This window comes from Clupea harengus, chromosome 5 (assembly GCF_900700415.2).
Source record: "Clupea harengus chromosome 5, Ch_v2.0.2, whole genome shotgun sequence".
NCBI lineage: Eukaryota > Metazoa > Chordata > Actinopteri > Clupeiformes > Clupeidae > Clupea > Clupea harengus.
In genome coordinates, this window is record NC_045156.1 from 29,722,989 (window position 1) to 30,011,346 (window position 288,358).

At 40.6% G+C, this 288,358-nt stretch overlaps 14 protein-coding genes across 24 annotated transcripts in view; 5 read left to right on the forward strand and 9 right to left on the reverse strand.

Moving 5' to 3' along the window:
- Positions 1-3,651, forward strand: part of ogna (osteoglycin, paralog a) — a 7,325-nt gene extending 3,674 nt beyond the window's left edge. Inside the window, exons 4-6 of the mRNA XM_012819947.3 lie at positions 36-238; positions 444-536; positions 2,036-3,651. Coding sequence (XP_012675401.2) covers positions 36-238; positions 444-536; positions 2,036-2,206 — 467 coding nt within the window. The 3' untranslated portion in view covers positions 2,207-3,651. The remainder of the gene's footprint in view (positions 1-35; positions 239-443; positions 537-2,035) is intronic.
- LOC116220598 (centromere protein P) overlaps positions 1-20,638 on the reverse strand; it is a 73,644-nt gene extending 53,006 nt beyond the window's left edge. For both annotated transcript variants that reach the window (XM_031568488.1, XM_031568489.2), the window contains exons 1-7: positions 20,408-20,638; positions 18,136-18,196; positions 17,208-17,349; positions 16,969-17,117; positions 16,174-16,262; positions 15,578-15,666; positions 5,569-5,665 (exon numbers count right to left, since the gene is read on the reverse strand). In XM_031568488.1, the coding sequence (XP_031424348.1) occupies positions 5,569-5,665; positions 15,578-15,666; positions 16,174-16,262; positions 16,969-17,117; positions 17,208-17,349; positions 18,136-18,196; positions 20,408-20,485 (705 nt within the window). In that variant the 5' untranslated portion in view covers positions 20,486-20,638. The remainder of the gene's footprint in view (positions 1-5,568; positions 5,666-15,577; positions 15,667-16,173; positions 16,263-16,968; positions 17,118-17,207; positions 17,350-18,135; positions 18,197-20,407) is intronic.
- Positions 20,639-20,664: 26 nt separating this feature from the next.
- On the forward strand, positions 20,665-35,087 carry nol8 (nucleolar protein 8). Of its 2 annotated transcripts, XM_031568486.1 has the most exons (17): positions 20,665-20,765; positions 25,276-25,433; positions 25,523-25,585; positions 25,700-25,778; positions 25,923-26,073; positions 27,190-27,252; positions 27,510-29,033; positions 30,473-30,577; positions 30,678-30,794; positions 30,934-31,030; positions 31,208-31,337; positions 31,824-31,904; positions 32,042-32,376; positions 32,630-32,768; positions 32,881-32,942; positions 33,031-33,113; positions 34,780-35,087. In XM_031568486.1, the coding sequence occupies exons 2-17, from the start codon at positions 25,307-25,309 to the stop codon at positions 34,837-34,839; spliced, it is 3,216 nt and encodes a 1,071-aa protein (XP_031424346.1). In that variant the 5' UTR covers positions 20,665-20,765; positions 25,276-25,306; the 3' UTR covers positions 34,840-35,087. The 2 variants fall into 2 exon arrangements, with proteins under 2 accessions (XP_031424346.1, XP_012675404.2); XM_012819950.3 differs by lacking the exon at positions 20,665-20,765 and having other exon boundaries at positions 25,220-25,433.
- A 4,420-nt stretch (positions 35,088-39,507) lies between these two features.
- On the reverse strand, positions 39,508-40,905 carry wu:fb55g09. The gene is made up of 3 exons (XM_031568587.1): positions 40,882-40,905; positions 40,600-40,708; positions 39,508-40,466 (listed from the first exon to the last, which is right to left on the reverse strand). The coding sequence occupies exons 1-3, from the start codon at positions 40,903-40,905 to the stop codon at positions 39,811-39,813; spliced, it is 789 nt and encodes a 262-aa protein (XP_031424447.1). The 3' UTR covers positions 39,508-39,810.
- Positions 40,906-46,389: 5,484 nt separating this feature from the next.
- nisch (nischarin) lies at positions 46,390-67,093 on the forward strand. Its single transcript, XM_031568491.2, has 21 exons — positions 46,390-47,222; positions 48,233-48,316; positions 48,413-48,595; positions 49,675-49,723; positions 49,841-50,004; positions 50,985-51,080; positions 51,221-51,316; positions 51,531-51,683; positions 52,052-52,120; positions 52,484-52,669; positions 52,849-52,977; positions 53,363-53,476; positions 55,552-55,693; positions 57,207-57,322; positions 57,440-57,516; positions 58,248-59,591; positions 60,462-60,648; positions 61,542-61,692; positions 62,660-62,788; positions 64,899-65,060; positions 65,444-67,093. The coding sequence occupies exons 1-21, from the start codon at positions 47,142-47,144 to the stop codon at positions 66,082-66,084; spliced, it is 4,353 nt and encodes a 1,450-aa protein (XP_031424351.1). The 5' UTR covers positions 46,390-47,141; the 3' UTR covers positions 66,085-67,093.
- Positions 67,094-76,412: 9,319 nt separating this feature from the next.
- stab1 (stabilin 1) lies at positions 76,413-158,161 on the forward strand. The gene is made up of 69 exons (XM_031568492.2): positions 76,413-76,672; positions 77,143-77,279; positions 93,991-94,106; positions 94,524-94,609; positions 97,195-97,264; positions 97,479-97,574; positions 97,687-97,797; positions 98,387-98,574; positions 100,693-100,823; positions 101,012-101,127; positions 101,268-101,344; positions 101,440-101,562; positions 101,656-101,790; positions 101,976-102,047; positions 102,593-102,706; positions 102,850-102,903; positions 103,112-103,192; positions 103,286-103,444; positions 103,705-103,767; positions 104,731-104,823; positions 104,933-105,019; positions 105,223-105,334; positions 106,221-106,407; positions 107,674-107,767; positions 108,154-108,312; positions 111,551-111,646; positions 112,179-112,274; positions 112,391-112,438; positions 112,634-112,761; positions 113,056-113,167; positions 113,955-114,032; positions 114,121-114,222; positions 114,320-114,424; positions 114,511-114,645; positions 114,771-114,899; positions 114,985-115,038; positions 115,331-115,444; positions 121,209-121,404; positions 122,120-122,221; positions 123,876-123,918; positions 124,252-124,328; positions 126,270-126,395; positions 126,611-126,684; positions 127,903-127,974; positions 130,098-130,217; positions 130,463-130,510; positions 130,630-130,710; positions 132,019-132,165; positions 132,364-132,495; positions 132,574-132,633; positions 133,312-133,488; positions 134,072-134,158; positions 134,267-134,413; positions 134,513-134,569; positions 134,648-134,828; positions 139,425-139,574; positions 143,722-143,826; positions 143,986-144,093; positions 144,477-144,667; positions 147,778-147,922; positions 148,910-149,043; positions 149,599-149,764; positions 150,019-150,125; positions 153,822-153,941; positions 154,085-154,234; positions 156,421-156,531; positions 156,794-156,940; positions 157,153-157,257; positions 157,981-158,161. The coding sequence occupies exons 1-69, from the start codon at positions 76,619-76,621 to the stop codon at positions 158,026-158,028; spliced, it is 7,626 nt and encodes a 2,541-aa protein (XP_031424352.1). The 5' UTR covers positions 76,413-76,618; the 3' UTR covers positions 158,029-158,161.
- A 5,829-nt stretch (positions 158,162-163,990) lies between these two features.
- On the reverse strand, positions 163,991-186,778 carry ccdc71 (coiled-coil domain containing 71). 2 transcript variants are annotated; one of them, XM_031568493.2, is made up of 3 exons: positions 186,511-186,778; positions 169,635-169,710; positions 163,991-166,499 (listed from the first exon to the last, which is right to left on the reverse strand). In XM_031568493.2, exon 3 carries the CDS (start codon positions 166,443-166,445, stop codon positions 165,444-165,446), a length of 1,002 nt encoding a protein of 333 aa, XP_031424353.1. In that variant the 5' UTR covers positions 166,446-166,499; positions 169,635-169,710; positions 186,511-186,778; the 3' UTR covers positions 163,991-165,443. The 2 variants fall into 2 exon arrangements, with proteins under 2 accessions (XP_031424353.1, XP_012675406.1); XM_012819952.3 differs by lacking the exon at positions 169,635-169,710 and having other exon boundaries at positions 186,511-186,773.
- A 15,777-nt stretch (positions 186,779-202,555) lies between these two features.
- pdhb (pyruvate dehydrogenase E1 subunit beta) lies at positions 202,556-213,132 on the reverse strand. The gene is made up of 10 exons (XM_012819949.3): positions 212,999-213,132; positions 212,848-212,907; positions 212,317-212,424; positions 208,147-208,209; positions 207,903-207,938; positions 207,289-207,574; positions 206,583-206,693; positions 205,261-205,352; positions 203,439-203,580; positions 202,556-203,093 (listed from the first exon to the last, which is right to left on the reverse strand). The coding sequence occupies exons 1-10, from the start codon at positions 213,032-213,034 to the stop codon at positions 202,948-202,950; spliced, it is 1,080 nt and encodes a 359-aa protein (XP_012675403.1). The 5' UTR covers positions 213,035-213,132; the 3' UTR covers positions 202,556-202,947.
- A 2,702-nt stretch (positions 213,133-215,834) lies between these two features.
- Positions 215,835-232,333, reverse strand: pxk (PX domain containing serine/threonine kinase). 5 transcript variants are annotated; one of them, XM_031568497.2, is made up of 19 exons: positions 231,631-232,328; positions 229,977-230,027; positions 229,818-229,865; positions 229,368-229,554; positions 229,191-229,268; positions 227,440-227,513; positions 226,602-226,676; positions 225,510-225,614; positions 225,177-225,278; positions 224,186-224,347; positions 223,723-223,840; positions 222,371-222,449; positions 222,111-222,159; positions 221,811-221,888; positions 221,479-221,565; positions 221,209-221,272; positions 220,482-220,541; positions 220,048-220,077; positions 217,377-217,400 (listed from the first exon to the last, which is right to left on the reverse strand). In XM_031568497.2, exons 1-18 carry the CDS (start codon positions 231,730-231,732, stop codon positions 220,058-220,060), a joined length of 1,539 nt encoding a protein of 512 aa, XP_031424357.1. In that variant the 5' UTR covers positions 231,733-232,328; the 3' UTR covers positions 217,377-217,400; positions 220,048-220,057. The 5 variants fall into 5 exon arrangements, with proteins under 5 accessions (XP_031424354.1, XP_031424355.1, XP_031424357.1 ...); XM_031568494.2 differs by lacking the exon at positions 220,048-220,077 and having other exon boundaries at positions 215,835-217,400; positions 231,631-232,333; XM_031568499.2 differs by lacking the exon at positions 217,377-217,400 and having other exon boundaries at positions 217,428-220,074.
- Positions 232,334-234,883: 2,550 nt separating this feature from the next.
- rpp14 (ribonuclease P/MRP 14 subunit) lies at positions 234,884-238,763 on the reverse strand. Its single transcript, XM_012831914.3, has 6 exons — positions 238,655-238,763; positions 238,097-238,203; positions 237,725-237,809; positions 237,308-237,384; positions 235,806-235,884; positions 234,884-235,114 (listed from the first exon to the last, which is right to left on the reverse strand). The coding sequence occupies exons 2-6, from the start codon at positions 238,168-238,170 to the stop codon at positions 235,022-235,024; spliced, it is 408 nt and encodes a 135-aa protein (XP_012687368.2). The 5' UTR covers positions 238,171-238,203; positions 238,655-238,763; the 3' UTR covers positions 234,884-235,021.
- A 6,058-nt stretch (positions 238,764-244,821) lies between these two features.
- Positions 244,822-257,640, reverse strand: abhd6a (abhydrolase domain containing 6, acylglycerol lipase a). Of its 3 annotated transcripts, none has more exons than XM_042707919.1 (9): positions 257,432-257,640; positions 255,911-256,055; positions 254,250-254,406; positions 253,210-253,323; positions 248,850-248,982; positions 248,166-248,323; positions 247,451-247,505; positions 247,257-247,357; positions 244,822-245,515 (listed from the first exon to the last, which is right to left on the reverse strand). In XM_042707919.1, the coding sequence occupies exons 2-9, from the start codon at positions 256,027-256,029 to the stop codon at positions 245,333-245,335; spliced, it is 1,020 nt and encodes a 339-aa protein (XP_042563853.1). In that variant the 5' UTR covers positions 256,030-256,055; positions 257,432-257,640; the 3' UTR covers positions 244,822-245,332. The 3 variants fall into 3 exon arrangements, with proteins under 3 accessions (XP_042563853.1, XP_042563854.1, XP_012687367.1); XM_042707920.1 differs by having other exon boundaries at positions 255,911-256,042; positions 257,376-257,640; XM_012831913.3 differs by having other exon boundaries at positions 255,911-256,042; positions 257,432-257,639.
- Positions 257,641-258,713: 1,073 nt separating this feature from the next.
- Positions 258,714-263,349, forward strand: LOC105904080 (deoxyribonuclease gamma). Of its 2 annotated transcripts, none has more exons than XM_042707921.1 (8): positions 258,714-259,103; positions 259,857-259,945; positions 260,040-260,132; positions 260,213-260,325; positions 260,485-260,597; positions 261,464-261,621; positions 262,045-262,206; positions 262,309-262,435. In XM_042707921.1, the coding sequence occupies exons 1-7, from the start codon at positions 258,966-258,968 to the stop codon at positions 262,157-262,159; spliced, it is 819 nt and encodes a 272-aa protein (XP_042563855.1). In that variant the 5' UTR covers positions 258,714-258,965; the 3' UTR covers positions 262,160-262,206; positions 262,309-262,435. The 2 variants fall into 2 exon arrangements, with proteins under 2 accessions (XP_042563855.1, XP_012687365.2); XM_012831911.3 differs by lacking the exon at positions 262,309-262,435 and adding an exon at positions 262,522-263,349 and having other exon boundaries at positions 258,718-259,103; positions 262,045-262,141.
- LOC116220599 (protein ATP6V1FNB) lies at positions 262,813-264,521 on the reverse strand. The gene is made up of 3 exons (XM_031568500.2): positions 264,234-264,521; positions 263,517-264,166; positions 262,813-263,218 (listed from the first exon to the last, which is right to left on the reverse strand). Exons 2-3 carry the CDS (start codon positions 263,929-263,931, stop codon positions 263,100-263,102), a joined length of 534 nt encoding a protein of 177 aa, XP_031424360.1. The 5' UTR covers positions 263,932-264,166; positions 264,234-264,521; the 3' UTR covers positions 262,813-263,099.
- A 949-nt stretch (positions 264,522-265,470) lies between these two features.
- Positions 265,471-288,358, reverse strand: part of LOC105904081 (filamin-B) — a 64,520-nt gene continuing 41,632 nt past the window's right edge. The window contains 18 exon segments of the mRNA XM_031568501.2: positions 265,471-266,511; positions 267,639-267,845; positions 267,946-268,164; positions 268,750-268,926; positions 269,430-269,562; positions 271,094-271,209; positions 271,527-271,664; positions 271,953-272,219; positions 275,873-275,995; positions 276,364-276,516; positions 277,446-277,649; positions 277,961-278,119; positions 278,300-278,473; positions 278,743-278,871; positions 281,618-281,758; positions 282,271-282,373; positions 285,503-285,750; positions 286,305-286,494. Of these exon segments, the coding sequence (XP_031424361.1) occupies positions 266,324-266,511; positions 267,639-267,845; positions 267,946-268,164; positions 268,750-268,926; positions 269,430-269,562; positions 271,094-271,209; positions 271,527-271,664; positions 271,953-272,219; positions 275,873-275,995; positions 276,364-276,516; positions 277,446-277,649; positions 277,961-278,119; positions 278,300-278,473; positions 278,743-278,871; positions 281,618-281,758; positions 282,271-282,373; positions 285,503-285,750; positions 286,305-286,494 (3,069 nt within the window). The 3' untranslated portion in view covers positions 265,471-266,323.

The following is a 288,358-nucleotide window of genomic DNA, read 5'->3' on the forward strand; positions in this document are numbered from 1 at the left end:
GTTAACTTGACCATCAACATGTCTTTGTCTTGCAGTCACTTTGAAAAGGATTGACCTCACTGGAAACCTCATTTCTGAGATTGAGGATGGTGCCTTTTCAAAGCTTGCTCTTCTAGAAGAACTCTCACTGGCTGAAAATCAGATCGTGAAGCTTCCCATGCTGCCAGCCAAGCTGATCTCCTTCAATGCCAATCACAACCGACTCAAGACCAAGGGTGTCAAGGCCAATGCTTTCAAGGTGGGAGGTCATCATTTACTCTCTCTCTCTTTTAAGATGAAAGCCAAGAAAAAACTACTCTTTTTTTTGTAGTTGTATTGTCAGAGCTAGTATACAGTCTAGCTAGTCTACTTTTAACTTTTCAAGGAATTATACTGATTTCAATCTTTAGAGTGTTTGGTGACTCACTAAATTAATTTTTGTTTTTTCTCTGTTTCAACATTAGAAGTTGACCAAGATAGCGAATATTTTCCTTGCTCACAATGAACTGGAGGCGGTCCCCCAGATTCCAGAGAGCGTTCGCGTACTGCACCTGCAGGTGAGTAAATCACAAGAAATCCCTCAGCTCAAGTCATTAGGTGTGGGTTGATGTGTCTGTCCCTCTGAAAGGACACATTAAATAGAAGATGGCAGAATATGCCTTCTCCAATAAATCTGAGATTAGTTTTAAAGTTTTTTACACACATGACATAACATTACACAGACGTCCCTCTATTGCAAGCTGTAAAGTATTGCAATGGGATATCTACGGATGTCTCTCGAAATATACGGCAAAGGAGCAAGAGAAAGGTTTCATGACATAGCACTTCGTTACCCTTTACACACCACTGTTTTTGTCTGAGGCTACGTCCACACGGAGCCTGGATTGCCAGAAACCGGAAACATTTTTGGATCCGGTACCTTTTTTTAATCGCGTCCACATGGAGCCGTGTCAAGAAAGATCTGTGGTTGAATCCGCTGTAAAGACGTCATGCATGCGCATAAAGCGACAAAAGACGAGATCCAACTAGCAATCTTGTTGAACGACTCCTCTACCACCTGGAATCACTGTTACCACAGCACTCAAACAGGACTGTTAGAATCACGCACTTCGCCATAACCCTCGTTTGTGTTAAGTTACTGTTTTGAAACTTCCGTCTATAATAAAAATCTTTTCACGTCATATTTGCTCATATAGGCTATTGCTGACACTTTTAAAAACCGGTTTTGAACAATGGTCTGATGCAAATAGATTAAACAGTGATAGATTAAAGTGTGGCATGCTAATATCATCCCTTTCCTAACCAGCTTCTTAATTCGATTTAGTTTATGTTGTTGCTGTTATGAAGTGATGCAGCGGGGTTAATAAGGGTTCAGGCTGAGGTTGCGAGGCGGGGCACGGGGCGTTCACGTGGGGCAATTACGTCATCAGGTTATAAAATGTGCGGATCGGGCACCCACACGAACACAGATTTGCTGGGTTCGAATCTACCCACACTGGAGACCGGATTTAAAAGGTTGCGGATTCAGTGACCCAATCCGCCGGGTTTGTGTGGACGAGAGGCGATCCGACAACATTTCTTTCCGGAGTTATAATGTCGTTAGAACCTGGTTCTGGCCATTCATACCAAAATCAACCCATGTCCAATCCAGGTCGAGAAACCGAGTCAGATAAACCAGGTAGACCCTTTCATACTAAAAAACCAACACAGGTTTAACCCTGGTCGAACACTGATGTGAATGGGGTACGTGTGTGTGGTCGCCAGCAAGAGAAGGAGGTAGAGGAGTTTAGAAATCGGAAGGTTGCTAGTTCGATACCGACTCCTCCTCACCAAGTGTCGAAGTGTCACTGATCAAGACACTTAACCCCCAACCACTCCCGATGTGCAGGTTGGCAACCTAGATAGAAGCCTCTCCCATCGGTTTGAATTGTATGTATGAAAGGCGTGAATGTGAGGCACTTTGAGTGGTATAAGATGGGCGCTATATAAATGCAGTCCATTAACCATTGATTGACCAAGATTTCACAAATGAAACAATCTTTTCCTTTCTGTGCAGGTCAACAACATCTCCTCAGTTAGTGATGACACATTCTGTAAAGGGAACAACACCTACTACATCCGACCAAACATGAACGAGATCCGAATGGATGGAAACCCGGTGGTCCTGGCCCAGTACCCTAACAGCTTCACCTGCCTGAAGACACTGCCCATCGGACGATACCAGTGAGCATGATTCAAACCCAAATCTGTAGAAATGTGGCAGACATGCTTCCAGTATTGAGAAGTATTATATGGGCTGATTCAGTTTGCTCTGAGGTGACTCAAAAAGACTTAAATTATACATTTCACAACTAAGGTCGGGTCCTTTCCCTATCGTTATGTTGTGCCAGTCACACAAATGCTCTCTGAATTTAAGTTTATCTTTACAGTTTATAGACTGGCTTTCAACAATGACTGACCTTGAACCAAGACATTACTTATGTCCATTGTACATACATTCCCTCGTGTTATAAAAGCTTCTGCTTTATCAAAAAATGACTTCACAAAAAAGTGGAGGCAAGCTCTCCCCATTTCTTAGAATTCTGTGAATTTCCTTCACTTGAACTGTACCTAATTTAAAACTGTTTTGATGGTAGGAATAATGGACAGTAGTAGGCTATTTAAAAAATAACCAAGGTGGCTATAACACACCTCTAAGTGAATTATTTTTCTAATAATTAAACACTTAGGAGTCCATTATTCCGATTATACCATGGCTACTACAGGTACACATGTTAATCTGAAAGTATACATGTTTATGTTTAGTCCCTGAAATGGATTTTCTTGAATTGTTTGTACGTATTTCCAATACTAATGAAATATCATACTTATCAAAATAAGTAGTTGCTCTTCAAAATAGGTAGTTGTTAGGCCTGTTAGTTTGTTACTTAGTCTGTGATTATGCCATACATACTTGGCATAAACTCATCAAACGTACCCCATGCCCAGCTAGCCCCATTAAGTTTGACAAGAATAGTGCTGCTAACATAAACACACACACACACGGCTAAATATTTGCTTGCAGGCAAGCCCTTGATAGCCATCTTCATATAGTGGCTTGTCTTCCCCCTTACTATTCCATACAGTGGCTTCAATGAAGGAGTCAAGTCCACATTCACAGGCTTACAGCTGGTACCAAAGTACAGTATGGCCAATAAACACAATTCACAATTGAGACAAGGCCTGGCATATAACCCCCCCAACTATTACTATTCCTCCACAGAGACAAAGAGTCTGACAGAGATATGCTTTTCCTTTCTAAATACATGAGCATCTGGTTTTGCTATAGTAATGTATTAACCTAGGATTAACTACCTATGTGAATTATCAAAGTATGCTGTACAGAAATGCATTGTCTGTATTGTTTCATGCCATCTTTAATTATTTTAATAAAACTGTTTAAGTTAAGTCTGTGGTGAGTGACTTGTGCATTTAACTGAGCAAAATACTGTGTGTTATGGCTACTGCACATTAAGTTTAACAGAGCACGTATATCTTAAACGGGATGAATATATTCAACGCTTAGACTTGTGTACATGCTTGCACGCAGACACACACACACACACACAGACACACACCATTCTGGAAAATGTGGGTCAATATTATTCCATTCTGTTGGCCAAACTGGCAGTCATAACATGCCCACAGTCCAAGTCAATAATGGAATGGTTTCCATATTGCCTTTGCTGTTTGACTCCAGACTTTACATTTCTGCCACAGCAGCACAGCATGGAATATGGTCTGATTTTAATATTAAGCATTACTTCAGCTAACTGTCTACCTTCACAAACCATAATGCTGATTTGAAATGCAATTATAACTTCACAGTGAGCCACTCAAAACTCAAAAGGGAATAAATGCAAATGTTGAATGAAGCTAAATGTACACAACCTGAATGTTTGTGCGCTCAGTTACGTGTCTTGTACTACTTATTCTCACGCTTCAGGCGGGGACACCAAAACCAACATGTGAATAAACTGCAAATGAAGGGGTGGGTATTTATGCTGTCCTATCAATGCAGTGATTCAAAAAAACAAAGTGTAATGTATTTCTCAAACAATTTTGTTTGTGAGTGGTTTTACTGAAAAGTAGAGGCTTTAAGGATTAGGTAAGTACAATTATCACATTTGTATTATAAAATTATATGAATTTTTCAAAGGTGCTATGAATCAAGATGAGCTTCCTTTCGTTCCATTGTGTCACTGGAAAAGCTCCTGCTGAAATTGACCAACGTTCTCTTTTTTTCTTGGCAGCCTTTGCTAAAATACAGGGTATTTTCAGACAAACAAAGTAGGTAACACATTTGGCTGTTTATCTGCATATATTATCCAATTTTTCCTGTAAGGATCCTTTTCATCCTGTCGGGATTTATTTTTTCGATACTGAGCGGCGGACTATACATTATCTATTACTTAACACACCGTAGCAACTGCCAGTTGTTAAGCTAGCTTCCTACGCTAGAGTTAGAAAACTAGGATAGCTAGGTTAACTGGCATGAGACCTTTACTATAACTGTGAATTAATGCTCGAAATCAAAAGTATTCAGTAAAAGGTGGCAGCTTGCAGTGCACATAATGTGTATGACTCTCTCCTCCAACTTCAACACAGCCTTAATTTGATTCTGCAGAGAGAAGTCCCTCTCTTGCCACTGGTAGAATGGATCAAATCAGGATTTGTGCAACATTTAAACCCCATAGCCATGGAGTGTCGTCATCATTCGATTTGTCTTTCGTCATACATACTTGCATCAAACAAGGAAAAAAAGTTCTTTATGGTTTGCTTCAGCATAGCATAGATGCACGAGTAGGCGATTGAAAGTGCAATCAGCAGTAAGTCTATACCATTGGGTCACTTTTAATGGAAGTTACTGTTTTGGCCGTACAAACTCAAATACACTGCCTAAACCTGTCCGTCTCTCTTTCTATGCTTTCTGTGTCTGTGTCTGTGGGTTCATTCATTTACATTTACATTTAGTCATTTAGCAGACGCTTTTATCCAAAGCGACTTACATATGTGCGACTTACAATGTATACACATTTTACACTGATGGCACACTGCACATCTGGAGCAATTAGGGGTTCAGTGCCTTGCTCAAGGACACTTCGACAGGGAATCGAACTAGCAACCTTCTGATTACTAAACGACTTCTTTACCTCCTGTACCACTGTCGCCCCTAATATAATCCCCACTAATGCCCACTGTCGCCCCTAATATAATCCCCACTGTCGCCCCTAATATAACCACAACAACACAGAATGGAAGGAAGGGGGAAGGAAAGAAAGAGGGCAGTGTTCCTAACAGTGTTAATATCACAGGTTTGATACTCCGGGAGCAACACATACTGGTGAAAATGTATGGATGTACTGTACTGTAGAAATGTACAGATATGTACAACACCAGTGTGAAGTTTAAAGATTAAAATACATGTCATAAACAACAATGCCATCAACAAAATGAAAAAATGGAGAGATCTTGTCATTTTGGCTCAATCAAGCATCAGAAGGACTACATGGCAAACCCACGGGACTTGGTAACTATAAATAGTCTTACCTTGAAGTGTTGGAATGTTTTGCTTCTGTGCTCACAGTTTGCAGAGAAACTCTTCAATATTCTGAAGAACAGAAGAAGGCTCTTGGTTTCTTCCACCCTGACAATAAAAAATGATTACAAAAATTAGAACCACTGCATCTGCTCTTAAAAGTATAAAATGTTCTGAGTAGTAATATTTGACACATTAATGCAAATTCATTTTTAAACAAACTCATTTTTTGAGGCCATTAACAGTTTCTGTTATCCTGACCCTCACCTGTACTATAGCAATCCCCTACCATTAAGTTTCATGGCAACGAGCAAGGAACAATGGATAACGCAAAAGGTATGTTGAAGTTCAGCTTTACAGTCCTGTCAGATGGGTCTATCGACAAGATCAAAGTTATTTGCAGTTTCTATCGATTCAGTTACCACCAGAGTACATACATTCTTAAATGCCGTTCGTTAGCCAAGCACGAAGCTAGCACAGGTAGCCTTGTTAGCCCCGAACATCTTTCTTGGAGAAAACCACGGAATACCCTATATCTATGATCTGTACAGAGACATATAGGAATGTATCTATACTTACATAGTATAGTAATGGACCATTTAAAAGGCCAGTTTGTCCATTTTGTGGCACACTGTGCTGATTTCAGCACATTTTTTATCAAATCTAAATGCTATCGCCTACCTGTGAGGTGTTCTGACAATCTTTGTCATTATTTTAGGTTGTTAACTGATTTTCAGTAAGAAATACATATATTTGGATAAAAAAAAGCATGTCTTGTCCACTTGACACTCGAATGCAACAGCTGAGAAATGTTGCTTTATGACGGGTAAACATGAGTGAATAATGTACAATTAAATTGCGATCAACTATGGACACTTTGGACACTACGGCTTTACATTTCAAGTATATTATGCACTAGGTTCCATTAGGTTATTGTAAACAATGAAAAATGTTGTCTATGTTGGAAATACAGGAGCAATCACATCCTCTCATATGATATATATACGTAATGCACAATGGTCCTTTACTTTCGGTCTTCTGATTTCAAACAGATTTCAAACAGTAAATTGGTCTGCTCAAAACAGTGAACTCCTCCGGGGTGCAATCTTCACTGTGTCAGTCCCATTGAATACAGATGACCCCATGGATACAGAATCAGTTGATTTTGACAGACTAGAGGTCCCTTTCAAAGCATGCCTTTTCCTGCTTCAGTGTCTTTGTCAAAGATAATGCCATGTATGGACACAATGCAGACTCAGTTGTGGTCCACAAGGGTTGCATGTTTGTGTTCCCTCCAACTCTCGAGCTGGACTACAGTTTGACAATTTTGAGACTTTCCATAGATTTGAAACTGGGGCCCAAGGCTGTGTGGCACCAGACAAAACTTTCCACAGATGGGGAGAGATTCCAGTCTGAGAGGAGGAGATGCCGTAAAGCACTGATGGAAAAAGAATGGACCTCGTCCAAGAGAGTAGGAGACTGGAGTCGCTTACTGGTGTATTTTAGAGGGCTACAACTCAACACAGTGCAGACATTTATCAACAGTTTAGGCAATGAGTAAGGAAAGTTTTTCAAAGTGTGACACAAGGAATGTCACACCCACAGCATCCAACACAACAGCAGCATCCATAGAGAAAACATCATCAGAAAGAAATATGGCCATCAGATCATCAGATCAGTTTAACTTGACTAGCAAAGTGCTTAAAGGTTACAATTAAGTTTGGCTACAGTTTGCCAAAATGTTTGCCTTAACTTTATCACACTGAGAAACACTGTGATGCTCCATTACGGGGACTGATGGCTCAAGAGACACAGAGTTGCAAAAAGACGAAAACACAACCGGAGCCAACCAAACTTGCCTTGTGGTCCTTCAGAGCCGTCATGATTAAAGCTCAGCACTCAGTCACAGCTATCCATCCTGAGAATCTCTTTACATATTAGTCATTTAACAACACACACTATTTGACAAATAAGGATTGATGCTTTCTGTTCTGAGTGAGACGAGCCAAAAGCACAAATTGGAAATAGTAATTTCTGTCCAATGTGTCCTGACTGTTTGACTGCCAGCAGTCATCAAAAAAAAATGAGCTTCAGAAAAAAACTGCCCAACAACCCAATTTTAGATGGAATATAATGATTATAAAAACTCTTTATACAAGACATAAAAAACATAGACTACTTAAGACTTGTGTGAGAATCATTATCTTCAGTATTTTTCCACCTCTCAAATGCCAGCAGCAAATCTCAGACCATACAATACAATCCAGATGTGTGTCCAAGGACTGTCAAGTAAGTTACACTGAAAAAAAAGTTGCTTCAGACAGATTAACAACATAGAGTCCAACTCTGCATGTTTTCATCTTCAAGCTAACTGAGTAAACGAAAAAAAATAAAAAATAAATAAGTGTTAACCCTTTGAAGTCTGTGGCATCGTCAGCAATGGCAAGAAAACAAAAATTGTCATGAATCTCGTTTCCAGTCGTTTCCAGTCAGCACCACTTTGTTTTACGTATTAATAGAGTTCCCATAAACTTTGAAACATTCCATTGGAATTAAGTGTGCATATATATGTGCGTGTGTGTGTTTTATGTATATGTGGATGGATGGATGGATAGATGAGATTTCTATGTCACAGCACCGGGAAGCAGTCCGTCCAGGATCTTGCAAGGGTTTGTTGTGATTGTTGCAGCCAAACGTGACTGAATTTGCTGCAGGAATTCTCAAAAATTGCAGTTCAAACTGTGGTGACTGAGTTTCTTTTCAATTCCCTGGGGGAAATTCCAAAAAGTTGTGATCCCACCCGGATCTTGCAAGAGTTTGTTGTGACTGTTCACAATTTTTGGAGAATTCCTACAGCAAATTGGAAGTGAGAGAGTGATCGTGAACAGATTAGGAAGTCAAGGGCCCCTGGGCACGAATGCCTCCTACAAGACACAGCAAGAACCAACTCACAGTCCAACCACCCTATGCGTATATGTGACATATTTAAAACCTGTAGGTTGCCTACAGGAGTCACACCACAACAACACATGACGCAGTAATCTCTATTAATGGATTTGAATTCCCAACAAATAGCACATTAATGGACTAAACAAAAAGACGCCTGTGAAACCCATCATACAGGATTTCCAGGACTAATAGCACAGGCAGTAGCTGTGTCTGATTTCCAGGACTAATAGCACAGGCAGTAGCTGTGTCTGATTTCCAGGACTAATAGCACAGGCAGTAGCTGTGTCTGATTTCCAGGACTAATAGCACAGGCAGTAGCTGTGTCTGATTTCCAGGACTAATAGCACAGGCAGTAGCTGTGTCTGATTTCCAGGACTAATAGCACAGGCAGTAGCTGTGTCTGATTTACAGGACTAATAGCACAGGCAGTAGCTGTGTCTGATTTACAGGACTAATAGCACAGGCAGTAGCTGTGTCTGATTTACAGGACTAATAGCAAAGGCAGTAGCTGTGTCTGATTTACAGGACTAATAGCACAGGCAGTGGCTGTCTGTTTGTCTTGGTCCTGGCCTCACATGCCTTGCCACCCACCCATCCACCCTGACCTTTCACAACCAGGCAAACGAGGCAAGCTTGCTTAACGCATCACAGCGTTACATAAATCACATTCATCTGATTTACTATTCGTAAAATGTAGTAGAAAAGTAGAAAAGTCCAAAAGTCATAATTTTTTTGTTTGATTGTCAGGCATGATAGATGAGTCTAGACACACATTTTGCATAATTAAAGCATCAACAACATAATCAATCTGATATTTCATTTAAAAAAAAAAATCCTAATTTCCTTAAATGGATGTTAACCACGATACAACTAAGATACAACTAAGTAGGCTAAAAAATGTTAATTAACCAGACTTAAATACGGAAAAGGAGTATTCCAAGGAAGATCCCCGATCACTACCTAGAGGCCCGCGGAAATCCTTATAATCGGAATCGGAAAATCTCCCTGGGAATTCTGTCGGGGGACCAGACTTCTTAGCAGTGCCCCGATACACACATGCTAGACATTCAAGGACATATAGGACCTCACATATGGTGTGATACAGTACATGATAATGATCACACTAGCTCTAGACCCCGCTGCCTTCAGGCTGGGGGCCCATGAATGCCTTTGTGTTGCTATGGGACTTTGAGTGTCTCTCAGGGGGCAACCCTGGAGCAATGGGGTTAAGAATTAAGAACTGTTCCAAGAAAAGTGTGTTATCTTGAACATTTCTGTCAAAAAATAGACTCGTTTTGGGGTCTTATTCACAGTGAAAATGTAAGGAACTATAGTTGGTGGCTGTACACTGATAGCATGTGAAGCAGTACCTGTGTGTCACATTCTGTGGTTTTAAGACCCGTCTAGTGAATATTAGGCATGAGTGTGACTTTATAAGATATATTCTTGTGTTGAATTTGAGCATTTTGTGAAATTTACATAAAGAACAAAATTAGCTTCTTTGCATGAATGTGCTTGCCATTCATTTACAAAAGTTTTCAGAAATATGCATATATATACAAAATGTAGTATTATTAGTTGAAGGCAAGAATATGTTTGAAAACAATACTAAAAGAAGAGTATTAACATTTATAACAGGAAAGGGGTATACACCATCCTAATAAGTTTAAATATAACCGCAAAGAGTGATCATTCCAAGAGTCAAAGAAGGATGTGTGAACTGGCCCAAGTAGCGAAAGGTTGAATGCTGATGACCGCTTCTTCAACAGGTGAAAGAGGAACATTTGAATGTTGTAAATGTAAATGTTACATAAAGGAGGACATTTATTTTGAAGATGGAACCAACCATGTCAGAGAAAACAGAGGAAAATATGCTGTGGGTTGCTTTAGTGACATCTTGTGGCTTATTTATTTGAAATTGGGTAAATCACTTTTTTTTAGGCTCATGGCATATCAAAATTTGAACCTTTACATCACAGGCATGCATTGGCTGCTGCATTTTGATTGGTCATTGACAACAGTTTTGTTGAGCAACTAGCCAAATGGAACTTCAAGAGATGTGAGCCAATGTAATCAAGTATAAGTAGCCAAGTATACGAAAGCGCACCAAATTGAACATAATCGGTTCTTGGCCAACTATGGACAAAATGACATCCAAAGAATGAATCCAAAGGAATGTGGTAGTGATGCAGCGTGAACTGAACCCAACCCAATCGGTGATGCTGTCGGTAGATGAAGGGTAGACCCCTAGGCGATCGGCCTACCAGATGGAATTCTAGAATGTTAATTGGTTAAGACTAGTTACTTGGCAGGAACGGAAAACTCCCATTTATTTGACTGGCTCTTACCAGGACCTTTACTTTTTTGTATAGGGGTCTACGCTTCGTCTACCCACAGGTGCTACTCCATGAATGGGTCACAATGAGTTAGGGTCAACGTTGTTATTTTGGGTGAAACGGTTGTCAAGCTATCGCCCCCAAAAAGTGCTTTGAGCCTACCCTGAAGGGACACGCCCACCTAGAGTGACAAGCTAGTCATGTGGGACTACAATCATGCAGAGTTTCATGTGGACTGCACTGTACTGCAGCAGTGGTGGTGATAATAATCCCAAAATTGCATGACTGCATTTTGTTGCGTAAAATATAAAAGAAAACTGCAACCAACAATTGTGGGAAATCCTTGGGTTTGCGTGAATATCTGAAAACACAAGATGGCAAGATCCTGGACGGACCGGCTAGGACAGACTTCACATCCACCTCTTCATCGGTTGCATCCCATTTGGACCATTTTTAAATCGGAATACATAAGGCTTAAGTTGGACAATCCGTTTCTCTTTTATCACATCTGTTAAGCTTAAAATAAGTCGCAGTTCATTAACAAAAACAAATTAGCAGTCCAATCAACAACAATCTTCGTATGAAGATGAGTGAATGAGTGTTCTCCCTGGTATTACTTAACTCGTTCGTTAATGAAAACTATGACTCAATATGTTCATCAACAACCTTTTTTTCCATGATGTAAGACGAGACGATAACAAAATGCCACTGACGTTGTAGGTGCCATATGCCTATTTAATGTATTGGGATACAGGCCTAAAATCATGATTGCTGATATGTTTGAATTTAGTATTAAGTTCATGATTTAATAATTATAGTTATCTATAGTAATTGCACTATTTAGTGTTAAGTAATTTCATGATTTACCTCCATTGATAGGTATTTCATTTAGATAAGGTCATTTCATTGTATTGATGGTTTACTTATTATAGGCGCCTGTAGCTTTAAGGGCATTGTTTTGGGCTAACTGCGCTGCCGTAGCCGGGCAGTGTATTATCATTTTGGATGGCACAAGAAGTTAGGAGTCTCACGTTTTTCTTACCGTGTCACTGTGTCAGGATATATACAGACATGTCATTCAGGGATAGAAATGTCAGATAACATTAGGTGGATTATTTCATGTTTGTAAATGTCTTCTGTTAAAATAAATCTTCAAAACTATCTCCGTTGGAAGAAACATTTTGGACATAGAACACGTGTCAGCCATAGAGTCCATTCAGGGATTTAGAAGAGTTTTATTGGAAAACTCTACAGACGTCATTAAAGATTGTGACTATATCAACATGCAATATTGTTGATGAAAAGACGTGACTAAAATGTAGTTTAAAAGCATCTCTCTATGTTGGTTGACAAAACAGACGAGACTAAATATTAGTGTTTTTTTTTTTTTTATTTATTACAATCCAATATCCTGTTCATTGGATGGCAGCAGGTATGTTTCGGTTAATGTTTTGGTGGTAACGTTAGGTTGGTTTTTAAACTCTATTAAGCTAACTATTAAGGCGGTAGTGTTCCATTATGTTCCATGCTGTGTTTTATAGCCAAACCTAACTCATTAAGATGATAGGCTGGCAAATGATTGTGAAAGCGCTGAAAATGAGCAGCTAGAGTAAGTAATAAGTCTAGACATAACGTTAGATGGGCTAGCATCTCTCAACAATTGAACACTGATAACATTAGATGGCTTTCATATACATTTTTCCACTATGAAAAAGTAGAAAGCCAGCTTAGCTGGCAAACCTTTTATTTAAAGGCATGCTATGCAGACCGTTTTAGTGTGATTTTGTAGGTAGCTAGTTTGTAATTCTCAAAGCCCTAAAAACAGCTCATACAGCTGAATATTAACAATCACATCAATTAACAAGCCAGGGAATTTTTATCAGCGCTAAGAGTGAGGTTGGTGTTTGCAAGTGAGCTTGGTGTTTGTCCTCTTTTCAAGTGACATAACAGGCTAACTCACTGTAAACAGTCTTATTCTGAACTACATCATATAGGCTTTTTTAGATAAATGTCTACACAGTCGTCACATGAATTAGTCTCATGCTAAACGAATCCACAAGCAAATTATTTAATTACGTTCTGACAGTAGGCTAATTAGTCTTGCTCATATTATGTTATCATAAAGAATATGAAACCTGACTAGCGCTTAACTTGCACTTCAGCAGTGACATTCCTGCACTTCTTTTTCCTTTTTAGGTCGTTTTTTTCTAATTCTTATGTAAAGTAGTATTTATTGTTACACCATGTTTTTTATTGCTCTTAGCTTGACTGTTCTCTCCCCTTGTACCTCGCTTTGGACAAAAGCGTCTGCTAAATGACTAAATGTAAATGTAAATGAAACCATAAGGTTAAGTTGGCACTGGCTGAGGAGCTCAATTTATGTTGTAACTATCGACAAAATGGTAACAATACTAACGTTAAAAAAAAAAAAGAGTAGTCCCAAAGCCCTAACATCAGTAACGTGGAATAACGAGCATGCTAGCTAAAGTTAGACTCCATGGAAAAAATGTTAACACCACATCCAAATTGTAATAGCTAGTGTTAGCTAAATCAAAACAACAACAAGAAAGGACAAGCAGTTAGGATATTTTTCTGTAATGAGGCTCCTAGTAAATATATATCAACTTTATTTTCTATGAAAATTAAAGTTCAGATGGAAACTTTTCTTAGAAGGCCACTTCCACTCCTTTCCCCAATACTATAACCTACATACGATGTGGTGATGCGAAAGAGTGATCTTAACTTATATTGCAAAAGAATATCAAACTTGTCTCAGGTAACTGGTACTCAACGTAACATTGGTTGAAATTGGCGTTTTCTTTACACAGAATTATTCTGTAGGCCAGAGCCCCAGTAGAACCGAACAGGTGAATGAGCATTCCTTTCGCTGAGCATTGGATCAACAGGAGAGGGTGGTCACGCAAAGGCATTCATTTCGCTGAGCATTGGATCAACAGGAGAGGGTGGTCACAACACAAGGCTACTGGTATGGTACTGGTATCGGCATGATATACTGATGATATGGCTGACTTTAGTCTAATTAGAGTACAACACGAGAACAGAAATAATGAGATTTAATATTTGCAATTTGCAGATTGGCAACGCCAAGTGGAACTAGCGGTGATGCTGGTGAAGTCCTTGTATTACTAGGCTCAGGAATTCTCACACAAGTATTGCTAATTGTATATGCCCATTACTGCCGTAAAGGGAAATGTCAGGATTTTTCAACGTGGGTCCAAACTTTTACTAAGGGCAACTAACGATCAATATTGGTCCAGTTACTCTAGTTAGAAATGCTAAAACCGCCAACCACAAAGCTGCTGTACAATGGAATCCCATAGGGCAAGCCAGCACGTCAAAGTAAACCACTTGTTTTGGCCACTGACTCAATGCTCATGAATGTTATTATATGGGTCTGACAACATTGAATCTGAAGGCCAGGAAGTGGCAGTAAGAATTCCTCTGAGGGACTGCAAAGCGGTGAAGGGCAAGCAATAGAACAGAGAAAAGGGATGAGCATATTGTTTACTAACAGAATCAAACTGAAAGAGTGAAAGAGATCAAACATAAACTACATAGAGTAAGAAAGAAATCCTCATACTGTCCAATGGAGGGAAATGAATGAAATATCTACATGCCTACAAAACAGTCACATTTTTGACATTAGGCACACAGTGTAAACATTACAATCTGTTTGTGGAGTCGACCTGACCAACCCGACCGAGAGCTTCTTTAACGACTCCCCATTCTAAAGTTACACGGTCACTGCAAATGTAAGTGAATAAATAAATAAGCACTAAACTCAATCACGTTGATATAGCTATAGTGGAATATAATGGACACATCTACATCCTGCAACGGTCCACCTCTGCACCGTTGAAGTTAGATCTGCGTTTACTACGCTTTCCGCTTTGACATGACTCGTTTACGAGTTGCTTTCGTGTAGATTCGGTCGATTCCTTACAAGGAGCTGGCGGGGCGTGTATGTATGCAAATTCAGGAGCACGAGAACGCGCTTTCAATTTAAGAAAACTCTTCCGGTGGAGCACAGCTCAGAACACTTCTACTGCGTAGGTACACATTTTCAAGCGTTCATGAATTTGTCGGATGTCTTTTTCTTATGTTGTTTTTCCGAAGCCCGTACGAAACATTTCAGAAGAAACTTCAGAAAATGTTCGAGAATGAGGCCCAATGTTAACTAACAGAATCAAACTGAAAGAGTGAAAGAGATCAAACATAAACTACATAGAGTAAGAAAGAAATCCTCATACTGTCCAATGGAGGGAAATTAATGAAATCCCTACATGCCTACAAAACAGTCACATTTTTGACATTAGGCACACAGTGTAAACATTACAATCTGTTTGTCTGACCTGACCGAGGGCTTCTTTAACAACTCCCCATTCTAAAGTTACACTAAGAGGGGGGAAACCCATACCAATGCAGGCTCAACGGTCCAGAATGTTTCTTCAAGACATTCCTGGCATACAAGTACATTACAGTTTGACAAAAGGCAAAGCACATGACATAGTATTATTTTTTGATCAACCATTTTAGTGTGACCTGTAATTTGCAGTTTATTCATATTGAATCTATAGAGAGGTGGTAGTGAGGTGTTTTTAGATTTTTTTTGTGGTTTTGTATTTTGAATGTATTTTGAATGTAGAGTTGTGGGAAAGTTAGAATTATGCACAAACACATTCAGGGAAAACAATTTAACTGCTGTAATTATTACCTTGACACAACTGAGGTGATGTCCTTGATCTCATTGCCATCCATCACAATGCTGAGATTCATCACTTTCCTGATGAAAGTGTCCTCTACCTAGAAATGTAATTTTGCATTAACCTCAAGCAAAGATTCATATCAATACATTGCATTCATAGTAAGGCTTCTGTATAACTAATGTGATTGTATCCATCTTGTCAACATTAAGGTTTATTACACCGTGGCAGTAACCATCGCCTTACAGTGTTGTGAAATTCTGAACTAAAAACTGTGGAAATGTGTTGCATGAAGAGTCATTTAAAGTAATAATGCATGACTGGTCACAAACCAGCAATATGCAGGGAGTTCCAAAAGAACCACTATGGCTAGATTACTACACTGAAAACAGCTCTACACTGCCCTCTAGTGTTCATGAGAAGACCAGCAGAAATGTACTCTAACCAAATGCTGTAGCCATACTAAAAGACTTACAAAAGAATACAAACAAAAACACCCTTCACACCATCTGACCACATACAAATGTTAACACTCCTATAAGATCAATCCAAACAGTCAGAACAGATAGAACATACCATGCCAACAGATCAAAGTCAGATGGATTACCTGCGTCTCAATGATCTCGAATTGAACTTGGAAAGAAAGGTGGCAGCAGTGACCCATGAGTCGGTGTTGTTGCACAACTTTGGTTTTACCTTAAGAACGAAAACGAGAGAGCGTTTGGTCATACAAAACAACATTTCCAACATGATTTTCCACCTTTAACCAAAAAATGGAAGGGTTGGAGGTGTTTAGTATAACTGCGCATGTGCGGTTCGGGGGGGGGAAGTGTAAAAATGAATGATTGCATGTTTTCTTTTGTGACCCGACACCTGATCCACTCTACGCACATGGTGAGACTGTTAGTGACTTACTTAACCATGATATATTAGTCCTCTTTTGAAATGGTTCATAGATAGGTAAATAGGAGGTCACACTGCCAATGGACAGAGGCTATTCTCCTCCAGTGGAAAACCACTATACTAAATGAAAATAAGCAGAATAAAAATAGAATCTAACTTTGGGGCAAAAATACTGCCCAAATCTGACCATGCATTGTACACTGCCACTCAGAGGACTGTTCTCTCTTGCACAGAGGAGAGTTGGCTGGAGGCGTCTGAATGACAAGGATGTGAGGAAGTAGGTTTACAAATACACAGGTTGTGAAAGTGATGTGCTTGTTATTAATAATAATAATAATAATAATTTATTTTATTTGTAATGCGCTCTTCATTCAAAAGAATCTCAGAGTGCCAGCAGCAGTGCAATCATTTAACTTTGTCCAATACTGTTGATAATGATGGGCTATTTAAATCCATGAAAAAATGAATTGATCTTGAGAGAAGAAGAAAAAAAACATACTTTTCTCAATGGTCTTCACTCTGCACGCTGTTAACGTGATTCCGTTGAGTTTGGTCTGCCTGGCAAGGTTCTTCTCCATCTTCTCAATATCGTCCATTAGCTTTGAAGTGTCCTTCCTGCTCCTTCCATCATCCTCCTCAATAGCACCCCTGAGATGAAGTCAGTAACACTCAATTATAAGATTTAGATAGAATCTTCCTTCACAGTCAAGCATTATTTGAGGAAAATACAATACTTACAATACATTGGACAGTTCTTGTCCATACTGCACGGATACTTCTCTCTCAATGTTTTCTTTCTCAGCCTCCAACGCAGCAATTTCCTCACACAGTTGAAGTATTTCAGTTTCATATTCGTCCTCCATTCTTTCTGCCCAGGTAACTAATATACAATGGAACACTACAACTTAGTACATTTGAAAACACAGAATTGTCCAAAAAAACAAACAAACAAACAAACAAACAAAAAACCACTACTAACCTACTATGGTGATGATTCTACAACAATATTCCTGTTCTATGCATCATTATCTGTTTCAGGTGATTTATTGCATTTGTTTACAAGTCTTGTGCCGAATGCCTGAAGCTTGTAGTGATTCTATTATGGCTAAGACAGGCATGCTTAAACGCCACTGTTCACTTTACAGTTCACATAAAGCTATCTATTTGGATGTCACTGAACAGACAATAAGTTAGGCCTACATAACATTAATGTTGTCAAATTGTATGCTATAGCTAGCCAGGGGAGTCTGAGTCTTGAGACAGAATTCGGCACAAGGACGTGAAAATCTAAAAAAAAACGTACACAATAAACAATAAAAACCCTGGACCTTAACATTATATAGAATGCAGAATATTATCTAAGGCTGCTTCAGAATTATACATAAACATCAGAAGTGGCATGTCCATTTAAGAAGATGAAGCCATGTTTAATCAAAAAATGAACAACAGCGAAAAATTACACATTGATTCAAACTGCATGTGCGTTACATTTATTGATTGCCTGTGTTGCTGCGTATTGCATAGAGACAACCTGACAAAGTAAGCTGTACAAACAGTGACCTCCACTGGCCACATTTAAAATGGCATGAAGCACATGTCATTGGTATGAAGCACATAAATGGATTTCAATAGGTGTAATCTGTTTTTGACCTTTGACCTAACTGACCTTTTGTCCCAGGTAACGATAAAGATGTCGACGGATTCCTTACTTCCTCACGTTCTGTGAGCTATGAAGAAAAAGTGCAATTTAAACAATGTAAGAGAACAGGTTTTTCAGTCGTTGGCTACTGCGAGCAAATGCCATCTTGTAATTGTTAATATTGAATGGAGTGTGGAAGTCTGTCTTGTCTTGTCTCGTAATAATAAAGATGATGCTACCGATATCCTAAAGCAGAAAAAAAGACTGACTACATTGTGTCACTTGCCTCAAGAAGTATGTGGTATACGTGTCTTTATTCACATCCCGAGGTAGAGCTTTAGCACCTAAAACATCTGATTTATACTATGCAACAGATTGCGGCCATCAAATCCTTGGGTAATCATTGTGATTACTTAAGTTAACTGCATCAATGCTGTGAGAACACTTGCAATGCCCTCATGATGATTGCGAGAAGTAAAACTAGCTGGCTAGAGGAAAGGAAGGGGGGTTAGTCAAGTCTGCTTGTCGGATTTGGTGAGCTATTGGTTATTGGAATCAGCTTTTATTTGGATATGTTACAGTTGCTAAGGAAGTGTAACCATTTGCAGTTGTTTTTGAAAAAGGTGTTGGTGATGTTTCACCTCACAGCAATAAAATACCTACTTGTCATGTTTAATTGTAAAAAAAAAAAAAATATATCTAAATTTAATTTGAAGCTTGTATAGTGAGTTTGGGAGACATTTATCATACTTTATGCGCTCTTATTTTGTAGGATTAAATTACTTTCTGGTGTTTGACATTTGCTTTGTGGTAGGTGAGATTCATCCCACTCAAAATAGGTATTTACTGCCGTTACTTATTGTTACTTTGGCTTCTCCCTGTCCTTTAGCTTTTGTTCAAGATTTTTTATTTAATCTTTGAACATAACCAGTCAACACATTTAGCCTACATGAAAAGTCCAGTATTTTCTGCAGCCATTTGACAATTATCAGTAAAATTAGGAGAGCAATCCTATGCTTGAATGCAGCGATTTGTGATACACTGAATCTGTTGAAGGTAGTCTCATCATTTATGTCTCAATTTGTCAATTTTCAATATACATTTGAGGACAAAGAAGGGAAAATTGCACCTATGAAATGTAATTAATAGGGCTGTCAAGCAATTTAAAAAAAAATCGAATTAATGACATGCATGCATCGCATATATCAATTTGCCACTGTAACCTGCGTTGTGTTTTCTGGCTATGGAAGGACTGGGACACTCAGGATGGATGAAGCTGTTTCTTTATTTCCTGCACAATGGTTCATCGAATATACACTTATTAGTATGGGCATGTATCTGGTCCGCCTTCTTTTCTGCAGAGGCACGTTATAATAGCCTGACGTCAGATCCATGGTGGAGAAGAATTTTACAATCCGTCAGATTTGCCATTGACGTGGCAAAGCAAACAAGCCTTGGCGGTGTGATGTTCACCACACATTAATGGCAAACAGATCAATTAACTTTATTAATGAAGAACACATGTGCCACATTCCTGATTATCCCCATCACATAGTTTGTCTAACACTAGCAGGCTAACTCATGTAGGTAACGTCAGATAAGACCAAACGAGGTGATGTATACAAATCATTCCAAGATGAGGCTGACGAACTACCAATACAGCCCAATATTGATGATAGCTCCAAACGCGCGCAGTGGGAGAAATAGCAACAACTACCGCAACGCAGGCTGACAACTATATCCATTCCAATACGGTTGCCCCTGAGCGATGCACACAGACAAATGGGAACAAGGGGCATACAATGCAATTAATCTGCGTTAGTTTGTAACGCTTTATTTTTCTATAATGAATTAATCATTATAAATGAACGCGTTATTTTGACAACCCTAGTAATTAACATTCGCCTTTAGCCACCACGAAGTTTGTTAGCTAGCCAAGAAAGTCTTTGTTGACAAACGAGTGTCAGTATTTATAGCGACATATCACATTAGGTGACATTACGAAGAATGAAGAGTGACACAAACGGACAATAACATGTTTGTTAAGTTTAGCTGGGTCATTACCGAACTTGCCACAGCACAACCCTACAAATTAGCGAAATTACACATCTAGCGATACCAATCACACAGCTCCTGTCTTGGAGCAGAGAATTCTGCTTTGAACTTCTTCGAGTCAAATAAGTCGCTAGGTTGATCCGCAGCATGGGGAAATTGTGGTCATAGATAGCATACATGAAAAGCCAATAAGAATTCTAAGTATGTCAGTGATATCTAACGTTAGCCGAATAACTTAAGTTACCTTTCCAGCCTCAGTGTCAGTCAGACCTCCATCGACAGGAGCTAAATCTCGCGCCAATGTGGACTCTACCAATGGCATGCTATGAGGGGTGGTGGCATAAACATGTACCACTGACTTGACCTCAAATATTAGTTTGTATAGTACTTGTGATTAATTATGTACATGATATATATTATTTATAGAATTGTGTCCATGACGTTACTTGAAAATAGAAAAGTTCTGAGGGGAAACAGGATTGTCGAAATTGACGTTAGCTCCTGAAGAATAATCAGTCGTGGGAACTGACGACGACTCGGCTATGAGAGCAGTCGGAGCTATTTTATGAAACACCACACTCTACATACACGTGAAAGTGGAGGTAAGCTGTTTACCATAGACCTAAAATATGTTATAATTGTCTGGCGAGTTAAGGTTGCATGTCAAGGGCTATATCGAAGTATGTAGGAGGTGATTTTGACTCTCTGGTATTGGTTAATATGGTTGATTTGACTTGTTGAATTGAGTTGTCACGTAAACTAGCGTGTGTGAGCCAAGTTAGATAACGCTAGCCGTGTTAAAACAGCAGTAAGCAATTTTGGTCAAAAACTAGCAATCTGTACTGAAAATGCATGAAAAAAAAACTTACAAAGACCAACAATAGCACAGCTGACATTGATGAACGGCTTGCTAGCAGGCTAACTCATGTCATGTTCAAACTCATGTTTTACTTTTTCACGTGGTGAAACTGGCGTCAAGCTATCCGACACTTTTTCTTGGGTCCCTGCTTATGTTTATGGTGTCCATTGACTTGCTCTTACTCACCCCGTTGGAATAATCTCTGCACCGTTTCACTTTTATAATACACTACCATACGTATACACAAAGAATGTACAAGAACTACAATCTTAAACTCCGACCCAGTCTAAAGCCCATAGGCTCTGACATTGTGTTCCCTATCTCGAATTGGAAGCATAATGTAATGCACCATTGCACTTCTATAATACACTACCACAGGTGTGCATTTTGAAAAATCTAGGTTTAAAACTCCCGTGGAGGGAACCGCATAAATGCAGTGTATGCCATAGCAGTTTCAGAATACATCACCACACCTGAAAGACGTACAGGCCAAATATGAACACAATATACAACTTTTTTTGAGAAATGAAGGTAAATGTCCAATATTTAGTAGACACTTGCGTCCAAAGCAGCAAACTGCTGCAGATGAGAATTGAATCTGGGTCAACCGCAGTTTTGCCCCTTCTATGTAATAGAAAACACAATCCCTAAACTATTTCACTTCTATAATCAAATACCACACCTGAAAGACGTGTACACAAAGCAAGAACAAAATCTGCAGACGCAATTTAGAGCAATGTTCATATAAAACTCCGACCCAGTATAAAGCCCATAGGCTCTGACATTGAAGACGAGGGGAAACGATCAGGAACATGGCAGAATAAATCATACACGGATCAGGATGAGCATGGTCGATTTACACAATACATACAGACATAAGATGGTATATCCATGTTGCATACAAAATTGATGGAGGATAAGATGGGGTTTCAAGTGCTTTCAAGTATTGTAGAACAGCTTAGTGGGTATACAGTGTGCTCGTAAGGTTACTATTACAGGGGGTAAGTAAAGTAATGGGACAGAAGTTAATCAACTGTTAACCTCTTAACCAACAGGAGCCCGTTGGTGTATGATTTTGGTGATGCTACATTGTGTAAGAGTGAAGTTATTGGACTTTTTGTAGTATCTCCTCCACTTGCACTATGGTCCTTACGCACTCAGCAAAATGCCAGTAGAAAACATAGGCAAACCGTTTGGTGAGTTAAAATGTAGTTATCAGTCGGTCTTTTGTAACTAACTGTTGTCTTGTCCCGTGATAATATCGATGTTGCTACCAATATACTTAAGCAGAAAAAAGATCGACTACATCATGTCGACAGTGGTACAGGAGGTAGAGAAGTCGTTTAGTCGTTTAGTAATCAGAAGGTTGCTAGTTTGATTCCCTGTCGAAGCGTCCTTGAGCAAGACACTGAACCCCTAATTGCTCCTGATGTGCAGTGTGCCATCAGTGTAAAATGTGTATACATTGTAAGTCGCACATATGTAAGTCGCTTTGGATAAAAGCGTCTGCTAAATGTAAATGTAAATGTAAAATGTCGCTTGCTTCAAGCAGCACGAGGGACTCTAGAGTGGTGTCTTTGGTTACACCCTGCGGTCGGTTTCTTATGAAACTTAAAGCTAGGGTGGGCAATTCTGGAGACACCAAGGAGAGCAAAGGAGATTTTGTAAAAGTATACAACCTGAAAAAAAATCCCAGATCATTCTTTCAGACCCCTTTGAAAGCCACTCAACCAAAACACGTGAACTACTATCTGACTACTGCCGAGCAGTAGAGCGTCGGAGAATCGTTGTCATGGCTAACGTCTCCAAGTACTTCACGTCTCATTTACATGTCTCATTCTCACAACTACAAAAACGCCTAAATGAGCTGCATCACCGCCTGTGTAAAACGTCCTGTTCAAAGCCAATATAGACCTCAAACAACACTAGCTCACAACTACAATGCAAACATATGCACAGATAGATTACATACAAGGTATGTGTACAGGGGCGACAGTGTTACAGGAGGTAAAGAAGTCGTTTAGTAATCAGGAGGTTGCTAGTTCGATTCCCTGTCGAAGCGTCCTTGAGCAAGACACTGAACCCCTAATTGCTCCTGATGTGCAGTGTGCCATCAGTGTAAATGTAAAATGTGTATACATTGTAAGTCGCTTTGGATAAAAGCGTCTGCTAAATGACTAAAGGTATGTGTACATATTGCTACATAGACTACTCATGTTATTATTTGGATAATGGAATAACACATACTACATAAGTAGCTAGCTACATTGTCTACATAGTTTAGGAAATTAGCAAATTCTCCCCAAAACAAACCAGATAATTACCTGACCAACAGAACCTTGGCATCACTCTTCAACTCCCTCAGTTGTTGGCATCCTTACTTCCTGATCTCCTGGGGCTGCATTGGGTTGAAGAGAGGTTATAGCTCCTCATTGGGTTGAAGAGAGGTTATAGCTCTAGTTATAGCTCCTCATTGGGTTGAAGAGAGGTTATAGCTTCAGTCATGCAGGGAATGGGAAGAGCCAGCCTTCTTTTATCAGCTTGTTCAGTTTCTTAGTGTCACTGCCTCTGCTGCTGCTGCCCCAACTAGGGCTGAACGATTAATTGCATTTGCGATTTAATCGCGATATGATAGAACGCGATTTTCTAATCGCAACGTTCGCGATTAAAAACGTGGTCTAAAAAAAAAAATTAAAAAAAAAAAACATTTTTTTTTTCTTAAGATGGTACATTTTGCACACAGTGTTTAAAAAGTGCATGCCTTGTGTTTATTCTTACAATGACTTTGTTTAAATTACTTAAATGCACAGTAGCATAGCCACCGATTTATTGTTCTTGATTCTGTAATGAGCCGTTAAATACAAATTTAAAATGTGGGAAATAATATTTTACACTAAATGTATCTAATATTGTGTTGGTCATATTTAAATCATTCATTACGATTTGTTGGGGAAAAAATTTGGATAAAATAAAAAAATCGCATATTAAATCGCAATCGCAATATTTTGGAGAAAAAAATCGCAATTAGATTATTTTCCCAAATCGTTCAGCCCTAGCCCCAACACATGGTTACAAAGGAAATTGCTCTTGTAACAACAGACCGGAAGAAGATATATACAACATCTTAAAGCATCTTCAGTGTTGCAGCCTGAGTGTGTAAATTGTCCACCAATTCTATTATAAATGTTTGAATTTGGTGTCCCAGGCTAAATCCACATATCTTTAACCTCACCCTACCAACCTACCATGGTTCAAATGGTAATGGATTTAGCTGAAGTATATGCTGAATGTAAATAACATCCTTCAGATAATGTCAACTGAATTTCATGAATGAAACTTTGAAAAGGAAAATATAAACCAGTTATGAATCAATTTCAATGTTGATGAACCTATAATGAGTCATTTTAATATAATGCTAAGTCATTGTTTTGTGTGGCGCTCTGAGGGTTATCCATGCAGAGAAAGCTAGTACCTTGTGTGCACCTTAAATGGATCACAACAATGTGCCAGAAGAAAGCTGTTTTTGATCAAAATGATATTAAAACAGTCTGTGGCATCAGTTCAATACATCCACTTCTCAACGGCAGGATATATTGCAAATTGTGATAATTGGTCCACAGTTTCAGACACGTTATTATGCACAGTCACCATTTTCATGTTCGATACAATGCACCAGAATGATTTATAGGGTTATCAGCCTAAAACAGGGGTTTTCAACCGGGGTCCGTGGCCCCCTGGTGGTCCGCGACGGCATTGCAGGGGGTCCGTGACATGAGCCTATGTTGATCAGTTCACCATTGAATTTTTTTATTTTTAAAAATTCGCTTTGATATTTCAACACATTTCCAGATTACTCTTGAATATCGTGAAAATACACATATTTAAGTGTTATAGGCAGAATATCTGTGCAGGGGGAGGGTGCGTGGCGGCGGCGGTTACAAACACAAACATTATTGGGAGTGGGAGATGAGGGTGGGATCGGTTTATGACCGATCATGATTATTTTTTCATTGACAAAACACAAACACACGTTGCGGACTTGCTTACTTTGGTTCATGCCGATCAGTGTTTAACAAGAGTTATAATCAACCACTGTTTTAATGCTAATTAAAATTTGATAATGAAAAGTTTGGTCAAATGGTTTTTCATAGTTGCTATCATCAATGAATGTAACATTTTTCTATATTGTGTAACTCTAACTCTTCTACCTGCCTCGTTGTAGTGGCTGATGTAACTGTTTTTTTTAATTGTAGGTACATGTTGGTCTTGTATGGCCGATGAATCATGACCACAAAACGTTTGTATATTGGTGGCCTGGGCCACAGTATATCCCCGAAGGATTTGAAAGACCGGTTTGGCAAATTTGGGCAAGTTTCCGATGTGGAAGTAGTGACGAGAAAAGATGAAGATGGTAAGTGTTTCTTTGTACAGCAACACATCTTATTCATTACTGATGGATTTGCTTGCAATCTAAAATCCTTTATTTTTCTTCCTTTTTAGGAAATCCGGTTAAGACGTTTGGATATATCAGCATAGACATCTCTGAAGCTGAATTTAGGAGATGTATGTTACTGTTACATGTCGTGCTACCTGTACTGCATGTAATGTGAAATGTTTCCAAATGTGTGCAGGTTGAAAAAGTTAATTTTTTTAATACGGCTATTTCTTTGTCCTCAGGCGTGACGGTCTTGAATAAATCCAAATGGAAAGGTGGAACAATTCAAATTGAAACCGCAAAGGAAAGCTTCTTACACAGGTCAACACTTTATCCCTAGTGTGTCTAATAAAGCATCAGACATGAATGCATATATGAAAATATGAAATATATTAATAGATTCAAATGTATGACCCCTGTTTTACATTTGATATTTAACATTTAATATTGTAAATTGTTTCATAGACTTGCTGAGGAACGTCAACAAGCAGCTGAGAACGCCCAACCGAAAAATCTTAACCACAAAGAAGGATTAGTTGACTCTTTGAAAAAAGCAGGAGTAGAAAACTACCACATGAAGGCAGCTGTTCCTGGTACTGAGATTCCAGGACACACGGTATATTGGCATGAATTTACATGGGGGAAAAAACACCTTAAAACAAACTGTTTCTGTGCAAAACTGGCTGTTTGTTTCCATGGCACTGGCAATAATGAAATAGTAGTAAACCTATTGCGGATCTCCAATATAAAATCTGACAGTTGGACACTGTCACATGCATTACGTATCGGACCTGATTTAGGCACTTTGGTGGTTTGTTATACTCTGATATTTTCGAAAGATTGAGGAACTTTAAAGTGCGTTATGCAGGATTGGCTAGCTGTTGATAATTTGATAGTGACCTATGACCCCCAAGCTCCTTTCCCATGTAGCAGCGGAGAGAGCAGTTCCAAAAATTAAGATTACAAAACCAAATGGTAAGGTCAGTGTGTTGAACACCACATGGTATAAGAAACACACACGGCTCACTGGCAGCCTAACACCCGTCTGTACAACAATGCCACGAGAAATGTAAAGACCACGTTGGTGCTGCAGTTTGCAGTAGATTGAAATTGCTGAGCAGGATGCCAGGTCAAGCAAGTTGTGGATGAGGGTGTGCGGTTGCAAACGGTGCAGTACAATGCAAAAGTTTGTTGTGATAGGGATACTCTGAAGTTCCTGGTTAATGCCACTGCTTATCTGGGCATGCAAGAGTTGGCATTCAGAAGACAGGCTGCAGCTAGCTGGTTAGCTTGCTAACTTTGGTAGATATCTTGGTCATACAGTACATTTGTGCTTTTTATATATTTGGAAACATCCATGTAATTAAATCTGAACAGGAGACTGAAGTAGCTTATGACCACACGAAGGCTGTGTGCCTTTTCTCAGACAGTGCTGACTTGCAATTTTCAACTATCTGAAACAGGAAAACCACAAAAGTTTTTAGCTTCAAACTTTCTGCATAGATTTATTGGCTTTAAGGTTGTCAATGTCAATGCTTTTATCACATTTGTATGTTAAAAGTTGTGTGACGTTTATAATCGAGATTGATATTATTTTATGGAGATCTCATTTTTCTCACTATCACCTTTTAAAGCTCCAGAGGGTTAAACAGCTGTAATATATTTCAAGGTGGGGTTTTCCTTTATTTATAACTAAATTGAAGTACTCTGTGTTTTTCATCTTTCTCTGTAGGACTGGGTCGTGAGCAAATTTGGTCGTGTCCTCCCTGTTCTTAATCTCAAATGTAAGAGCAAGATATCCTTTTGTTGGTGTTTTGGAAATTCTCATTAGATTACTGACGGGCCTTCAAGTTGCAGGTTTGTCGGCATAAATGTATAGGGGAAGTTGTGCATAGAAGGACATGAGTCTCTTGCAGGATGCATGTGATGTATATGGAGCTCGTATACAGTCTGTATGCCAATGTTGTGTAAAAACTCAGACTAGTCATTAGACGATAAAGGTTTTGCATTTGTTGAACGAGTGATCACATATTTCCCTTAACTGTTAACCACATTTTTAAGTATGATCCATCCAAACACTGTCACAACATAAAGAAACTGGACACGATGACTGATGATGCAGAGGTGACTCCAGTGTCACAGTTGACATGGGAGATACCTGGTGGTGATGATGACATCAGCAAAAAAAGACGAGGGGAATTCCCACCACAAAAAAAAAAAACGAAGAAAATCAAACAAGATTTGATGTCCCTGGAAAAGAGATCCACTTTGGACGGCGATGATGAAACTCTGGATGAAGCTAGATCGTTGATAACAAAAGAAGTACCAAAGAAACCACAAAGGGCTGAAGATTACTTGGAGGTGGTTGGGGATGACTTTCTAGTAAAGTCCAGTGTATTCCAGCATGGGGAAAGCATAAATCTCCCAACACCTGGGCATTTGGATGATGACAGAGACTATGACTCTGCAGACACTGATGAGATTCTGACGAGGAGTAAAACTTTAAATGCCCCAGAAACTGAACTGAAGGAATATTCTAAGCCTGGGTTGCTCTGTGAAATGCAGTCCGATGAGTGTGAGAACACATCAACTGAGACCACACACCTCACAAAGAAACCCACTGCACCATCTGAGGAAAATGGGGAAGAATCGGATAGTAGCGAGGAATCGGAGAGTAGCGAGGAATCGGATAGTAGCGTGGATTCCGATTATGAAGCTATGATGACCAATTGTTGCCGGTTAGAGATCTCGTTTGGAGATCTTGAGATGCTTGCTAAGCAATCATTGGAAACCTCCGGGGATGAAGATGAAAACTCTCACGAGGCCGCGTCCAAACCAGTGTCCGCACAGAAAAGGTGCATCAACCCAGAGGAAATATTAGCTTCTATTTTGGAAAGTAGTGAAGATGAGGGAAAGAAACCCAAACGAAAGAAAAGAAAAGAAAAGAGTGTTTCATCTCTGCCGGCATTTATGGGAACTAAGGGTCTCTTTGAAAATTCAGATGCTTCAGAACCAGAGCCAGACCCATGCATGAAAATACAAAACCATGAGGAGCCTTCACATTCAGTTCCAAACTCTGAATGCAACAACCCACCAGAGGCCATCAATGATTCCTTAACCCTTACCCATGCTTCATCTACTGAGCAGTCCGGCAGCGGTGAAGAGCAGGAGAGGGAGGTGGATGCGCCGGCTGCCCATTCAACACTCGAATCTAGTGCTTCTGCTGAGAATACCAAGGATGAGACTAATATGGCTATGGAGACTAGCGATGAAGAGAAAGATGCTATTCCCGAGACTTTAAAGAATAGTCCTTCTAGCAGATCACAGGAGACAACAGAGACCTTGTCAAACGGCGTGTCTTCCAATAAAGAGGATAAACAAGCCAAATATGCCACTACACCTGAGGTTACTTCTTCCAAAGAACAGGATGAGGAATCTAGAGCATTCAGAAAAGCTCCTGTGTGTGATGCTGAGAAGCAAAGGCAGGACAACGAGAAGCGCCTGGCCGCTCTGGAGCAGAGGCAGAGGGAGACTGAGCAGCTGAAGAAACTCATTCAGGGTTCCCTCGCTGAAGTGGTGAGTGCTTTTGCCCTACTCTTCTGCCACTCTGTCCATCTAACAACATGTGTTTAGTGTAATCTACAATAACAACATGTAACAAGTAGGGCTGGGCTATGTATCTGTATATAAGGTACACAGATGTATTTTTTAAAAACGAGATATAGGATGAGACAATACCGTTTATACCGATACAGTTACATAACCCATTTTTCTTTGTTTCAATTGCTATTGGAAACTGAATTTCTATTTCCATGTCAGATGGCATGGACACTAAAGTGAGTGACTTTTTAATTTTGTGGTAAAATATCGCTCAAACAGTTGTTAACTTAGGCACCAGCAACAGGTCTAATTAGCTAACTGTTAGCTAGCGAAGCTAACATGGTTTGTCAGCCAACTTCAGTCATAGCACGACACATTTAAAATGTGATGACGGAGCGAGTTAACCCCAAACCTTTCTAAATAAATGTACTTCTCAAAAAGACCGAAGACAATTACCCTACCTGCTAAGATATCTTTATGATTGTGCTTCATTCGTACAATGCTCTTGCAGTGGTGTTTATTGTAGACAATATGGTTTAGTGCTAGTATAATATCTGTGGACAAAGGAAAAGCAATCTGGTGCTTCTGTGGGTACCATATCTGCTAGGTTATCATATCTGCAATGGTACGTTCTAGAACGTGTCGCGTTTGTGATGTGTTACGTCCTCATTCGTGTGCGGAGCGCTACATTACTCTACTTTACTGGTCAGAACCTGTTTGGTGACCGTTTATTTGCCAGAGTATCTGACAAAGGACCCCGTAAACAGTTAGGTACGAGTGTGAATACAATCCCTATCGTGAACTCGTACAATAGCTAGGTGAATGGTGGGATGAGTTTGTTTTGACGTTCTTGAGTTTTAATATATATTTATCTATATAAACCGCACATCCGCTGCAGTACAAAAGTCAAATTTGGGCTGATTCACCTATCTAATGCCATACAGCTAGCGACTAGGCGCGACTTACCTTTTACATTTGTAAATGTTAAAACCAGACTTGCAATATGATTTCAATACAGCTGTTGCTGATATTCTCTGTCAACACTCGATAACTAAATCAATAGGAAGATGCAATTAACATGTTTTTTATGTCAATTCAAATATGATGCTTGGCCAACAATTAGTTTTAATCAAATATATATGGCTATACATGTAGCCTATGTATTTAGCAAAGGCACAGGTTTACCACTAAGATTTTCAGAGGTGTCAATTGAGTTTCTTTCTTTTATCCAAAGCGACTTACAAGGATGTATACACATTTTACATTCACACTGATGGCACACTGCACATCAGGAGCAATTAGGGGTTCAGTGTCTTGCTCAAGGACGCTTCGACAGGGAATCGAACTAGCAACCTTCTGATTACTAACCGACTTCTCTACCTCCTGTACCACTGCCGCCCCATGTTTCTCTCCAGGACACACCAAATGCAAACAAAGGGAAGCATTTGGTGTTTGACTCTGATGATGAGGGTGATGATGATGATGATGATGAGGCTGATGATGGATTGGAGGATACAAAGGTATTTATAACATGATGGAAAAACTCTATCATCTTTAGTTTCACATAATTTCCTTTCTAGTCTGCAGTGAACTGTTGACCACTCGTACCTTTTTCATTAGCCCAAACCGTCAGGAGCTTCCAGACTCTTCGACAGCAGTGAGGGGGAGGATGATGATGCTTCAGATGAAGAAAGATTCCAGCTTAAACCCCAGTTTGAAGGGAAAGCTGGACAGAAGGTATGAAGTGCTGGTAATATTTCTGGTTGAGAAAAGAAAGATTTACTCAATTCTGTTAAGTTATGTTATGCAATTAAAGCTCAGTTTTTGTGTTGTGAAATTACTAAATGTTCATCACTCCATGTTTTTTTTTTTATAGCTCATGGCATTACAATCTAGATTTGGAGCGGATGAGCGATTCCAAATGGATGCAAGGTTTATGGAGAGTGAGATGGAAGAAGAACCTAATAAATCAGGTGGGACCTTGTAAACCCTAAATTGAAAAGTCAGAGAGCGCTTTTATCCATCAAAAGGACCTCAACAGAAGTCCTAGTTATAAATGCTGCTTTCTCTGAACCTGAAACTATGATTTGATTAAATGTTTTACTGTTATTCAAATGTGTTTATACATATTATTACTTCTTGTATTGAAGGTGAAACGTCCCAAGTTATTGAGGAAGAACTTGTGGAAGAAAAAAATAAAAATCTGGAAATTCTTCAGAGTGTTTTGAACATAAATAAACCGGCCAGTGGTGCTGAGCCTACAAAGAGTAAGATCTTCAGGTACAAAAATAACATTTCATATAAAAAAAAGTCAAGTTTTATGCGTTTTCAAAATATATATTTCTCCATATTAGTTTGATTGGTGGTTTTGAAAGTTGTTGTTGTTTTTTTTTCCAAAATGTTCCATTGTCATCTTGACTAACAATTTTCTAGAGAAACAAAACTATAGACTGCAAGTTTAAATCCCAGTTTAAACGGTGAACATGCCATATACCTTGATACATTTGGCTTTCAGTCAATACTAATACTATGAGCTGTGCATGTTAGAAAATATGTAATCATTTTGGAGAAAAAGAAAGAAACTGAATTGGTCTTTTCTACCAGTAGGAGGCAACTTGTAGTTCTTACCATGTGTACATGCATGATCAAAGTATCTAATAAGTCAATGAGTATATAATGATATCAATATTTAGAAGCTGGTGTTACTTCCAGAGAAAAAAAGATGACTCATTTGTGTGTGTTTTATTCTTTTTTTGTTGTCTTCAGAGATATATCAGCGCTGCATTATGACCCGACCCGAAAGGACCACGCAGCCTTTGAGAAGAGGACGGAGCCCAAGACAGAGGGGTAATGCCACAAACATCTCTTAACGCATCTCATATTACAGTTTCTTACAGTGTTGCTGTTTGTGTTGGAGGTTAATTTACCCTTCATATTTCCTTCATTTTTTTTTCCTTCACTTCTTTTTCTTTAACGACCCACAGAAAGGCTGCCAGGCGGAAGAAACAAGCAGAAGCAGAAAAACTTCCTGAGGTGTCCAAAGATATCTTTTATGACGTGGCAGTGGACCTGAAGGAGGTCTTTGGATCAACTACAACAACAGTGGAAGGAAAGAAAGATGTGTTTGAATGGGACAAGGAGGAAGAGGAAGTACACGCAGAAGAGATGAAGGAGCAGAGCCCGAGAGCAGACGGACACACAGACGTGCAGTCAGACGTCTTCTCAAGTGCCACTCCAGAGAAAACAGAATCATCTGGTTTCAAGTTCTCCTTTTTTGGAGAGGAGGAAGAAATCGTAACAGACACAAATGCTATGACAGGTACATGACTGCACTTAGTTGTTTTATGTAAATGATAAATGGCCGTCATGATTGTACAGCAATACTTAACCATACTATAGTTATAGAGTGATCATACTGTATAGGAGCAGGTGGTCCAGCCACCTTAATGGACCTTTTTAACACCTTTTGAATACATATGATTGATCATTTTTTTCTCCACTTGCACCCCAGATTAATGGAGATGTTGAAGGCTTGATAAAGACCTTCCTGTCCTGTGACCCTGTTTTTATAGGTGAATACAAGACGGAGCTATTAAGGGGTCCTAAGGCGTCGTGGCAGGGAGACCCCCGTTTCCAGGACAGTAGCTCAGAGGAGGAGGATACAGAGGAAACTGAGGGAGACAACAAGACTGCCTCAGTTATTGTAGTCGAGTAAGTCTGTATATTTAGAATGTTCAGGACCTCTCTAAACACTTACTGACTGTACCTAAATCTGACATTTCTTTCTATAAAATATCTTTCTTCCTTTTTTTGGTTTATCCAGAGATCTGAAGCCCTCAAAGAAAATGTTGTTCTTTTTCTACCAAGATGATGCACGTCTGAAAGGTGGAGTTCTACTAGATCTCGCGTGTTCAATGGATGTGGTATATTTTGAGATGTACTGTATGTAACGGCCTTTCTTCCCTGTCCTCAGAGGGACCCAGAATGTTCTGCAGGCCTGCCAAGCTGGGAGATCAGCGAGAGGAGTGGGAGGGGAAGAGGACATCTTTGATAGAGGTACAATCCTCAGACATACAAGAGAAGAGTTTAAAAGACTAATACCAACTGTTTAACTGTTATTATTTGTGTTAATGATATGATTTCTTTGCATCTTCTACTGCAAGCCTAGAGACATGAAGAGGTTTTGGATACACAGAAGACTAATTATAAATACTGAATCGATAAAACCCATAGGCCCCTATTGTGAGGGCGGAAACGGCCTATTCCACCCGAGCGGGTTGTCTAAACTCTGGCAATAAACGAAACATTCCCGATGTGTCGATTTTGGGATAGGCGTGGCGATATTCTTCTGTCAGAAAATATCTCTGCCCAAGTCTGATTTATCTGTCTGGCAAAAAAAAGATCATGTTCCCTTTATTGGAGGAGTGGTGCATTATGCCTTGATATTTCTGTAATTAGCAAGGAAGCAGGAGCAAGCCTGTGTAGAGTTACTGCAATAACTCCATCTTGGATATCCTTGAAGTTAACACACATCCTGGCAGGCTTTTAAAAAAAGAATATGTTCAGGTTTAACCCCTAGAAAGTCTGGGAAGAAGTAGGTCTAGTCTAATTTGTCAAACTTTAATTGAATGCTCAGTCAGCAGTAAACAAATGTCATCCTTGATGTAAATACGCAATAATGGTCTTTATTTCTATTCTCATATCTACCATTTAGTCCAAGCCTGTTGGAATACCCAAATTGATTTGGTTGTATGCTTACCAGTGAGCCGATAAGATTAGCAACAATCATTGCTGTAACATTGTTCTGTCAGCTAATGCCTTGGAACAAGTGAATTCTGTCTCCCAGCCGAGTTTATGGGCCTTAAAATATGAACTGATCATGTTTGATTTTCTTGGTAGACAGAGTGTGGTTGGGCAGTGGTTCCCTGACCGTGCCAGTACAACTCATCTGAATCTAGGAGAACTGAGATGAAGATAGATGTGTATATAGATATATATCATTTACTAAGCAAGAATGTCTAGGTCTAAATCTGGTATGCACAAAGGCTCTCATTTCTCAGTGCATGTTTCTTAAGTGTTGTCATTGGGTTTTTCTATTGTTATTGAGGTAACACCACAGTACAACAACAAGTCTCACATATTTGGGGAAAGTATTTTACAGGATTTCTTTTCATTTATAAATATTTTCACTCAAGATCTACCTCATTTTGGTCTGGTTACAAGTGGGTTCAAGAAGATGTCTTTTTAATTCCGTTCAGTTGTATGACCTACTGAGAGATTTCAAAACTGTAGTGGTTATGTGATAAAGGACCGTTTAGTTTGACTGTGACAGTCACTCACACTCTGAGTATAGAGATGAGCTTGCCCATTCAGTCACCCACACTATAAGTATAGAGACCGTATAGAGATGAGCTAGCCCATTCACAGCAAGTAGCTACAGTTATTCTCTGGATGTAATTGCCTGTTCTTCCCGTGAAATGAAAGTGTGAGTATTTTGTCTGTGAATACAGATTAGGGTAGTGTTTCGTGTTTTGATAGTTACTACTGCCAACAGCTTGTACAATAACAGATTCAAGAACTGTAGTAAGAAGAAAAACACCAAGCAATATATGTCTCAACTCATCTGTCTGAAATGTTGTGAGCTGTAACAGGAACTGGCATCTATTTATGATAAAACTTTAGCTGATAACTTAATAAGCATTGTTTTCTTTTCTTTTCTCAGGAGTACAGAAAGAAGCACAAGGTTGCCAGGAAGAAGTTGAGGGAATCTCATCGGAACTGAAATTGATCTGTGCACATATTCCCCATCACAAATATTCTCTGTTTGACAACATGTATTTAATACTTTTCTCCTCTCTCGTGAGGATTTTGTGTATTCAGCAGATAGTATCACAGTATGTCATTAGCATAATTTAATATCAAATGTGTTTTTGTTTAAGGACTTGAAAATATAAGTCATGATTTTCACTAATAAATTGAACTTGGCATGTCGGCCACTAGGGGGCGATGCTAAAGCCTTTTGCATCCAAAGTTTGATGTTTGGTCTACAGGTCTGCGCCATACTTTGACCATTTCCATCCCCATTTTGAGATGGAGTTGCAGTGTAATTATAATAATACCCATGATGTGTTTTTTTTTCTTAGTGCTGCTATAAGAATCCACTGATCATTTCAAAGGCTTTAATTCAGGCATATACAAATGTCAGTGTCTAGCATGGATAATCTATTTTTACCACTTCTTTGTCACTGATTACAACTATTTGTGCATTCTATATGCTTATGCTGCGCTAGCATTTTGCCTTTATAAATGTGAGTTTATTTAAATATTACAGCAGTGGATAGCATGAAGGGACATTTGCGTTGCCATATTTAACACCTCATACTGTGGGTGTTAAATAACAAATATAAGTATTTACATGAATATTTAGCTTTTTAGGTTTTTAATTTAGTGTTTATAGTTAGACCAACACTTTTTTTCGATTAATATATGTGCGATGTGTGCTTGGAAAGCATAGCCTATTTTTCAGGCAACTGGAGTGGCGCTGTCTGTGTTCTCAACAGAAGGTTTGCATGCAGCACGCATGTACACACTGTTCTTGTCCCCGGCCTTTCCCTTTCATGGCTTCCTGACTAACAGGACGCTGTGGTTTCCTGTTTCATGCCTGCTGACATCACTGTTGTCTCTCAAAGTGTCAGATGTCTGTGAGCAGAGTAGGAGGGAGGTAGGCTGGGGGAGGAGACCGCTGCTGGAGGGTGACATAATTCTCTTCAAAAAAACTCAACTGCCATTTTGTGTGAAGAGCTTCTTAAAGAAGACAGCAACAACCAGAAGTAGCTATTGCTAACAGTTATTGTAATGGCTGAGCACGGTCACTTCAGAGGAGTGTTCACAACACTTGCTGCAATATCAGTTTCATTTTGGTGTCTATAACTTTTGCAAGTCCCTCAATTCAAAGAATATCAGTCTGAAACATTATTCTTGTCAAATTATATTTCTGATCTAAATCACTGAAGAAACAGATGAGGGAGGAGTAGTCGTACACCCTCAATGATCTTAGCAACAGCCAGGATGAGTTGTGTTGTGACTTGCCCATGTGAATAATAGTGCTTTGGCACACTGAACGTGCTCACTATTTGTTTCAGCATAGGAACCAATGTCTTTGCATTTACCTGATAAGGCCAGGTGGTGTTGGTCGCACACCCATTTTCCATTCAACCGCAGAATAGAGACTCCGAGATAGGAGGGAAGATTAAATAAGATGTTTGGTGTTTTTTCAAATGAAATACTGGATTGTGAAAAGGAGGTTTGAGGATTTATATAAGGGATGGGGCTGCAAAGATATGTAAAGGTGTTAAACCTGAGATTCTTCAGGAGTTAAAGTATTCACCTCGATGCTATTACTTGATACCAAAGCTTGGGAGAGCTACCATGTGACAGTCACAAGAGCTTCCCATCCCCCACTGACATACAAACACAGAAATATTAGTTGATTTGCTTGTATGTACACACCCAAACAAAAATGTTATGTGTCTATTCTATTCAGAATTATTTAACAATATGTTCACTTTAAAGCACAACAGCTACATTTAGCACTCTGCACTGGGGCATGGACTGTGGATGTGGCTGAATTTCAGTTCTGAATCCTGTCTTACATAAACAGCTCGAGTCTAGTCTGTTAGACTTTGGTAATAATGCCTGCTCCACACAACATTTCTTTAAAGAGTTTCAGGTGACTGCATTTTCCACATTTCTACAGATATGCATGTCCTCCCTCTTGCTCCCGTCCACCTTTCCCAACTCTGACTTATGTCATTCCACTTGTTGAAGAACTGAGTGTTACGCTGTTCAAACTTAACAGGGATCAAATTGCACTTTGATCAACACGGTCAGCCCAAGAATGAGGGCTTTCTTGAACTGTGTAATATGAGCCTTAAAGGCTTGTGATTGGCTCCACCCGTCACACAGGAGGTGCTATGACCAGGTTTGGGTGAGATATGGGAGGTGCTATGACTAGGTTTGGGTGAGATATGGGAGGTGGTATGACTCTAGGTTTGGGCGAGATATCGTGCGTGTTTTGATGTTGTGTAGGAGGTGCCTCAATATTAGACTTCATGTGAAGGAGAGAGATAGAATACGCATGTTATGAGTGAGTGTTTCCATGTCCCTCGCGTCCTGAGCACTTTGTAATGGGGCTATTGAGGACAGATTAGAGGGAGAAAGGATGAGAGCAAGTGGAGGAGGGGGTGCTTGGAGCTGGGCTTTGCCTTTATGTCATTATGGCTGTGCATAATCCTGCTCACACTGTCTTTGGGTACACACGGGGGACGAGGGGAACAGGCCTGATTCTCATTGGTCAGCAGCGAGCGAGCCTTACTCCTGAGTTCATCGCTAAAGCAGTGCAATACAACCCTCCCGTATTTCATCCGCAACACACTCTCTGTTTAGAATTACCCTTCTCTAGAATGTCTTGGATGTCTGGAATTCTTAGTTAATGACACAGGCTGGCATGCAAGTCGTTTCATATCGGTCTACCCTACCGCCATAGAAGGTTTACTGGGCCATTCTCTTTCATTCTGTTCCCTCAAATGTCTTGTTTTGATCAGTGTCAAAGTTGGGTGTAGGCAATTCAGATCTATTATAGATGGATCTGCACAGAATCCCCCATCCCCCATTGTGTTCACTGCCACAGCCTTCCTCCCTCCCTCCCTCCTTCCCCTCCCCTCGGAGTCTGTGTGTCAGTGCCAGTCCCTAGGGAAGCCAGTGCATTTAAAGCTACAGTGTGTTTTTCTTTCCCTTATTTATTTAAAAAAAAAAAATGTAACCAAATTTAGAATTTAGAATTATTGTTATCGCTCATGCATAAGGATGTCACCACTACAAAAAGTGGAAAATTGCATTCAGGAACTCCTGTGGCAAAATACACATGCAGTCCTGCATCAAGCCTTTAGAACTTGGAATGACTGGAATGGGCATGAAAGTCATTTCAAGACATCAAGAATTCAGAAGAGCCCTCAATATCCTGTGCATAATCTGAGACCAAATGCAGTTACTATGAAAATATAAGATAAATGCATCTATGCATGATTTCAAAGGAATCCTGTCCACTGCTCTTTCCAGTTGAGCATTAATAGAGAACATTAACACAAAAATTAATCACAAAAGAAAATGTACACACACACATACTAATGTTTGACTATTCACTAGAATAGTGGTATTCACCTTCCTACTTTGTTTTTGCATCTAGGTTGGTTACACTATGGATGTGTGTAACATATGTAGGTATAGAAATAAACCCATTTAAAATGTCAGAGTATATTTGTAACTTGTGTCTAACATTTGAAATGAATAAGATGAACTGTTTTTCATAACACAACCCATAAAGTGTATAACTATGCCTGCAGCTATTTACTTTAAAGGGCTGGCTGATTTGAGATGTGGTACTGATTGTGCTGGGCTTATGTCTTGGACATTAGGCCGATTGGGTTACCATGGCTTCGAAGGTATGGCTGTAGGTCAGTAGTCTGGTGAATCCGAAAACAAAACAACTCCTGGAAGAACGCACCTTCCCCACCCTCCTCCATAATATTCCTTAGAGCACAAATAACAAATAACTCATATTTACAGCTCATGCTGAGGGACACTGTAGGCAAATCATCGCACATGAACTGTGAGCTTAGTCACAGTGACAACAATAAGCACGAAAGATCGAAGGCTTGCATTAACTGAAAGACTTCATAAGACCCATGTTGCAAGAACAAAACAGGCTGCTTGAAACAACAACCGTCTGGGTTATGGTCATCACATGCCACATGACAGCATTGTATAGCCTACGTATGGTTCGCCTAATTAAGATGATTTTCATATGGAATATATATACAATGAACAAATATGAATTGACTGAATGGCCGTGACATGATAATTCACTAGTAACCAAAATGTCGCTCACAGTTGCTTTAAAGGATACTGCGTAGCAATTAGCCTATTAATATCAAAACCTTAAGAAAATCATCCCTCTGCTTACAGTAAAATGACTTAAGTCGATTTTTCAACATAGAACACACCGACGATGTTGCACGTCTCCATTATTCACGTAACGTAAACAATCGTTTTGCCTACTTTCAGATCATAACCTTATCTGAATCGTCTGATCCAGGAATAGCCCATCCCAGAGTAGACTACGGTCCATAGACATTACTAACGTGCGCCAACTCCAGTTAAGCTTAGAGGACAGGCTGCACTATTAACTTCTTAGGTCTATAATCTTTTCACCGATATCCTACATTTCATTGTGAGCCTACTGTTAGATGAAAGCACAGTATCCTATATTGTTGTGATCGAGTAAACGCATTTTAAAACTCGACAGATTAGGCTAACCAAATTGTATTTTCAAATATTGGCAAGTGTGCTGATGCCTACGTGTAAATGGCGAAGAAAAAAAACGAACACAATGCACCGTCTAAAAGTTTGTTTTTATTTCTCAATAACGTTTGCATTAGTAACTTCAAAATGTCAAGAAGTTGCGTTTGTTAGCGTCGGACAAGCTGGAACGTGATTGGCTACTTAGTCACACTCCTACCCCAACACCCGTCAAAACAGAACAGCATGATTATAGGCTATGGCAATATACAAATATATCTTAATGTATGAAAAACCTAAACGGTCAAGGTTCTTGCCCCTGTTAAATGTAGCCTAAACATAAAATGTTCAAATCTCTGTCAGGAAGGCAAACTGGTCCTCTTTTACATGGTTGTGGTTATTGTACAAGTCTACAAAACTCAGTGAAGTCTTTTTGCATGAAATCTTCACTTTGATTGACGTCATCTTCGGATGGATAATACTGCATACTTTCTTCTTTGTCGAGCTCGGCGAAGCTGAAAAAGGGAAACGCTTGACATTTGGCCAATTGTTGAGGACAGAATAAAGCTGATGGCGGTGGAGTGAGCTCAAGACTGTCCAACAGTGCGCCTCTAGCGTTCTCTAAAACACCGAGATAAGAGTCCATATCCGCAAAATCCATTTCACAGTCCGATCCACTGTCCGTTCCCACAGAATCAGATCGCATGTGCATCATCTGATACTTCTCGTGCATAAGAAACTGGTTGGTATTTCTTGGTGCTCTCATGCCTGGAGCTCGGTTTCCCTTGATGTTTACTGGGCGCAAGACGGTACCTGAGGGACGTGGTCTCCGCCGATTCAGTCTGCGAGGCTCGGGGTATCCATGTGCCCTTCCCCTTTTCCACCGCCATCCTTGTTGCTTTCCGCACTTGTACCAGTGTTTGCTGTTGTCCTTTCTCGAGTCATCCTTTAACTTGTCATTACAGGTCTGTCTGTTGTAAAGCCCCCACTGGCATACCATGCCCTTGCCACACATTCTTTCTACGGAAAGAATTACCTGAGCTTCCCTCCCCACTCACATAATCTTCTGCTGCAGAAAGCAGCCAAGGAAGAGCAAATGTCTCTGTAAGGCTTTGTCTATCGTGAGTCACCACACGATAAGCCCAAGAGTCTACCTTTTCACAATTTTTTCAGTTTTTTTCTTTACAGCTGGCTTTTGGTGGTACATAGTCTGGTGTAGTGCCTCCAGTAGCACAGGCAGCTTGACCCGCTCGCGGCTCTCTAGCCACCAGGCACCCCTTCACGTTCAGTTTGTTCTATATAGTGTTATAATTATAAGCTAAATGTCAGCAAAGACAAGCGCGTTTATGTATCTTAATATACTATGACACTGCATTAAGAACCAGATCACCTTCACTGCACACCAACACTCCGTAAAGAAATGACAATTGACAATAGTTTACATGGCGCCGCATACTAAGCTATATACTTGCTGGAGCGTTCGAATCGCCATGTTTCCGTGGGGGCCCAATATTTCCAGTCATTGCTGTAAATCATTTATTCACCCGTGCAAAGTATATCGGCAAGAACATTACTTTAAATACATAAGGTTCAAACTCTAAATGCACCCTGGAGATTTGGTTTGTACTTTAAATAGTCATACTGTCAGCCATGTAGCAAATGGAACGGTCTAACTTTTTTCAACCGTTGTTGTTCCTACAACCTCCGCATGACATGGGCTAAATGACTTATTTTAGGACACAGTTCGTTTGATTTAGTTCACCTAAAATATTCTTTCTGATTCGTTCAACAACTCATTCAGTGGCACTTCCTATTTGCATAACATACATTTCTAAATAGTGTTATCAAGTAGGCCTAAGCTAAATATCACCAATAAGTCATTTGGGAAAAGTAGCTAATATTTGTTATTGAATTATAGTCTTGGCAATATTGTAACCTACCTAGGCTAGTTTGTTAAAACCACAAACCTAGCAGCTCATGACATAGTCAGCTAACGAATATGTTGCAATCATTTTAAATCATGAAAGTACTGTAATTTTAAAATGCCCCCTTTGTTCCAGTTGCAGCATATGGGTAGTCGTTGCACATGTAGGCTTCTGCACCAGTGGATGTTTTTCAGTCACAACGGAGGTAGCCCACGGGTCGATTGTTCAGTTATGAGGTAGCCAGGCTATCTGAGTCTGTCATTCACCCACTCGCTAACCAACTCGGTCACTCCTTCGGTTCTGGCATGTCTCAACCATTGACTGTATATAGAGGTGGAAGACATGACTCCATGCCCTTTCCGTTCTATAGAAATCAAGCCAAAATTCCTCCGCCAAATTGTCAAATTTGGAGGCAGCGTTTGCCAGATTCGAAATCAGGTGCGCTCAATGATTAAGAAAAGTGTGGTAGAGAAGCTGCAGCGTGTGGTCTTCAATGAACTTGCAGCAACGACTAAACAAACAAAGTAACGTTATACGGTAATACTGACTGTATACCGATAAAATAACTTTTATGTTTCAGTTAAAAAAACATTAACTTTGAATCACATAAGTACATCTGGTTAGTGGCTACATTGTTCTATACCCAAAGTCAAAGTGTTCTATTTATCAATTGCACAGTATAACACAAGGTTATTCTGAACAATGAAATTCTTTGGACACAGCAAGCAGCAACTACGTAGTATGAAATGTAAAAGTGCCAATGGGTAAATATATTAAATTGTGGCGATGTACATGAATGTACATAGGAAGTGACTAGAGCATGCAATAAGATGATCATAAACATGTGGTCACTGAGATTAAGGTTGCTGGTTGAGAAGCCTGATGATGAATAGCCCATAGCTTGGGCGGCTGTAGTCTTCTACGATTTTCCGTGCTTTTTTAAGGCATCGTGTGTGGTAGATGCCTTGCACTGAGGGGAGGTGACAGCCAATGATGCGCTCCGCTGACTTGTCCACCCTCTGGAGGGCCTTGCTATCAGCAGCGGAGCAGCTACCTTACCAGGTAGTGATGCAGCCGGTGAGAATGCTCTCAATGGTGCATCTTTAGGCTGACATGTCAAACTTCTTGAGTCTCCTTAGGAAGTATAGACAAATACCATGGTTGAAATACAGTGGTGTGGTGAACATGGAGCAGTTTTGCAAGAAAACGTGTCATGTAAGGCCAGGCAGAGAGGCCTACGTGCAGACATGGAGGTAGGGCCAGGTAGAGAAGCCTGTGTGCAGGGATGATGGTCAGGTCAAACAGAGAGGTCTAAAACCATGACCACACAGTTTCCACAGGTGCAGGCTTTCAGCCAAATATTAATTAAGGGTTTATGGGGAAAGGGGATGCGGAATTCATCAAAAAGCAGGCAGAAATTCCCAAGACAGAGCCCTAACATCATAATAATCGGGACGGGTGAAACTACTGAAAAGGACATAGCTGCTCATTATAAGTCATCATCTTGAAAGGTGCTTCAGCGATTTATGAGCAGAATATTCTGATTGGCTCAACTTGGATAAATGTTTAGGTTAGAGCAGAATATTCTGATTGGCTCAACTTTGATATGCTTTTACCTTTCGATTGGAAAAGCATAGTGACGAAAAACATAGTATAAAAAGTAAGTGCACTTGTTTTTTTTGACTGAGCTGCTCCATGGACCACCACTCCGATTGAATGAAAGTCTGCAAGATTGAATAAACTTCAGTTCATCGCATTCGGTCTTCTGACTCTCATTGAAGTATCAACTCTTAGATTTGAAGAGATTGTTTCGCAAAAACAGAAGTATAGGCGCTTTTGGGCAGTTTTGACTGGCACGTCAGTTTGTCTTGTCCAGGAGAGGTCATCATTGATGAACAGGATTGTATCGAATTGAATCAAAAACACAGTAAACTGAAGTAACCTGGCGGCCACTGAAGTAGGTACCTACGCATACCTTTAGCCTCTTTGAATTTGCTTTAAGGCTCTTCACCTTGCACTGACACTCCAGACAAGTTCTTCGGTTTCCCCCGTTCAGCCATTTGTTTCGCTATATCCTCAAACACAGGCCGGTTGTGATATGACCCCTCAAGTTATGCTTGAATAGTCAACCCAAATACAGATCACCTCACCTCACTGAGTGCCGTCGCTACCGTTTTCCATTTTCACTTTCAATCAAATCTTTGGTGTGACTCCTGCCAGTGCATAATTGTAACAACAAGCCCCAGTGTGGGCGTGACCGTCGTAATGTAATATGTTGTATGTGGTGGATTAGCATTTTTTGCATATTCCGGTTTTAATAAGAAAGTCCATTTGAGAGAATGAATGGGGTTTAAGAAAATCGCCAGGGTAACACCCGTGAGAGGCCCCACAGTCGATTATGTTCATTAGAATGCACGTGTAAGCTGTCTCTGTACCGACAGTAGACCCATTTTATTGTGGGCATCATATCTGCTAGAGAACCATATCTGCAATGGAAGGTCATAGAACGTGTCGCGTTTGTGACGTGTGGCATCCTCATTGGTCTATGGAGCGCTACATTCTGCTACTTTATTGGTCAGAATTTAGTTGGTGGCCGTTTATTTGCCCGTGTCTGGCAAAGGACCCTATATACAGTTAAATACGACTATCGATTAATACATACCTATCACGAACTGTACAATAGCTAAGTGGTTCAGCTAAAACTTGATCCACCCGTAGCAGTAGCAGTAGCCCCAAGTCAAAAACCTTGGTGTGATATTCGATTCGGCCTTTAAATTTGACACACAGGTCAATGCAGTAGTTAAAGCCAGCTTCTTCCAACTTTGCACCATTGCCAAAATCAAGTCTTTCCTGACACCCAAAGATCTTGAGAAGGTCATCCACGCCTTCATATCCTCCTGGCTAGACTTCTGCAATTCCTTGACCTCTTAACCCCTTATTCCACCGCCAGGCCCCTCAGGTCGTCTAACTTAGGGCTCCTGGCAGTTACCCAACCAAAAATTAAATCCAGGGGTGACCGCGCTTTTGCTGTTGCAGCCCCCTAGACTGTGGAACAGCATCCCCCTCTCTATCAGATCAGCCCCCTCTATTGATTCCTTCAAGTCCAGGCTCAAAACCCACTTTTATCCTCTAGCATTTGGATCCTCCTAATCTGAGTTGATAATTTGAATACTTAAATACTTGAATACTTACTGATGCTTAGTTGAGTGTTTTGTTTCTGTTTTCTGTTTGATTTTATATTTTATTATGATCTAATTGTACAGCACTTTGGTCAACGTGAGTTGTTTTTAAATGTGCTTTATAAAAAAATTTGACTTTGACTTTTAGAAAAGTAATGTTTTAGCTAATTCACTCAACAAATACATCGGTAGTGTTTTTTTTTTTAATTTGAATATAACGCTTGGCCAACAATTACCTCTGAATGTTAAAACACTTTGTTTACTTACAACAGGTATGTCATCAATACTTTTCTCCAGTTTAAATGTATTTAAATTATTTTTTTCTTTTTGGTAATCTAACTTTCTCTGATGTATGTTAACACCTCTGTTTACATGTAATCTGAGTTTAAGCTAGTTTACACTCCCGCACACTCGGTTTTCAGTTGGAGCCCTTGGTAAACAAAAGGAAGGCTGGTGACAGGGGGGTACAAAAGAAAATGACAGAGGCAATTCAACACAGCCGACTGTTGTCATGTACCAACAAATAAAAGCACCAAAAGCCACCAACATCTAGCAATAAAATCGCCCACTTCACCAACAGATATGCAGCTCGCCAATGATCAATCAGACAAAGTTGGGTAGGTAGATAAGGTAGATAAACCAATCTTACCTCTATGGTCCTCTGTAAGTTATCCCCCTATCACAGTTAAGTCTACTGATTACTAAATCTAGGCTACTGTTCTTGAGAGTCACACAGCTGCTGCCTGCAAATATATATATATATATATACATAATCAATCAAGTTGTTGTCTTTTAATAGCTTTGCTTAGTTACACTGACATTCTGTGACTGCTCTTCCTTTTTGTGGGGTTCACCAGAGCTTTGTGTGCATTATATAGCCCCAGGGGCGTAACTATAGGTGCAGCAGGTGCGGTCGCACCTGGGCCCGTGGGTCTAGGGGGCCCGTAGCCGGGGCCCATAGACATATTTATGTAAATCTAAATAGTCTGAATAGCCAAGTCGCATTGGCAAAAATACTGATGTATACCCATATTCAGCGAAAAAATTACACTGACAGGTGTTATAGGTGGAATATGTGCGCGGGGGGAGGGGCGTGGTGGCGGCGGCGGTTACAAACATGACAAAAAAGGGTACAGGACTAAAATGTTTGGGAACCACTGCCTTTAGCCACTGACTAGGGCCCGTCATAATAGCCTGCACCTGGGCCCGTGGTAACTACGTTACGCCACTGTATAGCCCAAACCTGAATGCTCTGTTATACCAAATTGTGAGAAAACGGAAAATCCAGAAAAAGTATTTCCTATATTTTAAATACAAAATACATGTATTGTATTTTGATACATTTTCTGGCACCAGTATTTTGTATTTTATTTTAATACATTTATTTGAGGGGTATTTTGTATCAAAATACATTTTGATGTATTTTTGCCCATCTCTGACTACACATTTAGCCTCCTTTCATTTTACCTTTTTTAATTGACTGATTCAATTTTATTTTGATGTAGCAGATGCATGCATATGTGGTGATGTGTGTGTCTGAAGATTCTAGCGCTTCGCTCTTCTTGAGTGTATGCATTCTTTGTATTTGGGGGGTGGGTCGACCAAACCATGAGTTCCCGTGGTTGCATACACTACCATGAATGTTCGTACAGAGAGAGAAAAAGGTTGGGCCCATCAAAGTATTGCAAAAAATGTATTACATTCTAATTATAATTTTTAACAGGCATCATTCGTGCTGCAGTTTACTGACATTGGCTACAGACTGTTGAAACACTGACAGAAAACATTTGTTGAACAGTTAAGTAAAGTGGAGGCCTAGATTTGACTTTACGTTGACTTATAGGATTGACGAATCTGCGGTCGTGCACATTTTCAACAGAAGTGGGTAACTCAATGGAAAGAGTAAGCAGACATTACAAGTCAACATTATAACTGGAACACCGGGGGTGATAGCTACTGATGTAAACCGTTAGACCACGGGGAAAGCAGCATTACTTCTCCATTGAAATAGGCTGGATTCATCTTAAACTTTTATGTGAAATTTCGTCGTATGGGCATATGTTTTGTACTGTTTTGAAATACAGGGCAGTCTTTCGTTATTAAACCACTTTCCGTTAGGCCTCCGAACTGATCAGGACCACAATAAATACCTCGCTTGTAGTGTAGCATGTCCCGTATAAAACCCTGGTAGCCTAATGCAAATGAATGCATTTTGAACAACTACAATTTTTTTTGGGGTGACACTGACCCAAAGCAGATTTTTTTGACTAAAGATTTTGGAGCGTGTCGGAAGATGTGGCCAAACAACTCCTGAATGTGGAACGGATATTGTACCCGCCGTTCTTGAGTCAGCTGGGCATGACACATTGGACCGGAGGGTTGATTAAATCAGAGATGTTAATATATAGAGCCTCAAGACAAACAATCGATGAAGCAATGACACCTTGCCAGTTTTAGAGAATGTTGGTCAGATTTTAATTAGCACTGCTCTTTGAAAATCGTGAAAGAGATGGAGAAGGACGAAAACCTGCACTGTGTCGCTTGAGACCAGACATAGAGGCGTTATTTACACGGGCTACACAGTTCGCTTTTCTGTATGTGTATGGTTTCAGTAACATTTTGCAATGGACTGTGCGGAATACCAAGAGGAAAACTTGGAGAAGAAGGTCTGCATCGTGGGATCAGAACTCGTCGACAACTACACCGTAGGTTTATTGCTTGAACTCGAGTTGACATTAGCTAAATGTAGCTTACTACCCTGGCTAGCTAGGTATGCTAGCTAAGTCGGATAGCGTTAGTTGAACACACTGAAATGGGTAGATCTCGTCTGTGTCTTAGACCATTTCAGTTGGCAAGTCATTAACGATAGTGTTTATGTATATGTATGAAGCTGCTAGATTTACAAGCAGTTAGCTTGCCGTTGCTAGCAGGTAGCTACATGTAACTTAGCTGTCTCATTTGCTAACCAAAGGTTCAGCTTCTCTTGTTGATAACGTTACATAATACCTAGCACGCTAACATTACTGATTGGACGTAACGTTAGCAGATAGGGAACACAAATGGTCTAGACTAGAGTCACAATGATGGTGTAGTTTCTGAGTTATTTGTGATAGTTGTAAAGTTGTCTTAAACCCAACTGTAGATCTTAGACATTACCTCCTGTTAAACTCGTAATATGTTGTCAATTTAATGTCAACTTAAATGTTACATTTTTTTATAATCGTGAACTTGGTGTAACGCTAAATGAACGGTGAGAGAGTGTGTTAACATTTACTAGCGAGAGTTATGAATTGCAATCTTGGTTTATGTGCATTCTGAAAGGACTACTACTAGCCAATTTGACCACTGATGGGCTCTGAAAAACGAACCAGATGCTGTTCAACTGAAACTGAGCGTCTTGGCCAGGTTTTGCCCCTCTTAGTCTGAGACATTAGAGTCATTGTGTTCTGTCCCATCAGTTGTAATCACGAGATATCAAAGATGTGGTGAATAAACAAGAGCCCAGAGGGTCCCAGTCACCAGACTGAGCACATCATGTTATGTGTGGTAGCTAGCCTTTGTGCCAAAATGCTGACATCTAACTGCTTGGAACCTCTTAATTTAAGGCTTTCTTGTCAAATGCAAACGAAGGCATTATGCTGTTATTGTTGCTCCAGTGTTAAGGAGGCCACCGTGCTTTGCTACTGTATGCTGTAACATCAGGTTTGACATTTAGGTTTACATAATTGAGGTGTATGTAGGAGAGCACAAGTGGATCGTAAAACACCGCTACAGCGATTTCCATGATTTGCATGAGAAGGTGAGTGTGATTTAATCCCCTCTTGTTCTTGATCTACATCATATGAATGTGAATATTCTGTCTGAGCTAGTTTTTAACTAGTTATTTCTTTCAAAGCTCACTGCTGGGAAAAAAATTGACAAACACCTGTTACCACCAAAGAAGATAATTGGGAAAAACTCCAAAAGCCTGGTTGAAAAAAGGCAGAAAGAGCTCGAGGTGTATCTACAGACACTGCTGGCCCGCTTTCCTGTGGCTGCACCCAAAGTTCTGTCTTGTTTTCTGCATTTCCATTCATATGTAAGTGATTTTGTTTTTTTCTTTATTAATGCTAACAGTTAGTTTTTGTTGGGAAGTTTGCACAGTTTAAGTGAACAAACAACATTTATAGTTAGACACAGTATGTACAATTACATACAGTTACACATAAAAGCAAACACTGGTTGCATGTAAATTGGTACACAGAAGTCACAAGGATGTTGAGGTGTTGTGGTTCTAATGAATCAGTATCCAACGAAGGTGGTTCAATGTGTTGGTCTATGGGGACAAGTCCGGGCTAAAGTGGAAACTTTAAGCAAAAGGGGATGAGCCTACAGTAAAACTCAAATAAAAACGAAATATCTCAAACTACCTGGTGCAAGTGTTCCCTCCGAATGCTAATGATGTTAGAAAAGATAGAAATGGCCGCTAGGTTTGTGCAAGCAAGGATTGTGTTATGAGATTGCATCATCTTGTAACAACGGAAAAGGCCTTGAATTCTAATAATGCATTTCAGACAGTTGAGAAAAGTCGTTTCTGTGGGAGAGAGTTACACCCTTTGGCGTGTTCTTTGGGACTGTTTACATGCACAAAACGCTATATAACACTAAGGAAAGGGAAAAAGCGTAAAAGCACAATAGGTCCTCTTTTTAAGAGCCAGACAGCAAGCAGAGCACACGCATGTAAATGTAGTGATGGCTCTGTCACACTCCCCTCACCTTTGAAAAGAGAGCTCTGATATACTCTGGCACACAGGATTTCCCCATCACTTGGTGTCCAATCCAGCACACAGTGCGTCAGTGTGGCTTCTCCCGCGTAGGCCCACCAATACTCAGGGTCCCTTATTGCTGAGCTACATAGCCAAGAGCCAACCTAGGTAGTATACCGGAGTCTATACTCAATGTGAAAGACATGCTAATTAAACTAGCCCTTGGTAGAGATTTTATGACAAACCGTTCTTCCATGCCTCTCCTCTGTGTTCCACTCTGCCCATCACATTGTTGTTTGAATGTGGGGCTATGTGCTAGTGTGTTTGTGTGTTTGTGTGTTTGTGTGTTTGTGTGTTTGTGTTTGGCCCTCATTGATTTGGCCACATTGTGAATGTCCCTGTGTTTGGACAGGAAATCAATGGAATTGCTGCTGCTCTGGCAGAGGCGCTTTTTCACAAAGGTACCCTGAGTGTTGTTACACTTACATCTTAATTATCAATCTATTGGACTATCAAATGTTAGTGTTTTGATGAGCAACTAAGTGTGTGTTGTCTGTGTGTGTTCTCTCCGCGTGCAGGCGAGCAGCTGTTGGTAGCTGGTGAGGTGTTTCTCCTGCGGCCCCTGCAGCTGTATGCCATCACTCAACAGCTAAAGCTTGCCAAACCCACATGTGCCAATGGAGACGCCAAAGCAGACCTCGGCCATATACTGGACTTTACCTGTAGACTGAAATATCTCAAGGTGATCCAAGGCATCTCTCACACGCCAGAAGCTACACAATTAGTGTAGAGTGCAGTTTTATCAAGATTATGAATGCCAATATAATGAACATAGATCACAACTTTTACTTCCATAGTTTTTCGTAACTCAATATTATTAAGAATAGTAGATAATTGCATAGCATTTGTCAGTGCTGTAAGCAGGAAGTTATGATGCCCAGTGAAGATGTACCATTAGGGTTGAATTGATTTCAGGACAGTCATAGCTTGTGTCAGACTGCTCACATTTGGCTGAAAATTAAAAAGGCTACATCAAACTGGTGCTACTTTAATACACCTGAATATCAGAACAAAAATCACCAACGTTTCAGTGGAATACTTAAACGGGTTTTTTGGACCTCATATAATGACGGAGGGTATTCAAACACAATGTTTCACACTTGCTGTCCAATCCATTTCTATGGCTGCAACTGATTATACTGTATAATCAACTAATTCGGTCTAGCATCTAAATAGATTGAAAATTTTGCAGGAGCATGTGAAACAAGACTAAATAAAGGAGCTAAATGCCTCCAGTTTGATCTTAAAATAGGCCTCTATCCTACTTTTTTTTTTACCATAATAATATCAGCAATCTAGGCTATGTTTCAGTTAGCTACCTCCAGTGGAGCTGATCATTTACCATATGCTGCTGCTCAATTATAGTTAACTCCAGAGACAAACTAGGGTTAGTTTCACTAACTACTGCTTGTTTAGAAGTGTTTAGCATTTCATTAACCACACAATCATTTAGTGAGTTGTTGCATCTTTCTAGTTATACTGCTATGCAGACAAAATAGGAATCACAAAATGTCATTGGAATAACTCAACATATTTTTGTAATCGTTGTACAAAATGATAATTCTCACTTTTGTTTGAGGGCCAGGTTTGGCCTGCGTGTGTCTAATCGAACAGCCGTATTGTAGAATGGGAACTGATCCATGTCGTTGATCCTGTTTCCAGATTCCTGGAACAAAGGGAGCAGTGGGCACAAGCAATATTCAGGAGGACAGCCTACTGTTTGACCTTTCTGTGTTTAAATCGCTGCTTCAGATTGAGGTAGGCACAATGCTCTTGCCTGTGACTTGCCTGTGAACTTGCCTTAATTATTCAGAAGAAGTGAGTGATGTTTGGTGATGATATGGGTTTCTGGTGTACTGTGTGTTAAGGTGTGGACTTTGGTGTTTTAATGTGTGCAGATCAGTGACTGTGACTCGGCACAGATCAGTGGGTTGCCTTCCTTGAAACCCACTCTGGCTACTTTGAGTGTCCACCGCTCTACAACATCAATGAAGGTACGTTACCGTTTGATTAATACATTTTCAGAAAAATAATAACTGCAGATGTAACATGATTGTGAGGTAAGGAATATACAATTACCACCTAATGTGCGGCAAGTAGACCATCTGCGTTTACTTGTATTCACATTGCAAATTAGGTTGTTGCTCCAATATAATAGCAACCTTTAATCACAGGAAGGCTTTATTCTGTTGTTGTGTCATCTCTCAGGATATAATTGTTCCAGAAGCATCTGAATTTGCCCAGTGGGCACCAGAAGGAGTGGATACCGACTGCCCTGTCACAGCCATCATTCCCACTTGGAAAACATTGACTACACTAGACATGAGCCGTAACCAAATCACTTGCATTGATGAGTCTGTTGTGAGTGATTTTTCTACACTCTCTTTCTTCTACCAGATAGTCTTTCTCAAATCCAATGACCAGTGCAATGGCCAATAGCATTGTAGTACAGGTACTAAACGAAAGCATGAACGGTGTTGTTCATATTGACACACAACCAGCTTTTCTTACATCTTTTGGTGCTCTAGTAAGTCTAGTTGATTTGTCAAGAGTCAACGGTGTCCTCCTGTCTCTATAGTAGTCTCTAGTACTCTATGACTACAATCAGTGAATTTGCGTAATAGAAACATTTTTCTGTTGTCTTGTAGTCCCTCCTTCTCTCATGTTGTTGATCATCCTTCTTTCCATACCCCCCTAATCTCCTGATCAATTATCTGTGTTTCTTTCAGAAATTAATCCCCCAAGTAGAATTCTTAGATCTTAGCCACAATGAACTATCCCATGTGGAAAATCTTCAGGTATGTTTGTCGGGTGCAATGTGTTTTTGTCCGTCAAAAAAACCTTCTGAAGAAACTATGAGCGTTTGCGTTCTATACATTTGAGTGTTTAGTTGTTGTTGTTGTTGTTGTTAATGAAACAACCTGAAAATGGAGGCAAGATGCATAGAAGACAGATTGTATATTGCATTATATATAACTATTGTATATAAATGTTTTTTCAGAATAACGTCATTATTGCTTAGAAGCATTTTTATTACAATTTTTTTTTCTTTAAGCCTTTAAGACATCAGCTGTGTTGAAATTTAAGATAATGATGTCTAACTACTTGATCGTTGAAACAAAATCTATCATACATTATTTTTATTTTTCGTTTTACCACAGCATTTGTATAACCTGATTCATCTGGACCTGTCCTACAACAAATTGACAGTTCTAGAAGGGGTTCACACCAAGCTTGGCAACATTAAAACTCTGAATCTGGCTGGTAATCAGCTTGAGACACTTTCAGGCCTCAACAAACTGTACTCCTTGGTCAACTTGGACTTGAGTAGCAACAAATTAGCACAGGTACTATGAGATCTTTGTACCTTTTCTGTCCGACAGAGGTGTAACACGTGTTGTACTAATAAAACACCCACAGTATGACTTATTGAGTCCACATAAAGAGAGAATCACCCCAAATTAACTTGTGATGTTTGTATTCATGTGTAGTTGGGAGGTTATTAAAGTCATCTTTCTCCCCACAGTTTGATGAGATTAAGCCCATAGGCACGCTCCCTTGTTTGGAGAAACTCTCGTTGGCCAACAACCCAATGTGCATCATTCCAGACTACAGAACCAAGGTCCTGGCCCAGTTCTGGGACCGAGCCTCAGAGGTACGGCCTTCAAGTGCTCGTCATGTGTTGTTAAGTTGTCACGATTGCATCGTATGAATATGAGTGAATGTTGGTGGTGGTTGGAAGGGCCGTAGGCGCTGATTGGCAGCCACGCTTCTGTCAGTCTGCCCCAGGGCAGCTGTGGCTACTGATGTAGCTTACCACCACCGGTATGACTGTGTATGAATGACTACTGGACTCTGTAAAGCGATTTCGGGTTGTTAGAGAAGCGCTATATAAGATTGAATTGATTGATCGATTGATTGATGTTTGCCCAGAAGCAGCCTTCTACAGTTACAGTTACGTTAGAATTGAATGACTGAGAAATGTTCATCTTCAGACAGCAAACATTGATTGTGTTTTTTTTTTTTTGTACATGTTTAAGGTCTGCCTGGATCACACTGCAACCACAGAGAAGGAACTGGACACAGTGGAGGTCCTGAAAGCCATTCAGAAAGCCAAAGAAGCAAAGGACAGAATGGCCAACAGTGATAAAAAGGTACGGGGCTGGGCACAGGAGGGGCGCGCGCTGCTTATTGCTTGTTGTTGCACTGTTTTGTTCTCGCTCAATCTTTGCCTGTCAAAATAAGCAATCGTTGTGTTTTTGCTTAGTACGTAATTTACAGCTTTTTGTCAAAAGTGAGTTTATCCTAACTGGATAATCTGGAGGCGGTTGCGGGGGAGAGAACGAGGAGGAAGCTGGAACTATTTTAATTTTATGTATATATTTGACTCCTATTCCCATTACCTTGCTGCTATTACACCGGAATTTCCCTAACGGGATTAATAAAGGTTTATTTTATTTTATTTTATCTTATCATTGTATCTGCTTCAGTCTCTAATGAAAGCTGGCTGAAAACTCTGACATCTCCTCTCTTTAACTGACCTGGGTAAACTATGGTTATGGAAAGAAGAGCATTTGCCTGAAGATGTGTTTTGTTTAGGCTTTTCCTTGCTAAGATCATCCTCTTTTTCCCAGAAACAAGAGTATCTAGCAGACTGCAGAACAATGTGAATCTGTGTGACTCCAGTCTATATATCCAGTCTATACATTGTCTGGTCGAGTGAGAGACTTAAACCATAAACAGTTATCCTCCTGGTGGCAGTACTGTGTATTGTCGAGCTGTAATCTGAAATCTTGAAAAGCAGATTTTTGTGACGCCTTTTTTCATCTAGAATATGGTAGGATTCATTTCTGTAGCTGTAGTCCCACTTTGCAGTCAGAAGTGTCAAGATTACCATTATATGTTCTTATATACGACTGGAATAAATAAACATGAAACGCAGCTTTACAGAAGCTGAATTATCTTCGACATGAAGTTCTTGCTAGTGTCTGAATCCTGTGTGATCCAGTTGATGAGCCATTACAGTTTAGCACTACAGTTTTAGCAATGCTAGAAAATAGCAGCTACTTTTCACATATTAAATATTTGCCACACTTTTATGTTTTATAAACAGTTAGGGTAAACATTAGCACCTGCCAAATGCAGGGAGATTTTTCACTGGGAGAGTACATTTGTCAAGTCTTCCCACCACAATGGTGACCAAATTATTTATGATATTTGCAGAAACAGTTGCCCACTTTCTTTGGTGTAGAATGGTGTAGTGTGCCCTATACCGATTCCTCTCTGCTCTAAGGCCTTTTTTAAATGCCCACAAGGATATTTTACAAACAATGATGCAAAACAGGATATTCAATGGGTTTTAGTGTTCAGAGTTGGACAGTGGACAGTTTGATAATGGAGAGCAAAGATGTGGACAGTTTGATAATGGAGAGCAAAGATGTGGACAGTTTGATAATGGAGAGCAAAGATGTGGACAGTTTGATAATGGAGAGCAAAGATGTGGCGGCACATTGAAGGCCACCCCTCAGAACGAGCCACTAAACGCAAACCTGCTATTGGGTGTTACAGTGTTAAAATATCAATCTTAAAGGGTAGAATAGATATAAGATGCTCATTAGTTTTTAGTTAACATAGAAGATATCCACACAGCACAGCGTAGATATAGGATGCTCATTTGTTTTTAGTTAACATATAAGGTATCCACAGAGCACAGCGTAGATATAAGGTGCTCATTAGGTTATATTTGCTTGTAAATGGCTCGTTACAGTTTAATACAAAAAAAAATAGATTTCCTGTTTGTATAGATTTGGTCAAGTTCATTTTAAGACCCTGAAAGCAGCATTGGACAAGGTGACTGATTTTTTTCCATAGAGGCCGTTTTGATTCTGCTAATTAAACGAATCTCACCTTTTGTAATCTGACTGGTGTCACAAATCAGCAAGTCTGTGTTGTTTTGTTTCTGTAAATGTGGATATATTGTGGACATTTTTTATTTTTTTTGTAATTCAAGTTTTTATTTAGGCGTTGGTGTTTGACATTACAACATTATATACTATACATTATGAGACATTTCTTATTCTGCACATTACATGTAACATCGGTGGCATAGCAAAACAAAAATGAAATAAAAATACAGTACAAATATATTGTGGACATTTCTAAGCCAAGGCCCTTTTATGTTGGGGCTGAAGCTGTGTCCTAAAGAGAAGGCTGCCAATGTCATTGTCAGATCAGTGAGGAGCCCAGACCCCAGTGCGCCGCAGGTGGAGCCCAGCCCCAGCCGTCGCTCCCTTCCTCTTCCTCTAGTCTCGCTGCTCTTCTTCCTGCACCTCAGTCTCCCACTCTCACCCACTCAGCCAGCTCCAGCCAAGGTAATCGTGTAGGTATCCCGCTGCTGGGTGGGGCGTTCTCTGCAAAAACTGGGCTTGTTTCAGTCAGGGAGCACTGCTGCACAATCATCTTCGTGTTGTTGATAGATCCGTCATCTCCAGGTCACAGCAACATCGGGGCCGTTTTCTGTTCTTAAAACGTATATCGTTCTCAGTAGCTTATTCTTACTGTCCTCCGATTCATTTTGGGGGTGCCTTGCCATGTGAAGGACAGAGAAACACAAGCATTTAAGTGTGTAAGGACAGCTTTTACAGTCGCCTGTCTGTTTTCCTAAGGCAAATTTGTTGGCTGTTACAGAGTAAACTCACTAGTAAGGGGAGGTAATGCGAGTTGTAAATGCAGTAGATGTTTGGATGTTGAGTGACAGAACAGCGTGCTTACGACCAAAAAACCAATAGCATGAAAGGTCATAGTAACCATGGTAACCAGTCTGCTGTCACCTGTGATATGTCATGGCCATTGGTCCGGTCTGGAGTGAAGGCGGACCCATAACCTGATCATTGTGCTGCATTGATCCCTGACATGCATGCTGTGCTTGTTGTTATCCTGTTTGTCTACATGTGCTCTGGGCGTATGTCCTGTTGAGTTTGCCTTACTGACTGAACTCTCATTGCATAACCACAATGTGTTGACATAAGCCTACCCAACAACTGCTTTCCATCTTTCAATGACTGTCTCTACCTGGTACCTTTAAAAAAAAAAAATGAGCCACATAAATTACATTTGAAGCTAATTGTTACATTACTGTGCAGCTGAACTTTGTCACCTTGAAACATTTGTTTTGGACATGGTATATGGTTTTGAATCAATGTGTGTATTCCTGTTTACCTTGACACTGCTAACACCTGGCAGATTGGCCCCTTGTCTGAAGTATAGAAAATGGCTGCTGGAAACAGCAGATGCTTGTGCAGTTTAACAAAGTAGAAACCAAGAATTGACAATACTTCTACAGGATTTTTTTAAATCATGCCATGCCAAATGATGCCAAGCCAATGGTGTGTGCCGGGTTATTACTAATATAAATTCACCCAACCATAAACTACTATCAAATCTAATTCAGCCAGACAATATAGGTCAGGTAAAACATCATTAATATCCAACAGCACTGTTACCTAAATACACCAGGTGTCTGTCTGTTGTGCCTTTTTGGCTAACATGGTCAAACGTGGTTAAAAGGACAATTGGGAATGTTGTCATCGTAATCACAGGCCAGACTTTTAAAGGGAATTAGCTACTATCTTTTTGATTTGTACGTTAAATTCCTCCCACAGATAATTCATTTGGTACCACCTACTTTGTGCAACAGTGTGCATACTGCAGCTATTTCCACCAACCATTTATGTTCTCGGACAAGGGGCCCCCTTGAATCAGTTGGGTTACAGGAATACTTATGATTACGTCATGTTTGGTTATATTAGCATATTGTTGGTCAGAGTGGACTTTTCTGTTTTCTGTGGTGCAGGATTAATCAATATTATATATCTTTGCCTCTAGAAATTGTTTTAAAAGAAGAAGCCATTGCTGACAAAAAAATGTTGACTCCCGTGGATTCTCCGCTTGCCAAAAAATGCTGGAACGCACACAACACTTCCTATGAGAAAATACCCCAGGTAATTGAATCTGTCGCCTTCATAGATGTGTTTTTGTAAATGCTTGTCCCTGTTCTGCAGTTTATGGATTCATCCTGTACACTGTGTGTAATAACAGTTGTATATTTGTTACTACAGGTTACAACTCAACTACACGAACCCTGTATGTCTTGTGAAATCCCCACTGATCAGCAATTGAAGTACAACACTAGTAGGTATGTTGCAAGCCTGCGTGCCAAGTTGGTGGAACAGGTGTAAACGGGAAGAATTGGTTGATTTCACTGTAGAAGTTAGCTTCAGGAAATGTGATTTATTTAGGAATTGCATGATTTAGATCACTTCAGTAACTTAAAGCACTCATCACATTGACATTTTCTTGACCATTTCTGATTGTGTTGGGTGTCAAATGTTCCATCTTTTGTAGAATTGGCATACTGTTAATAAATCCTTACCATTAAGGTCCAGTCCGCAATTTTAACCCAATGCACTTTCTGCCAAATTCTGTCTGTTCAGTGTGTGCTCAAAAAACTCTGCTGTTTGAACGCAGTCCAGAGAGGTAAATTGGGAATAAAGGAGATGTGTTAAAAAAAAAGTTCATCTGTTGTGTGTGTGAACATCACACTGCTAAGGCTGGTTTACTAAGTTCATCTGTTGTGTGTGTGAACATCACACTGCTAAGGCTGGTTGACTTTGTCACATCACATCAATGGCGAATCTGACAGATGCTTGATATATTGATATATGCGACTAATTTAGATTAGTGAATCGCAAAGCATGTAATTAGATTCATTTTTTTTTTTTTCGTTTTACAGCCCTAATTAATACCACTGAATACTTTGCAGGAATAATACTCAGGAATACCTATCTCAGATGAAGTAGTGAGTCTTAAATGAAGGTGTAGTTTCTAAACTGAAAGGTTTCTTTCTTTCTTTCTTTTTCCTATCAGCTGCTGCTGCTGTGCCGAGGACCCTGGCCTGTGGACAGACCGACAGCAGAGCCCTGTGTTGCCCTGCTGGCTCTTGTCCTACACCACTGCTCGCCCACACTTCATCCAGCAGTTGTCCGCTCTCATCAGCAAGGTCGCACAGGAGAATGACCCAGACTCCAGTCTCCATGGAGAAGCCCTGAACTCTGAACCCACTGAACAGGGAGCCGGCCCAGTCCCTGGAGATGGCTACTTTGAGATGGGGCCGGACTCCAGTGAGGACGCTTCTGCTCCGTCATCCTCCCCTCCTTTCCCCTTAAATATTGAACAGTCCGAGGGGCAGGCGGCTGCGGATAGAGAGGCTGACCAACACATCACTAAAGTGTTGTGGGCGCACTGCATCCGAGTGGGGAAAGGTGTGAGTCAACTAGCCTGCTGTCTGGTTCTTACAGAACGTCTACTTGCTGTTCTCTGCCTCCGCTGCCCCGAGCAGCCAGCTACTGTGACTGAGCTGCTGGAAGGCCTGGAGGTGGAGCTCGTGGTGCCGTACTCCCACGTGGAAGCTCTGTGGTTCTGTGTCCCCGACACCTGCCTCTCACTCAGGTTGAGCTCTAGCGCCACCCGCTGGCACTTCTTTGCAGACAGCGGGGGCTTGAAGGAGGTGCACACGCAGATGGCTGCTCTGCTCAAGAGTCTGCCACAGCTGGAGCAGAAGGCCCCTAGCAGGCCCGTGTCTGTCACCCAGCTGCTCTGGCAGCATCTCCACTCCTGGGAGTGGGAGGAGAGTGACGGGGCGGTCAAAGTAGGTCACGCCGCCCACCTTCTGGACCCCCACGGCCCAGAGAGCTACCCACGACCCCACGCTGACATTCTCTCCCACTGGAGTCCGCTTGAGTCGGCGGCGGACACCACCGACGGAGGGGAAGAGCGCCTAGCCTCGGTGCCCTGCATCCTCTTCCTCACACCCCGTCACCTGTGTGTGCTGAAGGTGGACTTCCTGTCGCTGGTTGAGCACGATGGCCCTGAGGGCCAGGGGACGCGTCTCTGCTCACAGCTCACCCGGGTGCCCCTGGCAGCAGTTCTGCTGAGCCCCAGGAGGCAGGGGTGTCCTGGCCTCAACTCACCCACGGTGCAGCGCTTCCATGACGGACACATTCTGGAGCTCATGGCAGGCTCTCAGCTGCTCAGCCTCGTCTTCATCCTCCCCCGTGATAAGTTCCTGTTTCTGCGGCAGTTCAGCCAGTACCGTACTGGTCTGAGGGACATTAAGACGGTGGCTTTCGCCCAGAGCCAGAGCTACTGTCACAGGAGGTCTAGCCACCGCTCCCCACCCACCAAAGCCCCCCATAGAGGGCACAAGAACAGGTGAGCACAGGACACTGTTGACGGACAGCTACCAACATGTCGTAAGATTCACACAGCTTGAATTTTTTTTTATGAATCCAACCATCTAGTTTTGATGGAATTTCTTTTCATTTTCAAGTTGAAGTTAAAGTCAAATTGTGTAAATCCAGTCACGTGCTTTAGTGAGACTTGAGGTGTTGTATTCAAAAGTGTTTTGAAACTGTGGGTCTTTGGACAGTCACCATAGTCATCTCTAGTCACAGAAATTGTATTTCCTCAAACTTGAATCATTTGCTACATGTGATGTGTTGGGACGTAATATTTAAAAAGTAAACTTTGATCAAATTCTGCTGTAACCATGCTTCATACTAGGGCTGAACGATTTGGGAAAATAATCTAATTGCGATTTTTTACCAAAATATTGCGATTGCGATTTAATATGCGATTTTTTTTTGTATCCTCTTTTTTTCCCAACAAAACAAAATGAATGATTTAAATATGACCAACACAATATTAGATACATTTAGTGTAAAATATTCTTTCCCACATTTTACATTTTTATTTAACTGCTCATTACAGAAACAAGAACAACAAATAGGTGGCGTTGCCACTGTGCATTTAAGTAATTTAAAACATTTAATTTTAAGTATAAACACTAGGCATGCACTTTTTAAACACTGTGCAAAATTTACCATCTTAAAAAAAAAAAAACATTTTTTTTTTTTTTTTTTTTTTTTTTTTTAGACCACGTTTTTTAATCGCGAACGTTGCGGTTAGAAAATCGCGTTCTATCATATCGCGATTAAATCGCAAATGCAATTAATCGTTCAGCCCTACTTCATACACAAAGTGCTGCTCTAGACATGCTTGTCTCTCTTCTCTCTTCCTCAGCGGTGCCCAGGGGGTCCACAGGCCTCTCCTGACCCTCTCAGTGCACTACCCCTCTGAGCCCCTGGTCCAGAAGCTCTCGGAGGAGAATCAGTGTCCCCCACACCTGGACCTGTCCCCCTCCCTCCACCACCTCTCCAGTCTCAGGGGAGACCAGCTGGTCGAGTTCTTCCATAGCAGTATTTCTGAGGTAAACACATAACACCCTTATCAATTAGCCACCTCTTTTCTATCACTCATTTAATGTCCAAGAGGGTTCATGGGAAAAGAGAGTGGTTCATAAATATGTCTGCTGTGATTATACATGAAGGGAGCCAACCACTCCTTGTTTTGCTTCTTAACGGTCACAGACATCACCTGAGTTTTTTTTTTTTATCTTTTCTAACCCACCTCAAGCCAGTCACAGTCTTAACTAAATGCTGAAAGTCAGGGGTTTTTTTGTACCAAAAAGGCCCAACAACCAGTGCACAGAAACGTTCAGCTCACTACACTTCCACCCCATTACACTTATGGTTCATGAATCCAAATTGAAATGTATACAATCATTTTAGGCTGCCGCAACTGTGAAGTGGTCTTCACATTCGTGAGGTAGCCTTAGCTAACTATAGTATGAGAGGGGTTAAAACTCTGAAAACTGAGGAAGGCCAAATTGACAGTGTTAAGGTCAGATGGAGTGCAGCCTAGTATGAGTGCTATCTGGAACCAATGGCTGTTGTGGACTTTTCCAGAACAGACAGATGGCCAGTCCTCCTGTGGTATTAGAAGAATTTAAATTCCAGTTTTTACTGATTACAAACTGCATTCTTCCCATCCCGTGGACTTTGAAAATATCCTGAGTTAACAAATATTCAGCAGCTGTTAAGATTAAAACTGTACAATTCCATAACATTTTAAGAGCTCTAAACCTGGGTCACAGCCTTGTGGTTTTAGTCATTTCTAGACCACTGCACCTGAAACACCTCAAACAATACGTTCTCAAAGTTTGCTCAGGTTTTCTTTTTTCTTTCGTATAATTCACAAATTGACAACAGTTTTTCTGGCTGATGAGCATGAAGCTTCTTTTTGTTCTTTTTGTGTGATCAGGTAGAGAATGAGGAGCTGAAACACATTCTTTGGTCCTCTGTGTTGTTCTACAAGTCGCCTGAGGTGGAGATGGCTGCTTGCATCATGCTGTCTACCAAAGCTCTTTACTTCATACTTGATGATACTGCCTCTACTCTCACCGACCAAGCACGTAAGGGAGACTGTGTTGTAATGCAGCATACCACACACATAGACAGTTGTTTGTTTGCAGGAACAGGTTTAAAATCGTAAGCACTTTTTCAGTACTACTATGTCATAAGCTATGTTCATAATGCTGACATGTACAAATACTTCTCCTTTTTTTTTTTTATTGCTTTTCTCCATGTCTGTGTCACTGTATTCATCCATGTGGTGGTTTCTCTTCTTCATGTGTGTGTGTGTGTGTGTGTCACTGTATTCATTCATGTGGTGGTTTCTCTTCATGTGTGTGTGTGTGTGTCACTGTATTCATCCATGTGGTGGTTTCTCCTCTTCGTGTGTGTGTGTCACTGTATTCATTCACGTGTTGGTTTCTCTTCTTCGTGTGTGTGTGTCACTGTGTTCATCCATGTGGTGGTTTCTCTTCTTCTTCATGTGTGTGTGTGTGTGTCACTGTATTCATCCATGTGGTGGTTTCTCTTCTTCGTGTGTGTGTGTCACTGTATTCATTCACGTGTTGGTTTCTCTTCTTCGTGTGTGTGTGTGTCACTGTGTTCATCCATGTGGTGGTTTCTCTTCTTCTTCATGTGTGTGTGTGTGTCACTGTATTCATCCATGTGGTGGTTTCTCTTCTTCTTCATGTGTGTGTGTGTCACTGTATTCATCCATGTGGTGGTTTCTCTTCTTCTTCATGTGTGTGTGTGTCACTGTATTCATCCATGTGGTGGTTTCTCTTCTTCTTCATGTGTGTGTATGTGTGTGTGTGTGTGTCACTGTATTCATCCATGTGGTGGTTTCTCTTCTTCGTGTGTGTGTGTGTGTGTGTGTGTGTGTGTGTGTGTGTGTGTCACTGTATTCGTCCATGTGGTGGTTTCTCTTCTTCATGTGTGTGTGTGTGTGTGTGTGTGTGTGTGTGTGTGTGTGTGTGTGTGTGTGTGTGTGTCACTGTATTCATCCATGTGGTGGTTTCTCTTCTCCAGACATATGGAGCTGGCAACCTTCTGAGATTGCGGAAATAGATTTCATCATCTCGTACTGCTTTGCCATGAAGCTGGATGATCTGCACAGCGTCAACGTGGGCCTTTTTGACCAGTGCTTCAGGGTGGTAGGTGAGTCATGTCAGTAACCGTGCCGCTAGATGGCCAACTCCATCATTAGCTACACCTGTAGACCGTCCACATATAGACCTGCTAGATGGCCAACTCCATCATTAGCTACACCTGTAGACCGTCCACATATAGACCTGCTAGATGGCCAACTCCATCATTAGCTACAGTGCCGCTAGATGGCCAACTCCATCATTAGCTACATCTTTAGACCGTCCACATATAGACCTGCTAGATGGCCAACTCCATCATTAGCTACCTCTTTAGACCGTCCACATATAGACCCGCTAGATGGCCAACTCCATCATTAGCTACCTCTTTAGACCGTCCACATATAGACCCGCTAGATGGCCAACTCCATCATTAGCTACACCTTTAGACCGTCCACATATAGACCCGCTAGATGGCCAACTCCATCATTAGCTACACCTGTAGACCGTCCACATATAGACCCTTGAGCCTGTGACCACACCAGACATTTCAGTAACAGTGCCGCTAGATGGCCAACTCCATCATTAGCTACATCTTTAGACCGTCCACATATAGACCTGCTAGTTGGCCAACTCCATCATTAGCTGCATCTTTAGACCGTCCACATATAGACCTTTTAAGCCCGTGACACACCAGACCGTCGGCCAATGTCGGGGCGTCAGTGAGCCTCTACAGCCCTTGTTTTACTGCTGTGTGTCCCGTACCGTTGCCACTGGTCGGACCCCTGTCGGGTTGCTTTTTGGCAAATTGAGAATGTTGAATTGGTGGTGGAGCCCATCGGTGAGAGAGATCTCTCTGATTGGCTGTTCAGTCCTAGATGTTTGGACGGATACGTTTCTTCAACGTGCAGAACTGAACTGGAACGAGCCGAGCTACATTTTTGAAATCTCAGGTTTCATTCATCTCCAACTTTCGACAAAGTTTCAGGAAAGCCCCTTGAGCTTGTCACTGTAGTTTTAATGATTTCACCCATATGTTTCTCCATATTTTTTGCCTCCGCCTGTTCCTTTCTTTTTCCACAACCGAAAGAACAAGGGCTGACAACACCAGTGCCATTTGAAACTTCTTATCATACATATTCTTGATTAGAAGTAGCTGTATTACGTAACCGTCTGTGGTGAGTGAGAGTTTGGTGAAATGTGGGCACAGAACGTATGTGCTAGTTGGCCATAGGCTGTAGTCTTTGCGGTGTGTCAGCACAACTTCAATTTTAGAGCCATTAGCATAATTGGACTATAGTGCATAAATCCCCTATAATTACGAATCGTTGTGCTCACAGCTTACCATTTCTTTTCGAAACGTGGTTTGTTTTGCTGTTCAGTCTTTGTCATACTGTCCCATGTTCCAGGCGCTCCCATATCCTTATGTTTACGTCAGTAGATGGCTTCTCCGTGTTCACGGAAAATGAGTTGCTCTCAGTTATGGTGCGTTCCATTTCAACTGGGAAGTCAGACATTCCGAGTTCCCAGTTGAAAATTTCAACTGGAACGCTCCCTGAAGTCGTATTTCCGAATCGGAAAGTCAGATGAACCCCACCAACCCCAACTTTAGAATCCAAGATGGCTGCTTCGTGCATCAACAACAGTGAAAGCTGTAGTAATATACTTTATTATTAGCACGTCTGTCTTATTTGTGTCCATTAAATCATTAGACATTAAAACATGAAATCGTACACACAGTAATGTCCACATTCTATCTGTGGACATGTTTTTTGTATGCGCAAAATAGTAACGCGTTGTTGTCAACTGGTATTGCTAACCATTGTCAGTTGCCAACATTGAGTTGTTGAGCTGGAACATGGTCAACTCGGGTGTGGCGTCATTCCCAGCATTCCCAACGACTTCCAAGGTGAATGGAATGCAAAGTCATTCCTAAAGTTACCTGGATAACCCAGTTACCTCACTTTGTAGTACAGCCCTCGTTTCTTCGGTGTGCCAGAAAAGGCTTTTGTTTTTTAAGCATTAACATTTTTATGGGCCGCACATCAACAGTAAACTGCTAGACTAAGGAATTTATTTCATTATAAAGTTGGCTGGTTGTTTTCACATAGCAGCTGTTATGCTTGTATTGAGAATGGTGTTGTGATGTGAGGTTTTGTTTGTTTGTTTTTCTGACAAAACAGGCCAATCAGCAGACCACATCATCAGTTGTCTGAGTAGGGACAGCTATGGTACTCACCGTTTCCTACAGCAGCTCATGACTGTGCTCTCATTGTTGGAGAAGGTGCCCTCTCCTGAGCCTTCGGAGCAGGATTTCTATGCACAATTCGGAAACAAAAGCACAGGTACAAGCTGAAGAAAATGAAGTTTAAATATCATTTTTAAAAATGATTGTCAGGGTTCCTGCATGGATGATTTAAAAGGCTGCTGTCTTTGCTCTATCTTTTTTTTTTTGTGAATGTGTTGTCTTTCTGTAAGATTGAATGCTCTATGCATGCTATTTTAACTGCCAATTACAATATCAGAACAGTTGATTTTTGCATTCTCAATCTTTGCCTCAATTCGAACACTTGAGAGCACTTGCACTTCCTATATCTATTCGTTTCCTAAGCAAGACTAAATATAGTGTTTATTAAACTCTGTGTTCTGTCCTATAAGGCTGTACAGAAGTGGTATGGACAGCATAAGTGTGTGTGGAAAACATTGATTATGCTGTTATGTCTTACAGGTAAAATGGAAAACTATGAACTGGTCCACTCCAGTAAGGTGAAATTTGTTTACCCCAGTGAGGAGGAGATAGGTGACCTGACCTTTGTTGTGGCAGAGCGTAAAGGTCCACAAGGCTCTCCTCCTCGCTCCTTCCACATCCTGCTGTACCTATTGGTATTTGAAGTTCAGCTTCAAGGGCCCTCACAGACCCCCAAGCCTCTCCTGCTGCCTAAGACCCTCATCCTAACCGCCACTGACGTTTTCTTGCTTGATGAAGACCACATCAGTTACCCGCTGCCTCACTTTGCCAAGGAGCCGCCACAACGTGATCGCTACAGGTTAGCTGACGCACGGCGCATTCGCGACTTGGACCGCGTGCTCATGGGGTACCAGACCTACCCACAGGCACTCACGCTGGTGTTCGATGATGTGCCCGCTGGGCCCGACCTGCTGTGCCACCTCACCATGGACCACTTCTCTGAGCAGCCCGGGGGAGACGGAACGGTACGGGCAACGATTGCGGCGGGACCAGATGATGGAGAGGTGCAGTGGTGTGTGTTCGTGCCGGCGGCAGACAGCCGGGAGAGGCTGATCTCACTGCTGGCTCGGCAGTGGGAGGCGCTATGCAGCAGAGAGCTGCCAGTGGAATTGACTGGCTGAGCTGTTAGCTAGTTGCTAGCCAAACTGTAGAACATTGAGGGATCCATATGCAAGGTGGACTGGGCTGGAAGTGCAGTACCCAAGGCTGTTCTGCACTACTAGTTTTTTAAGCGAATGCGTGTTCTTCAAAACATGCAGTTGGTTTGTTTACTTTAGCAGAACTCAAAGTTTCCTACCTTGCCTCAAGACTCCCACTCACCACACTTGAGCAAAATATTATTCTCACTCTAGCCTCTTTCCTTTACCAGTACCATTTCTATCACACAAGATATCCTTAGAATTTGCACAGAGTCCACCAGAGTCGAATATTCTTTTGTTGTCTTTGGCTTCTTGCACTCCTTAATTTTCTTCTCTGCTTCCTGGTTAAGCAAATCAGCACAATCACTATAGTATAGTAACGATGCTAGGGATCTCTCTTTGTGTGTGTGTGTGCACAAAAGAGGGAGAGATATTTCCATTAAATCAGTATTGTCGTATTTTATTCCAAAGTCATTTTTGGACACAAGCAATGGTTTACGGAAGATCTGACTATGTATTGTGTATGTATATGTCCTCTGTTAAAATACAAAAAATGATTTGAAGTGTTTTATTATTTTATATAGTATTATAAGTGCAGCAACTGTACATCCGGTACAGTTTTTCCTTCTAGTTTATTTTTTATGTTCTGCAGTGGATTACAAAAAACTGTTATTTTCCAGGGCTGTAATGGTGGACATATTCACATTTACATTAGGAATTTAAAGTATGCACTTTAAACTGTATATAATTTAAATGTGACCGACCACAGGAACAAGTCTGTCGGCTGCATTGCCATGTACCTGTGACATCCCTCTCCCCACAGTTGGCATTATTGATTATTGATTTGCTAAAGAGCATTCACCGCTGATGTTGTATGTTTTTCATAGCTTTTCTATCTTGTGTCAGGAGCTGAAGGGATTGTCACACTGTCCTTGCACATACTTTTTGCTGCCCCTGTTTTATACTATGATTAAATGTGTTTTAAGGAAAACCACTTGAACTACATGGATTGTTTTGAGTGCAGAAATATATTTTTTATATATTTCCTACAACACACGTCTGGAATTACCTGACAGATAATTGCACAAGGCTAAGGTGTTTTTCCACATATTCCACGTTTGAAATGCTTCTGCGGAGACCACAGATAAAACTAGAAGAGGCCACAGAGGAGAGACGGTCACGCTACACTGTTGCTTACTATCCATTATTTTTGTGTATTTGGTCTTCGTCAATATTGCTATATTATAAATCCATATTAAACTTAACCTCTGCAATATAAATATGGTTCTGCGCCTGTTAATCGTATTCTCATTTTTATGGATGAATTGCATCAACTCTGACTGCTTGTCTGGACGTGAATCGGCACTGAAGAATCTCTTGTTTAGCTTCAGACTTTTACTAGTGGGCATGGATGGAGCCAAGGGGTGAGCACTGCCACAAAAAAGAACTGGCTCAACCCAAGGTCCTTTGCTGCTTTCAGGGTTGCGAGGTAAGATTTTTTTCAGTGATATCCATCACAAAAATGTACTTTGTTACATCTATGGCTCCTAAAATGAACAAAACGTGACTGCCCTACAGTGCAGAAGGAAAAAAAACGTATCTATGTAAAGGCCCTAGCCTGACCACCCCTATACAAATTGTCTGGCTCGTTAGCCTGGCTCCGCCTGCCTATTGCCCCCTGTTCAGTTTTCACTGTGATTATAGTATGGAGCTGATGCCATTCTGAGGGCCCCACCAACCAGCGACTAGTGGGGGGGGGGGGGGGGTTACTAAGTACGATTATGTTGAAATTAAGCGTTTGTTTCATATGTAGTTTCAACAGTGGCGGCAGTGCTAGAGCTAAATGAACTGATATAGACAGTAAGCTGGAGCAAGAAGAATGTATAAAATGATTTGAGGGCCAAGGCATTGTTGCCTTCACTGCCAACAGGGTTTGGGGGAGGGGAAAGTGGCGAAGTTGCCTATAGCAATTTCATAGTGGTCAATGCCAATTAGTTAAAGGCTGGTCCAGTTGTAGCCTATATCAATTCCATAGTGGTCAATGTCAATTAGTTAAAGGCTGGTCCAGTTGTTTCAAAATGAAGGATACGCCCATTAGGATGTAACACCTGGAAACATTCCCCATGGAGCAAGGCCAGACCCTATCTTCATGAAGTGAAGTTAACCCCAGTCTAGGGCAGGGCCTGAAAACAGTTCAACATCCAGATCAAACAGGCTTTATTCTTGCAATGATGCGCATCAATTTAGAAAGGAAGGTTTTCAAGAAACTTCACAAGATGGACATTCGATTTACGCTCGCCTACCCAGCAAAACTTTTCTTCACTTGGAAGGGGAAGAAAATGACTTTTGAAGACAACATGAAAGCATTACAATTCCTGAACAAGGAGACGGAAGGCTCTAAGTGACTGTGGCTAGGCTTCTTTTATTAATGCAAACGCATAGACTAATCTGTAGATGACAGATATTTTAGTAGCCTACTACGGCTTTATACTGCATCAGTGCTAGAGGTTCATTGTGGGGAAAATATTGGCTTGGGAACCAACAGGTTTTTTTTTTTCAGTTTTTCTTTCTTCTACCTAAAACAACCTTAAAGATTTAGTGCTTTTTATTTGTAATTCTTCACCTAGATAACAAGAACATGGCCAACTAATGGTCAGAGTATCTGGTTTTGCTTTACATGTATGACCACTTCTGTTAATATAGGGCTTAAATATTATATTTGGAGTAGGAGGATTGAATGGTAACCATTGGATAAGAGCCTCATGGACCAGATCAAGGGTATTTTTGTAAAAATATTTGTGTATTTTTGTTGTTGTCTTTATTGCCCTGATTGTTGTGTAGTGTGTGTATAGTGCAGAATGTTAATGTGATGTTAAATGTATGGTGTATATTGTGTGTTTCTCACATGAAAAATCAATGAACTCTTTGATTATAAAAAAAAACATTTGTGTGTTTTTATTCTTTTTTGTATTTTGTCAAAAGGCAAGGCAAGTTTATTTATATAGCAAAATTCCTACACATTGGTAATTCAAAGTACTTTACAAATTAGACTTATAAAAGAAAATAGTTAAAAGAGCATAGAAAAGATTTTAAAAAATCAATTAAAAAGTAGAGAGCATTCGATCATTTAACAAAAAGCATCTGAGAACAGTTGGGTCTTCAGTTTAGATTTGAAACAGGCTACAGTTGGAACACACTTGATGTCATCAGGAAGTTGGTTGGATCTGAGCAGTATAGCAGCTAAAAGCTGCTTCACCATGTTTAGTTCTGACAGGATGTGTTACCCACAGATTTGTCTTCAGTCATCTGAGAGCAGCAGGTGTTTACGGCTGAAACATATCTGAGAGGTATTTTGTACAAGCTGAAGCTGTTAGTCCTTTTAGGACTGCCTGTGAAAAGACCATTGCAGTAGTCAACACTGCTGGAGATAAATGAATGAATGACTTTTTCTAAATCATGTTTTGACATAAGGCCTCTACGTTTGTCTATGTTTTTGAGCTGGTCAAAGTTGATTTAGTTATTGCTTTCACATGGTTGTTAAATGTAATGCATTTAGTGCACTAAATCATAAAATGAACATGATATCATCAGAGATTAAGGAAACATGCTAAACTAAAATACAACAATGCTACATCCAATATATTCTCCTTTTAAAATGTCCGCTCCGGAACAGAACGTCTGTTTGTGTATTGGCCTGTGTTATTCTGCTCACTGCTCATTTCTACAGTACCATGTTGACACTTGGGAGTGGCAGATAAGAATGTGAACACAGTGTGCGACCGCCATGAAAATAAGCAAACAAACTGGACCAACAAAGATAATGTTTGATTCTATCCGACCAACAAAGATAATGTTTGATTCTATCCGACCAAAAAAGATAATGTTTGATTCTATCCGACCAACAAAGATAATGTTTGATTCTATCCGACCAACAAAGATAATGTTTGATTCTATCCGACCAAAAAAGATAATGTTTGATTCTATCCGACCAACAAAGATAATGTTTGATTCTATCCGACCAAAAAAGCCTCGGCATCTTTCACATGCTAATGTACTGCTGTCACAATGGAGAAGCGAGGGGCCATGGCTGTTTAGCGGTTTAGTTAACTACCTCGGCAACAACTAGCATGACAGAAATATACGACAGAAACTGTAAGTTTGACTCTAAATCAAACCAGATTACTCTATATGTTGAACAAATATTGACGTCTAAATAGAGTAACATCAATTATGGTCATCCCTAGCTACAAGCTATATATCTATCATATCGAATAGAAACCATATACCCATTTTAGAAGAGTTTATTCAATTTTGTGACAATCCATGGATTGCTGGGACAAGGTTTGAGGAGTAGTCAGAGTATTTGTAAAGCTTTGAATGTTGGCCTTTACTAATGATGATTGTGAACAAGCCTAAGCCCTAACAAGCTAATTTAAGTCATAGACCTTGGTAGAAGTCTAAGAGCTCAAATGTCTTGGGGTACCAAAACTTTAGCATGGTGCAAATTATTTAACTTTTTGCCTTTTGCAGCTAATTTTCTACTCACTTAAAGCAGCACAACGGAGGAATTGCTCATCGCTAACGAGATGCTAGCGGCTAAACCTAGCGAAACCTGTTGAAATTTGCTTCTTTTGACACTATGACAACTATTGACACTATGAGTCAACAACTTTCCTAACACATTCAAACATTAAGCAAGTGCAACCCAAGACAAAGCAAGACGGCAAATAAGTTACTTACTAGTCCGGCAGAGAGTAGTACTCACATAGCGCAGCAATATGCTGTTTATAATAATAATACTGTTACTTTAACTATTCACAGCAAAATACATTTTGACCAGGGTGCCTAAACTTTAGCATGTATAATCACACATTACAGTAAGCATTTATTTAAGAGATTTTCAAAAGCAGAACATCATGTAATATAACCAGCTGTATCTAACTAAAGAACTAAAGGGGAGGGGGATTAGATTGCATTATTTATTTGTTTATTGTCATTGTGCACACTACTGGTACAAAGTCGGTGAAATGCGGTTAGCATCTAACCAGAAGTGTAAAAGAATAGTATTCTTTATCCAACAATAATGAGCACTGCAAATCTAAAAGTACCCATGGCCCTACTTCTTTTCCCATTGGCCATGATACATTCTACACCTGAGCGCATCATCTCAGCCAGTATCTACCACAGTGTCACCTTCAGAACCACAGACTTCAACTGTGTAAGAAATTACAGGATATCCTGTAAGTGAACATGATCAAGCAGCTGCTGTGACTACTAAAAGTTGGCAAGCATAATATCCAAAATGGTAATCTTATTATGGTAACAAAAGGAAAGGTCCCCAAACTGGTATTGCTCAGACACCTGGGGTCAGGAAGCAAACTGAGGGGTGAGTGACTGCAACTAAGCATAGTATGGGAATGGGGGTAGGCCATTGAGAACCATCTCAGACAGCAGGTCAAAGAAACCTAATTATCATACAGAACATACAAATGGTTGCCATTAGAAGCCTAGCTCATTCACATTAAAAGCCTAGGAGGTGACTTAAACAGTATAGCTAGAGTTGGAAATGCTTAATGTTCAGATCTGCACCTCTGAATCCGGAGTATGTTCCACGTGCTTTGATACCGCACTTTACTGGAATGAAGACAGATTGCTGCATCAACCACTAAAGAAACTTCCTTTTTCTTTCAACTGGGACCACACCCAACACAACAGCTAGATCAGCGTCTTTGCCTCTGTCCAGCCCTGAGAGGTTCCCTAAACATGTGATATAATGTCTTTCTAACTGAATAAGATGCTGATGACATTGCTTTTTTTTGTCACATACCCATCAGCACATGCACGAAAAAAACAACAGGCTTTGGAAACATGCTGGACAAATTGGGCGGAATGTTAACATCAGAATAACAGAAGTCATGACTTTGAACATAGGCAATCCATCACCAGTCGTTTTAAATTGACAGAATTGCTCTATGTCAATACCTTTCTATACCTAGGCAGTATAGTGAATACAGCTGGCATTCAGCAAAGACTCTGCAAGGCAAGAACAGCTTTTCATAACCTACAAGCTGCGTGGAGATCCAGGCAATACATCATACGTACAAAACTTTTTACTTTTTACTACATATAAGTTGTGTCCTGCCAATACTTTTGTATGGGTCAGAGTGTGTACTAGAGTGTGACCAACAGACACACTTACAGTATAGCAGCTTAGTGTGTTAGTACAGGAGACATAGGAAGGAAGACGAGACGTATCCAGCTCCGAGTTGTGGTCCTGGAAGGATACTCTTTCCCTTCTCTCCTTGTCTTGTCTAGTCTACTTCTCCTATTTTCTGAACTGCTCTGGTGCACTAAAGGTGGATTGTGTCATTGACTCCAGACAGCAACAGTGTGGGGCCCCACGTCTTTGTGGCTCCCGTGACGTGTAGGAAAAGGGAACCCGAGGATGTCAATCAACTGATAAAGCAGTGGCCACCAGTACCTCATGTCCGTCTACACAAGTGCAAGGAAACACCTGGAAGAAGCGGCGCGACCCTGACTGTGCCTATATTGCAACCTGGCACATTAGTTTATTGTAAGAACCACTTTCATGGCCACCCTGAAAACAGGACATTTGGGTGGTCGGCACAGTATGAGATTGTTGAATGCATGGACGGGATTGGCACTCTTTATAAGATCAAGCCCCAGGGGAAGGAGTGCCCCAACAGGACCATGCATCGCACCGAGCTCAAACTGGTGCCCGCAGGCCAAATCTCAGCCAACCGCCCCTCACCAGCAGTCTAGCAGCTCCATGAGGACGACCAGAGGAGGCAAGGCCCAGAAAACCCTGATGCTGGAGGCCAACTCCTGGGTAGCCATAGTCCACACCAGGAGAAACGCTCAAGGCCCTGAGGATACCAATCTCCCAGACCCTAGTGGTGCCTTTGTGCCTGTGTGGGGCGACAGTGGTACAGTGGTAGAGAAGTCGTTTAGTAATCAGAAGGTTGCTAGTTCGATTCCCTGTCGAAGCGTCCTTGAGCAAGACACTGAACCCCTAATTGCTCCTGATGTGCAGTGTGCCATCAGTGTAAATGTAAAATGTGTATACATTGTAAGTCGCACATATGTAAGTCTCTTTGGATAAAAGCGCCTGCTAAATGTAAATGTAAATGTAAACTTACATGCAGATCAGACTTCATTGAACTGTCCAGCGGTTGGCTGAGACATGTAGCCAAGGAAATAAGTGTGTTGCTGGACCTGCTCTTTGCCCTTTGGTCGACAAACTTGGCAGCACACGCACAGTGCACGGTATGCGTACGAGAAATCTCTCAAACATTGCACTGGGTTTTGCAACATTGTTGCAGCTGTTCTTCTAATTCTGCTTGATAGTCAGTAGACAGAAACGCCTCTGAGAATGCTTGCTTCAAGTCGACCCAATTTGATACATTGACACATGAGCGAGTAACAATCCACCAACTATGTGCGGCCCCCCTCATTATTGAGAGCACATATTAGTTCCTTGTCCCTCAAAGGCAAGAGGAAGTTTTCACACTGTTCTATACATTGTATGACCAGTAAGTAGATTTACTAGATGCACCAAACTGGGAAAAGTATAGAATACTTATATAGTAAACGAATAGTAGACTTTCCTTTGGAGGGTTGAACAAAAGACTTTAGACCATCAGGTTCATCAACAGGGGATGCTCTTCCCATCTCTTATCCCTGCGTTGCAGGCATGGAATGAAAACGTCTCCTGCACCCTCATGGGATGTTATTCTCCACTATGGCGTTGGCAACCACTGAGATTTCACCATGCTGCGGCCTTTCGCTCCTGGATGCGTTACTTATATTTTCTGTATGTACATACTTTGTAAGGGCAAAGTTAAAATAATACAAAGTCCTTACTGTGTACTTGTATGTAAATAAGGAGTTACAGTATCTAAAAATGAACCGCTATCTCAAATGATCCTGGGTTACCAAATCAAATATGTGTCATTCCATGCCAAATCACCTGGAGCCTCGCCGGTCGTTTTCAGGGAAAACGTCAGCTAAATTTGTCTATTTCATGATGCTGTGCAAAATCTTAAAACTGTAGAGCAGAGAGATTAATGCCGTGTTGATAATAACGGTTTAGCAGAGAGATTAAAGCCGTGTTGATAATAACTGTTTAGCAGGAGAGATTAAAGCCGTGTTGATAATGCTTGAGAAGTGCTTCCTTTATTATGTATTGCTCTATTGTGTCACCACCAGTTAGTTTGTGGTTGATAAAATCTACTCTTTCTCATTTAGTTTGTCCCAATCTGCCCCAACCCTTGAAATGCACATGCAGGCTAGGTTTTCTCTTTATAAACATTGTAGAGAACTATAGTTACATTTAGTCACATTTAGTGATTATTGTATTACTGTTTTGATTTTTTATATCAGTAGGCCTACCAGCCAGTGGCAGAGACAGTGGCAGCCTCTAATTATTTGTGTTATGGATTTTTTAAATGAATAGCCTAATAATAAAATGTGCAACTTAGTTATTTGCATTGGGAAAAATACAGCAAATACAAGCAAAAAAAAATATAAAAGAAAAGATTGGTGTCAAAAATCGGTTTACAGAAGAGGCTGTGGATCAGGCCCATAGTCGTTATATAGAGCAGTTGCTCAAGTCCAACCTTCTTGGGCATCCACAGCATGACATCGCATAGCATGTTAGCAAGCTTGTGTCAGTGCCAACTCGGCTGTTGGTGGTGTTTGTAAGGCGTTTGCTTGTATACAGCAGCTAAAAAAATACTTTGAGATGAATTTGTATGAATTCATCCTAAAATCTATGTCACTAAAATGTAGCTGTTCTTAAATTGTTGTGGGGTTTCTGACCCAGAAACACAAAAATAAATAGTGAATAGCCTGGTCAGTGTGTCTATGTTTCTAGTTTAAAAACTAGATACCTATTCAAATAACGGTGAAAACCTGCATAATGTCGCCTTAAAAGTGAACGAGCCACTAATGTTGAAAAGCCTTGGTGCTGATACAGCACTTCATTCTTCCTTCTAAAACATAACATTTATTACAAAGCTGTGTGAGCTTTCAAAGAGATTTTGTCAAAATGTTTATCTAACACTAAATTTTAAGGCTAAAGACAGGACACGCTTTCCTGTCATTTGGGAGATGAAGGGACAAGTGCAAAGCATTGTTACCATCGACCTTATCACTTCCTGTTTTAACCCTGCTGTTAAAAACCTGTGGTTTCAGTGTCACAGGGATATTTTATTTCACATAGTTACTATCTGTAAGGTTGTCTTGGAAAGAATTTGGATTTCTGCCTGGCATAATTACCCATCCTTTAAAATTGACATGTATACTTTCCCCACTTCCATATGGTTCTAGGTGACTTACAAAATGGTAAGGTTAGGTTAAATTAACCTGTATTGGTAAAACTTGCCTTATTTGTTCAACAATAGTGTAGCAAAACTGACACTTGGAACTACTGAGCATTTTTGTGCAAAGGGGAAGCATGCTCTGACCAGCATTGTCCTGAAAGGGTTCACAGTTCACATATTTAGCTTCATCAGCAGAACATGATGTCTCCTAATTTTTCCTGTAAAGGAAACTCTGTGATCCTTTGACTTTGCAGAATAACAGTTTTTCACTGTCTTTTTAAAAAAAAAAATGTTTAGGTAAGTTATAACAATCCACTTGAAATTACTAAGCTTTAAGTGTATTTACCCTTTATCTTTGTTAGTTTATGATTTTTTTTCCAACATAAAATATATGAAAAAAGACAAAAATAAAACGTCTAACCAACATACCACAACACTCTGATAAGAATAGCTTTATGGCTATGCATTTTAAGGGAAATATCTCTTTGCATAATGCATCCATCACTGGCTGTCCTCTGGACTTAAAAGCAAGGTAGCCTACATTCACACCGGTCAATCGGGATACTGGGTATGGGATCTGTGGCTAAATCTAAAAACTTTCTTTCTTCAATCAGAAAAGAACTCATAAGTTGGGTTGAATAAGATTTAAACATTTGGCAGATGCTTTCATCTAAAATGCAATAAAGGTAAAGATTTTTTCATGAGTTGAGAGTTTGATGAGTGGCTTTGATTAGTGACTACAAATACACATGAAATACAAATGGAATTATATTTAGTCATACTATCATTTCAAATGAGCTCAACAAAATATGGTGCTAATTGCATGTTGATTTGCTCTCAGGTTATGCTGAGTATCGAAATCCAAACAGCTGACCAACCAGGATATCCTCTCCAATCATGGAGGCACTTCTAAGGAGGAAATCCGTTGATTTTCCTGTCAGGAAAAGATTTTTTCTCACAGTCATTCTGCCTCTAAACCTTATGTGGTTGGTTCGTCAACAAGTCTCAGGGCAGTGGTTGAAGTCCGTTAGCCCTAAAAACAAATGAAATGAAATGAACCGTGAAGACGAGTTTTGGGGAGTTTGAATTATTCAGTAACTCTAGGGAAGAGTTGTGAGGGAGGTTTTACAGATACTCCTATCAGAGGGACAAAAGCTCTGCACTTTCGAAACATGCTTTATCTACTCATTTTAGGAATAGTGGTGCCATGCAGTTTCCAGCAAGAGGTAATATTTTGAAATCTTCGCAATATCTGGTAGTGTGTCATTGTCTTAGATCTTGAATTGAACTGCATCTTCTGAGTAAATCATTTCACACAATCGAAATCCTAGTTGTCTACAATAATTGCTTGAAGACCCATCTCTTCAGCTTTTATGTTAATATCTATGCTCACATTTTCACTAATATGTGACTACATCCATGCTGTTGCTTTGAAAGTGTCTTTTCAGCATCAATGTGTACTTCTTTTTGCTAGTGTTGTCTGTCTCACTACTCTCATGATACACAATGTCTGCATTTTAAAATGGAAGATAACAGACAGTGACAGACAAACGTGTGCTTCACCAATCATTCCTCATCTCTAGTTTTTTTTGTTGCAATAACTTGCTCTCTGTTGAACCCACTATCTCCTTATTGGCTGTCTTATGTGCCTGTGATTTTCTTTCTAACTTTCAATGACGCTTCAAATGCATTTCAGACCCCTCATAGCCGCTGCGACGAGCATCGCATTCTTCAGTACTCCTCTCCCTGCACGTCCTGTGCTGCGGCGTCTGCAGTCACCTGTCCCCGGGGCTTCAGGAAGGTCACCACAGACACTGGGAATGCTAACTGCAGGTATCTTTATTAAGACAACCTGATGACCCATTTTAACTCATGAGTGGTGTACAGTGTTTTACAAGTGTTTTAAAAGTGTTACTTAGAGTGTATTTGGTGCCAAGTTGATCCCCGTAAAAAACCCAATACAGGGTTATGGGTTACTGGTAGTGCAGAAAGACAGAATGGTTTAGGGTGCCCACGGTCATGGGAATGCTGGAAAAGAGTTTTAAAATCGCATTTTCTCAGGCCTGGAAAAGTTTTGGAACAGTCATGAAATTATATTTTGTCATGTGTAGGACGAATGATTTGACTTTATGTTCTTTATGTTATTGTATTCCTCCTTAAATCATTTTTGTTGTGCGAATTTCTGCAGAATGATGCCATTTCCACTTGAAGTGACATTTAACTAACTAGCCTATTACAAAAGGAATGGAAATGTTGTTTAATAGGAGGAATTGTCATGGATAATCAGTTTGTAATACGGGAAATCATCCTTTCGAAATGTTCATGTGAAGTATGTTCATCTCCTTTGTAAAATACATTATTCAATGTCTAACAGCCAGGGTTATTATCGTAAATTTAAATTAAGAAAAAAAAAAAATAATCAACAAAAATAACTAAGGGTTTTAAAACATTTTGTGTAACTGAAGTAAACTATGTGGTGCACAATATGCCCGTCAGACAAAATGAGAGAATGAGCATAGAACGGATTATGAAATCTAGGGCCCGTGGGCACAAAAGACTCCTGGGCCCTCCAAGATGTGCACAGTGCACAGCAAGAAGCAGATCACAATCCAACCACCCGGTGCTTACATGACATATTTAATGGGTCACACCACATCGACACATGACGCAGTAAGCTATATTAGGCAGTAGCTGTGTCTGTTCATATTGTTCCTGGCCCGGTGTGCCTGGCCACTGACCCAGCCTGACCTTTCACAACCAGTCAAACAAGGCAGGCTTGCTTAACGTATTATAGTGTTACATCTGGAAATACATACGGTATGCATGTTTTTTTTCAGTTCAATTACCAGGCATGATAAAAGACTATAGAGACTTTAAAGATAGTTTAATCACTGTTCTATATCAGTGCTCTGGAAACTTTGAATGGTAACTACATCAACCATAAAAAATAAAAAGGGTTAATTGAACCCTTGCTGCTCATCAATAGAGGCAGTGGCGGCGCCAGACATTTTTTTCTGCAGGTGCTATGGGGGAGCTCGGCGTTTTAGTGAGGGTGCTATGAAATGAGGATGATAGCCTATGTGTCACATGGTTCTCTACTACAACAACTTTACATGTTTGCTTTCTGAAGCGTCTTTGGGGTCCATGAAAAGCGCTAAACAAACCGATTGTATTATTATTATCATTATCTAGGCTTCTTCCGACAGACGCGCACATCTGCGACGGTCACTGACAAAAGGCATACAGCATGTTATAGAGTCCGCAATCCCAAATACCTAATTTACTTTAAAACACTTGTGGTAGTGAGGATTAAAGTTGGGTGACAGGTGACCACTATGCTACCATGTCAGATAGAGTGAAATGAATCTTGGAATAGCAGATAGAATTAACTAAAACAGTCAAAGAGTCAGAAATGCGTTAAAAAGTATATATTATTTCAGTTCACAATCATCAGTAATTACATAGAACCTTATGTATACCTAGCACACATACAGACTGCTTGTCTTAGGCTAAAGAGTCTCTGATTTTTTTAAGGCGGCTCCAAAAAAATCAAAAAAAGAGGAAAAAGGCAAAAAGTTAAGATCTTCGCCAAAAAAGGGCATATTCGTTGCTAATCAACGGAAACGAGTCTTCAGCAACACAGGGCAATCAATGCATGCAACAAATCAGACAGCTTTCATTAATGTTACACAGCTAACAATACCTTAGTTGCATCGTACTCCAACCACGCAAACTGTCCCAACCAGCTTTTACAAAAACTCCTTTGTTGGACTCCAAACATGCAAGGTGGATATTTCTGGAGTTTTGGTCTTCTCGGACCATCCTGAGCGTTCATGCTAATGTCACTGATGCTGCTAGCACTATGGTTAGCACCCTCAGTAGTGGTGGTGGGTTGACCTCCTTGACCACAACGTTCCTCTCCTTAAAAATCCACACTGCTTCTTCTTCTACGTCAATCTTGTTTCTTAATCGTTCTTCCAAACATGGACATTTAGGTAGCAAGAACCGATGCATTGTTGATATTCACTTGAAACTACCACGCACTAGCTCGCTTTCTCCTTCAACCGTCCGGTAACGTCAACATTCAGGCGTGCGACGTGAAAGTTGGGTCAAAGGTTATGACAGAATGATTGCTCTGTGTCTAAAACAATCTGTTCATTTCAATCTGTTATTATTTTCTTTTGTGAGTTAAATATTATTATTACACAATAAATAACGCAGAATGAAATTAAATAACAATAATAAATAAACCATTATTTTCTTGGGGGTGCTATGGGGGTGCTATGGCTAATCCAGGGGGAGCTAGAGCACCCCCTAGCCCCCCCCTGGCGCCGCCCCTGAATAGAGGCTACGACACTGAGTTTATTTACACAGGCAAGGATATGAATTAACAAAATAAACGTATTCTCTCATTTGGTTAAGTCTAATTTTTCAAATTTCTCGCAGGCACATAGTTTTCATTTAGCAGCGGATATGTCATGCTAAAACACCTCTTGTTTCGTTACTTATACATAATTGGGCGCACTTTACGCATCTCCTCCCATCTCTTTGCGACGAACACCCACTTTCCCACACCCACTTCCCAGCAGCGGTAATTTGCGCTTTTATTCAGGTGCGCCTCCTTTGGAAATACGGTTTTATGTCTTTACCCGCTATTTTACGCATGAAATGGACGCAATCCTGTTAGTAAATGAGGCCCATTGTGTCTGGGGCTACAGTCCCAACTGTTTTATTAATAGTCTCAGATCTTGTCATTCCAATCATGTATTAAAGCCCTCGAAATAATATGATATTGTTGGTCAAAAACACAAGGATATTTTTAAGCAGCAGATCTACTTTACGCTACTTGGCACATGTGCATTTTGTGTGAGCACGAGAGAGACAGAGAGGGAGAGGGAGAGGGAGAGAGAGCGCACTAGTTACAGGGCTTGTCATTGTTGACATCTGGTGGTAGCTAGCTAGCTAGCTGATTCACTAAGGCAAGACTTATAAAGGCTAAATAAATAGGTAGCTTTTTCAGAAAGACCATTTGGGCAGCAGCAAGGTAAAAGAGAATGAAATGAACATTTTACACTCAATGTTTATATCTCCCAGTTTAAAGTCAATATCCTGACAGCACTCTTTATAGGCCCATCTAAACTTCGGTGTCACGCACGGAGACTTGAAACAAGCTATAGGATACAAACGCTCAAGGCATGTTTTACTTTGACAAACAAAAGGCCACGATGGGCAAACAAGATGAGGACTCAGAGAACACAGTACGTGGCGTCTCGCTATACACAAACAGTAACACACAAAGGAAAAGTCCAGGGCTTAAATAGAAACTCAATTAACACATTGGCTACAGGTGAGAACTAAACATGAAGGAAAAACTACGGTGTGAGGGAAATACTAAACACAGGGGAGGATGAACGGACTGGAGTTGCTGCAGGGACTAGGGCAGATACAGAGGAGCGTGTTGCAGAGGCTGTGACATTCGGTTTACCAAACAAAGGCTTACGTTGTGTTTTCTGATATTGAAACAGTATGATGTTCACATGACATGTCATTTCTGTACGTTTTCACTGTTGTTCATAGGTAATGGTGATGTCCATGCCCCGTGTCAGTGTGAACTAGCATAGAAGTGTTTTCATATAGACAAGCAGTGTAGTATAATGGATGGGCTAATGTTCAATTCAATTTGATTTATATAGCACCAACAAAATAATTGTCCTGAAGACGCTTTACAGAGCCTGGAGCAAGCCCAAAGCAGAAGGGAAGGGAGGAGAGAGGGAGAGGACAGAACCATAGCAGATTAATTCATACACGTATCAGGATAAGCATGCTAGCATACATGCAAACATAAAGATGGTAAATACATGATACATATCAAATTAATAGTGGATAAAATGGGCAGAATATTCAAATATTGAAGCACAGCATAGTGTGTATACAGTGTCCTTGTAAGGTAACTAGGTCGAGCAATGCAACAGAAAACTGTCAATGGTGGCAATTATTAGTAGTCACAGAGTATGTAGACAATCATGAGCAAGGTAGAATTAATGCATGACAGTGTGATAGGAATGGATAAGTGTAGGCAGAGGGTTTCTGCAAGTAGATCAGGTGGAGAGACTACAGCAGCATCCCACAGTGGAGACAGTCTAGACTAGGAGGGTGTGTGTGTGTGTGTGTGTGTGTGTGTGTGTGTGTGTGTGTGTAGATCAGGTGGAGAGACTACAGCAGCATCCCACAATGGAAACAGTCTAGACTAGGAGGGGAAGAAAGGAGACAAAGTGAGTGGACAGAGCTCGGTTGCCTAATATGTGTATAAGTATATGATGGTTATGGTGATGAGGAACTATGCTTTCACAGCCATGGGCAGTTGTGGGCAAAGGTCACGCTATGAGAGAGAGAAACTAGGCTACTTCTTCAGCAACAACCAGCATGACAGAAATATCTGTTTGACTCTGAATTGACTCAATTTAATGAACGCGATTACCCTATATGTTTAACGAATACTGACGTCCAAATAGAGTAACGTTATTTATGCCTATCCCCAGCTACTAGCTATTTATCTATCATATCGAATAGAAACTATATACCATATATATATACACTGTATATGTGCGCTTTATCAGACTAGTCCTAATTGCAGCTCATAAATATAAAGCCATTCGCTGGAAAAAGCTGTCATCATACTTACCCTCAAAAACGATGATGTTTAATCTCAGAGATAAATGCTGGGAGGCTTGCTAACCTTTTTTTTTTTTTTTTTACAAAATTGGAATTAATTGTGATATCCATGGTCAGACTTGAAGCTGCACCAGAGTCCCCTGTTAGAAGTCTCGGGTGCTCCCTGGGGCTGTTAGAAGTCTCGTGTGCTCCCTGGGGCTGCTGTCCTCTGTTGGAGGTCTTGGGTGCCCCCTAGGGCTGTTGTCCCCTGTTGGAGGTCTGGGGTGCTCCCTGGGGCTGTTGGAGGTCTGGGGTGCCCCCTAGGGCTGTTGTCCCCTGTTGGAGGTCTGGGGTGCTCCCTGGGGCTGCTGTCCCCTGTTGGAGGTCTCGGGTGCTCCTGGGGCTGTTAGAAGTCTCGGGTGCTGCCTGGGGCTGCTGGTTGTTTGCTGGCTCTGGTGGGTGCCTAAGGTTTTTGTAAGGTTCTGTAAACCACTCAAGATTTGCGTAAACTACAAAAACACAAAAAGAATGCAAGGCAACATGTAAGGGAATAATATACTGTATACTGCATGCTTCATCTCTGTCTATCTCTTGCACTTACACAACTTTCGTGTCGTTTCTACCCCCCCCCCCCCCCTTTTTTTTGCCCATGATGGACATTAGGGAGGGGGCAGGGAGGAACTGATGTTTTGATGCTGTTTGTATTGATTGTGTCATACCTTTTTTTGTGGGGAAACGAGGAACATCTCAATAAATAAATAATTTCATATCAATGTATTAGTTTATTAAAATGCAGAATTTAAGACAAAATTATTATTATTATTATTATTATTATTAATAATAATAATAATAATAATAATAAATATAGCTGCAGGCAGCAATGGCGGGTTCCTCCTCAACATTCCAATCATTACAAAATTGACATGACACTGACATGTATTTCATACATGTACACAACATTGGGCAGATAATTGGATCAATGGCTGATTTGAAGACATTTTTTTAAATTATTCACAAATTGTCACTGTCGAGAAATATCCATGCTGGTGACATTATGGGTTCTTGAGACTTTGTGAACCAGGGAAAAATGTATATTCTGCACAATTTGTCACTGTATAGAAAAATCCATGCTGCAGACTTACCAATGGGATATTCAATTTGAAATGCAATACTGTCAAGATCCACAAGGCTTCAAGCTAAGGAGGGGGCGGGGCCTTGGTCAGGCCACAATGTCATGAAATGGTGTGTGTGCGTCTTGCCAAGTGTTTGGTGTGTCAGGTGGAAGTTTGTGTCTGTGAGAACTGGGGCAAGCCGCGCGGGGAGCGAAGGAGGAGAGAGGGAGACATTACACTGGAAATGGTGGTAGCAATTAGCCAAGCATGCATGTTTCAAATATTCACCAAAAATCTACTTTTCATCTTACAGTCAACTTTTTTTCAGATTTGTGTACTAAACATTCTCAAGTGTCTTCATATGAACTTGTGATTTAATCAGAGTATCACTTTTTGAATGAAAAATGTGTAAAACATTGTTTTAGCGTTAGCGATTAATGCAATTTGCTTTATATCAATCATTTTTGAAGATATGAAGTTGCCTTTGCACATGGGAACATGTTGTAGTGTCTCCCACGTGCTTACCAAGTTTGGTGTTGATATCTGAAAGATTTGCTGAGATATGACTTCACTTCCTGTTTGAAGGCTTTTCTGCTGAATTTGAGTGGCTGTACCGGACAAACGGTTGTAAGGATCAAAATTCCGTTGGATAAATGTTGTGAGGCTTGGTCTGAAGATCATCTCTGGTGATTTTGAAGAAGATTTGACAAAAATTGTAGGAGTGGAGGCCTTTCAAAGGTTTTTGATAAAACCGGAAATTGCGGAAAATCTATATAACCGGAAATTGACGCCATAGGGTGTGTTGAATTCGTCTTGATCCAAGGAATCCAATGGTACCTCATTTTTGAAAATCGGTCAAACGGTTCAAAAGTTACAGTGTTAACAAAAGTCCAACTTTGACCCGTTGGTGGCGCTAGTGTGGTCTAGTGGGAGACATGAAACTTGGTGTCAGTGAAGAAGGGACTGTCCTTAATGACTGTGCCAAATTTCAGAAAAAGTTACCATACGGTTCTAGGGGCTGCCATTGACTTCAATGGCACAAGAATAATAATAAATATAGCTGCAGGCAGCAATGGCGGGTTCCTCCTCAACATTCCAATCATTACAAAATTGACATGACACTGACATGTATTTCATACATGTACACAACATTGGGCAGATAATTGGATCAATGGCTGATTTGAAGACATTTTTTAAAATTATTCACAAATTGTCACTGTCGAGAAATATCCATGCTGGTGACATTATGGGTTCTTGAGACTTTGTGAACCAGGGAAAAATGTATATTCTGCACAATTTGTCACTGTATAGAAAAATCCATGCTGCAGACTTACCAATGGGATATTCAATTTGAAATGCAATACTGTCAAGATCCACAAGGCTTCAAGCTAAGGAGGGGGCGGGGCCTTGGTCAGGCCACAATGTCATGAAATGGTGTGTGTGCGTCTTGACAAGTGTTTGGTGTGTCAGGTGGAAGTTTGTGTCTGTGAGAACTGGGGCAAGCCGCGCGGGGAGCGAAGGAGGAGAGAGGGAGACATTACACTGGAAATGGTGGTAGCAATTAGCCAAGCATGCATGTTTCAAATATTCACCAAAAATCTACTTTTCATCTTACAGTCAACTTTTTTTCAGATTTGTGTACTAAACATTCTCAAGTGTCTTCATATGAACTTGTGATTGAATCAGAGTATCACTTTTTGAATGAAAAATGTGTAAAGCATTATTTTAGCGTTAGCGATTAATGCAATCTGCTTTATATCAATCATTTTTGAAGATATGAAGTTGCCTTTGCACATGGGGACATGTTGTAGTGTCTTCCACGTGCATACCAAGTTTGGCGTTGATATCTGAAATATTTGCTGAGATATCACTTCACTTCCTGTTTGATGGCTTTTCTGCTGAAATTCAGTGGCTGTACCGGACAAACGGTTGTGAGGATCAAAATTCTGTTGGATAAATGTTGTGAGGCTTGGTCTGAAGATCATCTCTGGTGATTTTGAAGAAGATTTGACAAAAATTGTAGGAGTGGAGGCCTTTCAAAGGTTTTTGATAAAACCGGAAATTGCGGAAAATCTATATAACCGGAAATTGACGGCATAGGGTGTGTTGAATTCGTCTTGATCCAGGGAATCCAATGGTACCTCATTTTTGAAAATTGGTCAAACGGTTCAAAAGTTACAGTGTTAACAAAAGTCCAACTTTGACCCGTTGGTGGCGCTAGTGTGGTCTAGTGGGAGACATGAAACTTGGTGTCAGTGAAGAAGGGACTGTCCTTAATGAGTGTGCCAAATTTCAGAAAAAGTTACCATACGGTTCTAGGGCCTGCCATTGACTTCAATGGTACAAGAATAATAATAATAATAATACCTACAATAACAATAGGTTTCCTCCTGACGGAGGAACCCTAAATATAGCTGCAGGCAGCAATGGCGGGTTCCTCCTCAACATTCCAATCATTACAAAATTGACATGACACTGACATGTATTTCATACATGTACACAACATTGGGCAGATAATTGGATCAATGGCTGATTTGAAGACATTTTTTAAAATTATTCACAAATTGTCACTGTCGAGAAATATCCATGCTGGTGACATTATGGGTTCTTGAGACTTTGTGAACCAGGGAAAAATGTATATTCTGCACAATTTGTCACTGTATAGAAAAATCCATGCTGCAGACTTACCAATGGGATATTCAATTTGAAATGCAATACTGTCAAGATCCACAAGCTTCAAGCTAAGGAGAGAGCGGGGCCTTGGTCAGGCCACAATGTCATGAAATGGTGTGTGTGCGTCTTGACAAGTGTTTGGTGTGTCAGGTGGAAGTTTGTGTCTGTGAGAACTGGGGCAAGCCGCGCGGGGAGCGAAGGAGGAGAGAGGGAGACATTACACTGGAAATGGTGGTAGCAATTAGCCAAGCATGCATGTTTCAAATATTCACCAAAAATCTACTTTTCATCTTACAGTCAACTTTTTTTCAGATTTGTGTACTAAACATTCTCAAGTGTCTTCATATGAACTTGTGATTGAATCAGAGTATCACTTTTTGAATGAAAAATGTGTAAAGCATTATTTTAGCGTTAGCGATTAATGCAATCTGCTTTATATCAATCATTTTTGAAGATATGAAGTTGCCTTTGCACATGGGGACATGTTGTAGTGTCTTCCACGTGCATACCAAGTTTGGCGTTGATATCTGAAATATTTGCTGAGATATCACTTCACTTCCTGTTTGATGGCTTTTCTGCTGAAATTCAGTGGCTGTACCGGACAAACGGTTGTGAGGATCAAAATTCTGTTGGATAAATGTTGTGAGGCTTGGTCTGAAGATCATCTCTGGTGATTTTGAAGAAGATTTGACAAAAATTGTAGGAGTGGAGGCCTTTCAAAGGTTTTTGATAAAACCGGAAATTGCGGAAAATCTATATAAGCGGAAATTGACGGCATAGGGTGTGTTGAATTTGTCTTGATCCAGGGAATCCAATGGTACCTCATTTTTGAAAATTGGTCAAACGGTTCAAAAGTTACAGTGTTAACAAAAGTCCAACTTTGACCCGTTGGTGGCGCTAGTGTGGTCTAGTGGGAGACATGAAACTTGGTGTGAGTGAAGAAGGGACTGTCCTTAATGAGTGTGCCAAATTTCAGAAAAAGTTACCATACGGTTCTAGGGCCTGCCATTGACTTCAATGGTACAAGAATAATAATAATACCTACAATAACAATAGGTTTCCTCCTGACGGAGGAACCCTAAATATAGCTGCAAGCAGCAATGGCGGGTTCCTCCTCAACATTCCAATCATTACAAAATTGACATGACACTGACATGTATTTCATACATGTACACAACATTGGACAGATAATTGGATCAATGGCTGATTTGAAGTCATTTTTTTTAATTATTCACAAATTGTCACTGTCGAGAAATATCCATGCTGGTGACATTATGGGTTCTTGAGACTTTGTGAACCAGGGAAAAATGTATATTCTGCACAATTTGTCACTGTATAGAAAAATCCATGCTGCAGACTTACCAATGGGATATTCAATTTGAAATGCAATACTGTCAAGATCCACAAGCTTCAAGCTAAGGAGAGAGCGGGGCCTTGGTCAGGCCACAATGTCATGAAATGGTGTGTGTGCGTCTTGCCAAGTGTTTGGTGTGTCAGGTGAAAGTTTGTGTTTGTGAGAATTGGGGCAAGCCGCACGGGGAGCGAAGGAGGAGAGAGGGAGACATTACATTGGAAATGGTGGTAGCAATTAGCCAAGCATGCATGTTTCAAATATTCACCAAAAATCTACTTTTCATCTTACAGTCAACTTTTTTTCAGATTTGTGTACTAAACATTCTCAAGTGTCTTCATATGAACTTGTGATTGAATCAGAGTATCACTTTTTGAATGAAAAATGTGTAAAGCATTGTTGTAGCGTTAGCGATTAATGCAATTTGCTTTATATCAATCATTTTTGAAGATATGAAGTTGCCTTTGCACATGGGAACATGTTGTAGTGTCTCCCACGTGCTTACCAAGTTTGGTGTTGATATCTGAAAGATTTGCTGAGATATGACTTTACTTCCTGTTTGGCATCTTTTCTGCTGAATTTCAGTGGCTGTACCGGACAAACGGTTGTGAGGATCAAAATTCTGTTGAAGAACTTTTGTGAGGCTTGGTCTGAAGATCATCTCTGGTGATTTTGAAGAAGATTTGACAAAAATTGTAGGAGTTGATGCCTTTCAAAGGTTTTTGATAAAACCGGAAATTGCGGAAAATCTATATAACCGGAAATTGACGCCATAGGGTGTGTTGAATTCGTCTTGATCCAAGGAATCCAATGGTACCTCATTTTTGAAAATTGGTCAAACGGTTCAAAAGTTACAGTGTTAACAAAAGTCCAACTTTGACCCGTTGGTGGCGCTAGTGTGGTCTAGTGGGAGACATGAAACTTGGTGTGAGTGAAGAAGGGACTGTCTTTAATGAGTGTGCCAAATTTCAGAAAAAGTTACCATACGGTTCTAGGGGCTGCCATTGACTTCAATGGCACAAGAATAATAATAATAATAATAATACCTACAATAACAATAGGTTTCCTCCTGACGGAGGAACCCTAAATATAGCTGCAGGCAGCAATGGCGGGTTCCTCCTCAACATTCCAATCATTACAAAATTGACATGACACTGACATGTATTTCATACATGTACACAACATTGGACAGATAATTGGATCAATGGCTGATTTGAAGTCATTTTTTTAAATTATTCACAAATTGTCACTGTCGAGAAATATCCATGCTGGTGACATTATGGGTTCTTGAGACTTTGTGAACCAGGGAAAAATGTAAATTCTGCACAATTTGTCACTGTATAGAAAAATCCATGCTGCAGACTTACCAATGGGATATTCAATTTGAAATGCAATACTGTCAAGATCCACAAGCTTCAAGCTAAGGAGAGAGCGGGGCCTTGGTCAGGCCACAATGTCATGAAATGGTGTGTGTGCGTCTTGCCAAGTGTTTGGTGTGTCAGGTGAAAGTTTGTGTCTGTGAGAATTGGGGCAAGCCGCACGGGGAGCGAAGGAGGAGAGAGGGAGACATTACACTGGAAATGGTGGTAGCAATTAGCCAAGCATGCATGTTTCAAATATTCACCAAAAATCTACTTTTCATCTTACAGTCAACTTTTTTTCAGATTTGTGTACTAAACATTCTCAAGTGTCTTCATATGAACTTGTGATTGAATCAGAGTATCACTTTTTGAATGAAAAATGTGTAAAGCATTATTTTAGCGTTAGCGATTAATGCAATCTGCTTTATATCAATCATTTTTGAAGATATGAAGTTGCCTTTGCACATGGGGACATGTTGTAGTGTCTTCCACGTGCATACCAAGTTTGGCGTTGATATCTGAAATATTTGCTGAGATATCACTTCACTTCCTGTTTGATGGCTTTTCTGCTGAAATTCAGTGGCTGTACCGGACAAACGGTTGTGAGGATCAAAATTCTGTTGGATAAATGTTGTGAGGCTTGGTCTGAAGATCATCTCTGGTGATTTTGAAGAAGATTTGACAAAAATTGTAGGAGTGGAGGCCTTTCAAAGGTTTTTGATAAAACCGGGAATTGCGGAAAATCTATATAACCGGAAATTGACGGCATAGGGTGTGTTGAATTCGTCTTGATCCAGGGAATCCAATGGTACCTCATTTTTGAAAATTGGTCAAACGGTTCAAAAGTTACAGTGTTAACAAAAGTCCAACTTTGACCCGTTGGTGGCGCTAGTGTGGTCTAGTGGGAGACATGAAACTTGGTGTGAGTGAAGAAGGGACTGTCCTTAATGAGTGTGCCAAATTTCAGAAAAAGTTACCATACGGTTCTAGGGCCTGCCATTGACTTCAATGGTACAAGAATAATAATAATACCTACAATAACAATAGGTTTCCTCCTGACGGAGGAACCCTAAATATAGCTGCAGGCAGCAATGGCGGGTTCCTCCTCAACATTCCAATCATTACAAAATTGACATGACACTGACATGTATTTCATACATGTACACAACATTGGGCAGATAATTGGATCAATGGCTGATTTGAAGACATTTTTTAAAATTATTCACAAATTGTCACTGTCGAGAAATATCCATGCTGGTGACATTATGGGTTCTTGAGACTTTGTGAACCAGGGAAAAATGTATATTCTGCACAATTTGTCACTGTATAGAAAAATCCATGCTGCAGACTTACCAATGGGATATTCAATTTGAAATGCAATACTGTCAAGATCCACAAGGCTTCAAGCTAAGGAGGGGGCGGGGCCTTGGTCAGGCCACAATGTCATGAAATGGTGTGTGTGCGTCTTGACAAGTGTTTGGTGTGTCAGGTGGAAGTTTGTGTCTGTGAGAACTGGGGCAAACCGCGCGGGGAGCGAAGGAGGAGAGAGGGAGACATTACACTGGAAATGGTGGTAGCAATTAGCCAAGCATGCATGTTTCAAATATTCACCAAAAATCTACTTTTCATCTTACAGTCAACTTTTTTTCAGATTTGTGTACTAAACATTCTCAAGTGTCTTCATATGAACTTGTGATTGAATCAGAGTATCACTTTTTGAATGAAAAATGTGTAAAGCATTATTTTAGCGTTAGCGATTAATGCAATCTGCTTTATATCAATCATTTTTGAAGATATGAAGTTGCCTTTGCACATGGGGACATGTTGTAGTGTCTTCCACGTGCATACCAAGTTTGGCGTTGATATCTGAAATATTTGCTGAGATATCACTTCACTTCCTGTTTGATGGCTTTTCTGCTGAAATTCAGTGGCTGTACCGGACAAACGGTTGTGAGGATCAAAATTCTGTTGGATAAATGTTGTGAGGCTTGGTCTGAAGATCATCTCTGGTGATTTTGAAGAAGATTTGACAAAAATTGTAGGAGTGGAGGCCTTTCAAAGGTTTTTGATAAAACCGGAAATTGCGGAAAATCTATATAACCGGAAATTGACGGCATAGGGTGTGTTGAATTCGTCTTGATCCAGGGAATCCAATGGTACCTCATTTTTGAAAATTGGTCAAACGGTTCAAAAGTTACAGTGTTAACAAAAGTCCAACTTTGACCCGTTGGTGGCGCTAGTGTGGTCTAGTGGGAGACATGAAACTTGGTGTGAGTGAAGAAGGGACTGTCCTTAATGAGTGTGCCAAATTTCAGAAAAAGTTACCATACGGTTCTAGGGCCTGCCATTGACTTCAATGGTACAAGAATAATAATAATAATAAATATAGCTGCAGGCAGCAATGGCGGGTTCCTCCTCAACATTCCAATCATTACAAAATTGACATGACACTGACATGTATTTCATACATGTACACAACATTGGGCAGATAATTGGATCAATGGCTGATTTGAAGACATTTTTTTAAATTATTCACAAATTGTCACTGTCGAGAAATATCCATGCTGGTGACATTATGGGTTCTTGAGACTTTGTGAACCAGGGAAAAATGTATATTCTGCACAATTTGTCACTGTATAGAAAAATCCATGCTGCAGACTTACCAATGGGATATTCAATTTGAAATGCAATACTGTCAAGATCCACAAGGCTTCAAGCTAAGGAGGGGGCGGGGCCTTGGTCAGGCCACAATGTCATGAAATGGTGTGTGTGCGTCTTGACAAGTGTTTGGTGTGTCAGGTGGAAGTTTGTGTCTGTGAGAACTGGGGCAAGCCGCGCGGGGAGCGAAGGAGGAGAGAGGGAGACATTACACTGGAAATGGTGGTAGCAATTAGCCAAGCATGCATGTTTCAAATATTCACCAAAAATCTACTTTTCATCTTACAGTCAACTTTTTTTCAGATTTGTGTACTAAACATTCTCAAGTGTCTTCATATGAACTTGTGATTGAATCAGAGTATCGCTTTTTGAATGAAAAATGTGTAAAGCATTATTTTAGCGTTAGCGATTAATGCAATCTGCTTTATATCAATCATTTTTGAAGATATGAAGTTGCCTTTGCACATGGGGACATGTTGTAGTGTCTTCCACGTGCATACCAAGTTTGGCGTTGATATCTGAAATATTTGCTGAGATATCACTTCACTTCCTGTTTGATGGCTTTTCTGCTGAAATTCAGTGGCTGTACCGGACAAACGGTTGTGAGGATCAAAATTCTGTTGGATAAATGTTGTGAGGCTTGGTCTGAAGATCATCTCTGGTGATTTTGAAGAAGATTTGACAAAAATTGTAGGAGTGGAGGCCTTTCAAAGGTTTTTGATAAAACCGGAAATTGCGGAAAATCTATATAACCGGAAATTGACGGCATAGGGTGTGTTGAATTCGTCTTGATCCAGGGAATCCAATGGTACCTCATTTTTGAAAATTGGTCAAACGGTTCAAAAGTTACAGTGTTAACAAAAGTCCAACTTTGACCCGTTGGTGGCGCTAGTGTGGTCTAGTGGGAGACATGAAACTTGGTGTCAGTGAAGAAGGGACTGTCCTTAATGAGTGTGCCAAATTTCAGAAAAAGTTACCATACGGTTCTAGGGCCTGCCATTGACTTCAATGGTACAAGAATAATAATAATAATAATACCTACAATAACAATAGGTTTCCTCCTGACGGAGGAACCCTAATAATAATACCTACAATAACAATAGGTTTCCTCCTGACGGAGGAACCCTAATAATACCTACAATAACAATAGGTTTCCTCCTGACGGAGGAACCCTAATAAACTTTATTTGTATAGCACCTTTCATGCAAAACAATGCAGCTCAAAGTGCTTAACAGCAAAGAAATGACGTACACAAAGAAATGAAATGCACAGTGATCCACATAAAAATAGACATCAAATAAGCATAAGACATAAAAACTAGGATAGAGTGCATAAAGATTTAAGATACAAAATAGAATACATAAAATGCATAACATAAGATAGAAAAAAAAATATATATATATATATATATATATATATATATATATATAAGGTGAAGAGATACGTTTTTAGCTTTCTTTTAAAATGTTTAGCGAGCTGGCTTCCCTAATATCTATAGGCAGTGTGTTCTATAGCTTTGGAGCGTAATTGACAAAGGCTGCGTCCCCGATTTTCTCACGCCTGTTGCTGGGAACCTCCAATAAATCAGCATTATTGATCATAATTTGATGATGATCATAAACCGGTTTTAACCAATCAGAGACCAGGATTACTTCCGATTACCGCCGATCGTCGGTTTACAAGTCAGTTGAGTATTAAGCCGTATAACTTCACAGAATAAAAAAAATAAAAAAGATTGTTTAAAAGTCAGGCAAAAAAGACAACGATACTCAACGAAGAAATAAAGGTCCTGATATTAGCCAAGCAAACTTATAGTGTTTTCCGTTCCACTCAGGTCACAGGTCTTAACCAATCAGAGACCAGAATGACTTCTTGACTTCCTGTTTTACCACTAATACTCTGGTTCCCACCCATCCTCTACCGACAGTTACTGCTGTGCTCTCCATATATTTCCCTGCTTTGTTGTACTTTGCCAATCCCTAAAGTTTACTAAATGTAAGTGTGGTGTAAAGAAGTAATACTACCAACAAGTCAATTTTAGTGATGAAAACGATGTAATTATATAGGCAAATTAACATAACGCAAGTGTATAAGCATGATTATGCACTTCATGGCGTTCATGTAGTAGAAAATAATGCACTTCGAGGTGCAAAAAAGTGCTACCTGCTGCCCGAACACTATGTCGTCCACTATCCCTTACTTATTTTAGCTTTTGAAATGGGGTTTTAGCTATTAAAAACCTTGCTGTTTCCGCTATTGCCATAAGTGGTGTTATTAGAGGGGCCAGATTGATTGACTTATAATAACTTTAGTAGATATCACAGTACATAGGCGTTTTGGGCATTATGACAAAACATGTAAATCTTCACATTCTGTTGCTATTTTTATGTAAATCAGACGTATTCACAGATGTTATAAAAGCAGTTTCATAATGCTTTTAGAACATGTTATTTGTCATGTACTGTCATGGATTCAGTGTATTTAATATCAAAGACTGGAATCCACAAATTCCCTTGAAATAATGCAATATAGATTTTATATAGATCCTTTATCTGGGAAGGACAGCATCTAACCATCTTGTTCAGAAAAATATGTAAAGGAAGATACAGTATCAGTGCTTAACCAGTAATCCAATTATTTTATCACTTGAACATAATAAAGAATAATACATTTAAAAAACAAACTCATGTTTGTGTTTAATGGTTAAACTGATACTGATGTTTCTCCGCTTTCTAAAGTTACACTGTGCAGATCGGACAGCGTGATTTTATCCTACCAGGCTGCTCACACACCTGTGAAAAGGTGGTCACAGAGCGCAGGTGCTGCCCAAACTTCTGGGGTCCCCGGTGTCTGCGTAAGTATTACAGTTTGTTCTTCAGTCACTGAGTGACAAAGATCTCTGTGGTTACAGTGTTGAGTGCTGGCCTCAGTGGACAGAAATCTATTATAAGTAATGCAACAAAGAGGAATAGTGAAAAGGTTCATTCACAGTAACAGCTGAAATCACAGACATTCCTCACATAAACTAAGTGTGACCAGAATATATTTTGTTTTGCTGCCAGTAGATCATATAATATTTAACTCAGAGGGTCAAAAAAAGATAGTTTTGATGTTCTGGAAGAAAATATCAGATGGTCAATTAAACAGTACTGGAGAGTACCCAGGATGTCCTCCACTCTCTGAGAAGTGGTGAGAAATGAAAACAGTCCTGAATGAAAGGGATCACTTTGGGAGGTTTGGCTATCATATATGCTGTTGTGTATTTTCACAGCCTGTCCCAGTTGGTCGGAGAAGGCATGCAACTGGCATGGCACCTGTTTGGATGGAACCTCAGGAAATGGTACCTGTGTATGCAAGGTGGGAACTCCATTTGAACAACTCCACATCCATATACCGTAATTTCCGGACTATTGAGCGCACCTGAATATAAGCCTCACCCACTGAATTTTTCAAAAATAATTATTTTTAACATAAATAAGCCGCACATGTCTATAAGCCGCAGGTGCCTACCGGTACATTGAAATAAATGAACTTTACACAGGCTAAAATGAATATCAAAAGTAATACAATAGTGATGCATATTATTAGTTTTGCCAGTTACGATAAGTGCACTGTTGCTTTAAGAGAGCACAGTTGTAAGAGTCAATCAGAAGCTAGAACGTTAGATTGAAGACAGAGAGATAGAAGAAAGACGCTAGTTTGAAACCAGTGAGCTAAAGAACTTGAAAAGACTGGATTTGTATTGTAGTAAACTTTTATTTTCTAAAGTGTTTTGAGTTGTGTTCTGTCTAAGCCGGTAGACTGTGGTTATTTTGACATTAGCTAAGTTATTGAGAGATACTGAGAAATCGCGTGGAGCTAAGCATCCATGCGGCTGCATCCATGCTAGCATCCTAGCTCCACAAAGCCACCGTAAACACAAAGCAACCGTATACAGTCACAGGTATCATAATCCATAAATTAGCCGCGTCATTGTTTAAGCCGCGAGGTTCAGAGCATGGGAAAAAAGTAGCGGCTTATAGTCCGGAAATTACGGTAGTGTCATTTCAGTTAGTGGGTCGATGGAACACATAAGGGGCATACGATTGTGCAGGAGTGCAAAATGGCCTTCTAAATAGTTTCCACTGGCTAAGAAACTGCATATCAGACAGTTACATCTGGTGCAATAATGTAATGCTCAAATCGTTCTGGACACATTTCCACATCCCTGCAAACATGATCATGTGGACCAGGTGTGGGAGTTCAGTGTGCGGAGTGAGCCAGGGCAAACTCAAACTAATCCCACAGGGGGCTTTTGGTGAGGACACACCCAAAAGGGCTGGTTCCTTTCTGCATGGAAAAACCAGGGTCACAGTGTGAACAGGAAGTGGGAGGCCCTGCAGTGGACTGTTGACATGTTTACTTCTTGTCATTCGTTAACTTAAGGCATGAGACAAATCGACTTACTGTTTCGTCTCTTATTAGTAGAGTTCAAATAATTCAAACTGTATATCTACTGTCCTGTCAATCAGTAGCGTAACATCATTGTGATTGGCCCCAGTGCAAATAGGTTCCCTTGCCCCACCCCCTCGCCCCCACAAGTGCACACACACAGAACCATTCCAGACAACTACAATGTCACCATGGAGAAGCTCACCATGCAACTCCCATCCTGCTAACCAGCGGCTGCTCTTAGTGGTGCTGATCGACACAGTGTGTCATTAAGCATAGACCAAATGACAGCAACTTCTAGGCCTGCAGAGCATGAATGAATGAATGGATGACGGCACCTGATCACACACACGCATCATTCATCATCAATGGCACAGCGGCCAAAATGTTTACACAGACACAGATTAGAGCGGGTGCACATTTTCCAACATATGAGAGAGGTAACAATTACTCTGCTCTAGATTTAGATCCCGGATCCCACTCCATAACAAAGAGAAACCTGTTGTCACCCCAAGTTCGTCCCACGGGCCTTGCACTCAGTCATCCACAGCACTGCTCAAGTCCAAACTCCTGGCTCTGCTGTTCCCTATTGAGAGTATAGTATAATCCACTGAGTCTTTCTTGTCCCATGCTGCTCCTTAAATAAGACATTATCAACTTGACCGTAGCAGTATACTCATCCTGTTTGCTTTTTACCAGTCCTCTTTTGAGCACAGCTTTTTAGTTTGGGCTTGCCCAACATTATTTATCAACTTATCATCCATTTGCTGAAGAACATTTGCTTCTTGCTAAAAGTTTAAAACGGGTCTTTGGACTAACACATAGGCATTTCCCAGCAACCCTTCTTTCTTCATTACTTTTGAGAAGAAAGCAACCAAATTGGTGGGTAGAAATGCTATTTATTTTTTTATAAAATGTTCAAAATAAAAACACATGAAAATAGGCTATGACTCAAAACTGTAAATGTTACAAACTGTGAAGGTGGTATACATAGTACAATATATGCAAGTCATTTGAGTGATATCATTGAATAGTTGAATAATAATTGAAGACTGCATGACATGGTTGTTGCACAAGAGGGCGTACCTACAATAGTGGAGCAGCAAAAAGTCACTTTTCTACATGGGCCCCTGATAGCCCCTGGACCAACCATATTTATGCCCATTCACGCCCATGTTCCAACCCCAAAATAGTGAACTGTTAGCGGGTCTTCCCACACTCAAGCGGGGTCAAGTGGGGTCAACTTTTCAATGTAAGCGCTTTTACACACATCACATAGCGGGTCTTCCCACACTCAAGCCAAGTGGGGTCAACTTTTACACACCTCATAACCTCCACCCCAATGTGTAACATCCACCTGAATGATTGAACTTGTTGTAATAGTGACAGTTTAAGGGGCCTTGATAAAGAGGTACCCAGTTTGGGCTACTGGACACTTCAGCTACTGCCCCTTATGTAATATAAAACTGATTGCGTGTACATGCTGTGGCATTAACCACATTTGTTTTTAGAATGGGTTCGCTGGTTTGGCTTGTCAAGAATGCACAAACAAAAATTCTCATGGAGAACACTGCAATTCAGGTACACATTTGTTTTCTAACAGCAAATTGAGTGACAAGGATCTTTCATTCTTGACACATAGAATGTCATAACACATTACATATCACACTTTTAAAATGTGCTTCCTACTGTAGCCTGCACGCTGTCGATATACTGTATGTGATGTCATTCATCCCTGCTGTAAAGTTACTCCAGTATGTCCAACCAGTCTTCTGGATCTTCAATCATTTAATAGAATGTAACTGTGTAAATGGGGACTGTAACTCGGGACCAGATGGTAATGGGGAGTGCTACTGTCAGCCACCATATTCAGGACCCAGGTGTGACATCGGTAAGCTGTGTTAGGTTCAGCCATTTGTTTCAAAAATTAAGAATGATTTTTCATGCATACGAGGACTGTGGATTGTGAGGGTGAATGTCCTGATATTTTCCACTCCTTATAGTTTCTGAATCCTGTAAAAACTGCTCTGCCCACTATTACTGCAAAGGAGAGGGTGAACACGCAGTATGTGAATGTGTTCCCGGCTTCAAGAGGATTGGCCGCATTTGTGCAGGTAAAGTTTGTGATCTTGAGAAACATTTTTTATTTTTGGGGTCTACTCGAATAGATTTACATGCTTCAATATTTGAAAAACATTCCTATACATCCCTATACACCTGCCTGAATCTGTTATGTGATTGCGTCATCTTGTAACAAAGGAAAAGGGACTGGAATTCCAATGAGTAATTTCGGGCAGCTGAGAAAAGTGGTTTCTGTGAGAGAGAGATACTCCCTCTGGCATGTACTTTGGCTTTTGTAACTTTTGTAACTTTTTCTTTTTAACTTTTTTATGTGCACAAAAAGCTATATAACATGCTAAAGGAAAGGAGAAAACTGGATAATGATAATAGGTCCTCTTTAATTCTAAGCAACCTCTAAAATAATGTATAATTGAGAACATCCTAATAATAATTACAACAACATCAGTAGATAGAAACAACTATATCCCGTAAAACTTGATTTGAATAGTCCGCATGCAGTCCGGTCTGCCAAATTTCACATTCAGTCTTTCTAATTGTTCCCTGAACATCACCTTCACCCAACCCAACCCCTAAGGGTTAAGTTAAGTGGGATCAACATTTGATATTTATGTCTGTCAACAGGTGTATGCGTTCCTGGTTCCTGTGATAAGAATGCCGATTGCTCAGTGAAAGCTGGACGCTTTGAGTGTAAATGTAAGCAGGGGTATGAGGGTGATGGGAAAGTCTGTGTGCCTGTGGATCCCTGTGCACTGAATAATGGGGGCTGCCCCGTCGACTCCACCCTCTGTGAATATAAAGGACCCGGCCAGGTGAGTCCGCAGCAGACACAAATGAACAAAGTCAACGGATTTCTTTGACAGATCTGTCAGAGATTGCATCAGTTCAACAGTGACAAGGTAGAGTATCATAAAATGAAAGCCACCATTTTAGATTATGATGTGGTGATATGAGGTCTTTGACTGCTGAATGTTTCTGAAAGGTTATGTTTGATGTGTGAAAATCAGCAGAAAAGATTAAGAAATATTACTTATAATATTACTATATAAGCATCAACAACTTTACATTTTTCTGTGCTGGTGCCCTATAGTTTGATGTCATTAACACGGCCAAACCTACCCCGGTGGATTTGCCTGTTCTGCCATTGGTAGTGTGCCAGATTTTGACTGAAAAGTTGACATGTCGTCAATATTTATATTGAAAGGGTATATTTGAATAATGCATAATATTGAACATTTTGTACTTCTGGCACAAGCCCAATTTTGTATTTATTTATTTACATTTCAGAAAGTTGTTATTTGCCTTAAGCCTTTCCATGTTAAAATACTAAAATAATGTTAAATGAGATGATGACCTTCTTGTTGATTTGTTGATTTCTTGTTTACTAAGTAACTAATGTTCACTTTGTATGTTAATGTTAAATGACTTTACCTCCTCGGATGAGTGACATACATCCTATCATCCTATCCAATATGATTACTACTTATATCATTACTTAATTACCTAATTACTACTTCAATAACAACTGAAATATTTAACTTCTTCATAGAGGCAACACAAAATACCTCTGTCTTGGCTGAAATGGTACCTCTCTAACTGATTGGAATTTGCCAAAGCCGTTGTCTGATCCTGTTCTAATTCCACGAGCCAGAACCTGGGCTGGTTTGGGTTTATGGACTGTGACAGCTCCTACAGCACCGCTGGACTGTGGAACATTCCAGAATCATGTATTGTTTTTTGAGATCATGTTTGTAGTGATGGAATATAATTTATACCATATATTGAAGATTCAGTCTTAGGTTTGATCAGTCAGGATTCAGGTTTATTCTTGAAGAATGGAGGCCGACCATTTGTGAGACAGAGACTGAGGATCCATCCTCCCTCACAGAACTTCACCTCAGTATATCTGACTTATTCCTTGAGGAACAGTCTGTTAAATACACTGATATCTAAGGGGTGTTACCGTCTATTCAAATGGGCCATGCATGCAGGGTTCTTTGTCTCGACCTGGGGGGGAAGGTGAGAGTCTAATATCACACCTCACTCCCCAGGTCAGCCCAAAGTATATTCACCAAGGAAAGTCCACTCATGGCTAGTTAAATCCAAATAAAAGTAACAATTATAACTAGGTATAATATCATTGACTTATTGACTATGGCATATTCTTATGACCTATGCCGGTCCCTTCAGTAGCCACAAACAGGAAGATCACAGCAGTGTAAAATAGTTTGTAGATCAAACTTCACAGACCCAGGGGACTTGGGGCCTGTCATCTTTCACCTCAACAAAAGGCCTACTGTAAAGGTTGAGCCTACCTGCAACTTTTTGTTCAGTTTTACTTACTTTATCTACACAGCTTGTACACAACAGATCAATTCAACAGATTTATGTACACAACAGATCATTTTTTCGAATCCCCTTAAGAGCAGCCGTATTTCCAATGATAGTAGATATGTTCGAGTTCAACTGCGCCTTGGTTTGCTGGTTGGCAAAAACAGCCATTGAGCGTGAGGCAGGTGTTGAAAAGACAGCTGTCAAGGCAGACGGTTTCACCTGATCGTAGCCTGCAATGTTCTGTTGTCACAGAGGTGTGTCCTTGCTTGTGCAGCCGGAGAGCAACTATAGCGTGTCTGACTCTGAAAACCGCAAGATTTCAATCCTATCAAAGTATTGCACCTTTGTCTGCTCAGGGATCCCTGTATTGCATGTCTTGGTGCACTTGCAGATATGTACCTTGCCTCACGTAAATCTGGAAGGCTACAAAACCCGTTTTCTCCCCTCTTTCCCATCTGCTCATTGGGAATTGGAACTATCTGTCAGCATACATCTATCTGTCCCTGTACCTGATGAGTTTGTAGTTTTTCAAAATGTCTCCCTCTGTTTTCACTAGCCCAAAAACTAAAGCTGTGGATTTGCTGTTTGCTCCACAGACTGTGTGTTCCTGCTTGAGTGGAATGGAGAGCTCGAACCCTTCTACTGGCTGTGTTCTGAAGTCTGCCTGCGCTGACAGCACCTGTCACAGCAGTGCTCAGTGTCAGACCGGACAGGATGGGATTCCCAGGTTGGTATAGGCAGTCTAGTTGTGTGCAAGATAGAAGGATGGACAAATATAGTCACCTTTGCTGTCTTTTAAGCCGTTAATCACCCTGTCATCCATCCCATGAAATCCAACTAAATACCAGAACAAATGTCCATCATTTCTCAATTGTCCATAACTTTTTGGGGTGTACAAAATGCTTTCTCTTTCAGTTGTCTGTGCACTCCTCAGCAAGTTGGTGACGGATACAGATGCTATGGCACAATCATGGAGAGGATCGTGGAATTGAACAATGATGGGCGCTTGACTGGAGCAATCACATTATTTGGTAGGATTGTACAAATTGTTGTTTTTCTGTCATTTTGGTATAAAGATGTCATGTTTTACTTGTTATAATGTGTTAAATAAACACAAAAGATTCGACACCGCGGCTGAATACAGAAAATTACTTTCTCTTCCTTCTGTTAGGGAAAGGGTGTGAATTAAGTGTGAGCCAGCGAGGGCCGTTCACAGCTCTCGTGCCTCTTCTGCATTTTGCATTAACAGTGAGTAAAGTGGCATAACTAGCGAGATATTTGCTGGAGGTAAGTCAAACTATCATGTTTTGCTAACTTCTTTTGAACATACCTTTTGCATCTAGGGAGTGTCTGAATCATCACTGTGCAAACATCATCTTATATTGGGTCAGTATCTGTCCAATGAGCTTGAAGGCAATGACATATGGACGTATAGTGGAGAGACAATTCGCTTTAAAACGGACAAGGTATTTCTACTTTAAGTGTTGCTGCTTGGCTGTTGAATTCAGTGAAATTTATATTTGATTTCCCCCTTATTAACCTTAACTTTATAACTACAGCAATTCATCTTCATGAGGGACCCAGACACGTTGTTTACAATAAAGGAAAGTAATCTTGTTGCATCCAATGGAATAATTCATATAATTGACAAGCCAATCACAAATCTCCCAGCTGATGCTTCAAGCAACACTCAGGTATACAGAATTAACAAAGCTTGATTTTCCTAAATGTCATAATCAACCATTCGTATGGTTATTTCACCCTGTAAATAACACCTGTTTTTGAAAAGATTTTCACACATTTTCAAAAATAGCATTGTTCTGAAACCTCCTTCATAGCATACTGTTGTGTTGTGTCCTTTAATGTTTTGTGTTTGTAGTTCACCAGCCAGACTATCGGAGACATCCTGGCAGAGGACACAAGATTTAATCGATTTGTCTCTCTAGTTGATGTAAGCCAAATTGAAAGATCTTTTTTACTATGTGTCGAAATGGTAATTGGAATTCCATTAAAGATGCAGCCTGTGATTCTAGTAAAAGGTTGCTGGTACTTGAGCTGAAGAGCCAGTCCAACAAAAACACTCTTCACTTCTGGGCTCCTGAAGCAATGTTTTGATTGGCTGGAATTGTTTATGGCCTGGTCCGGAGTTTATTTTTAGCACGCACACTGAATGGACAGCTAGAGGACCCTTAGGAGCAATTAGCTGAATTTGACAAAAAGTGTAATACATTAGCATCGCACACACCACCCTTAACGCCATTCAGACAGACATGTAGACACACCAGCCAACACACTAGAATTGGACTGAATCAGTGTCATCACTGTCATCAGTCATCCATGCTTTCAAATAATAGCTGCTCTTATACTAGGGAATAAGTGTAGCAGGATTACATATTTCCCCTTTTTTTACACATATTTACATAATTGATACATAAATACATGGGATTGACATATATCTATGCCTCTGGGATTGACATGTCCTTGTGCCCTTGTTAGAACTGTGGAGCACCTATGCCCTTAAGAGGTCCTGGACCATTAACGGTGTTCGTTCCCACCAATAATGCAATCGACCGATTCAGGGATGGCAGTGTCCTCTACATGCTGTCAGATGTGAGTACCTTGGGCGGTTTTATTCCCACTGTCTTTATGGTTTGCTTACATTTTTTTTTTACATTTTGGCGATTTGGAAATGATTAATTATTTCTTTCTTTATGTTAAAAAAAATGCCCAATAAATCCTGTCTTGCCCTGAAGGCCAGACACAAGCTGCAGGAACTCCTAAAGCACCACATGTACTCAGAGGCAGCGGTAAGCACCTTCTTCTTGTCTATATAGTTATCTCAACATCTTACTGTATATTTATCTAGTTTTGGACTGATATCATGTAGACTGTTTTTGCTTTAGGATGCATGTGTGTGAGAGGATTTAGTAAGCACCACCTGCTATTGTCGTTTCCTCTACATACATATGTGAATATGAGACGGCTTATTTGACAGGCCAACTTGCTGTTTTACAGCTTACAGTAGACCAGCTGGCAAGTATGCCTGAGATTCATACCATGGCCAAGCAAGTCATCAACATCAACATCACCAGAGATGTACGTGAGAGACACCTCATCATTGCAATATGCTTGGATTGAAATGTTTGTGAATGAATGTGCTCTCCCATCACTTCTGTTTGTCTTTTACAGGGCAGAATTCTGTTAGGTGAAAAAGGAGTTTCCCTTGAGACTAAGGATATTATGGCATCCAATGGTGTTATCCATCTCATCGACGGGGTTCTGGTCCCGCCCTCCATTGTCCCTATATTGCCACATAGATGTAATGTCAATGAAAGCAAAATCCTTCAAGTGAGTTTTTGACATATTCACATACATATAATATAATAAAACAAAATAAATGAATCACTTAGCGCTGCATTAATGAATGAATATTCATGTTCTCAGTTTTTGTGTCTATTCACCATTTACATATGGAAATTATAAATGTGGTTGTAAGTGTCATTGTAGTCTTTTCATAATACATGTTTGTTATAGATTAAAGCATGCCAGTTACATGTACACACATATACAAGAGTTACATTATAGCAACTTGTTTTCTTGGTGTGCAGGGTCCATGTGTGCGATGTAGCTATCTGTTCAGTACTGAATGCCCTCCTGGAAGCACCGAGGTGGTAAGATGAACATTTCATGGATTATTATATCTATATAATCTATAGTTTATTGTGATGATGAATGTGAACCTATAGACGAATCCGTTGACTGATTTGTGTGGTCCGCCATGTTGCGGTGCAGCCATAACTGCGGTGGCAAGTTATAGTGTCTGCTGCTGCCTGCTGACAGCAGCATGTGTAGTTGGATTGACGACGTTAGGCAGTGGCCCCTAGTTACAGATGAAGGTACCATATATGGATCTTAACGTTTATTCAAATTTGACATATTAGTTAGACATTGGTTACGACAGTAGCCAGAAATAGAGAACAAACTGACCACTTGACCATCTGCCACATTTCAAGTGATGAAGTGTAATATATTGTACCAATGTCACGGTACTAGCTAGCCATTATAATCATTCACAAGTTGCTTTTAACTATTACAGACCAGTTACATTAGTAAATAAATAAAATATACAAATGTATGTTTAGAAAAAAAAAACATTATTGTTGTTATTGGTGATGAAGCCCTTTCTGTTAATATTCTTCCACTTCTGGCAAACATCTTGATCCTCTGCACAACCAGGGAATCTATGTAAAGTGTATGGTCTCAAACAGAGGCACTCGTCAGGAAATAAAAGCTTGTGTATTTGGCATTCAGTGTTCTTCCAAAGTTGAAGTTTGCCACTACTGTTGGAGCAGCTGAGAACTACACAGATTCTTGCCGATTTCCTAGACATCATTGTCAAATGTTACATTACATAGAAAGTAAAGTAGAAATGTGTATACTTCTGAGGACAGCTTGCATTCACACATGCGCATATTGTAGGGATGGTGAACTTCTGGTACTTCACTGGATTCATCTATAGTGGACATGTGAAGCATCACTTCACTGTGTTGGTATACATAGCAGTCATAGATGTGGTACAGGGTGTGCGTACATATGATGGCAATAGATTTTTTGTATTCCTGCTACTGCTACAGGATGCACATTTGAAGGGATGTGAAGCTCCTCCTGTCCCTCCATTTTCTGCCAAGATCCTGGGATGTGCCAAGTATTGTAACGTAACAAAAATGGTAGGTTGTCATATTCTAACATTCCAGTCCTTCCCAGGCACCTAGTGATGCCTGGCCTAATGTGTCTTGATCCTTTGAAACAGATCTCTGATGATATTGGTTTCCCCAGAGAGAAGATTGCTGTAAAGGATTCTATGGACCAGACTGTAAACCTTGTCTTGGGGGCTTCAGTCATCCCTGTTATGATAAAGGAACCGTAAGTACTGTTCCAAACAGCACATGACTTTGAAGTTTTCTTCTACAATAATATTCTTCACACATTTGCCTGTGTCACTTAAAATGGTCTTCATGCATCTTCATAGAGCAGCTCTCCTTACGACGCATTACTGCCTGTATCAACACATTACTGCCTGTATCAACGCATTACTGCCTGTATCAAATCTTTTGAAATGTTTGTAGTGCGTTGATGGTATCCAAGGCGACGGCAGCTGCCAGTGTGCCCCGGGCTTCAAGGGGGTAGCCTGCCACATCTGCTCAGATCCCAACAAACATGGAGAAAATTGTGATGAAGGTTTGGAGAGAAGAGTAAACTAGATACAATTACAAATATTATAGTAATACTTTCTATGATGACTTTATGATCTAGCCTATGACGTCCTCAAAATATGTCATGAGGGTCACCATAAGCATTTGCTTATATTGGCAGAAATAAAGCGTTATGACAACAACTGTCACAACTACATGTAACTACGTGTCATTTTGCATACTTTTACCATACTTCCTTTTACATAATGGATTATGATGCGTTTTAAAGTTTTACTTAGAGAAGTTTAAGTTCTTGATCATTACATTTTAATTAGAGATGCCTACCTTAAGTACTGTAAAAACAAACCAAAACATGTTATAATACTTTAACTCTACTGTAGTGCCTTTACAGATCCCAGATGTGTGTCTTACGGTCGTCTCCAGCCAGTTGTGCATTGTTGTTATGTTTACGGTTGGGCAGTTGTTATATTGGTTAGGTTGCTGGCTATGAATACTTGCATGTGACAGGGAAATAATTGGCCATTGTGGGAAGTCCCCAGCCAATAGCACAAGGAATTTAACATCTTCCTGTATATAAGTTTGAAAAAAAAAAAACTCACGTAAGGGTAGACTTTCTAAACAATATAATTCCTTAATGTGTCTGAGGAGGGCATTGGGTTAGTACAATTGTTTGAACAAATGAAATGGTCTTTGGAATAACTGCTTTCACTTTGCTATGATTTTATTATATTTAGTTTTACTTAAGATTAAGCCGGACAGTTAGTCAGTCAGTCAGTCAGTCCGTCCCTCCGTCTCATTACACTGAAATGATTGCATCGCACAGTTCTGTTACTTTATGTTGTGACGGTGTCAAAGCTTGTTAAAGATTTATAATGTTCCCATGCTAACTTTCACCCAATCTACTTGTGCAGACTGCCATTGTGTGCATGGTGTATGTGACAACAGGCCAGGCAGCCAGGGGATCTGCAGGCGGGCCTCCTGCCTGGAGGGGTACTCGGGGGACTTCTGTGACAAGAGGGTCACTCCCTGCAACTCAGATGGAGTTTTCGAACACTGTCACATCAATGCCTACTGCACCTACAGTGGCAGCAACACTGTGTGAGTGAGAAGAGACATACAGCATTCTCCACTGAATTATTATTACTACACATTATTACTTCATTATTGTCATCATTTATAAGATGGGTATGTTATACCAGGTTATGCGGCTTCCATACACTAAATCGATATACAGTACCAGTCAAAAGTTTGGACACACCTTTATTTTTTTTGAGAAGTGTTTTCTTTACTTTTATTATTTTCTACATTGTAGATTAATACTGAAGACATTTTAACTACGAAAGAACATATATGGAATGATGTACTAAACAAAAAAAGTCTTATCTAGCATGTAGAAAATAATAAAAGTAAAGAAAACACTTCTCAAAAAATGAGAGGGTGTGTCCAAACTTTTGACTGGTACTGTATATTGTTCCAAAGTTTGGAATTACCTAGAAATTTCCATGTGTCTGAGAAATTTTACAATTCACTATAGTAACACTAATTTTACTTAGACAACATACTCAATACATTGACAATGCTCAGTAAAATGAGTCCCTTTATGGCCTCATGGTGAAGACCTCAGTTAGCTCCAGATCTGGTGATTGTGCAGGCCAGTCCATGAAAGACAACCCTCTAGGTTCTTCCATGGGGGTATTATACAGATGTGGAGCGAGTTATGTACTATTTGATAAATGACCTCATCTATGTTTATAGGAGGTTGGTGAAGCTCAATACAACTGAATGAAAAATGAGTTGAGAATGGTTAAGAATTGTAAAAGAACAATTATCTTTTTTTTCTAACCAAAAAACTCCCCTGACCAAAACTAATGACTAAAGTTTGATCCTTAAAGAAACATTCTCTAAAAGCTAATGCTAAAACTAACTTTCATTGCAAAATTAAAACTAGGCTATTTGCGTAACATGTGCATTATAAAAATTGCACCTAAAAAAAAGATGTTTTAATAGTCATGTTGTCATCATACATGCAGCATACACCCTTTCACTGCCGTTTCGATGTCTGAGCTATATGTCACAGACATGACAGAAATAATAAATATTACATATTTTAACAATTTTAGCAATTGCATGTTATGAGAGAGGAAGGTGGAGGCTACATGTACTATATATAAATGTACAACACAATGTCCTCACTATCTATTTAAATCTATTGAATGCCTCCTTAATCGTATTTATGCTACCACGATAAATTAGTACGGAATAAGTACGGAAATTCTGGGTGATTCAAAACATTTGGTCACTACTATTCGATGATTTACCATGTATGCGTTTCAAGTGTCTCTGTGGATGACCTTTCTATTTCAGATGTGTATGTAGAGCAGGTTATGAGGGCGATGGACACTCCTGTGCTCCCGTTAACCTCTGCTTGAAGCCTATCAGAGGGGGCTGTGACTCAAATGTAGGTTTCCTAACTCTTTGTTTCCAAGCTGCAGTATTTTAGCTAGGTAGTTCTTCATAGCAGTAGAAAACATTCATATTGCATTAGCTGTCATTTGCAAAATTACATGTACAGTCATTCCTTTAAATCCACTTAGAATTGCCCTGTATAAAAGTCTAGGGAATCATGCATCCCTTATCGTTAGTTTAATATTCCCAATCAATGCACCAGCATACTTGCTCTGACTCCCGTTACACATGCCAGTTCCCACTCATTAACTCATTAATCATAAATTCATGGGCAAAAATGTTTCATTTATGGGCATAAATTCTAACAACCGCCTGTCTGTCTCAGCCGCCTGTAGCTCCTCAGCCTTTTGAAGTGTGTCTCGTGTGCCTCCATCGCAGGCCCAGTGTGTGTATGCAGGCCCAGGCAACACATCGTGTGTGTGCACTGAGGGCTGGACGGGTGATGGAGAAGTCTGTGCTGAAATTAACAACTGCCTGCTGGAGAGTCGAGGAGGTTGTGATAAAAATGCAGAATGTGTCTCTACAGGCCCTGGACAGGTATTCCCATTACGTTTAAGCACTTTAAGTCATGTACTTTTATTTGATTCTACATCTGTATAGCATAGTAACACATTTATTATGTTGATTACCGGTTTGCTTATACATTAGGTAAGAGGTCATTCTGTAAGATTCTCTATAGGTAGCCAACAGATCCCATTAATGTCAGTATGATACACTGTACTTCAAAACCAAAGAAAACCGAAGATTACCCAGAAACAATTGAAGTACTTTCATGGCGGTTAGATGGTATCAGGGCTGTAAAATGCTGAATTGCCTGTTTCTATTTAATATCTCTACAATGACTATGACTAGCCTTGATTGACAATTGTCAAAAAACTGATGCATCATACAAACTTTAGCTTGAATCTGTTTATTGGGATTGAAACATGATAAGAGCTTAACAAAAGAAACAAAAATTTGACAATTGTTTATTGATAGTAATTTGTATATCATGTATTTGTTAGAGACTCAGGGCCTCATTTACTAACATTGCGACCGCAGCACAATCAGCGCCTTTGCCAAACCGCATTTAGCGGTATTTTGCATCCTATTTATCAAACAAAAAACCTCGTCGCATCATCTGCGCCTAACACCGCCCATTAGTGTTATTTAGCGCTCCGCTAAAATAGGGAAGAAAGAGCCTGCGTGGAGGATGGAGGATGGGCTAAAGTTAGAATTAGAGCTTTTGGTTTACGAGGTTACAGCAAACTAACCCGGGTAAATATAGAAACTCATACATATTTCTCCGTTTAGCCCTTCCGTCCACATTAAAAGTTGTGATCACTTTGAATTCAAGACTGTCTTTTATTGGTGAGCTGATTTTGGGAAATTTAATTTTTCAGCGAACATTGAGTTTCTGGGTTGCTATGGTTACCCCTCAGGGTGCCTGTGCAGCTTCATATTAACGAGTTTATGTTCACAAGTTCATATTCACACATATTAACATGAGTTAATCACACACAGGCAACTGCAAACTGTTAAGTCCCGTTCTGGGACTAATATTGAGCAAGTTCCTTGCTATAAATACCTAGGTATCTGGCTAGATGATAGGCTGTCATTTAAATCACATGTTCTTGACCTAGCTAAGAAGGTTAAAGTTAAACTGGGCGTTCTTTATAGAATAAGATCTTGTTTTACTTTTGAAAACCGAATGGAAATAGTGCAATCAACAATTTTGTCAGTTCTTGACTATGGTGACATTGTTTACATGTATGCTGCACCCTCTACCTTAAAACTCCTGGACTCTGTTTACCATAGTGCTATTCGCTTTGTTACAGGAGACGCTTTCAGGACCCACCACTGTAACTTATACAAGAATGTTGGTTGGTCCCCTCTAGCAGACAGGAGGGAAAAACACTGTCTCTTATTTGTTTATAAAGCCTTAGTGGGAAAACTGCCTAATTATCTCATGTCACTTTTAAAATTAAAATCCATCTGTCATAACACACGGTCACAGAGCCTCATCTCCCGTGAAATCCCCCTTACAAATACTAATCTAGGTAAAATAGCTTTTAAGTTCTTTGCTTCCCATAAATGGAACACTGTTCAAGTGGAGTTGAAAAGTATTTGTCTGTCAACCAATTTAAGAGCCTTTTAGATGCTAAGGATGTGCCTCATTGCTGTTGTTTTAAATGATTCTCTGATTTAATTATTTTTACTTTTACGTAAAAAAAAATGTTATGCTTAATTTCTGAGTTGTTTAATGTGTTTTGTTTATTTATTTTGTCTGTTTTGTTTTGTTATGGTTTGTTTATTTATTGTTGTATGTATTATGTAGCCTCAATCAGGGCATTGCTGCAAAAGAGCCCTGTGCTCAGTCAATTCTCCCTGAATAAACAATGATGATGATGATGATGAAGAAGATGGTTTCCTAAGCTAGAGATAGCTAGGATAGTTAATAGCCAGGTAAACTGCTCCATAGCATCCCGTTAAATAGTCTTGTAGGAATACATGACAACCCTTACTTTAAAACGGCGTATTCCTGAACACTGAAAACCATGCTTTTCAAAAATGCTGCCCTAGGCAGATACATTTGAAAACTGGAGTTGTAGCGTGGACAGGCGCAACTGAAGTTTTCAGACGTTCGGTTGGCATGGCACTAGGGGTAGGTTGCGCTCGAGAAGCTATAATGTCAAAATAAACATGGAAGGTGAAATGAACATGCTGCTCTGTCGCTACAATTTACTTAGTTTAGTTAGTGTACTTCGAATTCAAGTACTTTTCCTGAATAGATACGCATTACTCCTACGCAGAAGGCGAGCACTGTGCTCGGTGTGCTTGAACTATGGGTGAAAATACGGTTTAAACCATACAATGTGCGGCGATTCTGGGTAAGACGTGGCCGAACAACTAGCTGGTGGGACAATTTTGTATATGCCTATATTAAATGATATATCAAATATAAAAAATATTTTTCAAATTTCTCGCAGGCAAATCGTTTTCATTTAGCAGCTGATATATCATGCTAAAACACCTCTTGTTTCGTTACTAATACATAATTAGGCGCACTTTACGCATCTCCTCCCATCTCTTTGCGACGAACTTAAATATTATTAAATATTATCAATCATTATTAACTCTGAAACTTACATTCTGATTCCTTCATTATGCAACACTAACACTGGTTTTGCAACAGGTTTATTGCAAATAATGTTGCAGAAGTCAAGAGGCGCAGGTTTGAAATTGTAGAGACCGTTTTGATAGGTTGTAATCGTGTAAATGAGTTATAGTTGTACTTGAAAACACAATCAATACATTTGTTAATATTTTTTCTGTGACTTCACATTCAGAACACGGGTGTGTGAGTATTACCCATAACTGAAAACTAAACTTTGACTCAAGTTCATGCTTTTTCTACAAGCTCTCTAATTTAGCTTATATGTGTGAGAATATTTGATTTTTAAGTGCAAATTTAAACATTAGAGTTCAGAAGTTCTCACATCAAGTCTATAAGCTCTGGCATTTTGCGACATGTTACCTTACTATTTTTCAACGGTATACTATTCATCTATCAGATGTATATGGTAGCACCAGATACATTTCCAATATGATTGTTCATTTCCACATCTGTAATATAATTAGTCAATAGCATCAGAAACAGCATCATACAGCAAGCAGAGAATTATGGACTGCACAAGATATTTTTGAAAGGGGTAAAGATGAATCTCTAAAAAATAAAATGGCTATTTATCGGAAATAATATAGTATATAGTCAATGGTTTGTGTTGTTTTGCAGAATGACTGCTCCTGCAAAAAGGGGTACATGGGAGATGGGAGGGTCTGCATCATGGTCAATCCCTGTCTGAAGAACAATGGAGGGTGCCATGAACTGGTATGCTTTTCAAAAGTACTCTGCTTAAAAACTTTAAGATCAAGACAAGACAAGCCTCTGAAACTCTGAGATTCTGATTCTGAGATGGCACTCTGAGATTCTTTTGAATGAAGAGTGCATTACAAATAAAATAAATTATTATTATTATTATTATTAAGCCAATATGAGGCACCCCTAAATCTTCAGACCATAAATCTCAGAATACTCTGAAATCTGAGAAAATCAGGCATGCCATTTTCTGTTTTTAATCATTACAACATTTTTACCACACTTTTTACTCCCATTAAGTAGGCGAGTGTGCCAACAGTATTTCATTTGGACCAAGAATCTGACTACAAATAATCAGTTCACTGTCTGTATAGTCTTACTAGCACAAATAATCAGTTCACTGTCTCTGGGTAGGCTAACTTAACTAGCACAACTGTGAAACTTTATATTAACTTAACTTAAGTTATTATTATTGCAGAACATTCTTTGTATGCCAATTAAGCTTTGAATCTCTGCAATTCACTTTGATGTCATATAATTCTAGGCAGCATGCAAGCAAAATGGTAGTGGATTACGTAACTGTTTCTGCCCGGAGAACTACCATGGCGATGGGCTCACGTGCTATGGTACCATACGGATGGTATGTGTATTCTATATTCTTATATATTTTATATATATAGCCAGGGAACTGATTGCTGTTAGAAGGAAAGAGGTTAAATTGTGTTTTCATGCCGTCCATCTTTTTTGTGTCTGCAGGAACTGGAGTGGAATTCTGACTACTATAATTTCTATCGTTTAATTCAGGTTTGGAAAACCATCTTTATTAGAAATATTTAAAGAAAGAGGTAACACTATATATTGAGGTTCTTTTAAATTTACATCAACAAACCATGAAAATGTCATAAGTAAAGTTTAATTCAGACGATGCGCTGACTGTTTAATAAAAATGTTCTTTGAATTCATGCAGGACTTATTAAAGTGTTGTTTTATTTGTTGTAGAAATCCCACTTATTAAATCTTGATGGGAACGTCACAGCATTGGTGCCCTCCAGGACTGCGTTCAAAAAACTAAGCAGTACTGAAGAGAAATTTTGGTTCGACTATTACAGACTCCCACACCTTCTAAAGTACGGATTTGTACAAGGCCTCTATTTCAGCTATGTACATAAAAACATTTCTAAATGTAGCTGGAACATTCTGTGACAATAATGTGCCATGAAAATTCTAGGACTTTCAATTTCACTGACTGTAGTAACTGTATCTCATATAGTGTCTCATATTTTTTATTATCATATTTTTTAATTCATTTGATTACTGAATGTAACATGTAATGGATATATGTAATGAGATATAGATATCAATGAAAATACTTCACCGGGTGGTATTGAACAAAAAAAGTAACAAATTGTGTTATTCTTCAGCGCACACTTTTTAGATGGTATATTTTCCTACGAGGATTTACAACAGCATGTCAACCAGCAAATGCCAACTCTTCAGACAAGCACAACATGGAACATCAGAAACAGTAGTAGAGTGCGTTCACTTTACATATTTGTACTTAATGGAATCATATTTGATCTTTTTTACATCAAACTTATTTTGATGTGAATCACCTGAGCCCCATTCTTCGTATGTGGATTACTGGTTTTATCTTTACCGTGACTTCGTGATTGAAGGTCTTTATGGTGAAATACACAAGCAATGATAAAGCCTAAAAGGGCAAACCTAATTTCCCGACTATTAACTGCAGTTTATACATTGATTTTCGCCTGGTAGTAACAAACACAGTAACATGGCATAGATAACAGTAGTGGTTTATATACTGTGTGGTTAATAGTCTGGAAAAAAGGGTAATGTAATCATTTATAAAGTCGTAGTTAACTGTGGTGGCCTACACACTTAATTTGTCACCACCTTTCATGCTTTCATCATGGTTTCTTGTCCTTGCTAACTTTAAGATACGTCTGCCGCTAGCCAAAAGAAAAATGCACTCTCTCTGACTACCACCTTTAACCGGTGGGGCTTTTGATGATCATAGTTTAAAGTCTCAATATGTATGCCATTTTAAAATAGTCATGGCTTCCTAAATTAATTGATTTTGGATATAGGACATTATTTCGTATTACTCAAGCAATGTACGAAAAATGAGGCTCCGATAAGCTTGCCTTGTAACTAACTCACTCCCCTGTTCATGGTTGGGAACGTCATCAGGTGACATCAGTTTCACTGATGCTGTCACTGCATGATTCCCAGTTTTGCTGTGAAATCATTTTTCTCACGTTGTTGCTGTAGTTTCACTTTTTGTGTCTTCTGGTTCTAGGAGATTATGATTGAAAATGCCACCTTTCTTGTCCCTGACGTGCAAGCAGTGAATGGATACATCCATATCATCGATACGGTATGAAATGATTTTTTCCTAACTTATTCTCAACAAGTAAATTGTAGTAGTAGAACTGTGTCAGTTGTTTATATGGCATGTCTTTCAGGTACTGAGACCTCCGATTTCAGCTCTTCCTGCTGTGCCACCCGACCTTATGGACTTCCTGAACAAGACACCTGGGTTTAGCCACTTTAGAAAAACTGCGCTAGTAAGACACACAAAATAGCCTAGATACCGCATTTTTATTAAGAATATAACTTTGTTGAAAGCTTGTTTTTAATGAATTGTTTTCCATTGTTTTGTAGCTTTTCAACTTAACAGATAATATATCAAAAGAAGGCCACACCCTCATCATTCCATTTGATAGTGCCATTGATGAATACTTGAAAAAGACAAATTCTACAGAATTGGTTAGTTACATTTAAGGACTTGGATATTTAGAGTTGAAAGTGAGTTCATTTACCATTTACCATTTACCAACTCCTAATCTTAACAGGATGAAGATGTTTTCAAATATCACATCATACCGGATGAGCAGATTTTTCCTGATCACATAAGGGATGGAACTTTAAAAAGCACACTGCTTGGAAAATCGTATCAGATTATGTTTCATGTTAACAGCAAAAATCAGGTATGTTATTGTGAAAGCTGCTTTTACTTCAGCTTTTACCAGAGCACCAAACTGTGGTAGTAGTGTTCATAAACACAGAAAATAAAAGAATAGTTCCCCATAATGATGTCAGTTCTGTGATCTAGACACTGGCAAATGAAGTTCCTCTTGACGGGTCATTTTATGAAACGAATCGTGGAGTTGTCATGGGAATCCCACAAGTTCTGGAGATCCATAAGAACCGCTGTAGCAAGGATGTGTTTCTGAAAGTTTCGGTAAGTTTCATTTATTCATTCAGACCTCTTGTGTTTTTTTATTTGAGCCCTCTTGTGTTGCTAATGTAGTATTCTCCCTATTCAGGGGCGATGTACCTCGTGTGATTCAGTACCCAGGTGCTACAGCATGTCCAACCCAGTAAGGTTTTCAACAACACCTTGTTATTTGTGTCATTGTTGCTTCCTTTTTGCACTTGTTCACATGTTTGACATTTTTATACTTCACTTTAGCTTATCAATGAAAAGCATTACTGTGGCTCAACTGCTAGACTGGTAGAGAAAGGTGCTCACACCAAGATAATGGGGATTCTTAGGGAGCACACATGAAAATGCATAGCTTTATTGTAGAGTAAATGTAAACAGCCTGTCTGGGAGGGAGACAGTGAAATGCAGACTGAGAGTAAAATACCTCTTTTTTTCTCTGTTTCTAGATAAGAGAAAGTTTTCTACCAAATATGAAATCTAACTGTAGATACAGGAAAAGAGTGGGCACCAAGAGGAAGTATGTTTCTGGCTGCGTACTGGAGTGCTTGAAGAAAACATCAGTAAGTACTCTTTGACAATGTAGATTTACATTTACATTTTCATTTAGTCATTTAGCAGACGCTTTTATCCAAAGCGACTTACAAGGACGTATACACATTTAACGTTTTACACTGATGGCACACTGCACATTAGGAGCAATTAGGGGTTCAGTGCCTTGCTCAAGGACGCTTCGACAGGGAATCAAACTAGCAACCTTCTGATTACTAAACGACTTCTCTACCTACTGTACCACTGTTGCCCCCATTGTAACATTGTGGCATGGTGCAGTTCTCCCATGTGGGGGGAAAAAAGCTTGTGTGGGATATTTTAATATGATTCAGAAGGAAGGTCAGATAATTAATTTAATTAGTTTGAGGATCAGATACACTCTCAACACGATATTAGAAAAGGGGTTTGGCCCACCGGGTAGAGGATGGGTCATGATACACATTTTAAGCTTTCTGATTGGATGGAGTCAGGTTAGAGGTTAATGATTTGGTTGGTTACAGGGTCAGCCAGTCATGGCTGAAGTGGGAGTGTCAGAAGAGGTTTAAATGGCAGCGCGCGACTTTAGGCAGGCAGAAATATTCCTAGGACTTTCTCTTATTGTGGTTTAAGATCTGCAATAAACCCTGCTGAAGAATTCACCATCTGCTGTTCGACTCCTGCTTAAATGGGACCGCGTGTGTGTATATTTTAGACACGACACTTGCAGCTATGCACTTCTCAGCCTACACAAATTCTACCCTTAATTTTGGGTAACGTATTCTGCCTTCAAATGACTCACTTTTCAGCTCCACACTTCTTAGGGCTGTAGTAAGTGAAGTACTACTACAAGACCAAACACCATATTGGCCTCTATTTTGAGGACGATAATAGCTGATTTTTTTAAATATAGGCGTGGCGTAATGTTCTTCTCTGACAGAGAAGACCTGTGTTATGAGTTAATGCAATTAATCTATCTCGGATATCCTCGAAGTAAACATATCCTGGCAGAGGATAAAATGTTTTAAAAGTTAAACCCCTTGAAAGATTCGAGCGTCTGGAAGAGGTAGGCCTAGTCAAATTATTTCGACTTCAATTAATTGCTCAATCAGCAGTAAACGAAAGTCATCCATGACGTAAATACGCAATAATGATTGACTTTCTATTTACGTATAGTAGTCTAATTAAAGAAGAAATGACGTAAATACACAATAATGATTGACTTTCTATTTACATATAGTAGTCTAATTAAAGAAGAAATTCTGCACAACACCAGGGCAATGGTCTCTTTTCTTGGCCGCGATGGAATGCAGAGGTTACATTCAGGTTGGTCCAGGTGTTCAAATTCATCAACATGAACATACGAGTAGCGATCAAAAGGTTCTGCACCTATAAAAAAGCCTCCGAATATTATAGTAGAACTCAACGTTGCCAGTCTGACCCTGGGGGACGTGCAAGTGACCTGTGAACTGTGTCACACTGGCCTTTGGGTGCACCGCCATGACCATGCGCACGCACACAGCGCATGGAAAACATGCAGGATTTGAACACGATTGTCGCTCCCCACCACCCCTACTCTCCGGAATAGGCTGCCTACCTGCGACTTCTTCCTCTTCCCTAAGATGAAGTTGAAGCTGAGGGGGTCACCGTTTTGACAAGGTGGAGGAGATCCAAAACATATCGCAGATGGTGCTGGAAACGCTTAAAGAACAAGACCCCCAGGGAGCGTCCCAAACGTGCCAGGATCACTGGGAGCGGTGTCTCGCTGCGCTAGGTGACTATCTCAAAGGAGAGTCACGTTTTTACAGGACCTTACAGATTAGATTAGATTAGATTAGATTCAATTTTATTGTCATTGCACAGAGTACAAGTACTGAGGCAACGAAATGCAGTTAGCATCTAACCAGAAGTGCAAAGTCAGAAGACTGCAGAGTATGTGCAAAGTGGTAATATAAAAATAGATAAATAGAATATATACAGTATGGTATAAGACATAAGTAATATGAACAGTAAGCAGCAATAGTACAGGACCTTTTTAATGGCAGCTCAAAGCTCACAATCGCCCATTTCTTATGCATTCCCCAACAGTGTAATGCTCTTGCATTTTCTGCAGCAGGTTATTTCCCTGCCTTCCCTGTCACCAGTAATCTCGTGTTAGACAAATGAGTAGGCTACCTTTATGGCCACTCTCTCCCATTGATCTAGTGGTCAGCTAAAATGGCTTTCACTCACCTGTGTCGGTTCTGCTGGGGTTCTAGATGCATCAAGTGCACTAAATAACCTACAGTTTGTTCACAGAATAATTCTAAGTAAAAAAGTGAAGGATACAATTTAAATCGAATTAACGTTAAATACCATAGCTACCTGAGACAAACTTAATATGATGTCGCAGTAGACTAAAAACTTAAGATCATTCTTTCACATCACTGTACAGTAGGTAGCCTATGCTATTGGGGAAAGGTGGGGAAAATAGCATGCTTAGTAAACATGGTTTTCCATACGAAAACTTTTATGTCCTTAGAAAAAAGAGCTGACCTCTTCTGCAAGTCGCACCGCAGCAAGTGCCAGAATGTCTGCTGAAACATTTAACATTTCAGTAAAGATATAAGCTCTAAGGGCCTCATTTACTAACAGGATTGCACCTGTTTCAGGCGTAAAATAGCGGGTAAAAACCTAAAACCGTATTTATCAAAGGTGGTGCACTTTAGATTACCGCTGCTGGGAGTGTATAAGGGAAAGTGGGTGTTCGTCGCAAAGAGATTGGAGGTGATGCGTAAAGTGCGCCTAATTATGTACCCTATTAGTAACGAAACAAGAGGTGTTTCAGCATGACATATCAGCTGCTAAATGAAAACTATGTGCCTGCGAGAAATTTGAAAAATACGAACATCAGAAATGTAATTTTTTTTTAATGTTTATATTTGATATATCATTTAATATAGGCATATATAAAATTGTCCCACCAGCTAGCTGTTCGGCCACGCTTTACCCAGAATTGCCGGTCATTGTATGGTTTACTTTAAACCGTATTTTTACCCATAGTTCAAGCAAACCGAACGTCTGAACATTTCAGTTGTCCTTGTCGGCGGGATAACGTATTTCCTAAAGGATCCGTATTGAAACCGGACGTTGTCACTTTACTCCGGTCTCTGGTTGGATAAAACTTGTCACATGTCCTGAACAGAAATGGACAAGGACCTTTGATTTATTCTTTAGGAACCATGTCGATGCCTGACTTTTAATGTTGTGTCACGTTAACATTAATAGCAATTGAATTACACTTGTGTGGTGTAATCGCTAGCGGTAAATAAACGTTAATAACTTGAATGACTGATAAAGGATATTTGTTACACATCACAAACACACACAATCGATGGGTTTTGGGGGTGAATGAGGTAATTGGTTAGCTTAAATTACAGTATCTTAGGCGAGCTAATTGACCTAGCTAGCTATAACGGAATTAACAGTGCTAGCTTTGTGTTTGGTCATATAGCTTCGTAAAAGTTCGGTTAACAAGTCACTTGTGTGTTTAGTTGTGTGACTTTGTAAAAGTTCGGTTAACAAGTCACCTGACTATAATGGGTCAATTCATATCAGCATGCTAATGTTATACTTATTAGCAGCGAGGCTAGCTAGCTACTATGTGTTCCAATGGATTGTTGGTCTAAGCGTTAGCAGCAACCAACAATAATGGCCAAGAGCTTCAGTTAAGACCTACAATACTCTGCAACATTCGTGTACCACATGAACAACTAACCGAGTCAATGTAGACATATAAAAAGTCGTGTAGATAGCTTTATTCACATGAGCCGTATAACTTCACAAAAATAATAATAATTTAAAGAAAACCGATCGTTTGAATGTCAGGCGATCAACATAATTTCTCAACGAAAAAGGTCCTGTTATTAGCCAATCAAACGGAGTAAATCACCCACTTCCGGTTTCAATATGGATTCTCTGGTCAACACGTTATCTCTGCCGACAGTCCCTGCCCTGTCCACGCTAAAACTCCAGTTTTCAAATGTATCTGCCTAGGGCAGCATTTTTGAAAAGCCTGGTTTTCAGTGTTGGAATGCGCCGTTTTAAAGTAAGGGGTGTCGTACCAGACTATTTAACGGGATGCTATGGAGCAGTTAACCTGGCTATTAACTATCCTAGCTATCTCTAGCTTAGGGAACCATATTAACAGTTTGCAGTTGCCTGTGTGTGATTAACTCATGTTAATATGTGTGAATATGAAACTTGTGAACATAAACTCGTTAATATGAAGCTGCACAGGCACCCTGAGGGGTAACCATAGCAACCCAGAAATTCAATGTTCGCTGAAAAGTTGAATTTCCCAAAATCAGCTCACCAATAAAAGACAGTCTTGAATTCAAAGTGATCACAACTTTTAATGTGGACGGAAGGGCTAAACGGAGAAATATTTATGAGTTTCTATATTTACCTGGGTTAGTTTGCTGTAACCTCGTGAACCAAAAGCTCTAATTTTAATTTTAGCTCATCATCTATGGTGGAACTAAATAAGCTAAATAACACTAATGGGCGGTGTGAGGCGGAGATGACGCGACGATGTTCTTGTTTGATAAATAGGATGCAAAATACTGTGAGTTATTTGCGGTTTGGCAAAGGCGCAGATTAAGCTGCGGTCGCAATGTTAGTAAATGAGGCCCTACATGTTTTGTGATATCGTTTCACATTGTAATTTCGTCTGATGCATTCAGTTTAAAGGGATTGCTCAACAATGGTATTGGTCGGCTTAAACCAAATCTTTCACTAATTAACTTCGTCCTGACTCTGCCCACTTAGTGATTACACCTTTACCACGGAGCAACAGTGTGCATGCGCTCCCGTTTCAACCAGCCGTTATCATCCTCAAAATAGGCTCCATTGTCTTATGTCGGCAGTGGGTATATTATCAACATTATTACAGTTCAAATAAAGTTACAAAAGCACAATATTTGTGTGTCGAATTTTGGTTTTCATCAACTGAAACATCTTGTGAACAAGTGTGGTAAATAAAGAGTTCCATATTATAATAAAGCTCAATTAAAGACCGAAAAGAGCTCGCCAAGTGCAAAGAAGAAGAAGTGTTCTGACCTCGTTTGGATATACTGGAGCTTACCAACTGGCATCCAGCGATGTACTTGACTGTGAAGCCATCATCCACTTCACAGACGCCTGGATGAACAGCTCTCAAGCCAAAATAACCATCCATACCTGCTGGTCCTCGTCAGAATAATTAGTGCTGTCTGACCATAGTGCATCTGAGTCGTTTCGGAGAGTGGATGCAAATATATTTCTCGATGGGTTTATGTGCTAGCATAGAAACAAATGTGTGATGGTTAATTTACCTGATCGATGGGTTTATGTGCTAGCATAGAAACAAATGTGTGATATGGTTAATTTACCTGATCGATGGGTTTATGTGCTAGCATAGAAACAAATGTGTGATATGGTTAGTTTACCTGATCGATGGGTTTATGTGCTAGCATTGAAACAGATGCTTTCCTTTGAGGCTGTGTGTAATACAGTTCTCCCCTCGCTTTCATTTTCAAAGTCCACATTCCACATTTTCCAGACAGCCAAAATTAACAAGATTGTGACCCAGTTTTCTTCTGTTTTAAATAAATCACACCTCTTTCATGCGAAGGGTAGAACACGTGTAACTTGAGCGTTTAAAAAAGGACTTACAGGTGATTGGGAGAGTTCAGCCCTATATGTGTAACTGTGGTGGATAGATTTATTTATATTTGTAAGCACAGTACAAACCCGATACGTTTGTTTCTTTACCTACAGGATCACTCATGTTGTCCAGGTTATTATGGGCATGAATGTTTTAAATGCCCAGGAAAGATAGACAATTGGTGTTATAACAACGGAAAGTGTGAAGATGGTGTTCTTGGCAGTGGAGAGTGTGTCTGTAATGAAGGATTCCATGGTACTGCTTGCGAAGCGTGCCAGCCAGGACGATATGGAAGAGATTGCAAGTCAGGTAAAGTGTGTTTCCTGCTCCTTCACCCCTACACTAAAGGGTCAGCCTATTCACAGGGTTTACTCAATGTTTTATGGTTATTCTTTTTGTCATCCCAACCATTTTAACTTTGCCAACTAAACTCCAGGGTTATCACTCCATACTGTACACATTTGCTAGTCTAAGGGTCCTCAAGGCTGCTCAACAGGCCCCCTACATACAGTATCTTTTCTATTGACCTTCTTTAAGCACAGCTGAAAGACAGTGTTATTATAATGCTCCTGATGAGCTACAGCTAATCAGTATGGCCATGGATGAGTTCCCTCTATGCAGAGGGGAGATGGAAGACAAATGCCATGGGGCCCAAACAGCAGAATTGAATTTACATTTAGCAGACGCTTTTATCCAAAGCGACTTACAATGTATACACATTTTAAATTTACACTGATGGCACACTGCACATCAGGAGCAATTAGGGGTTCAGTGTCTTGCTCAAGGACGCTTCGACAGGGAATCGAACTAGCAACCTTGTGATTACTAAACGACTTCTTTACCTCCTGTACCACTGTCGCCCGCTGTTGCTTTACATGTTCTTTGTTTTGTGATGTAGGCAAAACATCTATTTGCTATACTGCTGCTTTGTTTCCACTGCCATAACAAACAGGGTTGGGTATGTTTTTTTTTGTTCATAACAGATTCTTCCATAACTGATGTGTTTTTGCACCTCCCTCTACAGAGTGCAAATGTGTCCTGCAGAATGGAAAGTGTATGGAGGGAATCGAGGGCGATGGGACGTGTGTCTGCTATAAAGGCTGGAAAGGAGCACAATGCTCTACTGGTGTGTATAGCTGTGACTTTGAACTAAATATGTCATATGTGAGTAAAGCACACAGAACTGGTTCTTAATGGGGAGTTAATATATTTCAGGTGTTTCGACACAATACACTTGCGTGTAAATCCAGACACCGAAGTTTACTAGTTTGTCTAGTCCGAAGTTTGATATTTCCCTGCATGACTAAACAGTCAATGTTAGCAAGTTGTTTATTATATGACATTTTTCTCAGACAAACTGCTCTCAAACAACTTTGCTTCGTCGCCATCTGTAATCAGCCGGTGGCGTTTGGTCTGTTATCTTTTCCGTGTATAACAACCAGCTGCTTCCATTTGGCAGCCAAGACACTACGGGACGTTTCAAACTCCTTGTCCTTGAGGATGCTGTGTGGATATTCTCGCAGTGTTTGCACTTTTCTGCTCTTTTAGAAAGTTCTCTATTTCCTCCTGGCTGTTGTTTTTGTTGTTTTCATTTTCGTCGTCTCCACCTCCAGTTGTAACTTTATTTCTTGTTTATCTGGATAGTAAAACTCACTATCAGAGTGTTCGCTTTTGCTCATTTAGTAAATGAAAAGAAATGGTAATTGTAAATAGAAAAAAAATTGTTTTGTCTTCTCACAAAAGATTTTCGTCGGAGGGCGATACGCAATTCCGTATTGCCCGCGGAGGACCCTGAGCAGTCAATACGTGGGAGGCATTACCACGCATCAGCCAATCAGAACGCTCGTACTATCGTTGCCATATAATAAAATAAATAATAATATACAGTTAATAATATAACTTATCTGTCCATCAATTTCACACATTGAAAATAATTCAAATCTCACATTACTCCATAAAGCATTTGATGTTAACATTACAGTAGTATGCCAAGGTACGTTTCTACATGCCATTTTATTTAACTTTTAGCTAACTGTACTAGGTTACTGTTTAGAACACTTAAGTGGCTAAAACGGTCAAAGAGATAACTGAGAAATAGCACTGAATATTCAAAACTTCACAGGAAAATATAAACTTTATAATCATTATGATTGTCAGAACCACAACTTGACCAGTGCTTTTAGCTACTATCGAAGGTAAATAGAAGTTCTTTAAATAGTTTTTGTTTTTATTCTACTAGCTTAGTATAGTCGGTTCGTAACGGTCATAACAGATTCACCATTTCGATAGCTCCACTCGCTCTTAACTGGATTTGTTGGTAAGTTGCTCTTTACTCTATGGTTATGAACAAAATATATAGGGTTACTGTTACTATATAATCTTATATAGGGCTCTTCTTCCATTTAAGTTAGAAGTTAGAAATCAGCAGTCAATAACAGTAGCAGATTTCTCAACAGGGTCACCTAGTGTCTGACTAACACACACTGTTTACTTTGGCTATCATGCTGCGGGCCTGCCTTCTGATTGGCAAAGGCTAAACCCTTTGTTGCCTGGGCTACATAACGACAGAAAACATGATGAGGACTGGCAGAGAATATGGATGATTACTGTGGCTAAAAAGTTGAAATATTGAATTGAAAATTGAAATATTCAGTAGTATAAACAGTATGTATGTTTGTAACTGTTTTATGCATGATAACAGGCAAGGTAATCAAATCATTGTGTAAATGTGAGACTGGTTGTAATGTTTTTTTCATTTGTCTTTAATCTTTGTATTGCAGAAGTTGGACAAGATGAATGTGGAGGATGTGCTGAAAATGGCAAGTAAGTGAAAAACCATGTTTCATGTTTCAGTAAACCAAAATTGTCAGAGTAATATGCAGGTGTAGTTGGGGGGTTTGTTGGAAATGTTGAAACAAGGAAGCGTCAACCTGAACTGATCAGAATTGAAGACTAATGGCCATACCATACCACAAGGATTATAAGAAGGTAGAAATAAGGCTAAGCCACTTCCACCCATGGTCTAAGCAGCAGGATAAGGCAACAAATACATCATTAAATCAACAGGAAATGCTCACACACACCCTATAATTATGGTTCTTTCTACATTTCTGAATTTTCTAGATAATAAGATAATAATAATCCAACTTTTTATAGTTGTATTTCAAAGGATGGAGGGAAACCAACTTGTTCCTGTGTACCTGGTTATGAAGGGGATGGATTAATTTGCAAAGGTATGAAACAGTTTCTTCTTTTTATAGCCTGATTTTACTGCTGGAATGTGTGCTGGCTTTATGCCATTATTCCGCTTGTTTCCACGTTTCATCTTCTCTCTTTAAAAGAATTAAGATACACATAACAGTCATTCTGCTGAAGAGGGCTGGACCCAAGTGGACGACCCGTAGGCATACTTGTAACACAACGCAAGTCTTAACTTAGCTACAATAAACCAGGAACACAAGGCGCAGCCAAATACCGTGTCAACTTAGCACACGAATATCGACAGACCAAGACCTGAGGAAACATGAGTACTTAAATACAGAGAAACTAATGAGATAACGAGACACAGGTGGGCATTAGTCATACTGGTGACATGATGAGATAACGAGACACAGGTGGGCATTAGTCATACTGGTGACATGATGACATAAGACACAGGTGGGCATTAGTCATACTGGTGACATGATGAGATAACGAGACACAGGTGGGCATTAGTCATACTGGTGACATGATGAGATAACGAGACACAGGTGGGCATTAGTCATACTGGTGACATGATGAGATAACGAGACACAGGTGGGCATTAGTCATACTGGTGACATGATGACATAACGAGTGGGGCGGAGACTGACACATGGAACAACAGAAACACATGACTTAATAAACTAAGGAGCACATACAACCCATGAAGTAAACATATTGGAAACATATGACCATTAAAAAAAGTCAAACAGAAACCAGAAACCACATGATGGTAACACAGTTTCAGGGGTTCATCAGCAATATGAAGCCAAGAGGTTGGTGACACTTCAGAAGTGTACGCACTGGCCGAGACATGCATTAGATCAGCTGTTGTTTTGGGGGCAAATCTGAGTTCCTTAAAAATAAATCTCTAAACTGATGTGTGTGATCATGTTGGTGGAAAGATATGTTGTAGTATTTGACTGCTATAGGGTAAAAGAAATTATACCAACATTGTATACCAACATTATACCAACATTTTGCATGTAAGTCTAGGAGTGATGGGGGTAGCTTTCCCCCATTGTGGGCGTGTCCATCAATTTCATTTAACTGAATGGTGATCTGCTTCCTAAATGCCAGCCAATCATAAATATATATTTTAATTAAGAATTTATATTATAGAGAAAGACATGAGGTTGAGCAGCTTTGGAATCAGTCATGATTGTTTTCAAGTTTGCTATATTATGCTTTAAGCATCTCTACTCTAACCCTACCCAACTATTACGATACAAGGTTGGATGGAGTCACATATGGCTCTATAAAGAGCATTTGTGGAATAAACAGTAAATACAATTTAAATGAAGGCAAAGATGGCATCAGTGCCGTTATCAAGAGGTAAAATAAGATGTATTATTGTAGCGAAGGGAGAGCGTGGTCACCCCACCCGGACTCGGCAGGGTGCCATACATGCGCTCTGACCGCCACACCAAAGAGCCCGGCTCAATGGCATGGCAGCCAAAGAGCATATTCAACCGTAGGGACGATCACATCGTCACACTGCCCTCACCTTCGGGAAGCGCACCCATGCGTTTCACACACACATACAGAGCACCCCACACAAGCGCTTCACCCAACCATGGGGTCCTTCACACGGGGTCAACATTCCTGGGGGTCCCTCACACAGTGTTCATGGGTGCGCCTCCGATGACCTCACAGCGGGTCATCCCACTTCTGACACCATTTGTAGCGAAGGGAGAGCGTGGTCACCCCACCCGGACTCGAACCCGGGTTGACAGGGTGCCATATATGCGCTCTGACCACCACACCAAAGAGCCCGGCTCAATGGCATGGCAGCCAGAGAGCATATTCAACCGTAGGGACGATCACATCGTCACAATTATACATTCTGATACTTCAAGCTGTGAAGGCTTATAGTATGTATCCACTGTATCCATCATCCAGTGAAGAATTATTCAATAAGGTTCTCTCTCCAGAAATCAACTTGTGTGAGACTCGTAATGGTGGCTGTTCACCAAATGCAAATTGCACACAAACCAACCCAGGGATAAATGTATGCACCTGCAAGGAAGGTTACTACGGAGATGGAGTTATATGTTTGGGTAAGTGAAAATCAAATTTAGCCTCCTTAAATGAGTTGAAATGATTATGTACTTGAATATGAGGATTGTATAGTTGCTGAATTTGATTCAAAATAACAATTTCGTATAAGTTGCTCTTACTTGCTTAAAGCTGATGTAAGAGCTTACTTAAGAGCCTGCTTAAGAGTAAGCAAGTAAGCTTGCTGATGCTTTTAAATCATTTTCATTCATGACAGAAAAAAACCCCTGTCTTAAAAACAATGGTGGCTGTGACGCAAACGCTCGCTGCATCAAAACTGGACCTGATTTGGTGAGTTCACATTTGATTGTGTTATTATTTTATTAGTTATTAGTTTACTTGAATATATGTAGATACTGTTTAACCTGTTGGAAAGTTTAGATTTTTTATTTGAGTGCAAGTATAACAAATAAAAAAACTGTGTCTGTATAGAAGTGGCCCGTGGGTACTTAGCTGTGCAGTGAGTAAACCTAACTTTCCGACACTTTTAGAGACGTGCTAGCGATACATGCTTGCACCCATTTTAGCCTCCGTGCTAGCACACCAACCTCCCATGTGCCAGGTTGGAAGTTCGAGTTCGAGGTGTGGGATTGTGCTGTTGAGGGAGGGATGTTGGTATTTCAAAGTTATGGTGGGCTACCTGAGCTGAACATATATTCACGAGATTGAGACATCAACAACTGGATTTTATTCAGCATGTTAGCAAGCTATTATCAGTGCCAGCTGGACTGTTGGTGGTGTTTGCAATGCTTTTACATGCCTTTCAGGTAGTTAACTTGTCTGTATGTTTTAGACCAAACATCCTTACTGCAGCCTTAAGTCCAGCTAAGCTGATGACAGGGTGATTGTCCTAGAAAACTAGGTAGTAAAAGAGGCAGTAATGTGAATTAGAAAATGAGGTCATATGAAAATGGGAAACACTGTGACAAATAAACAAACCCAAGGTGGCAAGACTAAGTTAACAGGGTAATGAGAGCACAGGAAGCAGGTGTATTGGATTATGGGTAACAGGTCAGGATCGGGAGACATGGAGCACATGGAAAATGTAAATAAACAAAACCCCATTGCAGATAAAAACTAAACGACATACACAGCATGTGAATAAGCGTATCTGGATTGGACTACATGGAACAAATGGACTAGATAGAAAAAATGAGTGGCGGGAGGTTTTAGAGAGAGAGAAAATGAGTGAAAGTAGGAAAGAGAAAGGACAGAGGAGAGGGAGGAAATGGTTCGAATGATTACTGGATCGAGTGGAAGACATGGACATGACATTGAAAAAGAAAAAAGTGATGTGTAAACAACACATACTCACAGACAGAACCAAAAAACAGTCATGATTCAGACAGACATAGTGTCACTGTCTTTGAGGTGTGCTTGTGCCCTCCCCTGGCAGCACAGTGTCCTAACATAATGCTGCTATGATGCGTCAGTTACAGTGATGTTGGCTTGTGAATGCTGCTGTGTCATAATACCGTTGGTTTCTTTTTAAATGTGTCATTTTTACAGCATGCATGTTTTTGTAAAGTTGGCTACAATGGAGATGGAGTCGTGTGCACCCCACTCAACCCCTGCTGGAAGGTCAGAACTTTAATTTCTTCTCTTCTGTTATAATAAATGTGAGAGAACTCTGTACAGATTTGTAAGATGAATCAGTGCCAGTGCCAGTACCAGTACCAGAATAGAAATCAGTGCCAGTGCCAGTGCCAGTGCCAGAATAGAAATCAGTGCCAGTGCCAGTGCCAGTGCCAGAATAGAAATCAGTGCCAGTGCCAGTGCCAGTGCCAGAATAGTCAGACTGTGTGTCTTGCTGGCAGATTCTTTGTTGTCATCATGTTGTTATCTGTCCACAAGTCACATTTTTCAGTTAATGCCACATTTCCTGTAGCTAACTTACTGGAATGGTTAGAGGAATTCACCAAATTTGCCACAACAATAAATGACAGGGCCCTCCACCATTCAGTGCTTAGCAACAGCACTCACCACTGCCTCCTCCAATAATAATGGGAATAATAACCTGCATTCTTGGATTACAAGTTATAATAGTGGTGAGTTGTAGCTAACTATAGCAAGATAACGCTACAAGTTAACACTGCATTGAGCAGATGATCAGCTTTTCCCATTTTTACTGGGAGAGGCTTTCTCTGTGATGTCATGAATACATCTCTCCACGGCACACCAACACCAACTTCTCTTTGATAACATGAGTTTACTTTTCCAAAAACAACTCTTAGTTATTGCTGGCAAAATCAGCCGTACCAACACCCAAAATTAGCTGTAGCTAGCTAACATTTAACTTGAAGAAGAAGCATATGAATAACCAACACAGTGCTTTGTTTTGCAAGCACTATGATGATAACAAGCCTGGTTATAACTATTATTTTCTAGATTTGATATATTTTCGATGAATTTCACAATAAACAGTTTTATATTATATTGGTGTTTCTCCTTTGTTCTAAAACGCCAGAGAACACACAGATGTCTCTGCTATCAGGGTTCCGACAACATTGACGTGAGACTGTTGTAGACAGTTGTGCTGATTCAAGATACAGAAGAGTCAGTCAGTCAGTCAGTCAGTCAGTCAGTCAGATGCAAGAATAGCTGTGGTTCTAAAGCACACATTTGACATGAACACCGACTCCCCTGAACTACTAATGGGGGAGAGAGAGGGGAAGAGGGGCAGGCTTCAGAACCAAGCCCACCTCGAACCATTGACTGTTATTACCATTTCAAACCAAATATGTCCACCAAACAAAAGATTTGTCCTAAAACTCCCAGATACACCTCTGTTTCCACGTGGTTTTAGTCTAATATAAGGATTTAATCACAAAACTAAAGAGAATCTTACCTGGAAATTTTAAAATCGTAGTTTTTTTATTATACCTAATTTAATTTGTATTGTTTATTTGTAAACAGTGTTACATGTTAACTGTAATATTGTTGGATTAGCTCTTAATTCTTAACTGAAATGGTTGTGGCATTATTTAAAAAAAATCAGGTCAAATAGGCATTGATTTATTCATGTATGAATTGATGAAATAATTATACACACACACACACAAATATAGCTGTAATCATTGGAATCGGTGGCTTTTCACAGTAATTGATTCATTTTACTGGGGTCCAGTTTAAAATAACATGACTGTTACTGTTTGTAATTATTAACAATATTGATAATACGATACTTCTCCCATGGTTCCAATTAAGATTGTGTGTATCAGTTTGACACTGTTATGACTTCACAAGTATGACTTTTATAACACAAATACTTGTTCCTTATTTATATAGACACATATTGTTACATTTCATTCATTTCACATTGACTTGTATCCAAGCAATCGATGGGACGACACAGTCATTTGTAAGATATGTTGTAAATTGATCATTTTGCTGCTGTCACTTTGCCATTTTATCTGGAATGCATATTTAACTTTGATTTGAAACTGTGTTCTTACTGTTTTTTACAATTAAACACACCAGTAACTTGGGTCACAAAGGCCTGTAAAATTCAGTGGAATAGTTTGGACAAATGTTTTTTGGCACCTAAATGGTGACCGTTATTTATCTGAACTGAATGTGCTCTACAGAGGCCACACATCATTTAAAAAAGTCACATGTCTTTTCTCATATCTCTATTGTCCATTTCCATTGATTGTTTCATTAAGTGCTGCTGACCCTAGTTGTGGCGTATTGCTCTCTTTAAGGATAATGGAGGCTGTAACATTAATGCCCGGTGTAGGCAGACTGGTCCAGGGGAGCACAACTGCACCTGTTACCTTGGTTACAGGGGAGATGGTTTCAATTGTGCAGGAAGCATTTCCCGTGTGAGTATCAGTCTATATCTTACCATAAATGTAACAGGATGGGTCACTTTTTGTGATTTTATGCTGTTCCTATTTAAAAACATCTGGCAAATGAATAAATTTTATTACATTGAGAAATGAGTAAATGTAAATGTAATTACATTGAGAAATGAGTAAATGTAATTACATTGAGAAATGAGTAAATGTAAATGTAATTACATTGAGAAATGTGTAAATGTAATTACATTGAGAAATGATTGTTGCAGGAGCTACTACATCTTTCAGCTGCCAGTTGGTACCGCAGTGCGTTGAGAGTGAGTCCACATTTCAACTGAAGTAAAAGACACCTGTTAGTATTATGAAAAATTACAGTGGATATCAGAACCGTTTTAGAAACCACTAACTCCTCCTACATATATATATGTTTTTGCAGATGGCTAGGATCAGAGATATTTATTCAAAAGGACCTCTAACAGTCTTTGTACCACACAGAGATTACATTGGAAACTCAACAGTAAGGCTTCTTTTTGATGCATGAATTCATTTCAAGCTCACAGACTTGCTATTCATGGTTTATACTTCCCATATTTTCCTAATTCAAGGATGCCCTTAAAATTGTTCATATTTAGATTTTGTGGTGTCATGCCCAATATATTCATCAAATCTCATATTAAGCGTGCGTTCTTGTTTTTAATGTTTTACAACAGCACATACAGAGGAAGGAATTCCCAAATCTCCACACATTCACAAAATTACTATAAATCCCTGTAAAGATTCCTTGAACCATAGTCCAGAATGCTTTAGTCCTGAAGTCTTTTTGCACCGTTATGTGTCAAAAGAACACAAAAATTAGTTTTCCCTTGCATACTTCCTTCCTCAAACACGGACGAAAGGAATATCTGGTAATCCTGCACAATGTCCCAATTTAATATCCATTAAAATCGCTTTTACTTAACAACAGTTGCTTTCCAGCTAGAAACAATCTGGATTCTGGGTGATTCAATGAAAATTAAATGGTGTTTGAATCCAAAGAAATATTTGAGCTATAAGAATATTTGAGCCAACGGAATCTGTACGTTGGATAACATTGCCATATTCTATTCTGCAATATTCTCCTTGGCAATGTTATCCAACGTACAGATTCCGTTGGCTCAAATATTCTTATAGCTCAAATATTTCTTTGGATTCAAACACCATTTAATTTTCATTGAATCACCCAGAAAACATTCCATGGTTGGCTAAGGTGGTAAAGAGCAGTGCTCCACATCTGAAGCGAACCTCGTGTGTTGTATTGTGTCTAGCTGGAAAGCAACTGTTGTTAAGTCATTTAGCTAGCTAGCTAGCTAGCTATTTTCCCTTCCTTTCTCCTCCCACCCAAGCCTTCTGTTTTAGGTTGAAATATGGCAGAAGTGTATGTCATAATTATTGTCCGAAGCATTTCATGGGGACTTTAATGACATCACTGTGAAAGCTCTTGGTCTTTATCATGGTACTAATGATGTCAGAAAATGCAAGGACAAACAGGTTATATGCAACCTTGGAACTTTGAAACCCTTTGAAATGAATGTTCTGCTTCTACTGATCTAAAATAATTGTCTCTTTTTATTTTATAAATTATAATTCGGTGTATAATTGACTTCTCTGCATAGCTCACTCAGAAGCACCTTGTTTGTAAGATTAAAGACTTTTGAAGAAACATACAGGATAGTGTATTGTGTTCCGAGTGGAAATTACTTCTATTTCCATGTGTATGTGTGTGTGACGTTGATCGCCTGTACAGTGACCCACTCATCGATCTGATCATGGTATATTCCTCTGGCAGATTACAGCCTGGTTCAATGCAAGTCGAGCTCCTGACCTGTTGAGGTACCATATAGTGGGCTGTGAGGAGCTTTCACTGTCTGATCTGAAGTCCATTGACACAGTAGTGGCTGCATCTGGGCATGAACTGAAGTTCAGTGTCAAAAAGGTAACTTATCCAGCTGTCCTCTCTCAGAATTGAAAAAAAAAAACATAAATCTTGAATTTCCTCAGGAGAGTGTCTTGGATAGTTTCATAAGACCATGAGATTTTGAGCATTTTGTAGGACAATGTATTATCCTATTGTTGGACAGATTCAGAACCAGTTGTGCTCTGATCATCTATATTCTATCTGTAATTTCTACAGGGTGTCCTGTACCTTAATGATGATGCACAAATACTTGAGAGTGACCATTTCGGCTCAAATGGAGTCATTCATATCCTTGACAAAATCCTAACCCCATACGATTTGAGTACAAAAGCAGTGATATCCCCACCGGTAAGTGATCTCTAATTAGCCATCTTGGTGTATTGCATGAGCTCATTCTCCCTTTAACCTTGCTTTTATTTTGTTTAGTTGAACGTGACATCAGCGGCAGAGGCATATGGTTACAGCCAATTCAGTAAACTGCTAAAAGTAAGTGACTGGGTACATTTTTGTACATTTGAATTTCAACCAAATCCTCTCTCTGAATCTCATTGAAATCTGTCTTGAGATCTCTCAATATGTCTGTTATTGCCCTACATGTAGGTTGTATCAATTCACACGTAAACATCTATATATATATATATATACTTAATAATACAAACAGATGAAGGGGGGCACTGTGGCGCAAGCAGTAGCCCCGACCACATACGGGCTTGACGCCCATGGGGGACACGGGTTCGAATCCGGCCCGTTGTCGTTTCTCCTGTCCACTCCCCACCTCTTCTCCCTCTCATTTCCTGTCCCACTCTTCACTGCACTATCGATTAAAGGCAAAAAAAATCTAAAATAATACACACATAAAAACTTGCACATATTCTGTAAACACATAGATGTACACACACACACACATATAAAGTGCAGGGTGTAGTTAAGTAGTTTTGTAGTTAAGATTCACAAATTTTATTCAATTGGTAAGTTGCTGTAGATGAAAACATCTGCTGAAGTCTAGTTGACACCAGAAAATCCAATGTAGTGTTGTAGCTGTTTATTTTCAGTCAATTTAAGTTCTATTTTGGTTGGTAGCAGTGTGTATGCTATTTAATAGGACAGTCTAAAGAGAAAAGTCTTTTCCATATGTTAATAACAATCTTGTGTGTGGTGTGTGAGGACACAAACCTTGTTACTTTGGTGGAGAACAAAGTGCTTCAGCCTTTCACCATGTTCTGGCCCTCGGATGAGGCCTTGAACGCCCTGTCTGCGGAGAGAAAGACTTGGCTCTACAGTGAGGATCATCGGGATAAACTGGAGGCCTTCATGAAAGCACACATGGTTCGAGACATCGCAGTAAGTGACTGCTCTTGCAGATCATTGAACAATTAAAAAAAAAAAAAAAAACTTTCATTTTCTTGAAAATCAATAATGAAACAAAGTGAAGACAGAGGATAATCCAAAAGTAGCCCATGGTTGTTACTATTCAAGTGTGGGACAATTTCATAATAGTTCCACTACAGCTACAGTTCCTCTACCTTTTCTTACACACTCACACAAACTACACATGAAGTGAAAATCAAATGTTTCCCCCCTACCTTATGTTATTGAGCAAAGAAGAGTATGACAATATGATGGACAGTATGATAGTGTACAAGTTGTAAGGTAGTAGTGTGTTGCCGAACTTTGCTTAACGAAGTATGTTATCTGCCCTAAATGCCACCAATACAATGAGCTGACGTGGCTAATCATTATACTATTATTACCCACGCTCTATGCTCAAACAGTGAATCGAGTGGTTTTAATGTATTCAAACCTGGTTTATTTTTACCCTCTCATGTGCAATGAAATCATTTTGGGCAGGATTTTGGTCTGTTTTATAAGCAGCTAGTCCAATAGCCATAGTCTTTGGATGCTGAACTCTTGTGTACCTCCGCAGACAGTGGCAGTTAGTCTGCCCACACAGGAGATGCGCTCAATGTATGGGACATCATCTATATCCGTCAGCTGCGACAAAACAAAAATTGTGAGTTTTGACAGCATTAACTCTCTTTGAGTTGTTTATCTTCCTCTCACTCTAATACAATACTGTTCAGCACGGAAGCAAACAATTGCAATTTCTTTTGTCCCGAAGGGGAAATTGCTGATCAACAATAACGAGGCCAAAATTATGGAACGCCACCTGGTTTTTGATGGGGGTATTGCTTATGGGATTGACCAGCTTCTCGAACCACCTAATCTTGGAGCTCGCTGTGATGGTTTAGATCAAAAGCAAATACATGTAAGATATTATCAAGTGTTAAGCAAAAAAAATATTTTTAAATATGTAAATCAAATAAAAATGAAATACATAAATTCACTACAAATATTTTTCACCTAGGGGCGGTGTGGAAGCTGTTTCAGACCACCTAACTGCCCGTTATTCTCCCAGGACACGGTGAGCTTATCTTCAGGGTTTCATTGGTGGGTCTAGTCTAGTCACGGTTTCATTTCTGTTTTATTTTTGTTCCAACAGGGGAAAGTATCATCATGCTTCCATCAGCATGGATTCCAAGGAAGAATGTATCTAACGCCATTTACATCCTTTCGTCACCGTTGGGACGATAGTTTTCCAAGGTTTGGCTGTAGACGGGAGTGCAAGGTGACAGAATGGACATTTCGCTGCTGTAAAAACCACCATGGAATGAACTGCCATGGTGAGAAAACCTATAATAATATGGTATTATGTGATGAATGTATTTAAAAATGTAAAATCATGGCACATTAAGCAATCCCACTTATAAAAACATCATGCCACACATGGGCCACAGGCATTATAGAAATCACACACATTCTCCCAAAAGATTTGATGAATTGTAAACTCCTGTCTTACTACTCACTGGCCTGTAGTCTGAGAGCAACATCAGCAGGTGGAATATAAAGACGCATGCACATTGTTGCAAAAAAAAAAATGCTTCAAGAAAACGGTTAAAGGTGTGATCAAAGACACTGAATGGGCTGAGCTTGAATGAAGTTGGTGAAGCTTTAGTGGAAAGTTTCGTTAAATTTAAAAAGGTTTGGTGAAATTCAACCAAAATCATTTAAATTGTGAATGCATCAAATTAGATCACAGTGACGGCAACGAGCACTGTAGCACTGCCATGTTTGTCAGAAGTGCTGCTACAAGGAAGAAACCGATATCCTCATGCAGCTCTGTCACGGTGGGATATATTAGGATACCCATAATCCTCCAACGCCTGCTGAGGCCCATGTGAGGAGGTATCACAGCGGGCTCAGCAGGTATCCAGAGCTTGAACCCCCTGAGGTGGTAATCTGCTTGGCGCCTGCCGGGTGGAGAGTTAGGTTAGAAAAGGTTGGGGGGGTTGCAGTAGGGGAACGGGGAGAAGAGAGAATACATGCAGCAAGATAAAACATGACCCCCTCTGGAGTACGGGTTACCCTGGGTTACCCTGGGTTAGGGTAAGGGTAGGAATTGGCTACGAACCCAGGTTAGAGCATGAGAAGGGGTTGGGGATGGGAGGTCCCCCCCGGGTTTACTAACCCAGATTAGGGTAAGAGGATACACTGGGATACGGACCCTGGTCACATTAGGCATGCATAGAGAACAAGTAATATGGCCACTTCATCAGTATCAATAAAATAGCACAATATGAAGCGGTAGAAGGAGAGGTTGCCCGACATGGTTACATTTACATTTAGTCATTTAGCAGACGCTTTTATCCAAAGCGACTTACATATGTGCGACTTACAATGTATACACATTTTTACATTTTACATTTACACTGATGGCACACTGCACATCAGGAGCAATTAGGGGTTCAGTGTCTTGCTCAAGGACGCTTCGACAGGGAATCGAACTAGCAACCTTCTGATTACTAAACGACTTCTCTACCACTGTACCACTGTCGCCCATGGTGTATGGGAGGTATGCTGCGATGGGTGCTGGATCGTGATGCATTATTCCTAACGATAGGATGCACTAAGGAGGATTGTTTTTAGTCTAGACTAAAAGATGGAAAGGGTGTCTGCTTCTCGGATGGAGGTAGGAAGATTATTCCACAGGAGGGGGGCTCGATAGCAAAAGAACTCTGCCTCTTATTGTGCTTTTTGATAATCTTGGAATTACACGAAGAAGACCACCACCCTGGGAACGAAGGTATCTTGGTGGGCAAAGCTAGAGATTTGTATGTTAGAAATCAATTATATTTTTGACAAAGTGAGTGGGTAGTGTAGGAATGGAAGTTAACGCCATGCTTCCTTATAATAGCACGGGTAGCATGTGCAAAGAGAAGAGCAGGGGTCTTGACCTAAGCCAGGATGGGGCACAGCCGTTTGTAGTAAAATTGATCTATAGTGTCAAAAGCAGCGCTAAAGGCCCCGTCACACCATAATGTTCTTGTCAACGTTCTATGACGTTAGAGGAAACGTTGGTAATTTAATTTAAACGCTGGAGAACTTTCGTGGAACGTTTTATTAACTTTGCACGCGTTTGGCTATCGTAGTCAGTCGTTGGGTAGGGTAGACTGAGTACAGTTGATGCACCCGAAATAACTTATGTGCGCAGCAATCCTGAGACGTGATTTTTAGTTTGGACATGCCTACTAACGTCCTCTTTGACCCGGGAAATTTGAGCACCTAACCCATCTCTCATACAAAGATATCGGCAAAAGTTTTTTCACCAAGGGAAGATCTTGATTTTATCATGTCCCTTCTGCAATTAATATGTTATTAACCATACGTGATCAACAAACGCAACTTACATCATTGCAAACGTTATTCTGTGCACTATAAATCTACATATTCCATGCTATCATGTCATGCAAGGTCATTGCATAATCTAGCGAAAAGCGGAGTGGAGGGTATATATTAGGGATGTGCATCTCCATCACTGAAGACGATGCAATACATATCTCGATACACTGCCAACGATCCGATACATTAAAGATACACAAAAGCAGCTACTAATGCGATACGATACGATTCACCCCTATTGCGATGCAGTGCGATTCGACACGATGCGATTCGACACGATGCGATTCAACGAGATGCGATGCAAAAGAATATAATTCTATGCAATTTAATATGGTACATAATGAATCATTTATTTGTCAGACAACAAATCATTAACAAGGTCTCTGACAAGATAACATGTATGTGTATATGTGTGTAAGTGTTTTTTAACTATACCTGGCAGTCACAACACAGTTTGCTTCATCCTAAACATGTGGATCACTGCCTCACACACTAAATGTAACTCATTTGTCCTATTTTAAGGGTTTTCTTTAGGAATATGAGTTGATCCACATGATCAGGATGAAGCAAACTGCGCTGTGCTGTAACTATGTCACCAGCTGTGCTGAACACTCTTTCAGAGGTTACTAGCTGGCTAGCGTAAGCTAACGGTTTCGCTAGCTGGTTAGCTTGTGTAGCTTGGAAGCCCTCGTTTTCTACAACACTGTAAGGCTGGATATCTTTACAAATAAAGAAGGCAATGGCTTCGGTTTTTGCCTTTGAACGAGCTGAGTTGGTAGCCAGTGGGGCATGAAAAAAAGTGGCAACACTTTGCTCAGTCTGCTTGCTAGGTGTACTGGTGGAGCTAGCCACTGTAACCATGGCTGAATCAGAGGAGGAGGCAGACGTGTCACCATGTCGCCTCTTCAGGTGAGTACCTAAATTAGTCGTGCTGCCTGCGTACTTTCTGGCAGCACGACATATTTTTCAGATTGCATGAGTCTTATCAAATTTCCCATCTTTCTTCGTAAATCCAAACCTTGGATTTATTACAAGTTCTAGGGACGTCTAACACTCTCCCGGACACGCCTCCAACTTGCGCGAAACTTGGCTGAGAGACTTCACGAGAGACGGCCACTGACAGCAGTGGAGATGAGAGCGCGCTTAAGAAACAGTTAGAGAGGAGAAATCTAAATATAAAATTATTGGTCACAAATCATTGGTCACATTTCTAAATATTAAATGGTGTTCGCCTACACACGATTCTATATAAATACAACGGATTATACCGATGCAAAAATTTTAGAAACGATGCATCGCGATTCATCCCACATTGTATCCGGTGCACACTTTTTTGATCCGGGCCATCGCATCGTGAGCTTTTATGCCGGTGCATCGATGCGAACCGGTGAATCTTCCCATCCCTAGTATATATGCTTGCTTGAGCCCAGCATGAAGTAGATGTACTGAACTTGAACATAGCTGAGCACTGTTATAGCTGGTGCTGTTCCATGGCAGATGGATATGATATGAAGACCCTTGTGACATGGACAATGTGTGTGGATGCGTTGATGTTTTCTAATAATAAACATTGAGAAACACAACAGACATTGAGAAACACAACAGTGACAGTGTCAAATTTAAATCATTTATTTTAATAACATAAAACCCCAGGAATAACGCCCGTTATTTCGTAAATCACAGTAATAATAACAGTAAATCTTCGTCCGAAGACATTGCTAGTGAAAGAGGCTTTGTATTCTTCTTACTTTCAGCAGCATTTATCATCTTCTTACTTGCAGCAGCGCTAGTAGCAGACACGTCAGCACACGTTTGTCGCGCACCAGTGACACGTCACTTAGTCGCTGTTACATGCTCCTCATGCATGAGTCCCACGCTAGTAGTCATGCGTCAGTCCTACGCTATTCTTTCGTTAAGTCACACGCCAGATGTGTCCACCTCGCCCTAGAACGCTCGAAATTGAACGATTAGAAAGTTCAGAGAACGTTGACCAGAACGTTATGGTGTGACGGGGCCTTAAGGTCTAGAAGAACCGGTACTAGTCATTCAGAACTTTTACCAAGGCCTTCTCAGTGCTCTGAAGGGCTCCAAAGCCAGAATGTAGGTCTTCTTGGATGTTGTTTCTGTGTAGAAAGGAAGTTAGTTGCTTTGCTATTACTTTATCAGGTATTTTTGACAGGAAAAGGAGGTTGAGTATAGGTCTGTAATTGGCCAGGTTATCAGGATGAAGGTTCTCCACACAACCCTGTGATTGCCTGAGCCCCCGAGCTGGAAGGGGCCCCAGAGGACAGCTGATTATTACCCATGAACATTCCAAGAGAACTCCCTTGAAACCTAGTCAGTTGATAAAGACTTGGCTAACTCAAACTACATACTAAGGTTAGGGTTAGCGTCAGTTGATAAAGACTTTGCTAACTCAAACTACATGCTAGTTTTACTTACTGGTCTGGACTAAAGAAAATCTAACAGATATTTGAATATACACTTCGGCCTTTTTGTACTGGACATACAGTTCTGTTGTGCTGTTTTGTGTGTTGCAGTTTGCCCTGGAGGTCTGGAGGCCCCCTGTGGCGCCCATGGGGACTGTGACGACGGACGTGCGGGCACCGGCGCATGCAAATGCCACCCTGGTTTCAAAGGGTCAGCCTGTGAACTGTGTCTCGCCAACCACTATGGTTCTGAATGTACAGGTATTATTATTATGATTATAATAATTGATGATTATTATTATTATTATTATGAAATATACATATTTCAGCATATAAAACTCAGGCTTACAAATTGTCCAGTTGCCAGGGAAACTGGCAGGGTCTAAAGATCCCAGACTTGACATAAACAAAAGAATTCCCTGCAAGTAGTAATATGGTTCTTTTCGATGTTGACATACAGTATGGTCTCATAGGGGAGTTATTCAATTCACTTGAATTATTTAAATAGTGTAATTATCAACATTGTCTCAAGGCCCTTTAACTTTACTTTTATCCAGTTGGTACCTTCAGTAAGTGTGCATCTGACAAAATACACAACCAAGAGATTGCTGCTATTATCAGTGTTGGCTCTACAAGCAGTCCAATCAGTTTCATCCAAATTAAATTCCCAGGTTGTATTGGTTAGATGTACTATTATTGGAGGGGAACCATTGGATGTGGTTTAAGGTAAGGGTTGCATGCACGAAAACAAAGCAGTATGGGAAATGTAGTCAATACTAGCAATGAACAATATTTAGAAAACTGACCCATTTTCAGTTCTTATATTAGCATCACATGAATAACTCAATGTTAATGTAGATAGTCGAAAATCAATGAAGCTGCTCGATTACTCGAATATTCGAGTACTCTATTCCCCCCCTAATTAAAGGAAATCCTATTTTTGTATGCTACTTTGAGAGAAGTCTTTATGAATTCCTGAAATGTTGCTTGTATTGCATCATTCTGTCTTCATTCATTTCTACTGTATGTGGTTTGCAGCTAGCTTGCTAAGGCTCAACAACATCCTTCCAAGCAATTAAAAAGGACACAGTTCAGCCATACAGTGACAGTATGTTGGACAACATTTGGTTAGTCTTGTAAATTAGGTTTATTCTCAGTTATCAACCCTTTAAATATAACATAAGATCCAAAGTAAGGATCTAACATCACCCATTCACACCAGTTTTCGCCCTGCAAATTTTACCCGTAATTTTCAAAACCCGAAAGTGGATTTAAAACAAACTAGTCCGAGGCCATTCATTCATGCTAACAAAAAATTGGAAAAATAATTTTGATTCGCCACACAAACCATTTGTAGCGAAGGGAGAGCGTGGTCACCCCACCCGGACTTGAACCCGGTTCTACAGGGTGCCAAACATGCACTCTGACCGCAACGCCAAAGAGCCAGGCTTGATGGCATGGCAGTCAGAGCACATACTCATCTGTAGTGACGATCACATCGTCACACTAACACAAAACAACAAATACCAGGCCTGTAACACCGTCAAATGGACAATCGAAATTCAGCAGCCAGTATTTGATAGTGAGAAGGGTCAATCTTCATGCAACTTCATAGGCTAATTCATAATGGGACATAAAAGTTATGTTCCAAGTGTGAAAGAAATCAGTCACAAGGGGATGCTGTAATAAGCACATTTACGTTTTTTGCTCATATCTTAGCAACTCTGATGAGTCTATGATCGCCAATTTCCACACCCAACACTTCCATAACATTTTGTTAAATTATCATAGAGGGCACTATAACTGAAGCATTGCAATACAGTACCAGTCAAAAGTTTGGACACACCATTATTTTTTTTGAGAAGTGTTTTCTTTACTTTTATTTTCTTTACTTTAATTTTCTACATTGTAGATTAATACTGAAGACATTTAAACTACGAAAGAACACATATGGAATGATGTACTGAACAAAACAAGTGTTATCTACCATCTAGAAAATAAAAAAAGTAAGGAAAAAACTTCTCAAAAAATGAGAAGGTGTGTCCAAACTTTTGACTGGTACCGTATGTCAAGAACTACTTAAGCTATATATTTGAAATGTTGTGTGTGGTTGTGCTGCTTGGACCCCGGTGATCCCCGCTTTCGGCTTTATTTCATATTTAAGACTCAATGTGTCAGGGTTCACGAGAAAGAGGACACAAACACATGACACAGGAGGCAGGAGATTTAAACAAACTAGGGATGCATTTCCGCAAGAAAATGCAAAGTGTGGTTGCTCAACCGTAGCAGACCCTCACCCAGAAAATGACAGATATTCACCCCCGAACACTGATTATTATCATTCTGAACATGCAGCACACGGTACGTTTTATGATTAATGAAACAGTATTCAAAATAAGTTGACAGTCTTCATTTATTATGTGAAATAAGCAACATAACCTCCCCAATTTAGGCAAGATTGATTATCTGACAAGTTCAAGGACTAAAGTGTTACCAAATGCTCCATGCTTTAAGTGTAATGCATGTCAACACTACTTAGATTACTTGCTTTTAAGAGGACCTATTAGAAGACTTTAGTCTTCTTCTCGTCTTCTAATAGGTCCTCTTCGGTAGTACTTTCTGAGAAAGCTGGGTAGGTGCACCTACATACGTAGATAGAGAAAAAAGCCTTTAAAACTTGAAATCTTCAAGCAAACATGATTAAAAAGCAGAAGATACAATTAGAGTGAGTGTTATCTGTGTGTCAGAGGGATACATGAAATTTCTAGTTTTTGCTGTTTCCAGTTGACTAAAGAATTCAAATTCGTCCTCAACATCGGATTATTGCAGGTAAATTTGGTTGGTAATGGTACAAGTCAGTTAGATACACATATTTCATCAAAACCGTAATGTTCATAAATAGGAGGACAGTGTAACCAGAGACGGGCCTAGGTCTTCAAACATAGCCTACGACCATTTCCCAAGTTCGCTGCTTGCAAGGGGTAGAGGGGGTCTATGCAGAACAGCTAGACAGCACCTTGTTTGGATCAGAAGGCCTCCATCATGTTAATCTGGGTTGTATCCTACCCAGCCACATCTGTCAGTGACAAATATGTACATACGTCATGGAGGTGAACATGCCCTAAAAGACCATTGCCACTAGACCAGGGTGGAACATTGACACTATACCAGGGTGGAAAATTGACACTATACCAGGGTGGAACATTGACACTTAACCAGGGTGGAACATTGACACTATAGAACATTGCCACTATAGAACATTGACACTATACCAGGGTGGAACATTGACACTTTAGAACATTGACACTATACCAGGGTGGAACATTGACACTATAGAACATTGCCACTATAGAACATTGACACTATACCAGGGTGGAACATTGACACTATACCAGGGTGGACCATTGACACTATAGACCATTGACACTAGACCAGGGTTATAGAACATTAACACTATAGAACATTGACACTTTACCAGGGTGGAACATTGACACTTAACCAGGGTGGAACATTGACACTATAGAACATTGACACTATACCAGGGTGGAACATTGACACTTTACCAGGGTGGAACATTGACACTATACCAGGGTGGACCATTGACACTATAGACCATTGACACTAGACCAGGGTGGAACATTGACACTATAGAACACTGACACTATAGAACATTGACACTATACCAGGGTGGAACATTGACACTTTACCAGAGTGGAACATTGACACTATAGAACATTGACACTATACCAGGGTGGACCATTGACACTATAGAACACTGACACTATAGAACATTGACACTATACCAGGGTGGAACATTGACACTTTACCAGGGTGGAACATTGACACTTTACCAGGGTGGAACATTGACACTTTACCAGGGTGGAACATTGACACTTTACCAGGGTGAAACATTGACACTTTACCAGGGTGGAACACTGACACTATACCAGGGTGGAACATTGACACTTTACCAGGGTGGAACATTGACACTATACCAGGGTGGAACATTGACACTTTACCAGGGTGGAACATTGACACCATAGATTTATATAAAGGCTAGATGTCTCGTCCAACGAAGTCGAACGTCCGCACATGGCGGCCATCTTGCCCCAGGCAGCTCGCTCACCCATAACATTGTGTTGGTAGTGGTATGTACTTTTTAAATAACCATAACTTGCTCAATTTTCAACGGATTTACAAATGGTTTGGTTTCTTACAGACGTTATTAACGTGGTTATAATTAAAACTACTAAGCAACAGTAAGCTGGAATGGGTGATATTTTACACACCAAGTAAGACAGACAGTACATTGCCTACAATCATTTGTGCTTTGTGTTAATGATATTCTATGCGAGGACATTTGCAATGTGACTGTATGATGAATGAGTTGACTGTTTGTTTTTTGTAGTATGCAAATGCGCAGTGCATGGCAAGTGTGATGACGGCATGGATGGCAGTGGAAACTGCTTCTGTGACGAGGGCTGGACTGGAAACTACTGTGAATCAAAACTGGGTAATGGATGCCCCTCAAAACACAATTCATCAGTGCGCATTCAAGACATTCTGTTGCTTGGCATTAAATGAGGTGGATTTTCTACAGAGTATTATTTTTTTTTCGAACTGACCAAACCCCCTTGATTGAATGCTTCCTTTTTGTTCTACTTTCTGATAGAGAGCACGCCAGTCTGCTCCCCAGGTTGTCATCCAAATGCTGTGTGCCTTCTTGGCAACCAGTGTGAATGTCAGAACCCCTTTGAGGGGGATGGTCTGAATTGCACAGGTTAGTGTACAGCAACCTTAATTAATAGCACACATTATGCATTCATCATCATCTATGGCAGTATCCCTGGTGAATACATTAAAATATGCCAAAATAGAGTGTTTTTTTATGATCAGCATTCATCTCCTTGGGCTTATGTGAATGCACTGCCTCATTTCAAATGTTCATATTGTGTACAGCATATTACCGCCTCTTGTCAAACGACAGTAAAACAGATAAGATGATTATGTCGTTCTCTGTATAAAACATATATACACTATAAACTATACTAGAGAATGTACAATATGTACTCAGGAAAACACGATGAACACAAATTATACAAAGTGCTTTCCATCAAGATGTGGCTGCCGAAATCAGTGCTGGTCCTCCTGGTGTCTTTGCAGCTCCTGACTTCTGCAGCGAATACAACGGAGGCTGCCACCAACATGCAGACTGTCTGCAGGATGAACTCAACGTCACCTGCTCGTGCACATCAGGCTACTCTGGCGATGGCAATGACTGCTCCCCCATCGACAGATGCACAGACAACAATGGAGGCTGCAGTGATTTTGCAACATGTGTGTTCACGGGGCCGGTGGGTAACCTGGAGTCGTCATTTCTATTTGAAACTCGAGTGATTTGTTTAAGGCAGCACGATTTTTTTGCATGCCACACAGTTCCCATCAGTGGAGACATGTACTGCCTTAAAACAGTGTATTTAGTCATTTACATTTAGTCATTTAGCAGACGCTTTTGTCCAAAGCGACTTACATATGTGCGACTTACAATGTATACACATTTTACACTGATGGCACACTGCACATCAGGAGCAATTAGGGGTTCAGTGTCAAGGTGCTCAAGGACGCTTCGACAGGGAATCGAACTAGCAACCTTCTGATTACTAAACAACTTATCTACCTCCTGTACCACTGTGTTAGTCATTACCATCAGCAAAACAAATTCTACTATATCAGACCTGAACCAAAGGACTTGACTTTAATTTACCGCAAATCTTCTAAGCTATGTAATAAGTGGGTAGTATCGTGGTAATAAGTGGGTAGTATCATCTAAAGCCAATGTAACAACCAAGAAATTAATCATTTCTATCTAAACAATAGCCGAGCAACTACTGTGGCAACATGTAGTCTGTCTCAAAACCATGTAAGACTAACAGACTGATAACAACATGGTTACTTCATGAATGTTACAAAATAGTTATTTGATAACTGGGGGAGTGTCAATGCAAGGTAATGCAAGTTTATTTATATAGCACAATTCATACACATTGGTAATTCGAAGTGCTTTACAAATAATACCGAACATATAAAAATAAGAGATTCAAACTTTTAAGTGAATTATGAAAGATAATCTGTGATAAAATAGATTAAAAATGTACAAGATGAATACATAAAAAGTAGAATACATTCAATCAGTTAAGAAAAACATTTGAGAACAGCTGGATGAAGTCCAGATTTGAAAATGGCTACAGTTGGAAAGGAAATTGGTTCCAGAACTGAGCAGCAGAGCAGCTAAAAGCTGCTTCACTATGTTCTGACAGTAAGTATTAACAACAGATTGCTCTCCAGTGATCTGAGAGATCTAGCAGTTGTGTGTCAGTCTGCCCCAGGGCAGCTGTGGCTACTGATGTAGCTTACCACCACCGGTATGACTGTGTATGAATGATTACTGGACTCTGGACTCTGTAAAGCGACTTCGGGTATTTAGAGAAGCGCTATATAAGATTGAATTGATTGATTGATTGATTGTGTACTGCTGAAACATATTTGAGGGGTAATTTGGTCCTGTCCCATTTAGTGACAAGCAGCAGTACTTTAAAGTCAATGCTGTGACTTACTGGAAGCCCGTGTAGGGACTTAAGAATTGGAGTAATGTGGTCAATTCTTTTGGTTTTCGGAAGAGCTGTTTAATAGCCTTTTTAGGAAGGCCTGTGAAAAGACCATTGCAGTAGTCAAACCTGCTGGAGATAAAGTCATGAATGAGTTTTGTTTTGACATAAGGATTTTAAGTTGGGATATGAAGCTATTGCTTTAACATGGTTCAGATCACAATCAATTAAGACACAGAGGGCCTCATTTACTAACATTGCGACCGCAGCTTAATCTGCGCTTTTGCCAAACCGCATATACCGCACAGTATTTTTCCGTGGTATTTAGAACCTCGTCGTAATCAGCGCCTAACACCGCCCATTAGTGTTATTTAGCGCTCCTCTAAAATAGGGAAGAAAGAGCCTGCGTGTTCCTGCCACCATGGATGATGAAGTAGAATTAGAGCTTTTGGTTCACGAGGTAACAGCAAACTAACCCGGGTAAATATAGAAACTTATAAATATTTCTCCGTTTAGCCCTTCCATCCACACTAAAAGTTGTGATCACTTTGAATTCAAGACTGTCTTTTATTGGTGAGCTGATTTGGGGAAATTAATCTTTTCAGCGAACATTGAGTTTCTGGGTTACTATGGTTACCCCTCAGGGTGCCTGTGCAGCTTCATATTAACGAGTTTATGTTCACGAGTTCATATTCACACATATTAACATGAGTTAATCACACACAGGCAACTGCAAACTGTTAAGATGGTTCCCTAAGCTAGAGATAGCTAGGATACTTAATAGCCAGGTAAACTGCTCCATAGCATCCCGTTAAATAGTCTTGTAGGAATACACAACACCCCTTACTTTAAAACGGCGTATTCCAGCACTGAAAACCATGCTTTTCAAAAACGCTGCCCTAGGCGGATACATTTGAAAACTGGAGTTGTAGCCTGGACAGGGGAAACTGAAGTTTTCAGACGTTTGGTTGCCATGGCACTGGGGGTAGCTTGCGCTCGAGAGGCTATAACGTCAAAATAAACATGGAAGGTGAAATTAATATGCTGCTCTGTCTCTACAATTTACTTACCGGTAGTTTAGTTAGTGTACTTCGAGTACAAGTACTTTTCCTGAATAGATACCCGTTACTCCTACGCAGAAGGTGTGCACTGTACTCGGTGTGCTTGAAAATGAAGTGAAAATACGGTTTAAACCATACAATGAGCGGTGATTCTGGGTAACAGCTAGCTGGTGGGACTATTTGTATATGCCTATATTAAATTATATATAAAAAATAAACATAAAAAAAAAAAAAACATTTTTGATGTTCGTATTTTTCAAATTTCTCGCAAGCACATAGTTTTCATTTAGCAGCTGATATGTCATGCTAAAACACCTCTTGTTTCGTTACTAATACACAATTAGGCGCACTTTACGCATCTCCTCCCATCTCTTTGCGACGAACACCCACTTTCCCTTATACCCTCCCAGCAGCGGTAATCTGCGCTTTTACTCAGGTGCGCCTCCTTTGGAAATACGGTTTTATGTCTTTACCCGCTATTTTACGCCTGAAATGGGCACAATCCTGTTAGTAAATGAGGCCCAGAGGTTTTTAACTGTGGAATAGCCCATTGAAATCATTCTTGTCATTATCCAGAAACAAAAAACTAGTTTTGCAAAAGATTAGTTTGTATTTTATAGTTTCAAGGTGTTGTCTCATCCAACTTTCATGCAGTCATATAGACATAGCAGCTAAATGAAACATAAACAGGCAGTTCAGGATTTTACAGCCCTGATGCCATGTCATTTCCTTGAAAGTAGTACATTTGTTGGTGTTTTAAAGACAAGGAAAATACTGAATTTCACCCTTTCATTCCAGAATGAGAGAGGATGCCAGTGCAATGCTGGTTATGTAGGAGATGGCCTCCAGTGCCTGGAGAAGGCGGTACCACCTACTGACCGATGTCTGGAAGACAATGGAGGATGTCATCCTAAAGCTTCCTGCAAGGACCTGCATTTCCACAGTAAGACTGTAGTCATGGCTTTGGCAAACTGTTTCAGATAGGAGATCAGATACCCATTCGAGAGGTTCAGGATTTCTGTTTGTGCACTGAAATGGAGCACTCGAACTAAAATGAGCTTTCAGTGTGGAAAATATTATTCTGTATAAGCAAAGGAAAAAGAGACTATTAAACTGTCCTATTCCTCATGATGAGTCGAAGCATATATGACCGTAACCGCTGTTACATTCACAATGTAATGTACAAATGACTCCCAGTATATAATGTATAAATTATGTTTTTTAACACTGGTCAAAATATTATTTTAATAACCAGTTTCTGTCCAATGTACAAAAACGCACAGCATGGTGTCAGAATGGTTCGAGATATGGGGGAGTTCAGCTTTGCTGAAAAAAAACATGAGCTGCCCTGAAAGCCTCATTTCAGAAATTTTGGGAGAGCTCTAAAATGTCATCCATTTTGTGCCACTGTTTTCATCTGTACAGGTTTCTATTTCCTTTTAGGGTTCCTGAAGTAAACTATAACAGTGAAGCGCTATGTTTGATGGTTGGGGTTGTTCTTTACCTTCTAATTCAGATGGTTTTACTGGGCATTTGTGTGATGTATTGTGTAGAGTAGCTTGAGTACTCCTGCTGGAGAGTAACTTAGGTCTTGTCTGTTCAGCAGAGTAATGAATATTGAAACCATTGCCACTGTGTATTGGCATCTTTTGTTGTTGTTTGGGGGAGAGTGACATTGCAGTGGGATTGTTGGATTGGGATATTCTCAAGTGGGGACTGCAAAATCTATCACATCATTCCTAGAAGGATTCAAAATGTTGTGAAGGCAAATGATGGGGCTTCACACGAGTTAAAAGGTTCATTTTTGGTGGTAGTAGTTCAGTTTTTTTCCACCCCAGATATACATCCTGAAAATATATATAGAGAATTTAGTCATTTTCCTGTTAATTTAAGTGCTCAGTGATCTGAATAACCTTTGTGTTGGTTATAGCAAAAACAGCCGGAGTGTTTCACTTGAGATCTCCAGACGGAAAGTACAAGATGAACTTCACATCTGCGGAGGCATCGTGCCAGGCTGAGGGCGCCATGCTTGCCACCTTCAGTCAGCTGGCTGATGCCCAGCAGGTGAACCTGGCAAAATCATTGTAACACAGAGTCTAGGTGGAAAAGTGTAAAAACCAGGGCACATGGTGATCTCAGGTCATCTAGAAACACCAAAACAATTCAGTCAGCAAGGCTTGGTAAAGCAAGTCATTGACAATACTTTACCTTGAAAGACTTTGCAAAGATTAGTTGTCTGAATATTTGGGGAAAACAAAAATAATTTTTCATGCCTCTCCAGATATAAATATAAATATCATGTGCCGTCTCCTCTCTTTGGGGCTCTCCTGAAAACACCCTGTAATGCTACCTCAAGTATGACTGTACACCTCAGAGTGATTACACAAGATATCTTGAAAAGTCTTACTTTCATAACATGTCTGGAAAATGATATCATCATTGTATGTCCAGAAACATTAACATCTACAAGAAAATCTACTTTAACTACATATGATTGAATAAACAAATCATTTTTGTTTCAGGAAGCAATGTAGTTATCTTTCACAATAACACACACACTATTCTCTAGTACGGCAATTTTAATTTTGTATCTAATCTTCTAATTATCTTTGTCCCCAGCTTGGTATGCATTTGTGTGTTGCAGGCTGGATAGATGGGAGGAAAGTGGGCTATCCAATAAGATTTCCATCTGCCAAATGTGGTGACAACCGTGTGGGCATCATTCTATACAAAGATCCAGTAGACACAAGCAGTACATACGATGCCTATTGTTACAGAATGCAAGGTACGTATAACACGATTGTTGATAAAGGTGTAGTTGATATTTAGCCAACATCAATGGCATTCAGAATGTGAGAAGCAAAGATAAAGTGATACATTAAGCATATAAAGATAAAGTGATACATTAAGCATATAAAGATAAAGTGATACATTAAGCATATAAAGATAAAGTGATACATTAAGCATATAAGGTGAAGTGATACATTGAGGCTAATGAACAATATTTTCAAAATAATATTTCATTTTTCTTGCTTCTAGATGTTGAATGTGTCTGTAAACGAGATTATGTTGGAGACGGATCGTTTTGCAATGGAGATCTGGCCAGTGTTCTAGCCATGAATGCCAAATTCTCCACTTTTTACTCCGTAAGTATATTACCATACAATACCTGCAATGAAAAATGAACACATGCTTCAACCCCCCTGAAAGTCATCACCATTTTTCTGGTTTATAAAAGACACTTCTACACATTTTCAACACTTATATTTCTATAGGCACTTTGTTTACTAATATAAAAACAATAAATAGAATAACTGAAATAAGAATTCATACATTAGTATGCATTCAAACTTGGTACAGAATCCCTTTGTAACAGCCTTAAGGCTTTTGAATCGAGCAAATACAACATTTTCACATTATTCAACAGTGTTTCTCTTTCAGGCTTTCCATTCCCATCCTTCCTTGTACAATTGATACCAATCATCTAGGATAGTGGGATGGTACTTCTGGACTGCAGTACCCCAGATTCTCAATAGGATTTTGATCAGGGCTTTAACTGAGCCACTCTCGAAACATTCACTGTATTGTTTTTGAGCCACTCCAGTCTGTTTTTAGCCTTGGGCCATATGCTGGCCCCACTCTAGAGGATAATTAGGCAGATTTTGGGTCCTATTCGCCCCTCCCGACAATCGTGGGGTGTTCCCGACTTGAAGCTGGTCTGAACTGATCGTTCACCCAAATTATCCTGTAGTTGTTGTAGTATGAAAGTATGAACAGCATGGAATATTGAGCAGAAACCGGCAATAGCCAATGAGATTAAGCACAATAATTTGATTCAATGGAGGATTCCATATTAAAATTAAAGTTCAAAAAGGCGATGTTCTTTTTTACTCACACCTATCTGCCTAGAAAGGTATAATCAGGACGATGCTTTGAATACAGTAAATAGCCTAGGAGCTCACACTAGCATACACAGCAAACTAAGCTCAAATACATGAGGTCTACTGGAAGAAGAGAGAAAGCACAGAGAGGGAAGAGGCTGTTGGAGGGAAGAAGGAGAGAGTGGAAGAGCAAGAGAGGAAGAGGAAGAGAGAGCAAGAGCACAAGAGAGGAAGAGAGGAAGAGGAAGAGAGGAAGAGCACAGCACAAGAACAGGAGAAAGAAGCACGGCTGAGACATGCTGCTAGACAGAGAGGCAAAGAAAAAGAAGTGCAGATGCTTGTGAGACATTGAGGACATTGAACTCCTGTATAATATAAATACACACCGACACTGCAGTTATTTTCTAATTGTAAATAAAAAAAAATCACCTGTCTCTCTCTGAGTATATTACACAGAATGTCCTATTTCTTTAAGCATATAACACAGGCCTTCGTCACATGGTTATATGATGTTAAGGTTTTTTTTCTTTTTTCACCACACATGTTTGCATTCCTGATGATAAAGCAAACAACCCAACCAAATTTCACGTCACATCCTCGATTTCTTTTCAAGTGTGGAATAGGATAAACTAGTGGGTTTATCATCACACGATATTTATGTAACGCACCCTGAAAGGGGCGTTCAGGCTCGGACGCAAAGATCAGAGTACGTGCAAGAGAAACCACAACACTGTTCTTAATGGGAAAATAGATTTATTTAAAGCTACTCAAGGGAATTGACAATAGATATAAAACATTAAAATACGCTTATCTAAAAGTAGTGCCAGCACTCAAAGTTCAAGGGTCTGTCTGGGGTGTCCAGGTAGGTCCGTATTGTTTCAGCGCTGTGCGCGTCAGTCCCGTTCCCTCGGGACACGGCCAGGCAAGCAGCTCTTCTAGTTCTCTGGTTATGGTTATCAGTCACCCACGGCACAGCTTGGTCAGGGTCAATGGCCTGCAGTCACCACGCAACCCTCTCATCTGGACCAACCTTAATACACAGACACCCAGCGTTAGACAGTACTCAACAATTACATCAAACACAGAGACAAGTATAGAGAGCCCACACCAAAGAATATCGCGATCACGAGCACCAACCTTAATGCACGGACACCCAGCGTTAGACAGTACTGCCGTCAGCTTATGGACACGGGTATAAATAGGAACAATGTGATGGGAACAACCTAGAGAGGGGACTGGCATAGTACTACGCACCGGTGATTAATTAGTGATTATGCTACACACGTGCGGTAGAAAAGGTTTGTGTTCATTTAGAGTGTGCCAATCACCACTACAATCCTGTGAAACACTACGCCACTCAGAACACACCGTGAATCACTGCAAGCCACCCTCAGGCTCAAAACACCATGTTACATTAACATTCAGCATCTCTATCTTCAGCACCTCTGTTTTCTAATGAAGCGTCTAACACACCTCTATGCTGCCTCTTTCAGAATGCTGACTTTGACATTCCTGTACTCGTACTTGTTTTTCCAGCCTTGCTCGCTGCACAAGTCCTTGTCAGATGTGCTTATCTGTCGTAAACATTGAATATTTATGCAATCACTTATTTTACATTACAGAATTTATTTAATTTACATTACTTTGTAGAGATCTTTCAGATTCACTTTGACATTAAAGAGGGTTTTTTTGGTCCAAAAAGCCAACTTATATTGACCATGATTGATTTATAAAAGCAACGAAAGGGAAAAACATCCAAGGGGGTGAATACTTTTTATAGGCACTGTAGATATTAAGACTACATGCGTGACAAAAGATCCCTATATAGCCGATTATATGTTTTGCTCAAGTTTTCTTTGGCAATACTCTTCCTTGTGGTCATGTCCATAAAGCCCCTAAGGGTTTTTAGGGCCCCTTTGTACTTCTAGGACCCTGGGTCTGTGCCCGATAGGCCCATGAGTCTGTGCCCGATAGGCCCATGAGTCTGTGCCCGATAGGCCCATGAGTCTGTGCCCGATAGGACCCTGAGTCTGAGCCCGATAGGCCCATGAGTCTGTGCCCGATAGGACCCTGAGTCTGAGCCCGATAGGCCCATGAGTCTGTGCCCGATAGGCCCATGCTGTAATCCAGCCCAGAGAATGAGCAAGAATAAAGGGAAATGAGAAGATACTTTCTGCTCCAAGAAAAGTGTGTTATCTTGATAACATCTCGGGCAAAAATAGACAAAGTTTGTTTTATGTGTTATTCTGAGTGAAAATGTAAGGAACTATAGTTTTTGGATAATGGCGGATACGTGAAGGTGTACCTGTGAGTTTTATTCTGTGGTTTTGCAACTTGTCTAGTGAATGAGGCATGAGTGTGACTTTATAAGAGATATATTCTTGTGTTCATTTTGTGAAATTTACAACACGAGCTTCTTTGAATAAGTGTATTTGGCAGTTTTGCATGAAATATGCATGTATGTTGCATGTATGCATGTATGTAGTACTATTAGTTGAAGACAAGAATATAAAACAATACTAAATGTAGAGTACCGGCACAAGCGGCACAGAGAATGGGTCTGAACGCCCACGGGGGGTACCCGGGTTCAAATCCCACTCGCTGGTCATTTCCCGATCCCACTCCCGATCTCTCTCCAGCTCATTTTCTTTCTCTCTTCGCTGTCCTGTCCGATTAAAGGCAAACAAAAAATCAAAACAGTAGAGTATCAACATTTATACACTGTCATAATAATGCATTTAATATAGCCCCAAGCAGTGATTATCGGAACCTTTACTTCACAGCCATGTACTGGCTGCGGAAATTTGATTGGATGAGATGTGAGCAAATGTAGCCAAGTACAAGTATAAGTATACTACATTTTGAAATTTTAGCTCCAGCGGTTTTTGATATTTTGAAATGGCCCTCGAATTTGGGCTTTTGAAGTGAAAGTGTAACATAAACATTCTGTTTTTTGAATAGGCCATATTGAGGTACGCAAGCACTGCCGTGGAAGGACAGAATCTGATGAACTTCCTGTCTGCAAGCTCATCCTTTGCCACACTGTTTGTGCCTCATGATGAAGGATTCTCTGTCAATGAGGTACTTGTATTTCCCTAATAACCGTATCTCAAAAAGGGGATGTGTGTGTGTGTGTGTGCGTGTGTGTATGGAATCTTTATTGGTAGGATCTATGTTGTGCTACTGCTGTTTATTAAATGTTCCATCTCTTGTGTAATTCACAGACTCTGTCTTGGAGAGATATGGAGTATCACGTCTCCATTAACCACAGCATCCACTTCTTTAACAATTTGACGCAGAACTTGGTCATCCCTTCACGACTGGGATGCGATCTCACTATAGTGATACCAGGAGCTAATGCAACACTGTCTGATGTGAGTTCATCAGACTTGGGGTGCATAAATGGCAATATAGCCCATTTAGATAAATGATGGGATCTCACACATGGGAGTCAAAGCAGGAATATGATCATGTGGTAGTTTTGTTCATTTGGCCGATTCCCTGTGGAAGCGTCCTTGAGCAAGACACTGAACCCCTAATTGCTCCTGATGTGCAGTGTGCCATCAGTGTAAATGTACAATGTGTATACATCCTTGTAAGTCGCTTTGGATAAAAGCGTCTGCTAAATGACTAAATGTAAATGATTAGCTGTAGAAATCAAACTTTTGGTGTGGTAGCGAAGTAGATCACTGTATGTGCAGGAAGTACAGAGCAGGGTTCCATCATGAACCAAGGTCAGGAGGTAACCATGGCAACGATCCATACGGAAGTTTCCGATTACAGTTGGGTTAGGTTACAGTTGCAAATGCTCTAAGACTGGAATGTGGTATGCACTGTAGCAGAGAGGCTCAGAAATGAACAATATTATACTTTTATTTACCATGGTTCACAAGAAAGTATAGTCAATATATTGATAACACGGGTAACTTTTTATTTCATAGAATTATTTTATTCACCAAATTCCATCAAAGAAACCTTTTGTCAGTTTAGCGGTCTAGTCTTCAGACACAGGTATTTGGAGATAATACAGGCTGTTTCTGTGCTCTAACATTGGTGAAAACCAGATGGAAATATTTCAAACGTTGCCTGTGCCGATGAAATATTTCATATAATTGTCAAGCACCTCAGTCAGCATTGTATCTGTTTCAGAATTTTAGGAATAAAAGACAGGTAATAATTCAAGGGTAGACTTTTTGAGTTGGTATTGACACTAGCTGCTGATCAATGATGCTGGAAAAAAAACCTAGAATTCTATTGATTAGACAAAATTGAAAAATATTGGTATATCTTTTATTTATTTTTATTTTTATTAATGACACATCCAGCAGTGTCTTTCATCTCTTGTCTGTGCCCTATTCATGCCAAAAGACGGGCGTATGCAACATACATGCAGGCCCTAATTATTATTATGCTAGTTCATCCTTTGTCCTTCCTTTACTTGAGAAGATGCAGCTGCTGGCCTTAAAATGATCATAAGCCTCAATAGAGACTTCAGAATATAGGGCACTGCTTTGTAGACATGATAAGGTACCTTCTTAGGGCACAGGAGCAGGTGCAGCCCTTGCTTAATGCACAACTCTTGCAACCCTGTCTACCTGGGCTGGCTGTCATTCACCTTTGACAAGTATCATCAGTCCAACTGGATGAATGTCTGTAGATAACACAAGTTCCTTATACTTTCCATTGGCACCATGCACCCCTTGATGATACTCCTCGCCCTCGCGTCTTTCAACTCTCAAACGTCCTGTTTTCTGCTAAAAGAGACTTGACAAACTTAAATGCAAGTGTGCAAAAAAAGCCCCTAAAGGACCCTCTGGTCTAATGAAACCAATATTGAACTGTTTGGTCTCAATTCTAAGCGTCATGTCTTGAGGAAACCAGGCACCGCTCATCACCTGCCCAATACTAAGTATGGTGGTGGCAGAATCACGCTGTGAGGGGTTCACCTCCCAACAGGACAATGACCCTGAACACGCAGCTAAGACAATGCAGGAGTGGCTTAAGGACAACTCTTAGCGACAAAACATTTCCATATTTATTACCAGTGTATGTGTACCGTTTGCATATCTGTGCCACTTCGGCAATCTTTATTTAGTCATATTGACCATCTTGTATAAAATGTAGTCTCTGGGCTGAGATTCACCATTGTTGAGGTTGGGACTGAAGACACTCTTCCAAGAGGATCATCTCTAATGCTTTTATTGAGACCCAGATACAGACATGTACAACTATAGGCTGGTATCTTTTCCATCAGAACCTGCTATTGAACCTCATTTTATCTTTGGATTTTGTGTTTCCTTGTCCAGCTCTTTTGTTATTTTCCGTTTAGTAACCAATCACTGGGAAAGAACAGATGAAATAATGACATAAATCAGAAGCAATCTTTAAGAATTAAGGAAACTTGCATCTGCAGTAATCAAATGTGATTATGGAGTGATTATTTTAAAGATTCCTTCATTTGATATCCTGATTTCTAGCAAAAACGATTCTGAAAAGCAGTTATGTTTGTGAGTGAGCACATATCAGTACCTTACAAGGATTGTGTGTTTCTATTATTCAGAATGCCGAACCTAAACTTGTCAACAAGAGAAGGATTTTAGTGTGGGACATTCCAGCCATGAATGGCGTTATCCACATTATTGAAGGACCACTAAAAGCACCTCCCCAAATTGTAAGTGATTACCAAGATTTCCAAAATACTATTTGCACTGTTGGCCAACAAATTGGTCAAGTTCCAGAATAAAGATGAAATATTAGATGGAAACAGTGATAAAGTCTGTGTCCAGGCATTTTAAAGATCTTGGAAGCATGGCCTTTCTGCTATTTCTTTCATAAGTAAACTTGCTAAAACTTTTTAAGAAGGAAAGAACCCTCTCTTCAAGTCAAAACATTTTCTCCAAGTTTTTGATTGTTCATCTCATCATGTTGTGCAGGTGAAACCGTCTCCTTCCACTACTCAGTCTGGAGGGGCCTACGGTGTCCCCATCCTGGTTACACTCTTTGTCCTTCTTGCTGCGTCTGGTATGGCATACTATGTGTTCAGGCGCAAGAAGGATGCTTTCCGCTTCCAGTTTTTCAAGGTAAATGATCACCATCACTGTTTTCTTCTCTGCTTTTTATCTTCAAAATCGTTTATTGAGATGTGGACTGTGACGAAATAATGTGATTGTAATATTCATTCTCAAGTGATCCGTAAAAACTCATTTTCTGTTCACAAACTGCAGTTTGCCCACACAAAAGGAGTGGTGTTTCACATCATCAGTGTTTTTTCATGTTTCATGTTCAATCACAGAATGAAGACGAAGGTGGTCCTTCATCAGAGAGCACAAACCCTGGTCTGGTTTCCATTCCCAACCCCTGCTACAGTGGCTATACAGCCTTTGCAGAACCATTTGGAGTAAGTTCCTACATCAGCTGTAGCGGCCTTTGTTCCATAAAGAGTTTGTTAATTCGAGATTTTTCATTTGTTTTAGTTCTGTGTTTTTCCCCACAATACCCAACCAAGGAATATGTATATCGGTCAACACTTTCAGTCATTTATACTCTGTTAGACGAGGCATACACTGTGCTTGCACAAACCTGCTGGTTGTATTTCTTGCCATTTGCACCATAGTTATGCCAAGACTCAAAATACAACAGATAGGGGCGACAGTGGTACAGGAGGTAAAGAAGTCGTTTAGTAAGCAGAAGGTTGCTAGTTCGATTCCCTGTCGAAGCGTCCTTGAGCAAGACACTGAACCCCTAATTGCTCCTGATGTGCAGTGTGCCATCAGTGTAAATGTAAAATGTGTATACATTGTAAGTCGCACATATGTAAGTCGCTTTGGATAAAAGCGTCTGCTAAATGACTAAATGGAAATGTACAACAAGATACTGTATGTGGCGCCATGTATGCAAGCCCTAGTTGTGCTCATTTTATTACTGTCCGGAATTTTGTGTTTTATCTGCCTATTGTTGTATGATTGTTTTACATATATAAAACAAACAAAAACAAAATTCAAATACAAATAATACATAAATCAGATTTCTTTTTACCAAGCATCATTTGTAGATATGACTTTTGTCTTTGAAACATTCTCTACTTTGGCAAGGACATTGACACACTGTATTGCATTTTCAGGATTCAACCACCAAGGGGCCTGCTGACCCACAGAACCTCCTTGAATGATTCAAATGCAGCCACACCATTTCTGCAAACACAAAAGAAGACTTCGGAATCATAAACGTATGTGTTACAAAATGCTTAGAGAGTGAGAAACTTTGGATGGAACCTTAATAAAACTTAAATATTCATACTGCAACCATAGTATCATGTGTCTATGTTATTACATTACCCTGCACAGAGACCAATATAAAGATCCACCGTATGCAAGTGTACTCCCACAGTGAAAAGGCATACATGGACACAGGTGACAACATATTGACAGTTCGTTGCAGTAATAACAATGTATACAGTTTAGTACACAATCCAAAGGAAGGTCAAAGTTTTGAAGTCAATCAATTACACAAGATGGTCCATTAAGACGAAACACACAGCTACACTGAAATCGCTGTCTTTGTTTCCCCCTCCTCCAATGCTTACAGTGTAAGCCAATCATATCTGCCAGCACACCTAAAGAGAAGATTTACATTTACATTTACATTTAGTCATTTAGCAGACGCTTTTGTCCAAAGCGACGTACAATGGAGAGAACAGTCAAGCTAAGAGCAATAAAGAACATGGTGTAACAATAAATACTACTTTACATAAGAATTAGAAAAACGACCTAGTTGGGGGAAGACAGGATAAAAACAACAGGGGTCCCTAGTGTGCACGTACAGTACCAGTCAAAAGTTTGGACACACCTTCTAATTTTTTGAGAAGTTTTTTCTTTACTTTTATTATTTTCTACATGGTAGATAACACTTTTTTGTTTAGTACATCATGTTTAGTACATCATTCCATATGTGTTCTTTTGTTTAAAGTTTAAATTTCTTCAGTATTAATTTACAATGTAGAAAATAATAAAAGTAAAGAAAACACTTCTCAAAAAAATGTAAGGTGTGTCCAAACTTTTGACTGGTACTGTACATAATAATACAGAAATACAATGAGCCAATATTCTAAACCCTATGACTGCTGTGAAACAGTTCAATCCAAAACTGTGTTTACAACAAAGCTGCAAATCTTAACTGTTTGTATTCTACAGCTGCTGCTTTCAACCAATATATTGCCCACCATCACCTTCAGCTGCATTAAAATAGTGTAAGAAGTTTTAAAATGGCAGATTGGCGATTCTGATATAAGTTCAGATAAATGCCAGAAGTAGGAGCTTTACATTTCATCTTGGTGTATGCTGATGTATAAAGTATGTACTGTATGTGATCATGATAAGATTATGGTGCCAGGTTAAGATAGACCTTGACAAAGTCCAGACCACAGGGCATCCAGGGTAAGGGTAACCCCTTCGGGAGTACGGACCCGGGTCAGAGTAAGGGTAGGAATTGGATACGAACCTAGGTTAGGGGATGGGAATGGGAGAGCCCCCCAGGATTACAAGCCGGATTAGGGTTAGGGAACCCTGGTCACTTTAGGCACCCAAGAAGAATGAGCAGTAATGTGGGTGTTTGCATCAGTATCAACAACATCACATGATTGATATGGAGTGACAAGAAGTGGGTTCCCAGTATGGTGTATGGGAAGTATTTTGCACTGTTGCCAGATCTTGATGCATTAATCATCTTAATCATAAAAGTTTTTAGTCTAGACTTCAAGGTGGAAAGGGTGTCTGCTTCTTGGAGGGAGATTATTCCACAGGAAGGGGGCTTAATAGCAAAAGCCTATTGTAATTTGAGTGTTACTTGAGCAGCTCGAGCATTGTGTTGATGTAATGGGAATAGCACTTCATTGGGTTGCTACCTCTTTATCTAGTGAGACCTTTGTGGTCTATATACTGATAACATCTTTATCTAGTGAGACCTTTGTGGTCTATACTGATAGCATATTTTCAAATGTTGCCCCCCTCTTGGGAGGAGTTCCACAAGGTTCGATACTAGGTCCCCTTCTGTTCTCACTTTATTTATTGCCTCCAAGCCAGATATTAAGAAAACATGGGATCTCAGCTTTGCTATGCTGATGATACTCAGATTTATTTACCTCTTAGGTCTGGTCATGATAATAAACAGCCCTTTTTGACAGCTTTGAAGATATCTAATTCTGGATGGGAAATAGCTTCCTCACACTTAATGAAAACGAGACAGTGGTTATTATCTCTGGTTCCCCAACCACGAGTGCCGACATTACCAGTGTACTTTGTCCACCAACACCTCTTGTAAAGAACCTTGTTTGTTTGTTTTTACTCTAAAATTGGATGCTGTTTGGTGCTGTTGATTTTTAATTTACATTCATCTAATTGTGGCTTTTGATACTGTGGATCACTATTTCAGTTTAGAGGTTGAGAGTGGGTGGGTAGAACAGGATCTGCATTGGTTCAGATCTTACTTACTTCTGTCTAGCAAGTAGACATTTTGCTGTGCCATTTGGTAGTGATGGCGAAAATGAAGCTTCATGAACCTTTGAAGCTTTTCAGCCCGACGTGTTGAAAAAAGGTTCACTACTCGAAGCGTCGTTCGCTCTCTAGTGACACCTGCTGTTCAATAAAAATACGTTGTAAGAAAGATTTTCTCAGGAGAGTGAATTTGTAAAATGTGTTGTGGTGCGCAAGGCCTGCTAAAATAACATGCACACAAACGTATGGTGAAGAAAACGTACCTCCATTAATTCAAATTTCATTGTAGGCGAAAACAACGACAATAAAGGCTTTCTTTTGCTATTCTTTGTTCTAATAATAGTCTGACCAGCGGGATTCTTAGTTGTATGGTGGCGCTCCGGTTAGCGACGTCACCTCAAGCTACGGACTACACAGTTTCGTTTCCTAACCAAAGCGAATCCGATGTTTTGGATAAAAACGCCTGCTAATTATCTTTACTCTATTCTGTAGCCTATGCTGTTGGAACAGAGTTAAAGTGCTTTTGGAATACAGGTCAGTACTTTTGTAAAACCAAGGGTAGTGAGAGTGCTTTTGGCCAACTGGTCAGTGAAAGTGCAGGGCACTGAAAAGGGGGCGAAAGTGCTTTGTGCAACTGGATCAAGGGGCTTTCTCTTCCTAACTGGCTCCATAACTCTATCTCAAATAATCTATACTACTAACAACACCAAACAATCTAAATCTCCAACTGCCGCTAAATCTCCAACTATCGCTAAATCTCCAACCACTGACAACAACAACCACGAATACGAGATGGGAATTTGGACATCATATAGTCGAAGCGTCCCGCAAAAAGTGAACGAACGAACCACTTGGTGAAGCACTTGATTCAAATGAGGCTTCAGACGTCACAAGTGACGTCATTTCGGCAAAATGATACAAGCCTCGATACGCGCTCCGTCAGGAAGTGCTTCAGTTTCGCGACACAAGCTCCGAAGCCTCGGGTTCATTTGTAACATCACTACCATTTGGCAATCATATATCTTTGGTTTACTGCTCTCTACTGTGGACTCAAACGTTTTACTTTGTAGAAGATTTTAGATGTTATAAATGTTCAGCTTGACATGTATTTGTCAGTATGAGTCAGTTAAGTTGTATGCTATTCATGCATGTAGATGACATTCATAGCTGGATGTCCTCCGACTTTCTCCAGCTCAACACTTAAAAAAGGTACTTAAGTAACTTAATAATAGCCTGTAGCCTATTAGGTGGTGAGGTCATAACCTTGCTACATACTGTATATAGTCCCCATCAGAATTATTGGTGAAGATGCTAAATCTTACCTTTAAGTTAAAAATAAATTTGTAAAACTAAATCAAATTAATTCATTACTGGCACCACAAGAATTTGAATTATGGAAATGTGAATGAAGTATGATCTGGTACATATTTAACTCATTTTTAAGTTGGCCTCAGTGCAGTCATTAATGATTTCCTGTTTAAATGGGGTATAAAATGAGGTGACACAGGGCCCAAATCCCTAATTCATAAATTATCACGGGAAAGATTAAAGAGCATTCAACTGCAATAACGCAAAGTGTGTAGACAAATTAGGGAATGGCTGCTTGACTTACAGTGCCCATATTAACAGTTAGGGCAATCATTAAGAAGTTTTAAGAAATTCAAAAGTATCATGAACCAGCCTGGAAGAGGACACAAGGCTATTTGTATCAGCAGCCACAGTAAGGACGATGGTCAGAGAAGTAAAAACTAAAATCTCTATAGACCACAGAATTTGGTACCATCTTGGAGTCACGTCAACAAACTGGAAGCCTTTCCTGTCTTTTTGTCACAAACAAACTCCACTGGAACAGGGACAGGTTGCTGTGGTCGGATAAAACTAAAATAGAGCATTGATTCCAAATGCTCAGGGTGGGTTTGGCATAGGAATAAAGATGGCGACAGAGAAAAGCACCTAATATCAATCATTAAATATGGCGGAGGGTCTGAGGCTGGGGGGCCGTTCCTCCTCCAAAGGCCCTGGCAGGATTGTTTACATGGCATTATGGAATCCCAGGAAGTACCTGGTCATTTTCAATCAAAATCTGGATGCCTCTGCCAAGAAGCTCAGCTTGGTCGTGGTTGGATCTTCCAGCAGGACAACGATCCACAGAGAATATCAAAATTCACCAAAAAAAAATGGTCAAATGAACACAAAAGCTTCTTGAGCTCAAGAAGAGATCTGGAGAGATTTTGCGGGTCGTCGAAAATCCCTTCCTCTCTTTTCTCAGGTTTTAGACATTACAAGAGAAGACTCAGTGCTGTTCTGATGGCAAAAAGGGGGTTGCACAAAATACTAAATGAAGGAGGGCCAATAATTACAACGGACATGCATCTGTTTTTGATAACCTGAGACTTTTGTCTTATGGTGATGGCAGTATGGAACTTATATTTTTTATTTATTTGCTGAGTAAAAACATTCGATGAACAGGGGAATTTTCATCAGCTCCTATTAAATAAGGGTGCTGATAGTTCTGGAGGGCACTATGATATGTTCAGGGCCTACCGTTTAGCTTGTATATCAGATAGCTAGCCAGATTATTAATACAACGGATATGCGCCTGACATGAACCAAACCAAAGAATGGAACGATATATAGGCTAGGCAACTATAAACCCATATTTGATTCGGCCAGATTTGGTCTGTTTTAAACAAGAATTCTGATCAAATAAAAACAAAAAGTTTAACTAATAAAATATTTAGGTTTAACTGACTTAATATTTAGGTTTAAATGAAATGAAATTCAAAATGTTTAATTGTTCAAATGTAGAAACTGTGTTAAAGAAAGGCTGTACAATAGTGGATATATTTGTATTCAAAACAGGTAGGCTGCACAAGCAGTTTTTTGGGGACCACTGGTATAGTGACGGCAGCTAGGCCGGGACTAACATTAGCTCAGTTGCGGTACTGAATGTCATTGTAACTATCCTTGTAATTCAGCACAGGAATATTCTTTACGGATAAGGTTGTGGCCAGAAGTGGCAATTTATTTTCCTACCCAAAACAAGGAGATGCATATAGCCATTATACAACATACTGTTCAAACCATCTCTAACCATTGATCAGACGTTTCTCCACAAAAGCTACCCATCTTGCAGATCGATGTATTTCGGTGAGGTCTTACTGTAATAGATGTTCTTACACTTTGGTTGTCTTTGCCTTCCCTCAGCAGAAAGAGATCGCAATTGATTATTTTCATTTGTGGTACCTCGGTGGTGGAATGCCCTACCAAACGCTGTACACTCTTCAAAAAGTGTTCACACACTCACATCTTTAAAACTTATCATGCAAATTTGTTTTATGTCCCTTGTTTTATGTTACAACTTTGTTATAATTGCATTTGCTGTTACGAGAACTTATTTTTATTATGTAATATTATGATTAGGTGCATTATGTTTTTGTTGTGAATGTTCTATTATTTTTTTTTTTTAAGTTTTCTTAAATTACTTTATAGAAATGTGTCTGCCAAATATCTTTTTTATAACTTCAGTGGTATTTACAAATCGACTACCATCTCATCAGGAAATCTGTCAAACCCAAATGATGAGAATTCCGTATTCATCTGTAACCTTTGCAGTTATTTCCCAATAACACTGAGTTCACGTTTTGTTTTTCATATGAATTTTAATTCATCTCTGAACACTTAAAACAAATGTACAACACTGTCAACAGGTTCATCAAAAAACATTCTCACAGACTCAACTATGAAATTGTATGGGAGATGGGAAGAGACCATGAGGACATCAATGGGGAAGAATTCAGAACATTTTTCAGAAATGTACTAAGCAATAAGACACTGTCAAAGGGCTCTGTGTTAATTGTATGTCTTACCAGAGCGTCAAAATGTCCCTACGTGCCCTTCCTACAAATAGACTAAAGAGTAAATAGAACAGACAAAATAGAACAAAATGTATGATGCAGCTTTTCTGAGTGAGACAGCATTTTAATGGCAACGGTTAAAAAACCTGAATAAGTTAGTCCGAGATAAAACTGCTCTTAACGATTCTGTGGTGTTTGAGTGCAAGTGGAAATCCACTGCCACCAAACACCTCAAATGTATTTTGTCTGTATTCAGCATCCTGTCAGCCAAAATAACTGAGCATCAATGCTTTTGTCTCCATCGGTTTCCAAATGTGACTAGGCTGGACGATCTCAAATAATTTACTAGTGAAAATACTTTTTGTAGACATGCCACAAACAAACAGAACAGAATTTCCATTTACTTGCAAAAAAGTCCTAACTTCCTCCTATGGTTCTAAACCATGTATGTACATAAAGTAAGCAGATCATCATCAAATTCTTAAACGATAATGCCAGCATTCCCCCTCTACAATAATCTTTAAGATGTATCAAATAGGCTAAAGAACCAATAAATGAAATTGAGTTAGCCAGTTATTAAGAGCATGTTGGCACCAAAATGTCCCATCATTTCATTTCTTGATGTTAGCTGTAAAAAGAGGGCATTCTTCACACTTTGCATCCACATGTTTATAGACACACAGAAATAAGGTCAAATTGATCACATCTGTTGGGAATGGGGGGTGGTGACAGAAAAAAAACTGAAAAACAAAATGGGCCCCTTATATAACAACAATGCAGATGAAGACAGCCTTAAAAAATAAATTTGTTCACATCAAAAATAAAGGCAATTGAAGATGAGCTCTAAGAATCAAGTTAACAATATAAAAGTGCTTCCAATCAACGAACCAATGTAATAGGAAGGTTATGTATAAATAGCCAAATATCATCCAAAATAGAGTGGCCTCCAGGGCGTAGAACAGACTTAGGTGGTGAGTCAGAGGGAGTTCTGCTAAGTATTACTTTTTGTCAGTAGTATACACCAAACCCCTTCAGATCTTATTCACTTCAGATCAACAGTCCTAAATCTTTTGACAAGGGAATGAGGGAATCAAGGAACACTGCCTCGAACAAAATCTTCAATCCCGCCTGGAATCCTTACCATCAGTAGAGCACACCGAAGTCATGAGCACAGCCAACGTTTTGCTTAAGAAAAAAAAAATAGATGCAAAAAGTCACTGCAAGTTTTATTTATTGTTCTATACAGGGTGGACGATGAGGGGCTGAATCTGTATAACAGGTGACAAATTAACTTGAAAAATCTTTTGGGCCTTCCTCCTGACCTCTTCATCTGTGAAGGAGTCGTCCACTTTGATAACTTTCCAAAGGAGACTATTGGTCTGCACACGTTCATAGCTGTTCGTCAGCAAAGAGCACCCAGGCACACCTTCATGACATCCGATAATCTCCAACTCCGACTTCTCGGTCCTCCAATCTAGGTCATTACTGATCATTTGGCCGTTATGGCTTCCTTTTAAATGAACGCCATTTTGAACCATGAAAGGAGCAGAATCTCCAATGAGAGTCATGTCTGTCCTCATAGGTCGGGAGTGTACATGTCTGTTGTTAAAAGCTACAACTGCTGTGGCTTGGCCTGCAGTACTCAAAGGCTGACAGGGAAAACCAGACAAAGCAGGGGGGCAAATATTAGATCGCGCCATCATGTGGGTGTCCAAGTGGATCTGCAGTCTGGCAGTGGGGCCTCCTGAGAGTCCTTGTATATTTGTTAACTTTAGGGCAGGTATTCCCATCCGTAAATGTTCTCTGCAGTTGACTGTGTGCTTAAGAGCATCAACTGAAAGGTTTGTGAGCAAGATCTTGGGTTGTTTTTTTAGGATGACTTTAGCTGCTGAGCTCAGCAGTGCATAGTTTACCTCTTTCTTCTTAACTAGAGATTTGCGACCTCTCTTTTTTGAAGGCCTTGATATCTTGCACTGAGCTCTGGCCACGGTCTCTGGTGTGAGAGGCTCTGTTGTACAGGATCTGTACCCATACACATCTTTGCTCTTCAAAACTGTGGGTTTGTGACCTTCCTCTCGGAGTTCCTGCAGAAAAGATACCATCTGATGCTCATTGTCGCACAGATCCTTAGATATGGGGTTAAAGACTCGCAAGGCTTCCATAAGGGCAGTCTGTCCGGCTGAGGAAAACCTGGCCCAGGACAACACTGCCCGTTCAACAGCCTCGTCTTCATGACTCATGGCATATATCAATAGGGGAAATCCAAGCTTGGTGGATTCCTTGCAGAAATGAACCTGTGAACAGAACGTTAAAGTACCTTTAGACATTTCAAGTAAACATACAACAGCTACTATGTTGGATTTAAATCCTCTCAAAATAACATTCTCAGTGAAATATTAGGGTAGGATTCAACATTAGCACATGCACTTGAATGATTGTTAAGGACAAGTAAAATAAATGTATATTGGGCAAGTGCACGCTCATCAACGGTCTTATTTCAGCTAGTTTAACCTCATATTGAATTTTATTTTTGAAAACTTCCTTGCGTAGTGTTAAGTTAAAATTAATTGCGTGTTGGTTTTTACAGAGAAATCAGAGAAACGGACCGCAACACGTAGCACTTGGTTTGATACAGTCGAGTTTACTGGTTTAAGGATTGAACAAGATTCAGTCGGAATGAAGAGTTCACAATAGCTCTGTCACCACCGGCTGGAGAAGGCGTTCTAATTTTTACATGTGAGAATAATGGTTATAAGTCCAGTCTTCACTGATGGTACTTCCTGGGGGCCTCCAGGTATACGCCTCTCTGTGACTTGCATGTTTTAGTCGTAATTTCTGGCCTGACAATTATGTTCTGTAAGTCTCCATCCTCCCTTCTTACAGATAGTTTCCCTATCTCATCTGCCTCCTGCCCAGGCTGCCCTATGACCTTGGAATTTATGTCACTGGTCATTCTAAACTTGAAAGTATGTGCTTTGAATGTTATCTTAGGCCCCTCTGTCTGAAACCTGTTTTCCAACTGCCTGGTTAAATGGGCATACATTGTTAATAGAAATAAAATGTTAATAAATTCATACCTAAACTGAATTTATCTTACAGTAGTTAAGTTGAAATATTTTATATGATTAAACCTTTTAACCATTGTTTGGACTGGAGTTTTCTTTTTACGACTTGAGGCATCCAGTCACTCTACTTTACATCACCAGTAGACTATACAGCTGGAAAACTGGGGAAAGAATCCATCTATAATCAAATTAATCTGAAAGATCTATATCTAAAATATGTATAATATAGATGGTCAACAAGATGGTCTGAGATGCATCCCTGAGTAGCTAACTATCAAACGTTACTCTAATTGGCTCTCAGTTTCTCGTTAGCAAGCTATATTACAAACAGGGCTCGAAATTGGCACCCGCCAAGCGCCAAAGGCGTGTACCGTAATTTCCGGACTATTGAGCGCACCTGAATATAAGCCTCACCCACTGAATAAAAAAAATATATATATATTTTTAACATAAATAAGCCGCACATGTCTATAAGCCGCAGGTGCCTACCGGTACATTGAAACAAATTAACTGTACACAGGCTAAAATGAATATCAAAAGTAATACAATAGTGATGCATATTATTAGTTTTGCCAGTTACGATAAGTGCACTGTTGCTTTAAGAGAGCACAGTTGCAAGAGTCAATCAGAAGCTAGAACGTTAGATTGAAGACAGCGAGATGGAAGAAAGACGCTAGTTTGAAACCAGTGAGCTAAAGAACTTGAAAAGACTGGATTTGTATTGTTGTAAACTGTTTTGAGTTGTGTTCTGTCTACGCCGGTAGACTGTGGTTATTTTGACATTAGTTAAGTTATTGAGAGATACTGAGAAATCGCGTGGAACTAAGCATCCATGCGGCTGCATCCATGCTAGCATCCTAGCTCCACAAAGCCACCGGTCACAGGTATCATAATCCATAAATTAGCCGCGTCATTGTTTAAGCCGCGAGGTTCAAAGCGTGGGAAAAAAGTAGCGGCTTATAGTACGGAAATTACGGTAGATTTATGGGCTGGCGACTAAATTGTGTCCGATGCTCCGCTACTTGGCTAGTGAAATCGCGGAGTACAGCTCCCGCCTACTGTGTCCGTCATGGTTAAAAATAGCTTGCAACGGCAACACGAACAGTGGAAGAGGGGTGGGGTTACATAAAGTTCTAAGAATTTACAACTATAACAATTTGCGCGCGAATACAAAGTTCTAATATTTTGCCCGCGAATACAAAGTTCTAATATTTTGCCCACGAATACAAAGTTTATAAAGTTCTAATATTTTGAGCGCGAATCCAAAGTTGAAACAGACATTATTGACCATACGCAAGTTAACGCAGATAAACGAAAGCTAAACTTCTCGAAATAATGTGGCGATTCATTGCCGGTGCATCACCTCCAGCAAAGGTGCAGAGAACATCTAGGGAGGAAGAAACAACAGCCACAACAGCAGCTACAGCTACACCAAGGACATTTTGCAGTAAGTGGCTCGTTGCAGATAATGGGGAGCCACGGCAGTGGCTGAAATACGTTGATGGTACTAAATATAAGTGTAGAAGAGCAACGGCAGAACAAGCATAACCCCGACTGGTGGGCTCTCGCATGGCCCCTTCATCGAGGTAGAGGTACTGTTTGCCTCCCCTGTTTTTTCAATGCCGTTTTATTTCAGATCAGCAGGACTAAATAGGTTTTACGCATGCGCTCAACCCAGTTTGTGAGGGATTGCGCAATCTGAGATGAGGCACAGCTCATCGATGCCTCACAGTCTCGCTGTCCCCTGTCTGTTTGAACAGGCCATGCGCGTTGCCTGTGTGTTCTTTGTATTCTGCACACGTCTCTATAGTTGCATGCCCCTATAAGGAGCTGGCGGGGCGTTTATGAATGCAAATTCAGGTGTACGAGAATGCGCGTTCAATTTAAGAATAAGTGCACAGCTAAGAACACTTTGGCAGTTTAAGAACACACAGGCGTTCATGAATCCGGCGGAGATCTTTTCTTAGGTTGGTCTTTTGAAGTTCCTAAGAAGATATTAAAGAAGACGCTTAAGAAAATGTTTTCGAGAATGAGGTCCATTGATCCCAAAGTGCTCCATATGCTGATATTCAACACCAATTATCTGAGAGGAGTAACATTTTCATTAATCTTTTTGTTTCTTTAAATCAACTGTAATCATACACTTAAAAATATAGGGGTAAAAACTATTTTCTGGGGTGCTGAGACATTTTGAGGACTTTTGAGTGCTGAACATTTTTTAGCTCTGGCTACACAGGTGATTAATGCTTTCAGAATTTTCATGTATTTTGACTAGAAAAAGGTGTTAGAACTTGGAATTAACACTATTTCTGACAAAGCCAGTGTCCGACACAATGAATACTGATGAGGTGAGTGCCAACACACCTGTAATAGTCCCCCTCCCCACTGTCAAAAGTCATGGCCCATCAGTCTGGAATGTCATTGTGGCCCTCTGTGCCTCCTACACAATCATTTAGCAAAATCAGTGTGAATTGGAAGAAAAGGGAATAAAACGCCTTTTAAGAGTTTGTATAGTAGAGAAGTATAGAAGATGCAAACACATTGCATTCCTGGAATATTATAATATGGAACAAATATACAATAAAACAACAAAAATGGTCAGTCCAAAAAATGGGATTAAAAAGAAGTGAGCAGACGTTTACAAAACGAGTCCCCTTGGTCTGTTATTGCTGGCTGAAGCATTTAGGTTAGAGTAGTGTCTGAAATATTTGTATAATATGCTGCGCCAACAAAGCAGAAAGAAAAAGCAGACTACTCTGGATGTGCACTCTGTGCAACACTTTGGGAGGAGAGCGAGAGAGAGAGAGAGAAAAGTTTGTGTAACTATCTTAGGTAGGCTATTTAAGTAGCAAAGAATAAGCCATCATCATCATCACGTAGCCTATTGATGGGCTAATACCGCGGTTTCCAAACGGTTTAGGTCCCACCCCTTCTGCACCCTGACCAAGTTCACTCCCACTCTGCACTGCCGAGACAAAGGGCATCACCAACGATGCAGTAGGTCCCCAGAGGGTTAATTCTATCACTGGCATTATCCTCTACTAAGGCTAAAGCTGCCATTGTTATTAAGCTCTGTAGCCTCTGTAATGCGTAGCACAGCATTTGCACATTCTTCTGTGTCCACCCATTAAAAGAGCATACGGTTAATGTGTTATTATTATGACCGCAGCCACAGCGCAGCATAGGGCACATAGTGTTTTTCCTTTTCCACAATATCATACATTTAGAATTCACTGATCCACATGAAACTTGGCATGACTATAGCCCCCACATGACTGATACGGAAAATCAGGTGTGCGTCCCTTGGTGGGCGGGTCCCTTTGTGCTAGCGCAACCGGAAGTGGGTTAGGCTCCGAGCACTTCTTGGGCAATAGCTCGACAACCCTTTCGAGAAAAGTGTTTTTTTATTTTTTTTATTTTAAAAACGTTGGCTCACATTTACAAAATGAGCTGCTTTGATATTGCTGATTGCAATGTAGGCTAGAGAGGCATCTGATACAGTTTGATGATATGCTGCTCCACCAGAGCAGAATTAAAAGCAGACTACTCTAGATGTGAATGCTGTGCATCACTTTAGAAAGAGAGATAGACAAATGTTTTATTCATCTATTTTTTTTTACTCTCTTAGGTAGCCTATTTGAGTCGCAGAGCTGATAAGCTATCAAACCACATATGGGCAAATACATCCTACACATTGTTCACTATAAACGCTAGGCACCACAGCACTCGTCGCACAAATCACCCTCAGTGGGCTCGCACATGAAATGAGCTGCTTTGACCCAATATAGCCGACCACTAAACACCGCTAACGTTAATGATACAGTTTGTTCTACATCATAGGCATTAGGGGCGGGCGATATGAGCTAAAATTCTTATCACGATATTTTCTACTGTCCAGACGATATCAATATGATATCACGATATATGAGGGGAAAAAATCTGAATCACATTTTAATAGCCTTTCTTAGCTAAATGACATTAGTTAAGGCAAAATATGTCATCATGAAAAGTAAAAATCAAATAATGATAAAATAAATATATATCTACTGATATGTGCTACAAATGTAATTTCTGTATGATTCCAATCATTTCAAGCATTTTTATAATCAAAAATCGCTGAATTTGCGCATGTCCTGTTCAAACAGAGAGGAGACATGCGAGGTGAGGCAGCGACGAGCAGCGCCTCATCTCAGATTGTGCAATCCCTCACTAACTGGGTTGAGCGCATGCCTTTTGCTTTCTCGTTGTTTTTTACCACTGTAGTATTTGTGGACACTTGTATTATATGTCCTTTCTACCCATAGAATCGGTAAGGTATTTCACGTGTGTGTAGAACCTATTTAGTCTTGCTGATCTGACATAAACCCGCACAGCAGTGAAAAGGCACTGAGGGGAGGCAAACAATAACTGAGTACGTTGGCTCAGTATGTGGCCCACTGCTTAACCATATAATCACAAGGTGATTGGTGTCAACGTTACTGACAGAAGCATCGCTTTTCTATGGCAACACGATCACAGGAATTAGCATGAAGCAGACACGGTGAACATTAGCTACCTCTCTGTAGCTACTTAGCCAACTGACAAGAGTAGCGAGACGTAGCGGAATACATATAACCAAGGCTAGTGAGCTAAGTAGCGAAGTTAGCAAATATGCTTTGGGTTAGCAAGCTATCTAGCCAGCCGAGAACTATTTGCAAGCAGTATGGGATTAGACAAATTTTAGGTGGCAGGTAGGTCGATGTAATAAGGATGGGTTCATCCTGTTAAGATTTCGACTGGATGAGATATGAATGAGATCTATGTTGCCTAGTGTAATGTCCACTATTGTATCTAGTAATATTAGTTGTGTAATTGTTATTGTGTAGCAATAACTAATTGTTAATGTAATTCAGTGCAGTGCTGATTAGTCCCTATTCTCATTGCAGACCTATGTACGAACTAGGGATGGGCATAATTAATCGACGATCGATTAATTGGTCATTAAGAATTTCCTCGATGACTATTTTTTCATCGATAAAACTAATGCACGTTCTGTTGCGTAGTGTGCGTGTAATTTATTTATATTAGGGCTGTCAAAGTTAACGCGTTATTCTATGAGATTATTGTGGCCGAGATTAATGCAATACAATATTTGAACGCAGTTAACGCAACTTTGTTTACTTCCGGTGTGCGTTGACCCATGGCACGAAACCGCCGTGTGTCTGCAGTCAGTTAGATAGGAGAGACCGAGACGGTAGTTGAAGATGGAGAGAGCTGAGGGATTGTTGGGCGGAAAGTTTCTGTTTAAGAGGCAAAATGACGGAACAGTCGACAAAACTAAAGTTGTATGTAGCATTTGTCAAGCTGAATGTAGCTATCACAGAAGCAGCTCGTCTTTAAGTTATCACCTTAATGCAAAGCACCCGACAGAAAGCAGTCCCAGGTTAGATGATCGCCAACCCACACTCCACGACTTCTCTAGGAAAATAACTAGACGAGTCTGTGAAAAGGTTACCAACGCTTGGTAGCCGGTGACTGTCGGCCCATCAACATAGTTGACGACGGTGGGCTGACTGAGGTGATTCGAATTGCTTCAGGGAACAATTCTTACGATTTACCGTCGAGGGGCACCATTGTGTCTCGCATACATTCCTTGTGTGACGGCGAGAGAGCACGAAAAAAATCAAATTAAACAACAGTGTCTAAAATACACGCTGTCTGAAGTGATTACTCGTTAATTTATAAGATTTAGTCTTTAGAAGAAAAACAAACTTTTAATCGCGATGAATCTAGATTAATGAATTTCAAAATGTGAGATTAATTAGTTAGAGAGAAAAAAACGAGGGTCAGTTGTGTTTATGACCACCGGCTTCTAGCTGTCGGCTCCGCTGCTTAAGAGTACAGCAGCGCATATTTTCAAGCATAACCATCCCGTTTAACTGCCACAAGAGTTGTCCATCTTGTAAGTTTAACTGCCACAAGAGTTGTTCATCTTGTAAAAAAGATCTCAATGAGGAAACACCCTGTGTTTTTTCTATTTTCACTGCATTTTAATATAGCCTATAAATAGTGAATTTTAATATAAAAATATTAATGATTAATCGAAAATCGATCGTTAATTCTCCCGACGATCGCTTAAGACAATTTAATCGAATGCCCATCCCTATTACCGACATTTAAATGCTAATTGGTTAATAGACACCTTTCAAACTGTGGGCTTAAAAGCCATTATTCTGTTCAATAAAGCAGATAAAATGCCGTGGGGTGCAAGGCATTAAATTACCAAGAAATTGCAGATCTCATACAAGGGACCTTACCTCTCAAACCCAAGATCCAGCTTATTTCCTGACATACATGGTGATCTAATTTAAAATGTTAATTAAATGAACACAACTGTTTCCATCTGAAGATGTTTCCTAATCTTCTAACCGCATACATGGTGATGATCTAATTAAGATGTTAATTAAATTAACACTAATGTGTTGAAAGAAAACTGTATGCAGCGGTCATATTCCTTATTGAGGAATTTGCAGCATGCTTCAGAGATAAGATAGCGAACATTGCAATATTGCTCAGGAAATTCCAAATGTCTTGTTTTCTGATCCCCTTCCATCATGCTGTAACAGTATGAGCTTTTTTGCACTAGCTGATATAGAAATGCTGAGCAAAGTAGTGTCACAACTGAAGCCGTCTACATGCCCTCTTGATCCCATTCCCACCACATTTTTTAAGACCATCTTTAACTCTGTGTCTAAGGACATTCTAGCCATTGCAAACTGTTCCCTGCTTACAGGTATTTTCCCATCAGAACTTAAAACTGCCCTCGTGAGACCCCTCCTGAAGAAAAGCAATTTAGACTTCAGTTCTAAACAATTTTAGACCCATCTCCAACCTTCCCTGTCTAAGAAAAATCCTGGAAAAAATTGTCTTTAAACAGTTAAATAATTTCCTAGATGCTAACTGTGCCTTTGACACTTTCCAATCTGGTTTTCGTTCCAATCATAGCACAGAAACGGTAGGGGTGGGAATCTCTTGGCACCTCACGATTCGATTCGATTCCGATTCAGTGGTCAACGATTCGATTCTAAACCGATTATCGATTCTAAACCGATTATCGATTATCAATTATGAACCGATAAAACGATTATCGATGCATGTCGATTTTTAAAACATTTGAGTTTGCTACTCAGTCTCAAATCACTTCCTACTTTGTGTTTGATAATTAAAGAAAATCAACAGATGAATTACCTTCTCCATTTATTTATTAGAGAAAAAGCTTTTCCTTGTCACAACTATGACTTTCAATGAACAATGCAATAATTGATGGTTTTTTTTTTTTATTAAAAAAATCGATTATGAACTTTTCTGATTCGAGACAGAATCGTTCTAGAGAGAATCGATAGAAATCGAAGAATCGACTTTTTTTTCCCACCCCTAAGAAACAGCATTAGTCAAGGTTGTAAATGACTTCAGGATTAATGCTGACTAAGCATTAACTATCTGTACTGGCCCTTGATTTGAGCGCAGCCTTTGATACTGTCGATCATGATATCCTTATCGCTGGTCCAGTCCTAAACTGGTTTAGGACCTATCTAACTGGCCGGGAATACTTTGTCGCCCTCGGAGACCACAGCTCAAAAAACATTTGTATGACCTGTGGGGTCCCTGAAGGATCCATTTTAGGGCCTTTACTTTTCAGTCTATACATGTTACCCCTTGGTAGTGTCATTAGGAGGCACAACATCAACTATCATAGCTATGCAGATGACACCCAGCTCTATATTTCTGTAACACCCAACAACTGCAGCTCTATTGATTGTTTGGTAAATTGAATTTCTGATATAAATGTATGGATGTCACAGAACTTTCTCCAGCTCAACCAAGGTAAAACAGAGGTATTAGTCATTGGTGAAAAAAAAAGAGAGAGAGAAACTATCTGCACATTTAAAAACACTAGCACTTAACACCAAGCACCAAGCCAGAAACCTATGTGTCATATTTGACTCAGATCTCATTTTTGAAACCCATATCAAAAATATAATTTAAACATATTTGTATCACTTAAAAAAACATTACTCAGGTGCAACCATTTCTCTCTCAGGCTGACACTGAAAGACAGATGCACGCTTTTATCACTAGCAGGCTAGACTACTGTAACTCGCTTTTGTCTAGTCTACCAAATAAAGCCATTAGTCAACTACAAACAATGCAGAATGCATCAGCGCGAGTCCTCACAAGACGGAGAGCGCACATCACACCAGTATTAAAAACCACTGCACTGGCTACCTGTTAGTTTCAGAATAGATTTCAAGATTATTTTACTAGTCTATAAATCACTCCATAGTCATGCACCTGAATATATAACAGACATGCTCTCAAGGTACACACCCAGTAGATCCCTGAGGTCCTCCGGCACTGAACTCCTAACACTTCCAAAAGCAAATAGACATGGGAAAGCAGCTTTTAGTTTCTATGCCCCCAGCCTTTGGAATACTCTGCCAGAATACCTAAGAATGGCTGAAACGGTGGAAACCTTTAAACATGCACTTAAGACATACCTCTTTGATCTCGCTTATCACTCACTGTAACATCTGTTTACTTATCCGTGTCTCTTTACAAGTGTTTGTAACAAACCGCTGTTAACCTTATCATGATATTAGAGCTTAATTACTAAGCCTAACTGAAAACAAATACGTAGCACGTACACACCCGCTCTGCCCCTGTCCTACTTGGGTGGGCCTGGGGGCTGAATGGGGGGTGGGGGGGGGGGACAATGCCAAACCCGGCATGGAGGTCGCCCTGTCCAGTCTGGTGGCGCGCCTTTCGTCTCTCAGGCAGCATTCAGACGTACGCGTTGGAATGCGTTGCGCCAACGGATGGCGGAGGAAGAGTCTGGCGCGTGGGGTTCTGTTGATACCAGACGTTATAGTGAGATTGACAGGTCAACAAACCAATCACGCCACTAGCAAGCTGCTTACCTTGTAAGCAGTAGCATGCTAACATTAGGTAGGGTGCTCACACACCTCGCAAATCAGACGTATTTTTCAGTTACAATAAAGAGGTTTTTACATTTTACAGTGTCTATTTCTCGGTAACTTTTTAAAAATCTAAGCAAAAAAAGAGTCAAACAAACAACTTTTAGGTACAAATACGACCATCTACGGAGTTTGGTCGCCATCTTTTTTTTTTTTAGCTTGCCGCTTTTTAGACGTGAGCATATACGGGATCTGATTGGCTAGCGCCTGTGCTGTCAGTTATGCATGAAAGGCAATTTTATTGGCTGACACATGCATTGCCTCTCGAGAAGTTGAACATTCTTCAACTCTTCCCGCAAAAAAAGCATGAAACGCAACGCACGGGAACCCAATGGAGCCACAATTCAGTTCGGCAAAGGATGACGTCACCCATTTCAAAGTGAATGGGGATCCGTCAACCCTGACGGATCAACGCATTCCAACGCGTTCGTGTGAATGCTGTCTCACTCCTGTGATGCTTTTCCATGGGCCACTTGGTGGATAGGAAAACAGATGCTGGTGTGAAGATAGGTTGAACTGTGGTTAATTAAACTAACTGTAAGGAAAAGACAATACATGACAAATAGGAAAGGACTCTTAGCCATAGCTTATTCAACGGGAAGGTAAGTACAAGGTAGAACAGTTCACCAAACTGTTAGGAAAGGCAAATTAGCCACAGATTAGCCAACCGAAAACCGAATTTCGCCGGAATAGCAACTGCTAGCAGACTCAAAAAACATATGCAACTAAATATTTTACTCTATTCCCTGATAGCCGAGTGTAGTAACTATTAGCCTACTCTAATATACCAAAGGCAAATTATTCACAGATTAGCTAACCGAAAAACCTAATTTCGCCCCGAAATAGCAACTGCTAGCAGACTCAAAAGACAACATATCCAGCAGTCTCTTAGTTTGACGATAACCGTGCTGAGCAGTCCTTTACGGTGCCAGTGTGGCTAATATGTCATTTCCTGTCTTATTTATCTCTGGAAAATCTGTGTGTCTTTACAAGTGTTTGTAATCCCCCCCCACACACTTTTTTCCTACTGTGAGGTGCATTGTGTTACCTCCTGGTATGAAATGTGCCGTACAAATAAAGTTTGATTTGATTTGATTTGATTACTCATCAATATCCTGTATGTCTAGTTTCCAATAAGGCCCATGTGCCAAATATTGTGTAAATCATTCGGAAGAATACTTTTCACATGTTGGTCTACAGACTTGTTATCAAATCCCGTAATGTTAGTAGTTGCACTGCATATTACATTTACATTTAGTCATTTAGCAGACGCTTTTATCCAAAGCGACTTACATATGTGCGACTTACAATGTATACACATTTTACATTTACACCAGCACACTGCACATCAGGAGCAATTAGGGGTTCAGTGTCTTGCTCAAGGACGCTTCGTAGCAACCTTCTGATTACTAAACGACTTCTCTACCACTGTACCACTGTCGCCCGCATATCATCAGTAGTTTAACAATGACAGTGTTTTAATAAGCATTGGTGTGTGACAGCTTTTGTCTGTTTGTGCAGCGCTCCTCCACTCCCTGCAGGCATAGTGTCCATGGCAACTGGTTTTCTCTGTTTTGTATGTACGCTGCAGCTTTCATAGTGACAAACCAAGGGGCATGGCTAAAAACAATGGGCCTCATTCTCGAACGCAGTTAAGAAGAATTTAAGAAGGAATTTCTTCTGAACTCCACTTACGATGTTTTAGGGACAAATTTGGCATGAAAGTTCGCATGTGGGATTTGTTCTTCGACCAGAATTTCAGAACGCGAAATAGCAGTCGTAAATCGCCCGATGATTATTATACATCACTCCATAGTCATGCACCTGAAAATATAACAGACATGCTCTCAAAGTACAGACCCAGTAGATCCCTGAGGTCTTCTGGCACTGACCTCCTAACAGTTCCAAAAGCCAGGTCAAAGAGACATGGAGAAGCAGCTTTTAGTCTCTATGCCCCCAGCCTTTGGAATACTCTGCTAGAATAGCTGAAACGGTGGAAACCTTTTAACGTGCACTTAAGACATACCTCTTTAATCTCGCCTATTACTCGCTGTAATATTTATCTGTTTATTTATCTCTGGAAAATCTGTGTCTCTTTAAGAGTGTTTGTAACCCCCCACTTTTGACATCTGAATATGGGTAGTTGACGTGACGCTCCATTTTTGTGTTCACGGTGACAAATATAAATAATAATTGGTCAGGTTTGATTAAAATCTCTGTTTTTATTATTAACTTGTTTTTCAAAAACAAATGCATCTCTAATTAATGAGCGTTATAATTCAAGTATTTCAATATTTGGTTTGAAACATGACCATTGTCCACTGGTGTGACTGTCCGGGGTAACATTGCCGATCTTCAAACTACTGTAATTAAATAAAAAAATACGACCAAATACATTAAATTACTTTTATACATATAATACCAATGTTTACTTTATGAAACTATAGGTTGTAAGTCTTCATGTCCCCACTCCAAATGATTATGACGCATTACGTTTTGTCCGCAAAATTGATGTCCACCTAGTGTGACACCATTTTGTAAATATAGAACAGGCATTAATTTGGGCATCCCATTACTGAGAAGGGTCAGTCTTCATCCAGGAAGTACAGAAGACATCAATGGAGCATATGGACTGCACATACGGTGAGTTTTGGCTCAGATATGTATCAGAATATTGCTATTTTTGTGCACTGTTAGAAATGGGACCAATTACGTAGTCCTTTGGTGTGACGTAATTAAAGTGTTGATATAAAAATTTTCATACATTTATATTCATTGACTTTTTTAAATAATGGATACCTTAAACTGTAACGTTGGATTGAAGACCCTCTGGCATACAGCTAGGCCGAAAACTGACCATGTAACTGAAAATGTCCACTGGTGTGACAGCACTGTCCTACAGTGTGACATGAAATCAGTGTCACACTGGTGGAAATGACCGTCACACCAGTGGACGTAGGCTATAGAAAAGGCCTAGATAAATACATTTTTAAATTAAATAGACTACTTCTATAATAGTAAATTGTCCACTGTAGTGGTCTTTGTATTTTCCTTTCAAGTTTTGCATTTTCCCCCCTTTCTCTCAGCATTGAAGTACACCTACAATACATTCCTACTATGTTTCATTTAGTTTGAGATCCAGTCAGAAGGTTTGAGAGCCACGCAGATAATGATGAGTAAGGAGAGGACGAGAAAGTACAGGGAGAGGTTAAATACAGATCCTAGGAATAGTGAGGATGTCTTGGGAAAGAGACGCAGAAAGTACATTTAACAAGCAACCAGGAATGATATAAGCATTAAAACGTTTCATTATATGATCAGAAATGCTTGCTTACTTCACAATAATTAAGGTTTTGTAAATTTTTCTGCAGATATCAGGAGAGAAAACCACATGGACAAATTGTTACCCTCAGTGTGAAGTCTGTGTCAGCAGCAACAAAAAAGAAGCACCAAGAAAAATGGAGAAAGTCCAAAAGGAGATGTAGGGCAAGGGACAAAGCCACTAAGGCTATACTTGAACTAACTCCAGTCACCTCAGGCTCGATCAACCTTCTGATCATGAAGAGGTCAATGAAGGCCCAGTACCTGTTGCATGCAGCACACCAACACGTTCACCCAAAGAGATCATTATCTCTTGTTCCTTCCAAAACAGCAAGAAATCTCTGTGTTATTATTGATGACCAACTGACATTCACTGCCCACATTGCCTCTGTCTCCCGGTCGTGCCGCTTTGCGCTATACAACATCCGCAAAATCAGGCCGTACCTAACCCAGTATGCCACCAGGAGTTCCTGCCTTGACTACTGCAACGCCCTCCTAACGGACCTGCCGGCATGCGTGGTGAAACCACTACAGATGATCCACAACGCGACGGCGCGTCTGGTGTTCAACCAACTCAAGAGGGCACACGTCACCCCGCTACTCCTTGAGCTACACTGGCTGCCTGTAGCTGCTTGCATCAAGTTCAAGTTACTTATGCTTGCCTACAGAGTGATTGCTGGTTCTGCTCTTATCTACTTAAATGCTCTTGTAAGGGCAAATGTTACACCCAGGATGCTGCGCTCGTCTTATGAGCGTCAATGTGTGAGTGCTTCACACCAACTAAGATGATCAACTGCATCCCAACAGAATCCAGGAGAGCTACCCTGATAGTCCCAATACTGATGAAGACAGTGAAGAGTACACTGTGGGAAAATGTGTCATAGTGAACTTTGACAACAAGCCATTTGTTGGTCAGATCACCAAACTACATGCTGATAATTATTCGTTTATGTTTTATCATTATTGTATCAATGAATTGTTTAATACATTTTACCAAAAAAGGAATTGTTCAGAGTTTCAATCTATTCATTGTTCTTCATAATACAAATTTTTATATGTTCATGTTATGATGACGTATTTTTATGGCGGATTTTTTTTTATGTTGTCCATTGGTGTGACAGAATGTCCTGTGGCGTGACAAACAGAAAAGTAATGGAAAAAATGCATTTTGATGCACAAAGTCCTGAGAAAAGTCTTGAATAGAAGAAGAGTAATATCATCATTATGCACATGTAAAGATAGTTCTAGTTCCATCAGGTTTGATACTAATTATAATGAATATAACCCAAACTTTTATGAAAAGTCCCTACGTGTGTATCATTTAGTAGGAGAATGACATGATTGTGAATTTAAATCGATTACTATTGTTGTGAAAATATAATCAGGACAAATTGATAATGGTTAAGCATATTTTTCTTCTTTGTCTGACAATCTCTGAATTAAATATTATCATTACAAATGATGTCACACCAGAGGACAATTATTAGGACTACCACACGAAAAAAAGTTTACATATGTGAAATAAATAAGGAAATGGATGAGGTCTCATTCAGTTTTGCGATATTCACATATTAAGTAATACAACTATATGTAATTTGACATACATTTTAGATTTTTTTTTTTTCAACTTTGGATTTGAGTTCATGTCAACTACCCATATCTGACAGTGTCCAAAAATCGATTATTCTTTTATTTGCAGGGGTGGATGTAAGGCTACAATAAATGAAAAATGTATCGGGCAGCAATAAAAACCCTTTCTTGTGAGTGCCGTGTGTGTGCATAGTGCTATAGTACCAACATTAAAAACTCATAACTTTTATTCTGTGTGTGTGTATTTTAACCATATATATATATATATATATATATATATATATATATATATATATATATATATATTACTATCTGACCTGTTAAACTGCAATTCAGATTAGGGGTGGGCGATATGGCCAAAATCTTCTATCAAGATATGTGTCATTTTATATCATGTTACGGTAAATCACGGTTTATTATACGCTCTTCAGAATGTTCAAAAAAGTTTCCGTTGATTTAAATGGGCCAACCCAACATTCGCAGGTCTGTAATTTCTTTATATTCACAGCTGCGAAAAAGTAATGACGTCACGGGTTTTGTACTTCTATTTCAAATTTTTCATATCATTCCGCAAGTAGTCCGGTCATTTAACGTAACGGAAAGTCATTGTAACTTGAAGTCAGCAGTTAATGGTTTGCTGCGCAACACCTGAAACTTTAAAGTTCTATTTGCCTGAAGAACTATTTTCTCTAAGCGGAAATCACGAAACGGCAACAAAATCATTAAAGAGGTATTTTGGAGGAATGTCTTCTATCGTTTTGGCAAGTAACCGTATAAAAAGCGAGATAATGTATAGTTCGGCAGCAACATGCAACTACTGTGTGAAAAATATTTCAAAATAAGAGTTTCCCGCAGTTGAAACGGTATTGCCAAATCTCTACCGGTAATCACATTTCTACCGTTGCACGGTATACCGTCATATCGCCCAACCCAATTCAGATATTGGATTAGAATGTCTACTGCGATTCTTTTGTGTTGCACAGATCCCATGTCCTTTATTAAAAAGGCCAACATTTGAAGTATCAACCTAGTATTTAAACAAAAAAGCATTATACCATTGCAAAAAATCCCTTTGGTTGGAAATACGGTGGCTTTTATGTGGTAGAGAACAAATTGCCACAGCAGTTACTTGGCAGTAGGGGGGAAAGTCGGGGGGAAAAAAAGACAGCGATTTACGACTGCTATTTTGAGTTCTGAAATTCTGGTCTAAGTTCAGAACGAATCCCAGATGAGAAAACTTTCATGAATGCCCTAAAACATCGTAAGTGGAGTGGAGAAGAAAGTCCTTCTTAAATTCTTCGTAACTGCGTTCGAGAATGAGACCCAATGTTTCTCAAAGAAAGATAGGAAGGGATTTGGATATTTTACCCTCCACGGTTCATAACATAATTAAAAGATTCAAGGAATCTGAAGGAATTTCAGTGCGTAAAGGGCAAGGGCACAAGCCTAAGCTGAATAACTGGGATCTCCAATCGCTCAGACGGCACTGCAGCAAGAACCGTCATTCATTGATAAGCGATATAACCACATGGGCTCCTGGGCAAACCTATGACAAGCACTACAATACGTAGTTACATCCACAAATGCCAGTTAAAACTTTACTGTGTCAAAAGGAAGCCTTATGTTAACCGTGTCCAGAAGCGCCGTCGACTTCTCTGGGCTCGGATGCATCAGGGATGGACCATCACACAGTGGAAATGTGTATTGAGGTCAGACAAATCAGTATTTAAGGTATTTTTTGGAAGAAATGGACGCCATGTGCTCTGGACCAAAGAAGAAAAGGACCATCAAGTCCAAAAGCCAGGGTCTGGTCATGGTATTGGGTTGTGTCAGTACCCTGGGCAAAAGTAACTTACACTTCTGTGATGGCACCATTCATGCCGAAAAGTAAATAGAGATTTTGGAGCAACATATGCTGCCTTCAAGACGACATCCTTTCCAGGGAAGCCCATGCATATTTCAACACGACAATGCAAAACCATATTCTGCACACATTTCAAAGGCATTGCTGAGGAAAAAGGGTGTGCAGGTGCTGGACTGGCCTGCCTGCAGTCCTGACTTGTCCCCAATAGAGAATGTGTGGCACATTTTGAAACGCAAAATGCGACAACGAAGACCCCGCACCGTTGCACACCTTAAGACTTGTTTGCAGGAAGAATGGGACAAAGTTACACCTGAAACGCTTACGTCTTCAGTCCCTAAATATAAATTAAGTGTTGTGAAAAGGAATGGCTACATTACAAAGTGATAAATGCTTTACTGTTTCAACTTTTTTTTAAATACGTTGCAAGAATCGAAATTGAATTAAGTGTTAATTTTGAAAAAAATATAAAATTCATGAGGTAAAACTTAAATAATGTGCGGTTGTATTGTTTTCAATGTCATACAGGTCAAAGAGAATTTACAAATCTCTGTTTTCAGTTATAATTAAACATACTGTCCCAACTTTTTCTGATGTGGGTTAGGTAAATCAGTAGTTGGGGACAGCCTAGATTTGTAGTAGATAGTAAAAGACATGGCTGTAGCCTTGCAGTAGCACTGATTTAAAGTTCCTCTTCACTTTCTGGTGAACAGTGCTGACAAGAATGATCCATTGCTCTGTTTTTTAATCATAAAGTAAATTGATGACTGATACGGCATAGTTTGAATAAGACCCCAGCTGATATAGGATTGGGAAGACCAATACCGATTTCTATATTGAAGGATTTAAAAATCCAATAATGCCATTGGCCGGTCATCATTTTCAACAGAAACACAAAGGTTTTATTTAGCATAATGATTGAACAGTTCTGATCAAGATAGGACATAATGTTTAAATAATTATCTGGTAGCCTAAAACAAAGGCTGTCCGGCTGCCAACCACAAACGGCAAGTGCCTACACAATCAAATGTAACGATGAAATTCTGTGTCTAGGTCAGGAGCAGCAAAACGTGGTTTGGGCAGATAGAACAGCTCCAGCCAAGTGTTTCTAGCATGCAATCCTATATCAGCTGGGGTCTTATTCAAACTATGCCGTATGATGCATGTCGATTTTTAAAACATTTGAGTTTGCTACTCAGAGTCTCAAATCACTTCCTACTTTGTGTTTGATAATTAAAGAAAATCAACAGATGAATTACCTTCTCTATTTTTTATTAGAGAAAAAGCTTTTCCTTGTCACAATTATGACTTTCAATGAACAAAGCAATAATCGATGCCGCTTGCATTTCAACACATCTATATTTTATTTATTTTTATTTTAAAAAATCGATTTTTAACTTTTCTGAATCGAAACAGAATCGTTGTAGAGAGAATCGAGAGAAATCGAAGAATCGATTTTTTCCCCCACCCCTAATTTCACACATATATCAGCAATCAAGTAGGCTTCCAATCCCTCAACTAATGCCAACGTTATTTCGCTATGGTGACTATGGTACTAGCACTAACGTTACTACATCAAAACTAGGCATGGTCTTTCTCAGTTTTATTTAGGAGAAATTATGTGATTTCAGTTATGCATTTGACATGGACATTTTCACCCTACCATGAAAGCACAGATCAGACTCAGTTGTACTGTGCGACCGGTGGTGCAGTCGTGAGGGATTTGTAGCATAGGAAACAAGTGTATTACCAAAGTTGCCGTGCACCTTCTGGTGAACAAACTATGCAATGAAGTTTATCTTTCCGATAATTTTTGTTTTCATTTATCAGCCACTATTAAAAACAATATTGATAGATAGGCAGGTATAAGCTGATATCGTCCAATAATATCGGCACGCCGATGTATCAGTCAGACTGTAGCTATTGCCATTCTGTCTTTTTACTGTCTGGGACAGAAACGTCGTGTAGTCTGAAGGGGCATTACCACAGTGTAGAAGCAGCAACTAATACAAGACTAATATCTATCTTACAGGGTATATTGTCGTTGCCAACTAAAACAGCATCATAGTTAACATCCTAGTTAATCTAACCCAACTTGCCAACAAAAGAACTTCAGGAAAAGAAAACATTGTTTTGTCACTGTGTAATATGCAGATGGACAACAAACAGCTATTTTTACACTCTACTACATTTTTCAAACAGGCTTATTCAATGTTCAAAACACTACCTACAGTCAAGGTAACTGGACAGTGAAAATGTAACGGTTTTCAAACTGCCAATAGATTCTGGCAAAGGGCTGTTTATATTTCAGGTCAATAGCCAATCAAAGTCACACCCCTCCCTTACTGAGGTAACGTGTTGATTGGCTGAAATTGTTTATGGCTCGGCCAGAGCCTGTATGTATATTTCCTATTTAGAGAGCCAGGACTGTACACGAATATCGTTCTTTTTTAAGCGCACAGACACTGAACAGACAGCTGGAGGACTGCAAGGAGCAATTAGCTGAATCTGACAAAAAGTGAATGGGATTCAAATATGGACTGCTGCTTCAAACGTAAAACGTTTCTTAAATGTAGTACATTAATTAATGGAAATGTGTACAATGATTAAGCACATAAACACTGTCTAGACTTGCCAGGGAATTTGTTTGGTAGGGCAAAATGATTTCCAGAAATTAAATATAGAGGCCTATTTAGTGATGTGTTCAATTGCTACTTAACATTGGAGAAGCAAGCCAAGTTCTTTTCATGACATTTCATACTACAACTATTATTACGAAAGTGGGTGATTATTCAGCTCCAACTTAAAGTTGCTCCTCTTAGCCAACATTGGCGGGTAACCTGACGTTACCTCGCTGTCTTGTGAAAATCTGTTAGCTAGACAACTAACGTTATCTATCTGGAAGGAGTACTGTCAGCTTCTTGGCCAGCTAATGTTAACCCACTAACGTTACACACATTTCAGTGGACTGTAGCGTCAAAAACATTAGGTAACGTTATTATATCAACACTTCGACGACAAAATTTCTCTCACAGCCTACGTGTGGGCATTCAAAGAGTCAGCTTTGTAAACCGTTACCGATTTACACTGCCGTATTCACAGCTAGCTAGCTAACATTGGCTAGATTTAATAAGTAACGATGGTGGTGTGCTAGCCGGCGATGCAACAAAGACCAAGGAGCTGAAGCCAACCATCTCTGGTGCTGTGGACGAATTGACGAAATATCCATGACAAACACCGAGTATAGGTTGTTCGTCGGTGGAAACGAAGTAAAATTAAACAGCCTGACTTGTCAAATACATGAAACTAACTTGCACTTTAGCTTGATCAGTGTGGTGGGAGATACCCCTACCAGCATTTACTGGAAAGTTACCATTCAAAACAAGTAATACCATCGTATGCTATTTAGCTAGTACGGACAAATGCTACATCAACAGATTTCTCAAAACCTTACCTTAACGTTAGTTCGCAGATTCCATCAATAACTCGTAAGGCAGCGCAGACAAGTGTTAAGCTGGCTAAGTCTACATAAAAATGGCTACGACTTTTTTTTTTTTACACGGGAGGAGGGGTAAAATTCAAATGACACACAGCAAGAAAGGGCGGGGGCAAACTGCAACACCCACGTCAAAATGTATTTTATAGTAACACGTTGCTTAGCTGCGCTCTTATCATATGACCTAATGCCAAACGGGAAAATTGCTAACTTAACTGTTTATCTTCTAAATTGATAGAAGCTAACTAACTATCTTTCTGACCACTAGCTAGCGATCTAGATAATATACTCTGGGGGGCGTGGCTTGGTTTAAGATGAATCATTAGGTGTGTCTATTACCGAACACTTTACAAAGTGCACTTACATCTGTAGTGCGTTCAGTCGCTGATTAGTGTTGGCTCAAATGGAACACTGACTGACGAAAATGTGCGAACTTTTTACCCATAAATCTCCGGCCAACTGAAAATTTTAAACAAAGATGGCGGACCAAACTCAGCTGACGGCCGTGTTTTGTATGTAAATGTACATCTTCTGATGTTTTCTCGCTTAGATTTTTTAAAGTTACTGAGAAATACACACTGTACTATCAGATAACACAGTTATTGTAACCAGCAATAATGGTTGAAGTGATTTGCGAGGCGTCAGTCAGCCAACTTTCCAAACTGAAAAGCTGCCGAAAGGGCTCCTCCTCTTCCGCTACGTAGCCAAGATGGTGCCCGTTTAGGGCGAGTAGTGTCTGTCACTATCGGATGGTAGTCCGTTACCCGATGCGCATGCTCAGACACAAACGGTTTACGGCAATTAACGCATAATGTGGGTATATTTAATGTAATATTTAATTATTAAAAGTGTGGAGATGGAGTAAGGGTGAAAGGCAAATAGTTTGTATTATGAAGAAGTGAGAAAATATAGCAGTAGGTAAAACAAAAAAAGCATTGATGTGCTAGCCAATAGAACTTGACAGGAAGAACAAAAGAGGATATCCAGTATATCTTTAACTTCTTTATTATACAAACGTTAAGAACTTACAGCTGTATACAATGACCAAACTTCTTAAAGTATACCGTCTTTCGCGAAGTTCCACAAGCTGTAGCTAGCAATTGTATTCCGCTGTCGACAGTGTCGCAAAGTGACGCATGCGCGATGTGCGCGACTACCATCGGGTAGCGCACATGCGCGACTACCATCGGGTAGCGGACAGTGTTGGGGAGTAACGGAATACATGTACTGGCGTTACGTATTTAGAATACAAATTATGAGTAACTGTATTCCGTTACAGTTACAATTTAAATAGATGGTATTCAGAATAGTTATATTGTTGAAATCAATGGATTACATGACGGTACTTCTCTGTTTCACGAGTTTATTCACTCTCTAAATAAATTAAGGCAACTTGATGCATTTCCCAGAAGCCCAACATGAAAACGAATGGGTGGATAGAGAGGGTGGATGGAGAGACAGAGTCTGGCCCGGCTGCTTTGCGGGGGTTCTGTGTCCTGAAGAGTCTGTCGACGTCCTTCTCGTCACTGTGGTAGGGGGGGGTGTCTGGAGTGGGCAGCTGTGGAGAGGTGCAGGACCCTGCTGTGGTGGGGGAGGTGATGCTGGTGGATAGTGTCACGGGGGATGGTGTCAGGACTGTCCCATTGTCTTTCAAAAGCGACAGTAAAACTCCGGCTACGTTTACACGGAGCCTGGATTGCCTGAATCTGGAAAAAAAATTGGATCCGGTACCTTTTTTTTTCGCGTTTACACAGAGCCGTGTCAAGAAAATGCTCATTTTATTTGCGTTTACACAGACACGCTAGAGCAGAGCGGAGTGGTTGAATCTGCTGTAAAGACTTCATGGAACATGCGCATAAAGTGACAGAAAAAAACTGTAAATAACTGTGCCTCAATTACGTTGTTAATGTCAGATATCCTCTGTTCAACAGTGTGCCGTGACAGCTGCAGGTCTGACACAGACTGCTTTAATCCGTCATTGTCAGGGTTGAGGATAGCAACGACATCACGTACACAAGACTTCACAACCTCTCCCTCACTATATGACTTTTTTGCTCGAGCAATATTCCATGCCACCTGATACGATGCCAACGTGACCGTTTCAGAGTACTTCGTGAATTTTCTCTGACTGACATTTCAAAGTATTTACCTTGTGCTTGCGTAGCTCTGTGCCTTTAGGAAACTCCTGGGCTATGTAAGCATGGTGTGTGGAGAAATGGCACTCCAAGTTTGAGGCTTTAAAATGCAACAGTGACGACTGGAAGATTAAGCAGAGGGGTTTTCCATTTCGCTCCACATTGCGCACTTCGCCATAACCCTCGTTTGTGTAAGTTACCGTTTTGAAACTTCTGTCTATAATAAAAACAATGTCACGTCAGATTTGCTCTTATAGGCTATTGCTGACACGTTTAAAAAACGGTTTTGAACAATGGTCTGATGCAAATAGATTAAACAGTGATAGATTAAAGTGTGGCTTGTTAATGTCATCCCTTTCCTAACCAGCTTCTTAACAACATCAATTTAGTTTATGTTGTTGCTGCTATGAAGTGACGCAATAGGGTTAATAAGGGTTCAGGCTGAGGTTGCGAGGCGTTCACGTGGGGCAATTACATCATGAGGTTAGAAAGTGTGCGGATCGGGGTTTACACGAACACATATCCGCTGGATTGTGACCCAATCCACCCGGTTCGTGTAAACGAAAGGTCGATCCGGAAACATTTCTCTCCGGATTCAGGCAATCCAGGCTCCGTGTAAACGGGGCCTCATTCAAGGTCGTGGGCCAGACGCGAGTCGTTAGTGGAATCTCTATTTGTATTTACAGTGTGGTCAATCTCAGACCACAGAACTACAAAGTGCATAGCCCGAGCGGCTAGCAGAAAGGACCGGTGTGTCTATCTGTTGTTCACATGACCATATATGTTCAAAATGAATACAAAAATTCACTAAAAGAGGTGTATATAAAAAACATCTCAAAGTGGCAAATTGCTGCGTACTGTTGCTTTAAACCAAAGTCCTTATAGGCCACTCTGCAACACCTCCAGGCAGCTGTTTCAGCCAAAAGAGATGAGGCTCCCTTCTAAATGAATGAGGAGAGATTCTTAATTCCACATGGGATGGTCAAACAGACATTTAAAGTACAACCCCAAATCAGAAAAAGTTGGGAAGATATGGAAAATGCAAATAAAAAAAGAAAGCTGTGATTTATAAATGCACCTTGACTTGTATTTCATTGCAGACAGTATGAACACAAGATATTTCATGTTTTGTCTGGTCAACTTCATTTTATTTGTAAATATACAGTGGGGAAAATAAGTATTTGAACCCCTGCCGATTTCGCAAGTTTGACCATTTGCAAAGAAATGTGTGATCTATAATTGTAATAGTAGGTGTATTTTAACAGTGAGAAACAGAATATCAACAAAAAAATCCAGAAAACTGCATTTTATAACATTTATGACTTAATTTGCATTTGATGCAGAAAATAAGTATTTGCGAAAGCCTAAGCTGAATAACAAAACAAACAAGACTGACTGCTGTCAGTTTTTTATTGCACAAACGACTCACTGCAACACACACGTGTTATATATGGAGGCGACACAGGCACACGCAGGCTTGAGGTCGCCGTGAATTCAACTTCTGCCTTTAACCCATCCCGGATCGTCCCTCTTCCAGGATCAGTGGGCAGCTTCTCAGCGCCCGGGGACCAATTGAACCGTCCGGTCAGGGACGGACAGGAATATTCTGTTCTTTTTGCATGTTTTTCTGTTGGGGTTCTTAGTGGAGGAAACCCCTTGTGAACACATGGAGAACATGCAAACTCCACACAGAAAGGCCCGGGAGATAGCCCACCTGAAGGTCTGGGGAGGACCTGCCCCCCAGAGCCAACAGCGCCCCATGCGGGGATCAAACCCATGACCTTCTTGCTGTGAGGCGGCAGTGCAAGCACCTGAGCCACCGTGCCACCTAACCGTGATCTCCGATCCCTCAGATGCAGCAAGAACAGTCATTCATCTATAAGCGATATAACCACATGGGCTCAGGATTACTTTGGCAAACCTTTGTCAGGCACTACGATACGTAGTTACATCCACAAATGCCAGTTAATACTTTACTGTGTCAAAAGGAAGCCTTATGTTAACCGTGTCCAGAAGCGCCTTTCTACTTCTCTGGGCTGGGAGGCATCACACAGTGGAAACGTGGAATCAGTATTTCAGGTATTTTTTGGAAGAAATGGACACCGTGTGCTCTGGACCAAAGAAGAAAAGCACCATCCAGACTGTTACCAGCAACAAGTCCAAAAGCCTGTCATGGTATTGAGTTGTGTCAGTGCCTTTGGCTAAGGTAACTTACACTTCTGTGATGGCACCATTAATGCCGAAAAGTACATAGGGATTTTGGGGCAACATATGCTGCCTTCAAGACGACATCACGCCCATGCATATTTAAACAAGACAGTGCAAAAGCACATTCTGTGCACACATTTCAAAGGTATGGCTGGGGAAGAAGAGGGTGCGGTTGCTGGACTGGCCTGCCTGCATTCCTGACTTGTCCCCAATAGAGAATGTATGGCGCATTTTGAAACGCAAAATGCGCCAACGAAGACCCCATACCGTTGCACATCTTAAGACTTGTGTGCAGGACGAATGGGACAAAGTTACACCTGAAACGCTTCCTCACTTAGTGTCTTCAGTCCCTAAACATCATTTAAGTGTTGTGAAAAGGAATGGCAACATTACAAAGTGATAAATGCTTTACTGTCCCAACTTTTTTTTTAAATATGTTGCAAGAATCAAAATTGAATTAAGTGTTTATTTTGAAAAAACAATACAATTCATGAGGTAAAACACAAATAATGTGCTGTTGTATTGTTTTCAATGTAATACAGGTCAAAGAGAATTTACAAATCACTGTTTTCAGTTTTAATTTTAATTTAACATACCGTCCCAACTTTTTCTGATTTGGGGTTGTAAATCCACATATAAATCTGACATAAACGGTGTGAACATTGTTTCTCCAACCGCTCAAATAAGGCTAAAAAAGACTTAATTCTTCGTGATGTCTTGCCCAAATGTTGTGGCTATTACTATGGCAACAGTGGAAATAAACAGAACATGGAGAGGGGGCGAAACATCAGTTATGCCGCTTCCAACAATGTAATTGGCTCTTCAAAATATAGGGCAGGACTTCCCATCAGTGATTTGTCTCCTGTCTTATAACATCGCTGTTTAAACTCAATTAAACTGCCCAGAGGGCAGGTGCACAAGCACATGTAAGCAAATCAAATAAATTAAAAGTAGCTACCAAACCGCATCTACAAAATGACCATCAGATGGCAGGGTACCATAAATTGACAAAGGACCATTTCAAAACTAGATGGGCACTCTGAGAAGGTCATTTCTATAAAAAGTGTGTCTGTCTAAACAATTACAAGGTTGTCCCTGCTCCATGTGGAATGAGTACATTTAACATAACATCTTAAAAGGCTTGCTTTCATTTGCATTGTATAGGGCCTACTCTATAGCCAAGCACCACACATACACTCACCGGCCACTTCACTAAACTGGTCTTGTTTGTATCATGTATTTACCACCGGATGTCTGTATATATATTATGTACACCTACCAAATGCAGGATATGTACAACACCTGTTGTTTCCCATCCCCTTCTGCCACACAACCCTCCCCCATCCCCCCTTCCTATCTCCACCCGGCCGACCTCAAGCAGATGGGTCCCCCCTTATGTGTCGTGGTTCTGCTTAAGGTTCCTTCCTGACTAACAGGGAGTTTTTTCTTGCCCGTGTTGCCAATGTGCTTGCACTAAGGGGGTTCAGGCTCTGGGCTCTGTAAAGCGCCTAGAGACAATTGTATTGTTATGGCGCTGTATAAATCAAATTGAATTGAATTGAAGTGAATTGAATTAGGTACACCGGTTCAACTGCTCGTTAAAGTAAATATCTAATCAGCCAATCACTTGACAGAAACCCAATGCATTTAGGCATGTAAACATGTTCAAGACAAGAGGATCTTAAATTCAAACCCAACATCAGAATGGGGAAGAAAGGTCATTTAAGTGACTTTGAACGTGGCCTGGTTGTTGGTGCCAGAAGGGTTTGTTCTGAGTATTTCAGAAACTGCTGATCTACTGGGATTTTCATGCACCACTATCTCTAGGGTTACATAGAACTGTCCGAAACAGAGAAAATATCCAGTGTGTGAATTACACTTCCCCGGAGCGAAAATGCCTTGTTGATGCCCGAGGTCAGAGGAGAATGGCCAGACTGGTTCAAAATGATAGAAAGGCAACAGTAACTGAATAAAACACTTGTTACAACCAAGGTATGCAGAAGAGCATCTCTGAACGCACAACACGTCGAACCTTGAAGCAGATGGGCTACAGCAGCAGAAGACCACACCGGGTGCCCCTCCTGTCAGCTACGAACAGGAAACTGAGGCTACAATTCGCAAGGGCTCACCAAAATTGGACAATGGAAGATTGGAAAAATGTTGCCTGGTCTGATGAGTCTCGACTTCTGCTGTGAAATTCAGATCTATAGGGTCAGAATTTGGCGTAAACAACATGAAAGCATGGATCCATCGTGCCTTGTATCAATGGTTCAGGCCAGGCCCGGGGTGGGTAATCGAGAGAATCGGGAGAGTCCCCGGTGGGCCGCTTCACTTCTGGGCCGGTCACGTTAGTCCATCTTCTCTTAAAGTAGGCTACACACGTTCCGCATTCTGACACCGCAGCCTCTGCATGGGTTGTACCATGCGAGGGAGTTCTCCCCTCCCAAATAGAGTTGGTTGGGTCCATAGCCCGTCTTTTACAAAAAGTTTTCTCAGACTACCGATAGCTGGGCCGGCCCTACCCCAACGATATGCGTCAGAGAGGATGGATGGGAGGAAGAGGGGCTGAAAAAGCCAGGTTGAAAAAAAGAAAGGCATTGGAGGAGGATGCTGCTAAATGTGCCAAGCTTACCGATTTATTTTCAAGAGGACAAACACAAGTGGCAACTGGTAAAGAGAGACATAGGCCTAATGATTAGCAACGTAACTATTAGGCTAACGTTGTAGCGTTGGTTAATATCGTTGTAGCGTTGTCAACCTATTCGCAAGCAAAATATTTCCAGAGATGGAGCTTGAAAGCAGGACCTGTTCCTCCTGCAAAAACTGTGCCATTTGTGTCCATTTAATAGCTACTCTCCCAGTACAACCTCCTCACAGATGCTTATCATGTCATTGGGTTAGCATATAAGTTTCTGTTGACTTTGTCTATCACACAGGTTGCATGTGAGAGAAGCTTCTCAACCATAACATTTGTGAAGAATAGGGTACGAAGCTCATTGAGTCAGGACCATTTGGAGGCTTTCATGTTAATGTGCACAGAGAAGGAAATCCTCATGTCTATAAGCAACGACACAATTATTTTAGATAAAGTGGCTGAAACCAGTGCACTGCTTAGGCGGTTACTGATGCTGTAGATGCTGTTGGTGCTATTCGCAATGTAACTTCTGTACTGTGAGTTGAACTGTAAACATTAGTTCAATATGCCTCTTTGTTGAAGAGTGGGATACGTTTCAAATGCTTTATTTATTTATTTCTGCTTTTGTTAATTTATCAACCTATCCTTGTGGAATAGTGGAATATTTTTTGTTAACTTCTCAGCTTAAGTGGTTTATTATTTAACCTTTACATTATTTGTTGAACCATGGTATTAATAAAGAGAAAACTACAGGATAGTAAGAGCTGAACTGTTGCTTCATTTATCCAATTTCCACTACCATGGAAAAAGTGGGCCGGTCTTGGGCCTGAAATTCCCGGGCTGAAAAGTGGCCCCACTCCGGCCCTGGTTCAGGCTGGTGGTGGTGGTGTAATGATGGGATATTTCATTGGCACACTTTGGGCCCTTTAGTACCAATTGAGCATTGTTTAAGCATTAGCATTGTTGGCCTACCTGAGTGTTGTTGCCGACCATGTCCATCCCTTTATGACCACATTGTACCCATCTTCTGATGGCTACTTCCAGCAGGATAACGTGCCATGTCACAAAGCTCAAATCATCTCAAACTGGTTTCTTGAACATGACAATGAGTTCACTGTACTCCAGTGGCCTCCACGATCACCAGATCTCAATCCAATAGAACACCTTTGGGATGTGGTGGAATGGGAGATTCGCATCATGGATGTGCAGCCAACAAATCTGCAGCAACTGCGTGAAGCTCTCATGACGATATGGAAAAATATGGAAAATATCTGAGGAATGTTTCCAGTGCCTTGTTGAATCTATGCCAAAAATAATTAAGGCAGTTCTGAAGGCAAAAGGAGGTCCAACCTGGTACTAGCAAGGTTGGATTGGATTGGATTGGATTCAACTTTATTGTCATTGCACAGAGTACAGAGGCAACGAAATGTATGAAGACAAGGTTGAAAAATTGCAGCATAACATGAGGAGAGGGGAGGAGAGAAAAAAGGCAACCCCCAGACTATGCTCCTAGAGGAGCACAGTGTGGGAACAGGAAAAAAAAACACCTCAGCACATAAGCACATACATTTTACAACATGACAGAAACTCATGACTTGCAACGGGGAGGGGGGTGGGGGGATGGAGGTAAGCCAGCACAGACAAGCAGCCATCACACTGGGCGTACGAAGCAGGCGAAGGCGTGGGATGGGGGTCGTGGGGGGGTGATTGCATATCTGTAGTATGTACGTGTGTGTGTATGTATGTAGAAAGTTCAGCCTTTTGTCTTCGTCCTGCTCTGCCTTGGGCGAGACAGCGTTGTGTCTGTGAAATCATGATGTTGCCCATATCCCCAAGAGCCACTTTTGATTAAAATACTTTCTCGGAAATGCTCTTATCATACCTCCAAATCTGTTAGATTCGTGTATGAGTAGGCCTGGATTGTCGCCTTCACCTAGGCCACAATCAGTCAGATTCTCAGTTCGCAGGATTGTATTGCCATGGAGACAGCCTTGATCAGGTCCCAGACAGAGACAATCCACAGGTGTCTGTGGGAAGGGGGGAGGGAAGGCAAGAGAGTCTCACTGCAGCGCTCTCCAGTGGAGTTGTTGTTCCAGCAACGGCCTTGGCCAAGGGTGTGGGTTTGGCCCGAAAAGCTCAGAGACAGAGTGAGGGTTCAAATATAAAGTTTTAATAGGGTTCAAAATACCCAGGAGAACTGCTAAGCCTCTCAAATGAACAGAGGACAAAGAGCAACAGTCTCCATGAAGATCACCTGCTCAGCCTCTAAATGGGGTAGAGGACAATATGCAGCAGTCGTAAAGCTCTATTAAAAATACCTGCTTAGCCTCTAAATGGGGTAGAGGACAAAAATCAGCAGTCAAAACTAGTACTGTCAAACGATTAAAATATTTAATCGCGATTAATCGCATTTATGTCATAGTTAACTCAAAATTAATCGCGATTAATCGCACATTTTTATCTATTCTAAATGTCCCTTCATTTATACATTTTTTCCATCATTTAATTTTTATTTGAATGCCCTTATCAACATGGAAAAGTGGATTGGCTTGCTTTATGCAAATGTTTTATTTTATTGAAAACCAACATTGCCAAACAGGGCGGTACAAAATAAAATTATAAAGTGCACATTTCAGGTAAACAAGGACTCTAGTGCAGTTAAACCATGGCTTAATATTTTATTTTTTTCAAGTTTGCTGGGAACATAGCAGTCAGGTCTCTTATTTCAGAAACAATTAACCGTAACAGTTAGGTTACCAATAAAAGATAAGCCTACTACTTATTTGCTTTCAGCCAGCTGCCTGTTGACATTTTCAGACAACAGTGAAGCTCGCTTCTTTTGCACAACCAACTTTTAAAAGTAAACTTTCCATTCAGAAGCTTTTTATCATCCATTTTGCCGTATCGCGCTCACCATTCACTCAACCCGTTACGTTAGCCTACTACACAGTTTGCGAGGCCAAAAAGAACGTTAATCTAAAAAAAAAAAACTCGCTAATCGCGTTAATCTCTCGATAAAAAAATGAACGCCGTTAATAACGCGTTTACATGACAGCACTAGTCAAAACACAAGGTCCACATACCTGACAACACTTGACTCACTAGACAGAACAATGAACATACAGTGGGGAAAATAAGTATTTGAACCCCTGCCGATTTCGCAAGTTTGGCCACTTGCAAAGAAATGTGTGATCTATAATTGTAATGGTAAGTGTATTTTAACAGTGAGAAATAGAATATCAACAAACAAATCCAGAAAACTGCATTTTATAACATTTATGACTTTATTTGTATTTGATGCAGAAAATAAGTATTTGAACCCCCAAGCAAACAGCAAGAATTCTGGCTCCCGATGACCAGTTATGTGCCCAAGAAGCACACAGATTAGTCCTCATTAGGCCTTACAAGGTACACCTGATCTCAACTGGTGACGGGTATAAAAGAAACCTGTCCAAAGAATCATACCTCACACCTTCAACCTCACCACCATGGGTAAGACCAAAGAGTTGACCAAGGACGTCAGAGATAAGATTGTAGACCTGCACAAGGCTGGAATGGGTTACAAAACCATCGGCAAGCAGCTTGGTGAGAAGCAGACAACTATTGGTGCGATTATTCGTAAATGGAAGCAACACCAAACAACTGTCAATCGCTCTAGGTCTGGGGCTCCATGCAAGATATCCCCTCGTGCGGTATCGGTGATCATCCGAAAGGTGCAGAATAACCCCAGAACTACACAGGGGGAGCTTGTGAATGATCTCAAGGCAGCTGGGACCACAGTCACCAAGAAAACCATTGGCAACAGACTACGCCGTAATGGTTTGAAGTACTGCAGCACTCGCAAGGTCCTCCTGCTCAAGGAAGCACATGTACAGGGCCGTCTGAAGTTTGCCAATGAACACTTGAATGATTCTAAGGAGGATTGGTCAGATGAGACCAAAATCAAGCTCTTTGGCATCAACTCGACTTGCCGCGTTTGGAGGGGGAAGAATGCTGAATATGACACCATCCCCACCGTCAAGCATGGAGGTGGAAACATTATTTGGCGACGATCTGCAAAGAGGAGTGGACCAAAATCCCTCCTGAGATGTGTGTAAACCTGGTGACCAACTACAAGAAAAGTCTGACGTCTGTGCTTGCCAACAAGGGTTATTCCACCAAGTACTAAGTCATGTTTTGCTAGGGGTTCAAATACTTATTTTCTGCATCAAATGCAAATTAAGTCATAAATGTTATAAAATGCATTTTTCTGGATTTTTTTGTTGATATTCTGTTTTCTTACTGTTAAAATACACCTACTATTACAATTATAGATCACACATTTCTTTGCAAGTGGCCAAACTTGCGAAATCGCCAGGGGTTCAAATACTTATTTTCCCCACTGTATATACCTGGCGGCCAGCACCATTTCCACACACCGGGGTAGACACAAAACCAAACAATACAACAATGACAAAACAGACCCTGAGACAAACATAGTATTTCCTCACTATCAAACTAAGAAATAACTCTGTAATACATAAATACATAATCTCACATGTTTGTTAAATCCACCTTACTAAAGAGGTATGGACTAAACCATTTGTAGTGTCCCCTCCGCCAGTCTAGGCAATTAGCGGTGTCCATGAGGTGGATCCAATTGTAATCAGTGGTATGAGTGTTTGTGTGTGCGTATGTGTGCAAACCATGTCTGTTTGGGTGCGCTAGTGGGTGCAAATATGGGACAGGAGTGTGCAGTTCATGTGCGGTCGCACCACGACCGTCACACATTCCAAACTTCAAACGTTAACAGAAGAGAAATTGCAATCAACTTATGCCACTTTATCATATTATCGCTCAATTACCCAATTTATCCATCATTTTGCTCTATATAATCTCCATCAAACTCTCGGATTACAAAGGGAGAACACTACATTTTACTCCTCTGAATATCTGGCCTACTTGTGTTGTGCCTTGCTGAAGTCACTGACAGCTGCCTATGCGAATACGAGACTTGTGAATTACATGGGAACTGTGTAGTGAAGGGAGAGCGTGGTCACCCCACCCGGACTCGAACCCGGGTCTACAGGGTGCCAAACATGCACTCTGACCGCAACGCCAAAGAGCCCGGCTCGATGGCATGACAGCCAGAGGACATATTCACCCGTAGGGACGATCACATCGTCACAGTAGTTATAAATTTGGGTTGCGATGGCTGTCTGCGGGGACAAGCTGTATGCATGAAATGTTGACAATAATATCTGAATATTTGATTCACTTATTCATTGGTCACATCATGTTGGGTGGATACATGCCCACCCTGAGTCAATGGGCACGCCGCCACTGCAGGCTGCGATTCAGTTTCACGAAAGGTTGTTGATATTTGTGCTCAACAGCCAATCAAATTATTCACCTCCCTTGTTGATTGGCTGGGATTGTGCATGGCTTGGTGCGAGCCACTATGTTTCCCATTTACAAAGCCAGGACTGAGTATGAACTGAACGGATGGCTTAAGGACTGTCAAGGAACAATTAGCTGAATTTGATCAAATGTAGAATAGTGTATAGTTATGAACCGTGGACTGCAGCGGTGAGAGACCATGAAATGTTACCTTATGGTCACATGAGTGTTGAGAATCATGGTTATAATCCAGTGGTGTAGTGAACATGAAGCAGTTTTGCAACAACAAGTGTCAGAACAGCCCGTGTGCACAGACCAAGGTCAGGCCAGTACGGGTAGGCCTACGTGCAGAGAGGCCTGTGTGTAGGGATGAAGGTCAGGCCAAACAGAGAGGCTTATTTTCTCAAAACAAGATCACACAGTTTCCACAGGTGCAGGCTTACAGAGACAGCCGAATATTAATTAAAAGGTTTATGCATAAGGGGATGCGGAATTCATCAAAGAGCAGGTAGAAGTTCCCACGAAAGAGCCTTGCCATCATAACCGGGAGGGGTGAAACTACTGATAAGGACACAGCTGCTCGGCATCTTGAAAGATGTTTTGCCAATTAGTGAGCAGAATATTCTGGTTGGTTTTAGGCTTCTGGTTAGTTTTAGGCTTTTGATTGGAGAAGCATAGTGACGGAATATGCCCTATTAAATAGTTAGTTCGCTGGGTTTTTGACAGAGCTGCTCCATGGACCACCACTCTCGATTTGAATGAAATGTCTGCAGGATTGAATAAAACTTTATCGCATTCGGTCTTCTGACTCTGAGTATTTACTCTAAGATTTGAAGAGGTTGTTTTTTTCGCTACAACACAGGAGGGAGACAAATTGGCATTATAAGCTTGTGGTTGCCAGGTTACAGAACTAAACAAGGCTAGGCACCATTGCTAATGTGTTTCAGCAACATGTGTCACGCTGCCTCCTCTCCCATTGTTAGTCTCCATGTTGTGTCACTCAGTATTTGCATAAAATACACCTCTAGCCTATTTTCACCCCACCTAGTTGGTGATGCAATGGTCACTTCAATGGTCAACTCTTATTGAAAATGAATGAGATGTCTCTCACTTGTGTCCTTCATGTGACCGAGGGGTTAATACAATTCATGCCAAAGGCAGACAGGCGAAATCATCTTTGGCGTTGAAAAGTGGGCTGGTACTGATTTAAACTTATCTCAACTTTAAGGCAACGCGACTTATGTGACTACCAATAGGAGTGAAGTATATTGCTGACTGACAGACGACACCTACACTGAGTTCCTGCAGTTTTACTGCATTTGCTGCTAACATCAGCATCACCAGGGCCTTATAACCCCGTTCCATTCCCAGAGGGCCTTATAACCCCATTCCAAGTGGGACAATGGCTCCCACTCGACCGTCTCAGATTTGTCTGAAAAAAAAAATCAAGGTTGTTCATACACTTCTTAATAGGTATAGTCCCACATATTAGCTCTCTACTCCCAATAGTTTTGTCACAAAAAGATGTTTTAGGGGGGAGGGGGTGCCTGTACTTAAGAGGCTTTTTAAGCAGCGTTTTCTGAAGAGCCATTTTCTATTACTAGAAAAGTATTTAAGCTAGCTCCTTCAAACTTTCTAGGCTTAAAATATGATACCATTACTTTAAGAATATGGACGTTCAAGGGTGTGGCTTGGGTATATCATAGTATTTTTTTGAAACATTTTTGCCAAGTACATTTATACAAAGGGCCTCATATTATTCCTTATAATGTAAATTTCACAAAATGCTAAAATCTAACACAAGAATATATCTGTTTTGAACTCACACCCATGCCTCGTATTCACTAGACAGTAATGAAACTCTGAGTAACAAGTAATGAAACGCTGCACAGTACACACAACGTTGGAAGACACATGCACCCAGATTTTCAAAAAAAACAATCTAGCCTTCTTGGACTTATCAAGAAGAAAACTCAAGGGAAATCATTGAGCATGGGTATAACACCATGTATCGGATCCTCTTGATGCCAAAAAAAAAAAAACGTTTATCGACATAACTACATAGCAACACAAGCTAGATAGCCCATACACCAATAAATAGCCTACAACTGACGGCCAAGTCTGTCAAGGGAAGGTTTCTCTCTCTCTCAGTTAAATTAAGTTAAAATAGACTTGCTATATTGACATTACCATGAGAAACTGCCTTGCCAAAGCACACTTGTGGCACAAAACACATACATATAGGTTATATAAAAGATAAAAAAGAAAACAACCTACCGACCTACCAATGTCAAGCTCCCTTCAGAAAAAAAGACAAGCCCCTAGGCAAACTTGGCCCCTTATCTTTTCAATGGCTAGAAACGCCCTTGGTCTGATCATAATGTACTGCTTAAAATGTATGTTTTACACCAAATGTGAGGTCCTACTGTATATGTCTAGGGTGTGTGTTTCAGTGACTAGGGCACTGAATTCTGGGCCCTCGGACAGAATTTGCAGTTAGGCCCCACCGGTGAGATCTACGGATTCAGATTAAAAGGGTTTCTGAGGGCCTCCAGTAATAATCGAGGATCTTCAGATGTGGAATACTCTTATTCCCTGTATGTCTGTACAGCCTACTTAATTGTACCGTGGTTATACCCGAATATATTTCAAATTAAACTAACACTATGGAGTTTCTGGAGCCGCCAGGTAGGGGGCTACTTTCTACTAGGGCTGAACGATTAATTGCATTTGCGATTTAATCGCGATATGATAGAACGCGATTTTCTAACCGCAACGTTCGCGATTAAAAACGTGGTCTAAAAAAAAAATATTATAATTATAATTCTTTTTTTTTTTTTAAGATGGTACATTTTGCACACAGTGTTTAAAAAGTGCATGCCTTGTGTTTATTCTTACAATGACTTTGTTTAAATTACTTAAATGCTCTTGATTCTGTAATCAGCAGTTAAATAAAAATTTAAAATGTGGGAAATAATATTTTACACTAAATGTATCTAATATTGTGTTGGTCATATTGAAATCATTCATTACAATTTGTTGGGAAAAAAATTTGGATAAAATAATAAAAATCGCATATTAAATCGCAATCGCAATATTTGGAGAAAAAAATCGCAATTAGATTATTTTCCCAAATCGTTCAGCCCTACTTTCTACTGGACTATTCAGTAATTTATTTGCTGTCTTACTTTGTCTTATGTTACACTTGCTTGAAGTTTGACTTTGTGGCAAGCTAACCAACATAGCTAGCACAATAGCATTACAAAGAAGCCGACACGAGAGCACTTATTACTAGCAACAATATCCAAGCGTATTATAACAAGTCCTGCTAACATCACTAACGAGATGTCTTGCTAGCGGCTAAACTTAACGAAACCGGTTGAAATTTGCTTACTTTGTTTATGACAAACTAGCGAGTCAACAACTTTCCTAACACAGTCAAACATCAAGCAAGTGCAACACAAGACAAAGCAAGACAGCAAATAAGTTACTGAATAGTCCAGCAGAAAGTAGCCCCCTACCTTGCAGCTCCAGAAACTCCATAGTGTTACTTAAAATATCAAATTGGTGATGCTATAATTAGGCAGATTATGTCTATATAATCGTTTATCGTGCTTGGCAATCAAACCGAAAAAAAGAGTCATAATTTTTGGAGACAGGTATATTTATTTTCATTTCACAAAAAGTAAATCAAATCAATGTGAGCTATGATAGATTAAACAAGTCTGTAATCTTTTGTTTTAAGTGTTATTTCATTTAGTTTATTGTAGTTTACAATGGATTTATAGCATCATAATACATACGTTACCTCTTTGACAACCATAATAAATATTCCCTCTGCCCCAAAACCATTTGAGGACTTGTGGATGAACAAAAACATAGAAAGACCAATGATGTAACAGAATGGGACTGTGCTGGGAGTCTGTCTTTGATGTTCATGGCTGCTACTGATGTAATTAAATGTATGTAAGGGGAAAGGGGTCCAGGACAGCTCTACTAATAGAGAGCGAAATATTACAACTTGTGATGGGAGACAATTTAGACATTCAATGTCTTCTTGACAGTAAAGATGATATCCTTAATCTGAGGTACGCTATTGTCTTCCAGAATCTTGGCATAGGGCATGGGGATATCAACCCCTGTGACTCTCGCAGCTGGGGCATCCAAATAGTTGAAAGCTGGACCTGGAAGGCATAAGAGAGACACAAATGACTATATTTTAGAGAGGTGCCATTATGAATATATTTTGTACCAAACGGATGTTTTTTCTCTTTACATTTACATTTTACATTTACATTTAGTCATTTAGCAGACGCTTTTATCCAAAGCGACTTACAAGGATGTATACACATTTTACATTTTACACTGATGGCACACTGCACATCAGGAGCAATTAGGGGTTCAGTGTCTTGCTCAAGGACGCTTCGACAGGGAATCGAACTAGCAACCTTCTGATTACTAACCGACTTCTCTACCTCTTGTACCACTGTCGCCCCTCTTAAAAATAAAAAAGCAGCACAAATACTCACCCTCCATGATACTGGCACAGATCTCTGCCCCGACACCAAACTGGGGCCAGCCACCCTCAACAGTCACGAGGTGATTTGTTTTCATCACACTGGCCTCAATGGTCTCAATGTCCAGAGGTCTGATGGTACGCAGATTTATGACCTGGGCACATGATTCATGACAGGTTAAAAACACAGAAAACAAAGTCATTTGAAATCAATCACTGAACCTCTCAGTGAGACAAAAGTATTTACCAGATATTTTAGCCAGATTTACCATATTCCTCCAAAAACTGTTAAGTTTGAAAAGGTTTGCTTTGGGGTCACGTATGTGAAGTACTGAGTGAACAGGGCAAACATGATCACGTTGGTCAAAAGCATCTGTTTTTTTGTGTGATTGTTTCTTAGGAGATATAGTCATAGCATAAAGTAACTAGTGCCTAATGGCAACTGTTTGGTATTAAAAGCTCTTTTGGTAAAAGTAAACAAACATTTAATTAGCTCCAGGGGGGTATTTGTCACTAAACCACGTACGTGGAATACCCCCCTGATGTCACAGAGGTAGGCTAAATTGTAATCCTATATCAGACGATAATTTGAGAGAGAAGCATAGCTGGGTCACTCTTCAGCTCTGTTCACACCCGGCATTAACATGTGTCTTGGGTGATCTGAGTACAAGTGGACAGCTCCAAGTATGTCAGGTCCCCCCTGGCATTAGGTTGTGTCTCCACATGCGTCTTGAGCACCACTTGTGATCAGATCTCACTTCCCCGCAAATATGCAAATAAAACACACATCATTTCCAAAGACCAAATGCGTTGTTTTTTTGGTGATTTTGGTTTTCACCGAATGCATGCGTCAGCCAGCACTTTAACAGTCACCGACCGTCTTGGCTATACTTCAGAGGCAAATTAACTTATTGACTGTGTCTAGCCTCAAAATAAAACTTCACATGGAGATTTAGCTTCTTATTGGTGTTAAACCTGACAGCACAACGATTGCTATTACAGTTACTGGGGACCTGCTGATATGCGGCTAAACTGCTACCTAGCTGCTAATGCTAGGTAACATTACAGGCCAACCGTTCTCCATAGATTTACATGTTTTCACCTGAATTAGACACGTCACCTTCAATATTCGTACAGAACATTTAGAGGGCACTCAGAATCGTTACTGTACACAGATATTGCATATGTGTTTGTAAACATAGTCTATGATGCTGTTGGCGCACAAATGAGTCTGTAGTTCTGCTTATGCAGGGGGTCCTTCAGTGTGGACCAGGACACATTTGCGTACACACAACTAAAAGAATGTGGCCGTGTGCATCCCAGACCACCTCTGAACGTGGTCTGAGCGATCGGATCTCAATGCGTCCTCGGTGCATTAAGACTTGTACTTAGACCTGTCCACGCTTAGGAGCGGTCCACTCTTAGAGCGGTTCACGCTTAGGAGCAGTCCACTCTTAGGAGCGGTCCACGCTTAGACCTGTCCACGCTTAGACCTGTCCACGCTTAGACCTGTCTACGCTTAGACCTGTCCACTCTTAGGAGCGGTCCACGCTTAGACCTGTCCACGCTTAGACCTGTCCACGCTTAGACCTGTCCACGCTTAGCCATGTCCACGCTTAGGAGCGGTCCACTCTTAGAGCGGTTCACTTGTGATTGGATCATCCATGATGCATATTAATGCTAGGTGTGAACAAGGCCTTTGCCTTTGAAAACCCTTTTACTTGTTGTACACTAAAATTGTTATATACACTGTCGAAACAGCTTCCTACATGTAACTCTCGGTGTAATGTTCATCATTTCTCAAAATGTTAGCAATTTCAATGCAAGAGACTCACCTCACACTCAATCCCCTCTTTTGCCAGGACTGCTGCAGCATCAAGACAATGGCTAACCATACGGGAATGTGCTACAAGACTGATGTGAGTACCTGTGCAAAACAAAACACATGGACATATTATAGGTGGCAAACAGTACGTCACAAAATTCTCTATGGTAACAGGCACCTGTTCAAGTTATAGTTTCATTGGCTCTGGAACCTTTGAATGGTAACTATAACAACTAGGGGTGGGAATCTCTTGGCACCTCACGATTCGATTCCGATTCAGAGGTCAACGATTCGATTCTAAACCGATTATCGATTCTAAACCGATAAAACGATTATCGATGCATGTCGATTTTTAAAACATTTGAGTTTGCTACTCAGAGTCTCAAATCACTTCCTGCTTTGTGTTTGATAATTAAAGAAAATCAACAGATTTACCTTCTCTATTTTTTTTATTAGAGAAAAAGTTTTTCCTTGTCACAATTATGACTTTCTATGAACAATGCAAAAATCGATGCCGCTTGCATTTCAACACAAAATGAATGTGTAAAAAAAAAATAATAATAATAATTTTTTAATTAAAAAAAAATAAATCTTTTTATTAAAAAATCGATTATGAACTTTTCTGAATCGAGACAGAATCGTTCTATAGAGAATCGAGAGAAATCGAAAAATCGAGCACCCCTAATAACAACCACAGTAAATAGCGGTTGATAGAAAAGTTGCCCATCAATAGAGGCTACAGGCTACTACAGTGAGTGTGTTGTCGGGCAAGCTGAAGAACGAACAAAATAAATACTCTCATTTTGCCAAATGGTGCAAATGATCAAGCTCGCAAGCTAGCAAGAATATAATTGGAAACAACTATCAAGCTAAAGGATTTGGGCTTAGCAACAACGGAATCAATTGTAACCAGGCCAACTATCCACTGTTATCCTTGTCCGTGACTAAAGTAGCACTGCAAATTGAACAGGTTGGCTTATTTTAAACTGAACCAAATGTTTACTTTGTGGGCTATACATGGACGCCTAAATACATGAGTGGCAACTGGGGTATAAGCGGGATAACCAACTTTGTGTCCCCCATCATACGAAAATCTTGTGACATAATGGTCAAAACGTAAAGAAACTTGATATAATACACAATCAATCTCGCTATCAAGAGTCTAAACTTCATATGATTTTGTAAATCGCTTGACAAAAGCACCTGCTAATTACTTAAATCTACACAAATTCCATATTCAACCATGAATTAAATTGTTATGACTGGGGACTGTTTATGTTTTCCCAGCAGTACACTATTTCTAATTTCTAGGATTCTAATTAGAGCACCTACCTTGTCTTTCAACTTTGGCCTTTCCGATGGGTACGAGGTAATCCTTGGACAGTTGTTCCTCTGACATTTCGAAAGCCACACCATACATGAGCTCATTCTCAAGGAACACCACTATATGATTAAAAGAATGGATATTAGACAGAGGCTATTGACAATGTTGATTTCTTAATACTTATAATAAAGAGGTAAAACACTATGTCTGCTGCTAGTCTGTTCCCACTACTGCTGCTGCTAATACTCCGTTAAAAGGATCAGGAAAAGCTATTGCAGTGGGAGATTCAGATTAAGAGAGGAGAGAGGGGAGGAAGAGAGAGGAGGAAGAGAGGAGAGGAAGAGAGGGGAGGAAGAGAGGAGAGAGGGAGAGAGAGGAGAGGAAGAGAGGGGAGGAAGAGAGAGGAGGAAGAGAGGAGAGAGGAAGAGAGGAGAGAGAGGAGAGGAAGAGAGGGGAGGAAGAGAGAGGAGGAAGAGAGGAGAGAGGAAGAGAGGAGAGAGAGGAGAGGAAGAGAGGGGAGGAAGAGAGAGGAGGAAGAGAGGAGAGAGGAGAGGAAGAGAGGGGAGGAAGAGAGGAGAGAGGGAGAGAGAGGAGAGGAAGAGAGGGAGAGAGAGAGGAGGAAGAGAGGGAGAGAGGGGAGGAAGAGAGAGGAGGAGGAAGAGAGAGAGGAGAGGAAGAGAGGGGATATTCAGCTGTACAAGCCTAGCCTCCAACCTGGGTTGTCGTCTCGAATAGCTGATTTGAGGAGGCCCTTGGCGTCTTCCGCGTTCCATGGGCTAACGACCTTCAGCCCAGGGCAATGAGCATACCAGGCCGCGAAGCACTGGGAGTGTTGGGCTGCGACACCAGCGGAGGAGCCATTGGGGCCTCGGAACACAATTGGGACAGACTGCAGTCCGGCAGACATGTAGTTGGTTTTGGCAGCAGAGTTGATTACTTGGTCGATGGCTTGCATTGAGAAATTGAAGGTCATGAACTCGCAGATGGGTCTGAGACCAGCCTGGAAATACATAATTAAGTAATAATTAGGGTAGTATTCACATGACCAACAGCATCTACCTTAGATAATGGAACAATTTGCATTTTATTTATATCTGAACAATTACTAACTCAATTCAGTTTTCTTCATTTATATACTGCCATTAACAAGGAACAGTGTCTCTCAAGGCTTTACAGTGTCTTAAGTACAAAATCCAGCATGCCGAAAGCCATTATTATTCTGGAAGGACATACACAATCATTATCTAAGGTAGCAATCACATGTTGTGTAATTACTGAAACATTCAATTCAGTCCCCAAGCACTCCCACACATACTAAATGTACTCACCATTGCGGAACCAACAGCGATACCAGTAAATCCCATCTGTGTATAGTGCATAGAAATTGAACTTAGTTATTGTTAGGTGAAAATTCACACTCAAGGCACTTGATTATTATATTCTTAAATCATTAACAGTGTTTTGAAATTATCTCTATCAGTTATCGTTTAAGTTTTTCAACATTTAATCTTATACTAATACAAATGTTCTTGATAAATGACACCAAAGTCCTGGAGAGAGAATCCTTCTTACCTCAGTAATAGGTGTGTCAATGATGCGTTTATCTCCATACTTCTTCCAAAGACCTCTACTTACCTAAAACAGACCAACAAATTAAATTTAAAAAAATGCATTAAAACACAGAGAATTAGTCCATTTCACACAGCATAAGATGCTTAAAGAACTGGGTTCATTTTCCCGAAGTTATATGATACTTGTTTGAATCCATCCGCTTGTTCCTCATTCTCTCTTCTCCTTCTCAGTGAGTTTGTTTCTGCTATATCACACGTTAGAGCAGGTCCAAGGGTGGCACGTAATCTGTGCTGTGATTAACATCCCCCTCTCCTGTCAGACCTAAGATACTTAAACAGACTTTTCTCTGTTCTATTCAGAGATGCTGGTGGTGAATCTTTATGTGAAGCCATGCTCTCTCTCTCCCTTGATCCGCATCATTGGAAAGAAAGCCTTGTTCCGGATTTTTCTACCATTGCCAGCCTGAGGTCTCCATTCCTGTGGCATAAAACACCACCGGTCTTCCTTTGATATGGAATAGTGGGCTGCACACATGGATCTTTTTGAGGCGTTTCAGGACCCTGGCCAGAGATGAGGACCCTCAGCTGCATCATCCTCCTCCTCCTCCTCCTCCTCCCCACGCCACACAGACCCCACACCCTCCCTGCCTCCATAGCGGCAGGAAACAACAATTACAATTTAAGGATCTAAATTTCAACCTGTTTCAGTGCAAAACTCATCTGGCTCAAATGAACACAATATGTATGGAGGTTTCATTGACATCAAATTACTGCATGGTGGTTCAAGTCAATTTATTGCAATGAACATTTAGCATGCTAGTCTGCTTACCTATGATGGATATGCTTCATTTGAGTGTTAACTGTACATTCTAGAAATCTATTCTAGAATGTAGATGTATTCTAGAAATCTATTCCCATTCTATTCCTTTTCTTAACTTATTCTGTAGGTTGTAGGTTGTAGGTGCCTGGCATCCTTTATGGCACGACGCCTCAACTTGAAATTCCCACGACTGTGAAATGGGTGACGTTAACACCAAGGTGGCATGTTGTGGGCAGATTTTATGGCAATACTGCAGGGCCATCAGCCTGATAGTATTTCAAATTGTTTTTGTTCTCGCAGCTTAAGGCCCTGAGCCATTAGCCCCGGTTGACCCGAAAACAGCCCTAGCTTGCGCTGGTCCAATAGTGGAATCTGGACTACTGTGCCTCCCCTCACCCCTAACCCTAAGGTTCAACACAGTCCCATCTCCCCCCCATGTAAGGAAACACTGAGCTCCTCTCTACCTCCCCCACCCGCCTGTCTATTTCCAGCAGCTAGGTGAAGAGGCAGTGCTAAAACAATGCTACAGGACAGGATGCTATTTGCCCCAGAGTCCTGAAGGCCTGCGCGGACAAGCTATGCAGGATTCTACAGCACCCGTAGCCTGATCAAGGAGAAGGTTCCAGTGCTGTGGAAGACATCTTCTTCCCTCAATAACTATTGCCCAGTTGACTTAACATGTAAACGAAATAGGAAATATCTCTAGGTTCCCAAAGAATTTAAAGAATTATACTTTGTGACTGTTGGCTATACACTAAAAGGATATGAAACCGTTACACTATATGATTGCCTGTGCACACGCATCATAGAAAGCGAGTGAAAAGCAAAAGATTGAATGATTTTGCAAATGTTCCGTAAGGATTTGAAGTAAAAATGTATTTTGAAGATAGACCAAACCATGGTGGAACAGAGGATGGATGATTGTTGTGGATGACTTGTTAACATCGCATGGATGATTTGTCTGAAATTGTGTAAACAGCTTCTATATGCCATCATTAAGAAGCCTACAAAATCCCATTAGAATTGGCCATTCACACAAGCATGTGTTCTCAGTTCCTGAGATATTGAAATGTGTTAGTTGCAGTGCCCCCTATGGACAGAAAGAAACTAAATTGGGTGTGCATCTAAATAATGCAGCCAAGTTTTAAGCTAATGTTTTGAAATTTGGTATGCTTAGTCATTCTTGGGATCTTGAAATTTGTCAGTTGGTGCACGCCCAATGGGGCAAAATTCACGAAATTTGGCGTGTATCCAAAAAATGTGGTTGCAATGCAGCATGTAAAATGTCATTAACTTTGAACTGTTGCATCATAAGATATTGGCTAGTGAAGCGCTAGATTTTTGCATTGGACATTATTCACTAGGCGGTGCTACTCCACAAAGGAGTCATAATAGGCTACATTCATCAGTTCCTAGAAGCCAACTTGCCATACATTTTTTTTAATTTTTTTTTTAAATAAACTTTTGTAATTTTTGATTAAATGGTTGTCGAGCATTGCCCAAAAAGTGCTTTGAGCCTATCTCCCTTCAGGAAGCACTAGTACAAAGGGACACATCCACCTAGGGACACAAACCTTCTTATATCCTACTCTACTTACCCTTGTAATAGTAACCCTATGAGCACGCTGTATACCCACTAAGCTGTTTTGTATGCATCATGTATATACCATATGATGCTCGTATGTATTATGTACATTTACTCTGTGTATGCTGTGTACATTTACCACTTGTATGCTAGCATGCTCATGCTACATGTATGATTTCATCTGCTATGTTGCTGATCGTTTCCCCTCCCCTTCTGTCCCTCTCATACTGACACACGACCCCCCCTTCTTTTTCTGTCTCTACCCGGCCAGCCTCAAGCAGATGGGCCAAGATAGAAGAATTTGCATTACAGCGAAGTTGCAGGCTAGATAACGACAGTTAATCGAGTACTTCGCAGTTAAAGATTGTTTCGAATTGAAGATACACTCAATAACTGTAAAGAATCTGTAGAAAATGACTGTTGTACAGTCAGTGTTTTAGCGGTCTCAATCTTCTGGTTTCTGATGTAGCACCCAACTGTAGTCGATTATCGAAGGGAGGTGCTTTCCTTTGAGTGCCCACTCCAGCACCACATGGTAAGCCAAAACCATTTCCTACAGTTTATTTACAGTTAGAGGTAAACAGATGCAAGTACATCTCTGTAGCAGACTACAGGTGAAACAGTGTTTCAACCCAAAAAAAAAAAAAAAACTAACAAATCACATCTTTTCTTTCTTTGAAAGACACAAAGGTTGCCATCCTTAAAATGACCAACCTCGTCAGCTCTCTGCAATTAAATGGACTCCTATCGCAGTAAGTCCTGGCTGGTAAGCAGTGATTACCTAATGTAATAGGTTACAGTTATGCAAGTTCTCGACTTGGATATGATAGACACAAAACTCCAACCAATCACAGTCTTTGTTTATCAGCCATCATTTCTCACTTATTCAATGGCAGTGGTGACTGAAGAGAGCTGTGGAAACTTCATAAACAGAGCAAGAATCACAACACAGCATAAAAAATGTTTTCCCATCTAGTTGAGGAAATCTTTATAATTATTGTTTATTCATCTGTGTATTTTCAAACTTAATTTGGTCTGCAAGAGCTAGTGCAAGCTAAGAAGATTATTGTTAGCTTGCTAGCAGTGCCAAACACTATCAATGCCAAGGTTGACAAGAACGAGAAGTCGGCTAGCCTGTCAAATAGCTTGTGCTAAATCTCCTTAAAAGCTTAATTTTTTGGTTCGGCAGCTTATAAAAAAAATTTGATCTGGGTTTTTCACTTTTTTGGTAGTGCATCCTGTCACACAGGTTGTGTTTGGGCATGTTTGTTTTCTTTTGTAAGCAGACGAAAGTGACAAGGAGGCACCTTCTCGCAATAGAAAGTCAATGGAGAGCAATGAATTGTTTCCCCCTACGGTGTGGGAGGTACATAATTGTGTCTCTATGCTCGTTTGCCGAGAACTACCTCATCGAGTTCACAGTGGACTCAAAACTAAAGAAAATCTGGCATCTAATGTTTCTGACAATCTAGTTTTGAATAAAGCCTCTGTGCAGCTTTGTGAATAATTATCTTTACCTTCTCCCAATATAAATGTGTGTATAAACATGATCTGGTGTCACTCCATATGTAATACAAACACTAAGTGGAGCTTCATATTTTATAATACTTTACTATTTCTTAACATGGAAGCAACATGTTATTAAATAGTCATTCAAATTAAAATGATAATACCATTATAGCTATAAAGAATGAAAGCAGTAACTAATATGTGACATGATGAATTAACCTACATCATGCAGAGCTATGTATGCTATGCACACTGACCTTGTAAGCACCATCATACTGTGCTACTTCTTCGCCCAGTAGGTACACCTTGTCATCTCTCTCCAGCTCCTCGTCCATAGCTTGATTGAGAGCATCTCGGACTGTTACCTAGAGATATCAATTAGCTAGATTATGGCATTATGCTGAGGACATAACAGAGTAAAGACAAAGTAGATAGCTATATGTAAACGCATGGCCACCAGCAATGAGAAATGTAGCTGGCGTTCATTTTCGCTGTCTAAACAAACAGTTTCGAGTGTATTAGAAACAAATTTGAAAGTTATTAGTTTGGAAAGAGAACAGAAAAGAGACGGTGTAATTCAGAGGACCAGATACGTTACGGTAAGCATGCTAAAGCTACAAGCTAAGTAGTTTAGGGAGGGGTAATGATGAAGGTGATCAGTTTGAAAATCTTGAAAGAACAACACGATACAAAGAGTGTTACAATGAGTACAGTTTTTTATGTTATGTTGTTATGCGATATAAGAAAAGGTGACAACTGCTGAAGGTTAGAACATCTCATTGCCAAACCTGCAAAGAGGCCGGCGACGTCCTGTGGATCTCTCTACGCAAAACCACCGACACAGCATTCTGAATCACATGAAATATAACAGAATATAAGTTAACGTATTGTTCAGTTACAACTGTTTTCTGTAACAAATTAATTTAATTTATCATTTACCTTCCCCGAGCGAAGAAAGCACCTCATTGACGCCATGTTGACCCTGTCCTGTATTAGGAGGAGTGGTTACCAGTGATGACTCACTTGTTCCAATGAGAATGAGCGTTGCTGAAGCACGCAATGTCGGTGTCGTTCGTAGGACCAATGATGGCGATCTGTTTTTGTGCACAAACCGGATATACTCGGAAACACTGGAGGTTTCCAAGGGCAAGACAGCCTAGTTTGCTAGATAGTAACTCAGCAAAATAATTATAACCAGGCAAGCTTGTCTATGGACTATACTTTAGCCTAACATTAGGAGAGAAACTAGGAGAGATGTTAGGCCTACTGAAATATTTAGTCTATGTTGTGTTTTTTTGCGAATATATTATTACAAATACATCAAACAGTGTTGTTACAGATTGCAAATACTCGACTCAGCAAATGTATCAAAATAAAATACAAAATACCGGTATAAAAATGTATTTAATAAAATGATGTATGTAATTTGAAAATACAAAAATACATTCTACACAAACTGATATTATCATTTAGTAAGAAGCCTATATTTTAGAACACTAGTTCTAGAGCATATGTTTGCTAATTGCTTGTATTTAAGTGTCATTCAATAAGTTCTGATCATATTGTTTGATATCACACAGTTTGGGTTACCTCTCTTTTCTGGAAATACTACCCATCATCATTGCCTTTGAAACTTTTGTAGATGAACAGAGACCTCTTGCCCCCTCCATGCCTTTCACCCCATATCAAGTTGACCTATTTAGGGTGATGTGGGGTGACATGGGATTAGAATTGCATGTGTTCATAGATGCGGATAGAACCAGCCTTGTGACATCCAAGCAAAGGTCAAATGAAATAAATGTTGATATAAATATGTCAAGCAAAACAATGTTTATAGTTTATAGTTGAAGTAGGTTCAGTTTATGTAAGTACCAAGTACCAGACACTTTGTCCAAAGTGACAAAACATTTGATAAAAACAGAGTGATAACAAAGTGAAATTAAGCATTATGCATAATGCAACAAAATGCAAAATTAGAAATCATATTAAAGTAAAACCAACTACTATTTTGTATTAGTCATTTATTACAAATGACCTCAAATATTAAACAATTCCATTGTTTGCTTAAAAAAAAAAAAAAAAAAAAGGAAAACCAACTATTATGACACACTTCATGTTGTTTTTTTCTTTCTTTTAGAGATAAGTGTTCCTTTGAAATCTGAATGTAGGTTCTGATCTTAAATAAGTGTGTTTAGTGATCACAGAAAATATTTCAGAACAAAAGCTAATATATATGTGGAATATTTCACATGGGTTGGTTCTTTTTCAAAACCTTTTTCTTTTTCCTTGTCGTGGTCAAATGAGCCAACATTCTTGCACCACCTCCGGAAGAGGTCTGAAGTCCTGAGTGGGTTGGCAGAGGGGAAGGGAGGAGAAAGAGAGGGGGAGTGAATCAGAAACACAGCAGATGAATTCATACACGTATCAGGACAAGCATGCTAGCACACATGTGGCAAATGTACACAATACATACAAACATAAGACGGTATATACATGATACATACAACATTGATAGTGGATAACATGTGGAGAGAGCATTAAAGTATTGTAGAAGAGCTATAGTGGGTGTACAGTGAGTTTGTAAGGTTACTAAGGGTAAGCCCTTACCCTTGAACAATCATGTGAAGTCACAAGTCACAGAGAAAGGAGGGTTTAGATTCTAAGAGATGTATTTATGTTACTAATTTTCCGTTAATATTTTACAATTCAATTTGTCAACTGTAGGATAGATTACTGTTTTTGTTCATTACCATCTCAAAAGCACACTTCAATAAGCACTTTTAAAGCACTTTGAGCTGCATTCTTTTGCATGAAAGGTGCTATATAAATAAAGTTTTATTATTATTATTATTATTATTAATAAGCACAATCAGATGTACTGACATGCTCCATCCCAAAGTCCATACCCACTAGCTGCAAACACTACCTCTACTATTCATAGAAAAAGCCATGATGATGAAGCTTGAGGCCCAGGGAATTACTGACAACACATTTAGCCAAAGACAGAAAGATTTAATATTGCCTGACCACAAAGCAAGTGATTTGACATTGCTTTTGGTGATTACAGACTATTGTAAACGATTAAAAACTGGGTTAGTTTGACACTGTCGTCAGAGTTTCTATGTTTTGCCCGTTTAGTGAAAGTGACATTAAAAAAAGAAATGCCAGTCTGGAGATGTAGTTCCCTAGTGTTGGCCCTGTTACGGTACTGATACATGCCAGTAGAGCAAAGTTCAGTACTATTCCATTCATTTCTGTTGGAGGCAGGCGATTGTGACGTAGATAATGCATTACTCGATAGTCGTTATTAACTGTTTACGGGGTCCTACTGGCAAATAAACGGCCACCAACTAAATTCTAACCAATGATGTAGCAGAATGTAACGCTCCGTAGACAAATGAGAAGTCAACACGTCACAAACACAACACGTTCTATGACGTACTCTAGCAAGTTGCATACCCAAAAAAAGCATTAGTCTATGATGCAGTTGGCAAATTAGTATGTACTTCCGCTTCCGCAGAGGAAATCAGTTGAGTAGGAGGTCCTGCAGTGTCACACCGCTAAAAGAATGTGGCCATATGCAGTCCAGACGACCTCTGAATGGGGTCTGAGCGATCGGATCTCAATGCATCATGGGTGCATTCTCACCTATACTCCGATCACCCAAGATGCATTGTGCTAGGTGTGATGGGGGCCTGAGAGCGACAGGTCTGTTTAGTCTGATGCTTGTAATAAAAGACAGTTTAAATGCAAATAAGATGAAAACCTAACAAACTTTCATGACCATACACATTTTTGTAAGCTTTATTTCAAATCCAATGACCATTCCATCAAAAATAATATGCATACATATCTACACAATGTTTTCAGACAATTAAAACAAAAATGTTCTATGCTGCTGCTAAGTAAAAATAGCTGGAGGCTGCACCTTAAGTGCTTCAAACAGTGGTTGTGGAAGTACAGAGATTCAGCAAAAGGCAGATAACCAACATCATATATTAAAAGAATTCTTCTGCTGTATAACACAATCAATGTTTTATATCATTGTAAACTCTTTTCATGACCACTAAGAAAGACCATGTGGTAAAGTGCTATAGAGAGAAGGTAAAACTTCTTTCATATTCAATATAACACAAAAATAATTGTAGCATTTATCTCTTAAGCGTGTTTTGCTACTATTTAAATACATACAAATGCATATACAAATGGAATTAGTTATACTTCAATGTAAATTTATAATGCTAAATGCAGATTATCTGGGCATCTACTGTCTAATTCATTTTTGAGTAACAAGCTCATGCTAATTCCTGAACAATGCTCATGGACGTATTTGCATTACGATTCATTGTTTGTACCAAGCAGAATGTACACACAGAATGTGATTGGTGAATTAACGGGAATAAAGATTTTTTTTTTTGGCATGGCGCAAAACTGAGGAAAATTGAGCTAAATCCACTTCTGTTGTTACATATTTATACTATATACACATATAGGCACAATGGTACAAAGTGGCACAAATTCACAACTCAAACAAACCATCTGTTTCATTTGAGTGCATATTCAAATGATCATAGAAATGTGATTGAGATTAAAATGGCACACAATAAAATAAAAAGATCCGGTCAAATCAAAAGAATGCAGCAGGTGTCAACTGAAAGCTTGGCTTGCAGACGGGTCAATTCCGTTTCGTTAACTGGAAAAAGCTCCACAGGATCAGCTGCTTGAAAGTACCTCCATGGCGTCTCTTTAGGTACAACTAAACTTTCAGACATTCAGATTGGAAAATAATTCAAATTCCCTGCATAAGACTTTTGAGGACTGCAAACTGAAAAGCTCATGGAAATGCAGGTTCATGCCATCGGCAAGGCAAGATTATGAAAGCCTCTCGTAGATGGCATATCATGTTGCTGAGAAACCTCAGGGACAGGAAGGCCCTCTAGAACAATATAAGCTTAGTTGTTTGTCCAATGACTTTATCTTTATAAACGTACAAACCAGTATGTCCAGGTAACATCCTGTTCCTGATGTTGCACTCCGACCCCTGTGTTTGACCCTGAATGACCAAATAAGAGCACAATGAACCCGACATGATGAAGATGAAGCAGAGGGAAGGGAAGAGATGAGGCTGCTCCTCAAACGAGGGGCTTACTGCGCTCAATGGGCTCAATCTTCTTCAGCTTGCCCTTGCTGAAGCTCTGGATAGAGCCGAGAAGGGCCGTGCGGCCCAAACCACTTGATGATGGAGAAGCCATGGAAGGGGGGCCAGAATCACATGGTGGCTGCACAGTGGGAGGAGGAGGAGGTGGAGGAGGAGGTGGTGGTGGTTGTCCCTCAGAGGCTCCTGTGTCAACCAGAAAACACTTTTTCAGTTAATTCTGCAGAACTCTCTAAAGCAGTGCTTCTCAAAGTGGGCATAGCCAGGGGGACTGCAAAGTAGTTAGCTATCATATATACAATTGTGCTGGATCATTAAAAATAGCATATCTGCAGAGGGGAACCATTTAAGCCATTGAAACAAGCGTACTGTGTCCATTTTGTCCCGTGTCAACTTTGGCCAACTCTAGCAACTGTGATATGACTGACACATCATGACAATCTGTCATGAATCAGTCATTTCACTCAGGGCGCAACAGGCCAGCCAGCTAGCTGGTGAGAATGGACAAATATTTCAGTCAGTCCACATCGTCAAGTGACGCTAAGCCCAAACTAGCTAAATTGAAAAAAATATGATGACAGTTATATTGAGTTTGGTTCCATTGAGAAGAGTGATGAGACCAAAACGCATCATGTTTCTTCAGATGCTAGCACACAGAGCCATGAAGCTAGCCAAGCAAAAGCGACATCTGCTTACAAAGCATGCAGAATATAAGGGTGAAACAAAAATAATTGTTCAGTCGGAACAGCGAGGAATACACACACACCAGAAAACACGGACAATGAAACTGGCCACAGACAATTACACAAGACCTCATACTTCCAGTGGCGGTTGAAATGTGTGAAGTTATGCTTGGGACAGAGGCAACCAATGTCCTGAAAGCTGTACCTCCCTCAAATCAGTCAAACAAATAGTTCTGAGGTTCTTAATCTGTGTTACAATTACGACCTCAAAAAGGTTTGAGAACTCCTGCTCTAAAGGACACATCAAACTCAACACTTCCCAGTGGCAGTGATCATACAAGCCTGAGAAAACTGAGTTAACAGAGGATCCTGTACTATACTGTACCGTACTATAAAAGATCCTGTCCATCCCTGACCAAGATTGGACTGAACACTTGGCCTGGTCCCCGGGGCGCCGAAAAAAAGGCTGCCCACTGCATGTGTGTGTGTGTGTGTGTGTGTGTCCTGTGTCGCCGCCAAAACGCATGTGTGTGGTGTTGTGTGTCGTGCTGTGTGACAATAAAACATGACTTTGACTTTGACTATACCCAAAGTACTGGTGCGCGCTAAGGCTGGGTGATATGACAAAATCATACTTGTCGATAGTGATAATTATCATTTCTTTACTTTAAGGCTCCGTTTTTCTTTAAGCAGATTCAGAAAGTGAAAAATGGCTACATGGCCTGGGCTAAAATGGTTGGGAGTAGCTCTACACCTTTGCCTCATTTAGTTTTCAAGGATCTATGACTACACAAAATAGTCAAGAGCATTCTGTTGTGGTCACACAACAGAATGGGAATAAAATGTTCGTTTAAACTATTTTTCAGATGTTGAAACATATTTATATGAAACTGAATTAGTTGGGGTCCACGGGAAGCATCATTTTGACATCTAAAGCTGGCATTGCGTATCTGTGTTAAATAAAGATGTTAGCCATCTGTAGAAGCTCACATGAGCTCAGCACAAATATGAAACCGCAGCAAGGGTAGAGTGTGACTAAAGGAACTCAGGAAATCTGAGGATGTGAAAGGCTGGTATGTGCCATTCAGCAAGGCATTTAACATTTCATCAAAGTTTCCCATTTTATATACATAAATATAAATATATATATTTTACATCTATATCCCCCAGCCCTAGTCTGAGCATATGGCTGCAGTAGTTCATTTAATGGTGTATTGTGTAGGATTTAGTGGCATCTACCCACTGAATACCCCTCCGTCACCCGTCCTTTTCCAAGTGTGTAGGATACACCTACGGTGGCTGTAAGTTGCCATGGAAACATGAAAAGCCCTCTCTAGAGCCAGTGTTATGGTTGTGTCTGTTCTAGGATAATGTCAAAATATGGCGGTGCAACATGGCAGACTTCATGGATGAGCACCCACTCCCTATGTAGATACAAAGATTCGTAATTGAATATAACTATTAATACTGTATTCCATTTCTGCTAAGAGATCCCCCTAAACCCTATGCACTATTCCTTTAAGAATAACTGCTCGCATTGAGATGCGGAATCATAATGCAACAGTATAAGTGACTTTTCCCTTGAATGAGAATATACAATTCCTTATTTTTTAAATATAGCATTTTTTCTTGATATGAGAACTAAACCGATACCAGAAAATATAAAATGCGAAAAAATAAAAACAAAATAATGAAGGCATAAAATAATAATAATGCTCACAAACATTCACCTGGTCACAAAGTGATCACAATCCACAACATGTTAAAAGCACATGCTCAAAGTGCTGTCTAGAGAATATAATTAGGTTGCCTGTGTGGGTTGGTGGTGAGTAATTTGTCCCCGAAATCTCCAAAAAGTGATCTATGAATTGTAGATTGTGATACATTAAAGTTGCAATAACCCTGTTCATAGCAGCACACCTTTTTTACAGATTTAAACTGATGTCAACTAAGCCGACACAAAATAAAGTAAATGTTCAATCATTTTTGTTTTGTTTAGTTTTCACACCACTTTAAATGGTCAGTGAAGGCACATGGAGAACACCAACACTTTTGAAGGAAAGGGGTGGAGAGGGCTGGGTGTTCCTGCTGGAAGGACAGGGTATGATGCAGCTTTAAAACAGGAAGGAATCAGTCTTGAATTACTTTACCCACACATGTTCAACATGGTGCATGCTCTACTAGGAAGACAGCAGAGGAGGGAAAGAGAGGTACATACACGTTACTGTTCATTTATCTTTTGCACAATGAGCAGAATCAACAATACAAATCTACAGATAGGTAAGGTGGGGGTGAAGGATAAGTTGGATGGAGATGATAAGGTCTGAGAAAAGCACAGCGGGTTGATGTTAAACTCTAAAATGTCACCATGTCATTATCTAGTTTGTAATATTTAAAAGCTGGTGAATTTCATTTAGTATCACTGCTAAATTAACAGAATTGGAATAAACATGCGGAGAGGGTTTGCACAACGTTTGTCAACACTTGGGGGAGCACTTCACTATATGACGTTCAAGCATAGAAATCTAATACTACAGTGCCAAGTCTAACACTTGTATGTCATGCTGGTGGGCAGGGCACATACCTGATGCGGACGGTGGGGTAGGGGAGGAGGGGCACGTGGGTGGTGAACTGGCACCTGAGCCTATCACAGGGGAGAGGAGGGCTCAGCCACACCATTTCACTTCCTCCCACATAACCCAGCTAATGTTTTACAGAACCGTGTCCAAGGGGCACACATCTGGGTTGATTCTGACTCCAAACATCGTCATTCTGTACATCATTCATTAACTCAACTTTTTAGTATGTTTTGAATCTTTTGACTTCCTACTGTGGCCAAATTGCTGACCTTTTCCTAATTTAGTAGTACCACATGCCCTCTCACGCCCAATGCGGACATGGTACCATTACAGCATAATGTTGTACAACCATGGAAGTCAATGATGACACGTGTTTGTCATCGATACTAGAAACGTTATTGAGTATCGGGATGGTAAATACTATTTCCTGTTGGTGTCTGCAAGGTTTTTGCATTTTAGGTAGTTAGCTCCCTAGTTTTAGACCAAAACTCACACACACACACACACACACACACACACACACCACTCACAGCAGAGACACACACACACACACACACACACACACACACAGTGGCTCAGCACGGAGAGACTGGAGCTCTCCAAAGTTGCACTGCTGAGACTAAAGGTCCTGTGTGGATGCTGTGAGTGGGAATGATGTTTTTTTTTATGTTGTTCCATAAAATGCTCCGAACCTAATCCAAAAGATAAGGACTTGTGCCATTAGAAACCTACCAGAGTTATTACTGTACTTCACCGAGATGTCCTCTTCATTTTCATAAGTTGACTGCCTGGATTTCTGCAGTTGTAAAAAGATGTCTGTTAGCAAAACAACGTGATCATCATCCTCCACTGGGTCACAAGGCTAAAGAACTGAAGGGGTGCATCATATGAGTGTCACACACACACACACACACACACACACACACACACACACACACACACACACACACACACACACACACACACACACACACACACACACACACACACACACACGTCCACCTTTCTTGCAAGAATCTTCCTCCTTTTCTTCTCTTCCTCTGAGCCGTGGTGAGATTGTGCTCTGGTCAGCCTTCGGTGCTGATGGATCTAGCGACAGAAAAACACACTATACTTTAAAATCAAACTAAAAATGAAGCAGTAAGAACCCCACCCTCCTAAATACTGTCCTGTAAATTGTTATTTATTTATTTGTTTGTTTGTTTGAATACAAAGCACAGTCAACAATCTGTTTGGTGTGAGGATGCATTCAGTCATTGCATGTACAACTAGCATTAACCCCCACCCAATATTATTGTACAAAACATGAGACTTAAATGTGCCATAGTACTGACAATTTTCTGTTCCTCCTGAAGTCTCTTCTCCAGGCTGTCTTTGGCAGTTTTCAATGCCTCCTTTAACTTGCTGGTGATCTATTTTTGGGTAAAAAGGATAAGTGATCATTTACATAAAATCATGTGTATTTTGCAAACAAGACTTCACACACACACACATTCAGACATGCGGGCATACAAATACATATAAAAACTCACACACAAAACACACACACGCATACACATGAAGTTGATCTAATCAAGCCTTTGCTGGTCATAGCAAAGAGACATCTGACTTCCACTTGCAGGGAAATCATTTACCTTGAACTGGGCCTTCTCGGAGTTAAACAGCAACACGTCTTTGAATAGTCTGTGTAAAACCAATACAGAGTACTATTAAAGATGCGTCTGCGTGGCAATAAAGCAAATCTGTTGCGCCGGGATAAAACATGCGCATTAAGCAGTGTGTTATTACGTCTAGTGAGGAGCGAACAAGAGTGATGTGTGTGTAAGCCAAAGAAGGCAATGGTGGAGTAGAGGAAGATGGCGACTGGTAACGGTGAGAATGAGATGGCACTTACGGTGTCTGGAGAAGTTGTGTAATGGAGGGCATCCCTGTTTTACAGGCCTCAGTGGACAGAATGGACTGCAGCACAGACACTGAAGAAGGGACCAACACAGTGAACCAGATCAGAACATATCCCCCAATAAAGATTGCAGAAAAGGCCTGTTGCCTTTTATTATTATAATAATTATTATTATTATTATTATTATTATTATTATTATTATTAATGGTTTATCATTCAGTCATTTATTAATCATTCAGTTTGGTTCAGTTATTCAATCATTCAGTTATGGAATCAGATAAATGGCCTGTAAATGTCTCATATAAAAACAGGAACAGTATATCACTATACTTAAGGTCAACTTCAAACAGTAATCAAAGTCATGTGATTCCTTGAAGCATTTATGAAACCGCTTTTCTGAAAGGGTAGTCTAATAAGAGAAAAACAAACCACCCAGCTACATGTCAAGGAGTTCTGTGATTAGTTTTACCGGTAATGAGGGGGTGAGGGGTAATGATTGAAATGACTCATGTGAATCTCATTTTAAAGTCTATCTGCTGCTACAGAGTACTCACTACCTGCATGTACACAGTCATAGAGAGTCAAGACAGACCACAGAGCTTACAACCTTAGTTGCATTTCTTTTTCTGACATAAAAACCTGACTTTTGAACCTTTTTTTACTTGCACCATAAAGAATGTAGGGTTCAATTAGGACTCCACAAATGTGTTTATTGTGTGACTTTTAAACTGAACTTCACTGTGAAATGTAAGCCGTTGTGTACACAGTCGCGCTTCTCCTCCAAACCCTTCCTGTATGTGCAACCTGACATCACCCATACCACACATTTTACCACCATTTTGTGTTTGCACGGACTTGTCCATATTGACTGTGCATGTGCAAAAACTGAGCACCACATGTATTTGGCACCTGTCCATGGTGTCATTGTGCTGACATTATTTTGGTTGCCCTGTGTAAGGACAAGTAAATTACTGGTATTGGTGTAGTTTGTGTGAGGAGGCTACCTATCATACTTGCAAGAATATCACAAGCACTCAATAAACGGTTTATTTGATTGCCTTCCATCTTTAAGGGAGCACAGATGTGTGTATGACATTAAGCAGTACGTGTCTTATCACGTAATATTTCTGTGTATTGTCTCTGTCATGGTTACCTGTAGCCCCAATAGTGAGTTTAAGATAAATTAGCGAGCTGAAAAGCATATTTCTAATATAATATATTTCTAAATGTATATGTACACTGTCTGTGTACAGAGAGCAGTGAAATGCCAAACGCCACATGTAAGCCGTATCTGGTACCTTCTTCCTGTGTGAACCTGTGTGAGGGACTGAAAGGTGCTCACTCACCCACAGATGTGAAGGGGGCGGGGGGCAGCTGGTCCACGGGCACAGCGTCTGGTGGTCTTCCGTATACCATTTCATAGAGCAAGTGTCCAAACGAGTACACGTCAATGGCCTCTGTCGTCTACAACAAACGTCAATGACAAGTCGCATGGTAAGAAATTCAATTCAAAAACGAAACTGATATCTTTATGAATGTTGCTACAAAGTTGAATCAAGTAGTTGATAATATCTGAAGCCAAATCTATAAGCCAAGAAAGAAAGACCAAATAAATAAAATAAAGAGTTGCCCAAGAAGTATTCATTTCATTTTAGATACTTACTATGACCTATTTATGCCATGGTTAAAAACACTAAAACAACTCAAATCTGTGCACAGCGTTAGAGAACAGAAATAGTGTCTGGCCAATAGTGTCAAGTTGTTGACGGTGTCCATGAACATGAGGATCGATGCCACTTAAGCACTTACATTGATTTTTCTGAACTGTGTTACATAAGGCCTGTAGTAGGAGGGCAGACCCAGCAGAGAGTTCTCTATGTCCAGCAGCTTGCATGTGTCATCTTCTAGCAGGATGTTGGAAGCATGCAGGTGTCCGTATGCAAATCCTTTGTCATGGAGAAATTTCAGGGCCTAAGAGGAATCAAATCAAATCAAATCAAATCAAATCAAATCAGATCAAGTTGATCTTTATTTGTACGGCGCATTTCATATCAGGAGGTAACACAATGCGCCTCACAGAAGGAAAATGGGGGGGGGTTACAAACATTTGCATTTTTGAGAGGAATGAAAACCCATGTCATGAAAGTGCAAACATATTTCCAGGCACGCACACATGTACAGCAGAGCCACTACAGACCACTGAGAACAGATACATATTACAGAGTGATAGGCCAGATTAAAGAGGTATGTCTTAAGTGCACGTTTAAAGGTTTCCACCATTTCAGCCATTCTAAGGTATTCTTCTGGCAGAGTATTCCAAAGGCTGGTGGCTTAGAAACTAAAAGCTGCTTCTCCATGTCTATTTGTCCTGGCTTTTGGAACTGTTAGGAGTTCAGTGCCAGAGGACCTCAGGGATCTACTGGGTGTGTACCTTGAGAGCATGTCTGTTATATATTCAGGTGCATGACTATGGAGTGATTTATAGACTAGTAAAATAATCTTGAAATCTATTCTGAAACTAAGAGGTAACCAGTGCAGTGCTTTGATTTGCGCCCTCCGTCTTGTTTTAGTGAGGACTCGTGTGGCTGCATTCTGTATTATTTGTTATTGACGAATGGCTTGTTAGACCAGACAAAAGCGAGAGGAGAGACCACAAACTCAATCCATCTATATTTAGCTCAATACATCAAGTGTTCAGCTGCACTTTCTAAAAAATGACTTCAGGATCATTAACACAATACGGCACACAGTGGTGGTCTCAATGCTGATATGCTTGTGTGTTATGGCTCTTGTTTCTCACCTCCAATACCTGCCTCCCATATGTCCTGATCTGCTGAAGCTCAAGGCCCTGGATCTTCTTAGGATTGCAGTATTTCTTCAAGAAAGGCTCTTTGGGTTTCACCTGGGATTAAAAAAACATTATATAAACTTCAATAGTAATATCAAGTCATTAAAACTAGGATACATTTATACAAAATGTTCTGTGATAAACACTGGTGTCTGACGTGCAGAAGCAGTCCTGAGGCACACACATACATTTACACTTTTACTGAAAAGCTGGAAATGAACAGGTCAAATAGCTAGGTAGGTGGGGGCAACATCAGCGGAAAATGTGAAAGGATAGAATTCTTACCTTACAAATGTGGTCTCTCAGTGTTCCCTTCTCATTGAACATCCTAATAATCAGTGCAGAGGATTCATTCGTGGTGGCGAAGGTGACAGGGTACATGAAGGGACACTGGACAAAAGAAATGAAACGAATACGAGATGACACATTTCCAAAATACAATTTTCAAAAGCTGGCCATCGCATACCCTAGGTCATTGTGAGGGGAGGTATATTTAGATTGTGAAGAATATTGGTGTTTTTCATATACTTTTCTAATAGTGAATCCTTCCCGCACAACAATGTATCACATTTAGATTCAGTAAACTGGCACCAAAAGCCTTTGCACACTGCACATTCAAATGGTCAGCCAGACATTCTTGTCTGCAGTCTTTCACACCTAGGCTGACCCCATATGGTTCCACTGCCTAAGGACCAGCCCCCAGACACACCCCACAAGGTTGTGTACTCCATCTTCCTATACTTGAATATTATTTGTGTGCTATTGTGGATTTGCAGTGTGGAGACAGCATAGAGTGATGCCGCTAGTTAAATAAAAAATCGTCGCCTTTGGAAGACAAAGGGATTTCAATTCATATCGTGGACTGAGAATGTGATCAAAAAACATTGTGATACGAATATTCCACTTTACAAATACAAATATTCCACTTTTCCAGCACCAAAGGACCCCCAGGCCAGATATGTCCTCGACCGCACTTCACAGAGGCATCAAGCACTCCTCCATCTTTCATTCTTTCATCCTTTTTCACTACAATCTCTTTAGTCTAACTAAACACTTTTCTCTAATAATCCTCCATCCCTATTTACCCTTTATTGGTCTGTCTCAGATATGTATTAACCACCATGTATAAATCATTCACTGTATGTATGTTTTAGTTCTTATTATTAAGTACAATCAGTTTAAGAAACAAACTGAGTATTGCATACCTAAAATGGCCTGTGGTATGTTTTAACTCAAGACGAGCCTATTCACTACAGTTCAAACAACAAAGAGCAAAAGTGTGAACATCTGTAATTCACATGTGTAAAGCTAATCAGTCATCAGCAATCAGTGGCCGTGAAGGTGTTAGTGCTGCGACATTAACACAATTATACTTACAGAAAATGAAGGAAGCATCTTCATAATGGACAGCAGATCTTTGTCTGAGAGAAATTTATCAGGACCAAACCCAATCTGTGGAGAAAGATGAACGGAACATAAATCAACTGAAATATGTACCATAGTTCTGTAATTAACAGGGGGAGCACACTGGGATTCAGTTATACATACAGTTACATATACTTTTTCATACCAAGGTCATTTAACGATCATTTGATCAATACATTAATTAGTACACAATTTGTATTTCCTTAATAAATATTCCACTGGCTTCTCTTTGTGAATTTTTATGACTTTAAAGATCTGTTCACATTTTAGGTCCTATTTATGTAGATTTTATAAACGTTCTAGCTTGGATGATATTATGTAGAGAACAGCTCAGCTTCAGCTTCTGAAGTGCCTCAATTGTACAGCTGAAGGAGGATTTATTTGAAATCTTCTGTTTTTTGAACAAACATTGCAGAATTTTGAATAATTTGTACCTTATCTAACACATCGCTGTTCTCAACAGTTAATCCCTAGATTTTCCTACTTATACATACATGTATATAAATATGAATATGTATGTGCTATATTCATGATAAAAAAATATGTTCTTGAGCAAAACAGCAAGTTAAGCCTTGACCTGTGCTGAAGAAAAGTCCTCGAGGAGTGTAAACATAAAGGCTCACATTGTTTACAAACAGTCAATGTCAGAGGGGGGCTGACTGATGCTTACGCAAGAGGCAAGAAGAATAAACTGCTTAGGAGAACAGACCTAGCAGTGGATTTCCTAAAAGTGTGGCATTGCCTAGCATTGCTCAAGGATTTGGATGTTAAGAACAAACACAGAACTCACCCAACTTAACACCTGCCGTTCTTTGGGCTGATCTTTATTTTTAATAAGGAAATACCTCTTTTGTATCCTCCAGCCTGGAAAGTGCAAAGAGGAAAGAACACATTACATCTTTCACAGAAATGTAAGGGCAAATGAAACTAGAAAATGAAAGAGAGTCCGTTTTTTCGGATCTGAAACTACTATGCCATCCTCAGTCTATTCAAAGTATTGCCATGACAGATCTGCAGGCAACTAAGGAGGCCATACCCTTTTATTAAATATCAGCTCCCACCCATTCCTGTCATAAAATGGTCGACTTGGGAGCCTTCGATGCCAGGCAGATATTGCCCCCCCTGCACCACCCAACATGCGCACACACACGGTGGCATAAACAGGCATAGACACTAAGGAGGCCAATTCATTCTACTGTTTGGATACAATTGAAATGTGTGGAGATTGTAAGGGGTTGTGGGTTGCTTGACAGCTGTGAGGTAGTCCCAGCCAACATTTAAGTACACCACAATCGGGAGCATTTATACACCCTGGAGAAGGGAATACAGGGCTACAATATTTTGAATTGTGGGGAAAGGATATTGTAATAAAGCGCAAAGTTCCTGTTTTGTATCAGCACACTGGACCTGTGGGCATACACTTTGTGAGGTAAGGTAACAAGCACAGATAGCTAAAATGCACAAATGATTTTATTTAGCATGACCTTCAACTGAAATTTGCATAACTAAGCATTCTAATGGACATTTGGAAATCCAACTAGCTTCAAGGTTTGTAAATAACGTCTTGTTGCCTTTCTTTTGCGTATTGCCTCTAGCATTGACAACGTTTATAAAAGTAATGATCGCCCTATGTAGCAGCAGCGACTTCAACATTTATAAAAGTAATGATTGCCCTATGTAGCAGCAGCGACTTCAACGTTTATAAAAGTAATGATTGCCCTATGTAGCATCAGCATCTTCAATTACATGGAAGTGTTCTGTATTTCTAATAGATATTACGCACCTCAGTCGATGCCATGTTAGAGGACGGGAGCAAACCTCTGCTATGCCTATAGCTGTGGTCTCAACTCATTAACACCGTATTTATTTACAGAAAAATGGGCATATAAAAGAAAGCTTACATATATTTATCATTTTAGCCTACTGTCTTCTGTAACTAGGTGTACAGACATTTTTGCATTTTACAGTCAGTAGGCTACTGTGACACTAAAAACTGAAAATCAAGGTAAGCGCAGTGCAGAGAACATTAGAAACATTGTGTAGAGAGAGTTGGAAATATTTATCTGTTCTGATTTGCATATTTTTTTAGGTATTAAAATTCCAGTGTTTGCTATTAATTAAGAAACTGTGGCAACCCGCCATAGTCTAACTTGTCCTGCCACAGTTTCATAATGAACCGAAAATATCTTTAAACTTCACATAACACAATAAACTACGCTGTGTTACGAAACCAAACACCTCTATAGCAATGTGAGACTAGGTTAATTTGGGTCAGTTGGCTGAGTGTTAAATGAATAGCTTAATTATATGTAGAATGTAGAAACACATTTAAGAAAAGCTATGCCAGAGCTGATGGACCTATGTTTTGTATTAACAGTTAATGCGTGTAATGAGTGGGTGTCTTCGCACCATGGTGGTGGTGGTGGGTGTAACGTAACGTGTACACATTTCACTGAAGTTCACAATAGATGTTCACTTAAAGCTGCTTGAACTCATAATAGGACCAGACAGGTCAGGGCAAGATTCTTCAGCACCACTTACCAATGTCCTTTAGTGGCTCCACGACCTCCCACTTGGGATCGGACCTGAAGAACATGGACACTTGCTGTAAGGCTATTTCTGAGGAGAAAAAAGAACTTGGTTCAGCTCCAATTACACACATTTCATAAACATGTATATACAAACACTGCATCCACACAAGGAATCTATGTCCCTTACCAGTGTAGTTTGTAGAGTAATTATTAGTGTCTAGGAACTTTTTGACCAGCTCACAACTGGATAAGATGTGGTGCTGAGTGATAAAGTTCAGATAGGCCTGTAGTCCTTTCTGACGCTCTGCTATGAACTCTCTGTCCATATTCCCAAGAAGCTTCTTTGGGGGAAGGGGTAGGCTGACGCCAGAAATCTGTCAAACAACAGGGACAGGGAGAGATCACGGACTACAGTAAATTGGTTGCCTTTGGAAGGCTATGTTCAGGGGAAGGGTGGTCTTCAGGAAATTGGTCAGTTAACATCAGCAAAAAGAGACACACAAAGGACATCCTCTTTTTGTCTTTTTTTTTAATGAAAGCACTTTTACCTAGTACATAGCACGTGTTGACAAAGGAAATGGACCACTGAGATAAAGTGCTTGTGTCTTCAAAGAATATTCCGGTTACGAAAACTTACCAATAGGCTGTTATTCAACATATCAAAGTCGCTGTATCTCCTAATGACCTGAAAATAATGGGGGGGGGGGGCAAACTTCAGAAAAAGGGTTGTGATGACAAGCACATGTAAGTCTTTGTAAAAGAGGTAAGATGTAGACACTGTTTAAAACTGACCTACCTGCCAACTGTTGTCTGTTGCAACACCCCTCTGCACACGAATTATGTATTCCTAGTTAAAACAAAAACTAAATTAATCAACAAAACAAAGTGAAAATTATTTCATCTTCAAAGCAGTATGTACACAGAAGCCTATGCGCTTCTATGATGTCGTGCAAGTGGTTTTATCATCCAGATTTGGGCAGTTTCAGTTTCAGTTCACTGGAATATACTGAAGGAATAAGGTATTTCAACAGGTCTACTCAAACGAAAGAGGCACAGGCTCTGGGCTCTGTAAAAGGCCTAAAGACTATTTCAATTGTTATTGGCGCTATATAAAAAAAATGCCAAATTGAAATTTGAACAGCCACAGTAGCAAAGACAGGTGCACTGAAAAAGTAAAAAAGCCCAATCTAAAAGTCTTACCACTGGCAATAACTGATTAATGATATGATACTGGTAAAGACATGCGTGAAATAAGCTGGGTGGAAGTGAAGTGATAGTGAGTGAAGCTGTAAAGTATCTTTATCTTTTCATTGTCTGATTTAATTCTAGTTAGCAGAACTTTTCCAGGCTCACAACACTGATTTAATCAACAACCCAAAGTAAAGAAACTATAGAAACTAGAAACTAAGAAACTAGCACCTAACTATTAAATTGACTGACTAATTAACTGAAACATGACTAATATTTTAATTTATGCGTCTTTGATATATTTGCAAAAACGTAAATTGACTTATTCGTTTGAGTAAAATAAATAACATTAGGGCTGCAGCATAACTTAGCCTAACGTTACTTGATTTTTTTTGTCTTTATGCCTAGAACTATAAGTTATCTCGGAGCCTTCTTCCTCACCTTCTCACTGAGAGGTAGCCTCTCATCTTAGCAGTTTACAACGTCTGCAACCACGGTAGCAAGCCAAGTTTGGTTAACACTGGTGGTTTGAAGCGACACTGCGAATTAATTTCACCAAATCACCAAATGTGCCCAAGATCTTCTTCATATAACGTTACAATCACTGATGACGTACCATACCGTACCTTACCATACTAGTAAGGACATACTAGGTTGGGATTTGCTCAGGTGATTTTTTTGTAAAAATGACATGGATCTCCTAGTTAACATTAGCTGTTGCTTTAGTGTCACTTTACTTTAGCGCGTAACATTAAGTATTTTAGTGAAAATGCGAAACCGTGTTGTTATTTTGTTGGCAAGACAGCTAACGTTAACCTAATGTCGATGCGTGGTTACACTAACATTAGCTGACATCCAGAATTAGCCAACATCCAAAAGAAAGCACCATATTGCTAACGAACGTCAATACAATGTTATTGGAAAGACAAGCCAACTGCTTAAGGTTGTTGATTGTACAGCCAGTGACTGTCATAACCATATAGTGTATCCTAGTTTACTTAGCGATAGCTAGCATACTAATATAATCACATACGTTATTACTACTGTGAGCCAATACCTAGCTTGATTCCTGGCTAATATAAGATGGGCTGACTGGACTTCATTCAAGCTAGTTCTGTTCACAGTTATTAACGTTAGCAAGATATACAAACAACACCGTCATGAATATCCGGCTTTTCAGTCTCTCAAGGCGACCTGGTTTTATCATATCAGCGTGGAATCCCGTGATCACGTATCAGGACTGTATCGACCCAACCGCTTACCGTATGAGAGTTTATATTCTGACTTGCTTCGATAAATGCCGTCAATGTAATGGTGTCGTCCAGTAATACTTCTCCAGGTGATGGTTTCTCCATGAACGCCATTCTAGCATTCAATGAATTGTTCTTACGTTATGAGACTGGAAATTTGTGTTGTCAATTCAGCAAACCCAGAACGCCGTTTCTACCATTATGGCAGGGGGCGGCTCCGAGTCAGGATGTCTGTCTCACCCCAAGTGCTACTTCACTGACGATTGTAGATGTGTACCATTCGTCTGATCGGTGAACAACCGGAAGTAACGTTGCCCGATCGCGTCGCAAAGCAACTTTGTGAAAACAAACAGCTGTCAAAGTCAATGTCTGACATTTCCCTGTAACAGTTCTAAGCTACATAATTGAAAATCAATGAATACGCGCATTTGACAACTTCACCATTGGTCTTTACGTTCCATTTGAATTTGGAAGTCGGAATTTCAGAGTTCCCAGTCGGAGATTTCGGCTGGAACGCCCCCTGAAGTCGGATTTCCGACTCCGAAAGTCGGACGAATCTCATCATCCCCGACTTCTGAATAAAAAATAAATGCCCCCGCCTAACAACATTGGGAAAACTGTAGTAACATATTTTTTTTAAACTTATGTTTAATAGCTGTCTGTTTTCACCAAGTTTAGCAGGATATGACGTTGCGCCGACCAGACGTAAATTGTATGCTTTCCCTGTCCTTGTTCTTCCCAGAGTATGGGAGTCGACCGGAAGCTTGTAGTTTTTGGTGTGTGTGGGTATCATATCTGCAAGTGTTATCTTATCTGCATGCTACGTCATAAAACGTGTTGCGTTTTTGAGGTATTGCATCCGCATTTGTTAAGTGATGAAAACTGCAGCTTGCCAAATCAATAAAAGAGGACCCTTTCATCATTGCAACAGCCTAGCAACAGTGGAACCAATTAGTTTACAAATTTGAAACAGCTCAGTCCATGACTGGTTGGCTGTTAGAGGCAGCGAATATAGTTAACATCAACTGTGATCTCACTGTCCCTCCGATGTCACTTTTCACTGCTGATAGAAATCTTGAGCATTTCTGGCAATTAAAAGCACTGTTCACAAACTTAAATTATTTGAAGCTTTGTTCTTCAGACAAAAGAAACGACAATTTTCAGAGAATAATCTACAGCACAATAGAAAACTAAAATTATGCATTAGCTTGTTTGCTAGTTAAAGCAGCAATAAGGAGTTCTGTTCCAAAACTAGCAAGCTAACTACCTAAACATGCATGCAAAAACCTTGCAAACACCAACAGCCCAGTTGATATAAGCTTGCCAACACAATAACTGGTGTCTTTTGGCAGTATAGCTGACAATGTCATGCTGTGAAAGTGTTTTTGCTCCATTTTTGCAGGGTATTCCAGTCCGGTATACAGAACTACATAGGGCATATCCTTGATGGCTAGTGGGAAAGACACAAGTGTTTATCTGTCCTTCACATGACCATATGCTATCAAAATGAATTTGAGGATGGTACCAAAACTAGTTGCCTATAAAACCATACCCCAAAAAGTGTCAAATTGTTGCATAATGTTACTTTAACATGGACTGGCTGATGTGACATAGGCTATATTAACGTCTTGACAAATCTACAGTGTCCATTGTGCTTACAGATTTAGAGTCGGGTTTTGTGTTTGGCTGACGTTTCAAACTACACTATTACGTAGAAGCACAGGGTGTACCCATGTATATTACAACTGATGGTTGTGCAACATCATAAAAACTAAGTCACAATATAACTAGCCATTTCTTCCAGCTTATTTTAATGACAGGTTTTTGAAACAAAGACTTCTTAATAAAGTGCTTTGTTCGTGTTGTCTGTTTTCAAAGGTCTGCAGATTTCCGCAGAGCAGGCCTCAATGAACCACTTTAGCATACAGAGATCCTCCACCTGAATGGTTTTCGAAATTTTCGAAAATAAGCTGACCTAAACAACGCGAGTAGAAAACCTAGGCAAATTGTTTGAGGAGTTAAAATGTAGTTATCAGTTGGTGTTTTGTAACGAATTTGACGACAAAGGTGGTCTTGTCTCGTGCCTAAAATTATTTTATTCACCAGATTGTGGCTATCAAATTCTTAGGTGTTTACTTAAGCTGACACTGTGGTTTAGAACACTTGCAACCCCTGACCGGTAAAGCTAGCTATGGTTAGCTTCTGCTAACCTTGTGAAATTGGTGGACGCATTAATCCAAGTTACTTGCCTAGTAGTCTGTTATTTTTCACTGTAAGTAGAGGGATAGCAACAGACATATTTTAGAGATATAGTGGGTCTACGGTCTATAGAGACATGTGCAATTTAATAAACATAATCGAATGTGGGGTCTCTGAAGCGGTTATCTAACGGTCATGGGCGTAATCTTGTCAATTTTCCAAAATCCTACTCATTCTCTCGTAGGGATTTTCTTCACCGTCACTCCCACACTTTATAGGCAGTACGAAAAAAGAATCCTTGATGGCTACATTTTCAAAGATGCTACTTCTTCGAATCCTGCCGAAGGACTGTTCAGATGTTTAGGAGGACCCTTCAAATTCTTAATATTCATTCTTTAATTCTCATCATTCCTGGAGAATATGACTCTTGAATGTGACAAATATTTGAGAATAGGCCTTTTCAACCACACCAACCAGTAGGCAAGTTGGTGGGATACACTGGAGAAGTCTGATGTTGACACTTGGACTACACTCAGAGACCACCCAATGGTTCAGTCAAAGATACTGCAGACAAAATAACTTATCTTTTTTCCATTTATTGTCTGTCAAAAACAACAAATAAAACACCACCACAGCAATTTAACAACAACAAAAATATATGATTTGAAGCTTTCTATGGCCCTTCTGCATGTTCCGGCATCATAACCATAACCTCTCCTTCCATCACAACCTTGTCTTTAACAGAGCATGAAACAGAAATAAAAGCAAATGACATTTTAATTTTCTTGACTTCTGCCTCAGCCACCACTTCCTCTCCAATGTAAAGGGGTGCTGGGAAGCGAATTTCCTGATAGAGGAATATGCAGCCTTTTCCTGGCATTTTTGTCCCAAGAACTGCTGAAATCAGTCCATTAATGAGAACACCATGAACAATAGGAGTTTCGAAAGAAGTGGTTTTGGCATAGTCTGGATCGAGGTGGAGGGGGTTTGTATCACCAGTTAGCTCAGCAAAAAGAGCGACATCTCTGGCACTGAAAGATTTGGCAAGAGATGCTCGCTCCCCAACATATAGTAGGCGTTGACTACAAGCCTGTGTCAAAGGAGGCTTTCTCTTGCCACACCAAGCCAAGTTAATTGTGCGGCACATGTGTTTGACGAAAACATCTCTCCTTAAAATGACGTTCATGTCCACCTCTTTCTGATGCTAGGTCAAGAGCAGTTTTTCACCTGTAGGTGAAGCTTGGTCAAGTTCCAGTTCACGGCTGTTTCCAGACAATGCTAAAAGAAATGGAGAGACCTGGAAAAAAAAAATGAGTAACATTAAGATGTTGTACTCCATTTCACACTCACTCAAATAAATGACCATGCCTAACATTGACACACATTACAGTCTAGAATCGCTAAAATTAGAAGCCTTGGCTTGACCGATTTTTGGACAATCAGTGAGGTATGTGAAGTGGAAGTGTGTTTTTTAAAACCAGGCTAAGACAATTACTTTAATTAGTTTGGCAAACATTCAGGCATTAGATAGATTTAAGTATATCAGTTGGGCTGTGGAATCCTGAGCAGAAACTGCCAATTAAAAGGTGCTGTAAGCAGACTTTATACAATTTATATTATACATACACACACACACTATATCTATATATCTATATATAGATATATAGATATACATACATACACACACACACACACACACACACACAGTCTGAAGCTTCAGCAACTTGTTGCAAGCTTATTACGCCCTCTGAATACAAAGACAATGCTAATATCCATATAGAAAGTTTACAAATGCACGGTTGTTGTTTTGGTAAGTATTACCCCTTGTCTAATATGTAAAAAAGAATGGCTGTCGAGAGATGTACAAAAACAATAGACAGGACAAGGTGGAAGAAAATAACTTCTGTTAAAAGATTGTTGAAATGTTGTAGCAAATATTTCAAGATAAATGATTTCATAAGAATGCAATGTAATGAGTGTTAATTTACCTGAGTGACTCTGACTGCACACAGTTCATTCTGGTAGGATCCTATTAAGGTCAGGGCACTCCACAACTTCACAAGGCCACTGTAGAAAATACCCAATGTAAAAACAAATAAAACATTAGCAAACTTCAGTATCTCATACCATCACATACCAATAAAACCAAACAATGCTGACACCATAGGCAAGGGAGCTAATATTATCAATAGTAAATAACTTGTAGACTGTGCTCTATGTGAACAATATACCTACGATCAGAGATTACATGACATGGACACCCCAATGTATCTAATAACAAATAAAAGTGAACTACACAAAAGCAATGCAATGACTCGTGATATTACTAGGTTTAATTTGCTTGCAAGCCAACAGACGCTGATTTTAGCATATCTATCAACAGCAAGCTAAAGTTTACTCCCCAGTGTAGTCCAAACCAGAGAGATTATACCAAGCCTAAAATGACTAAACACTAATAAAGTAAATTCAAGTTCAAGACTTGGGAAGGCATCAGTTGTGAACACAACTGTCATCAAAACACGTTGAACATGCTCAGACCAACATTGTAACCTGTCTGCAGTGTTGCCAACTCCTCTGTAAGGGAAGTAGCTGTTAGCTCTCCCGAAAGTCACTAGAAGACGTAATCAACTAATTTGCATATCGCAAATTTGCATACCTTGCATGTTTTACACCTCTTGCTGAGGTTCTTGCTCCGTAGCATCCCGTTAAATACAGTCAGGTGGTAAATTGGTTATCTAACCCATGTTATTTTTACCTGATACATTAATGGGACTCGTGGAAATTGGAAATTAAATCTAGTCTGTTAACCTCTGTAAGCAAACAAATGTTTTTAGGAGCTAGTTTTTCTCTAAATTTCTCTTTCTTGCTCTAAAAAAAAAAATCCCTGAATGAACATTAGCCAAGGCAGATAGAATCCCACATCGTATCTACATACATGTCCACAGCATACAGATCATAACAGAGAAGGTTAATTGTTTGTGTGTAAAAGCTATAGCTACAGAAACGATCCTGACAGTCTTGTATCTGTATCTAGCAATGAGTGTAGAGCAGATAGAAGCACCACTCATCCGTCCATCTGGGTTCCATTTTCTGTGCATAGCGTGTAGGTGAACAAACGAATGTCAAACTAAATGAGTCATCACTGGCCCCATTTGTTAGATAATTGACTTCCATCAGATTGCATAGATGGGAAATTAAATGGCCCCCTTTTTTATTCTATGGCTGTTATGATAACACACACTACATTGCACACTGCACATTGCACATCCACTTTTGCACTCCTGCCCTGCTTTTTGTATTGAATTGTAGTACTTATTGTGTTTGTGTAGTACTTACTGTGTTTTTATGTTTTATGTTATGTGTAGTACTTACTGTGTTTGTATGTTTTTATGTTTACTGTATGCACCTATACATCAGAACAAATTCCAGGTAGGTGTAAACCTACTTGGCAATAAATACTATTCTGATTCTGATTCTGATTAGGTGGTACCTGTTGTAGACACGGAGTATGCCTGTCAGTGTACCTGGATCAAACTTCAGCAGGTCAAATGGGAACGCCGCCCCAACCTAAAAGTAAAAAAAAAATGAATTTAAAACCTAAAAATAAATTTACATTAATTTTGACCTGTGTTTAGTATATAGTTTTTATTATGAAGTGGTTTGAAACCTTTGGCCATAGTACATGTGTTATATACACCATCATGTCATAAAAGTTCATAATAAATACACCACATAGAGCCACATTCGATAACAAAATAGTCAAAGATTTAGTCAAATAGTGGGTAATAATCACACAGGAGGCTCAAGAAGAAAGAGCTAATTAATTTGCTATTCACAGATATTTGTGGAAAAAAACATGATTAAACTTGAGTATGAGTAATACTTTTTTTTTTTAAGTTGATCTTACCTCTCCATACAGCTGTCTCAGACCCGAGACGATTAGTTGTTTGAACTGGGCAGCCTCAATGTTTCTGCTTCCATTCTCTAATACTCTAGTCATACACGAGGGGGAAAAAGTGCAAGACATTATCAGAACGTTTTGTACATCAAATTGTGCAAAACTGAGGACAACCTGCAAAAAAACCACCACAAGGTGAATTTTGAAGGGGCCATCTTCAAGACGGTCGTAAAGAACTGATTAATTAATGAATTACTTAATTAATGAACTCATGCACAGCCAGTCTACGCCTCACTTAATAAACTCTGCAAATTGGGGAACAATCTTCATCAGAGAAAAATAGATGGGCATGTCAAATAAAGATACCAGTCTCAAACTTACAGACAAATCTTCATATAGTGGAAATTTGAAGCATTTTTGTACACAAGCCGTTCGAAAGCCGCGGGTTCCTCCATTATGTCAGCACGCCGCAGTTACTTATGCTAGACCTTTCGAACAAACAAGGAGCGCATGGGTTAAAGTGGCAATTCAAAAACTATTTTGATCATGTCAAAATCAAAATAAAGGGCATGGGTCCTGGTGCGTCCAAAACATTGAAGTCATGTGTCCTGCCTCCATCGCCAGACATTTCCAGCAACGCCAAGTGCACCGTGGAAATTACAATTTTATATACACATCTAGGTTTTACAAATGATTCTCAATAAACGTAGAAAGCGAACAGCCCATGAACGACCGACTAGTGTCATCAACCACGTTTTATGAGCTTAGCAAGGGATTGAATAGAGTTTGTGTTTACTAACGCTAGCCTAGCCACTGTGATGGATTGGCTTTGGTCGACATAATCCGTAACATATTCGGAGAGAACAGCCTGATATCAGATATGCGATGTACAATGATGTTTTAACTTCATGGTGAATTTAGGCAGACTCAAAAACTTACTTTCATAACTGTCTGAGCATGTCCTTCCTTGAAGGACCTTACGCACAGGAACCGGAAATACGTAGGAATGATTTCGTTGTCAGGCTCTCACGCCCTATGCAAGCTCCTTGGTTAACACTTGCCTGCAATCAAAGTACTAATAGCCTGCTGGTAAATTTTTTTTTAAAAAGTCGGCTTTATGACTTATATCAATCAGATAACACAAATCTGGAACAAACACGACTTTATCCGGTAAAGAAATAAGTTTGGATACGGACTCCATGCAGAGAATGTGTCTTTAGTCAAAATGAAAGTCCTATGTTCTGTAGCTACCCATCACTGACATATCACATATGATGACAAATCCTCTGAAATGTTCACAACACTTAAAAGGAAGACAGAAGGTTAAATTAAAAGAGAAAACAAGAATTTGAATCCAATAAAATACCGAGTACATACTACCAAAGTCCTTGTAGGCAAGTCTCGCCGCTCTGCAGCCATCTTTGCGACACCTCCAGGCAGCTATTTCATCAGTTAGCTAATTAGTTATTTAAATTAATGTAATTTTTAAATTAATGTGAAGAGATCCTTAACTCCACATAGGAGGACCAAACAGACATTTATAGTACATCATGTGAATCTGCGTTCAAATATGACTTAAACGGTGTGGAAATGTTTTCTTCAACCGTTCAAAAGTTGATGTGCTCACTGCACATACAACAAATTTCATGGAGAGAATAACATGGAGATTTTGTAACAATGTACTCTGAAATGCTACATGCTTTTCTCATCTGACTTTCAGTGGACCCAGTGATCTTCCATGCTCTTAAGATTTCTGCTACATGGAAGCTAACCGAATCTAAAGTACTCAGTGCGTATATCGAACATCACCAGTTAATGGGTCTGGGAAGAAGGGTTGCCTGGCAACACATTGTTAGCTAACCTGTTATTTTAATATAATCATCATCATCTTTTCAAAATCCACGTTATAAAGTGCCTCACAGAGAGGCAGCAAAATCACTTTTCTGCCCCTCTGGCGCAAAATAAATTCTACTATCCCTTACACTCAACTTGTTTATTCTCAAACAAACACACACATGCTTTTGAAAGCTGAATATGTCTCCGTTAGTAATTTTATGCCACAGGAATAGAAACCTAAGTCAGGCGACGGTATAGAAAATTCAGGAACAAGGGTTTGTTTACAATGATGCAGTCTAGATAAAGAGTCACATCGAGATTCAGCAGATTCTCTAACTATATAGGGAACAAACCAGACTTTAAGTATTCTATCAGTTGAAAGGAGAGTGTTCATCACAGAGCTCGGATCACGTGGGCCACCCTGGGTCCAGACTCACGAGTTACAGTGACCTTATGGCTTTCAAGACATAACCAAAACACCCTAATCTTTATCACTGAGGAACACAGAGGCACACTGATAGAAATGTCACTTTCAGGGTAACACAGATATCTGCTTAACCCTACTTCTAATACTAAGACACAAAAAGGCATATGAGTAAAATAATACGACATTAAAGCAGCAATAAGTAGCCCAGAAACCAAGTGTTTAAAATCGGTACCGCATTCCAAATTCAAAATATTATATAATATATTATAAAATACAAAATATTGAAAACAAGCCCAGTGCTCTGAAATTAGACAACACACTGGAGTTGGAGTTACTTACGATAATGATAACACATTGCTCAATTTAACAGATAACATTTAAATCATTTCACATCTATTTCCTTGTTGTAGCCTGATGCACAGCTCAGTAATGACCAGTGTCAAGTGAAGCCATGAGGGCTGGTTAGGTGCCACTGATACTAGAGGCAGAGGGCAGAAAGGAAGAGCAACAGAGAGAAGAGGAGGAGTGCACGTCCCGCATACCTGTCAAGCTAACATGAAATCCGTGAACATTTGTTAGTAAATCCCCACCAGTCACACATACACACACAAGACAGCACGTTTTGACATGACATATTGTTACATTTGCAAGGCATTTTGTAAACCGGGTCTGGTTCGCCTTCACGAAGTTGTTCAGTGATGCTGAATATTGAAACTTGGTTGACTAGTGGCCTATAACTGCTACACAGTCATGGTGAGCCGCACAGTGCCAGAGAAAGAACAACAGGACATTTAACACTGGGGAAATTTGACCACATCAATTGAATGTCACAAAATGTAATAAACTCCTCTAAAAGAGGTAGGCCTATATGTTTTCTATTTGATAAGATGGATGAATAGTGATAGTAGGTTGTGATGGGCATGTGAGTGATGTTACTCTATTTGGACATACGTATTCGTTCAAGGTATATATGTAATCACATTTGTAAATTGAATCAATTTAGAGTCAAACTTTCAGCTTCTGTCTGAGGCTATATTTCTGTTATGCTGGTTGATGCCTGGGTATGAAACAGTAGCTTCTCCAGGTGTGACTGACAGCACTACATTCGTGTGTGTGTTCGCATTACTACATTAGTGTGCTCTACTTGGGATCACTTCAACGGCTGTGTGTCTCAAATAGTCACTTAATAAGAAAAACTGATAGGTCAGAATGGGCCTATGGTCACGGGTCACGACGTTCTTCTCCTTTGGAATGAAAATACCACCTGCCCGACACCACATATTCGGAATTGTTCCTTTTTTCCATACCATGAGCTTCCATAGACATTTCAATCACCATGAGCTTCCATAGACATTTAAAAACATCAGACACTCCTTGATAGATACGATAAGGTACCTTATTAGGGCTGGGAGACGATTCAACCCTTTCAAAACGCACAACCGCTTCTACCTCTCTCCACCTGGATGGGCAATCATCCATTGGTGAACCTTTTCGATTGGAGGAATATCTGTCGGTACCACAGGATCCACATGCCTATGATTGTCTTATGAAGCTGTTGAAGATACTTCTCTCTGTCCTTTTTTCAACCCTCAAACTGCCCATTGTATATATAGGCCTACATGCACATGCATTGTATTGAACAGAATTGAATCAGACGAGACACAGTAGGCTGGAGAGACAAAGTGGCAGCTGCCATTCATTTTCAATGAGAGTTAACGATTTAAAGTGACGAGAGACAAGTGGACGTTGCATCGCCAACTAGGCAGGGTCAAAATAGGCAAGAGGTCTATTTTATTCAAATACCGACCATTCAGAATTCAGTCAGGAGGCTTTTGTGCCACGAAAATGCGGACACAACTGAAAATTAAGGTAAAATCCGATAGCACTTTAGGTAACTAGTAGCCTAAGCGCAGTGAAGAGAGCATGAGAAATGTGTTAGAGTAGTTGGAAATATGTATCGGTTTTTAAGATTTCAGTTTTTTTTATTTGTGGATATTTTAAACAGTTTTAAGCGCAAAATGAACCTGGTCTCATGAAGCCAAATATCTGGCTGGCAACGTGAGACTATAGCTTTATTTTGGTCAGCAGGCTCAGTCTGTTAAGGTTAATAGTAGAATTGTAATAATAATATTAATAGTCTGTTGAACTATACTATACTAATAAAATCACCCTACCCATTATCCCCACACTCACTTCTCCAACTTGTGAGTAGGCTACAGAAGATATCCTTATTAGCTATGCTATGTTTCTATAATAATAATTAAGACCTTTGTCAGGTTTTTTAATGGCACACACGACACACTGGAACACACACGTGCATATATGGATGCGACACAGGACACACACACACACACACACGCAGGTAGGCCTGAGGTCGCGGTGAATTTATTTTCTGCTTTTTTCCCATCCTGGACCGTCCTTCCTCAAGGACCCCCCAGGAGCAGTGGGCAGCTTTGCAGCGCCCGGGGACCAAGTGAAGTGAACTGTCCATCTTTGGTCAGGGATGGACATGAGTTCTGTTGTTTCTAACTCTTATACCACAAATATATCTCTAATATCTTCCGTTTGTGTTTAGTTCATGTGCATAGATTTAGTTTGTTTTGAGTGTATGACAGTAGCCTAGGTATCCAATCACATCCAGTTGACATCAACACCTTAAGTCATGCGCACAAGGTGTAGGCTAATGTCTTTTGGTGAGGAATGGAAACTAAATTGAATATATCTGCAAGCAGCGATGATAGGGCCAAGCAGGCCCTCAGGGTACAGTTGCCATGGAAACCTGATGTCATCGTGTAAAGGGCATGGCTGTAAGTTCTCACAGCAAGTTTCAAGTCAATTGAAAGAAAGATTGGCCGAGATATTAACTCACTTCCTGCTTGATGGCTTCGCCGACAATTTCGATTGCCTGTAACAAACTGTCGAGCGAAAAGGAACACTGGTCAGACACGGATAACATCCTTTATTACATGCAATGCTAGCTGAGTTGAGAGAACAACCCAGCTAATAGCCAAAATGGTAGTCAAAGATTTGCAGATGATTTACTTACTCATTGCGAGATTATTCCCTGTCACCCCCTGGAATATGACTACTCGAGTACTTTCTGGTTTTCTCTGTCAAGTATATGACAGCTGTATATTATGCAATACATAAGCTACATAGTGTGTTCCAAATATTCTGAAAAGACTAAATTAGATGTGTGTTACTAGGTCCTTTCCGCCATGCCTAGGTGTAGATTGAGCAGATTCCAAGTCACATACCACTGCAGCCATTCAAAAGCACACAAACTCCTCATCATTTTACAATTCCTCATAGATATGTTGATTAGGGTCAGTAGATGAACTTCCAATGTACAACATGAGTCTATAACATGAGTTAAAGCATTTAACATTTTAATGACTATATTGCCATGGTCTATTTCTTTTAAGGGTAAGTTATTTTTACATTTGAACTTAGATTTAACTTTCTGAACAATCAACATTAACAGCAGTTCCTGTAATCTCCATCACAGCACAGAGTTACCACCTGACATCTACAGTTTTCAGGATGATACTCACACAGTTTAAGGCAGTTTTAGGCCCCATGCAGACGGACTCTAGTTTGCCTGAACCCGGGTTCATTTTTCACACCTATTTCACACCTACCCACTTTTTACATCGCGTGCACATGAACCCAGTGAATCCGATTGACTCAGCTGTAGTACATCCCCCACGCCTGTTGGTGGCGCTTTGGTGCTACAGACAACTGAAGAAAACGGAGAAGAAGACAGGAGCATGCTATCAAAATAACATATGACAGTAGTTGAGCTCCAACTAGCAACGTTTAGCTTAGCCGCATAGCCTACATTTAATCTGCACAGTAACACATTATGGTGGTTTATAAAATCAGTGGTAAGAGCAGACTGTAGGTTAAGCGAAAAATAATTATATTTGTTATTGATAATAAAGAGTTTAGAACAGTGCAACAAAGCAATGTGCAACATGACATGTCTGAGTTGTTTAAATGCCTGTGCTTTATGGAGATGCTGAGCTTGAGCAGGAGAGACCACAATGCAAGTGCTGTGGATCCTGAATGTTTCATGGTTTACAATTGCTTCCAATTTTATGGTTTTATTACTAACAACAAATGTAGGCTATTGTTGAGGGCTTTGTCCTTCACGTACTGTAGGCTACCTCTGAAGTAACGTTAACGCTAGCTAGTAGCTATCGCTATCGTTGTCTGACAGGACTAAAGCTAACGTAACATTCATCTGTTTTGAAACTTCCGTCTATAATAAAAAATCTTTTCACGTCAGATTTGCTCATATAGGCTATTGCTGACACTTTTAAAAACTGTTTTTTGAAAAATGGTCTGATGCAAATAGATTAAACAGTGATAGATTAAAGTGTGGCTTGTTAATGTCATCCCTTTCCTAACAACAGATAGATAGATACATTTGTATTAATCTCTTTAGGGAAATTCACGTGGAAAAGGAGCAAGGTAATAGGAAGAATTTTTTTTTTGAACTGGAGAGCTGTTATAACTGGCTGCCAAACTCACTGCGCCATGGCACACTATTCAGTTATTAAATAAGGACGGTTGTGTCAGTTGTTCTGGCTGGTCTAATGATGCGATCACGTGGGGCAATCCGATTAGGTATGCGGATAGCTTGCAGACGAACAGCAATCGGATTCGGAGGTTACTCACTTTGGACCCCCGATTCGAGGGAGTGCGGATACAGTGTGCGAATACAGTACGTTCGTCTGCACGATAGGGCTATCCGGACTCGGGGTTCACCGGGTTCAGACAAACTAGAGTCCGTCTGCATGGCCTCTATATACACTGATGAAATCACTTCAGACACAAGTGTGATATGAACATATTTAATAATATCTCCAACATATAATCCATGGCATTGTATACTTTAATGAATAGACAGAACAGACACATACACATACAAACCATACTTTGTGTAAATCTGTGTTTCTCTCTTTTCAGTGCATTGATCCAAACTGACGACTCTTTCTTCACCTCTTTACACACAACAGTGCAGTTACTTTCAGAAAAATATATGAACACTTTGAATCCAAATGTCAGTGTGACCGTTTCACCCTACAGGATATTGAGTAATGTGTTGCTTTTTCAAATAAGTGAAAACCGAAGTGACTGGTGGGACCAAGAATGGATGTAGCGACCAAATGAATTGAGTTTGGCACATTGAAAATGAACTGTCAGGTAGTTCACATTGTACTGTTTAAGCATTATTTCCCATCCTGCTGAGAGTCAGGATTTAGGGCAAAATCCCTGAGTTACATAGCTAGATATAAAAAATATGTATCAATCACAATACACTCTTAAGAGTAAATCTCTGAAAAGTCTCATGAAAGTTTCTTGCCGCTAGCACAGCCTGCGTTCTGCTGAGCAATGATAAAGTCCATGATGAGCTGGGCACTTTTACGGGGCCGTTCCATCACCACCGAATGGCCACAGTTATCCAGGAGATCTACCTGACAACCCGGCAATGCTTCAGCCAACACAGAGGCTCCGGAAACATCCACAACCTAAGCATGAAGAGAATGAGTCAATATGACCACACAAGCACATGAACACTATCTCTCTGCACTCTTTGCACTACTTTCCTTGTGGACATCAACACTGACACAATCAATGCACACTGTAATATCTGTATAATATCTGTATACACCCCACTCCCTGTGAACATGTTTTTCCCTATGTGTATTGTTTTTCTACTGTGATTTGTGTATGTATGTTTGTGAGTTAAGTTAAGTGTATAAGCTACTGGATGACCTAAATTTCATTCGGTATTAATAAAGTATCCATCTATCTATCTATCTATCTATCTATGATGTCATGGTCAAGTAGGCGATTGGTTTCCTGGGCCCTAATTTCATAGCACATTATTTCTGAATTTCATAACATACGCAAAAACTGTGGAAGGCACACTGCCATGTCTGTCTCAAACTGTTTCTCCTAAGGAATTTTAGTGATATCTGCGAATAAATTCATACATTATTGAAACCATAAAAAAGACCACATCTAGGTCTCTTGAGGTATCAAATACCCGTCTTTGAAAACTACATTTTGTCCAATGGGTAGGCTCTACACAGAGACTGATCAAAATCATGTCAAAACAGAAAGCGAACACAGGTGGTGCACCGGCCAGTAAACGCAGACCTAACTTCACCGCTGCAGAGGTGGAGGTACTGTTGCAGAATGTAGATGTGTCCATTATATTCCACTATGGCTATATACACGCGATTGAGTTTAGTGCTTATTTATTTATTCACTGCCATTTGCAATGTCCGTGTAGTGCTTTTATTTATTTTAGGACATCACGATGCCTCGTAGAATCATGACTATAAAGGTGAAACGTAATTGTTAATCATACAAATATTCTTATATTTATTATTATTATAATTATTTAAATCCGAGGATGTCTGTAGAATTGATGTGAACGCAAAATCCAACGATTTCTCACAAATTCAGCCCTTAAGAACATGGGCGCACTCCAATCTGGCCTATCTACGACTGCTTTTCCGCGTTCTTAAATCCTGTTTTTAGCTAAGAACGAATCCCAGACAAGAAAACTTTCATGAATGCCAGAATTGTCCCGGGAACTTCGTAAGAGGAGTTAAGAAGAAATGTCTTCTTAACTGTTTCTTAACTGTGTTCGAGAATGAGGTCCAATAGGGTGTTCGTGCACCACTGTTTCCGTTTAAAGAAACATTCTGAGCTGTGCTAGCGTTACACAGGGTGTTGGCACCACTGTTTCCGTTTAAATAAACATTCTGAGCTGTGCTAGCATGACACACAGGGTGTTGGCACCACTGTTTCCGTTTAAATAAACATTCTGAGCTGTGCTAGCATGACACACAGGGTGTTGGCACCACTGTTTCCGTTTAAATAAACATTCTGAGCTGTGCTAGCATTACACAGGGTGTTGGCACCACTGTTTCCGTTTAAATAAACATTCTCAGCTGTGCTAGCGTTACACACAGGGTGTTGGCACCACTGTTTCCGTTTAAATAAACGTTTTGCTACACAGCCCGCTCTATTCACACACGGGCTCAATTGGACATTACATGGACTTTACACTTGGGAGCTGGCCGGTCCAATCCAACTGATTTGGACATTTGCGTTCTCACATACAGCCCATCCAGGTAGCAACTAGTTCTCCATCAGTGGTATCAGTATTAATAACAAAATCAACATTTCAAAGTTTTGGCAACCACTGACAAAGGTTTGTTTCTAGGTAAGGTCAAAAGGTTTGTAATATGTTACCTGATCGTGTTTTCCCCAAATAACTTGCAGTGGTGTAGATATTAAGTGCATGTTTTCATTCAAGGAATGCCTGGACGCCTCTCCAACAATCTCCATGAACACTATAGAAAAGTAAAATTCCTACATAGTCACTCATTTGGACAATGTGGTACTGGTACAAATGTTAATAATTAAGAACGGTCAAGGTTACAAACCCTCTCGATAGAAGTCATTGTGTGGGATCCGGACATCCACTAATCCCTGAAGAATCTGGAAAAGCAATACGAAATGTTCCAATGTCTCTATTAATAGTTTAATAAATTATTTCATTTCATATCATGTTTTTGATACCAGTCTATTCTTACCTACAGTGGTTATCATTTACAATACACTACCTTCCTAAGTTTATAACGTCACATCTAGCGAGACTTGGTCCCTCTTAAAAAGAACTGGTGTCCATCTGACAACTTGAAGCCAATGGGGTATGTAGCACTGCTGCATCTTTCATCCTCTCACCCCTGCTGGAGGGCACTGATGCAAACAGCAGGGGCATCAGAGGGTGAGCAGGTACCGGGTGGCTGTCCCACTCTTGTCCCAGTGTGGTGCATTTAATTGACGTGAGGTAAGGTGGCTCGTGCATTGCAGAGTTAAGACAAACATTGGTCAGCAAAGCTGACACTATTAGTCAAAAACTTAAAAAAAAAAAAAAAAAAACGTTTAAAACTTAGATAAACTAGCACGGAAGGCAGATTCCTCAAAAGTCCTTTGATAAGGGTCAAAATAATGTTGAAAAACGAGTTCCCTGAGATATCTGTGGAAATCACAAGCATTACTATCTGGATATGATGAAAGTTATCTGAGTAACCCTTAGTTTTTAGACAAATCTACAATCACATCAAATAATCCAAATGGAAAACCCAGGCACAGTACCTGCTGAGGTATCTTGAAGCGCACAAAGGAGCACAGCTTCAGCATCTCACCCATCTCTTCAGGGGTGGAGGGGATGAGCGGGATGCTCTGTGTGTCCTGCGTCTTCTCCAGCTCAATCAGGCGCTTTACGAACGCACTCTCAGTAGGGTACTTCAAACCTGCGTGGGACAGAGAGCAGTGTGGATGGCGTTATTTGCCAGTCCATGCAATCCACGTTTCAATGGAACTGTATCTCTAATCACCATTAAACCTCCAAAACAAACACCTGCACTTCATTTGCTTCACCAAGTATTTATTAGACTCGGTGATACAATTAGAAAAGCATTTATTTTACACAAAGCCTTGTAGATTTCCAACACCTAGTTATCTGAATAATCCTGTCGTCAGGAATAATCATAATCTATACCAGTACTCTTTCAGTATTTATGTGTTTTAACGAGTGAATTTTGAAGCAACAATGTACAACCATACAGTTGTATTAAGAGCTGCCTTATAGTTAGCTAACAGTGGCACTAATCGTGCTTAGGTCCATTTTATTGAGTGAATAGAAATGACAGGCCCACTGTATGTCCAGTTGTGGAGATAAGAGTGCTCTCTGTCTCTTTCACTGACAGCTAACACAATAGGCTGTGAACATTGATGTGGATTCATTTAAGTGGTGACGTATAATTTGAACTGATAGACCTGCTGGGCAGATGAGTGTCACACTGCAGAGATCGGCAGGGAAGCTGGCAGCATACACACCAGCCACATTCCCCCCCATGGACGTGCCCACCAGGTGAAAGGGTTTCTTGTTTAAGTCAATGCTCTCCACAAACTAGACAAGAGGGGTTCAGTAAACAATAAAAATGTAAAATGGTAACAAGAACAGGCATTCAGACATGCTACATTCCAAGCAACTCAAATCTCCCATCACTTGACATGAAAAACCTTTCAGATTTCCTCTACAACACCACTAATGAGTAAACATGTTTTATATGAAACTGTTGAATGTTTACATGTATATCAAAAGTTTGATGGCAGTAGAGCTGTTTTGTAGAATCAGAGTGCCTGTGTTGCAGTAATAACAGAAATCAAATGAGGCCCTCTATAGTTTTAAATAGTTATAGTTATAGTTCACGTATTTAACAGACGCTTTTGTCCAAAGCGACTTACAAAACATTAGATAAAAACAGTAAAAAGTAAGGTGTAGCAATGTGAAGGAATATATACTTAATGCCCACCCAGAACCAAAAACCATTCAGTAATAATGATGTATATCAGTTTTAATCTGAATCAAAAGAATAATGGATCAGTTTCACCATATTATATTCACCAGTGACTACATTTAGCATGAGAAAGTCCTGAAGGATGACAAATAATTAGTGAGAACTGTGAAAAAGGATGTTGATGACATAGAGGGTGACCTAATTTCATAGTTTCAGGGGAAACTTTTCAATGTCAGGGGGTACATATTCAACATGAGGTGGCAGTATGAGTCACAGGAGCTTCGGACCAACCTCCAGAGTCACGAATGCATGCAGCAAGAGGACTTAAGTGAAAAATACAGCTGCAGGTACAGTCATGAAATATACAGTACCAGTCAAAAGTTTGGACACACCTTCTCATTTTTGAAGACGTTTTTTTCTTTACTTTTAATATTTTCTACATGGTAGATAACACTTGTATTGTTTAGTACATCACTCCATATGTGTTCTTTCGTAGTTTAAATGTCTTCAGTATTAATCTACCATGTAGAAAATAATAAAAGTAGAGAAAACACGTACTGTACTGTACGTCTGTTCATTTTGGGGCATCAGCAGGCCACTCCTCAAACTGGGGTACTTTACACCTGATGGTATATAATTTATACTATATATTGAAGATTCAGTCTTAGGTTTGATCAGTCAGGATTCAGGTTTATTCTTGAAGAATGGCGGCCGACCACTGTGAGACAGAGACTGAGGATCCATCCTCCCTCACAGAACTTCACCTCAGTATATCTGATCTATTCCTTGTAGGATTTGCTCTTAAAAGCTGAGTTTAGGGGTGTTACCGTCTATTCAAATAAGCCCTGGATGCAGGGCTCTTTGTCTCGTCCTGGGGGGGGAAGGTGAGAGTCTAATATCACACCTCACTCCCCAGGTCAGCCCAAGGTATATTCACCCAGGACGTCCACTCATGGCTAGTTAAATCCAAATAAAAGTAACAATTATAACTAGGTATAATATCATTGACTTATTGACTATGGCATATTCTTATGACCTATGCCGGTCCCTTCACACCTCAGGACAGCCTTCACCACACCTCTCCTGCTCCATCTCACCCTCAACAAGACAGGACCCCACAGCAGTCTAGGCCCATCTTCATCCAGTCATCCTAATGGTTGTCAGACAGACATCTTGAAATGACCAGGCTTCACTCCATTAGCGATGGATGGGCCAGCAACTCAATATAGACAGAAGGCAAACTACTTCTATCATCTTTCATCTGAGCCCTTACATATGGAGATCACCTGTACTTGTGTTGAAGCTGGGCATGGGATGGAGCACAGATGGCGGTGGTGGTCTTAAAAGATCAGGCCAGGTAGTTGAGCAGGGAGAAGTCACACCTGATGGTCTTAAAAGATCAGGCCAGGTAGTTGAGCAGGGAGAAGTCACACCTGATGGTCTTAAAAGATCAGGCCAGGTAGTGGAGCAGGGAGAAGTCACACCTGATGGTCTTAAAAGATCAGGCCAGGTAGTTGAGCAGGGAGAAGTCACACCTGATGGTCTTAAAAGATCAGGCCAGGTAGTTGAGCAGGGAGAAGGCACACCTGGTGGTCTTAAAAGATCAGGCCAGGTAGTTGAGCAGGGAGAAGTCACACCTGATGGTCTTAAAAGATCAGGCCAGGTAGCTGAGCAGGGAGAAGACACACCTGATGGTCAGAGGCTGAATGAAAAGCTGAACAAGGGGAGCTTTTCTATATCACAGAGGATGTTACTGAACAAAGGCCTCAGGTAAAACTATTAACCCTATTCACTTAATCAATCACCATGCCTTATTATCAGTGGGGCGACAGTGGTACAGGAGGTAGTGAAGTCGTTTAGTAATCAGAAGGTTGTTAGTTCAATTCCCTGTCGAAGCGTCCTTGAGCAAGACACTGAACCTCTAATTGCTCCTGATGTGCAGTGTACCATCAGTGTAAATGTAAAAATGTGTATACATCCTTGTAAGTCGCTTTGAATAAAAGCGTCTGCTAAATGTAAATGTAAAATTATCACTCACTCATGCTCCCTCAGTCCCCCACGCTATCAGTTAGACACCAGGTCAAATGATATACATTACCTGCCTGTGCCAAAGGGAGCGCTAGATTGGACTGTCCATGTTACAGCCATGGAGGTGTTATATATGCAAACATGGCAGAAAGTGAGGAAGTACTACTCCCATTCATTTCAATGGTCAATGCAATGCTATAGCTACATCGGCCCAGGGCTGCGGTCGGATAGTCTTTTATGTTTAGGAAGGTCCCTAACTGAGTGAAATGACCCAAAAGTATCTAAGTGGCAGCAATGTCAAGAGCTGGTTGAATTCTGTAAGTAGTAAGGAATGCTTCCATTTATACCTCCTTTACCATAGGATACACTGTACCATCCCTTTGGAGAGAAAGAGATAATACCGACCTACAAATTCCTTGCAGCAGCAACATTTAAAGACCCACATAAATAACATCCGCCCGCTGCATAGTTACACAGCCTGGTAGTGTAGTCGGATTAACATCCGCCTGCAGCATAGTTCCATAGCCTGGTAGTGTAGTCAGATTAACATCCGTCCGCTGCATAGTTACATAGCCTGGTTGTGTAGATTCTATTAGCACCTTGGCTGTCTTTTCCTAAGTCCTGATGAATTCTCCCTCACATCTTTCCTTGAGCCAATGACATTCTCCATTTGTCTTTGGACTATCTGACTGCAGACCGAGAAGTCTAAGTCACACCATCTGAGTCAGCCTGGGAGTTCCCCTTAGCCTGGGGGAGTTGCCCTCCATCCTAACAACAGGAGCTCCAGTAGTCACATTCTCACTTATAATATTTCAAGGATTTTTTCTTGAGGGTCCTGAAAAATGCGATGATATGCTGCCCTCAATCATTTTCTATCATTTGGCTGGCTAGCTGTAGTTTTCGCGCTGAAATAAACTATGTGTGCTTGGTGACATTGTGGAACCCCACTGCATGGATCAAGGCCAATGCACCCAGGCTCATCACATAGCCGCGGTGTCATCTCTGTTGCCATACCAGCGTATGCACTGACAGCGATGGTCCATTTCTGATTGATTTGTTGTTTGCACTTTAGACTGTTCTCACGTTCCAGCCCTTTACTATATTTAAAAAATATTTACAATATATTTAGTTTGTATTGGTGAAGTAGCATTGACCACTAGGGTGGGAACAATTCTGATCATCAAAAAAAAGAATAATTCAGCAGACGAAGGAATATATAGAAGGGCCAGTTTTTCTGGCCAAGTCCACGAGATAACATATGTTGGTACCAAGATGGCCGCATTTAGTGTATTATGGCTGAACCAAAGCCCCAAACAGGAGCTCCCTACAGTTGGAGGGGCCAATATGGGAGTGTGTGCACGAGCAGGTGGAGTAAATCAGTTTAGGGAATCATTATACATTTAGCCAATCAAATGAGCAGAATTAGTTAATTAAATGATTTGCAACCTAAAAAGAAAGTTCTAATTAAATCATATTCATCATAATAATCATTTAAACATTTGTTTAGGTAGGATTACTGCGTTCTGTCATGCTTTTGTTCACTCTCATATTGTTGTCCACCCTATCATAGCTTTGTCTACCTTGTCATGTCTTTGTCCAGTAAAAAGCAGGGATGCACGATAATATCAGTATCGGTAAAAAAATCTGTACTCCTCACAATTGTTATTATTTTGCCATAAACGTGGAGCAGACAGTGGAACCTTCTGGATAAAATCATCTGATAAAATGAATAAGTGTAAAAGAAAGTGCTAAAGGTGTGGATAGAAACCACTAAGATACCTTGGTCCTCCTCCGTGGGCACAGCCTACCTGGTGTATCCTCTTGACCTGCCCCTCAATGGAGTAGTCCACAGCACTGGTACGTGTCGTCTCCCCATGGCCAGGCATGTCCACACATATAATATGCACATTCTTTGGGAGAAACTGCAAAGACGATAAAACCAGTCAGTTCATGGGAAAATCAGAAGCACAATATTGACTTGTTATGTCATTCATTTGAAATTCAGTCTTAGTTTATACATTTGAATCACTGTAATGTGAACAATGTCTTAATGGACACCAGTAGGTGAACTGGGCCAGTGTAGGTTTTGCGATGGTGACAAGAACAGCAGAGATGTTGCACTATCTGTCATGATGCACCTGGAACTCAACCGACCAACCATTCAACCCCATCTAGCATCATGTGTTTCTATCGCTCTGTCTTCTTGCTGTGGGGAGGTCATGGGTACTAAACCCAGAGACACACCAAACCGACATCGAAGAACTGGCAGTGACAAAGGCTGACTGTTGCGTTGCCTGTGTCTGGGGCAGTTGCACTTGAACACACCACAATGATTACAGCCAATGGCAAACTAGCACATATGTTCTGCACCTGCGTAAGAGGAAATAACTAATTTAATTCATAACCATTTTCACTCCACTTTCGATCACAACACACGGCCTCGTAATATAGCTACTTCTAATCAAGAATATGTCTGATAAGAAGTTCCAAATGGCACTGGTGTTGTCAGCCCTTGTTTTTTCGGTTGTGGAAGAAGAAAGGAAGAGGCAGAGGTGAAAAATAAGGCTATCCTGAACGTTAGCTGGAAATAAATAAGCTGAACAGCCAAAAGGCCCCACTGCTGATTCAACATGCCCAATTGGACAAAATGCCGCTGACAGGGTCCGACTAGTGCCAATGGTGCGGGACACACCTAAACGCTCACCACAGACGCTCACCGATGGCCTGACATTGGCCGACCGTCGGCCTGGTGTGTCATGGGCTTAAAGTGGCCCCTCCAGACTCTACTGCAGTATATAACATGATAAAAGACTCTGTAGGAATATGTAATGTGCCAACGCCATTTTACCTTCACCACAGAGAGCCACATGTCTTTTTGAGCAGAAAAGCCATGAAGCAGGAGGATAGAGGGCCGGTTCCCAGGCTTCCCACGGTGGGAGTAGCCGAACCGGTACCCCTCATACTCAGAATGGTCCACCTGCATGCCCAGTGCTCTCCTCCAATACCTCAGAGTGAAAAAGCAAGGAAAGAAAAGACACTCAGTCAGTACAGGCATATTACAATAAGCTCAGGAGCTGAATCTGCCTCACATGAACTTCCAGTGTTTTACTGTAAGAATCAAAATGGCATGTGGATGGAAGAATAATTCCTAAATGTGATATTAAGTCCCAGTGTCAAACTGGTTGTGGCCAGCGGGTGGATCAAGTATTAGTGAATAACATCTGTCAGCCAACACTTAGTTGTTGTCCATGTATATCCGTGTATACATTTGACTCCAAAAATAAAAACACACATACTGGTAGGAGCATTGGAAAGATCACAATCAAGACTACAAATGTTGACTTTGATGTGGTTAGTCAGTATAAAGAGGTCAAGAGTGAAGAACGTTACCCAACTGTGATGTAACAGTCCAGGGGGCAAATGACACAAGGCCAGCACTAAGCACTAAGCCTGTAGACAACACCACAACCTTTACGCCACATCCGCACCCTCAGAAATTAAAACATTCTGAAGTTTCCCTTTAAGAGCTGTCTGAGGGTGTGGATATGGCGTAAAGGTTGTGGTGTTGTCGACAGGCTTGGTGCTGGCCTTGTGTAATTGCACTTTGAAGGAAGGAGGGTCCAAAAGATGGTAAAATAGGCCCAGGTTAAAACATTCTGAAGTTTCCCTTTAAGAGCCTATTTTCCCATCTTTTTGGATCCAAATTTGTACTAAGTTGGTCCAGTATACAATGTCGTTTTCTACAGAAACTGAAACTTTAACTACAGAAACGGTACAAACAGTCATTTTCTACAGTTTCTTTACAGTTATTGAGATAACCAGACACAGGTCTATCTCTGTCCATGTTCTCAGACATTTATAATAACATTATGAGCCTGAGCCTATTTATTAATAATTAGTCTAGCTATCCTTTCTAACATATAGGCTAAACCTTAGGTCCTAACCATATTATTTAATTGCAAAGTAGGTTATAAACTCATGACCAGATGTTATTTACAGGTTACTCTGTTGTAAGAGCACTTCCATATGAATACTGAATATGTGCAGTAGTTGGTCGTTTAGGATTTCCGTTACTTTAAGGCCCCTCAGGGGACCCCACCCTACACGATGGGAACCACTGCCTTTCCCACTTCAATATATGTAGTCTATATACAGATGAGTGTTTTAGCTATACACCGGAAAAGATGTTTAATTCCTTGCGCAATTAGTGGGGGGACTTCCCTCGGGTTGGTGGCCCAGGTTGAAAATGTCCCTTTAAAGGCAATGGATTTGCTGTTTGTTAAACCATGAGGCTTGATTTTCGCACAGAGGCAGATAAAAAAAACTAAAAACAGAGAACAAAGAAATCCTTTCAGCCACATGGGACTAGGGGAAAAATGTATGATTTAAATATCACGAAAGAAACAGACTACAGAAGTTAAATTAAGTGAAACCATAAGAAAATTTGATGACCTTTTCATTATGAAGCCCTGTCCATTACAAACCAAACTTGATAAAACTTGACATTACCAGGAATACACCTTTATGAGCGCTGCAGGCCACAGTAGAAAGGAGGCCACAAAGGCCAGGAGAGGGATGGCTAGGGTGCCTCCAGCGATGACAAACATATTCATTACATCCAGGTCCATGGCTGTGCCTCTTCTGGAAAAAGAAACTGCCATCAGCCAGTTATAAGTATCTCTTTTTGTCCCAAAAGACTGGTAACATTCAAGTCATCCTGGATGTATTTTTCAAATTTCTAAAAGGCTACATTAAAATACATCACACCTTCACACCATGACATACTCTTCAATCGTTTACTTGCATATTAAAGAGAGGTAGCATTTTGGGTGTATGCGTGTATTTTTCAATATGTGTGTATGAGTGAGAAACAGAAAGTAGATTCTGCATTCCTGAACAGGCCAGAAGGCAAACATTTGGTGACCCCATCCCTCATCCCCATAAGTCTGCAAGTGCTGTCACAACCGATACACTCACACACATAAGAGCAACTCCTGCATCAACCAAGAGCACAGACCACATCACAGCACACAGAGCACCAGTGTCCCATTACAGCAGTCCCCAACACAACAGTGCACAGAATGACACAATATCACCCAGTTGGTTCAAATCTGACTACTACAGTGTTTCTGATGAGGGAAATATTCTCTTTTTATCTGTAGGTATAAGAACGATTATGGCACACACACACAAACACACCAGTTCATAGCAGATTAGCCCAAACTCTTGACTTTTGACACAGTATTTGAAGCATAAGCAATCTGACACCACTGTGTGTATTTGTATTAGCCCAGCTAGCATGATTAATATTTTAGCAGCAGGCAACAGCCTGAACATAACTTAGGTTTTTTGTTCCCTCTTGGACTCATATTAGACTCGGTCCTATCTAACTGGCTTGAGATACAAAACGTCTACATTGATAAAAGCATGTCAAACCATTGAAGCATTGTGTGTTTCTATGCAAGTACCTCTGTCAGAGAGAGAGAGACGAAACTTGACAAGTATCGCCAAGACCAGTTGTTAAAGTGAGTCTTAACGTTCCATCAGTGTAAAAAAATTAGCTACAGAATATTCACAGAAAATGATTGTCATGCAATTTAAAATCAACGGATCAACACAGAATCGTATGGCTAGGCCTACTCAAAAGGTGCAGTCCGCAAATACGGAAAACCAGCATTGTGCACATCATTGCACATAGTTCAATTTGAACAATATTGTCACTCTCCAGTATTGTCCCATATTTAGCGCGTGGTGACAGGTCATGGTCATGGTCATGGTCATATACAAAGCCTGCTACTGATGTCTAGAACTCTTGTATGATCTCTTATTTAACATATATAAGCCTACTCCCTCCTAATCTTACATCGAGTAGGCGAATTGTTTTGTATCAAATTCGAAAATCACTTGACAGCTTTATAAAGCAATACTTTTGTGCCTATCAGTAACAAGCGTTCGTTCCGTTGCACTTCCTTACCTTATATAAAACGCACGTCATAACCTACAAGATCGTAAATTATTATACAGAATTACCGTGTAAATCCTGCCACAGAGAGTTTTTCTCCCAAGATTATTTCGACTTTCAGGTAGGCCTATTCATCATAATCTTGATCTGACAATTGCAAGGTTTCAAGCGCCAGGACGTAAATTCATTCGCGTGATTCCTTCGCTTTAAAGGTAGCCTGTACAAAGGACTAGGGAGAAAAAATTATGCCGACGAAAAAAGTGCCCAGCCGTTTGCTGTTACCAAACAAGAGAGAGCTGTAGGACAGTGTCTGCTGACAAGGGACATGTCTCTGTATGACAATATTTTGATGTGACAGGCATTTTTATAAAATCATTGTTAAAGCATTTGGATATTGGTTGCTGTTAGCAGGTTTAACAAATTGGCACTGGTGGTGATGCATGTTTCAGGTTAAAAAAGGAATGCACCGCATCTATACTGGTATGGACACCAAATATTTTGTTTCTAGATGTCATTTAGCACAGTTTCGTTACATTTACTTAGAAATTGATGTAAAAAAACCTGTTCAGTTGCATATGCCATATGTGACAATGTCTGACAAAGTTAGCCCACATTTTAAATGTAATTAACACATTTAGGCCAATATGTAGCCTAAAAGACAAATGTTTCATGTAAATTCAAATGCAAATTTAGTTCAGATATAAATGTTAAATTTATATATTGAATACAAAACTGAAATGTAGCTGTAAAATAGGCCTGAGATTAATACTGAAGACATCAGAACTATGAAAGAACACATATGGAATTATGTAGTAAACAAAAAAGTGTTAAACAAAATTTTTAATTTTTTTAATTCTTCAAAGTAGCCACTCTCAATCGGCTTCATTAAGTAGGAATTCTGCAGTCCCCTTCAGCTGCCTCCTTTCTCAAAACAGCCTTTCTATTTCATCTTGATTGGCTTGACCTTGCTTCTCCTTCCTAGTTTTCTGACAAACCTCAGACCTTTCCATGCCACAGATGACCTCACCCATGCGACTCAATGTATTCTCTGCTGTACCCTTCAATCCATCAACATTGATGCAATTTCATTCCTCGACTTCAGATGAGACTTCAGATCTAACCTTTGGTTTCTGCCCACTCCATGTTTCCTTCTTAGTCTGCCTGGATTGTCCTTACTGTTCACCAGCTGCCCACCATTCTGTGCCAGTGTGCTGGGTCTCCTTACTGTTCACCAGCTGCCTGATGCCCATCATTCTGTGCCAGTGTGCTGGGTCTCCTTACTGTTCACCAGCTGCCAGATGCCCACCATTATGTGCCAGTGTGCTGGGTCTCCTTACTGTTCACCAAATGCCCACCATTATGTGCCAGTGTGCTGGGTCCTGCCTCTGCTGTAGCAGGGGGATTGATATCCTGTGGTCTTTGGTGCTCAACCCACTTTTGGTGCTCAACCCACCATGTCATGTGGCCTCTTTTGTTACAGTTTAAACACAATTCTCAGGGGAGGGGGGGGGGGAAGTGTAGAGTGGCCGATACTGAACTGATATCAGAGCAGGATGTCAGCATGTCTAGCATTCTGGGTGTTTATTCAACAATAGTTTTGTCATGAGGATGTTCCCTGCTCTGAATCTGCTCCTTCTGAGTCTCAGCTATGGGGCAACGCTGAAGATATGTTCCTTCAATGTACAGTCCTTTGGAGGAAGCAAAATATCCAAGCCTGAAGTAATGGATGTCATTATACAGGTAGTGTAGCGTCAATTTTTTCATGCTGTATTTCTGTTTGTAATTGTTTTCATGGCTGTGTGCACTGTAGAAGGACTTGGCATGCTGCTTTTATATATATATGCTTTTTAAAATCTTCATCATGATAGTCATAATTTCTATATTTTGCTCAATGTTTGCATTTTTTTGGGTTTATTCAATGTTTAATTATCTGTAACATGTACACAGCTATTACCATTATATTAACACACTTATGGGGTATCATGATGATTGAGGAAGATGCAGAAACTACAAGCATCTGTGTAAATGTGAACTTAAAATAGACTACACCATCAAGATCAGGGTTTCTATTCTGATCATATGCGAGAGATTCACTTCCTACTATCTACCCTGGGAAAACAGCTGATTAGACAAGCTGACACACACACACACACACACACACACACACACACACACACAGACACACAGACACAGACACACACACATACACACACACACACACACACACACACACACACACACACACACAAATCTTGTAGTTGAGCTGAAAATAAATGCCTATATTATATATATATACATATTAAGAGTTGATAGTCAATGAATCCTAAGGTGTAGAATTGATCAGAGGGTTGTAAAGGGAACATTTAAGCGCTCTTTAATAGAGACAAACTGGACATTCCTGAGGGTTCTGAAGTGACAAAGGGATTTGTCATGTTTGTGTGATTTCTTGTCTGGGAAGCTGATAACATACTGAAGCACACTCTGCTTTCGCAGTGTATTGCCCGCTGTGACATCATGCTCATTATGGAAATCAAAGATGGCCGAGAGTTAGCCTTCCCTCAGCTTATGACCGAGCTCAACAGGTATTCACTGTAACTGGGGTATCTGTCAATGAATATCCTCACCACAAAATGAATAAACTGGTGGACTGACCTTTCCCCCTGTCTTGTACTACAGCAGGTACAGCTCCAGGAGGAATGAGTACGACTTTGTCATCAGTGATAGGTTGGGTAGAAAATCCTACAAGGAACAATATGCTTTTATTTACAGGTACTTTCTACCACAGTTTTTCTTTATATACAACTGGAAAACGCATTTCACAAATTTACTACACTGCTCCGATTTTTCAGGAAGAGGCTGGTATCTGTAAAGGATGTATACCAGTACCCTGATTCACAGTGTGGAGATGAAGATGTGTTTGCCCGAGAACCGTTCACCGTATGGTTTTCCTCACCAAGGACTGGTAAATGATTAGAAAAATTAAACCATCAATTCTGTGTTTGAGTAAATTTAAGGTAGTAAGACAGTGTTTGACCATTCGTGGCAATGTGTGGGGTGGATCTTGACAGAGAAAACAGCAGTATTATTGTATATTATATATAATATTTATTGTATATTTCAGAGGTGAAGGACTTCGTCATCATTCCCATCCACACCGCGCCTGAGGATGCAGTTCGGGAGATTGATGAGCTCTTTGATGTGTTCAAAGACGTCCAGCAGCGATGGACATCAGAGGTACAACCAAGGAGAGCACTGATGTCAACCTTTGTTATTCCCTGATGTTGAAATGTCTGATTAGTGTTTTTAGTGTTGTAAGTACTACCTTATACATTACATCGAAAGCTCCTGGGGACAATTAACTGTTGTGAGCAAACACGCAGGGTTGGAAGTGAAAAATAGTGGTGGTCTGATAGGTGAAAATTCACCCTAGTTACCTCAGGACTCCGGAGCTGCATATAAGTATATTTATTAGACAAACAACAACAATTGCAATCGGGCTCACCCCCAGCACAAGGCTGAAAGTGAAGCAATGACAAACACATCGCACAAGGTTTATATAGACAGAAGTTGAGCGTTCAGCAGAGATAACCACGTGGTGGATTTCTGACATCCGAGGCAAGGATGGAAGTTTTGCAAGGTCGGAAGAAGCAGTTTGACCCTTCTTATCACCGCTGGTCTAAACATGCTCTTGTACATATGTAGACTAAGTGGCACCTAATATTCTAAGTTACACACACGCAGAAACACAGAAAAGCCATGTTCCTGCTTACATAAGTACATGATTCATATAAGGTAATTAATAATACAAGGCACTTGATTATTATATTCTTAAGTCATTAACAGTGTTTGGAAATGATCTCCATCATGGTGTCTTTCTGTAGTAGCTCTGTCTCCATGCCAGTGTGTTGATATTGGGTTTGTACTGAGCCCCACAGGTTGTGGTCACTTGAGACCTGTTCAAAGAAGTGAAATTGATCCGCCGTGCTGAAACCCAAATGCTCCTATTTCACCTGTGCTGTGGGTTCAGGTGGCCTGTGGTCTTCCCTAAGGTCACTGCTTCTGGTTTCCACTTTCTCAAGTCTCACATCTCCTTTCCACAGAACTTTATCATAATGGGGGATTTCAATGCTGCGTGTGGCTACGTTCCCAAGAGAGAGTGGAGCAACATACGCCTGCGCTCCGATAGCTGCTTCCTGTGGCTAACTGGTGACGGTCTTGACACCACTGTGAAGCAGTCCACCAATTGTGCCTATGACCGGTGAGGCGTGGAGATAATAGAAAAGAATGACTGAAAACCAATTACCAACTGCGTTTTGTAAATAATACTGCTAAATCAGACCCAACAAGGAAGTACCATTCTACTTATCAGTACATAATTTGCTGTCTAGAATTGTATGTGTCACATTGGCTCATCGTGTCTTTTTTACTGTGGGTACACTTCCACTTTACTGAAATGATGAATGCAAGGGTGTGAAGGTTCATTGGAGCTCCCTATGGCTGACTGAGATGGTGTGTATCGATCAAACTCATTTGTAGGCTGTAGGGAGTGGTGTGGCGTCATCTGTAAACTACATAAATGAGCTCTCTTTTCTTAATACATGAGTAGTGAACTTGAGTCCACCACCCTGTGGTTGTCATAGTGATCTGGCAGTCTGTGACTCTTTCCCCCACCTGTCTGCAGAGTGGTGCTCCACGGTGAGAGAATGATCCAGGCGATCAAGCCAAGCTCTGTGGAGGTGTTCGACTTCAAAACAGAGTATGGGCTCACAGAGCAGGAGGTTGGTGTTTTTTATTAAGCTATAGACTCACAGTTGGGAAATACAAAAGAAGTTAACCATGTTAATTTGCATTTGATGCAAAAAATAAGTATTTGAACCCCTAGCAAAACATGACTTAGTACTTGGTGGAATAACCCTTGTTGGCAAGCACAGACGCCAGACTTTTCTTGTATGCAATAATATGCAGGAATTTCTATGCATGACTTATTTATAATATAAGAACTATCAACAACATTGACTATCTGAAAGGACTGGACAAATGTCTTCCTTCAGCTAGCTTAAGACAACAAGGGCCAAATCATCTTTTCATCCTTTATTGTTCTGTTGATTACCGTTCTTCCATCATCTATAAATGCTATTAATGATTCCATCTGTTCCAGGCTCTTGCTGTGAGTGATCACTTCCCCCTGGGCTTCACCATGAACTCTGAGCGACGCAGAAGCAGAGGCCGGCGGGGTTAACGCATAAGTGAAGGTTTAGAGCTGGCCGATGGGGTTAACTCATAAGTGAAGGTTTAGAGCTGGAAGACCCCCTGCTTTGCCATAAATGAATGTTTAAGACTTTACGTGATCAGGGTCAGTGGAGTAAATGGCAGACAAACCTTTATGTGCTTTGGATGATTGCATTTGCTCTGGGAAAGGGCATGTGGTTATGCTGGTTAATCATCTAAGTACAAAGTACAGCATTTCCATTTCAGAGACCATGTCATTTGAACCTGTTTCCATCATACTGATACCAGTGTGTTTCCAAGTGTTCTACTAGATCTCAGAACGCCTTAACAATATTACTGTACTTTGAATTAGTCAAGAAACAAAACAGACAATATGACAGATAATTGTAAATAGTCATTAGACTAAGAATGTAAATACCAGCAACTTCAGTACAGAAAAAAAACACTTCCTCTGTTTAAATATTTGTATGCAAACAAGTGTGATTGAGAAATGTCACCACGTGATGATTATCCCAGTTCATCCGTTGCAGTTGGGACATTAAAGATTCCATTCCTGGCATAGAAAGTGCTCCTTACAATCCCTGACCTCCCATTAGCTGGTGATCTGTATGTTTTTTCATAGTCGCCTGGGGAAACATTAACACAACTATCATTGCCTCACATTTTCATCCACTTTAATATACCGCTTTAGCAACAAACATTCATGTAAAAATATTTTTGCAATGAATAAGAAATAAAGATTTTTGGCATCAATTAACAAGTCCATTTTATAAATAGTTTTGGTTGCACTGAGGTTGCCACTCATCTGTTGTCACATGGTTAGCCATAAAATGACGTGAATAATGTGAAAATAACACACTGCATCCAATCTGAAAACCATCATCATCATCAGTATGAAACATTTGAAAGATTCCCATTCTTTACCAAGTCTCCAGCCGCACTCCCAGGAGGACAGTATGGGGTGGTCAAACTTCTCGTCTGGACCCTTCAGCACACGGTGCCGCAGGTACAAGTGTCGGCCCTTTCCCTCTTTGGAGAAGCCCTGGTATAGTGCGTCCCTGGTTTCAGGTGTGACCGGTCGCATCAGCGGGGCCGTGCTGAGGTTGTGCGCCCCTTGAGGGGAGGGCTCCCGCTTCCTCTCGGGCAGGTTGAACACCGGAGGCAGGATGGATTTGGGGACGGGCAGTTTAGGGAGGGCCTGAGCCTTGGCCTGGTGAGAAGTGAAACTCCTGGGATAGTCCTTGCTGTATTTCATCTTCCAGGCCAGCCTGGCGTACGCCTCCTTCTTTATCAGTTCACGATAACAGTTCTGGTTCTGGGTGGTGAGGAGGCTTCTCATCTTCAGGCTGGACACAGATGTCTTGCTTCGGGTCCCGTTTGTTATTTGTTCTGCAGAGTTTCTGTTTCTGGACACTCTTCCTGTCTCTTTGTCTTTATCTCCTTTTTTTTTCTCTGTCTTGCTCTTTATCTATCTCCCTCTTCTCTGTTTCATCTGTCAGTGTGTGTGCACCTCTCTTCGTCTTGCTCTTTATCTATCTCCCTGTTCTCTGTTTCATCTGTCAGTGTGTGTGCACCTCTCTTCGTCTTGCTCTTTATCTATCTCCCTCTTCTCTGTTTCATCTGTCAGTGGTGTGTGTGCACCTCTCTGTGCCTCGCCCAAGAGGGTAAGAGGAGCACGGACACAGAAACCCAAGAGCAGTGCCTTCCCCATGGTAACCCAATCACAAACCAGGACACGGCTCTCTACAAAATGGGGAGAGGAAGGAAGAGAGTCTCATAGGCCCCCTCCCTTCCCTTCCTCCCAACCCTCATACTGCTGACAGAACAAAAGAGTTCCACACTGCGGCAGAGCAGCCGAAGTTTTCTACTTCCACTGCGGCAAAACTTGGAGGAACCGACACATTTTTAGAAAGGAATTGGCCACCTCCAAGTTCCTCTGTACAAACAGAACTGAACTCTTTTTATTGTGAAGGCATCAAATTAAAAACCCCATAAAATACCCATTGTGTCAGCAATGTGCAGAGTCCCACTGGGACAAGATGATCTTGCAGCTGCCCTATTTGTCCAGATAGTGGCAGTGAAGTGCCTTTCCATACACGCTTTAAAACAGTTCTTGAGATGAGGAATTCCCTGTCCTTTAAGAGTACTCTTATCTCTCTGAGAACAATGGTGTCAGCATTTCAGATACACTAATCAAAATGGCTGGGGGAAGTTAAACTGGCAGACATTGAAGTTCAGTTTTAAAATGTAGTGTTAACCATTGCAACTTAAGTCATTTAGACACTTATTATTGTTGCCTTGCAATATTGTATACATACACATTTCTATCAGTATTTGTACTCCCTACTGTAGGTATCAATCCCATCAGCTTGGTGTTGTAAGCACTTGATTTTCCAGTGTTCTACCAGTTGAGCTATAGGATCATAGGGGAAGCATCCATGCTGCTGGCTATGTTGCTGCTGCTGCTTAAACTGCCTTTTCAGACCAACAAAGATAATTCAATCCAAATTTGTTTGTGTAACTTTAAAGAGGACTGACAAGCCAATATAACCAGGCAAAGGAACAACTTTCACCAATTGGTTTGAGTTTCATCTCACTGGACTCCTGAACATCTTGGAATGTCTTGAATCTAAAATGGCCTCTGCTCTTCAAAGGAACGGTGCTGACCTTTACTGCTAGTGAACACAGGATGTGTCGGAGAGACAATGGACTGACCAATAAAGGCAGTTTTAACTGTTAACGGTTTAGTATTTAACCTCTTCTGGTCTAATGAGTTTGCGTCTGCACAGTATTTAAAAAGCTACTACTACTGTCCCCCTGATCACTGCTTCTTATTCCACTTCAGTCATTTGATTCATTACAAGAAAACACACAGGTATGTATTCCAGTTTTTCTTTTATTTATTAAATCAAATGCACTGTACATCATTTATTGACCCACATCACATTAAGGCACGGGGGAGAGACTACAAACAGTGAAAAGATTTCCTCTCACATTAAAACATTTCTCAAAAATATTCTTTAATTATTTGCGTATCAAAACTATATTTAAGCAACAAGAGATACAACATAGTTTTTTTTTTACCTGAACTCTACTAGTATTCTGACTTGAGTTTTAATAGCAAGGTGGCCCACCAAAGACGGAAAGGCAATAAAGATGGTTGTTTTTGGTACTAAGGAATGCGTTGGCTGCAATACCTCAATGGCTGCATAGACATTGTCAAAGTGCATTGACTCCAGTCCAGAAGTTAAGGTTTGAAGTAGTCTAGGGAGTGTCTATGTGGACAAACACTGCCATTGCAGCACAATGTTTTTGCCTTTATGATTATGTATACACAGAAAAACACATGTAACACCACAATGTAGACTGTTTGACGTGCTTTGAGTGTGTACACGCTGACGCCACAAGAACAAGGACAAAATCAAGATATCAGTAGTAAATGAAGGTCTATTATTTACAGTTCAGATGACACAGGTGTTAAATACTACTTACTTATAAATATATTAAGGCCTGTTCATAAACGACAGGGTGAAACCCAAACATGTTTTTAATTGAATGTGGCATTAGAATATGGCATGTTCTTTTAACATCTTGTAAAATATGACCTGCATCCATTTCACATGTAGAATATATGCTTGAGTGCAAAATTGTCAGATGCATTTTACAGTATTGGGTTTCACCAAGTTAGGCCACGTTCCCTCTCTCCGCTGTCAGTGTCTGCGTGCAGGGCCTTATGGGACGGTGACGTGGAAGGGGGAGCCAGGGATGTGCTCGTCTCCCCACTTCACAGCCAGCACGTAGCTGCCGCGCTCCTTCAGCACGTAACTCACGTTGTACTGCAGATTCCCCATGTGCTTCACCAGCACCTCTTCACAGGGGATGTTGGGCCCATGCACACCAACCAGGAGCATGTTCTTACCTGTGATGGACAGGGACAGAGGGAGAGAGAGAGAGAGAGAGAGAGAGAGAGAGAGAGAGAGAGAGAGAGAGACAGTGTAAGCACATTTTCTACATTGTATGTCAAATATTTAGGAATTTTTCATTCTGTTCTGTGTGCATGTTCTGATCAGTGTGTGTGTGTTCTGATCAGTGTGTGTGTGTGTGTGTGTGTGTGTGTGTGTGTGTGTGTTCATTCTGCCCTGTGTGCTCTGTGTGCATGTTCTGATCAGTGTGTGTGTGTGTGTGTTCATTCTGCCGTGTGTGTGTGTGCATGTTCTGATCAGTGAAAGTCCTACCACATTCCCAGAACTTAATGTGTACATTCTCTTTATCACCAGAACACACACACACACACACAGGGGCCCCTATTTTGACAGAGAAAACAGCTGGTGGAAACGACCTATTCCACCTGGGCAGGTTATCCATCACAGAGGGATAAATCACACCTTCCCCTGGGGCGTGGATTTGGGATACAGGCGTGGCAACATATCCTTTTTTGACAGGGAGCATTTGAATCTGCCATTCACAGTACCATCAATGCCATCAAGTCTGATTTATCTATCTGCCAACAAAGATCCCGTTTCCTTTACTGGAAGAGTGGCACATTATGCCAACATGTTTCTGTCCTAGCAAGCAGGAGCAAGCCTGTGTTACGGGTTAATGCAGTTCATATATCTCAGATATCCTTCAAGTTAACATATATGCTAAAATGCTTTTTAAAAATGTTTTACACACACATGCCACACTGATTGGCTCTCGGGTAGTTCTTAATTGCATAAAGTTAAAGAATCGGCAACTTTGAAAGGGCGTTTTCTTGCTCAACAGGCGGGATATGGTCTCCATTCATTCCCAATGAGAGCGGGACGAATAACGCGTATGTGGAAACGGCCAGTAAGGGTGCTTACACAAGAAACACACATTTGGGGTTAGCGCTGCTAACTCCCTGCCTTCATGGTGCACTTGGGCTGAAAAGTGTGTGGGAGAATTATGGCCATAGTAAGTAAAGAGTAGTGAGTAGAAAAGACTAAATGTTCTGCTTTATCATGTTCCTCTAATAATGGTGCATTGCACAGTAGCACAAATAGCACATTTCAATTCTTGTCTCACCTGCTTGGCTGCAGTCCACAGAAAAACTACTCTTCTGTCCAATGAAGGCCTTGCTCAGGCCTGACCCTCGGCTCACCACCTTGCTAGCATCTGAAGCCGCCCGGGGCAGGGCGCTATGGACAGCAGCAGCACCACTGGATTTAGTGACGGGGTCCACCATAAGCGTGGACGTCTCGCTGGCATTGGTGACATTCACCAGGCGAGGGCCTAGGGACGGGGAGTCAAAACAAACCGGGTCAGGATGTCATTTGACAAGTTGACGAAATAAATAAGAACGCTCACATAGGACACAAATCCAAACCTCTACCTGTGACTTTGGCCTTGAAAGGGCTGCCAGTGATGTGCTGGGGCCCCCCGTACTTGATGCTGATGAGATAGTTCCCAGGGGCCATAGGTGTGTACTGCACCCTGTAGCCCTCGGGGCCCTCCTGGCACTCCATCTTCACCTTGGATGGCCCCTCGATGGTCAGAGCCAGAGAGCCCGGCCCTGCTTTAGTGGTGTTGATGGTGAACTCTGCCTGGTTACCTGATGATGTCAGATGAGACATTAAATGTCTACACAACAAAGCTACTTGGACTATAGAACACTCATACGACAATAACAACTCCTTTACACCGAGCCTGTGACTTATAAAAACACATGTATTTTAGGTGAGTTGATTCAGCTGGGTTTGGACAGGTTTAATGAGCCTGCTTTCGTTACAGATATGTTGCTTAGACTTGTACAGACCATTAATGAGAACACAAAACCCATAAATCCCTCACAAAAGCAAGGGTAACATGTACTGTCAACTTCAGAAATATCTGTCAGCTAGACGGATTGTAAAAGAAGATTAATGCTCTCTCTTTGTGCAGCTTTCTTTTTTTTATCTCCATTCAACCACTGACAACCACAAACAGGGCCCTTCCTGTTTTTCTTTCGACATAAGTGATTGAAAAAAAGATAAAAGTGTGTGGTCTGGTCTGGTCTGTAGGAAGTATGAAATCACAGCCAAGCAGAATCACAGTGGTACCTAATGCAGAAAACGTTTGGCACTTCCCAAACTTTACTTTCACATCACCGTTTGTGACGTCCATCTTGCCAGCTAGTCTTGGTTAATAAGCGGCTCACCTGTTGTGCCTCTTTCCAGCCCAGCTCCGTACGCAGTAGCCAGGCCGGCGTCTCCGCTCTGCCCCGGCTCACCCACGCGCACCTGGAACGGACTTCCGGGGATGTGGTTGCCGTTGAACTTTAAATCGATAGTGTGGATGCCATTCTCACGAGGGATGAAACGGATGGCATATTTGTCTGAGGAAGAGTCAATGTGGTCAGATTACTAAACACTGTGCATTCGAAATGAAATGCATTGATTTGCATCCACAGTACTGGCAAAAAAGGTTGTTGATATTTGAACTCAACAACCAATCAAATAACCCCCTCCTTTCCATGCTCCTGAAGGAACGTGTTGATTGGCTAAAATTGTTTATGGCTCCGTCTGAACCACCATGTTTGTTTCCCATTCACAGAGCCATGGCTGTGTTCGAACACCGGAGGTCATTTTGAGTGCATACACTGATTGTGCCACACAATGAACTCAATTTGGCAAAAAAAGTGTATTGGTTTCAAATCGTGGACTGCACCTTTAAGATAGTCATAATCTCCTAAATGTGATCAATGAATGAAAGATTACTTAAGACAAAACAGTTTTTTCTGGTCTGCAGCCATCTTCTCAACGGAAAAACATAAATGTATTCCTCCTGTGGAGAAAGAAGTTGTCTATGTGAAAACCATTAGCTGTCGACGGGCCTCACCTTGCTCGAGCTCGGACACGACGCACTCCTCCAAGGCTCCCGACGGGCTGTGCACTTTAGCATCGATGGAACCCTGAGCGCCATTCAGACGCACCGCAAAGGAGGCTGGCTGGTTGGCTTTCAGACCTGACTCCTGATGAGCAGCCAACAACAGAGGATTTAACACATCCCTCCCCCATCTACTAGAAATACTACACCTTTCACAAGAGCTTTAGATGTTGTACAAACATTTAACAAACCTTTTGAAGAAACAATGAAACACAATCTATTCATTTTTTCCCCTTTACCTGTGCTCAATCTGGACCAGCTAAAGGTAAGAGGAGAGACCACACCTTCTTTAACTTGCTAATATAGGATCTATGGGATGGACTGGGAACATGACGAGAGAACACAGACAGACAGACAGACAGACAGACAGACAGACGAAGGGATCTCTAAGAGACAGACAGACAGACGAAGGGATCTCTAAGGCCCAGACAGACAGACAGACAGACAGACAGACAGACAAAGGGATCTCTAAGGCCCAGACAGACAGACAGACAGACAGACACAGACAGACGAAGGGATCTCTAAGGCCCAGACAGACAGACAGACAGACGAAGGGATCTCTAAGGCACAGGGGGTTTGCCTCTCTGCTTTAGCTGGTCTCTGGTTGAGTGGAATCGGTGTGCTTCCTGTTAAGAGCCTTTAAATGAAACACAAGGGAAACATCCTGCCCCACACCATTTGCCTGACGTCTGAAAGGTACTCAAAGTGAGCCAGTAACACCAGCAGGGTTTTATGAGCATCTCTACCCTATCATATGACTCTACAGCACCAGGGGCCAGCTCAGAGGACAGGACAGGACCTGGATCTCTACCCTATCATATGACTCTACAGCACGAGGGGCCAGCTCAGAGGACAGGACAGCACCTGGATCTTAAGCATGGTAGTGTGCTGGTAGTGTGCTTGCAATGAGCCAGGGTGTGCAGGGATGGCGCTGTTGTTGTTGTTGCCCCCACCAGCAGGGGGCCACACCTCACTGGCACCCCCAGTCTCTGCTCTCTGCTCTCACCCTGCCTGCCAACACTTCGGTCAGCATGAGCAGCCATCTGCACCGGGGCCGATGGGAGGCTCATTCAGGCAGAAGAACACGGAGACAACTAAGGCTGACAATACGAGGACACAGAAGTGCTCTGTGCCAACTACATGACATTCAAAAGGGCTCGATTTGGGGAATCTATTCAGAGGTTCTATTGCATCTATTTGGGGGATGAGCGAGCGGGAGCGTTTGTTTTGGCGACCCTTCACAGTGATGGTGATCAAATTAAAACAGCATTCCATACAGCATAACGCTATGAATTTAGGTATTGCTGGAAAGGGACTATATGTCCCTGTTATGAATGGAGCTACTGTATCCCATGGCCTATAGAGTCAGTGAATGATCACGGTGCTACAACCTTGAAGATATTTCTACGTGAATGACATTTGTAAGTTCTAAATACGCCTCCCATAATGTGCTAACCACTAGCCGATCCAATGTTGTCAGTCATGGGTTTTGTTCTGGACCATCTCAGGAGTTTTTGACTGCTATGTTTTGTTTTGTTAGCGTTCTGCTAGTGTTTTACAGCACACTTTGGTACCAGACTCATGATCAGGTGTGGAGATGTTTCCTCATGTCTCACCTGAAGACTGGTAACAGTGAGTCGGCGGGCGTCGTCTGCGGGGGCGCTCACTGGCACCAGGTACGGGCTCTCAGGGATGTGCTCATCATTGAACTTCACCGACACCTCATAATCACCTGGAAGCACAGCAGAGAGAGAAGCATGAGGCACGAGGATACAGAAACATAAAGAGAGAGAAATTGGGAAGATGAAGTGGGAGACGTGCCATAGTCTTGGACATTTAGACTACATATACACCACTTAACAGAAATAAAGCAACAAAGCATAGTCAAACGCCATGGAGCTGCCCACAGACTAAACTGTCAAATCACCATGGTAACTGTGGAACACATTTGGTACATCTGGCTATTTTTTTTTTTCAATAATTCAACATCTGCGCCTACATGCTCTAATAATGGCAGAAGCATTGCCATATTTCAGGCCAGGTTCATACCAGGCTCCTGGGCAACGAATGACACCCCACAGGAGCCGTCCTTATGGTCCTCAAGGGAGATTTCAGCTCGGCTCGGGCCCTCCACAGCGATCGAGAGGCCCCCAGCACCCGCCTCTCGGGTCCAGATGTTGAACTCCGCTAGAGACAGACACAAAACCAAAACACAACTCATTTTCATTTGAAGTGTGAGTGTGAGTGTGAGTGTGAGTGTGAGTGTGAGTGTGAGTGTGAGTGTGAGTGTGAGTGTGAGTGTGAGTGTGAGTGTGAGTGTGAGTGTGAGTGTGAGTGTGAGTGTGAGTGTGAGTGTGAGTGTGAGTGTGAGTGTGTGTGTGTGTGTGTGTGTGTGCGTGTGTGTGTGAGTGTGAGTGTGAGTGTGTGAGAGAGTGTGTGTGTGCGTGTGTGAATGAAAATGAAAGAGTTCTATACCTGTGACACCTGCCTCCGCCTTCTCCAGCCCGGGGCCTCCAGCACACACTCTGTGGGCCCCTCCCTCCCCCAGTGGGCCCACAGTGAACTGGAAGGGGCTCCCAGGGACGTGCTGGCCGCGGTACTTGACGCTGACCACGTGGACACCCATTTCCCGCGGCACAAAGCGTATACAATAGGTGTGGTTGCCCATGGCGACGATCTCTGCGTCCTCCGTGGAGCCAGAGGGGCTGGTGACCTGAGCCGAGACTTTCTGGACGTCTATCTCTGCGGAGACAGAGTGAGATGACAGAGTGAGATGAAAGAGTGAGATGAAAGAGTGAGATGAAAGAGTGAGATGAAAGAGTGAGATGAAAGAGTGAGACATAGGAGGAGTAATGACACAGCTGTAAGAACAGGGGCTATGAGAGACGCCAGATTATAGGGGAACCTCTGGAGAGGTTTAGGTAAGCAGATGAGAAGCCAGGGGTGTGGATAGTGGCAGCAACCATGTAGAGAGACACACACACACACACACACACACACACACACAGACACACAAACAGAGACACACACACACACACACACAGAGACACACACACACACACACACACACACACAGAGACACACACACACACACACACACACACACACACACACACACACACACACACACACACACACACACACACACACACACACACACACACACACACACACACACACAAACAGAGACACACACACAAACACACAAAACACACACACACAAACAGAGACATGCTGGAAGCAGGAGCAAGCACGTTCTGCCAACCTCATGGTCCACATGGGCAGGGCTTTACCACGCACCCTGCAGCCCCGGGGGGTGAGTCAGGGGCGCCGCCGCCTTCCAAGAGCAGCTCCAAGCCCTGGACGGACTCGAGCGGAGGGTCCCCCGGCCCCCCAAGCGTATCGAGCAGTGAGAACGACACACGCCCCGAGATAGAAGCTCACGGGCCATGGCCAGAAGAAACCACGTCACTACGAGCACACTCAGGAAAGACAGAGAAGAAGAAAGAGGAAGAGAAATGAGAAGAACAGAGAGAGAGAGAGAGAGAAGACAAAACAGAACAGTGGAAACTGACACACACACACACACACACACGAATAGGTGGAAGGCATTCAGAGAAAAGTTCAGTAAAGTCTGAAGGATCCTTTTCAGTTCAAGATGAAAATGTGGTGCTAGACACTGAAAGACTACAGGTGAAAAGAATGAGAAAAAGATAGAAGACTTATGACTAAATAAAGGTTAGGTAATGGTTTTCATTCTAGAACCCACCCAGCCCTCGACAATACTACGTGATTAACAAGTTTTGTTGAGGAAACAGCATGATCCTCAGTGTTTCTCACGGATTCCTAAATGATGACTTTCTCCACTTCACGTAGATCAAACAGCTTGTGGCAGCAGGTCACCATAGCCACCAGGACTGGCCCGAGAGAAGTTGACAATGGCATGGGCATGGTCGATTTAAATACTGACCTTTGTGTGCTAAAGTGTGAAGAGACTTTTAATGCCAACACAACTCATACAAGGTTGACAGAGATGACAATTCTGCCAAATAGTTGAGTGTGCACTTGATATACAGGGTATCACACAGAAATCTGAAGGGACCACAAATGCACAGCTGTACGAATCTCCACTGTGTTGTAAAGAAATGACCTAAATTCTATCCTTTTTATTGGTCGACACTTTTCGAAATACATTATGTGCATATGTTTTCACGGCATACGCCTTGTTTTTTTCCCTCGCCATGTGTTTTTACTTATGGAGTAGACCAGACCAGAGCCCATACCTTGGCAGGAAACAAGAGCACAAACAATTGTATCTGAGCCAGCTATTTGGCTGTGCTCCCTGGTAATGCTGATTTTCAGTTCTGTTCATGCGCATAATTCCAGTCACCCAGTCTGTTATTCCACAAGTAGTCTTTTGTCTCCGTGTTACCCAGAATGCCACACTTCAAAAGGAGGTGGCAAATTCTTCTCCTTCCCCTGAGATGCATTAAGATGAATGTTCATTAAGGTGAAGGTTCATTAAGGTGAATGTTCATTAAGGTGAATCCTAACTCTAGATGCATTAAGATGAATGTTCATTAAGGTGAATGTTCATTAAGATGAATGTTCATTAAGGTGAATGTTCATTAAGGTGAATGTTCATTAAGGTGAATCCTAACTCTAGATGCATTAAGATGAATGTTCATTAAGGTGAATGTTCATTAAGGTGAATGTTCATTAAGGTGAATGTTCATTAAGATGAATGTTCATTAAGATGAATGTTCATTAAGGTGAATCCTAACTCTAGATGCATTAAGATGAATGTTCATTAAGGTGAATGTTCATTAAGGTGAATGTTCATTAAGGTGAATGTTCATTAAGGTGAATCCTAACTCTAGATGCATTAAGATGAATGTTCATTAAGGTGAATGTTCATTAAGGTGAATGTTCATTAAGGTGAATGTTCATTAAGATGAATGTTCATTAAGATGAATGTTCATTAAGGTGAATCCTAACTCTAGATGCATTAAGATGAATGTTCATTAAGGTGAATGTTCATTAAGGTGAATGTTCATTAAGATGAATGTTCATTAAGGTGAATGTTCATTAAGGTGAATGTTCATTAAGGTGAATGTTCATTAAGGTGAATGTTCATTAAGGTGATCCCTAACTCTAGATGCTTTAAGGTGAAGGTCTTCCCCTCTGGTTGGGGTTGCTGATCTCATAGCATCAGTCTGCTTTATCTGAACAATACGGTCCCTTCATATCTGTACCAGCAACATTGGTAGCACTATGGTGCCAAGCGTGACCATGTTCGCTGTGCTGTCCAAGCCCTCTGTGCTGTATCTGGCATGGCGCCACTGAGAGGGAGAAATGAGAGGGAGATTGGGTCTCATCCAGCTAGGGTGCCTGGCACACTGCCTAGGAGCAACTGCTTGATTGCCCTCTCCTCTACAGGTATATAGATAACTCATCTGGAAGGGGAAGGGAGTCGTCACCCGAGTCACAGCCAGGGTTTCCGAAAAAGAGGCCTCAAGACGGGTAGCTGACACGTTAGAAAATATGCATCAGAATGCATTCAGAAAGAAACAGGATAGTTTCACTAAAAACCGTCAAGTCAAGCTATGAGTACAATAAAATCAAGCACACACACGTATAAGATCATGACTATACCCGACACAGGTCAGTATCTCAGTCTCTACAGCTCACTCATTGTAGCTATGTATAGCCCAGTTTGTGTCATGTTTTCTTTCTTGACTCTCCTCTATGCTCTGTCCATTTCTCTCTCTCTCTCTCTCTGGTGAGCACATGCAGGGCAGTAAATCAGTGTGGAGCGAGGCTGGTAGGGTTCAGGCTCAGGTTGCCTCTATTTAACGAGCGCTAGTTGCCTTGATCACTCAAACCAACCCCAGGTGACGGATGTCTTATATTTGATGACACCATTCCGCTCCAGACACAGACTGTTACGGTTACGGTAAGTGATGTCACCTGAAACAGTGAATCCTTCTTCACCACGGAGACGAGTTTATGGGTGGCGGGGGTCAGAGTGTTAGGTTTCAAGCAGATTCTACATCCATGGTGGAAATACTAAGAAGGTCATGAGAACGTTCACACGCTGGAAAGATGATCATCATCATCAAATAAGCAAGTTCACAGTGATGTCCGCCAGTAAGTAGAAAAGCGCTACAAATGTCTATATGCGTGATTACCAACAAATCATTTCAGTTTCAGAAATGAAAAGACCCTAATGACTTCACTACATGGCACCTGAAATATAAAACTCTATTCACCAATCAGAAGAGATGATGGTGCACTTACACACACGTTTATTCACTTTGATCTGAAGCCACCTATAGTATGGTAAACAGTATCACACATTTTCATCAGTATGAGTATGAAGTGGCCAGCCTTACCAGGGATCTTCAGATTGAGATCACACACACTGCCCACACTAGCAACAGAGGCAGCCTTCTGCCGGCGGGAGATGCTCTCGCGGATACGGCCCTCTCCGGTGACCTTCACTGAGAAGGGACTGCCTGTGGACACACACACCAAAGCAGAGCACACACATCGGTGCATCAGTCAGCGCTGCTTCCACTCAAAGTGTACTAATGTCTTTACATTATTTGCTCTGTACCATCGTGGAGTATACTGAAACCACATTTCATTGAAACGGTGCAACCATCAGCAATGTGGACCATATTTTACATTTAGCAGACGCTTTTATCCAAAGCGACTTACAAGGATGTATACACATTTTTTACATTTACACTGATGGCACACTGCACATCAGGAGCAATTAGGGGTTCAGTGTCTTGCTCAAGGACGCTTCGACAGGGAATCGAACTAGCAACCTTCTGATTACTAAATGACTTCTTTACCTCCTGTACCACTGTCGCCATACCTGTTACATGCTCTTCAGCAAAGCGGATTGACACTATGTACGTCCCTGGTTCCATGGGACAGTAAGACACTCCACAGGTCCCATCCTCCATGTCCTCTGTCTGGATGTCCACCTTACTGGTCCCCTCGATGGTCAGGGCTAGACCTCCGTAACCTGAGCAGAGGGAAGCAACCAGGACCGGTCATCATTACTATGGGCTGAAAATAAAGGGCTGAACAGTGAAACAAACATGGCTGCATAACGAAGCAAGCATATATGACTTGCATCAAGTAAAGGTTTATGGTAAAAAAGACGTCGTCAGCCTAAAACGTGGTTAGAACTTGAAACATGGATATTTTATGTACTAAAACAATATGAGGCTTTTTCTGTGGTTCCACTTCTGACTATTTCTCTGCTCATATTCAACCCAGTGCCACTTGTCACATATTCGTTGACTCAAGCCCGGCCAAATTCAACGGATTTGTGAAGGTGAAAATATAACATAAAATAAACCATAGAAAAGCCACGGCATGAAAAAAGACTGAGGATTTACAGGAATCCAGGATGTAAGGGGGTGAGGCAGGGTGAGTTCCAGGGGTGGTCAGGAGGGAGTGCCTCCGCTGAACTAGTTCCATTAGAACCTCTCAATTAGCCCTGGCATCTGGCTCTGCCCCCCCCTCCCCTCCCCTCTTCAAAGCCTGGGAGGCACGAAGGTCAGGAAGGCTTTCATGTGGCGAGCACATGGGAACATTTGGGTAATAAAACCCATCTAAACAAGTCTGAGCACAGGCTGCTTATGTCATGACAGAGGAATGGAGACGGTGTAGAGGAGAACAGGGGGGGGCTCTAGAATCCTCTCTGAGCCAATAACTCCATGATGCAACATGCCTCCCCAATACACCCTACCATGCCCAACGCAATGTTCAGGTTCAACACACAGCCCCAATGGAAAGGGTTACAACCGGTAAAGCCACAAGAGATGGCACCTGCTCAGTTTTTAGTTTATATCAAAAGAGTGGAAAGGGTTACAACTGGTAACGCCACAACAGATGGAACCTGGTCCAGTTTTTAGTTTATATCAAAAGAGCAAAGAATTTCCTCACCTGCTTCTCTGGTGTCGACAATAAAGTTTGACATCTCACAAGTCTGTCCCTCCAGCAGGCCCTGGCCGTACGCCTTCACCTTACTGGCGTCTCCGATTTCAGACTGCACCACCATGATGGTGATCGGGCTGTTGGGAACGTGGCGGCCATTTTTCTTGATGCTGACCAGATGCTCTCCGACCTCCCGCGGAATGAAGGAGATGCCTGGAGAGGGAAGAGAGAGACATCTTTAAACTGTGGGGCTCATCTCAACCACAGTAGCATACAATTACACGTCCTTCAACATAGTGGTATCAGGACAAGACTGGGCTAAACATCTATGAGAAAGATATCCATAACCAACACCCCTTAACCAACTCACATCTTTTCATCAGACAAGACTGAACAAGCATTTGCAAGTGAGAAGCATTTACTACAATAAACTACATTAAATACAAAACTAGAAACCTCAGAAAGCCAGCAAGTTATCATTCCCATAGTCAATCCTTGACTGTAAGTGGCAGGTCCTATCTTACCGATATGGTTGTTGGGCTGCCTCTTAAGTAGGCACGGTTCATCCCTGCCAGAGGGGGCCTTAATGCTGGCACTTAGGAGGCTGAGGTCCGTTTCATTAATGTCCAGAGTGAAGTCCGCTGCAGAGCCCAGTTTCACCTGGGACCTCCTCTTGTTGTCCTCTAAACAGGAACAGCACACGGGAACAGAAAGTAGGTTACGGATGGAGATGATTTGATCTTTTGGAACACTTTCATGAAGGAATCAATCATTGAAGTATTCTGTGTGGCGTACCAGTACATTGAGTTGATTCAGTTCAATGACATTACAGCCTATAAAAATGATCATTCATTTGGACTCACCTGTGACACGGGCAGTGAAGGGGCTCCCAGGAATGTGCTTGTCATTGTAACGCACCAAGATGTTGTAGTCACCAGGCAGCGTGGGAAGGTAAGTGACCGTACAGGTGCCATCTTTATTGTCCACACAGCTTATTTCAGCTTTGGAGGGACCCTCAATAGCTAAATCCAAACCACCTAAGCATTTAAACAGACAACAAGTGACAACCATTAGGGCCTCTGAAGGAAACTTCCTCAATTCTCCCAAGACTGACATCATGCAAAATGATATGACTTGTCTGCAGAAGTGAATAACAATGGTTTTAAAATCTGCCACAGATGACATTACAGTCACTCAGTTGTTATTGATGCTGGATTAGTTGGACGAGCTCCAGATGTTATGATGCAAGCTTTAAAAAGTAATGACTGGGTCTTTGTTCAGTTGTGAAGCAAGCCCACGCTCTCACCCTCAGAGGCGTCCTCTGTGAAGATGGTGAAGGTGGCAGTCTTGTTGACGACCCCATACACCAGGCCTGGCCCATAGGCAGTCACGTGGGGGCTGCTGGCATGGTTCACATAGAACTGCAGTGGAGACTCTGTGGAACAAACAGCAGTCAGGAATATCAATCAAGAGCCAAGACAAACAAATGCTCACTAATCCCCAAGGGCTTACTGTTTTCCCTGGGCTTTTTCAGAACCCTACTTCTTTCAAAACACTCCCATTGTTCATGGCAGGCTTTCTGTTAGCTGGTATTTACCGGTTTTTTGATAAAATAAAATATGATACATTAAAAACTTACCAAAATGTCTAGTAACAATGCTCACAAAACACATCAAAGATATCCTTTATTTGTGTTTTAACCAAAGCAAATAAATCAATAACGTTACTATATATCTTGTTATGATTTTATTTATTGATTACTGTAATGCGAGTCACAAAATCCGACGGTTTCCTACTCCCAATAGACAGTGTGGGGAGAAGACTGATTCTATCCAATCACATTTCATTCTCTGAAGCTTCAGTCTGAAGTCTGCCCTTCAAAGCCTTCACCCCGTCTGCAATAGAACATCTTATTTTGATTGTCAGACACATCATGGTGTTTAGGTTCCATTTCTACGATCGGAAATATCAGCGTCTCTTTGCGTTAGTTTGATAGCCTATACCATGACTGTAATACCAGCGTGTACCTAATACATGCTCCCAGCAACCTGAAGAAGGCTTAGTATTATTCACTTGACTGGGCCAGTTCTGTTCTCCCATACCACATGTTGCTGAGGAAATAAGAGATTGATCTGGTCTTGTAGTGCCATCGCTTTGATAATAACCTTGTGTAGTTGGAGGATATAACAGTATTCTTTGATAATAACCTTGTGTAGTTGGAGGATATAACAGTATTCTTTGATAATAACCTTGTGTAGTTGGAGGATATAACAGTATTCTTTGATAATAACCTTGTGTAGTTGGAGGATATAACAGTATTCTTTGATAATAACCTTGTGTAGTTGGAGGATATAACAGTATTGGTTATGAACGAAATATGGTTCCACAACAACCAAGCAAACAATGCATTGGGGGGGAACTGATTTGAGGAGGTCATTCTTTTGTCAACCTAGGTGGACATTATATAGGCTACGTTATATTTGCGTTTGTATCATACCGTAGATTGTTATTGAAACATGCTACAGTATGTTTCGAATTAAGGTTAAATACATTTTTTGGACACTGGACTGGCAAGAGCACGGAACATTGTCAAGGACCACAGCCACCCAGGCTATGGTCTATTCACACTGCTGCCGTCTGGTAGACGCTACCGGAGCATTCGAGCACAGACTACCAGACTCACAAACAGTTTTTACCCCCAGGCTGTTAGGCTGCTGAATCAGCAACACTGAACAGTCGCCATCACCTTGTACTTCACACCCATACAAATACACTTGCTACATATATATATATAAACCCACATTTTTTATCTTATTTAATTTAATATTCCCCACCCTGGAAACTGCCCTTCTTGTATTTTAAACTGTTGTTACTTGTTATATGTTATTTGTTATATGTTATATGTTATTTCTGGTATGTTATTTTGGTATATGTTATTTGTGTTACCTGTTGTATGCCGTCTACTGCGTAGATGTTGGCTGCCAAGTCATAAGAATTTCGCTGCGCTGAAGAAATTTGGTGTATGCGACAATAAACACTTTGACTTTGACTTTGAAAACATCATTGTATATACCCTGGCTCATGGGTACATCATGTTGATGGAATCTAAATGAGCACGCCAAACTTGAAAGAACAGGAAAACATCAATATGCGGTTCCGTCAATGTGCACACATACAGTATATACACACCACAAAAGCATGGGATATAGCTGCAAAGGTGATGTCAGAGCTATCAAAGGCCAATGGCTGATCTAACCTTCACTCAGAAAACAAGCCGACATGTACATGGCAGCCCACAACGAGTAGGTCAACAATACATCTACCATCATATCAGAGCTAACACGACGACTGAATTAACTCCTGATGTGTTTGGGTGATCCAACAAAAAGCCCTTTTGTGGTATTCTCCTGTGCACACCCAAAAGCCCCATAGTGAAAAAGGACTTGAGCCATTGTCTATCTGGAATAAAGTACAGACCCAAACTGAGGAAAGGAAATCTAGGTGAATACTGGATGAAGGTAATGTTATGTCATTATGTCCAAACACACATCAGTCTAATGATTAGAAGCCCTGACTCAGTCTTCACAAGGGATTTGCAGAGCTTAGTTTCGAAAGAAATGAAGCTTTGATTTCCATAATGTATGAGGATGAGTATCTGAGATGAAGTGAAATCCCAGCAACCCAACCCAACCCAACCCTCCCTCCCTCCCTCCCTCCCTCCCTCCAGAGCAGGCTCTGACAGGCGTCCAGAAGCCCCGCCTCCTGCTCACGCATCCGGTGAGAGAACCCGCTCACATTCCCCGGCCCTGAGGTCACCCACCAGCGAGTCTTTCACCACTGCAGATAAATCACAAGCCAAATGATTTTCTAGCCCACAAGATGCCTCCCTTTATCCCCGCTTTCATACTGTTGAAACAAATCACTTCCAAGGGCTCCCAACCCCTTCATCCTCCGGCCCCCAGAACACATTTCCACATCATGGAATGACTTCAAGACAAAAGAATCCTCTGACAGGAACTTCCATTACAGTGAATGATGTTCACCCCAGTGTGGAGAGAGAGAGAGAGAGAGAGAGAGAGAGATGTGTGTGCAACAGTGGCTGGTACTGTGCCTCTGCCTTGAAAACAACCTGGCCTGTTAAGACAGATCTTTACCACAGAGAAAAGGAAGAAGCCTCCCACCTGGAATGTGAGTGCCGTTATACTTGATGTGCATCTCGTGAAGGCCAGCTTCAGTGGGGGCGTACTTGACGGTGACTGTGCCCCCCTTGTTGTCCATGATCTCAGGCTGGGCTGTGTTCCCTGACGGCATGTGCACCTCACCTGGGCAGGCAGGCAGAAACAGGAACAGGCAGGCAGGCAGTGATTCAGGGTGCTTAGTGATGACTGCTTATGAAAGGTGCCGTTTAGAGCTTCTGTTTCAGTAGCTTTTGTTTGTGAAGATGGATAGGAGGCCTTCTGACAGGCACCTTTGTGGCTTGTTTACCCTCTCCTCCCACAGGAAAGCTAGCTTCTCAGTGCTCCTCTAAGGCCTTAGTGTTGTTAGTCTAACAAGAGCTCATTTAGGGTAGGCTCCATCATGTTATACAATGTCTGTACAACTCGGATGCCCAATGTAAGGTTGAGTGATGTACTTTACACAGAGAAACAACAATACTCTGTATTCTACTGTTACATTTTAAAGTCAACGAAGAGGACAAAGCAATATATATTAGGTCATTTGCTTCACACCCAGTTCATGTGTGTACCTTGTGAGAGGTCATGCAGAGGACAAGGTAATAGCCTTCACCATGTGCGCCATTCACTTCCTCAAATGCAGACAATGTATGTCTTACCTGTGACCTCCCCTTTCATGAGGGTGAAAGGAATCACCATGTCGAAGGGCCTGAAGCCTGTTCCGTTCATGCTGTTCACAGGGACGTAGGAGCCATCCATCACCTACGGGGACATAACAGAAGAGAGGCCCCCCCAACGGGTGGGTCAGTATAACATGCAGGGAGAATGACACAGGATGGAGGACGCTGGGGAGGTCTGCAGTATCATCCACTCTGACCGACCGACCCAGCCACAGCAGATCTCAGAGAGAGAGAGAGAGAGAGAGAGAGAGAGAGAGAGAGAGAGAGAAAGAAAGAAAGAAAGAAAGAAAGAAAGAAAGAGAGAGAGAGAAGAGAAGAGAGAGACTTATGGATTCAGCAACACCTGTGACATGCATTTTACACCAACTAAAAAGGGCACAGAAATCACAACACAGAAAAAAGAAAAAGCTAGTTTTGCCTTCGTCCTTCTGGGAAAGCCGAGGGGTGTGGAAGTCCTGAAGAGGACAACAAGACAGAGAGAAGAAGAAAGGAAAGAAGACCGCAGCGGGAGTAAGTGCACTGGAAAGAGAGGGTGGGTGATCGTGAGGCAATCAGTAATGAGTACAGCTGTTCTCTTCAGATAACACTCCTCCAATGCCACCCTAACCAGCATGGCCATCTCTGCCACCGTGTCTTGGGACACAGACAGCCCACACTTCCCATGGACCGTGGGAAACGCATGAGGCTTTCCATGTTCCATGTCTAGTGTGGGGGGGCATTGGGAACGCATGAGGCAAGGGAGGTGTCATTTAAAGCCCCTGGAGTGGAACGAGGCACAGCCTCACCTCACAACTGAGGAAACACTGCTGTCAGGATTAGAGTCACCTGAGCATACTAGGGCACAAGAGAGAGAGAGGGGAGATGCAGCCATGCAGAGAAGGATTGATGAAGCAGGCTCCATGGAATCAATACTCTTGAGTCTTCATCAATGAAGGAAAAGAAGAGTAAAGAAGGATTGATGAGGCAGGCTCCATGGAATCAATACTCTTTAGTCTCCACCAATGACGAAAAGAAGAGTAAAGAATGATTGATGAAGCAGGCTCCATGGAATCAATACTCTTTAGTCTTCATCAATGAGGGAAAAGAAGAGTAAAGAATGATTGATGAGGCAGGCTCCATGGAATCAATACTCTTTAATCTTCATCAATGAGGAAAAGAAGAGTAAGTGAGACAAATAGTTTATATGCATCTTCAAAGGCATCTCTTCATTAGGAAACCATATAGACAAGGACAGGAGTGCATTCGGCCATCCCTTAAGTGAGATTGAGAGGAGGAGGAGGAGGAGGAGGAGGAGGAGGAGGAGGAGTGAGATACTTGGAGAGATAACAGAAGAGCATGTCTGAAGAGAGAGGTAAGGCGCATGTCTGAAGAGAGAGGTAAGGCGCATGTCTGAAGAGAGAGGTAAGGAGCATGTCTGAAGAGAGAGAGCATGTCTGAAGAGAGAGCATGTCTGAAGAGAGAGGTAAGGCGCATGTCTGAAGAGAGAGAGCATGTCTGAAGAGAGAGGTAAGGCGCATGTCTGAAGAGAGAGAGAGCATGTCTGAAGAGAGAGGTAAGGCGCATGTCTGAAGAGAGAGAGAGAGCATGTCTGAAGAGAGAGGTAAGGCGCATGTCTGAAGAGAGAGAGAGAGCATGTCTGAAGAGAGAGGTAAGGCGCATGTCTGAAGAGAGAGAGCATGTCTGAAGAGAGAGAGAGCATGTCTGAAGAGAGAGGTAAGGCGCATGTCTGAAGAGAGAGGTAAGGAGCATGTCTGAAGAGAGAGGTAAGGCGCATGTCTGAAGAGAGAGGTAAGGCGCATGTCTGAAGAGAGAGGTAAGGCGCATGTCTGAAGAGAGAGGTAAGGCGCATGTCTGAAGAGAGAGGTAAGGCGCATGTCTGAAGAGAGAGGTAAGGCGCATGTCTGAAGAGAGAGCATGTCTGAAGAGAGAGCATGTCTGAAGAGAGAGGTAAGGCGCATGTCTGAAGAGAGAGCATGTCTGAAGAGAGAGGTAAGGCGCATGTCTGAAGAGAGAGGTAAGGCGCATGTCTGAAGAGAGAGGTAAGGAGCATGTCTGAAGAGAGAGGTAAGGAGCATGTCTGAAGAGAGAGGTAAGGCGCATGTCTGAAGAGAGAGAGGTAAGGCGCATGTCTGAAGAGAGAGAGGTAAGGCGCATGTCTGAAGAGAGAGAGGTAAGGCGCATGTCTGAAGAGAGAGGTAAGGCGCATGTCTGAAGAGAGAGCATGTCTGAAGAGAGAGGTAAGGCGCATGTCTGAAGAGAGAGGTAAGGCGCATGTCTGAAGAGAGAGGTAAGGCGCATGTCTGAAGAGAGAGGTAAGGCGCATGTCTGAAGAGAGAGGTAAGCGCATGTCTGAAGAGAGAGCATGTCTGGAGAGAGAGGTAAGGAGCATGTCTGAAGAGAGAGGTAAGCGCATGTCTGAAGAGAGAGGTAAGGCGCATGTCTGAGAGAGAGTAAGGACATGTCTGAGAGAGTAAGGAGCATGTCTGGAGAGAGAGGTAAGGAGCATGTCTGAAGAGAGAGGTAAGGCGCATGTCTGAAGAGAGAGGTAAGGCGCATGTCTACCCAGGAATGGAACCCTGCTCCAGGGCGGCCTGCTGCTGTTGAGTGGCCTGCTGCTGCACCAAAGGAGCCTCATCTGATGCCTGAGGATGGGTCATACTGGGAGTTAGCAAAACACACACACACACACACACACACACACACACACACACACACACACCCCCATAGTACACACTCACACAGTACACACCAGTACACAAACTGTCACAACGTATTACCTGTTGTGATAGTACACATTCTCCCTCATTGATTGCGCACACATAGAAATAGAAAATGGTCTGACCACACCATCGTACACTAGTGTGTGTGTAATCTGTCTTGTAAGAATGCCATGCTGATCTGGTATGCAATCATGTTCAGAATTGTTTACTTTACTTTATTTCATTCCAAGACTCGGGCACTGAACATTCTATGCGCCTCCCAGTAAAACCCCCTAAACCCCAGTACAGAATGCAATCCTGACATTCTCAACATAACTGGAAAGAGAACTGAGGACTTCTCAGTATTCCAAACCTGGAGCAAGGAATGTCATCTCCGTACAGCTGCAATACATGTACATCACACATCGAAACATTGCTTAGAAAAGAGTGATTTAAGTCAGTTGTCCATTCCCACAGTCCCTCTAATACGGAAGAATAACGCTCCGTCTCACCGTGACTTTGAAGGGACTTCTAGGAATGTTTTCCCCCCCAAAGCGCACGTAGATGACGTAGGTGCCGGGGTTGGGGGCGGTGTAGAAGATATCAAAGGTTCCATCTTCATTCTCCATGACCTCTGCCTTCACCTCCGTGCCGTCAGGGGTGACCACCACACAGGTCACCTTGCCTTTCCCAGCCCCCTTGGTGTTCACCACGAAGCCCACCTCCTCTCCAATGCCAATGGAGGGGCCGATACCAGGACCTGACCAGCAGAGAGAGAGAAGTCAAAACAGCACCATGTTTCCCCATCCTTCTCCAATCCCCACTATGGATTTGGCATATCCCAAACACAGGACTGTACTGGACTCAATGGATTTAGCACTTAAGAGGGATTACGTCCTAAAACCATATCAATGGATGAGCACAAAACACAAATGAACGATTCATTATTATATTCAGTATTACCTTGTTAATGTTAATTCACGATGTCAGTTAACACATCCCACAAGAGCTTCATTCATTTGTTTCCTTACTCTCAATGTTAAGGAAATCTTTTTGCAAAGTGTTCCAAAAGCTTTGGTGCTATAGCAGTTGTGCACTTTCATGAGTGTCTTGGTTTGCTCTATTTTAAGATGGCTGGTCTTGGAAGGGACACTTTATTATCCAGATTTTTAAAGACCACAAAAGAACAAAGACCTTGAGAGAACTGAAGCTCTGATGCTACTCAGTGACGATGCAAAGTGATGTCATCTTGTAACACACCTGTAACTGTGCACTTGCTGTGAGGATGCAAAGTGATGTCATCTTGTAACACACCTGTAACTGTGCACTTGCTGGCATCACCAGTGGCGGTGGCTCGCACGTGGTAAGGGGACATGGGGATCTCGTCTCCACCGTACTTGATGACGATGGTGTAGCGGCCCACCTTATCCGGCACATAGGACACTTTGTAGGTGCCATCATGGTTATCCTGGATGTTGACCTCCTTGGGCTTGCTGTCCAGATCCTATTACAAAGCACAGAAGTAGAGACATTTTGAATTACAAATTGACTTTTGTGTCAGAATGAGTGTACTGTGATTTCATTCAGTTTCACGACCATGTGTCATAGTGTGTTCTTATTTAATTCAGTTTCATGACCATGTGTCATAGTGTGTTCTTATTTAATTTAATTCAGTTTCATGACCATGTGTAACAGTGTGTTCTTATTTAATTCAGTTTCATGACCATGTGTCATAGTGTGTTCTTATTTAATTTAATTCAGTTTCATGACCATGTGTAACAGTGTGTTCTTATTTAATTCAGTTTCATGACCATGTGTCATAGTGTGTTCTTATTTAATTCAGTTTCATGACCATGTGTCATAGTGTGTTCTTATTTAATTCAGTTTCATGACCATGTGTCATAGTGTGTTCTTATTTAATTCAGTTTCATGACCATGTGTCATAGCGGGTTCTTATTTGATTACATTGAATGACCATGTGTTATAGGCGTGTTCTTATTTGATTTCATTGAATGAACGTCTACCTTTTCTGACTGTCTGGTTCTCACCGTTTACCTAATGGGTGGATTTAGGGCAGGCAGTAAAATGTGGGCCTTCGTTCGTACCAAAGAGCCGTTGAAAAGAATCACTAAAGCAGAGGGAATTTCAGAGAGGCATTTGATGTGACATTGCGCTAACATGATCTACTGGCTTCACACTTTTAGTCGTCTTTTATGAATGCAAGAATTAAGCTGATTTGGCTCCATTTTACATTTACATTTAGTCATTTAGCAGACGCTTTTATCCAAAGCGACTTACAAAGATGTATACACATTTTACATTTACACTGATGGCACACTGCACATCAGGAGCAATTAGGGGTTCAGTGTCTTGCTCAAGGACTCTTCGACAGGGAATCGAACTAGCAACCTTCTGATTACTAAACGACTTCTCTACCTCCTGTACCACTGTCGCCCATTTGTGCGGAGCAGATAGAATGACCACTAGTGATGGGCATAGTGAGGCTTTGTGAAACACTGAAACATTCGAAGCAATTGTGCTGGAAATTGTACCAAGGTCACCTTTTGATAGTGCTATTCTGTGAGACAATTGTTTCTGTGTTTGGTCTACAGCGGATTCAAGTGTGTGAGTGAACACAGCGAATAAGGCTCAGAGAACATGAAGAGCAGTAGGGGAACATAGAGGAACGTCGTCTCACATTGGTCATCTCTAAAGGGCCCAGGGCACAAGTTAAGTTAAGTCAAGTTAGATCTCTTTAGATCTTGTTTTACGTTAACATGTCTGCTGTAGCCTACAGTGCGATTGGAATTGGGTGTAAGACACACTCCCTCACCAACGATTTACTAAATTGCTGCCTCCAAACCAACCAAATTGTGCCAAGAGAATGGCTACTTTACTTGCCATCCACTTGCAGGCATAGCAGTAAACAGTACTGGCAAAGGCATGTATTTATCAGCGGATTCTGTGATTGGAGAAGATTTGTGCATAGGTCTGAACACAGAGGCAAAGTTGACGCTTCTCTTGCCCAACAGTGTGAGGCAGAACAACAGTATCAGAAAGACTTTGACCTGTGATTGCGGTCATAACGTTTTTGGGAGTGAGAGGACTACCAGCGAACTGCTGGGGTTGGCACACAACAAACCTATTTGGGTCGGATTGAACTGATAGCAGAGTTTGACCCCTTTCTAAAGGAGCGCATTGAGAAGAATGGAAGAGGGAAGCCTCCTATTTGTCTTCAAATGTATATGAACAATTCATTTCATTAACTAAACTGAGCCAAGCGATAGCAGAACAAATCAGAAAAGGCTAAATATTTCTCTGTAAAAATGTATGCCAGCTTTAGCAGTACACGTAGAGCAGCTCACGTT

Bases quoted from the DNA above. Each gene is read 5' to 3' on its own strand.
- nisch (XM_031568491.2), top strand. From the start codon at position 47,142: ATGGACTGTGCGGAATACCAAGAGGAAAACTTGGAGAAGAAGGTCTGC. The intron at 53,477-55,551 runs GTACGGGGCTGG...TGTCATTGTCAG, and splicing joins TGGCCAACAGTGATAAAAAG to ATCAGTGAGGAGCCCAGACC. The intron at 60,649-61,541 runs GTAAACACATAA...TTGTGTGATCAG, and splicing joins TCCATAGCAGTATTTCTGAG to GTAGAGAATGAGGAGCTGAA.
- pxk (XM_031568494.2), bottom strand. From the start codon at position 231,732: ATGGCGTTCATGGAGAAACCATCACCTGGAGAAGTATTACTGGACGAC. The intron at 229,866-229,976 runs GTAGGTCAGTTT...CATTATTTTCAG, and splicing joins CAACAGACAACAGTTGGCAG to GTCATTAGGAGATACAGCGA. The intron at 221,566-221,810 runs GTCAGTACTATG...TTCTGTCGCTAG, and splicing joins TTCAGGAGGAACAGAAAATT to ATCCATCAGCACCGAAGGCT.
- LOC116220599 (XM_031568500.2), bottom strand. From the start codon at position 263,931: ATGAGAAGCCTCCTCACCACCCAGAACCAGAACTGTTATCGTGAACTG. The intron at 263,219-263,516 runs GTAAAGAATGGG...ATGTTTCCCCAG, and splicing joins GGAGTGCGGCTGGAGACTTG to GCGACTATGAAAAAACATAC.
- wu:fb55g09 (XM_031568587.1), bottom strand. From the start codon at position 40,905: ATGGCGATTCGAACGCTCCAGCAA. The intron at 40,709-40,881 runs GTATATAGCTTA...AACACTATATAG, and splicing joins CGATTCGAACGCTCCAGCAA to AACAAACTGAACGTGAAGGG. The intron at 40,467-40,599 runs GTAAAGAAAAAA...AGATTATGTGAG, and splicing joins TGTACCACCAAAAGCCAGCT to TGGGGAGGGAAGCTCAGGTA.
- pdhb (XM_012819949.3), bottom strand. From the start codon at position 213,034: ATGGCGTCAATGAGGTGCTTTCTTCGCTCGGGGAAG. The intron at 207,575-207,902 runs GTGAGTACATTT...ATGTATTTCCAG, and splicing joins TCGCTGTTGGTTCCGCAATG to GCTGGTCTCAGACCCATCTG. The intron at 203,094-203,438 runs GTGAGTATTTGT...TATGCCTTCCAG, and splicing joins CTGTGCCAGTATCATGGAGG to GTCCAGCTTTCAACTATTTG.
- rpp14 (XM_012831914.3), bottom strand. From the start codon at position 238,170: ATGGAGGAACCCGCGGCTTTCGAACGGCTTGTGTACAAAAATGCTTCA. The intron at 237,810-238,096 runs GTAAGTTTGAGA...GTGTATGACTAG, and splicing joins CACTATATGAAGATTTGTCT to AGTATTAGAGAATGGAAGCA. The intron at 235,885-237,307 runs GTACCACCTAAT...TATTTTCTACAG, and splicing joins ATACTCCGTGTCTACAACAG to TGGCCTTGTGAAGTTGTGGA.
- nol8 (XM_031568486.1), top strand. From the start codon at position 25,307: ATGACCACAAAACGTTTGTATATTGGTGGCCTGGGCCACAGTATATCC. The intron at 25,779-25,922 runs GTCAACACTTTA...ATTGTTTCATAG, and splicing joins AAGGAAAGCTTCTTACACAG to ACTTGCTGAGGAACGTCAAC. The intron at 26,074-27,189 runs GTATATTGGCAT...CTTTCTCTGTAG, and splicing joins CTGAGATTCCAGGACACACG to GACTGGGTCGTGAGCAAATT.
- LOC105904080 (XM_012831911.3), top strand. From the start codon at position 258,966: ATGAGGATGTTCCCTGCTCTGAATCTGCTCCTTCTGAGTCTCAGCTAT. The intron at 260,326-260,484 runs GTAAATGATTAG...TGTATATTTCAG, and splicing joins GTTTTCCTCACCAAGGACTG to AGGTGAAGGACTTCGTCATC. The intron at 260,598-261,463 runs GTACAACCAAGG...TCCTTTCCACAG, and splicing joins AGCAGCGATGGACATCAGAG to AACTTTATCATAATGGGGGA.
- ccdc71 (XM_031568493.2), bottom strand. From the start codon at position 166,445: ATGAGTCATGAAGACGAGGCTGTTGAACGGGCAGTGTTGTCCTGGGCC.
- stab1 (XM_031568492.2), top strand. From the start codon at position 76,619: ATGCTTTATCTACTCATTTTAGGAATAGTGGTGCCATGCAGTTTCCAG. The intron at 123,919-124,251 runs GTAAGTGAAAAA...AACTTTTTATAG, and splicing joins GGATGTGCTGAAAATGGCAA to TTGTATTTCAAAGGATGGAG. The intron at 126,396-126,610 runs GTAAGTGAAAAT...CATTCATGACAG, and splicing joins AGATGGAGTTATATGTTTGG to AAAAAAACCCCTGTCTTAAA.
- abhd6a (XM_042707919.1), bottom strand. From the start codon at position 256,029: ATGGACCTGGATGTAATGAATATGTTTGTCATCGCTGGAGGCACCCTA. The intron at 248,983-253,209 runs GTAGGCTGTGCC...CCTCTTGTCTAG, and splicing joins AGGTCAAGAGGATACACCAG to TTTGTGGAGAGCATTGACTT. The intron at 247,358-247,450 runs GTTTGTAACCTT...ACTTTTCTATAG, and splicing joins CAATGACTTCTATCGAGAGG to TGTTCATGGAGATTGTTGGA.